Source organism: Lepidochelys olivacea (genome assembly GCF_965140295.1).
Source record: "Lepidochelys olivacea isolate rLepOli2 genome assembly, chromosome: 2".
In the NCBI taxonomy this organism is placed as follows: Eukaryota; Metazoa; Chordata; order Testudines; family Cheloniidae; genus Lepidochelys; species Lepidochelys olivacea.
In genome coordinates this window covers 175,980,939-176,269,296 of record NC_140412.1, presented here as the reverse complement: position 1 = coordinate 176,269,296, position 288,358 = coordinate 175,980,939, and the positions used below count along the sequence as shown (strand labels likewise).

Genomic DNA, 288,358 nt, shown 5'->3' with positions numbered 1-288,358 from the left:
TTCAGGGCAGGGATGTCTTTATGTTTTATATAATTCAGAACAAATAATAAATAGGGATAATGGGTCGTTTCATGTCATTTAAAAAAAACCAGAACTCCCCACTGTATTTTGCTTAGAAATTAGTTACCTAACATAACTCAATGAATGCATTTCCACTGAATGCATCTGATGAAGTGAGATGTAGCTCACGAAAGATAATGCTCAAATACATTTGTTCATCTCTAAGGTGCCACAAGTACTCCTTTTCTTTTTGCAAATACAGACTGACACGGCTGCCACTCTGAAATAACTCAATGAGGAGTTCGGCTTAAGAAAAGAAAAATTGATGGGATGATATGGGCTGATCATCTTCTGATAATTTTTGCCAAATGATTAATACATAAAGTCTTCACATTTCCTTCCTCTAGCCTTGCACCTACTACTTTTGTTTTTGTCTTCCTTGCTGCATTGTCTGATCTAGCTTTTTAGGGAAAGTGCCATGTCCTTTCAAAATGTATAATAAAGTGTCTCATTTGTTTTGGATAATGTATAAATAAGAATAGTAAATTAATAAATCAGTAATGACAGTACAGTTTCCCATATATTTTGCTTGTTGATCCCATTGTGTTTAACACATGATCATAACTGACAGGGATGGAAAGGGCCTTTTGCATCATACAGTTCACCCCCACGGGCTAGTACACAATTGTGGTCAGTACTAAACCCACAAGTGTTTCATTGTACTGAAATCCGATGTGATTTTTGTTATCAATATGAACAACCATCAAGAGCCTCCCAAAGAACTGGCAGCAATGTTTCTGTTTTTAATGATTCCTTCACTAGTAGTTTTCATTCTTGCTGCTCCATATTTTCTCCCAGTCTTTGTGTGACACCTTCTCACATATACAAGCAACAAACCTCTCTGTGTTTTCTTCAGCAGGGACAGGATGATGAGTATGTGGGCTTCAGCATCTAAAGTAAATTACTTTGCAAATTCTCGGAAACTAAAGATGAGATTAATGTCTGCTCCTGCATAACTCTAAATATAGCTTTGATGAGCTTCATCTGACAGCCGTTGGCAGTGGTCAGTAGGGTGGGGAGGAGTTAGACCCCATCAAACACCCTCCCCCTCAGTTTCAAAGTCACTGACTTTAATTATGTTGACCATCCCCTTCCCGACTCGTGAAGAGAAGTTTGCATTTTTATGATCTTTACCAGCTCAATGCAGTACTTCAAAGCAACGTGGTTGCAGGGACAAATAGCACTGCATGATTCAGGGATTATTCCTTCATGGATTGTATTCATTGAAGGACATGTGATTCATCTGTAGCTGGAATGGATGGGCAGCGGGTATAATAGGCCAGGGGAGGCTAAGCCTCCCCTAACCCAGGCCCTGACCCATCCTCTCCCCCAGGCTGGCAGGAGCTCAGCTCTAGCTGGAGACCAGCAGGCAACCTGGCACTGGGGGTGGCCAGCAGTCCGGGGCGGTTCGGCTGGGGCTTCTCCAGCCGCAAGCTGGGGGGGAGGGTTCTAGGGGCTCTGGCGGATGGGAGCAGAGAGGAGTTAGTGGGGCATGAGGTGGGGAGGGGGCAGGGAGGAGTGAGCAGCAGACAGGGCCTCAGGGGGAAGAGGCCAAGCAGGTAGAGGGGCCTCAGGGCAGAGTGCAGGTGGAAGGGCGGCGGAGGGGAGGGGCAGGGCCTCAGTCCAGGCACCAGGTCCCCTTCTGAGTGTGGGCTCAGTGTCATTGGTGCCATTGTGAACCTGATACTGTTGAAAAGTTAGAGTGAAATAATACAGGTTCCTTGACCAGCCATTTTTTTAGTACCTGGAAGGCCTTGCTGCAGGCCTCAGTCCACTGGATCTTCCTTAATGAGGCATCCTTTCCTAGATCTGTTAACAGTACAGCTATTGTGGCAAAGTCGGGTATGAACTGCCTGGAGAAACTTGCTAGCCCCAGGAAGCAGCATACTTGTTTCTTCAAAGAGGGGATTGGGCATGCTGACAAGGCCTTTACTTTTCCTACTAATAGGCGTAACTGTCCCCCACCCACAGTGTATCCCAGGTAAGTGAAATTGCGAAGGAACCGCTGAGGCAAATCACTTCCCAGTTGGCTAATTGACATTTAGCCAGGTTAGCTGTCAGCCAGCCTTTTGGACTGCCATTAGGACCACTGCGAGGTGTTTGATGTGTTTGTCCTAGATTCCACTGTAGATGATGATATTGTCAATATAAGTGGCCACATACTGACTTTGTGTGTGGAATATCTTATCCGTTAATCTCTGGAATGTAGCTGCAACCCCATGCAGACCAAATGACATGGTTCTAAACAGGAATAAGCCTAGGTGTATATAGAAGGCTGTCTTCCCCCTGGATTCGAGGGCAAGAGGGATCTGTCAGGACCCCCTAGTTAGGATGAGGGTTGATATATACCTGGCAGCCTCCCAGACTTCCAAGCAATTTGTTGACCTGAGGCATGGGATAGGTGTCGAATTTGGATACCGTATTCACTTTGTGAAAGTCTGTGCAGAACTGTGTTGAGCTGTCCTGTTTGAACACGGGCACTATTGGACTTTGCCATTCACTGCATGACTCGTTGTCAACCCCCATGGTCAACATGTTCTGTAGTTCTTGTTGCACAGTTGCCCACATTTTTCTGGGTAATGGTTGAACACTTTCTTGCAGTTTCTGGCTATACAATGGAACACTAGGTGTCGCTAGGTATGATGGAACCCGATGGTGCCAAAAACAGGGAGGGAAATGTACTGATGAGCTTGTGTATCTACTGACAGGTTTCAGAGTAGCAGCCATGTTAGTCTGTATTTGCAAAAAGAAAAGGAGTACTTGTGGCACCTTTGAGACTAACCAATTTATTTGAGCATAAGCTTTCATGAGCTACAGCTCACTTCATCGGATACATATCTACGGTTCCTGTTTGGGTTTTAAGTCTTCCCTAACTGATAGGGTCCCCAACTGGGAAATGTCATGGCATGGGGGCTGAGTTTGGGCTCCAGAGGGAACAGAGTGATGAAGAGTCCCTCTCACTCTTTCCACATCTTCAGTAAGTTGACATGATATATTTGGGTGGCCTTCTTCTTTCTAGGCTGGCAAACTTCATAATCTACAGTCCTGACCCATCTCATTATTTCAAAGGCCCCTTGTCACAAGGCCAACAGCTTGGATTCTGACACAAGTAGCACGTCCCCAGTTGGAATTCTTGGATATGAGTTCCCTTGTTAGACTTCTTCTGGTCATATTGTGTCTTCAACAAGTTCTGCTTTGTGAACTCATCCGGGGATTTTAGCTTCTTTTTTAATTGTAATACATATTGTACTGAGTTGGTGGACCTTGACTTCTGTCCCTCCCTTGCTTCACAAATCAGATATAATAGTCCCCAGAGTTGTCTCCCATACAGTAACTGAAATGCGGAAAATCCTGCAGAATCTTGGGGAATTTCCCATATGGAGAATAGAAGGGAGGGTAGGAGCTGATCCAAGCAATGAAAATTGGAGGCCACAAACTTCTTTAGCATCCCTTTCAAAGTTTTATTAAACCCATCAGTTTGTGGCTGATAAATTGAAGTTCTTGGGACTTTCACTTTGCATAGTTCCTTCGTTAGCTGTGACATAAAATTAGTTCTCTGGCCAGTGATGATCTCTTAAGGAATCCCTACCTGGGCTAATACTTTCATCAGATCAGTGGCAATGACTGCTGCCTTTGTGGAGAGGAGTAATGCCTCAGGGAGGTTAGCCTGCAGTGATCACAAAAATATTGCTGCCCTGCCATGCTTTCTTCAGCAGGCCTATTAAATCCATCCCCACTCTTTCAAATAGGGTCCCTACCATGGGCAGGGGTACTAGAATGGCCTTAGGGGCCTTCCTCAGGCTTGTCCACTGATATTTGGGCATGAAGCCCAATAGTCCCACACTTCCTTGTGGACATCAGGCCAACAGAATCTCAGGGTCACCCTTTCCAGTGTTTTTTCCCCACCTGATATGTCCTCCAGAGGGTACTGCATGGGCCAGCTTTAACACTTCCTTTCAAAACTTTTTGAGAACAAGGAGTTGCATCCTGACTTCCCCAGTCTGTGGGTCTTTCACTGCCCAGTATATTTTTTCCCTTTGCAATCTGAAGTGTGGCCACTGTTTCAGTAGTCATGGTTCTTGTACTTCATCGTCGACCTGGGCCGAGCTGTTCATAGGGCCAGCTCAATGTCAAATCAATCCACTGCTCAGCGATGAAGTCTTCTTGGCTTCTTGGCAGGTCTGCATCAGGAGATGGAGTATGCTGGTCTTTAGCTCAAGCCCCCGTGGGACCTGGATTGGGCCATTAACTGTGGATGTGGAGGTCCCTTCCTGTGGTGGTTCCTTCCTGTGGTTGTTGGGTGGTCCCTTCCTGTGGTCCTGTGATGGGGTTGGGACCATTATCTAGGTATGTTGATGTTCCTTCCCCTGGGTCATTGTCTCCACCAAACCTGACCAACTCATGGGTGTCTTTTTTGTTGTGTTTTCCTCTTTTCCCACTAGGGACCCCCCTCATCCTAATCCTATTAGTTCCTGTAAGAACTTCCATCTCACCCAGTTATCATGAGGTAGGCTAAATTTGGGGCCACCCCATGTGGGAGGAGGTATTGTTTCATGGTCTCTGTGTATATAATGTCTTCTGCAGTTTCCACAGTATGCATCCGATGAAGTGAGCTGTAGCTCATGAAAGCTTATGCTCAAATAAATTGGTTAGTCTCTAAGGTGCCACACGTACTCCTTTTCTTTTTGCGAAGACAGACTAACACGGCTGTTACTCTGAAACCTGTCATTATGCAAGGCGCTGCATTTAGCCGTATGGAGTGGAAATCTATCAACTGCATGAAAAAACTTGTACAGATACGGACAGACATCATCTTCCTTTCCAAATGCAAACAGATGGACATCGTACCAAAAGGACTGAAGGTAAAAAATCCATTACAATCTACATACCACACAGACTATGCTGACAGCTTGTGCCACACGCTCTCAAAGAAACTGCAGAATCACCTGATCAACATCCTCTACAGCAAACAGGGAAAGATTAAGAATGAGCTCTCAAAAATGGATACTCACATGAAAAAACAACCTTCCACACAAACTTCCTCGTGGCTGGAATTTACTAAAACTAGACAAGCCATTTATAACACACACTTTGCTTCTCTACAAAAGAAAAAGGATACTAAACTTTCTAAACTACTACATGCTACAAGGGGCCACAGCAATGGTTCCCTCAACCCACCCAGCAATATTGTTAACCTATCCAACTATACTCTCAGCCCAGCAGAAGCAGCTGTCCTATCTCGGGGCCTCTCCTTCTGCCCCTCCACCCCCACAAACATGATACAGTTCTGTGATGACCTAGAATCCTATTTTCGACGTCTCCGACTCAAGGAATATTTCCAAAATACCTCTGAACAACATACTAATCCACAGAGGCCTCCCTACCAACATTACAAAAAGAAGGATTCTAGGTGGACTCCTCCTGAAGGTAGAAACAGCAGATTGGACTTCTACATAGAGTGCTTCCGCCGACATGCACGGGCTGAAATTGTGGAAAAGCAGCATCACTTGCCCCATAACCTCAGCCGTGCAGAACACAATGCCATCCACAGCCTCAGAAACAACTCTGACATCATAATCAAAAAGGCTGACAAAGGAGGTGCTGTTGTCATCATGAATAGGTCGGAATATGAACAAGTGGCTGCTCGGCAGCTCTCCAACACCACTTTCTACAAGCCATTACCCTATGATCCCACTGAGAGTTACCAAAAGCAACTACAGCATTTGCTCAAGAAACTTCCTGAAAAAGCACAAGATCAAATCCGCACAGACACACCCCTGGAACCCCGACCTGGGATATTCTATCTACTACACAAGATCCATAAATCTGGAAATCCTGGGCGCCCCATCATCTCAGGCATTGGCACCCTGACAGCAGGATTGTCTGGCTATGTAGACTCCCTCCTCAGGCCCTACGCTACCAGCACTCCCAGCTACTTTCGAGACACCACCGACTTCCTGAGGAAACTACAATCCATCGGTGATCTTCCTGATAACACCATCCTGACCACTATGGATGTAGAAGCCCTCTACACCAACATTCCATACAAAGATGGACTACAAGCCGTCAAGAACACTATCCCCGATAATGTCACAGCTAACCTGGTGGCTGAACTTTGTGACTTTGTCCTTACCCATAACTATTTTACATTTGGGGACAATGTAGACCTTCAGATCAGCGGCACTGCTATGGGTACCCGCATGGCCCCACAGTATGCCAACATTTTTATGGCTGATTTAGAACAACGGTTCCTCAGCTCTTGTCCCCTAACGCCCCTACTCGCGCTATATTGATGACATCTTCATCATCTGGACCCATGGAAAAGAAGCCCTTGAGGAATTCCACCATGATTTCAACAATTTCCATCCCACCATCAACCTCAGCCTGGTCCAGTCCACACAAGAGATCCACTTCCTGGACACTACAGTGCTAATAAACAATGGTCACATAAACACCACCCTATACCGGAAACCTACTGACCGCTATTCCTACCTACATGCCTCCAGCTTTCACCCTGACCACACCACACGATCCATCATCTACAGCCAAGCTCTGCGATACAACCGCATTTGCTCCAACCCCTCAGACAGAGACAAACACCTACAAGATCTCTATCAAGCATTCTTACAACTACAATACCCACCTGCAGAAGTGAAGAAACAGATTGATAGAGCCAGAAGAGTTCCCAGAAGTCACCTACTACAGGACAGGCCTAACAAAGAAAATAACAGAACGCCACTAGCCGTCACCTTCAGCCCCCAACTAAAACCCCTCCAACGCATTATTAAGGATCTACAACCTATCCTGAAGGATGACCCAACACTCTCACAAATCTTGGGAGACAGGCCAGTCCTTGCCTACAGACAGCTCCCCAACCTGAAGCAAATACTCACCAACAACCACATACCACACAACAGAACCACTAACCCAGGAACCTATCCTTGCAACAAAGCCCGTTGCCAACTGTGCCCACATATCTATTCAGGGGACACCATCACAGGGCCTAATAACATCAGCCACACTATCAGAGGCTCGTTCACCTGCACATCCACCAATGTGATCTATGCCATCATGTGCCAGCAATGCCCCTCTGCCATGTACATTGGTCAAACTGGACAGTCTCTACGTAAAAGAATAAATGGACACAAATCGGATGTCAAGAATTATAACATTCATAAACCAGTTGGAGAACACTTCAATCTCTCTGGTCACACAATTACAGACATGAAGGTCGCTATCTTACAACAAAAAAACTTCAAATCCAGACTTCAGCGAGAAACTGCTGAATTGGAATTCATTTGCAAATTGTATACTATTAATTTAGGCTTAAATAGAGACTGGGAGTGGCTAAGTCATTATGCAAGGTAGCCTATTTCCCCTTGTTTTTTCCTACCCCACCCCCAGACGTTCTGGTTAAACTTGGATTTATGCTGGAAATGGCCCACCTTGATTATCATACACATTGTAAGGAGAGTGGTCAGTTTGGATGAGCTATTACCAGCAGGAGAGTGAGTTTGTGTGTGTGGGGGGGGGTTAGAAAACCTGGATTTGTGCTGGAAATGGCCCACCTTGATTATCATGCACATTGTAGGGAGAGTGGTCACTTTGGATAGGCTGTTACCAGCAGGAGAGTGAGTTTGTGTGTGTATGGGTGTGGGGTGGGGGTGAGAAAACCTGGATTTGTGCTGGAAATGGCCCACCTTGATTTTCATACACATTGTAAGGAGAGTGGTCACTTTGGATAAGCTATTACCAGCAGGAGAGTGAGTTTGTTTGTGTGGTTTTTGGAAGGGGGGGGGTGAGAAAACCTGGATTTGTGCTGGAAATGGTGCACCTTGATTATCATACACATTGTAAGGAGAGTGATCACTTTAGATAAGCTATTACCAGCAGGAGAGTGGGGTGGGAAGAGGTATTGTTTCATGGTCTCTGTGTATATAATGTCTTCTGCAGTTTCCACAGTATGCATCCGATGAAGTGAGCTGTAGCTCACGAAAGCTTATGCTCAAATAAATTGGTTAGTCTCTAAGGTGCCACAAGTACTCCTTTTCTTTTTGCGAATACAGACTAACACGGCTATTACTCTGAAACCCCATGTGACTGGTATCTGTGCAGTTCTGGAGTGTTAATCGGACTTGCTTCATGGGACTTGCATCTCTATCGATATGTAAACAGACCTCTCAGAGTAGGGTTATTGTGTTATAATTTGAAATGAATCTGAGGGTCACCCCATGCCAAAACCACTGACCAAGATTTAGCAATGTCCATCACAGTGGTGGTATAATTTACCTGGCAGGTGAGAGCTGGGAGAGTGGGGGTGTTACACCATGATAAAAGATTATCTAATGGTAATGATCCAATGTACATCCAATGGTAATACAACTGGTTTTAAATATATATAAGATGGGGATTTTATTTAAACTGGAACAAACTGAACTGGATTCCACCTACCTACAATAACATCAAATAGATGAAGGATGTACATAATAAAACAATTTATAACGACTCATATATGTCTATACACACACACATATATATAATACACACACACTAACTTATTACTTACTTATTACTAAGTGTATTTAACAAAATATAATGCTCTAAAGAAAGAAATATCTATCTCTGTATGCACAGGCTATTACCTTATAAGTTATTTATTATTATTAATTATTATTATTATTTTATTACAAAGTTCAAGTTTCCCCATTCCCCAAATATCTCACTGGGTACTGTCTAATGCCCAAGTCCATCTTTGAGCCTTAAGCACCTCTTTACCTTCTTTGAGCGATGCCTCAGTATGTAAAAACTCATACTGGCCATTGGCATTGTAAGATTCAGGAGGTTCCTGATCCTGGCATACACTCACTTGCTTAGCCAACTCTCCAGAAGAACACCACACATATACAAATTTAGGACCTACTTCAGAGGCTTTTACAACTCCTTCCCATCATTCACAATTTGGATCCCCCAAAGATTTAGTGGGTGCCATATAGTACCTTGAATAAAAATTGACCGATTGAGATCATTTCTGACCTCCATCACACACTAGTTTGATCTCTAGTTCTGTACAAAAAGCAAACAGACAAAAAAACACCTAGGAACTTTTTGAAAGACAGTATTTTCAGTTAGTATTTTAACATTCTGCTACTAGACAAATCAGAGCTGCTGCTGCCTAAATAAGGCATGGAAAAACAACACGGACCAGATCTTCAGTTGGTGCAAGTCAGCACAGTTCTTTAATAGAGAGTTAGGACAATTTACAGCTGGGAATATGAGACCATATATTTTTTCATTATGCAGAAAACATGGTCTGCGAGACAGATCTTCTCTCTCTCAAATGCATTCCTGCTCGGCTAGCACTAATCTCGTCTCCATCCCTTCACACAATCTTGCCATCCTTTGTACAAAAGCCTACTCATCTGACACTACTTCTAGCTAGAATACCGATCTCATATTTCTCCCCCTCAGTGACTCTCCACCTGTACTGATACTTCAATTCATGTGAAAACATCTCTCTTTTCCCTTGTCTGATTTCATCTAATATTGGAAAGAAATGTAGGGATACAGTTTGTCTGAAAGCCATCATGCCAAAAAAGGGCCTGAAGACAATGGGACTACTCATGGTAGTAAGCATCTGTGCTCAATAGTAAGTATTTGCAGAATCAGGTCCTACATTTTCATTATATTGTACTTACAGACTTTGGACCAAATCCAGCCCTTTGTAAGTGGATTCAGCTTCAGCTGGTGTTGAGCCTACTTATGCAAGAGTTAATCTGGCCCATATAATATACTGTGTTGCGTTTTCATAAACAGCACATTCTTTGGCTGCTATGAGTAATTGGTTTTTATTATGGTTCGATCTTGCTACTTGAGAGCGTGTATGTCTCATTGTATGGCTTGTAAATCACTGTGATATTCAATCACTGTATAGATGCTTTTAATAACAATTCCATTTAACGTGCTGTTGCTTGGGAACCCAGATATATATTTTTTTTGCACATCTTTGAACTTCTAAGAGAGAGCAGTGTCATCAAATGCTGGTACTGTATTGCTTTGTTTTGATGAGTGTACACTAATATGAAATGATAAGACTGAGCAGCAGTTGTTGAACTTCAGTCTATTTTTAAAGAATAAATTTGTTATAGTCACCCATTTCATCTCCTTGTCATCTCACCCTTAATATGTCTTGATTTCACATTCAGAGGAATACAATTAATAATGTAGTCACCTGAAGATACCCTTACATATTCTCCTGGTGTCTTGTTAATTATAGCTATGTTGAAAATGAAACAATTATTCAATGGTTTCAGAGTAACAGCCGTGTTAGTCTGTATTCGCAAAAAGAAAAGGAGTACTTGTGACACCTTAGAGACTAACCAATTTATTTGAGCATGAGCCTTCATGAGCTACAGCTCACTTGTCCAATGAAGTGAGCTGTAGCTCATGAAAGCTTATGCTCAAATAAATTGGTTAGTCTCTAAGGTACCACAAGTACTCCTTTTCTTTTTGCAATTATTCAATGTTATTAAAAATGACCACTTGAATATCATTAGTTTAGCAATATATTTTTCAGGAGGGTTATTTCCAGCCACATCAAGTTTTGTAACGAGGTTGAAAGTACAAATCAACTATTAGAAAATAAATATCACATGCTCAATGCCATGTAGCTGGTGGAAAGGGCAGTCTTCTATATATTTATTCACATCTACTTACTGCACAATATCTAAAATAGGGGTTCTCAAACTTCATTGCCCCGTGATCCCTTTCTGACAACAAAGATTACTACCATGACCCCAAGAGGGGGGGACTGAAACCCTAGGCCGCCCGAGCCCCATAGTCCCAGGTGTGGTGGCCAAAGCCCGAGTGCAGGGGGGGGGCCAAAGCCAAAACCCAAGGCTTCAGGGCTTTCATTTTGTCCCTGGGCAGTGGGGCTTGGACTTCAGCCCCAGACTCCAGTAAATCATCAGCCCTGGCGACCCCATTAAAATGGCCCACTTTGGGGTCCCGACCCATAGTTTGAGAACCACTGATCTAAAACAAGCTCAGGATTACAGCGGCTTTACAGAAGTTCTCTTTGCGTCAAGAATCTACCTGTGAGTAGGGCTTTCAAACTTCTGGTGTTACCTCATGGGTTTCATTTTTTTGTTTTCTCTTCCATCTCTTGAATCTTCTTAGCATATGCATAATGCTCCTCAGGTGCCATGTGACCAGGATTCATCACCAAATTTGGTCTGCTGGTTGGATCATCAGCTTCCCCGGGCTGGGTACTGATGGGGAGTGCGACATGAATGCTGACCCACGCCTCCTATCCCGTGAGTGAAATAATATTAATGTGGCTTAAGAACCAACCTCAACCACTGCCTTGAGTTAGGGATAGAAATAAGACCTGGGCCTGACAGTCATCAGAAATAATGGTCTTGATCCTGGGAGGCACAGAACATTCTTAACTCCCATATACTCTGATGGGAGTTGAGTGTCCCCTGCATTTTGGAAGAGGTGCTTACCACTTTACAGAATTGTGCCCAATGTTCAGTCACTTTTTCTCACACAGGAACAGAGTGTGGGATGAGACAGAAGAGTTTTTAATATGATAAACAATCCAAATGTAAGCAGTCTTAAGCAAAGAAGTTTAACATGATTTGCAAGTGAAGGAAGCAGTAGGGTGAGAGAGAGAGAGAGAGAGAGAGAACACATTGTGAAGGAAAATGAGGAGAATCTGTACTGGGAACAGTTGAGGTAGGATTAAAAGAGTGGCGGGGGGGGGGGGGGGCGGGGGGTACCAGTGGATATCAAAGGGCCATCCTGTTCCTATTCAAGATGGTGAGAAAACTCTCACTGATTTCATTGATGCAAGATCAAGAAAGTTATGAAAGAAATGCTTACCTCTCTTGGTGAAGGTGAAAGTGCATAGCAGGGCTCTGCAGATAACAGGTTTGGCACTGAGGATGAAATAGACTGATAGGTCACATATTTAATTAGAAATCTGTATCAGGAAAGGGACAACTTATAGTCTGCAAGTGGCTAAGGTAAACCAAAAGCTAAACCTCCTTGTACATCTGAATTGATTACTGCTAATTGCATTGGGAGCCATGGGAATTGCATGTATTGTGACTGAAAACAATAAATAAATTTTCTAACATATGTTATGGATTTGTCTCTGCAACATGCTGAGTGCCTCTTTCCATGGGAATTGCAGTTTCATGAATCTTGATGAGAAATGAGGTTGCTGCAGACCTTGCTGAGACACTTGGCAGGATTACACACATAATGTTTACGCTGCTTTCCCCATTTTACCTGATATTTGTAAGTCACAATAGAACCTCATTCATTCCCATGAATAGAAATGCATTACACAGTAGCTTATTCTGAGAATTAACACAAGCACATTTCATTCCTCACTAGTGGTCTGATGCTGCAGTCTTTATTCACATGAAAAGAGGCTGCATGATCAGGCATTTAAAGCCAAATCTTCACAGAACCCAGCATGAGAAACTGATCTGCGCCCTGCAGAGAGGCACAGGGGGAAAGTGGTGAGAGGAAAGACATCTTCCCTCCCAATCCTGCCGGAAGCCACTCCACAGAATATTCTTCAGCCTTATGGATAAAGTATTCTTGCTTGTCCCTAACACAGCCCTGGTATAGGAGGACCACAGGATCCATAGACAAGACACCAGTCTCCTGGCCTAATTATGCAAAGCCCCCACCTGCCCTTGCTCTGTGGGAGCCATGCAGTGGGTGCATGCTCTACATCATCACCCCAAATCAGCCCTCTCCCTTCTTCATGGGTTCTGCTGCCTTAGGATGGGAGGATATTTATGACAGCAGAAGTTGGGGCGGGATTTTTCTCTTAATGATTGCAATTTATAGTGACATTCTTAACAGCGTGAAGGATTTTTCTGGATCTTCCCGAATCTTGTTTTTTTGATTGCTTCTTATAATCCTTCTTGTAATTACAAGTATATGTGCCAAGCTATCATTGGTGATAGCTAATGCAGTGTGAAGTAGAAAAAAGATGTATATAAAAACCTTTCATTTCATTTTATAACTTGGAGGGAGATTTTGGTTTGAAGTGAATTCCCTGTTCAGATAGTTTCCCGATTGGTGTTTTATTCCTCTACCTTTTTTCCTGGTATTTGACTTGTACAAATGCTTCAATCATTCTGAATTGAGCTTCCAGGTCTGAACAATGAAGGAGAAAACATACAACAAAAATTTAAAAGCAGTGCTCTGCTGGAAGCCATTTAAATTCTGTCAGTTTGACATAAAATAAAATATTAATAACAGATTTGAAACAGTTTTCCTAAACCATGTATGGTTAGACAATATCATTATGAACAGGGTAGCTATGCATTATACACCTGGTGCTGCTGAAGGCTTAATGCAGGCTCTGAGAACACATAATACAGTTCAAAAGTTTATACACTGGGACACTAACAACAAATATTCCTCATATGTTGAAGAATTTGGGCCAAATCACTGCTGAGGTAACTCCACTGATTTGGATTCCTTTATCTATGAAGTCAAGTTAATAACTCCCACAGTAAAAGGTTATGCATATTTGTGTCATAGTTTCCACTAGGGGAAACCAGGTTCACCCTCTACTATACATTAAAAACTTAAATATACTAATATAAAACTGCTGTCTTTAGCAAATCAAATTGTGTTTTACTTGTACCTGCAGCGGGCAAATAGATCAGAATAACTTCGCTGTGTGAACTGCAATTGAATCTCCTTGTTATATTAGTGCTAGCATCATGTCTGCAAATGTCAGAAATAATGTAAACCTTTATTAATGATAAGGGCCTACTCAATTTCTATGAAATTCTCCCATTGATTTCAATGGAAGTTGGATCAGGCCCTGAACTTGCAACTGAGCACTTCAGCTGTGTTGAAAAGTAAATAAAACTGTATCCAGTGTGACTCAGGTGTTCAACATTCATTCTTAATTTATTAACCAGGATACAGATTATAAAGTTTTCCAAAGCTGCAGTGTACTTAGGGTTGCCAACTTTCTATTTGCAGAAAACCGAATACCCTTTCCCCACCCCGCCCCTTTCCCTAGGCCATGTCCCTGCTCACTGCATCCCTCTCCCTATGTCGCTCACTCTCCCGCACCCTCACTCACTTGTTCATTTTCACCAGGCTGGGGAAGGGGGTTGGGGTGTGGGGGAAGTGGCAGTGAGGGCTCCAGCTGTGCGTACAGGCTCTGGGGTAGGTCCATAGATGAGGGGCTTGGGGTGCAGGAGAGGACTCCAGGCTGGGGCAGGGCTGCGGGAGGGGTGAGGGACACCTGGCAACCCTAAGTGTACTCAATATTCTAGAATCATGGGGCCTAGAGAGACAGTTCCGGCACTGGATCACTAGTACACTGCTCCACTGACAAAAATAAGATCAGAGTATATTGAATGTACCTTCATTCTAATTCCTTGCACCATTTGTGAATGCTAATATATGAGAATACTCTAGCTCCTCCAGATGAAGGATCCATGTAAAAGCAGCTGTTCCTGTGTTTTAGTCTGTATGTATGCAAATTCCAGTAGGGGCTCCAGAAGAGCAGAGAAGGATTTTGTTGACTAGCCTGGCATCCACAGCAGAGTGTTGAGGGTTGCTCAATGAGCATACATGCAGCTACAGCAAATTTCAGCACCCCACCTGAAAGCTGCCAAGGATGGAGTCCAGTGCTGCCCTCTGCTGCACTGTGCATGGGGAAGCAATAAAGCAGAAATCCTTGCAGAAAGGAAGACTACATCGTGGAAGAGGAAAGGAGTTGTATCGTGCTCTCTTTTTTCTGGGAGCCCAAAGATTCCCTTCTGTGTAAACACTATGCACCCGGGGTTCTGCAGATTTTAAGGGAGAGATGTAGGTGCCCAATAGGTGGACGGAGACTAGTGGTAGCTAATCACATGCACCTCTGTGCAATGTTCTGTCCTTAAGAACTAGTGGATTTCCCAGAAGACAGAAGTAATTCCGAGAAGGATTGATTTGACAGAAGGATGTGCTCCTCCAGGCAAGGAAATCTTTCCCCACAGTTCCTCCCATCTTCACCTTAATATTAACATTTGGGGGTATTTGTGAAAACTTGCAAATTTTTTTGTTAATTATAGTGATAATTTTACATATGCCATCACACTTTCCTTCTAGATAAGAACTATAATTGCAATGCAGTTTGTATTATGGGAGGTTACTGGGTAGCACATGCCAAAGAGGGCTAGGTCTTTGAAAAGATTATGGTAATGATATAGTCGTACCGAAGGTAGAAGCTATGGAAAAGGGGACTTCCAGAATGGTGTTCCTTTCACAGCAGCAAATGGCTGTGTTTGTGCACATGTGAATTTGGAAAGCAGCTATGGAGAATTATTTCACCAGGAAGAAATAGCTTTTGTAATGCATTTAATGGAAAGTCCTGTTTTGTTATGTAAGGAAACACAAGATTTAATGATATAGTTCTTCCTTTACATACATACTATGTCCATATTCATTATTTCAGTGGTTCTCATGCTTATAAATTGTAGTTACTATAAAGGTTGATTAATCATTATCATTAGAAGCCCTTGATTATAACTAGTCTTTAAAAAAGTACACTCCTAGCTACAATTTGGCACCATGTAGTCTCACACTACTGGGGAAAATAGCTAGAATTATCTTTTTAAAAATATAAAAATTACAGTCAAGGATAATTTTGGTTTTATTGTGATCTCATGTACCTCTTAAATGATTTTATTAAAAAGAAACAATTCTGGATGAGAGATTACTGTCGAAAATGCTTTTAGTATTCTGAAAATAAGAAAAAACTGGTGTCTCAGCATGTATTATAAAATTTTCATTAGGATTTTGAATACCTTTAGCACATATCATTAATCCTGTACAAAGGCACATGACAGGCCAGCACAGCTGCAGGTCAAAGCTGTTCCAACTTCTCGCATAGTTCTTCAGATTGTTTTTAACATATTGCCACTGTTTTCAGTCAGTCAGAACATTCTGAAACTTTAGACTGCTAGGCTGAAATTTCCAAGTCTTCATCTTTGACCATTGGCACTTTTCTTTTTTAAAGGAAAGTATGCACAGAAACAGTTCAGCATTTTCTGAGTATGAGAAAGGTGGCAGAGAAAAATGTTTCCTATTTCCTATAAAAATTGTTTTTGCAACCTTTTTTTCCCAACAGCTCCATAGCCAGACTGGCAGTGGAAGCTATTTTAAAATGTTTAGTTGGAAATAGCCCTCAATAGCCTTGTTTACAATAGGATTTCCTAAAGCTTTGGGATCAGTCAGACTCATCACTGCTAGCAATGGTGGGAGTGTTTGCACAGATTGGCCACGGGCATTTTTATCTTCATGTTCTTCAAAGCTTAACTCTTCCCAAATGCTTGCCCAAAGACATAGGTTTCACAGTGTGCCTGAAAGATCAACAAATTTGGGTTATTTCAGCCTTTCTGTGGAAGTGAATCCTACAGTTAACAGGCCCTCATGTGGTTTGCCCTACCAATAATCACCTCTCTTTCAAACTAAGGGACTTCTACCTTGAGGGTCTCTGCTAACCACAGCTGCATCACATCGGAAGAAAAGCCAGCCATTCAAGTTGTGAGGTCCCAAATCATTTCAGGCTTTATAGGTCAGAATCAACACATTAAACCACACCTTCAAATCAACAGGTGTTGGTGTTGTGTACTCACACTGAGATACATTGCTTAACAAACAGGCTTCTGAATTCTGCACAAACTTCAGTTTGTGAGTTGATTTAAGATGTGCAGCCTTAACAGTGTTACAGAGAATTAATCTTAGCAAGGGGAGGAATCAGAAAAGCCTATAGAAGGGAGAGATTGCTAAGACTGGTGTTAGGGTGCAGAGTGGATCAGAAGCTGAGGTGACCATGTTTATTACTATGGGCATAGGCATATAGAATTCTGAGGGCAATAGCCAGTCAGAGCAGAACTTATACAAATTGGGCCAGATTCTTGGTCCTTTGTGTCCTATATGTCACGTGTATACCACTCCCAGCCCTTAGCACAGTTGGAAGACTTGCGTGGCCTCTACACTGCCACACTCTGGTTATCTCCAACTACTAAACTGTCCCTTGGGCCCATGGGACAATGAGGCTACCCTAAATTGCGTCAAGGGTCAAACCACTGTTTGTTCCTATCTCTGGTCCATTGCTGATAGGGTTGCCAACTTTCTAATCTCACAAAAACAAACACCCTAGCCCCGCCCCTTCCCCGAGGCCCTGACTCCCACTCACCACATTCCCCCCTCCCTCAGTGGCTTGCTCTCCCCCACCCTCACTCCACTTTCACTGGACTGGGGCAGGGCCACTTCCAGTGTGGGAGGGCATAAGGGCTCTAACTGAGGGTGCAGGCTTTGGGGTGGAGCCAGGGATGAGGGGTTTGGGGTGAAGAAGGGGGCTCTAGGCTGGCAGGTGGGGCCGAGGGATTCGAAGTGCGGGAGGGAGCTGCGGGTTGAGGCAGGCGGTTGGGATGGAGGAAGGGGCTCTGGGTTGGGGTGCAGGCTTTCTTCAGGCAGCTCCCCGTCAGTGGCGCAGTGGGGCTAAGGCAGGCTCTCTCCCTGTCCTGGTGCTGGGCTGCACCCTGGAAGCGGCCAGCAGGTCCGGCTCCAAGATGTGGGGGCCAGGAGGCTCCGTGCACTGCTCTTATCCACAGGCACTGCCCCCCAACTCCCATTGGCCATGGTTCCCAGCCAGTGGGCGTGCAGAGCCGGTGCTTGGGGCGGGGGCAGCACGCGGAGCCCCGTGGCCCTCCCCCCCAGGAGCCAGACCTTCTGGCCACTTCCAGGGCACAGTCTGGGGCCAGGACAGGTAGGGACTAGCCTGCCTTCGACCCACAGCACCGCTGACCGACCAGGCTTTTAACGGCCAGGCATTCCAGTCGAAAATCGGAAGTCTGGCAACTCTAATTGCTGAGCACAGCTCAACCAGAACCATGAATTGGACCCTCAGTGCAGAACTGGATCCTGAGTGAGAGGGCTGAGAAAACAAATACATCTGAGTATAACAACAGCTGCAACTTGTTTCCTGTTAATTCAGTAGTAGCCATTTCCTGGGCTAACAAACTTTTTAACCTTCAGTCTCAGAGTTTACTTGCTATAAATACCTTGCCCTTTTACTTCAGTGTTTATTCAGAACAGGATATAGTTATAACTTCGTTGGATTTGTTGGATAAATATGACTCAGCACGCTCATTTTTCTGAGGAACACTAAAACTTTCAGCTTCCTGTAGGGACTTGTTATTAGTTCCATGCAGAATCTTGATGGTTGATGGCAAAGCCTTATAATGATAAGGTCTCTTGGCTTCAGCAAAACTCTTTCTGTTACTGAATAAAGCTGGGGTTTAACACTTGACAGGGGGAATCTACTCAAACATCTTGAAATTATGTTTTCCATCCAGACACGGTTATTTTAATGACTATATTTCCTCTTGGATAACTTCAGATAACTACAATAAATTGTAGGAGTTTCTGATCAAATATATTGCATTAAGCTTAGAGGGATTATTATTTCTCAACAGTAGCCAAGAGATACCAACTAACCAGAGGTGGCTGATTGCTGCAGGTAGTTACAGTAAATGGCACAGTACCTCTCTTTCCTTCAAGCTCAGAGTCCTCTTCATCCTATTTTGATTTTACTAGCAAAAAGGAGCCTGTCAAAGAGGCAACGTTTCTGCATGTGATCTCCCAGTTTGTCAGTGTTGGTTTTTACTCGAGAGAGCATTAAGTTAGCATTGCTAAAATGACTTCGCTTTGTCCTTTGTTCTAGTTGAAAAATAAATGTTTCTCCCTTTTCTGGCAGATCAAGCCTTGGAAATCCATTGCCTCAGGTATTTTGAATCTTTTTTTTAATTTAACCTTGTTTGTCAGGATTTTTGCCAAGAGCCTAAGGGTGCAAAAGGATCTCAAGCACGTCAGCTGGGAATAGATTTTAAGTTCAAAACCAGACTGAACTGATTACGTAGGTATGAGGGAGTTACACAAATTAGTACATTTCACTTCCAGACAGGAGTTGACATCATTATAGGAGCAACCCTGACAGCTTACACTTAACAGAATTGCTAGATATATGCTGTTTGCCAGTTTTATACATACAGAATTTGTGTGGATTCTGCCTAATGTTTTCTAATGCCAGCAAATGAATGCCAGTATAGGTTACTCAAGCTAATAGCAGGTACCTGATCAGAAAAACTAGCTTTTAGCGTAGCAGTGTGTCAGATACACACTGATCATTTCTTCTCAGAGAGATGATCATATTTTAGATCAAGTCCCTATTCATGCAGGGCTCAATTGTGTCATTTGGGCACAGCCCATAGTAAGGGGGGGCAAGGAGCCACATTATTCCCAGGGAGCACTGGGAAGCATTCTGCCTCCGGGAGGTTAAATGTCTTCTGTAGTTAATGGACATGCAGATGATGCACACCTGCTACCCTGGCCTTTTGTGAGGTGAAGCTGTACAGTTTTCCTTAACTCCCTTCGATACCCATTTTTCACATGCTCGAAGCCTGCCTGTCTATCTCACCTGTCATTGTGGTATTTGAGCTCGCTAGCCATAGTACCAGAATACCTGATTTTCTTATCATAAATACCACTATGTCACCACCCCTTGCACAACTTAAAAAGGTAAACTGCGTGTGTGTGTGTGTGGGGGGGGGAGCATTGAGAGGGGTGGAGCGTGGGAGAAACCAGGGAATTGGAATCTTGGGACAATTGTTAGGGAGAGCTGGTGGGCCATGGGTGAAACATCCTCTGGGGATGTCAGGACTGAAGTGTTGGTAGAGCAGGGGTTAAGGCATATGGTAGGAAAGTTTACAGAGTCAGAGCCACAGGTGGGTGGTATGGGGAGCTGGGGCCTGTCAGAGCATCAGGAAGTAGTTTTTGGGGGACCTGCACAACACATTTGGGATAACCTGATAATGCACTGACAGGCCAATAAAACCTTTATACTGTGGCAACCCACCATGGCTCCTCCCCATGTACCTGGTCTTTCAGAGGGGGGCACAGGGTCTGGGGAGATGAAATGCTCCTGTCACCCTTCCTCCCCTCCCTGGGACACTCATGCAAGGGTGGTACAATCTAGTCTATAGAAATCCACTAAATAAGGACCCTTACATTCTCCCAGAAGACCATCCTGAATCTACCTTAGGAAGCTTTCCCAATTTAAAATGTTCAATAGCTTCTAATACTACTTTACCAGAAACATGCTGACCCACACTGTCACTTTGTATTTCAGGCAATTCTGAAAGCTGCCATCTGCTCTTGCATCACCTCAGACTTATACCACTTTATGAGTATGTAACTCATTAGGGTTAGGGTACCCAGGCTGCAAAGCACTTAAGCATGCAGTTAAGTGCTTAGCTGAATTGGGGCCTGCCATTCCTATTTCTGCTCTTAGTTACACCAGGGCCACCCCCCACTTGAAATTCATTCAATGCCTCTAGACTGCAACAAACAAAGTCATTTGTTCTGAGGGAGAAATTCGTCCCTGTGCAGAGAACTCACCTACAGCATCACTGAAGCTTTATTTTGGACTTTGCATTTGTAATGTACACTGGGGCCTTCCCTAAACCCCTGCACACCTTATGAAACACCAGGAGCCCTTCCTCAACTTTTAAGGCGTGGAGTTCTTTCCCCCGCCTGAGTGTCTCTACTGTAAAATATTCAACTAGACTTTGTGCCCCATACTGGTGCAGTGGATTCTTCCTTAGGTGCACAGTTTATTAGCTCAGTAAAAGTATCTACCATAATTGCTCAGTATGCTATTTCCAAAGGCTTAAAATTAAACTCAAAACCAATGTCCTTTGGAACAAAGGAAGACACTGCTCCTCAGAGAGGCCTATGTCCATGCTGAATTACCAACCTTAGTTTCAGGGCTGTTCACAAAAAGGGATGAGATTTTTTTATAACCAGAAGAGCACCATTGCAGCCCCATTTCTCACCAGGAAATCTTTGTGCTCCAAACAGACGAACCATTTTGGCTCAGACTTTCCAACATAATGCATTTTTGGCAGAGACCAAGAATGGAAAATTTAATCCAGAAAGGGGACGGTTCAGAAATGTACGAACAACAACTGGATGCAGAAGGTAATTATCAAGTAACCTTAACTATAAGTGTCACTGCGGCTCTTGCTCTAATTAGTGTTACTCATCGAGAGTTCAATATTTCAGACAAGAGTAACCAGTGCAGAATTAAACTATTCAGGAAGTAGAATAAATCACAGTCTTCAGGCTGCAGATTACCTCATTAAGGAAATAGACTAGCCGATTTCAATAAATGAAGTACAAAACCCTGTAGTGAGAACATAATTGTCAGAGTTACCAACAATTGCTGGAAGCAGGCCTAGGGTTTAGTTATATTACCCTCCCTGTTCACCAAGCCTCACAAGCACAGTGACTGCCTCTTTCCTTGTGAGATACTGCCACAACAGAGATCAGTGGAAATGTTTGAGCTAGAGCCCTGCTGGTATAAAAGGGCCTTCTCCCTTAAGGCTTCTTGCCTTTGAAATTGACTCCCCCTGGGCCTCCACACCATTGGTCTGACATAGACTGTTTGCTGACTTTCAGGGTTCACTGCAAGTCCCATCTTTTCTCCCTGGCCTTTAGGGAAGGGGAGCTTTGTCAGGGTCAGGATTGGGGGAAGATTGAATTTGGTGCTCATGGAAAGGTGTTGGATTGGCAGCTCCGAAGACTGAAATCCTTCATCTATAGTTACAGCTCACGCAGCAGCAGTAAAAGTTTCCCTGTGGTACACCGCCATGGAAAATCTCCTCAACCCTGGTGTAAAGGAACCACTTCCAAAGATGAAAGGATAGATCAGTCTCCATACCCATTAAATCCTTGGTCTCTCTGTTGAAACTTTCTGGGTCATCTCTGTCCATTGGGAACTGGAATGAAATGACTGACTAGTTTCACACAGGTCAAACATCAGTCTTCAGCCTTCAGCAACTACTGATTCAAGGAACACTTATACCAGTGATCTCGAGGTGAAATACTAATACAACATACAATGGAATACATGTAGCCTGTAGTTGCATCTAGAAATACATTTCAAAGATAGCTTGCTTATGAATCAAAGAATATTAGAAAAAAACAAGTCGTGCTAATTCTGAAAAATAAAGATTCACTTGTGGGAGACAAAGGTAGATAAGCCTCTTAAAAGCTTAGTTTTGTAATCCATTAAGGTCAGTTTACCATGGTAACACAGTTACCAACAGCATACAATCACATGGTATTCCTTTTAATTCCCAGCTGTTTACATTCACAAATCAAAATAAGAGAAATATATTGAGAGAGGGACTTTAAAATGCAACTGAAGGAATCTGGGTGACTCATAGGATTGGTAGCAGGATATGAAGCCTTCTGAGAACTAAAACTCATTTTCACAAAAATAAAACACTAAAAGAGGAAAGATTCAAAAATCAAGGAGTGATTTAAGAAAGGGATAAAGCTCAGTCCTGATTGTATGCATGACACAGGCAATGCAGGAAATGTATAATTCTTGTGCCCACATATGGCTGACTTTATAAAATGCTTGGCAATAAAAATCATCTTTTTAGGAAGCTGGACCTGAACTTTGCATAATTGAAATGTGGATCCAAATTTGGCAGTTCGAGTCCATCTCTATGGATGTGTAATGGAAATTAGTAGGCCATAACTTTTACTTACGAACAAGGGGAACATACAGGCATGAGCTTGTCAAAAAATTTCTATTGAAACTGTTTATTGACAGAAAAGTAAGTTTTCAGGGTATACCACATGATGCTCCCCAGCGGCTCCATCAGTGGGGAGATAGTGGTGCATTATGAGAGATGTAGTCTACTCAGGAAGCTTAACCAATAGAGGCACCTGAACTGCAACTCCCATAAGGTGTATCACAAGAGAAAATTTGGGGTTCGGGTGAACATTTTCAGGTTTGATTTTTTGCTGAAAAATGGAAATTTTCCATGGAAATTTTTCTCCTGACTTGCTCTAATACAAACCTGTCAAGTCAGAAATATCTGTAATAAAAATTGAGGCTCATGTATGTGTCAACTCATACTGTGGAAATGAAAATTAACTTGACAACAATGGGTTGTCTTTCTTTCTTTTATTGTTGTTGCAATCATGCATTCATTATGGCCACTTAATGCAAGTTGGCTATAGACATTCTCCTCATGTTTTAACTTGGCTGGCAAAATGTGAAACCACAAGCAGCGTAAATTTTCAATTCCACCTAATATATCACAGACATATTATAGCAAGTGAAGGGAGGGGGAGTAAACAGGGCAAAGAGAAAGATTTTGGGAATATCATAATTCTAGGCAACATTTGTTGCAGGCACTTTCTGTTTGAGATGGGACAAATGAGATGATCTTAGTACCATACTCTGGGAGCTGTGTTAAATTAGAGTCATGTGTGACGCTGGACTTAAAAAAACATTTCTTTTTATACTTCAGCTGAGAATGTTGGATTTTTAATTGTATATCTTTTGTAGTTTTCTACTCTATTGTATGTAGAAATCTATGTAATCAACTGTGTTATATACACCGACTTTCTGTAATAATAGCCCTACAATTTTGAAAGGTCAATAAAAAAAATAATCTGTTGATCTACCAGTATATGGACTCAATCTTTCAAGACTATTGTGTGAAGTACATTTAGTATAGGAGTTAATATTTAGATAGTCCCAGAACCCCATATGTAAACTGGTGATGCTCCATTGAGGATCTGTCTCACTCTATCTAATTATTAGCTCCTACACTGAACCTTCACATCGTACAAAAGAAAAGGAGGACTTGTGGCACCTTAGAGACTAACCAATTTATTTGAGCATAAGCTTTCGTGAGCTACAGCTCACTTCATCGGATGCATACTGTGGAAACTGCAGAAGACATTATATACACAGAGACCATGAAACACCCCACCCCACTCTCCTGCTGGTAATAGCTTATCTAAAGTGATCACTCTCCTTACAATGGAAAAGAAGCCCTTGAGGAATTCCACCATGATTTCAACAATTTCCATCCCACCATCAACCTCAGCCTGGTCCAGTCCACACAAGAGATCCACTTCCTGGACACTACAGTGCTAATAAACAATGGTCACATAAACACCACCCTATACCGGAAACCTACTGACCGCTATTCCTACCTACATGCCTCCAGCTTTCACCCTGACCACACCACATGATCCATCGTCTACAGCCAAGCTCTGCGATACAACCGCATTTGCTCCAACCCCTCAGACAGAGACAAACACCTACAAGATCTCTATCAAGCATTCTTACAACTACAATGCCCACCTGCGGAAGTGAAGAAACAGATTGATAGAGCCAGAAGAGTTCCCAGAAGTCACCTACTACAGGACAGGCCTAACAAAGAAAATAACAGAACGCCACTAGCCGTCACCTTCAGCCCCCAACTAAAACCCCTCCAATGCATTATTAAGGATCTACAACCTATCCTGAAGGATGACCCAACACTCTCACAAATCTTTGGAGACAGGCCAGTCCTTGCCTACAGACAGCCCCCCAACCTGAAGCAAATACTCACCAACAACCACATACCACACAACAGAACCACTAACCCAGGAACCTATCCTTGCAACAAAGCCCGTTGCCAACATATCTATTCAGGGGACACCATCACAGGGCCTAATAACATCAGCCACACTATCAGAGGCTCGTTCACCTGCACATCCACCAATGTGATATATGCCATCATGTGCCAGCAATGCCCCTCTGCCATGTACATTGGTCAAACTGGACAGTCTCTACGTAAAAGAATAAATGGACACAAATCGGATGTCAAGAATTATAACATTCATAAACCAGTTGGAGAACACTTCAATCTCTCTGGTCACACAATTACAGACATGAAGGTCGCTATCTTACAACAAAAAAACTTCAAATCCAGACTCCAGCGAGAAACTGCTGAATTGGAATTCATTTGCAAATTGGATACTATTAATTTAGGCTTAAATAGAGACTGGGAGTGGCTAAGTCATTATGCAAGGTAGCCTATTTCCCCTTGTTTTTTCCTACCCCCCCCCAACGTTCTGGTTAAACTTGAATTTATGCTGGAAATGGCCCACCTTGATTATCATACACATTGTAAGGAGAGTGGTCAGTTTGGATGAGCTATCACCAGCAGGAGAGTGAGTTTGTGTGTGGGGGGGGGGTGTGAGAAAACCTGGATTTGTGCTGGAAATGGCCCACCTTGATTATCATGCACATTGTAGGGACAGTGGTCACTTTGGATGAGCTATTACCAGCAGGAGAGTGAGTTTGTGTGTGTATGGGGGTGGGGGGGTGAGAAAACCTGGATTTGTGCTGGAAATGGCCCACCTTGATTATCTTGCACATTGTAGGGAGAGTGGTCACCTTGGATAAGCTATTACCAGCAGGAGAGTGAGTGTGTGTGTTTGGTTTTTTGGGGGGGTTTGGGGGGTGAGACAACCTGGATTTGTGCTGGAAATGGCCCACCTTGATTATCATACACATTGTAAAGAGAGTGGTCACTTTGGATGGGCTATTACCAGCAGGAGAGTGGGATGGGAGGAAGTATTGTTTCATGGTCTCTGTGTATATAATGTCTTCTGCAGTTTCCACAGTATACATCCGATGAAGTGAGCTGTAGCTCACGAAAGCTTATGCTCAAATAAATTGGTTAGTCTCTAAGGTGCCACAAGTACTCCTTTTCTTTTTGTGAATACAGACTAACACGGCTGTTACTCTGAAATCGTACAAAAGGTTTCCTCATTGTTATGGAAAACCTCTAACACAAGAAGGTTGACACAGAGCATTTTGGATGGTCTAATGGAACTGTGCTGATTTACACCATCTGAGGATCTGGCCCCAAATGGCTGGTTCTTGAACCTGGAAGAAACTGCCACAGTAAGAACGTCAGAAGGTGAGTGGGTGCTCTCATGCTCTGTTTAAATTTTCCCGTGTTAAAAGTTTCCCTTAAAGATGAGGAAACCTTTTGTATGATTCAAAAAAGTGATAGTTACACTCACAGAGACAAACCATATGAATGCAGCACTGCTTGAATTTGAGATGGAAGGCTCAGTGGATTCTGCTTGGAGGTCAATGATAATGAGGACTGAGGTCCCTCCACAGGAACTTTCTCCTGTGCCAACACTTTCTTTCTTCTTGCAAGGGAAGGTGAGAGGTGAAAATTCCATTCATGATAACTGTCCTAGCACTTTATTTTCTTATCTTGTCTTGCAACAGGCCTCATCTCGGTTTCTTTTTTGCAGCAAATAAGAAAAGAAAGATCATGGTGCATACTGATAACACTGCTTTGGTTCCAGCAACATCAGCAACCCATTATATTTGAACAGAAGTTGCTACCTATTTAAGGCTGTGTCTATACTACAGACCTTACCGCAGCACAGCTGAACCACTGCAGCTGTGCCCATGTAAGGTCTCCCATACAGCTGCTCTATGCCGATTGGAGAGAGCTCTCCGGCAGCATAATTAAACCACCTCCAACAAGTGGCAGTAGCTATGTCGGCGGGAGAGCGTCTCCCACACCTGCACTTCTGTCGGTGAAACTTATGTCACTCAGGGGTGTGTTTTTTTCACATTCCTGGCCAACAAAAGTTTTACCTACAAAAGTGCTAGTGTATATATAGCCTAAGTCATCAAACAGGAAAGAAGCATTGATATATATAAAAAGCTGGCTTCCTAACGGAGGTGTTTGATCTGGTCCACGAAGAAGGCCCATTGAAACCAAATGAGCCATTGTGGAACATCAACGAACAAAGGCTTTGTTAATTGCATTCCTCCCCCCTGCAGTGGAGAGGAGATGTGGGCTCATCCCATCAGCTTGAACTCTGATGAGAAGGGAATAAAAATCCCAAACAGAAAGAAACTGTATCTCTGTGCTGCTTGGACTTTGGGAGAACAAGATTTCTGTGCAGAAGCAAGGGATCGCCAGCTGCCTAACCTGGGTTAGCCCTAAAGGACTTGAGAGTTTTTCTTATTGTAGACACTTCTATTACCTTTTGGAACCTAAGACTGTAACTCATTTGTCTGTGTATGTTTATCTGCTTTAACCTTGTATATAATTCTATTATTTCCTTATCCCAGTTAATAAATCTTTAGGTAGTTTATTATAGGACTGGCCACAAGCCTTGTCTTTGGTGTGAAATCTAAGGTGCAATTGACCTGGGGTAAGTGACCAGTTCTTTGGGATTGGGAATAACCTGAATATTGTTGTGATTCTTGTTGTAAATTATTATTGTTGTGATTCTGTTACAAAAGCAAGCTTGCCTAGGTGACAAGATACATCGGTGTACCCAAGGGGACTGCCTGTGCCTCCATGGTTTGGGTGTTATACTGCCTGAGGAGTTTACACTTGATACTTGGTTGATGAAGTCTAAGTACGGAGCTCACAGCCACTTTGGGGTTTGTGTCCTGATTTTAACAGTCTGCCCCAAGGTTGGTACTCATGCTCTTGAGCCACTACAGGGCAGCATGACACCAGGATTACTGAGAACATCCACAATTACATTAAATGAGATAATATGTTTATTTTAAAAAGTCACAAACCAACCATAACTAACATGGGCTAGGAAGAAACTTTCCCTATGGGCAGATTATTCCATGGGGACCACCATGGGGTTCCTTGCATGTCATTTTTGCCAGAGATAGGAAACTAGACTAAATGACCACTGGTCTGATCCAGTTTGACAGGTCCTATAAGATGATGGGTAGGCACTTTCAAAAGTGCCTAAGGGACAGATTTTTAAAGGGATTTAGGAACCTAAAGATGCAGATAGGCGCCTTGTGGGAAAACATTGAGACTAGACTTGGGGTGTGGGGAGAGAACTGGTATTTGGATGGGGAGTCCCAACAGTGAGGCTAGGACTGGCTAGGTAGCAAGACCGGGATGAGGAGCCAGGGTTGGTGAAGAGATGGAACTGGGCCCAGGATAGGTTTGAGGGGATGGGGCAGAAGGGATCATCCTTGAGGGGAACAGACAGAAAGACTTGTGCCCACTAAAGAACACTCCCCTCAAGAGCTGGGAATAGAACCCAAAGTTCTTCAGTTTCGACATTCCTCTGCTATCAGCAAATATCTGAGAAACCCACTGCCAAAGTGTGTGCCTCATCTCCCTCCAGTACTGGTTGTTGGGATTCCCTCTGAGACCTTTTCCAGTTGGCCTATCTGGAACACCTCGTCCAGTTCTGGGAGAACACTTCATCCAGTTCTCTGGGATTCAAAACACTCAGTTTGACTCCAGATTTCATCACTCAGGTTCCTTTATTTGGCATACAGCAAAGCTATTCTGAGTTGTTCAGACTCAAGCATGGGGGTGGGTACAGGGGGTGTGAACTGAAGTTCAATTAATGGAATTGTTTTACTATAAGTCTGTAATACTAAATTGTTCTTTGGATTTGTTTTGTTAGAATGTTATGGAAGCTAGATTAGTAATAGTAGGATTATTTTATTTAGCCTCATTTTGCTATAGTAGAGGCCTGCTTTTAATAGTGTTTTGCTGTTCTTTGTGTGAATGAGATATGTGTGGTATGTGAGCAAATAAGAGAAAAGACACCAGCAACAGATGGGCCTAACTGCAAAAAAGGGAGTAAAGAGATGGAGACGCCAGTTTCACCTTGTCCTGATGGCCGAAGAAGTGTAGATTAACAACCGTAATGTGCAAAGTCATCCGCTTTAAATCAAGAACAAAGGAGATGGAGAATGAACTGAAAACAACGAGTTTTGATCATAAATGATTACAGCATAACACAGCAGGATCCATAGACTAACATGAGAATCAACTCCTATAAAAGATGGGCAAGAGCCAGAAGGCTTTGGGTTTGTTCTGCAAAAACAATGGAGCATTGATACGCGTGTCCGACAGAGGCCCAACTCCCATTCATGTTCAGTCTAGCTGGCCACTAGACTGACTCAAGCAATGATTAGGACTGGTAACTATAACACCAGCTGCAGAACCTTTTGTGTGTGTGTGTGTATGCATATCCTTACTGATTTTAATACTTGTTCAGCATTTTAAATAAAGGCGGTGTATTGCCTTGTCCCCTGAAAAAGATTCCATGAGTTTTCATAAGCATAACAGGTGTACCACACTTCCAAAGCTATACAGAAAACCTCTTCCTTTAGGTACATTTACACACTACATTGCATCACGTGTTTTTGGCTTGGCTTGGTTACTTTGTACAAACCAATTCCTGTGTAGCATGCTCTGTCCATGCGTGACCTACTCTGTACCTCACCTCTACAGTTCTAACTTATATTGTTCGTAGTCAATGGTTCCCTGAGTGTTCTCTCTCTTATTTTAGCTGGCTCAGACATTCTGTCTGTTTAGCCTACTGACCTATTTACTTATTTAGCACAAACATTCTGTTTTCAGCCTAGTGGTCTGTTTACTTCCTTAATTCTACCCTCCACGAAATGAGGCATCCCTCCCATGTGTTAATTATGTCATGTCAGGCCAGGCCTCAGCTACACTGAGCCATGTAGTAGATGACAACCTACTACCGATATCAATTAGTCTCTTCGCTCCAGTGACAGAGGTCTGGGCACTAGATATGAAGGTTCCAACCCTGATGATGAAGCATGTGGGTGTCGGAATGAGACAATAGCCTTTTTCTCTAAACAGCCCTGATTCAACCCCAGAGCAGGTACATCTTGCACGCTGGCGTTCTGTGAGCAAAATAAGGTAATCAAGTAATTAAGGACTGTTTCATAAGACATACGCACAAGGGGGCTGAATTAAAGTTGCTCAGGCAGCCTTAATTCTGGCATTTCCTAACATAGGAGTGCTTGACTTTGAAGCCTTCATATTCTTTTAGCGTAGCTGTTCTGTGAGTAATATCTATAAAAGATAGAAGGAAGCTCTTTCAATGGCAAAGCTTGAACTGACCACCTTGTCCTAACTGGTAAATATCGGATATATTATTCTGATCAGATTCTTAACTGTAAATCAGAAGTTCAGTATGGCCTTGATCCTGCATCATTGAAGTCAATGGGAGTTTTGCCATTGAATACAATGAGTATAAAATCAAGCCCTTTAACAGTGGGCTAGGGCTTAATGGCATATTGAAACACGCTAATAGTTTCTGTGTCAATAGGCCACATTGTGAGCTAGCTCCTTACTCAACTGGTGAGCACTTACTCATATGAGACACCCCCTTTAAATCAAGGGACAATTCATGTAATTGGACTACTTATGTGAGTAAGAGCTCACTAATGTGAGTGAGTGGTTCACAATCTTGCTCAGTGTGTTTTTTGGTGGTGATGTTTGGTTTGGTGGTGCAGTGGACCCAGACTCCTCCTGTACTGCCGTGTACTTGTGTCTGTGCAATTCCACTAGAGGGCACTTAGCCCACAAAACCACTTCACTGCACCACTGCACTGCACAGTGCAAAGAAACTGCCAAAAATTCGACCTTCCTATTACTAAAAATAATAATAATGATACAGGATGGAGCTTTCACCCTCAAAATCCTTTACAGACATTAACTAATTAACCTCTCATGTTTGAACATTCCTGTTATAGTTGGAAGATCCTGGGGGAATTCTGCAGTAAAGATTCTAACTCATCCCATTAAAATGTAGGGCAAACCATAGAATGCAGTCACCTTTATTCACCACTGAGTGTTAAAACATTGCTTTAAATACTTTAGATAGCACTTATTAACAAACAGGAGTGAAATTTACCTCTGTGCAGATGGCCAGCACAAGTCCTTTATATTATTTATGTCCTACTTAAGCCCCCAAAATAGGACTTAAGTGGTACATAGGCCTTTTACATAGGAGAGAATTTCATCATAAGGTCCTGATCCTGCAAAGACTTTTACATATGCTTAACTTTATGCAGTGTGAGTCCAATAGGAGCACTCACTGTGTGTAAAGTTAAGTCCATGCATAAATCTTTGCAGGATCAGCTTCTAAATAGATACATATTAACAAATGCTCAACTTCTATTCACTTCAATGGGAGCAGTGGGAGACCATTGCTGAGCACTTTTCAAAATCTCATCCCTAATTTTTTTTTTTTAAATTTCTTCTTTGGTTATATTTTGATTAGATGTGATTTTTATTTGATTGAATATACCAGCTGTAACTAGCACAGCCATTCCTCTGAAGGATGGGTACAGTGAGTATGAAACAAACATTTTCGTAGTTGAGTTCTACTGATTAAGTTTATCCTCCTCAATTAGCAAAACTGTAACAAATCTATTTTTGTATTTTTTGTATTTTGTATTTTTGTATTTTTGTTATTGTATGTGTGCAATACTGGAAAATCCTAAGTCTCATAGAAAAAAGATTATATCAATACAAATACATTTTGTGTGTATGTATATCTGCATGTGTGTGTATATTTGTATATTTTAGGGGAGCTGCCTCAAGAAGGAAGACATGTCAATCACTGGTCCTGAGTTCTATTCTCATTCTGTCACTGATCTACTGTGCTCCCTGGAGCAAGTAACTTCATTTCTCTTCCTCAGTTTCCCCATCTGTAAAATGTGGATAATGATACTTCCTTGTAAAGCACTTTGAGATCTTAGACTGAAAATTGCTATAAGCAGTAGTATTATTGAAACACTTTGTATTGAGATGAGGCAATTCATCCTGTGCCAGAATAGAGTATTAACAAGCAGGCATTTATGTGATTTCTGAAGTATAGTGAAGTAAGATGACCTTTGCTCCATCTTAGTTATTGTTCTATTAATGTGCTCATTGATCTCGAGACTTTTTTTCCAGAGATTATATTTTAAAAATAATATTGTTTTGCTACAGGTACTGCTTTCCAGTATAGAAATGCTGCCCTAGGTATCCTTGTGTTTTTGCTATACTAGTATCCTGTTTCACAGCATTCACTCCTCCGTGAAAACAGAAAGTACGTGAGTTTGGGCTTTATTTATTCAACTGTTCGCTAGACCCAGGTCCATTTTATGTTGTGCTGCAGTGTTTCATACGCTTGCCTTTGGGGCAAGGTACAAACATCCTTCACAGCAAAGCAAGTTCACAGCTGAGACTCCTTTTTAAATCCAACCAGTGTTTAAATATTCATTGTAGAGTAATATAGGTTTGGAGGAAAAGTGTTTGTACCACATAAATAATTCTCACTGCTTCTTCTGAAGTATATTACAATATAGTACTGTATGTTGATTTCACGCTAGCTTCTCGCAGTCTGCGGGGCTCAACGTTTTTACATATTATTTATTCTTTCAATAGATAGTGTCCCTATCACATATCTCTACGTGAAGTTACACTAACCATTTAAAAACACGCTGTAACCTAGCCCAATTGACACAATGAGCCAGTTTTTCTGCTGCTGTATAAGTCAATGTGGCTCCAAAAGAACTACCCTGACTTATGCCAGCTGAGGATGTGATACACGATCAATACTAATAACTCTCCTGCTTGGTGCAAGGGGGTGAACTATCCTGAGGGTTTAAATGGAGGCCTAGCTCTAGTGCTAGCCCTCTGTACAGGGATGAATTTCATACAGTAAGATTAGTGTTTACAGTTTGCAATAAACCAATCTATTTATCTCCTGATGTCCTGATTTTTGTGGGGGGAAGAAAGTACTAATTTAATCCTGCAATTTAAAATTTGACACTTAGGTCTTAAGTGCTGTAAAATACTCTAAATTGATATTAGCTGAACAACCTCCTTTCCAAAACCTCTTTTTGGAACAGGGCATTTTAAATTGTTATAACTCAAACCACACTAATGATAAACTCACCCTATGCAGGAATCCACTATAAAGGGTTGTACAGCAGTTAAGTCTCATTTAAGCATTAAATTAAGGTTTCAAATTGTACTCCTAAATTTCAGTGCAACTATTTAAAAAAGGAAAACAATGCAATCATTTCTAAATATACCTTAAAGTGGAATTAATTTACAACTTACCCTTTAAAGCAGAGACTGAAGTCTGATGTGAGTTACTTCAGAAGGCGACTAGCTGATGCTGGAGCGTATTCATGGGGGGGCCACATCGTGCTTCCCACAAACAGAAGGGCCCTTATATACACAGATCAGGGGTTCATCTGTCTCCATATTACCATCCCCCTTCCAAACGATTCTCCATATTTTAGTGGGAGGTTCATATTGGGGAAGTGGGTGGAGACTGGCCAGTGCGCGGTATAGAAGAGTGAGCTGGATCGGGGGCAGAAGGATGCACATCGTCCTCCTTCTAGCACCACAGAAAGTGAGTATAACATATAATACAGCTCCATCCTTTATTAGCTTTTCTGCTAGCCATCCCACTACCATTGCTGTCCTACCATTGCCCTGACTTCCCATGGATCTGAAGAGATCCACACCAATCCTGCGGGACCTACCCGGTTTAGAGATAGGCCTTTTCTGAGATGGAGCTTCCCTCTCTCACAGCTCCCACAGGTTTTTTTGATGGGTGGGGAAGCTCTGGGCTTACTTTACTGCAACTACTGATATTGTCTGGCTCCATAGCTAGAGTTTTCTAGAATATAAAACACTTGAAGAGTGAGGTAATGCTGTTGCATTGTCTAGTTTACAGTGTTTGCACAACAGGGGTTTTTGGTAGGGGAGATCTAACAATTCCCCTGTGACCATTGGAGATCTCCTGTTTTGGAAGAGGGGAGGTACGCTGTGGGAAAGCCACACTTTGCCATGAGGATAGCAAATTGTTATTATAGGTCCAAACATTCCCTGCTACTGCAAAATCCCACGGTGGTAGTGGGGGAAATAATCCAAAAACTGCATGAAGAGACACTTTCAGAGGCTCTGCCTGATGGTTTTCTTAAAGAGGAAGAGTTCATGGAACCCTATGGTGAGTGCATGTTACAGGTGCAGTTCTGTCCTGATCTACAGAGGATATGAATTGTTACAGCCTCCATCCAGAGAGGCTTCGCTCATAAACTCAAACTGTAGCAGCTCTAGAGTTCCTGGTCCAATTCCTATGTGTTGGCCAAGATCGTGGCTATCACATGGGAGGGGTACAATAAATCCCATGGATCCCAGTAAATCCTAGGTGATGGCCTCCCTCACTTTCTGGAAACTGTTCTTGGTTGCCCTTAGGAGCTATGCTGACACTGGCTACTTCCCTTGTGGTTATTCATTAGGTAGACCTACATTTAGCATCACAAACCATCATATGGGTTTCTGCTTGAAAATTTCCCCACAAGGGGCAACTGATTTCTGGCTTTGCCCCATCAGACTATTCCCAATGTTGCAGAGCCCTGATTGCATAAAGTAATTTAGAGGGGCTTTGGTATACTCCTGGGAAGGGTGGGGGCAGTATGCAGCAAATCTGCTGATCTGCTGCAGTGCTGTGCCCCAATCTTCATCACATGTGTGTCTTTTCCTGTTTTCCGCCTTGTTAGAAGAGAGAGTATCCATCCCCCATTTTAACATCCACTGCAGTAATTGTCACAAATAATACTTTGGTAACAATCTCTAGTTCCTTAGGGTGTTTTGTTCCTCTGTGAGAAATTGTGGGTTGGAGTTGCATGTTGTTTTCTTATTGATCGATGTACCTCTAAAGTTCTGGTGTTTTAGTTCAGCTCAAGTTCCAGGTTTTTGGGCTTTTTTTTAAACTAATTGGTGCAGGTCAGAGAACTTTCACTTCCTTTCATCAATCACCAGAGGTCAGAAGTTCATTTTTCTGCCTTCAGGAACCAACTGTAATATATTATCCCGCAAATCAAAGACCCTCACACTTCTTTCTTCATACAGTTCCTAAGACCCAAGCTTTTCTTTCTGTCCCTAAAGATCTTGTTCACATGATATCCTGTTTTGGAAGAGGGGAGATATGCTTTAGGGAATTATGATACAAGATGAATGGATGACCTTGTAAATAGAAATGGGATGAAATTTAATAGTACAGAGTTCAAGGTCATGCATTTAGGGACTAATAACACATTTTTTTGCTATAAGATGGGATGTATCAGCTAGAAGTGACAGAGGAGGAGAAAGACCTGGGTGTATTGTTGATCATAGGATGACTATGAGTCAATGTGGACAATATTGTCCCACCTCACAGAGCTGTGGTTGGGATAAATCCATTCAAGATTATAGGGTGTTCAGATACATTAGTAATGGGGTCCATAGAAGTACCTAAGATATTGAATGTCTCCCCTCCACTTTTGAGTACTTCCCCGTGGTCCCTGTTTCCCCCACTGTAACAAATTGAATTGAAATTCAAGGTGAAAGCCTAGGGCTGAGCACAATCAATTAGCACACTTTAAAGGTCTAATACCCTCTACATTGGGTGCTACAAGGTGTTTTAAAACACATTTGCTAAAACTTTTAAACTCCCATCACCACATTTTTCCTAGTAGATAGGAATTAGGGTTATTGGTCTAATCTAGCCTCCACTGAAGTGAATGGGAATCTTCCCATTTATTCCAGTGGGCAGTAGATCAAACCCTAATATACCAGGAACAGTGGATTCTAATGCAGTTAGCATTCTGACAAAGATGTTATAAAGATGTGATTGGGATAATTGTTGCCTACAATGCCTATTTTATATTCAAGTTTTATTCAATTATGTGTGGATCCTGGTTTCTCTGAGCAAACTGGCTGGTTTCTTCTCCCTTCTCATGCTAATTTCTAATGCTCCTTTGAACTTAACTGGCAAATAACTGTCAAGATGTAAGTTCTCTTTGCTTACATCTTGAAGAAAATAATGTTCCTTTGCACAGTAAAGACCCTCTTCTGTTAGGGGTTTCTCAGCTGTCTTTCCCCTTGCAGTGTTAGAACAAAAATCTCTCTCCTCTTTTCAGTCAGTCTCAAATAAATGATGACCACATTTTCACCATAATTCCAGTATAGCAATATGTCAGTGAAAACACAATCCCAACTATACATATAAAATGATGGAGTCTAAATTAGCTGTTACCACTCAAGAAAGAGATCTTGGAGTCATTGTGGATAGTTCTCGGAAAATATCCACTCAATGTGCAGCAGCAGTCAAAAAAAGCGAACATGATGTTGAGAATCATTAAGAAAAGGACAGAAAATAAGACAGAAAATGTCATATTGCCTCTATATAAATCCATGGTATGCCCACATCTTCACTACTGTGTGCCAGTGTGGTCGCCCCACCTCAAAAAAGATATATTGGAATTGGAAAAGGTTCAGAAAAGGGCAACAAAAATTATTAGGGGTATGGAGCGGCTTCCATATGAGGGGAGATTAATAAGACTGGGATTTTTCATCTTGGAAAAGAGACGATTAAGGGGGGATATGATCAGAGGTCTATAAAATAATGTTGTGTTGAGAAAATAAATAAGGAAGTGTCATTTACTCCTTCTCATAACACAAGAACTAGGGATCACCAAATGAAATTAATAGGCAGCAGGTTTAAAACAAACAAAAGGAAGTATTCTTTCACACAATGCACAGCGGAACTCCTTGCCAGAGGATATTGTGAAGGCCAAGACTTAACAGGATTCAAAAAAAGAACTAGATATCCTCCATGAACCTAAGGCCATCGATGGCTATTAGCCAGGATGGGGAGGGATGGTTTCCCTAGCCTCTGTTTGCCAGAAGCTGGGAATGGGTGACAGGGGATGGGTCACTTGATGATTACCTGTTCTGCTCATTCCCTTTGGGGCACCTGGCATTGGCCACTGTCGGAAGACAGGATACTGGGCTAGATGGACCTTTGGTCTGACCCAGTATGGACGCTCTTATATTCCTATATATAATTTGATTTCTGGAGCGATGGTATTCCTTTATCACCGTGTGTGTGTGTGTTTCCGGGGGGTGTGTGAGAAAGCCTGGATTTGTGCTGGAAATGGCCCATCTTGATTACCATGCACATTTTAGGGAGAGTGGTCACTTTGGATGAGCTATTACCAGCAGGAGAGTGAGTTTGTGTGTGTGGTTTTTGGAGGGGGGAGTGAGAGAACCTGGATTTGTGCAGGAAATGGCCCACCTTGATTATCATACACATTGTGAAGAGAGTGGTCACTTTGGATGGGCTCTTACCAGCAGGAGAGTGAGTTTGTGTGGGGGGGCGGAGGGTGAGAAAACCTGGATTTGTGCTGGAAATGGCCCAACTTGATGATCAGTTTAGATAAGTTATTACCAGCAGGACAGTGGGGTGGGAGGAGGTATTGTTTCATGGTCTCTGTGTGTATATAATGTCTTCTGCAGTTTCCACGGTATGCATCCGATGAAGTGAGCTGTAGCTCACAAAAGCTCATGCTCAAATAAATTGGTTAGTCTCTAAGGTGCCACAAGTACTCCTTTTTTTTTTTTGCGAAGACAGACTAACACGGCTGTTACTCTGAAACCATTTCAGTGTGTGCACAAATCATGAGTTAGGATTAAATCTATGTTCTAGCTCATACTGCAAAGACCTTGAACCACATTTCAAAAGATATTTCATGCTGTAACCAGGCGTAGTGCAGAGGGCCAGCACAAGACCTGTGTACTGCTTACATTTTCACCTGGTGGAGTGGCAGTCAACGGGCAACTAATCTGTCATCATTTTATGCTGCTATCTGATATTGGAGTACTACAACAGTCCTTCCATATGTCTGAATAAAAAGATGTGTCTTTCTCAAAGAATCTCTGTACATAAAGAGGTAGATGAATAAAAATTTTCAGGCCCCAATTCAACTAAGCATGTGTCTAATTTTAAGCCTGTGTGAGTAGTCCCACTGAAGTCAATAGGAAAAATGTCCAAGGTGCTTAAGTGACTTTCAGTTGAACTTAGGCTCCTCAATCACTTTTTATAGTATTATTATTTATATTATGGTAGTGTCCAGGAGCCCCAACCATGGACCGAGACCCTATTGTGCTAGGTGCTGTACAAACGCAGAACAAAAAGACAGTGTCTACCCCAAAGAATTTACAATCTAAGTACTTAAACATTTTGCAAAATGTGCCCAATGGAACTACTCACATGTGCTTAAAGTTAGGCATGTGCTTAAGTACGTTGCTGCAAAAATGCACCCACCACAAACACCCATCGACTTTTTTGTTGGTAACAAAACATGAAACACTCAAAATCTTAGCATATCTGTATCATAATAATTGCCAAACAGTTTTGAGGGGAAAAATAATGTTTCATAGGCAAACCGTGGGGGAAACAAACTAACACACATTGTTTGCAATAGGAGACAACATGGGTCTTTTATACAAGCTGTCATTAATGAAAAATAACTTCTGTTTTTAGTGATACCATGATCCTGAGATGGATCTTTCTTCTATGAAAAAAGAAAAGACAGACCTGGTTATTTGCTAAAAAAAACCCCAAAAACCTAGAACATCCAGCAGGTTATGAATATAAAACAAAAATATATGTGTAGGTCAATGCAAACACTTTGAGGCTATTGAATTTTCATGAGATTTGATTGTGTTTGGGAGACAAAGTGGAAATCTACTGAAATTGTTTGGTTAGCTTTAACATTTTGCAACATAATCAGACATAGTACATATTGCTATATTTTAACATTTTTGCTACAACACTCAACTATATTTTAATATTTAATAAAGACACTAATAAGTTTATCCAATCCCCAAAAATTAATTTTATGACATTTTGTGAATATTACCTTTGCATTAATGTTGAGGTTTTCCCCCTCGAGTTTTTTTTCTTTGAACAAAAAGCCTTTTAAAAGAAAACCCCTTTTTTTGCAAGTGCATTATTTGTTGAGGCAGAAATATATGTTCAAATATTTATAACTGAGGCCTTTTTGAGCTTTGCAACATATTAATTGGCATTATGAGGCTATAACCCAACTACTGTAGAACATTAAAATAGTGTGATAGCCTTTATATCAGAAAAGTATTATATAGTTATGAATATCAAATTGGCTTTTGTGACAACAAAATAAAAAATTAGTCACGTGACACACAACATAGGACAACATACATGACAAACTTACAAGTAAAGACAAATGGTACCAGAATTTGTACCAATGGTACCAATAAGGCCATGCATTTTGGAAAATGAAAAGGTCAAGCACAGGGTTAAACATTTAGTTAAGCAAGATATTACTTTTTTGTTTAAAACTTTTAATAAGGCTTGATTAAAAATTCCTGTTAGGTTATTTGCCCACTTTGTTGTATTAATTTAGTTAAGTTAATGTAGTTTCCATTACTTTATGTTACCTTTACATTTAAGGATATTACTATAAGGGAACAAGGAAAACCCAAGTTTCACATATCAGTGGCTAGGATTAGAAGCAGAGTTAACATTTCCGTTGCTTGGCAACCATATCGTCAAGAAAGTTAAAAGTACCATTAGCTATTGCATCCCTGACGGGTTAAAATAATTAATCAGATTTATTTAAAGTTACCACCTCAAGCATTTTGATGATTTCTATGTTTTTTTCCTGTTTCTCCATTTCTTCCTGTGACTGGGGTTTCTGGAACAACTGTAACGTCCAAGTTTTAAAACAAAGAGGGCGGAAGTGGGGAGAAAGCAAGGTAGGATGGGAGAGAGATCTGAGCCAAGGGAGATTCATTAACTCTAGGAGTGTTCATTCTAAAGTCCGAGCAGCAGCAGCAGCGCGTTTAGCAAGCCGGCAGAGGACGTAAAGGGAAAACTTGGCCTGTGTGGAAAATATTTGTGAAAGAAGATCGTATTATTAGCTCTGAGAAGGAAGTGGGGTTCTGCGGGTTAGAGCAGGGGGTCTGGAAACTCACTCCTCTGGTTTCTATCCTAGATTCGGGAGGAGAGTGAGAGTTACTACCGCTCCCGCAAAACCTGACTTTGTTCCCCCAGTGTCTGCGCGCCCAATGGATTACAGGTGTACCCTTCCCTTCTGCAGTTAACTATTTATGGGCAACTCCACGTATTAATGGATCAAGTCTAGGTGTCAACCTGCTCACTCTCGGTTTAGTATTTCCATACCATCTTTCTTCCAACCCCCACGAACAAATCACAGCCTCTCTCAAGATGCTCTGTTAACCGTACCATTTCCTCATCCATCTTATCTACCAATCTAGTCAAATCATTGGATAATTCTTCTCCCTCTGCGCTTACTTCTCCCATTCTTACAGGCCTCACTCTAAGTTTCTGCTTACAGTTTGCCAGAACCTGGTTCTCATCTCATACGGCGGTGGTTGCCTCGCCCATGGACTGTCTGGTGACTGTTGCTTTGGGTCATTCCATTTTGCCAGAGCCACCTGTTTCCATTTCTGTCCCCATCCTTCAGGCACTATATAAGTATCCAAAGCCTGTTGTTGCCCATCAAGATTTATAGTGGGGACAACACTTCTCTTTTTTTGCAGATTCTCTACAGCTGTTTCCAATTTATATCCTGTTCCTGCTGTCACATATCATGCATCTGGCCTGCTTGCTGTCCTGCTAGCAGAACTTGCATTTTCCAGTGCTCTGTTGCTTCTTCTGACTCTTGTTTTGTTTCTGTTACTTGCCCCACCAATTTTGTGGTGTGTTGTCTTAGCTAAACAACAACCATGGCTGTAGTTTGCAATAGTCTACATTTCTGACCCTTATTCTTCTTCAAGACTGCCTCTTCCATGCCCTCACAGATTCCAGTCCATGTTTTCCCACTTTCTTTTTTGACCTCATATGGACCGCGCATGCATCTATACCCTCTCAAATTCTGCAGGGATTTGTAGGGTGGAGGGATTTCCTAGCTCCACGTTTTCTGCCATCTACAGTTGTGACCGAAGAGCGGGCAGCTCGCCACTTACCAAATCAGCAGTCAGGGTCACCAGTGTTGCTAGTGCTGTCAGGGGTGTCTGTTCTTTGGTCCTCTGCTGTTCGTGGAGCTCTGGCGTTAGCTGCACCAGAATAGCTTGCAGCTCATTGATTCAGCAGGCCTCAATGTTAATCATGAAGGAAGACCACAGGTTTGGTTGCGAAGGCGCTTGTCCAGGTTTGTTGTTGACAAGGTACAATATCGGTGCCCCAGCTCAATGGTACAGGCACACTATGTCCATGACAAGGTACCAGCTCAGTCAGCATGATGCTGTCCCCTAGGCAAATACAAAGATGCCCCTCTTCTACTCTTCTTTTATACATTGATACAAACAAGTACATTGATACAAACATTATACATTGATACATATAACATTTCAGATGCTTTTCTTTACCATCCTGTACCTTGCACCTTCTAGCTCGAACAAAACATCCTCATCCATTATCCTGTCATTCCATCCTTATTTTACAAAGGGTCGGGGTGTTGTTGTCCCCCCATCTCGGGAATGTGTTTACACAGTTTCTTAAGAGAGCTGTGTGCTTTTGTACCATCCCCTCTGGTCAGGAATGTGCTTACTTGGTTAGCCCACTTGGCTCACAGCCTACTTTGGTTCATACTGTTAGCCATGCCTAGGGCTCCAGCAAGGCCTACACTATGTAAAACCAGCTATCCTGACATTGGAAACGATAGTTGCATTTTTTAAATTTTAAATGCCTCACCACATTATATATAATTTTTTATGCTTTTCTTGAAAGGAATGAAGAAAACTAACAATGTTATTTTACAGTGAAGTATTTTAAAGCAATTTACAATATTTCTTACCAATGCAATCTAAATAGTTCTGAGTAGGCTGGAAAGTAAATCACCTCTACACACCATCCTTTTCTCCTGTGTACTCTGGGTGAAATCCTGGCCCCATTTAAGTCAATGCAAGTTTTTCCATGGCCTTCAATGGGAGCAGGATTTCCTCCTTTGTATCTATATTAATGTAGTCAAAGGTTCTATTTTGAACATACTAATTATATATGTATTCCTCCAAGAGAGGGCACTATTAGCCTTTCTATTAACGTTCTCCAAAAACTCTCCTACAAAAAATCATCTAAAATTTTTAAAGCTATGTTATCAATAAGTACTGTAATATATGTATTACACACATATTAGACCATATATAGAACTCTATAGGTTGCCCAGCTCTTTGTGATGAATCACTTGGCTGGACCTTACTAATTGCTACTCCTCTTCCATTCAGGTGCTGCCTGCAGGAGATCTGTTTGTCTGAAAGATGTTGTCAATCACACTGGTAAGAACTATTTCCTAGTTACACCCTCTAGATTCAACTTGCTTGATTCCACTGGGTATTTTTGGTCTCCAAGATCAATGTGGGATGTCACATACCACAGTACTTGCTGTGCTATCGTCCACAGGGACATGAGAGAACTCGGAATTCCACGGCATTTGACAGTTAAATTATTAAGACACATAGGCCTAGATCACCACCTTTGGTGTAGCTCCAAAGAAGTCAATGGGACCAGGCCAGTTTGCAGCTTATTCAGTACGTTAAGTGTAGTTTATGCATTTACATGGTGGTATTTTACTTCGAGCATCATTATTTTTTAAATGTTAGCTGTGAAACAAGAATGAAAGTCACCCATATAATCATCAGCACTCATCTAAGTGTGCCAGAGACAAAGAAGTCCATTCTTACTGTTGTGGAACTTTAATTCACATATCACTGTCAAAATTACTCCAAAATTACAGTATAAAAATAATGTTATATGGTCTGCTTACTATATTAAGCAAACGTAGGAGAACTGCAACTTATGAGACTGATTCATCACTGCATTGATCCAGCTTTACATTGATGTAGCTCCATTGAAGTCAATGGCATTACACTTATTATTAGTGTTACCACAGCACCTGGGAGCGCTAGTCATAGACACTTGACTTATATAAGTACACCAGCATTAAACTAGAGTAACACAGTAGGGAATCAGGGCCTAAAGGCTAACAGGAATTACATGTTACTGTGTATATAGAAACAGTTTTTAAAGCCTTTATTTCACCTTTTGTGCAGAACATGAGCAAAGACCCTGCTCTGCATTATGGGCCATCAGTATGCAACGTTTTATATATTTTTTAAAATCATACCATGTTAAGATGTGCTAAAACCCTACAAGTTGCTTTCATTTTTTAAACTAGCTAAACTGCTTTGAGCAATCGATAATACTTTACGCTCCCATTTAAAAATTAGTTTTAAAGCACAGGGCTTTCTGCTTTGAGAGCATGTGTGCTAAGCATCATGTAAGATGAATCTTTAAAGCTGGATTCTAGCCTCCTGAAGACTGGTCTAAACCAAAACCCAAGAGCCAATCTTCTCCCCTGCCCCAACATTGGGAAAGTTCAGATCCACAACTGGGGTGCAGTCGGTGGAAGGCGGGGTACCTCACTGCCTGGGTCCAGGGAGGGCCAGTCCACCTCATTCAGTCTCTGGACCTCGCTTGCTGTGGAAATCATTGATGAGATGTCAAAGTATGGCTCAAGCCTGCACTCAGGTGGAGCTGTAAATAGCCATTCAGCCTACACTCTGGTACAGAGCGGGGCAGTAAACAAAGTTTCTCAGCTCCAACCTGTATTCAGGTGGGGCTGCAAATAGTTAAGGAGCCCAGGCTCTGGTTCAGAGCTGGACTGGAAACAAAGTCATTCAGCCTGGACCTGCAACCAAAGTCTATTAACTCAGGCTTTCCTGAGGGAGCAGGAGACTTGGGTGGCAGGGGGGACACAGGCCCTCCCACTCCACTGCATCCAGCCCAGGGCCCTAAGGGTGGCGGAGGGATCTGCCACTGCGTCAGCAGGGATCCAAGCTGCAACACGCTGACTCACCCTCTGCCAGCATTGCAGCCAAACAGGGGTCTACTACCCCTGGGCCACTTCCACCCACCACCCTCCCTGGTCCGGTGAGGTAAGGTGATCGTCTGGAGCCGCAGTTGCCAGCAGAAGCTCTGCCGGGATTGGGCCAGCCAATGGTCCGGGCCAGCCATCTGTCTCCTGCAGGGTTGGATCATCCCCGAGTCCGGGTCAGTCATCTGCTTCCTGCGGGGCTGGGTCTTCCGGGAGTCCGGGTGGTCCAGGCCAGTTGTCTGCTTCCCCTGGGGTCTGGTCAGTCCAGGGTCCAGGCAGTCCAGTCCAGGCCAGTTGTCTGCACGCTGCGGGCCTGCTGCCACCTCCCAGCGAGAAAGCTCAGGGGAAGCACCTGTCCTCTCTAGTGGCTGGGCCTCCACTGAGCTGCCGGGTCCTGTCTTTATACTTCTGGCCCTGCCCCTTGGCTTCTGGGGGCAGAGCTAGAGGGTAGGGCTCCACCCATGAGGGGGTGGAGCCACCCTCTTCCTCTGGGTTGGGGGTGGGGGGATGCGGGGAAGAGACAGTCCACCTCACTACATGGGTTCTGTGGCATCAGTCCCAAAATTGCATGGAGGGCCGGTTAGGGGAGGCTGTGTCTCCCCAAACAGCCAGGTGTGGCCCGGCCCCTGCCTCCTATCCAACCTCCCGCCACCCACTTCTTGCCCCCTGATGGCTCCCCCGGGACCCCTGCCCCATCCAACCCCCCTGTTCCCTGCCTTCTGACTCCCCCCAACCCCTATCCACACCCCTGACCCATGACCACACCCCTGAACTCCCCTGCCCTCTATCCAACCCCCCCCCCACCCCCTTACCATGCTGCCTGGAGCACCAGGTCAGGCCGCGGCTCTGCAACTGCGCTGCCCGGCTGCCCAGAGCATGGCATGGCACAATGAGGCTGCGGGGGAGGGGGAACAGCAGGGGAGAGGCTGAGGGTTAGCCTTCTGGGCCAGGAGCTCAGGGGCCGGGCAGGAGGGTCCTGTGGGCTGGATGTGGCCTGCGGGACATAGTTTGCCCACCTCTGCCCTAAATGGTATGTACTTTTGTATATTTTGTGGGAAAGATTTAAGGCCTTAGCACAAGCATGTACCTAACTGGCCACCATTACGTTAATGCGGTTGCTAACAGGGCTAATGTAATTGTACAGTTGGCTAAAAGGAGAGATGGTTCAGACCCAAATGCCTGACGTGAACACCCCCAAATTTTGGTACCATCAAGATCAGAAGAGCCAAATTTGATAGTGTAGTCAGTCAATAACAAAACTATACACGTGTACGATGTTTATAAATAATCATACATATGCTATTTATCAACTCATTGCAGGTTCTTGCCCAAAGTGGGCTACACAGAAGTTTCCCTGATGAATACTTCTCTTTCATTAGGGGGTTGGTGTGATTTGTGAGTGAGACAGATATATTCAATTATCTCCTTACATTAAAATAACCCCAATATAATGCTACGTCCAATAACAGAGCACCAAGATATAAATTCAGCTAGAGCTTTAAGCCAAGAAGGTCTCATCGCATACGTTCAACACTTAGAAGACAAAGCGAGGAATGCAATGTTAGGAGAGTGCCTCAGAAAGCCACAGACCCAGCTGAGACCTGAGAGCACACAAAAACTAGGAAACAGTGATGAGGATTTTATACCCCACTTTTATGTAACTTTTTGGATACCTAGCCATATTTGACCAGGTTCCATGACCAAAACAAGATTGCTACTTGTCTATCATCCATATGTGGCATTCCAGGTCTGCATAATCACACCTATACTTATTCATATTAATAACCTACATCACTTATGTCTTAATGCCTATATTTTATTGCAGTCTAACCGCCTAGTTACCAGCTTGCTAAAGCCATCTCCAGAGAATCCTGCAGTGCACTGTATCCTTTGTGATCCCTCGTTTGTGTCTCAGACTGAAAGTGCAGAATTTATGATCTTGAGTTAGCTTTTGGGGCCTGCAATCCTTTTAGCTAAAACCAGCCTTTAGCAGGACTATCTCCACAAGGCCTCACGCTAATACAATAGGCCTTTAATCATAGCAGAGCCTAATAACCCAATCATAGGAATTGCCTACTTGCCCTTTTGTGTTTCAGCTTAAGCAGCACTACACACCAATCAGTATTATATGCCAGTGGTGTCATTCGACTTATGGCAAGCTTAAAATAATACATAAGGCAAAGTCACAGCTCTACAATAGGTTGGGCCTAAAGTTGGAACAGGCTATTTCGATCATGTAGGGTGACCAAGTGCTGGATCAGCCTCTATACTATCGGCCAGTGTTTTATCAGGTCTGCTTTGAACTTTGTAGTGTGTTCTCTCAGTGGCCTCCCTTGGCAAATTCATATTTTCTAACAGAATAATTAACTTTCAGAAATATTTTCCTATAAGCTAACTTCAATTTTCCCTTGTTTCATTTCAGTCATTACTCTGGGATGCTGGGCACATACTCGGGGCAGCTAGTCCCACCCTCCGCTCACCCTCTTCCCTCCCCCCCCATGGTTATGCTCTATTTTTAGCACGCTAGCTTGATTAGAGCTAGCACAGGTATGACTTCTTGAGCTGGGGATTACACACCCCACTCAAAGTGTAGACATATCCTTCTGTGGCCATAAACAAACCCTCTCCTTTTATATTTTTATTCTCAAGTATTTGTAACTCAGTCACATACCCCTTTGCAACCTTTACATATTAACTTCCTTTGCCCTCTCTTCATAAATCAGACCCTCTGATCCCCTTACAATAAAGGGAGTGCTCATATCACTCTTTAGACTGTCATTGATGTTGCTATCACTGAGGTCAGTAGAAACCTATGGATGCTCAGAACATTTGAGTATCAGGCCTTTTACTTAGTTGCACTATTATGGATTGGAGCCTAACTTTAGGCTTCTGTGTTTGAAGATCTTGGCTGTGGGTTGTATTCCCAGCTTTCCTATAGTCTTTCTGTTGGATTTCGGGCAAATTATGAAACTTCTCTGTGCCTGGGTTTTCCCTCTTGGATAATAATGCTATTTTCTGCCTTATAGGGAAGTTGTGAGCCTAAATTAGTGTTTAGAGAGACAAGGTGGGTGAGGTAATATCTTTTGTTGGACCAACTTCTGTTGGTGAAAGAGAGAAGTTTTTGAGCTTACACAGAACACTTTATTGAAGTGAACTGAAGAAGAGCTCTGTGTCTTTCACCAAGAGAAGTTGGTCCAATAAAAGACATGTCCTCACCCACTTTGTCTCTCTGATACCCTAGGACAAACATGGCTATTACAGTACTGCAGATTAATGTTTGTAAATTGTGTGGTGATCCTTGTATGAAAGGTGCTATAGAAGTGCAAAGCATTATTATAACCTGGGAGGGAAACCTCCCCCAGGCTCGACTTACAAATTTTGTATCCATGCAGGGCTCTAGAGATGAGCATCTGCAGCCAATCCACAAACATGGTTTGCAGATATCTGCAGATTTGCAGGGCTCTACTAATCTCTAGAAAGAACAAAATACTACAAAATAGCAAAGTCATATTTCATTACTTTTATTAAAATAAAAAGATCATGCATTAATATACACTAGACATTTCTGAGAACCAGTTATATGAATTTTAAGACTACATAATTTTCTGCATAAAATAAGTCAAGGTGGTTCAGCATACAGCTTATGTAATGGAAGGGGCTGGGCGAAAGGTGCTGGAATGGCTTTTTCTCTGTGTACAAAGTTCATCTTTAAAGAAAAAAATTACTAATTTACAAATAAGTATAATGGGGACTTATCCAGGCTGATCTTGTGCTTCATGTATCCAGTTCCAACTCCTCTGACCTTTTACCATCTCAGCTACACAATGTATTTTTCTCCTAGAGGAAGCCTAGGCTAACTTTTCTCTCCCTTCTACATACCCCATAGAAATCTCCATTACATTTAGGACTATGTGCTTCCCTTGACCCTTGTATGCAACTCCCTTTTAATTCAACGGGGAGTTCCACCATTTGGGTTAATACCCTACATCGGTATGACCCTCACTGATATGGTTTTCCCTTCTCTGCAACCCTACTCATTCATGCTCCCATGTTGTTCGTCTGAGAAACTCCTTCCTATAATGTATTAAAACTAGATTTCATTGTTTGCTTTTTTCATAGGATTATTTACTCTGTTGCCTTGAGTCGGGGGGTTATAAGTCTGATTTATTTATTTTTCCAGGCATTTTTGTGGTGTTATTTCCCCCCCTTACATACTGAAGTCTTTCGTGGGTTTTAGTTTAGTTTTATGTTATGTATCTATACCTACTTACCATGGATTCTTGCTCTGTTAATGCTGGTGGAGTGAGAAGCTTAAGAAGGGACTTTTTTTTTTTTAAATAGCATACAGTTTATAAATGGGCAATAGCATGGGCCTCAAAAGCAAAATATCCTGTGGATTTGAGCTTGAGGGTTTGCTTTGATTTTGCTTTAATTGCTATATTTGTGGTAAAAATTAAGGAGAGACATTGCTGTGCATTTCAAAGAGTGCATTCTCCTAGCACCTTGGTAAACAACAGCTGCAATGGCCAAAACTGTTTGTTGTATCATACTGCACTATGAAACTCAAAGAGTGAACACTGGGCATGAGGGTATCATAAATGTGCTAGAGAGAGGAAAGGTGCCTCATTATTAAGATCAGTAAGCTCTGGTTAAATCCCCATAGTGACACCTTTTCAAAATCTCTCAATAAAAGACTTTTAACATTAGCTCTTCCATGACTATTAACCCTACAAACCAGCCAACCTGACTTATTCCCCCCCAAACACGATACAGTATATTACAATAAATGTTCTCCAAAAATTAAAAACAAGAATAATATACACCTTATTTTTATCACTCAATATACAAACAATCTTTGATCAATAGTATAAATCATTAAACTGTATAAAAGACAGCATTTCTTATTTGTACAAATAGTGCTTTCATAGTTGATTAACTTTACAATGCTAAAAGGTACTCTTTATATGGATATATTGCTTGATAGTTTACTATAACCAAGACATTACTCCCAGTTGATTGCATCATTACAAAGCAGCCTAAAATGGGCACCAGATCCGTTGGATCCCTATGCATAATGAGAGGGATTTTCAAAAGCACTCAATATTAGCCTCACTCTGCTCCCACTGAAATCAATGATGAAACTCCCAGTGACCAGAGTAGGAGCAGAATTTGGCCAACAATGGCTTTTCAAAACCCCCAGCCTTCACATAGATTCTAAGATATTAGAAGGATGTTTTGGAAAAAAGCTCCAGGACCACTGGGACGGCTAAGAACATGTACCGTATCACCTACGTATGGACAAATCCCTCATAAAGCTATTGGTTAGGTTCAGGGCTGGGGTTTTTGATTTTTCAGCTTGTTCGTAAGGAGGATGAATTACTCTGAGGTAACAATGAGGTGTGGGCCACATACATATATTTGTATATATACAGCAGAACATAAAGGACCAAAATCCTGGCTTCAGGCATTTTGCCACTGACTTTGTTGGGATCAGGGTTTGGCTCAATGCTTCATGTGGTTTCTGACAGCAATGTTCCAGATTGTTTCATTCACTCTCAAAGAATCCCTTTCTTTGACTTTGACACTACTGAATGTTTGCTATGCATTCACTCTTACCTGAATACCCTAAGAATATTACATCCTTCTCTCAAAGTCACCTTAATTCCCATTAACATTAATTGGAAATTAGAACCGTAATTCCCAGTCCATACGTTTAAGGACATACCGGTGCCCTGGAAATCTGTGCAAGTGTCCAAAGCAGGCAGAATGTATGGCAGGGAGACAAAAGTGTGTCATGAAAATTTCACGCTCTCAGTTCACACCCCATGTTGAAAGAAATAATGTAATCAGAAACGTGCTTGCTACAACCTTCCCCAGATGAAAAGCAGGGATCCAATCACTTCAGTATTTGCCACTCAATTTTTTTTTCCTGACACTGATCCAAAACTTGAAGTCCTTGTTCAGTTTTCAGTCAGTCCCTATTTGGCCCAAAGTCCCCTTAATTTAACAAGTGTTTTGACTGAGCAGACCATGAGTCATAATTGAATAAAGACATCAGATTTGGCCCACATGCTATGCATGGCTCCAGTTGAATCACTGTGCACAGCAGATGCTTGTTCTCAGGAAAAGCCCCATTGACGTCAGTGGGGCTCAGTGCAGATCCTTTTGCAGGATTGGGGGCGGCGATTCCCTCCCCAATAAAAAGCTATGGAAGTGATGATCAATTGGCATTTTGATTAATTACTTTAAAGCAAGAAAATAAGACACATTCTCTTTGGTCCTAATGCAACCCATTTAAAAAGCTACGTAAAGGGGTCTTGTTTTTCTTTTATATAAATACTTTTTTTCCTTTTTCCTTTTTTTTTAAAAAGACTTTTAAAAGGCATATGTTAGAGCAGAGAAGAAACAAAACTCACTGGGAAAGCAAAGCTAAAAAAATGGGATTTCAATATAAAAATCCGGTTTAGTGGTGGTTTAACAACAACATTATCAAAGCACTCTGGTGAAGGGTCCCGCTTGGCAGTATAACTATACAGAGTTTAAAATTTCATTACTATACATTTTCTTCAGGAAGGGGGATACAAACAGATACATTTTCTCACTTTGTCCTGACGAAAGTGTTTTCTCACAGAGAAATGTGTTTAAAAAAAAAAAAAGAGAGAGAGAGAGAGACTAGGGCAATTTTACCAGCGGACAGTGAAGAGGTAGTGGCTTGTGTGCTATAGGTGATGTTAAACTTCTAACCTGAAAAATGAATGCTTGTCAGGAAATGCAAAGTGTCTTATTGACATTCAGTTATTCATTACCAAACAGAGGGAGGACACCTCCCGCACTTCTATGTGAAGTGCTTGAATCATTTGGAGTCTTGTGGTCCTGTTAAATTGGATCCGGAATACACATACTTGATCTTCTATGCATAGGATAAAATTCACATTTGTAGCACAAAGCCTGAGTAAATGGGTTTTGCACCAACACAAAAAAACACAACCCGCTCCCCCTCCCCCGACTTACTTAAGTTGAGGGGATTTTCCTCCCAATCAGCAGGTAGGGCATTGGGCACCTGCTTAGCCACTCAATTGCTGCTATCATCCTGAGCTGAAGTAGTAAGCAATGACTGCTATGGCTTCCCCTGTAAGAAAATTTTGGGCCAGCGGATCTGTATTGTGTGTAGATTCCCTGGCTATGGTCCCTCTATATAATTCTGCCTATAGCCACCCCATCCCATGCAGGCCTGTTTCCTTTTCAGAGGAAATGCAACGCTATCTATCACTTCAGGGCCCTAAAGATCGGCTGAATGGAACAGGAAGGAGCAGCAAATCAACCTTAAAGATTGAAAAAACGTGAGGAGCGCCATGTAGTCCAAAGTACTCTGACCAAAGAAATTCATCAGGTTATTTCACTTCACTTGGAAGTGAGACAAGGGCATGGGACCCTGTAGAAAGTTTACTTCTTACGATATATTGAAACATTTTCAGACTTTCCCAAGCCAACTCCTTCCCAGTACAAAACAATTTACAGCCAAGTTTGCTATAGTACACTGCACTGTACACAGAACACTGAAAAACAGCAAATGAACTTGAAAATTCTGACTTAAACCTTGAATTTCCTGGTATTTTGCAGTTTACCTTTATGATGTTGAAATGTGGTGTTTAAAAATAGCAGTTTAACATTAGTTTCATATTAGTTGCCAAGCTAGTGATTGTGGTATGGTAAGTACACACGATGCTGTTCAGTGTCATTCCTCTTTATGCGAGAAATTAGAGGCAGTATTTTAAAACTCCCTCCCATGTGAGAGTCTATGAGCCTTTAAAAGCTGGTGTGGTCTGGTAGGTCTCTCTCTATCCAGGCATATTTTTTTAAAGAGACATTTTATGCCCACAACTCCTGATAGAGCACCCTTTAAAATGGTTCTGGTCTATCATGTATTAGTATTTAGGGAAACTCTTTTATAATGGACCTGACGACAGACTCTTAATCATAATGGCATAATTGATGCTGCCTTCTTATTAATCAGCTTGCAATTTTAATTTCCTTACAAACTGCTCAAAATTAGAATCTGTGTTTTGCTCAGATATTGCAAGAACATTCTCCTTCAGCTACTCTCCTAGTTTTAAACTGGAGGAGCTCTGATCACTTTATAATGGAGACCACTCTGAATGCCCAGGAAAAATGCAAAAAAAAAAAAAAAAAGATACAGTCTACGTTATAATTAGGTTCTACTCTAATGTTGCAATAATTTATATAACAATACATCTGCAATCACACTTTAAATATAATTAAAAACCTTTTCTTGTTCTACAGACCTTCTCTATAATACAATAATCATGAAATCCCATTCCAACACAGCAACTAATACCCTCATTTGACAAAAACAAGTGAGCAACTTGGGTACCAGGGAAAGATTGCTCAATTATACCTACAGTCTATTTCATATCAGTTGGACTAGATTCATAAGTCTTCTAGCAAACTGGTTATGGACAAATAAAGCTATGTGGGCTTTGTGATACTTCACTGGCCACTTAGGTTTGTTTGATTGTTTTATTGTAGATCACTGAGTGGTGACACACTGCTGTTTGATAATCATATGAAACTGTACAATTTACTCTGAAATCTAGCACACTAGGGGAGCTGATCTGCAGGAGATCTTGAAGTATAGTTTATCATTGCCTTTATGACTGTGTACAAGCGCATATGCTCACTGTTGCCCTCTAGTGACTTTCCCACAGAAAGGATAAGGGACTTTAGACTGCTACCAGCTGAGATGGTTCACCTTCATCTCAGCTATAGAGAGGCCTGACTAAATGGCCTGAGATGCAGAAGAAGGGTTTTAGTCCTGAACTCAGTATAACAGCAGTTTATCGGGATTCCACAAGGTGAACGTGCCGCATAACTCCCATTGATTTGTTTAGATCTCTACAATACAAAGTGGAATCTTTGCTGCTGCACAATTCATGTGCCCCAGAAAAAAAATAATCAGATAATTTAAACCACATATTTACTTATTTTAAATAGCACTGAAATGGTTTGCTACAATGAAGCTGAGCTGATATGCTAATATGCTCATTGCTCTTTATTTCTGCTGGTCTTTGAATAACTTAGGGCTGCATATTAGGAAATCATGACACATTTATCAGATTTAAAAATATTGTTAGTTCATAAACCTAGAGTCTGTACCACATAAATTAGGATAGGTCATAAATTACAGACAATCTTGCATCAGAAGCTGGCTCCTATATTCTCTCTGCTATGTTTTCCATTAAACAATAAATAAATTAAAAAAAAAGAGAACTCAACCTTAGATTTCTTAAACACTCTTAAAGTATATAGCTGCATGACTCTCATTGGCTTTCATGGTGGTCATGTTACAAAGTCCTCCAGGAACCATTTAAAAAATGTAGAGAGGTTAATCTGTATTAAATAGTTTCCATGCTACATAATGCTGGTAACTTAGCGCTACTGTTTTTTTTTTTTTTTTTTTTAAAAACCATTTTTAAAGCTAAAAATGTTACTGAATCATTTTGGGAATGGCATTGGAAAGGCTGTAGGAAAAGATGTAGTATTGTACCGTACTGTATTGCTTTGAGTAGTAAACTATCCATGATTTCTGTTAAAAAGTCGTTTGACAAACATACAATCCCCTTGTGAGTTTGTTAATGGGGGAAAAAAATAAAAAAAAGATTGTTAAAACGACAGTGTGTGTCGATGTGAGCGTGTGTGTGTCTGGCGCATTCTGAACATGGCATTGGGACAACATTTTGCTCTCAGGTACACCAGTGTAGATCTGGGGTAAACTGTACTTGAGAGCAGAATTTTTTTCAATGTTTTAACTACAAGGAAATAATACAAGTTGTTACCTATTCTCTGTAAGGCTGCGGCTGGGCTCCAATCATTGTGAGTGAGATGTGCCCAAAGAGGATGACAATAAATGTGTTTTGATCAAATTTGGTCTCCGGCTCTAGACTCTGTACTGTTCGCGACACATTATTATACGTGTCCTGGTTTTCAATGGCAGCCTGCATTGCATTGATCTAACATGAGATATTTTACACTGCCAGTCTTCATTTCCCCTCCTCAAACAAACCTGCCATGACAACATTTTAAGGGCTTTGGTCCTGATCCTGGATACAAATGCAATATTTCAGCTGGAATTTACATTGAGGTATTCCAAACATAGTGGAGGAGAAGTGAAATTTGACCATTCCCTGATGCTATAGGTTGCATTGATGTCTCAAGTATAAATGTTACATATTTTCTGTTACAGTTTTTATGTCATCTCAAGTAATTTTCCAATGATTAACTATTAATTATGGATCTTAGCATGCAAATTGCTTGATTCAAATCTGGCTTCAGATCCAACTATTTGGCTAAAATATTCTTTCCATCAAGGTAGTGGAGGGATGGCTCCATATTACTATTACTCTTTGAATCAATGCTTTAACTATTTTTTTCCTACTCCTTTCAAAGAAGACAGCAAAAATGTTATCAAAAGGTATTAAAAGAACTTCAGGAGTTTTAAAAACTACACACAACTTAAAGAGAACCAATCTCTAACTTTTTGTGCTACAATGGTTTTATATACAATAGATATATTGTATATTTATTATTAAACCAAATATTGATTTGGATTATTCCACAGTGACAATTAGACAACCAGGCTTGGACTTCAAAGAGGCCTGTGGCATTCCCAGCCCCCAATTTCAGAATAGCAAACTAAGCAATTGCATTCAAACACTTCAGACTATTCTTTTTCCTCTTTGATGCATTATTACTGTATTTTCTTTGTACCTAGCATAAAAGAAGACCACCCTAACACAGCAGCTGTAGTCATGTAAGAGACAACAGATTCCTGCACAGTGATACAGCAATTGGCAATATTCTGCCACAAGTTTAACAGAGTATAGTGGTGTATTTCCCCCCCTTTTCTTTGCAATTTTTATACAGGGAAAAATTTTTTTTTTACTGAGCCACTTAAACAAACAAAACAAAAACAAACAAACAATCTCATTTCCTTTGGTTGCATTTTTTGCATTTTTGTCTGAGCCAAGTTTAATTTTGTGCAGTTGCATTCGGATCACCAGCTCTCACAAATAACCCAATTAACACCTTTTGCATTTCCTTGCCCTTTAGGGAAAGTTTGTCCCAATGCGATTGAGACAAAGGGAATTGACACTTCATTTTTCAGTCATAGCAACATCTTTAAAAATTTTGTTAAAAATGTAATTTGACAAATCTACAGCTAACCAATGGAATGGAAAAAAGAAAGGCTTGCATTCAACATACAGAAAACAGACTTGTGAGTACTTTATAAACATTTACAAACAACTCTTCTGTATGCTGTGTTCTTCCTGTTGGACTCCAAGAGTAGTGGTCAGTAAAGTAATGTGTGCTGCCATCCAGTCCTTGTGCTAAATACACTGTGGGTTATAAAATTTCACCAATTCACCAATAAAAACCACTTCATCAGCAGAATCTCCACAGTAAAGTAATGTGTGCTGCCATCCAGTCCTTGTGCTAAATACACTGTGGGTTATAAAATTTCACCAATTCACCAATAAAAACCACTTCATCAGCAGAATCTCCACACTTCTCTCTGACTCATTTTTTTCCTGTTTGTACCAGTACAGTAAATGAAGTCAATATTTAAGATCCAATCATTTGGAACAGCTATCCATCTTTCAAGAGTTTGAAAAGGATTTAATAATGTATTGCTTTTTTTTTCCCCTCGTGATCCGAGAGTCACACAACAGTACAACAAGCAAGTGTCTCATCTTGTAAAAGATCCAAAAATTCCATTAGAAATGTTTATAAAAATAGGCATTGTAGAAAGGAATTCTTACAGTTAATTCCAAATTGGTTTTTATAATGCTACCATTTGAAAACAGAAGGAATGCATCTGCAATTTCTTATCTGCAGGAAGTTCTTGCTCTAGTCCAACATGCGTGCATGTGTATGGTATGTGCCTAAGTTATGTATGTGAATGGCCAAGGAAAAGCCCAAAATATATAGTAAAATCAGCTTGGTGAATTCAGTCCACCAGCTTGAAAGGAAAAGCGTGTCTGTCAGTGAATTGTGATTACTCGTCTGTCAGTTCATAGCTTGATCCTGCAGCAGCCAGGTTGTTCATCTGGATTTTAGTTTGTATTACTGCAAGAAGAGAGAATTTTTCTGTGGTCATGCTGAGGCTTCAATGTATTCAGTTTTTGGTGCTGCTACCCTTAAGTATTCAGGATTTTCTGCTGCAGGAACTTTAAAGATGCCATTAGGCTTAGTTTCCTTAGGAAAGTAGTCCTGTTGGTAGTCAGGATTGTCCAGATTTATTTGGTGATTGGCTGTTTGGTCCCAGTAGGGGGAGCTTTCAAAAACCGTTTTGACAAAAGGAGACTGGTTTGTGTTGAGATACTCTGGGTTGTCCACTGCTGTGCTGTGGGAATTCTGATAGCTTGAAGCTGGAGCGGGATTTGGGTTTACTGGGAGGGAGACGTTGTTGTAGATTGGATTCTGTACTACAAATGCTGATGGTTTTTTGGGGATTGACTGATTGACATATTCTGAGATAAAAAAAAAAGAAAGAAAGAAATTAAGATATGTAACTAATGCAGTCCTTTAAATGATCTGATGTGTATTTTTAATATATGTGGAAACAATCTTTTCCCACATCAGCCCACAAGTCATTTGGATCTTTCTCAGGATTCCAAGACTTAACCAAAGGCAGGAAGTTCCATTGAACAAAGGTTCCAGGAGTCAGATTTTCAAAGCAGCCAAGGGAATTAAGCCACACATTTTCCATTGCTTTTAGTGAAGTGTGTTTCCCTAACTCCCCATGGAGTGTTTTGAAATCTTATCCAGGGAGTTTAGCTGAGGGCAACCATATATCTGGAGAAGTACTTAAAGATAATGGAAATGCCTTAAAAAAAAAAAAAGACCAACAGTAACTGAGACCCCATGTCCCAATACAATGCTCAATGCTGGCTCTTTCCCTTACTCAGCTGCAGTACTAGTTGAGGACAAAGCATTGCGAGTGTATCATTTTATTAAAACATCCTTGTAACAGTCTTACTGATCTTTTAAGTCAATGAATTCTGGTTCTAGTGAACTACTATACAAGTACATGTCAGACTGTGGTTAGCAACACTGCATATTTCATTGTGCCATCCATTCTGCTTGAGTATATTTCTGTTTGGAAAGCAGTAAAAGACCAACAACAAGAAACAGAGTTTCTACAATAAAAACAATGAAGAGGTCTAAAGAGTTCTTAGAAGAGACTGTCTGATTAGTAGAAAAAAGAAAAAATCCTTGATAAGGCACCTACAACAAAAAGTAGAAATCGGACTGGTGGTGATGGTGGATGACATGTGGTCAAGAAGCTGTCAGAAAAGATCTAGGAAAAAAATGAAAAGAAAAATTCTGCACAATTTCTCCGCCCCCATTTATTGACCAGTGAAGAAAAATTGTGGGGATCTTAAGGGATGTGAAGGACTCCTCCTTTGCTGAGGGAGGGGAAGGAAAATGATTACCCAGAGATCACCAAGAAACCTCAAAGATCTAAGAGAGAAGCAAATGGCATTCCAAGTTGCTGATCAATGAATGAACTTGAGGATCAGATGATACCTAGCAGATGTACTCACCTGGAGCAGGCAGGAAGCCATCATCTATGCTGTCTTCCAAGAAGATGCCAGTTGGATCTGAACTGTAGCGCTGGACAAAGCTGTCGTCCCTCACGGGGTATCCCTGCTAGGTTAAAGGTACAGGTTAAGAAACAGAGTATAGAACAGACTATTTCATAGAAGCTGGTGTGTACAGGTAAATGTGTGTGCAGAAAAAAAGGGGTGGGGAGGAAGAGAAAGCCAACATCTGGTGATGAAATTGAGACACCATCTCTGCTAAATCAAGACTTGATTCTTTAATTCAGTTCACAACATTAACACAGTGATAAGATACTTTTAACGCTAGCTGATCACACTTACTTACCCCATTTCTATCAATGCAGGTTGTGGTTGAATTGTTGCTAGTAGCACTCTTCAAAAGAGAGAAAGAGAGAAAAAAGATATTTTAAAAAGAGAAAAATATTGTCTGACCTGGGAAATGACTAATTCCAAACTGTTAGGTCTGTGAACATGGATGAAATATCATACCAATGAACTCAAGAGGGGAGTCCGGGATGTGGAGGGGCTGTTGAAAAATCCCTGGTGTGGAATGAGGTACTCGTCTGCATCAACAATGTCTTCCATGTCCTCCTCTTCCATCAAGGTCCGATAAAACTTGGAGTCTGTAGGGCTTGGCAAATGCATTCTTTCATCTCCCTGTCAACCAAACCACAGTAAGAGCGGATTGCTGGACACCGTCCTGCCTGCACTACAGCAAAGCAGCTTTCTCTCTCGAGAAAAACAAATGTTCTGGAGATAGGCATACACTGCAAAATTTAGACTTGGATGTAAATTCAGGGGGGAACTGGACCTGGCGTTTGGTTAGGCCTATGTCTAGAGTATCTGCTTTTTAAAGTATTCAGAATCTAACCTCCTTTCTGGATTGAAACAGGAATGATGATAATCCTGAACCAGGACACATGCATGGAAAAATTTACTGGTCCTGAAAGTGTTTGTATGGGCCCAACTATGTGTTTCTAGCCCTGGCAGGTTGCAGTATATCAGACTTTAAATGGGAGCATGATCTAAATTCAATAAAATACATTTTTCAGTCTTGTTATGATGTTATTGAATGTTCCCTTTGTGAAATCTCTCAATAATTCCATAACACACACTAACAGCTTTCCTGTGCTTTCTTTTTCCACCATAAACTGAGAGGCTATTTGAGATTTCTGCTGTTACTGCTGTTGTACTCCTAAGTAGCTCTTCTTTCCACATTAAATGTTAGCAAATGTTCTGAAGGGCACAATCCTGCCTTGGCAGAGAAATGGACTCAATGGTCTAACAGGTCTTTCCCATGAATTTCTTTGCTTCTATGAAAGACGAAGTAACCTGGCATTCTTAGTTACATTTCTGTTCCTCATATCCATATTTATTATTTGTTCTATTCTTTATTTTAAAGCAAATGGTAATATGCTAAAGTATTTACTGCAACAACGTGGAAATGGACTAGAACAATCAGCATTACAGTTTTCTTTAACTGAAAGTAGCAGCATGAGACTATATTGTCGATGTTCAAGTGGTCCGGTTTCTTTCGACATTTGGTCATGGAATCATTGAACTCCTTAGCTTGCTCATCTGTGAGCATACCGTGTGTATTATTTCGTATTTGCTGTAATTTCCCCCTTTCAAAGTGACCGTTTGAGATCTTGGTTTCCTGGTAAAACAAGCTCTGATCAATACCTGTATAACAAGATAGCGCTGAGGGTCTCGAGCCATTTTGGAGAATTCTGATATCAGCTCACGAAACTTGGGGCGACTGTCTGCATCTATCATCCAGCCTGAAGGGACAGTATGGAAAACAAAAGCACAAATCAAATGATCTTAGCCATTAAACCTGAAGAGAATTTTAAAATAAGATGTAAAGGATAGGAACTTGGTACATGTGAAGCTGTTGCATCAAACCATAACAATGAGAAATCCAGTCACATCAGCTTTTCGTCAGACTTTATTCTTTGTTTCTTTTTGACATTTAAGAACACCACTCTCTGCTCTTCTTGGAAGACCAAAAAAAAAAAAAATAAATAAAAAGATATAGTAGAAAGATTCTTGCTTAGCATCAACATGCAGGGAGTACCCTCCTTTAACTCCTTCTGGCATAGTCCTCCTAAAAGGTCGGGATCCCTGCTCCACACAAGCTCACTACATAGCAGCCCACAGGATGGGGAAGGGAGTGCTGGACCAGGAGATGGGCAGCGGATCCAATGCTATGCAAGCACTGACATACCCCCACTCCACCTGGCAGATCTGTGAAGGCTACTTCAGCTTCAGAGCCACTCCACAACGGTGTAGGGAGGATTTCTCTCCCCCATTTTCTTTATATCTGACCAGTACCTGGCCTGGTGATGGTATCTGGATTTGCCTCTAGTGCGCCAATTTTGTTCTCATTTACATGGGTGCACCTCTCATGGAAATCACCTGGGTAACCGAGACCAGAACAGGGCCCCACGAGTAATTGTTGATTTTTAATCATCTCCTATGCACAGCACCTTACAGATAGGCTAACAGAACTGGGCAGACTTTCTGGGTCAAAAAGTTGATTTGTTGAAAAATGAAGTTTCGGCTGACCTGACACTATCTGTGAATTTGACAAGATTCATTTTGGCCAGGAACCAGCTTTGGAGGTGGGGGGGGGGGAAGAGTGAGTGAGAGAGAGAGAAAGAGGGAGGGGGAGAAATATGCAAGTCGCCTTATAACCTTTAGCCTATGGGGTGGGTAGGGTACCTGCTTGAAAGGCGAGACACCCAGCTTTGAATCCCCACTCTGGAGTAGTGACAAACTCAGATCTTCCTCTCCCGGTGAGCATCCTAACCACTAGACGATTGACTATTCTAGGGTGGGTTGCGCTCAGTCTCTCCTGTTGAAGCTATTCCACTTTGTATAAATCCTTAAATATTCACTGAAGCAGAGAGTTACATGTACATCTCCCTGTAGTTTATTTAATTCCTTTTGCTGCAATAATGGCTTCCACTTTGTTCAGATACTCCAGCCTATGCAGGAAATTCATGTCACTGTTGGAGCAAATGGGGAATCTGAGATATGGTTGCTGTTGTAAAGTAACGTCAATTCATTTTTAAAACACGTTGGTTAATTGAGCTGCGGGTTGAATATTGTCATGTACCTTTAAAACCAATAAACTTTGCATTATAACAACTTTGAAAGAAAACCCAATTTACAGTTGGCTCTAGTGGTGAGATGAGTTTCCTGTGCCCTAACTTCTGTACAGAGAGGCAGCATCGTTCTTCATTGCTAATTATTCTAAATGAAGTCAGCAGATCTATAGTGATTTACACTAGGGCAGAAACTGGCCCATTTAGATTGAAAACAGGTTTTAAAAAATAATATTAAGTTAATTTTATACATATTTTAATATTTAATTTTTATTGGTTTAGATTTTTATTTATAATTTGATGTAGTGATTATTTTGCACATTTTATTAGTTTTTTCTTTCTAAGTTGACGTGATGATTTTTTTATATATATATATTTCAGTTAGGGTTTACTTTAAATGTTTCCATAGTCTTCATTTACTAAATACAATATTGGGCCTGATCCCATTAGAGTTGGTAAAACTCCCACTGGCTTCAATGAGAACAGAATCGGGCCCTTTGGTAGAAACTCAGGTTTAGATTTCTTTCCAGATTAGAAGTGTATGGCTTTATTTGGCTGATCGTTTACCAGTAAAATTGTATTTCAGTTCTCATAGAATCATCGGACTGGAAGGGACCTCGAGAGGTCATCTAGTCCAGTCCCCTCTAGTCCAGTCCCCTGCACTGATGGCATGACTAGGTATTATCTGGACCATCCCTGACAGGTGTTTGTCTAACCTGCTCTTTAAAATCTCCAATGATGGAGATTCCACAACCTCCCTAGGCAATTTATTCCAGTGCTTAACTACCCTGACAGTTAGGAAGTTTTTCCTAATGTCCAACATAAACCGCCCTTGCTGCAATTTAAGTCCATTGCTTCTTGTCTTATCCTCAGAGGTTAAGAAGAATAATTTTTCTCTATCCTCCTTGTAACAATCTTTTATGTACTTGAAAACTGTTATTTCCCCTCTCAATCTTCTCTTTTCCAGATTAAACAAACCTAATGTTTTTAATCTTCCCTCATTGGTCATGTTTCTAGACCTTTAATAATTTTTGTTGCTCTTCTCTAGAATTTCTCCAATTTGTCCACACAGAACTGGACACAATATTCCAGTTGAGGCCTAATCACCGAGGAGTAGAGCGAAGAATTACTTCTCATCTCTTGCTTACAATACTCCTGCTAGTACATCCCAGAATGTTGTTCACTTTTTTTGCAACAGCATTACACTGTTGACTCATATTTAGCTTATGGTCTACTATGTCCCCCAGATCCATTTCCACAGCACTCCTTCTTAGGCAGTTATTTCCCATTTTGTATGCGTGCACCTGATTGTTCCTTCCTAAATGGAGTACTTTGCATTTATTCTTATTGAATTTACTTACTTATTGAATCCTATTTACTTTAGTCCATTTCTCCAGTTTGTCCAGATCATTTTGAACTTTAATCCTATCCTCCACAGCATTTGCAACCCCTTCCAGTTTGGTATCATGCACAAACTTTATAGATGTACTCTCTATGCCATTATCTAAATCACTCATGAACATATCTAACTATCTTCTTACTAATCATTATTTGCAGTGTTGTTGTAGCCATGCTGGTCCCAGGTTTTGAAAGAGAGAAGCAGGGTGAGGTAATATCTTTTATTGAACCAACTTCTGTTGGAAGGGACAAGTTTTCAAGTTTACACAGTGCTCTTCTTTTAAATCATTGATGAAGATATTGAACAGAACCGGACCCAGAACTGATCCCTGTGGGACCCCACTTGTTATACCCTTCCAGCATGACTGTGAACCACTGATAACTACTCTCTGGGAATGGTTTTCTAACCAGTTTTGTACCCACCTTATGGTAACTCCATCCCTAGTTTGTTTATGAGAAGCTCATGCAAGATAGTATCAAAAGCTTTATTAAAGTCAAGATATACCACCTCTACCGCTTCCCCCCATCCACAAGGCTTGTTATCCTGTCAAAGAAAGATATCAGGTTGGTTTGACATGATTTGTTCTTGACAAATCCATGCTGACTGTTACTTATCACCTTATTATCTTCTAGATGTTTGCAAATTGATTGCTTAATTATTTGCTCCATTATCTTTCTGGGTACAGAAGTTAAGCAGGCTGATCTGTAATTCCCCAGGTTGTCCTTATTTCCCTTTTTATAGATGGGCAATATATTTGCCCTTTTCCAGTGGTCTGGAATCTCTCCTGTCTTCCATGACTTTTCAAAGATAATCGCTAATGGCTCAGATAGCTCCTTGAGTATTCTAGGATGCATTTCATCAGGTCCTGGTGACTTGAAGACATCTAACTTGTCAAAGTAATTTTTAAACTTATTCTTTTCCTTTTTTAGCCTCTGATCCTACCTCATTTTCACTGACATTCACTATGTTAGACAACCTTCTTGGTGGAAACCGAAACAAAGAAGTCATTAAGCACTTCTGCTCTTTCCACATTTTCTGTTATTATTGCCTTCCTCTCTCCCCCCCCCCCATACTGAGTAGAATCTCTGTCAGTATTCAACCACAGACCTGTCTTAACTTGCTGCTTATTATTTCTAGAACTACACTAAATCAGGAAATATTGTGAATTCCAGTGAAGTATCATGGTCAGTGCTTTGTCTGCATGGCAGGTGTATAAATGCTTCATTGCCATACACGAAGGGAGGTTGTGAAATCAGCTAGCTATTTGTGAAATCAGCTGGTTTGTCCATTAGATCTGTCGATATCTCATTTTAGCAGGCTGACCCTTTTTGGATGAGTGATTTATTGTTATTATTAGTAGTACGAAGTATGTATTCAGAGACTCCTAAAACCATAGCATTAGTAGAAGTAAATTCTTTGAGTCAAAGAAAAGTTTAACCTCTTTGAGGACTTAGTACATTTTATCTAAGAAAGTGTTTAAATGCCACCTAGTGGGCTGCTTGTGAATGTCCTCTAATGTACTTACAGTAATAAGGACATGGAACCAATGCCACAGAAACTTGCTTTACCAAATCTGCTAGCTCCTGTTCATTTATTATAATGACTGTGTCTAAGTCAAAAAATTGGGGGTCAGACCAGTTATGAAGCTCAGGATCCTGGCTCAAAGTCTTCATGTGCAGCCACTAATACTGTGATTGCATTCTCAGACATTTTTTCCTATTGTGTATGTTTGTTATTTAATTAAAATGAAATGAAAACACAAGAAGAGAAGTCAGGACTGATGATTCAGTGTGCAAAATTGGAAACCTGGGGCTATATTCTGACCTCAGCAACACTGGAGTAATTCTGGAGTAACTCCATTGTTAGTCTGGATTTACATTGGTGTAATTTAGGTTTTTATACCATACTCACCGCCACAATGATGAGAAATGAGAATTTGGACTCTGAACTGTAGTTAAAGAAAAACCTGCTGTCTTGTCTGAAGCATGAGATGTCTGAACCATACCATAGTGATGTTACTCTTCTCATATAGCACATAGGCATGTTTTCCTGTGAATCTCAGGAATACAGCATAGCATACAAATGTTCCATAACTAGAACCATTTTCCTTCTTACTAATATGAACTACATGGACATGTACAAGAACTGAACTCACATTTGACCATGATCATATAGACATCAATAGTACAGATAGGAGGCTGAGGCAAACGCTCGCCCTTCTCCAAGACAGATGAAATCTCACTGGCTGGGATCCCATCATACGGTTTTGATCCAAATGTCATTAATTCCCAAACTGTGACACCTGAAGAGTAGGACAAAGGGACAATGTTAGAGTCTCATCAGGTCAGCAAGGATTCATGATGTTCCCAAAGCACAGCAAACCTGGTCTGTTTCGCTTAGGAACAGCATGTATAAGAGATAGAGTGGAGGCATTAACCTTTGTTTTAGAGCTGCTAAGGCTCACTAAAGGGGTCATCATTGTTTATTCACTTGCCAACTGTTCACGGAGGAAGAAAATGTTCCATCTTACAGATGTAGCTATTTTAATGAGGTCCGAGTTAACAAAACAAATTGAAATAATCAGGCCTCTTCCTAGGGTTTTACAGAAGGTAAAACCTCAATGTTCAACTCTACTTCATGACTTCACCTCCTCACAACAGAAAGGCATTAGGTTGCTAATTACGGATTCCAACCCACAAAGTGGGTTGTTGTTGTTTTTAATTAAAGTTTTGTTATCGTTTTAAATAATCTCTCTGGAGGTAAAATATTATCTCCTCTCTTTGAAGGCTTTCTAAATTAACTTCAGCACATCACCTATTCCAGGCTGTAGCTGTTAAATCATGCTGTCCATTTGTATGGGCCCTAAAATAGGATTTTGGAGGTGAAGAAAATGTATTTAAGTGGATTAATAGGAACATAGGAATTTTCCATACGTGATCAGACCCACGGTCTTTTTAGTCTATTTCCAGTAACTTCACAGAAAGGTGAAAGAAACAGTGCAAAAGCAATTATGAAATTACCTGCTCCCAAGGAAAATTTCTTCCTAACTCTCCTAAATTAGAGGTTGTCTTACTCTAGGAAGCGTGTATACAATGAATTCTCTGGTATGATCTCAGTAAAACAACAAATTAGTGTATATTCCTACATAAAGGAGATTGGTGTCCTAACAACTTGACTTTATGGAGTTTTAAATGACCATATTACACAATTTCCTTTTGAATCAAATGTTGATTCAAACACCTATGGGCCAATGTAATGGGCATTCAAGCCCAACCTTCAGCCTACCTTAAACTTGCTATTTTCCGGGAAATGAATCTTTTACCTATTCAATTGCAATTGTATATGTTTTAGTTCAAAGGCTATGAGTCTTTCTACCTTTTAAATGTATTCCCTATGGAATACTGTGAACTCTACTTAGGGCTTGTCTGCACTTACATTTTATAGCGCTCTAACTGGCTGGCTAAGGGAGGTGAAAAATCACACCCCCTGAGCGCAGCAAGTCTGAGCGCTTTAAAGCGCTAGTGTGGACAGGCTCCCAGCGCTCGGAGCTAATCCCCTGGTGGAGGTGGATTACCAGGAGCGCTGGGAGAGCTCTCTCCCAGCGCTTGCGCGCAACCACACTCCCATTCACCACTCAAGTCTATGGGAATTTTGCTTCATTAAGAAGCTCAAGATTTGGCCCATCATAAATATTTATTCTCCCCATCAGTTTGGTATTAAGAACCTGTTATAAGTATCACAAAAGGATGACTGAATTTCTGGAGAATAATTGGCTGTGTAGTGTCCGTAACAAATCTTACACTTGTTCTCACCCATCTAAAATCATTACGATCATATTTTTAGACTCACCATAACTCCAGACATCACTTTGATGGGTGTAGATTCGGTGTAAAATGGACTCCAAAGCCATCCATTTGATAGGAACCTGGGAAGATTCAGTTAAGCCATAAGACACCTACCTCAAATCTAGAAGCAATACTGTTAGAACAACAGTGTTGTTTATACCAATACTTTGACCGTAGGCAGAAAATCTGAGATGTACAGCAAGCAACTTGAGATTTGCTGGGATCAATTATCATTGTTTTGATTTGTCACTGAGTCTGGGAACTTGGATAATATTTTGTTTTTTAGTACAAATATCTCTGATAATTTGGTTTTACAAAATTCTTAAGAGTTGAACTTTTGAGATTTTTTGTTTAAACATCTCATATCAGACTGATTGGAAATCAGATGGTTTCCATTTATGCTCTCTGCAATATTCACAAGCAGCTTCTCTTGAATTTCTCATTAGAGCATAGTCCCTCAAACAGGAGGAGTGTTGAATGAGATCTGTAAATACATAATATTCCATTTCTTCATATGTAAATATATAGTATTCCCTTTCTGTTCATAAACTATACATTATTTGGTGTTGTCTACATGACAATTCAGACTTGCCTTTTTTTTTTTTTTTTTAAAGTTCATCTTGGCTTTTTCCAGACATTATGGGTGGAGATTTTCAAAAGGGCTCATCATCGGCCTACCTCTGTTCTCACTGAAGTTACACAGGGCTAACTCTGCTTGCATTAGAGTCAGTGGACTCCCACTGGCTACAATGGGAACAGAATTAAGCCAATGCCGAGTACTTTTGAAAATTCCACCCTATTTGTCTCATTTTTAAAATGAAGATTCATACGCAAGTGCAAATATCTACATCCAGTGAAACACATAAAGATGGTTCTCTGACACTTCTTACTTTGCCTCCTTCTGCATGGTACTCTTTTTCCTCAGCACCAAGCAGTTTTGCCAGTCCAAAGTCAGTGATCTTCACATGTTGAGGAGTCTTCACAAGGACATTCCGGGCAGCCAGATCACGGTGCACCAAGCGACGTTCTTCTAAGTAGCTCATTCCCTACAATAGATGTATGACATGCAATTGGCATACCTCTCTCTCTACCACCCACACTCACTCTATAAAGGAGAGGGGAAAATAAAGGGTCAGCTCTGCAGCTTGGGTAAATAGGCACAGCTTGACTGGGATCAAGCCCAAGAAATCTACATACAGGATGTTACTTTCTAACAGTGGGGCAAATGCTGCTCTGTGCAACCCGACTGACTTCAGTGTGACTTGGCGTAGAATTTGGCCACCATGTTAATACACATATGTCGATATACCTACAGGTTAACTTCACATACACTATAAATACATCATTAGACTCTTCTTACAATTCAATCAAAAACAAGTTATACCACTAAGCAGTTGATTCTCTGCCTCATTGTGGCAGACACTGTTTTGTAACTGGTAATACTCAGGCATACAGAGATGATGGAAAACAAACTAAACAAAAAAACCCCTATATTTTCATGGCTGAGTTCAATGACAGCTCTTTTTCAGGTTCCCCTTGAAACAGTTTCAGTAACCCCTGTGCTTAGATAACTCTTGACATACTATGTATGCTCTTTTTATACAATTTTGGGAAGAATAGGACATCTTTCTCCATGTTGATTGTACAGCTCTTTCAGGCAGATAAAAGGGTTAATTGGGCTGGTTTACTTTTGTTATGCCATGAACCTAACATCTATTTCTGACCATGGAGTTTCCCACCCCCCCACCCCTTTGTGTGTGAACTGCATTAAAAGAGAGAAACATTCAGGTTGTTAGGCTTCTTTCAAGATCCTTTTTAGGAACTACAATCATTCCCTGTTGTTCTGGTTTTTGTTTGAACAGCTAATACAGACAGCACTTTCAGGCTACACACACAGCATGAAAAGGATCATACTAATATGATGACAAAGCACCTGGGGAGTCATTCACTCCCCAGCTCCCACTCCCATTCTTGCTCTACCATTAAGCTGGACCACCCTCAAATCTTACGTGAAGCTTCTAAGCAAAACTTCCTCAATGTACTAAGGGCGGTTAATGTTGCCAAAATAAACCACCCCAGCAAACTGGCATAATGCCACTATGTAAGTTAATGTAATTGAATAAATTTCAATTTTAATGAACTGAGCGTTTGAAACAAAAAGTCTTGAGCTATCAATAAAAAAAAAGCCTACATTGGAAAAATCATTTGATCTAGTCAGGAAGAAGAGAATTATCCTGCTAAATCAGTTTTGGTAAAGAGGTTCAAAACAGCTGAGAGGCAAGGAATCAGTCTTAAATTAATTTACTTAAGACCCTGATCCTTCAAATACTTATGCACAGAAGGCAATGGGCTGCTCATACAAACACATTCTTAACTTTGTGCCGGATCAGGATTTACAGAGTTTATTATAAACCAGGGGACTATAATACACTCTCAGGGCCACTCAACAACTTTTCTTCATACAGAATCATAAAAATGTGGGGCAGGAAGGGACCTTGAGAGGTCATCTAGTCCAGCCCCCTACACTGAGGCAGGGCCAAGTAAACCTCGACCATCCTTGAGAAGCTGTTTGTCTAACCCTGTTCTTAAAAACATCCAATGATGGGGATTCCACAACCTAGTTAGTGCAGTGCTTAACTATTCTTATAGTTAGAAGGTTTTCCTTAATATCTAACCTACATCTCCCTTGCTTCAGATTAAACCCATTACTTCTTGTCCTGCCTTCAGTGCACATGAAGAACAACTGATGATCGAACTCTTTATAACAGTCCTTAATATATCTGAAGACTATCATCAGGTCCCCCCCATCAGTCTTTCTCCTCAAGACTAAACATGCCCAGATTTTTTTTTTTTTAACCTTTTCTCATAGGTCACGTTTTCCAAACCTTTTATAATTTTTGTTGTTCTCCTCTGGACTCTTTCCAATTTATCCACATCTTTCCTAAAGTGCGGCATCCAGAACTGGACACAGTATTCAAGCTGAGGCCTCACCATGCCAAGTAGAGTCGGACAATTACCTCCTATATGACACTCCTATTAACACATCCCAGGAATGGTATTCATCTTTTTCACAGCTGCATCACATTGCTAACTAATATTCAATTTGTGAACCGCTGTAACCCCCTGATCCTTTTTCAGCATACCACCACCTACCCAGTTATTCCCCATTTTGTGTTTATTGAGTTTAAAAGGTGTCTTCAAAACCCTTTTATCTGAAAGCTAGTCATTCTGTACACTAATGAAATATATTAGCAGTAATGTATATTAAAAAATGATTTTAAAAGCACAGGAAGAGAAACAAAAATAAACCGTGAAAGGGTCCATAAGGGAGCTTGTTTCCTGCTTGTTAGTTAAGAGAGATGAATAGATTTGCTATGATTTACAGAAAAAACAACAGTGTGGGTTTTTAAAGAAGCAGATCATGTCCAAAAATTGGACAAGATTTGTGGATGTAGTAACGAAGAAAATGTTAATAGGAGAAATTAGCAGCATTATTTATGCGGATTTTAAGAAGAGCATTTAGTAAAGAACCACTCAAAAGACAATGGTAGATAGTCAGTTAGTAGCTGTGAAGATGGGAGTTGTTCTGAGTTGGAGGGTGAACTGGCATGAAAATCAAACAGAAGCTAACAATTATGAATGGTAACAGTTCAGATGCGCAGAAGAGTGTAACTAATGAGATGTCACAATTTTAGGACCAATTTTGTCCCCTGAGAAATTAATGATGGGGAAGATGGGAAATGTAGTCAGGAGATAAAATCTCCAAAAATAGCAAAATCAGGAAGGTGCTGTAATCAGTTTAAAATTAGACAGACTAGAAACAGGGGCGCTTTGCATGATACACTGAATAAAGTTTATTTACTGTATTGTGTGCAGTACACTACAAAACTCAGAAAGAAAAGGAGCTACGTAGTTTGTGGATTCATCTCTGAAGTCTTCAGTATGTTTATCAAAAGCAAACCATAGCAGGCGTACAAGGTCTCCAGGGATTAATAATAAGTGTGCCATGTGTGTTCAGGTTAATTTAAAAATAGGTATTACAGAAATGAATATAATGCAACCAGGGGGGTTACAGGGACCTGAGCATCTTAGAGATTGTTAGTCTCATTAAGAAAGATAATAAAAACTACATCTGTCGTTCCCTCCCCTTAGCTCCCCCCCACCAACCTCTTCCTAATGACCCCTGTTGCAATGAGGTTTTTCATCCTCTTGCACCTTAAAATGGCGAAAGGGATTTTGCTCCAGCTTTCCAAAAAAGTCACCTTGGAACTGGCCCGAACATAGAAATAGTCAGTCCACAAGGGGGATGCTTCACATAGTGACTGAAAATGGGATGTTATAATAGGAACTATTCACCACCTTAACAATGGGCATATGTAGTAACTGCTGTAACACAAGGATTTAGAAAAAGAAGATGGAAAGGTTATGTGCTTCCCAAGCTTCCTATCTTTCTGCTCCCCTCTACCCCACTCTAGACATTCAACCACTATTTTCCTCCCAGGACAAATCCTTCTATAAAAAAAGGAAAATGCTAACTTAGATTCCAACAAAATTACTCACAGCTAACTCAAGACAAGACCTGTTTTACCCCTCATTTTCTTCTTTTGCGTGAGCTACAGTAGCTTAGTTTTATTTACTTAGTTATTTAATCAGGTCTGTAAATCTGCATTACAAGAGACAGAATAATTTATGAAGATAACTCTACTTAAAGAACATCCCAGCACTGACTGTAAGATCATGACTTAGCATATGCTATCAATAAATGATAACATTGAGCCAATCACTGTTGTTGGCTAATGATTTTCCTTGTAAACAACATTACTTTAATTGCTAGTGATCCATTGCGTGCTCTGTGCAGTCCCAATTCATGCTTATACCACCCTGAAATATTTGAAACTCAAATATGAGTTGCTCTACTACGTACCGATTTTATATTAACTGTAACTGCAGCTATTTTCTCAACATTCTTTGGAATAACTGGGTTAACAATATACAAATGCACGATAAATGGGTACGTGAATATACAGTCGGTGCTGTAAATGACCCACTATGAAATATTAACACAGCAGATGCAAGCTTCTACTGGCTAGAGAGATATTACTCGTGCTGCTGGTATTCTCCTTTGTAAGCACAGGGAATCTCCAAGTAATTGTTTTTCCTTCTGCTAATTTGGGCAGCCCTTCCTGCTTTTATCCACAGACATCTCTCTTGTCCCTCCCGTGCTAATTACACTTTTCAAGGAGTACACCAAAGCTAGAGAGGCAGCATATTGACATCGTACACTTTAAATGAAAATGTCAGAGCACCAGGCTTTCAATCAAATTACAGAAATGTCAATAAAAGGAGTACTAGTGGCACCTTAGAGACTAACCAATTTATGTGAGCATAAGCTTTCGTGAGCTACAGCTCACTTCATCGGATGCATTCAGTGGAAAATAAATCCCCTCACTGTATTTTCCACTGAATGCATCCGATGAAGTGAGCTGTAGCTCATGAAAGCTTATGCTCAAATAAATTGGTTAGTCTCTAAGGTGCCACTAGTACTCCTTTTCTTTTTGCGAATACAGACTAACACGGCTGCTACTCGGAGAAATGTCAGTGTAAACAAAGTTGAACAGGTTGTTCAAATGCGACACCTTGCAAATGGCTATGATCACTGAACATCAAAAAATTTTAAGCAACCTCATGCTTGTGAGAGGTGTAGGAAAGACCACGGACTGTGCAGGAAAAGGACCTCTGTTTATACAAAGAAAAGGGAGAGCATAGGTACGAGCCATGCAATATCTCCTACACTGCTCTGCCATGGTGGCACAGCCCTAATATGGAGGATTACTTCTAAGGACTAGAGAGTATCATTTAGTCTCCATGCTGCCTTTCCTCCTTTGTCTCTGTGCTGAATCTGACAAAGTGTCAATTTGTGCCAGATGTGATAGTGATTTTGTTATATGGATATACATCCACTGGAACTGGGCTAAGTAGACCAACTTATTGCACACAAGCTACAGAAGAACCACCTAGTGGCACTGTCTTTCGGTCATAAACAACCAGCATCATAATGCGCTGTTGTTTTAATAGCGAAAGGCTCTGCATTTGATCACTATTCCTGTGCGGTCAGCAAAATCAGGGCATTAATCCCCAACACAGAAGAGATTTTACCATCACATTTGCCCTTGTGACATAGCATGACAGAAATAGCGTTTTGGAATGGACCGTTTATGGATTATTGGCAGAGTAGCAGGGTATTGCATAGGACTGACAGTCAAAAACTGCCACGTTCTAATCCCTCCTGCTGCCACTGATTCACTGTATACCTTTGGGCAAGTCATTCAATCGCAATCTGTGCAAGTTTCATCTCTTGTCCAGTGGTGATAACCCTGCATTGTGCAGGAATGTTCTGAGGATCAGTTAATATTTGCACAGTGGTTTGAAAATCTAAAGCACTACACAAACAAAAAGTGTGGTTACCTTTAGTATCAAGTATAACAAGTCTTTCTATCCTTGGGTAAAATACAAAGACCTACCAGACAGCTAGATTACATACTTTCAGATCTCTTGGTTCTGGATATAATCAGAGTTTTGGATGGACTGTGCTGCCATTCATTTACCTTTGCAATCTGCACACACCAGTTGAGAAGGTACTGGGAGCCAATGTTGTCCTTGTGCTCTCGGATGTAGTCAAGGAGGCAGCCAAAAGGCATAAGCTGTGTGATAAGCTGGACAGTAGAAGTAAGGCAGATTCCCAGCAAGCGGCACACATGGGGATTGTCAACGCTAGCCATCACGTAAGCTTCCTGATCACAAAAAGAAAAGACATCCTGAAACAGTCCCTCATGTATGACAGAACTATTAGGATGCAAGAGGCAGTAGTAAAAAACAAAACAAAGAAACATCTGGCATTTTTCTGATTACTGAACCTTTTTGTAAAATGTTGGGTCTCTAATGCATATTTCCCATTGCACTGAGAGGTCCTGAATCTGAATGCTGAGACATCATTTAAAATGGCACCAGGGAACTCATTTTCCTGGTTCTTGTATACCAAGCAGTGAGTTCAGTGCAAACTTCCAGAGACAAAAACAGTACTTGATCATTTCAAATTTAATGCGAGCGGCTAGGTGCCTGGCATTTTTGAAGATCAGGAAACATATTTAGCAGCCTAAATGAGGATTTAGGAGCCTAATTTTAAGCAACCATTTTTGAAAGTCTTGGCCCTGATTGGTAAAGCTTGTGTGTGTGTTATGGCAACATGAGCAATATATGAAGGTGTTTATAATGTATTTTTATACAGTTGGGAACCAGAATGAAATCAGCCTTCCATCAGCGCAGCCTTGTAATGAGATTGAACTTTAGGGCCTGATTTTCGAAAATGTGTGAGCGATTGCTCACCTACCAGGTGCATTCATTAACACGACCATGCCAAAAATAAATATCTATCAAGGTTTTATGCATGCAGTGGCCAATTATAGCGTTCAATTATTAACTTCCAGTATAGGTTTCTCCCCCCTCTTCACTCCTGACTTTAGAGCATCTGTGGGCCTGTTTTTTAAACAGTGATTTCCATTTTTTGCAGGCTAGTTTTCACACCCAGTATGAACTGCGAGCATAAATTTGTGCCCTCAAAAATGGAGGCCCTATGGAAAAATCAGGTTTAATGGTTCCCGATCATCTTTTTTCTTGTTTTCATTCCTGATCGACAGGATATTGCTTTTGGTTATTCTTTTTCTGACGCAAAGTTAATGCAGAACTAAGTGGAAAATTTTCCACGCTAGTGAACTTTTAGGTCAGCATTTAAATCAGCATCTGGAATGACAGACACCAGCTAATCATCCCTTGACAGATAGCAGCCCAAAATAAGCAAGCAAGCAAAGTCAAGACACTTCTGTGGTGGAGGTAGAAAGAGTTCTGCTCTTTAGAAAGGTTTAAGAAATGCAGTATGATAGCAGTTTAATCATCATCTAACAGGCTTTTAACAGATGTCACCTAGTTGTGAGGCTGGCAGGGGGCTATTGTTAAAAGCACATTTAAGCAAAGACGTTAAAAAAATCTGAAATCCATGAGCAATATTTTCCTCTGCCACCGCACTGTTATTTCACATTGCCAGCCTAAGGATGATAAGTGTTACTGACACATGATATTTATTACATGATACTGAGGTGACAATGTTGAGAGGTCTGCTTTGAGGGATTTTGTTTGACATATAACCCACCCTCATGCTGCCCTTTACAAAGGGTTCCTGGACAGAAGGATCACAGAAGATTACTACAGAACTGGATAAAGAATGACCACCTTACTACAAAATGCTGAAACTAACCTATAGACTTCTAGATGGCTGCCAATTAAATTCTACCTGGTTTAAAAATTCTAGGAAAAGCATGTCATTCTCTACTAAATTATACAGGTTTTCAGATTAATTTATATAATACCTCTTGGTTCAATGCCTCACGCATTCTATAAGATGTTTCCACATGAATAGAGGCTCAATTATGTTCATCCCAATGGGCTTAAAAACCATGTAAACCCAGCAATAAAGAAAGTCTGTTTCTTGTACTGTTTCCTGTTTAGTCTCAGATCCATACTGAATTCATTTTAACTGAATGAAAAATCTGCAAACTCAGAGCTGTTCTCACTCCCCAGCTGCTTCACAGCCTACAAGGAGCAGACCAAGACTGGGAAATTGGGAATTGAATGTGTGGAGTGGGTGTATGGGCCACACGGAGTATGGCATTCTTCCAGGATTTGACACTGCCTATTAAATCTGATACTGCAAAGTAAAATAGGCCATAGCCTCTTTGAAGAACCATTGAACTTATAATGGAACCATTGTGCAGTCACAGGTCTCTTTAAATATTTTACTAAATTAAAGCAAGTCTTTGTTTCAATTATTTATCTTGGAAATCTCTGAGGTACGCTCTGACCCGCTCCAACTATGCTTGGTATTTCGTAACAAATCTCCTGAACTAGCCCTGCACTAATAAAGCCAATGGGAGTTGTGGCTGGAGAATAAACTGGATCATATGAACAAATGCTTTTTTACATGCTGAATACCTAGCCATTCTTCTTACGGAAAGTGGCTAATTAATTAGCCACCATCTCCAAGGGATCAGTGACCTTGGAGAGCTGTTCAGTAAAATCTTTTTGAAGTTCTGTTTATTTCTCTCTCTCTCTGCTTCCATCGCTTTGTATCTTTTCTTTTCTTGTGAAATGTGGAATGAATTCCATCAACTAAGTCATCTAAGAAGTAAACAGTGCTAAAAATGGCAAGAGCTGCTTGCTAAGAGGTCCTACTTCAATGGGAAAAAGAAAAAAAGATCATGTGGAGATATCTGAACTTTGTTTAAAAAACAGTACTTTGATATTTCAGAAGAGCACACATGCCACAATCTGTTACTGTCCTGTCATGGGAATAGCTTGATCTGCTGAATGCAGAAACTGTAATTTTGGCTTATTAATTAACCCTTCCTTCACTCTACATGAATTTAGTACAATTAGGTCCAATTCAACTTTTGTCAAGTTTGTGTTATTTTCTCCATAATAGTTTCAATCAGCTTTTTAATGTCCTTTTAATTTCTGTTATTAAATAAGGCTAAAAATATTCCATGAGGGGGAATATCAGTGAGTTTTCCTTTTGCCATAGGTTTTCCTACAGCAGGGGGTGATAGTATGGTTGCATCCTTTGTTTGTGTCTGCCTGTCAGAGTGCAAATACATGGACGGTATTTGTGAATACATAGCCAGCTTTTAGTAAAGCAACTTAAATCAGCGGGCATTTTGTTGGACACATTGGTCCTGAAAGTAACCACCTTTTCTTTTGTATTTCAAAAGTAGATGTATAAAATGATGTGCCATATCTATACACTAAAATATATGTGAAATAGAAAGTTTTTCTAGGATGAAATGAGGATTCAAAAGTGCTTTATTGTAGGCCCATAGCTAAGGTTGCCCAATACCTCCCCATTGTGAGACCATGTTTTCAGTTGCTTATCATTTTGCCAAACTTTAACCATTTAGGCTGAAATTTTCCTGGCCGGGAGTCAGTCTCAGGCTGATTTTTTTTTGTTCTTGTTGTTGAAAGTTTCAGCTAAAATAGTTCAGTCACTTCTGAGACTAAGGGCTTTTACTATGTTATTAATCAATTAAGTTATCAACTTGCACTGAACTTATTTGCTGTGAGATATATAAACTAAATACTTCCCCGGTCTTTTGGGTAAAGTTGATTGCTAATTTGGCTCCTGAACCACTGAGGTTTGAGTATCACTGATGTAATTAAAGACGGTACCATAAGATGGTACCATAAACCAAGATCCAGGGATCCTCGAGCTGTTTGAGCCTAACTTGTGTTTATATATAAACACGTAACTTTTCTTGGATGAAATAAAGTGTGTGTGTATATATAGTTAGGCTCTAACAGCAAAGTTCAGATTTGCCTCCATACCAGATTGTTCCCTAAGCTAGAGGATCCCTGGATCTGGGTTTATGGTTCATCCGTTGTAAATATATGTATATTTTATCACTCACGGATTTTTACAGCATATATATACATATTTTTTTCTAAAATATATATGCCATGATCTCCAAGCAAGGGGCAGTACAGTGTTGTGCGGCCCTCGGAGCAGCCCTGGGAGGCAGACTGTGACTCAGAATCACACTCCATCCCCTGCTCAGTGCGGGAGGTACCCTGTACCAGATCTAAACCTTGTACAATGTACCTCCCCTTCCAGGCTGGCGTAGATAGCTCCTGGGGCTTTGGAGGGGGTCCAGACATAGACCAGCTCTACCTGTGAGTCACTGAGTGTGTCTGACCTGTCCAAGCACATTAGAAGTAGAATTCATATGAGTTTCCCCCCCACCCCCTTTCTAATTATGAGCTAGATCCAAGAAAGAAAATAAAATCCAACTGGTTTCTGTGGTACTTGGATTTGTCAAGAGGCCAGAGGATTTTTTACAGTTTCCGTGGCACATGAGCCAGCCAGACAGATTTTTTTAACATTTCATTTAGTCCCATGTAACTATGCATTTAACCCTATGATACTCTGAAATATCAGAGTTCAAAGAGTATTAGTGATAATTATTATTTTTATAGGTTTCAGAGTAACAGCCGTGTTAGTCTGTATTCGCAAAAAGAAAAGGAGTACTTGTGGCACCTTAGAGACTAACCAATTTATTTGAGCATGAGCTTTCGTGAGCTACAGCTCACTTCATCGGATGCATACTGTGGAAACTGCAGCAGACTTTATATATACACAGAGAATATGAAACAATACCTCCTCCCACCCCACTGTCCTGCTGGTAATAGCTTATCTAAAGTGATCATCAGGTGGGCCATTTCCAGCACAAATCCAGGTTTTCTCACCCTCCACCCCCCCCACACAAATTCACTCTCCTGCTGGTGATAGCCCATCCAAAGTGACAACTCTTTACACAATGTGCATGATAATCAAGTTGGGCTATTTCCTGCACAAATCCTGTCACTTTGGATGGGCTATCACCAGCAGGAGAGTGAATTTGTGTGGGGGGAAAACCTGGATTTGTGCTGGAAATGGCCCACCTGATGATCACTTTAGATAAGCTATTACCAGCAGGACAGTGGGGTGGGAGGAGGTATTGTTTCATATTCTCTGTGTATATATAAAGTCTGCTGCAGTTTCCACAGTATGCATCCGATGAAGTGAGCTGTAGCTCACGAAAGCTCATGCTCAAATAAATTGGTTAGTCTCTAAGGTGCCACAAGTACTCCTTTTCTTATTATTTTTATAATTTGTATTACCATAGCACATAGGAGCCCCCGTCACATTCCAGGACCCCATTGTGCTAGGTGCTGTACAAATACAGAACAAAGAGATGGTCTCTGCCTTAAGCTCACTGTTTAACATGCCCCTTAGCACCAAATCAAGGTACCTGTACACAGTGCTAGTGAATGACCTATGCACAAAGGGGTCCATGGGAGATAAAGGGAATGCAATGGTACCCACAGACCAACCCCACAGAGTGGCTGCAGGATAGAGGGTTTGGCTGGCCTGTTTAAGCATGCACCAGTTGTCAACAGATGTTGATCTTTTAATGATGACTGCAGTAACTCAAAACCACACTTTTCAGGGGATGCACAGAAGGCACAGAGTGGAATTATTAGCCTAAAATACGATCATCTTCATTCCATTTTAAAATATCATCAACTATTCTGCTGCTAGTAAAATAGCTTAACATTGCTTAGAGCTAGATCCTGTAATTTCTGTAAAGCCTTGAGGTGCTGGGAGAGCAATCGTAGAGATTGTGTCACACTATTATCTTTATCCAGTCTTACTTGAAACATCTCAAGTGATTGGGCTTCTACACTTTCTCTTGGCAGATTGTTCCATTGTCTAATAGATATCACTGTTAGAATGTTTTAATGGATAATCAATCAGTCTTAATTTGACGTTTTAAAATTTCATGCCTTTATTGCTTGTAAGGTAGGATTTTCAAAAAGCGCTCTGCTGTTGGTGTAACTCTGCCCCCATTAAAGTCAACGGTAAACACCCCACTGACTACAATGAGCGTTGATGGGTCTCCTATTGAGTTCAGTGGGAGCAGGGCCAGAGGGCTCTGCAACTTCTCACCATTTACCTACATGTATACACCCTTCAAGTATTTATATATAATTATCTTGGTCTTTTCTCCACCCCAGCTCACTATATCTGTCAATAGGAAACCCTGAATACGAAAAACCAGTCCTTCAAAGGCTAAAGATGCCTTGTGCACTTGATATAAATGCAAAGCAAACGTCATCAATGCTACAGGTATTTATGGGACACTCTCCCCCTCTCATTTTTCCTCCCATTAAGACTACCACCAGCAAAGATTTAATAGTACCAGACAAAGATGAAAACTCACATCAAGTATTTCCTTGTTGGCTTTTGGGGAGGTAGCCTCTCTCAATTCCTTAATAGCAACAGGAATTTTAACCTTCTCTCCTTCTGGAATCCAGAGACCCTATAAAATAAGAAGAAAGGTTACCTAGGTCCTTCGCCAATGATTCACTATCACTGAGGTAATTGCAAATGCATGTTTTTACATTTATGTATATGGTGTTTTCAGACCAGACTGAAACATTCTAAGCAATAATTAGTGGAGGCTAAGCAGGCCGCGAAGGAGGTATATAGCAGTCACTCTCTGGATAGTCTCTTGTTAATGGAGTGGCATCCATCTCAATCTCTTGGGCCTGATTTTCAAAAACATGCATGTGCAATTACCTTGAGTCATATGTGCAAAAAGCCCAGAAGATGCATAAATGGCAATATGTGTGCACCAATATCTAATTAGTACTAACAATCACGGCAGTTGTACATGCAAGTTGGACACAACTGGACATTACTAGTCTCTGCTGAACTCGTTTTTCACTATGTTGATTACTATGTCACTTCTAATTTATAGGCTGCTGAATGATGGGAATCAGGATTTTCTCACATGAAACTAAATTTCAGCCAGCCTGTTCCAAGGGTTATACAATAATCCAATCCTTAATATAATATTATAAGAAGTAAATTCATGTCAGAATGGTTTCTTGTTCACCGCCTATTGCATTAGTTAGTCATGTAGGCAGAGGAGTATATGAGGTCAAAAGGGGAAATCTTCAAAAGCACACAAGGGACTTAGGAGTACAAGTGCTATTGAAAAACAATGGGACTTGCACTCCTAAATTTTTTAGGCACATTTGAAAATCTGCCCCCAAGTATCTAAACTTAATTTGATAAGTAAATCTATATTTTACATTTCAGTATCAAATGGTATAAAACAACCCTGAAGCTTCCTCACTGAGAAATCTTTTAGAAAGAGATACTCTCTAGAGAAGGAAAAATAATGGGTGTGTGGAGGGAAATCATTCTGCACAATGATAGAACAGAAAGGGTCCAGTTGCTTTTCTGTAACCCTGTGTGGTTCTTTTGACCCAATGAAAGTGATCCACAAATAAAAAGAGACGATCAAAAAACAAACGAACGAACAAACAAAAAACCAAACAAAATTCTGCTTAGCACAGTAGACTGAGTTGGCCATACTTTGATTTCTCTTCTTAACATTTTAACATCCTTAAGAAAGTATTTCTGGCAGTGGTACTTTTTAAATAGACACATTGGTTCCATTTTCAGCTGCATGGCTCTCATAAGATCTTATGAAAAACTTCTTGTGTGTTCTCTCTCTCTCTCACACACACACACAAAGACTTTACCTGGCCCAAGCTAAAGATGATTTGAATATAACTCAATTAAAAAAGAAAAAAAAAAGACTGTTTTCAGCTTCCAATGCATACACTGTTTAGATGGCTTTGTGTGCATGTGTGTGGTGAGAAAAACATGGTGGTCTTACCTTATAAACCGTACCAAAAGCTCCAGAGCCTAGAACTTTGACCTTTTTAAATTCTGTTTCCTTTAGAATCCTCAGAAGAGCTTGGTTTGGCGCCTCGCCACTGGGTGTTAGAGGTTCAACAAGCTATTGTGTGCAAAGGAATTGGACTTTAGAAAGATATACTGTAGAGGAGGAAATCAAGCAGCACACACTATTGAAACTGAGCAAAAACTGTTGGTAATAATGAAAATTTTGTCCCACATGAAGTATACATGGTGCAAATTCTGTTCTGACTTACAGCTATGAAAATCTAGAGTATCTCCGGAGTTCATGACTTCAGTGGAGTTACTCCAGATTTACACCTGTGTAAATAAGACAAGAATGAACTCCATGGAATTATTACACCAGCTTTATGTAGCATAAGTGAGAGCAGAATGTGATCTTGGCATGGCAACTAAAATTTTAGAAGAAAGTGGAGAGATGTTATTGTTCATTTTAGGATGTAAAATGTATACCCTTAAAACATGCACATAATGCTGACCAGTTTAATTAAAGATTCATTTCTAAAACTAAGTCAGAAGTTAACGATCTACATTTTAAAAGGTTACACCGTGGTCACCCTGAAACTTTGCAGCTTTGCCTTGCTTAACTAGATGCATTTCTTTTGGTATTAGAGGTAGCTTCTATTCTTAGTATAGGGAATATGCACATGCTAAAGTAAGATTATCTAGTTATCCAGGCAAAAAAGGGGGTTTTAAGTTGACTAATAGATTTTATTTATTTGATCCAAATTTCGTTGCAGTATTTTTTCTAAGGAAACAAATTAGTTCCTTCAAATGACAGAAACTAGGCGTTTTCCTAATATTTAAAGTCCCCTTTTACTACCGTCTTGTGTCCTTCTCCTGAATAGCTTTCCTAACTGGAAGTCCACATTTAGTCTGATACAGATCTGTTTTCTGCATGCCAGCCATTTTCCTGTTTCAGTTAATGATTCTCGTATTAAGGAGTACAAAATATATAATGTGAACCAAACACAATATGTGCTATTACATTACAACTGTCAAATATGGAGGCTCTTAAAAGGTTGCTAGGTAATGTAGCAAAAAGTAGGGCAGCTTCAGGACTTTTATCACTTGACTTTGCAAAGCTAGCGAGGGAAGCAGGGTCCTTCAGCAGAACTGTGAATACAATTTGCTAGTAGCCTATTAAAACTGAATAGGAAGGAGAAAGGGAAGAGTCGGACCTGATTTGTTTTGATCCTGGATATGCATTTTGGTGTTTCACATGTAAAATACCCAGAGGATAATACTATAACCCTTATGAAGTCTATACCATGCAGTGTATAAAGTTTAGTACAAGAAGCATGAAAGCCCAGTTCTCATCCAGCATGGTGAACACATTGTCTTGCAACAGCTTTAAGGGAGATTTCTGTGTTCAGGATTCAGAGTAACAGCCGTGTTAGTCTGTATTCACAAAAAGAAAAGGAGTACTTGTGGCACCTTAGAGACTAACCAATTATTTGAGCATGAGCTTTCGTGAGCTACAGCTCACTTCATCGGATGCATACTGTGGAAAGTACAGAAGATGTTTTTATACACAGACCATGAAAAAATGGGTATTTATCACTACAAAAGGTTTTCTCTCCCCCCACCCCACTCTCCTGCTTGTAATAGCTTATCTAAAGTGATCACTCTCCTTACAATGTGTATGATAATCAAGGTGGGCCATTTCCAGCAGAAATCCAGGGTTTAACAAGAACGTCTGAGGAACAGTTGGGGGGGGGGGGGAGGGAGGAGGATAAACAATGGGAAATAGGTTACTTTTTATAATGAATCAACCATTCCCAGTCTCTATTCAAGCCTAAGTTAATTGTATCCAATTTGCAAATTAATTCAATTCAGCAATCTCTCTTTGGAGTCTGTTTCTCAAATTTTTCTGTTGTAATATCGCAACTTTCATGTCTGTAATCGCATGACCAGGGAGATTGAAGTGTTCTCCGACTGGTTTATGAATCTTATAATTCTTGATATTTAATTTGTGTCCATTTATTCTTTTACATAGAGACTGTCCAGTTTGACCAATATACAAGGCAAAGGGGCATTGCTGGCACATGATGGCATATATCACATTGGTGGATGTGCAGGTGAACGAGCCTCTGATAGTGTGGCTGATGTTATTAGGCCCTGCGATGGTGTCCCCGAATAGATATGTGGGCACAGTTGGCAACGGGCTTTGTTGCAAGGATAGGTTCCTGAGTTAGTGGTTCTATTGTGTGGTATGTGGCTGCTGGTGAGTATTCGCTTCAGGTTGGGGGACTGTCTGTAGACAAGGACTGGTCTGTCTCCCAAAATTTGTGAGAGTGTTGGGTCATCCTTCAGGATAGGTTGTAGATCCTTGATAATGCGTTGGAGGGGTTTTAGTTGGGGGCTGAAGGTGACGGCTAGTGGCGTTCTGTTATTTTCTTTGTTAGGCCTGTCCTGTAGTAGGTTGACATTGTTGTCCATGTGGAGTGGTTGGTACGAGTAACCTCTCAGGTTATCACTCCCTGCACTGAACATAGTGTAGCCAATAGTACAATAAAAAAGATATCTGTTTTCACTATTGTTAAACTCAAGTTCAGTGAGCAATAGTATTCCAAAAAAAAAGACATGAGTGGAACAGGGGCAACTGAAGGCAATGTTGGCTTTGCAACTGAAACTCGGTCCATAAAGTTCTGTAATGATGTGTGCCCCAGAACAGAATCCAGCTTAGTGTCCCAGAGCTGTGTTGGCTCAGCACCACTAACAGGAGTAACGAGTAGTAAAAACAGCCAAAAAAAAAAATCCCTTATTTTTGTCATTAGAATAAACAGATCAGACATAACAGGTGCTTTTGAAAATACTACTGTAAGTGACTCAGCAGCCTAATTCCCAATGACTTTCAGTGAAAATTAGGCACCTAACTAACCTATGAGCTATTGCAATTTTTACCCACAGAGATAAGATCTGAGATTAAGTAATATGGTGTCATATTTACATAGTCCCTTTTACACATAGAACTGCAGATAACATGCTATCCAAACACCTGATAACATTGTACTTTATGTTTGTGCTAGGGTGAAGTCAGGGCCACTGTATTTTGACCTAATAAAACAGCTTTCTCTGAGATGCTCTGGCACACCAATAAAGTTGGTCAATATATTTAGAAATTGTTTACAATACATACCTCCCTTTCCTGAAGCAGCCTGCGCAATGTACGCTTTCTAACAATGTGACGTCTGCGCATATAAAGCCCTATGACCAAGGCTATCACAACCAAACAAAGGATACTTCCAACAACACCAGCTGCAATGGATGGGATTTTGGAGCTAGAAGACAAAAAGGGGAAAGAGGTCTGTTTTGATATAAGAAATAACAAATGGTGTACTTTTAATACAGCATTCCATGTTAGAAATATGACCAATTGAAGGCTTCAGATCAGTTTAATCATTCAAGCAACATGGGTGTCAATATTCTGAAGCTTTTCATTCAGTGTTTGTGGGGTTTTATTCATTCAGGGTTTGTGGTTGGTTGTTTTTTTAGACTTCAAAATGGCTTCAGTTGCAGGTTTGAAATAGAACAGGTTATATTTTCTCCAAACGCTTCCACTAAACCATTATGGAAACCATTTTTGAACATTTTCATTGACTGAAAACAGGGGTTCAAGAACATTTTTAATACAAATTTAGAGTAAATGTGGTGAAAAATGAGAAATTTTGAAAAAAAAAAAAGCCAAACAATTTTGCATTAAATTTTTTATTAAAAAGAAAGGCCATTCTTCAATGAAAAAACTTCATTAGACATTTTTTGACCTTGTCTCCTGGAGGTATATATGTATTTAATCTCTTGATTCCTTTCTTCCAGCCTTTTATTGTTCAGGATTTTATAAGTAATTGAGACCCTAAAGTATGCTTTGATCTTAATCAGCCAAATTCATGTATTTCTCATGTTAATCTCGGATTTGTGAACCATTGTCTCAGTCTCTGTACCTGCTCAAATAGTTTTAAAAGCATTTTGAAGAGACACTGTATGTAAGCACCACATTGGATGGTGATTTACTTACTCTTTCTGTTTGTCTTGATGATTTTAAAGCAGTTATTTCAATACAGAATAAGAACAGAATTTTGCTTTCAGATCCTCACAAAGGATCTTACCTCAGAAACTATGCAGTTGAAGTACACAGATCTCTCACTGACAGCAACAAGAGTCCCATACATCTAGGCCCTGAGCTAGCGAAGCAGTAAAGCACTCGAGTAGTGTCATTGGCTTCAACAGGACTATTCACATGCTTAAAGTTAAGGACATGCTTCACTGAATCAGGGCACTACTGTGCAGTGTCCAGCACAGAAATGTAAACATGGATATGTTCTTCCCAACTATATCATTAATTGTGATGAATGCAATAATTACCCCAATGGACAGCCTTCAAGACCTGGTCCTTTGCACCTGTAAAAAATGATAATTACAAATATATATTAGCACTCGCACCTACTCTGGAATAACTGTATTGTCATTCACAATTTACTGTTTTTAAAAGCTGTCTGAATATTAACTTTCTGATTTATAATTATTAAGCTTTTTGGAAGTATTATTTTGAAAGCTTTACTGCAGAATCAGGGTCCACAGGCTAAGGAGTGCTGTATATTCACTTGAAAGGACAATTTATGAATGTCTGCCTATGAACGTGGAAGAATACAGTCAAGGCATATATGCACATTATTTGAATGCACCATGGATCCCCAGCTTCTTTCCCCTCCCCACCCCCCAATACCTCTGCAGTCTCTACAAGTGCTGCCTTATTCAACAGCTTCAAAAGAGCTGACTTGTTCATCCCTACCCTGGGGGTGCACAAAACAACTGATCACAAAGAGTTGTTTGGTGGCCTGTGTGAAAGGAACTAGTGATCTTGCTCTGAGTGGGCAAATGTTCACTGCAACAGGCTGGCCCTTTTAAGGGGGCAGCAAGGACTGAATACGTCTGGAGACAGAACTAACCTCTCACTAGGGGAGGTCCTTCATACAAGGCATGGGGCTATGAGGAAAAGCTTGCATTGCTGCTTACCACACTGTACGGTAGCTGTTTTATGGATCAGTAAAGGATGTCAGTGTCCAGGTCTTCTAGTCAAATGAAAAATATCACTAGCAGACATATACCCTATCATTCACTGACTAGGAGATTTGGTTGCACTATTCTACCACTGTGTGCACTATTCGTATAAGAATCTATGATATTTTTCATTGAGGGTCTAACATCTGGCTTTACTGACACCGAGTAGATTTGTGCTAGAATGTATATGCCAAGGTACCATATTATGTAGAATCCTCTCAGGAATCAGTTATTTCACCCTCTGTATTAGTTTAAATGCACACCACCTTCCAGATGCCTTAAATTCATTTTGAAAGACAGCATATAATGCACACCCCAGCTACAATTTGAAGATGAAAATACAGTGACTGCATATTCCAACTGCAAGTGCCAAAGTATGAGATAAACAGAACATTCCCAAGTACTGCTGAGCGGTAAGATGTGTGCGCCTCCTGGGAATTGTGGTCTTTGTGGTATCTACCAAGGAGAGGACAGCACTGCTGAAACAATTACCTCATTTCTGAAAAATGGAGCTGAGCAAGGAGAAGAGTCCAGTCTGGGGCTTCTGCCTCCTTTTCTTACCGAAAATACATCACCTCAAAGCAGACACAGAGTAGGTCAAGCAGGGGATAAGGAGTAAGCCAGGGCCAGGAATGCAGTTCTGAATTCCATTAGTAGGAAAAAGGAGTCAGAGCTGTTTTAAAATGGTAGGTGGAGATGGAGAATTTATTCCATAAATTATTCTAGGTCCTTGGGGGGCCTACTGCTCATTTTCTTGGGTCTTTTTTGTTATTCTAATCTTTCCTTATGTTTTCAGTGCCAACACAATGCAACAGGGCCAAGAGTATGAAAGGTTCAGTGAGTGCATTGAGCTTCCATAGAAAAATTTGCATCTTGGTGTCTGGAACACACTTCAGGTATTTTGCACGTTGGTTCCTGAAGCCTGAGTGTGCAACTTTGCCCCTGTCCTTCATCTGGTTATGGTTTTCTTTGTTTGTTCAGAACATTTGCCTAGGATGCAAGCTCTAGTCCCACCACCCTCTAACACTGCTAAATGAAAGTTTAAGGGAAAAGGTGTACAACACCCTCTTCTGGCATAGCTGTGCAAATAAAACATTTCAGGCCACCAGTATAACCTCTTCAAGGGCATTTCTTTTACAAAATTCCAATTTCCATGCTCCCTTCATTCTGAGCAATTCTCCAAATGGTTTCCATCTCAAATGAAGCTGCATGGTGCAGATATATTATTCTCAACAAAGGAAATGCTCCCTTAATGCCCATAGTCTGAAAGATTAGATTAGAAACTGGAGGCTCAAAGAGGGGCGTAGATTTTCTTCTGTGTCCTTTAGTATGAATCTCCATACAAATCCATCAATGTGAAGGGTTCCAAGATAAAGTTAAGATGTTTGGGGAGAAAAATGATGGATCAGATTGTGCTTTTCAAATCCCATGTGATATTCTGATTCATTTCACAAGTCAAAGGAGAAGCAAAGTACATATCCACCCAAGGCTAAATATAACCATCTTTCTTAATGTGGAATTTTACGAGGACACCTAACATAAGTAAGCTATGTTTTATGGAATCTAAAATATCACTTTTTCATTCTTGAATTATTTTTCCTCTACTTCTTCCAGAAACTAACATGAGAAATGTGACCTTGTATTATAAACTGTCTGGGGATCTTAAGTATACATTAGCCTGAACCTAATGGTGAGTGTAGCCCGAAATCTCTCTCTGCTATTCACTTATTGTAAAATTAGTGCAGCATACAGTCCCTGAAACGATTCTATCCTGGTGCTATCTGGAACTTTTTCATCTGTCTACATAAATATTAATTATCTCGGTGCAGATACAACTAATTATTTCCCAGTTCCATCAAGATTTTAAACACCTTTCTCCTCAACCCACTGTTTCTAATTTGATGTAATATAGCCAGGTTGTTGTGATTTATGGCCTTTCAGAGGAGACTCAGACTGTAACAACACAGGTTACCTCACAGTCATAAATGAAATGGGAAACCATCGGGCTTTTTTTAAAGCCTTAAAAGCCCTTTCCTCTGTCCTTTCTTTTTCATCAACCTTCTAAAAGACAGGCAAATATGTCTCACACATCCAATGGCTGCAAAAATTCTTCCTGGGCATTTAACAATATATAAATCAGTGGTAACTAAGTTTGTAGGAGGCTCTCTCAGTGATAAGGCCCAGCACTATTAATCACACTTCTGCCTCTCTGTAGTTCTTGCTGCACTACCACACCAGTTGGACTGAAATTTACTTGTAGCACCCTGGGAAAATAACGAGGGAAATTCAGATCACTCATGTTTGAGAGATTAATCATGGTAATGTGTTTCATTAGTTGCTGGAAGTATGACCTGGGTAATTCCAGGGCTTTGGAGTAGTTACTCTCTCTTTAAATGGACTATACTTTCTCAGCTGTTCTTGGAGGGAGAGAGAGAGAGAGTTAGTGCAGAAAAATTCAAGCTATTAGAGAGGAAGGGGGAAGAGAAAGAGCCATTTGGACTGAATAAATGATGGATGCATTTTTCTGTTTGCCTTATGAAACGTTGAACAAAGAGGTGAAATCCTCAACAGCAAGTATAAAGAAAGAGAACCTGTAAATACACAAATCCAGAGCAAAATGGGGAACTTATGCCAAAGCCTGGACGAATGGACTGCCTCTTGCTACGTATCTGGGCAGCTATTGCATCCTGATCTCAATTGGGACCTCTAGAGGCTACTGTAATACAAAACAAACAACTGAAAATTTACCCCACCTCACTCAAATCAGAGATTAATTTGAATATTAGTCTTCATTCACTGCCTTAATATGTCATATGGTGGAAAACATTGAATTTTTTTGATATTAGAATAATCTTTCTTTTCTATCTTTCTAGCAGAACCACATAGTTAAAAGCTTTGTTTAGACATGGTTAGCCATTGTTCTGCTAAAGCTATCAGCTAAAGTGGGCTGTAATACTTTTGTCTAACTTTGGTTGTTGGGTTTAGTGTGCGCGTCTGAGTGGTGTTGGTGGCCTGTGACATACAGGAGGTCAGCCTAGCTGATAGAATGGCTCTCTGACTCTATGCTTTCACATGGCCAATCATGTGACAATGACATTGGTTTACTATGGCCAAGTTTCTATCAATGGCAACGAATGGAAATGTTTACCTGGAGTGTCATTTTTCAATGAAGATTATTCATTGTATGATTGAAAAGCACAAACAACCTTTGTCTGCAATCATGATAAAACACAGGAAAATCATCAATCCATATTACTGTCATTGACGTAAGCTGAAAAACACTGCACTGAATTTCATGAAGACTTGAAACACACCAGGTGATTTAGGGCAGTGTTTCTCAGTGACCAATCCATGGACTGGCGGCAGTTCCTGAGATCTCCCGGCCACAGTTTAAGAAGGCAATAAACTGATCCCCGATATCAAAAAGGTTGAGAAACACTGGCTTCAGGCGTGTCTATATGGGGGAAAGCCCACAGTACCTGGCGCACAGTAACTCCCCATGTGGACACTCGTACTGTGCATTAAGAGTGCTTTGTGTGCCTGAACTTATAGCATTTTGAAAGTATATGAAGCTACATGGAGAGCTGGTATGGAATAGCTAGTGCACTTTACTTGCACACCCTAGCTCACTGTGCACTGACTTCTCCTTGTAGACAAGCCCTTAGCTTCCAGTCATCTACGAAGTGATACTGTAGCCTATTTAACCCCTTCCTTTCTTTCTCTCCGTGAATGTATGGGTTCGTGCTTGTCAAAAGCAGGCTCTGTTTTTCAAGGGCTTGGCAGGGAGGTAGTTGAATACATGAGGAGGACATGAGACTTGGGCCAAATGGCAATCTGAGCCTGTGAAGTGCAGTGTATAAATCTTCTCTTAGCTAATTAAGATGAGCATTTGAGGTAAGATTTCCACTACTATTGAGGAGAAGCCCCTTGGGGAAAAACCACCAATGAGAGAGCATTCTTTGAAACCAATGCAGGACAAAAATCAATTTTCAAACCCTGTCCCCTTTCTGTGCCTCTAATGTAGGCACACAAATGCAAATGTATGCGGGGACCCCATTAGAGTTGAGTACTTAACTGTGTCTCTGAACTATGCTAAAGCCTTGGACAGTCCATGACTGTACCACAAAATGGAACTGTGTTTGCAGCCAGGCCCTGTCACATAGTTGTACTGATGGGGCAAACAGGCCCTAAATTCCAACCCAGGTAGAACTGCCCTGTTCTGTACACTCTCCCTGAAGCTCAGGTATGGGCCACTGATGGAGACAGGATACTGGGCCTGATGGACCACACTCTGACTCAGTATAGATAGCAGCTCTGATGTTCTTAGCATATGAAAAGAGAGGAAACCTCTGGGAAGCATTACAATGCAGTGTATGCTTGAGACAATCTGTTGGTGTTTTGCTCCAAAAAAATCAAAGTCACAATGAGATACATGAGCAGCCACTCATACTATTACATTCATCTTAAAGGCATGGGACATACTTACTACTCTTGTGAGAAACACATGTTTATAAATGATCTCACGGTCCACCAGATGTCACTATTGCTCCAGACAAATACAGCTGACAAAGCATTCAACTGGTGGTGAAAAAAGTGAATCATAACATAGGAAACTTGTAAAATTCCAGAAAGTCTAATTTTAAAAATAATCTTGTTTTAAGTCTGCTAAAACCATTTTCTCCACTTTTTTGCCTTTTCTGCTGACTAGAAGCACTACAGAACTTTACCTATTTCAAACTCAGCAGCACTTTGCTTACATTACCTGGAAATTCATAACCTCTTTAGTTTTCTATTTTTTTTCAAATAGATGACTTTACAGTGAGAAAAATCACAAGGAAGATATACTTTACTCCTTCCACTTCTGTGTAAGCAAGTATTTTACCTACCCACGGGTACAATTCGGATGACAGAGCTGACACACTGAGTTTTCATCTGCGTATTTCCAGACTAAGGTATCATTTTCACCCAAAACTCCAGCAGGGCAGGATTTAACACAGTGAGGGCCATCTATATAATGGGCACACTTTATGCAGTTGTCCGGACCCTGGATAAAGAGCAAGAAATTGTCTGTAATAGATTTGCCCAAGTCATATGTTGGCATATGCAAGAAGAGACTCTCCGAAGATAAATAAATGCATGTTTGATCATTTGAAATTCTAAACATGATTCAATGTTTTATCCTAGTTTATCTTATTATTGTACTACATAAAATGCTTGCAAAGTTTTAATCCTCTTGTATAATATGCTGTGTGAGATACAGCACCTGATGTTCAATTAAATAACTCTCTCTCTGGGTATCAATGCTGACGTATGATTCCTATTATTCTGTAATTTTCCTATTTTATGTCCTAATAAAAACTTACATTTTTGGTTTAATACTGTGAATAAAGATGCTTTGATAGCAAATAAGTTTAAAATCAAAGGGCCTGATTCTCATTTAATGTAAACCACCATTGCTCTATTGAAATCAGTGGAGCTCTACCAATTTATACCAGATGAGGATCTAGGTCATAAAGCTTTTTCATTCTTTGTATAATCTAAAGCAGTGGTTCTTAAAGCCAGTCCGCCGCTTGTTCAGGGAAAGCCCCTGGTGGGCTGGACCGGTTTGTTTACCTGCCGCGTCCGCAGGTTCGGCCTATCGTGGCTCCTACTGGCTGCGGTTCGCCGCTCCAGGCCAATGGGGGGTATGGGAAGGGCAGCCAGCATGTCCCTTGGCCCGCACCGCTTCCTGCAGCCCCCATTGGCCTGGAGCGGCGAAACACGGCCAATGGAAGCCCCGATCGGCCGGACCCGCGGATGCGGAAGGTAAACAAACCAGTCCGGCCCGCCAAGGGCTTTCCCTGAACAAGCGGTGGACTGGCTTTGAGAACCACTGATCTAAGGGTATGTCTACACTATGAAATTAGGTCGATTTTATAGAAGTCGATTTTTAGAATTGGATTTTATACAGTCGATTGCGTATGTCCACACTAAGCGCATTAAGTCGGCGGAGTACGTCCTCACTACCATGGCTAGCATTGACTTATGGAGCAGTGCACTGTGGGTAGCTATCCCACAGTTCCCACAGTCTCTGCCACCCATTGGAATTCTGGGTTAAGCTCCCAATGCCTGATGGGGCAAAAATATTGTTGCGGGTGGTTTTGGGTACGTCGTCAGTCGCCCCTCCCTCTGTGAAAGCAACGGCAGACAATCATTTTGCGCCTTTTTTCCTGGGTTACCCATGCAGATGCCATGGCTAGCATGGAGCCCACTCAGCTCACCATCACCACTGCTGTTGTGGGCAAGTCTACTGTGGGTGCTGCTGTGATCCAGGTAGCCAATGCAATCATTGACGTTCCGTTATCAAGGGTAGTGACTCTGGGAAATGTGTGGGCCTTTTTAGATTTTAGATGCATCATATTCCTGTCCTTTGTCACTGGTGAAGAAGTCTTGCGGCCTTACATTCAAGTCCGGTTGGCGCTGTAACACCCCATAGCACTTCTGTGGTTGACACATGTAACAGCTCCAGGACTCTTGCTCTTTTGCCTTGGCTGAGGTACCTTGCCCTACCAGGACCTCCAAGCACTCGACACGGAAACACCTGCAGCAGCTCCTGGGTGCCTTCACAGCAGATGGTGCAGTAGGACTGCTAGCCGTCCTCGTACATGGTGTACGGCTCCACCGCTTACGCTGAAACTCTGCTCTCCTGCAACTCTGCAGCAGGCAGTGCAGTAGGACTGGTAGCCATCCTTGTCGGACATGTAGCTTGGCCAGGGGTTCTGGGAATGTCTTTCCTGCCCGGCTCCTACAACCTCCAGGACATGGTGTATGGCTCCACTACTGCTGCAACTCTGCTCTCCTGCGAGCTGGAGGATTCTGCCTCAGGCTGCTCTCCCAGCCGGCAGCACCACGCAGTCGCACCTACCCCAGCCTACCCCTGGCTCCCATGGCTCATGAAGCCTGGACAGTAGTAAGGAGCAGTTCAACTATAGGCTGAGCAAGTGCAGAATGGTGGTAGAATGTGCCTTTGGAGGTTTAAAAGCGCACTGGCGCTGTTGGTCAGACCTCCGTGCAACCAACATTCCCATTGTTATTGCTGCTTGCTGTGTGCTCCATAATATCTGTGAGAGTAGGGGGGAGACGTTTATGGTGCGGTGGGAGATTGAGGCAAATCGCCTGGCATCCGATTTTGAGCAGCCAGACACCAGAGCGATTAGAAGAGCACAGCAAGGCGCGCTGCGCATCAGAGAGGCTTTGAAAACCAGTTTCATGACGGGCCAGGCTATGGTGTGACAGTTGTGTGTGTTTCTCCTTGATGCATACCTGCCTCCTTTATTGATTTTAATTCCCTGTAAGCAAACCACCCTCCCCGCTTCGAAATAAAGCCTTCTGTTGCTGGGGCCATCCTCTGGAGTGGAATGGCTGGGTGCTCGGAGCCTCCCCTTGCTTTCTTGGGCATCTGGGTGAGGAGGCTATGGAACATGGGGAGGAAGGTAGGCGGTTATACAGTGGATGCAGCGGGGGTCTGTGCTCTTGTTGGCTTTCCTGCAGCTCCAACAGACGCTTCATCATGTCTTTTTGCTTCCCCATTAGCCTCAGCATCACGTCCTGCCTCCGCTCTTCACGCTCACTTAATTCTTTCCTGGCCTCTGCCACTGAATGCCTCCATGCATTAAGCTGTGCCCTTTCAGTGCGGGAGGACTAAACTGGGAGGAGTGGTAGATACGCTGGAGGGGAGGGATAGGATACAGAAGGACCTAGACCAATTGGAAGATTGGGCCAAAAGGAATCTGATGAGGTTCAATAAGGATAAGTGCAGGGTCCTGCACTTAGGACGGAAGAACCCAATGCACAGCTACAGACTAGGGACCGAATGGCTAGGCAGCAGTTCTGCAGAAAAGGACCTAGGGGTGACAGTGGACGAGAAGCTGGATATGAGTCAGCAGTGTGCCCTTGTTGCCAAGAAGGCCAATGGCATTTTGGGATGTATAAGTAGGGGCATAGCGAGCAGATCGAGGGACGTGATCGTTCCCCTCTATTCGACATTGGTGAGGCCTCATCTGGAGTACTGTGTCCAGTTTTGGGCCCCACACTTCAAGAAGGATGTGGATAAATTGGAGAGAGTCCAGCGAAGGGCAACAAAAATGATTAGGGGACTGGAACACATGAGTTATGAGGAGAGGCTGAGGGAGCTGGGATTGTTTAGCTTGCAGAAGAGAAGAATGAGGGGGGATTTGATAGCTGCTTTCAACTACCTGAAAGGGGGTTCCAAAGAGGATGGCTCTAGACTGTTCTCAATGGTAGCAGATGACAGAACGAGGAGTAATGGTCTCAAGTTGCAGTGAGGGAGGTTTAGATTGGATATTAGGAAAAACTTTTTCACTAAGAGGGTGGTGAAACACTGGAATGCGTTACCTAGGGAGGTGGTAGAATCTCCTTCCTTAGAGGTTTTTAAGGTCAGGCTTGACAAAGCCCTGGCTGGGATGATTTAACTGGGAATTGGTCCTGCTTTGAGCAGGGGGTTGGACTAGATGACCTTCTGGGGTCCCTTCCAACCCTGATATTCTATGATTCTATGACTGCATGAGCTCAGAAAACATGTCATTGCAAGTGTGGTTTTTTTACCTTCTAATCTGCAATAACCTCAGGGATGGAGATGATAGGGGGAGCATAGAAACATTCTACGCTCTACGATTCGGGGGGGACTGCATGGTCACCTGTGCTGCGGAGTTCACTACGCTGACCAAACAGGAAATGAAATTCAAAAGTTCCCAGGGCTTTTCCTGTGTACCTGGCTAGTGCATCGGCGTTCAAAGTGCTGTCCAGAGCGGTCACAATGGAGCACTCTGGGATAGCTCCCGGAGGCCAATACTGCCAATTTGCGTCCGCACTACCCCAAATTTGACCCAGCAAAGTCGATTTTAGTGCTACTCCCCTCGAGGGGGAGGAGTACAGAAGTCACTGTTAAGAGCCCTTTCGGTCGACAGAACGGGGTTGGTTGTGTGGACGCAGTCATTTTTAAATTGACCAAATGTGGCTAAATTCGATCTACCCCCGTAGTGTAGACCAAGGCTAAGAAAACATTTCTTTCTTCCACTCTGAAGCAGAAAGGGAAACTGGGTTAAAATAGAAAAGCCCATCAAATTTCTTATCTGAAGTGCTTTTAGCTAAAGTTTACATGAATTTTCCGAAATGTTGTTGTTTTTACTGAGATTGTGGCAGGATCCAAAATGATCTGGGTACTCTCTAAACAGAGTAACAAGTAGTCCCAGGTAAAATTGCCTTTTCAGAAAGAAAAGCTGCAAGTGTTGCGTTCATGACAATCAGAAGGAAGGCTGTTGTATGTCAGCAGAATATAGCTTTTTAGTTTTATGATGCCAGTAAGCAATTAATCGCAAACACGAAGAGACTATTCTAACTTTAAAAGAGAAGCTTCCTTGATGGCCTAGTTCATTGCTAGACAGGAGCCCCAGGTATGCTCCAGAAAGTAGTAGACTAGATCCCTAGCACCGACTGCAGTGGAGCAACGTGGATGTATTTATGTATTATTTGTAGTGTCTAGCAGCCCCACTCATTGACCGGGGCTCTACTGTACGACCTGCTGTATGAACAAGCAACAGGATGATGGCCCCTACCCAGCAGCTGTGCATCTGGCCCAAGGTTCTAAGTCAGGGGTTCGGAACCTTTTTCTTTCTGAGGTGCCCCCAACAGGCTACAAAAACTCCATGGCCCAGCTGTGCCACAACAACTGGTTTTCTGCATATAAAAGCCAGGGCTGGCATTAGGGGGTAGCCAGCTAGCCAATGGCCCCATGCCACAGCTTCGGATTTCTGCCATCAGTTCCAGCAAGTTTAATACTGGCCTTGCTTGGCAGACCGCCTGAAACCTGCTCATGAACCTGGGAGCTGAGGGCACCCGGTTGAGAGCTACAGTTCTAAGCCATAACGGAATGAAGCAAGTGCCCTGCATTATTGAACAGTGACTTTCTGCCAGATGAAGGATGGACAGTCATCCTGTGTCAGGATAGTGGCTGCAACAGAGGGTTCAGGGGGTTTCCAAGAGTGGGGCTGTAAGGTGCAGGGTAGGAAGCCAACTGGATCCTTGACACTTTGTCAGGGAATAGAAAATTCCCGCCCACCCCTTCACTAAAAAAAGATATTATTGAGCTAATGGCTTCACTGGAACTGAAATATCCTGCAAAGTAAAACTAAGGGACTAAATTGAACCCTGAATGTAAAGAAGTACAACTCTCCATTGACTCTTACCCTCAAGGCTGAATTTGGTACAACGTGTAAAAAGAAAGATGGGAGTCTATTTTCCATTCGGGCCAAGCTATAGATTTCATAAAATAACAGAGTATTTTAAAAATATGAGAAGGATAAAACTGAGGAGGATTTTGCCATTGGATATTGGGAAAGACCAAGGTATTTTAACTTTTATAAAAGGGGCCTTTATATAAACTCAGAAAGTTCCAGTAACTTTGGAAAAGTTGACTATCGTTTTTACAAACATCTAATACTTTGCACTTACATTAACAGAGATGCATTACTTTTAATTGTTTTGGGCTATAGAGTTTGGTTTTAAATAAAAACTGCTTTCTTAATATTTTACAACAAACATCTGCTGTTGATTAAAATCTGATCTTTGGTGTTCAGAGGCAAAAAGTTACTGAATTAATTCACTATTAGCTATAGTTGCCTCAGATCAGCAAAAATTAGCCTCCATTTTGGGAAGTGTCATAATTTATGATGATTTGGTTGTTCAATATCTAAGTATTTTGATATGTTCACCATGTTACAGGGTCTCTACATGTACAAGTTTGTTAGGTCAAATCTGCTCTTACAGGTCCTCTGCAGGTTGCATTGTACGCAGTTGAATTTTGCACCAGGCATTCTGGGTGACACTGAAGACATTCAGATTTTCTTTCAAATTCTCTTGGCTCCCTGAAAAATAAAAAAAGGAATAGAAAGAATACTTGACAAGATGTCAACTTCAAATTTACATTTCAGAGCTTCCACTACTTTTCCAGTTTGCCTATATTAGGATGAGTATAATGAGATGGGAGGAGATGTAGGAAGAAATTCTTGACTAGTCCTAGCATATCAATATAACTTGCTGAGCATAAAACAGGAAAAAGGTAAGAGTGAGGAAAATTTGGCTGACAGTGCCACACAGGGCAATCCAGATTGTAAACTACAAATTAGTCTTTCTATTTTAATGAAGATGAATATTCTCAAAAATCTCCAAAACATTTTTTCTATCACTACTGATCAGCAAAAATATTTCTAGTGATTCTGAGCCACTAAACAACAACTTGGGAAATTAAACAAATTAGCTGATAATTAGATTCTTGCCCTCCCTATAACACACAATGAATCATTAAAATATGAACGCTGAGAACAGATGGTTTTGATAGCAATAAAGCTGTTCCACTTCAAGTAATTGTGTTATTAATTAAACCAAATCTACCCATCATTTGACACAAAATGCCCAGATCTGCCCTGTAGGTCATAATATCTGCTGGAGGGAATTCTCTTGAAAAGACAACAGCTGCTGAATTGGAAATTGCTAGACAAATATAAACATTATGGACTCCAGCATTCTGTAAAATTTGTGTCATAATATTAATTATTTTTTAAAAGTTAAACAGACTTTAAAGAATTAGTAAAAAGGAAATAGGAAAAATATGTCCATTGGTAGTTCTATGGATAAGTAAACATTTTGTGCTCTGTAAACACAGTGTATTCAAAATCCTTCAGTTTTGGGATCAACGTAACTCATGTTAGCTGTTTAACATATATATTACAGGTTTAAACAACTCTGAGAATGCTCCTTTTCAAGACCCAGGGAATCTTATAAATGTTGCTAAACATAAGCCAACCTGATGGGATTATTTTGCCTGAAATTATTGGTCCTGGTGTGCTGTGGCCAGTGTATTTAGGTTCATCATGCCTTCACTGCAGCTCAGCAATAAAAGGGAGTAAAAATTGTAAGGACAAACTATTGAATTGGACCAGGCTCCCAATAATTTAGATGGGAGCCTGGGAATCTGAGGGCAGAGTTTGACCTTAAGATGTTTAGGCCACAAGCCAGCAAAATAACTGCAGCATGTGCATAAATTTAACCCCATTGAGTTGCCCCATTGAAGTAAATTAGGCTAATCAATGGGTGAAATCCTGGTCCCAGTGAAGTCAGTATCAAAATCCCGTTGGTTACAATAGGGTGAAGATTTCACCTAATATGCTTAAAGGCTGAGATTTTCAAAAGAGCCCAAGGGAGGTAGGCCGCTTGATTTTCAATGGTAGTTGGGTGCTTAGTTCCCTTAAGCCCCTTTGAAATTTCAGTCTTCTCCCAGTAGGTCTTAGGGGAGTTATCCATGTACACCCCCCAACTGATGTTGGAGGAACAGACTGCTAAGTATTCCTAGACAGAGAAGGGTATTTCTTCCCCCTTTTCTGTATTTAGGTACCACACAAACCAACATTTTTGCAAAAGTATCAATTTTTGTTACTATTAGAATTCCTGGTTTTTATTTTCCCCTAGTAATGTTAATATTTTTCTTCCTATGCTAATTCTCCCCCAGCTCCAGCCCCCCCCTCCCCCCCCCAAAAAACAACCCTTCTTACCCTTGCATAACATTGCATTTTTTCACACATTCCCTTTGGCGACTGAAATGATGACAGGAAAAGCAATGGAATGGCCCTGGACCCCAGCAGCCTACTTCTGAGCACAAGGGGTCACAAACGTGTTCCTCAGCGGCTGAGAGAAACAGAGACAAAGACAAACAATAGCCGGGAATTTCAGAGAGAGTAATTAGAGCACCACAAATGACTCATTTTTGAGAGCCAGTTTTTCCAAATTAACCCAGAGTAGATCTGAAGGATCCTGACAGCATTACAGAGCAGGAGGAGAAACATACATGCTTTTCTCTAGTTTCCAAAGCTTGAAATTAAATGGGACTTTTAGTTTTGCCATATAAAAACACATGCTCCTCTGTAGCGATTTATTAATCAGATACAGATTATTCTGTTGTAAAGAAATCTACTCCTAATATGGACATTAACATAAAACAAATCAATATGCTGCAGACAGACACAATAAGGGCCTGATACGTCGTCCACGGAAATCAATGGGAAGCTCAAATTGGGCCCTGACTGAATGGGTCAAACGTCTGAATGGAGTTGGAACTTTCACCCTTGTCCTTCAGCTCCAAAACCGGAAGCCTCTACTAGCTGCGCCATAGCAAAGCAGATCTTGCCTAGCTGTCAGTCATTGTTAATCCTTTATCCTCTGTGTAGGCCAGCTGCTAGAGCACATCATCATGCAAATGCAAACACACACACACACCTACAGTGCAAGTGAATGTGTTCAGAGGAGAACACCTGACTCCAGAGTTTTATCTTTTTATATTGCTCCCCATTTGGCATGTATAAATTGAGCCTCTGCCTATGTGTGAGTGGGAAGGGTAGTTTGGACCAAAACTAGGTTCTGCATGGCTAATGCTTCAAAATTTTGGGCTCATGAATCTCAGTGAGGCTTTGAGGGTGCTGAGTTGGGACAGCCTAAGGAAGCAATTTAGTCTATAGTCTCAAGGGTAAACCCCCTCCCTCCCCCCAGGTTGACGTTAGTACAGCATCATCCACAGCCTTTGACAGGCAACAAGTTAAATTTTGGGTCTGACCTTCCTTGCCTCTGCCATGCAAGTGGACAGAAATTGCAACTAACACTCCAGGAGGTCACCATTGAAGCAGACATTCACATCAGCTGCAACACACATGCCTTACTATATTCACAGCATCATACCCATATGCATTCTCAATCACCTCAGGTGAAATCCTGGTCCCATTAGAGTCAGTGGCAAAGCTCTCATTCACTTCAGTGGAGCCAGGATTTCCCCCCTGCCTTCCACAACAAACTCTCTTTCAGTTTCACTATATAACCAAACACAATGAAGACATCCACTTCCTCAGAATCACATTCAAATGCACCACCTCAACTCTTACCTCCCACTTTCTCCTTGAGAAACACCACATTACTGGGGGAGGGATAGCTCAGTGGTTTGAGCATTGGTCTGCTAAACCCATGGTTGTGAGTTCAATCCTTGAGGGGGCCATTTGGAATCTGGGGCAAAAATTGGGGATTGGTCCTGCTTTGAGCAGGGGGTTGGACTAGATGACCTCCTGAGGTCCTTTCCAACCCTGGGATTTTATGATGATTCATTATGAGCTTTGCCACTACACGCAGGTCACTTATCTCAATCTGAGGGTGGAGTTAAGACTGAGTGTTTGAGGAGGATTGTGAGGGACTGGGAGTTGTACTTGGTTATATGTTGGCATTGATGGGAGCTGGCTATGGAGCAGAGGAGTGCTTGGTTATTGTTGTGTTTGGTTGGCAAGACATGTGAATTGAGGTTGAGGGGGATGTGACTATCAGTTTAACTGATGCCTGGAATTTTAGTAATTGTGTTGATAGAAAAGGAGGGTTGAACATCATCAATTGCAGCTTAATAAAGATTTTTGTTTGTGGTAATATACAAGGAAGAAGAAAGGTTTGCTTAAATTACTGGTCACAATCTCTTTTTCTGCACCCCGCAATGGCATTCCAAGAGGGACAAACGGACGGTATTAACTTACTGCATTCATCTTTATTTCTGTTGGATACGATTTTTGTTTTCTGAGTTTCTGTCACAAAGAGTTTATTCCAGTTCATTGTCTCAGCATAGCAGAGGTTCTGGTTTTTCATAATGGCGACATCACCATCACTTATTTCCTTGAGGGAGCGCAATCCCAGAGAGTGTATCTTTAGGTTAACAATGGCAAGAGAATACTGACCACTAAAATGGTGTGGGGCAAAAAGAACAGATGGAAACGGATTACTGAGTACATTTTCTTTTTGAATTTCAAAGGCCCATCTGGGTTACTGTACACTGAATGTTTTACAAGGAAATATACTGCTTGGTCCACCAAACTTAATTTGTGTGACATTACAGATGTTTTTATGACATATCTATTGTTAAGGTACTATATTCACATCTGATTTTCTGTAGGGACTGAAAGTTAAGTCCTCTGACACACTGCATCGTGTATGCACTAATACGATATAGAGGTAAAGCTAAAGTTATTATTTTTCACTTGAGTCTGCCATACTACTCAGCATGTTAGTTTAGCACCAAGTACAATGGGGCTTTGATTCATATTAGGACTTTTGGGCACTGCTGTAATTCATTAGTTATATCACAGTTGTGCCTAAAGGTACCAATTGAGATCAGGGCCCTATTGTGTTAGGCACTGTACATGCATTGAATAAGAGAAAAATCACTGTACCAAAGAGCTAACAATCTACATAAAAGATGGACAAGGAGTGGAAGCAATGAAATATTGGGATTGTCTACATGGTGGGGCAATGTGCTCTCTGGGGCTGTGATTTCTAAAGCCCACTAACGTGTTGAGCATTAATTGGTCCATATAGACCCTGCTGATGCGCACTACTGTTTCAGACAGTACTATGTTAAAGCGTACTAGGAAACCTTTAGCCTGTATCAGCAGGGTCTACCCAGACCAATTAATGTGCAGTTCATTAGTGAGCTTTTGACATCACAGTCCTGTAGAGTGTATTGCCCCAGCGTATAGACAAGCTCTTATCACCATTTTACAGCTATGGAACTGAAGCCCAAAGGCCCAGATTTTTGGAGTATTTAGGCATTGCTCTGCTCAGTGTTACAGGCCTTACTGACAGGAGCCTAAATCTAGTTTTCAAAAAGTGACTTAGGCTCCTAAGTCAGGTAGGTGTTGCAATGTTGAGCAGAGCAACACCCAGATATCTTTAAAAATCTTAGCCAGAGAGATTTTGTGACTTGAGCAAGATCACAGAGGAAGACTGCCTCAGAACCAATAATTGAAGCCATATCTCCCAGGGTCCATTCCGGCACTCTAATCCCAAATCCATCTTTCCTTTCAGATATAAATAGGGACAATGTCTTGACAGTCACTTGGACACATAGGACCAAACTGGTATAAAACGGATATAAAATGGTGCAGTTCCATTGACTTCAATAGGACTACACAAATTTATACCATCAGAGAATTTGGCCCAAGTTTTGCAAAACCTTTTATTATTTAGAGAAACCTGGCTGTAAACACAGTTTCTCACCCCCTCATTCTGGCACATGGGTTACTTACTGTTGCTTTGTTCTGCCTCGTATAATCTCCAGATTTTCAAAAGCATAGAGATCTGTGGCATTTTCAGGCCAGGCTTGAATCAACAAAAATCCTGAAACAGGAAAAAAAAACAAAACCCCCAAAACCTCAGCAGCTTGAAAATAGGATTTTTATTGTGAATTCCTGTTGAGCTGGGGAAGGCACTTTTATCTTCTTCACATCTTTATGGGACTTGCAAAATGAAAGAATTACATTTTAGGGAGTCTGCAGATATTTTTAATGCTGCTTTGTAAACAGTTTACTTTCAGGTCACCAAGAGGGCTTAACATTGTACAAGTCTAGTGTGTTATTGAGCTGTACATCCTGCAGCACTTAAGAGCAGAAACTCCTGTGGTCTCTCATCAGGAAATGCTGCAGTAAGTGTCCCTGGATTTCACTGAAACATGAGGACATCACTGGAGCTTTCTAGTAGTGGAAGCATTTAGGAAATGGGAAAAAAAATGAGTGGGGAAAAGCACAGCAGAGTTTAACTGCTAAAGACATCGATTTTCCTGCTTGGACATTCAATGGGGAAAGAATTTGGGGAACAGTATTATATATAAGTTTTCTAAATGTAGTGACAATTACACTAAAGTAACTGGACATGTTTAAAATGAGAGAAAAAAGGGGAGACCATGGGTCTAATTCAGATTTTACACTGCTTTTACAATGGTGTGAAGTCCTTTGACTTCACCAGAGGTACTCTGTTTTTGTTGGTGTGAGATCAAAATCAGGCCCAGGCGACTCAGTGCATGCATGGATCCAAGGAAAAGGCATTCAGATTCGTGACTCTCATTGGTGCGATGGAAGCAATGGAGTACAATTTCCCAAAGAACCTTTGAAAAGTTTTCCACCAATAGAAATACAGCCATTATTTCAGGGTGGGTTAGCAGTGAGCGCCATTTCCTGTGCATCTGCTTCATCATACTTCTTGGGTATCTGAAAGTGTTCTGGTTTTGCTCTTTAATATGTCTGACAATTCAGCAGAAGGAATGGATTGGTAAAACCATACACCTTACACCAGATTCTGATCTGAGTTACATGGGTGTAAATCCAGAGTGACTCCACTGACTGCAGGTGAAAGGTGTTACTCTGGATTTATAGTGGCACTAACTCAGATGATTTAGTTTGTTGTGTCTTTCTTAACAAAAACTGTTTTTATTCCTTTTCCCATCTTTGTTTGTGTTTTCTGGGACTACAAGATCAGACAAAATTTTAAGCCAAACATATCGCTACCTGATATTTCTTTTACGGTTTTGAAGATATCCAGTTTCTTTGGGTCCAGTGGTTGTGTTTTGGTGAAGAGATCACTAAAAATCAAAACAGATCATGCAATTTGAAAAAGAACACTATTAACTTTAATGGCTGCTTCTGGTAAAAGACCAACTGTGACCCCTTCTCCTCAACCACATACGAATCAGCTGATGACTTACCCTAGAAATGCTACTGGCAGAATGCTGACATCCCCGTTGATCTTGGTACAATTTTTGAAAGAGTCAATGTTTGTAGCATTTATGGAGAGAATCCCTTTCAGTTCACCTATTCCAATCCCATTGCAGACTGTTAAAATGAAAGCACAAAAGCTGCAGGTTTCTTAGGTATTTTAGGAATTAATGCATTTAAGGAAATAAATATCAATGTAACATTATTCTGGATAGAGTCTATTGTAGCAGTTTTATCTCTAGATCTGTAGCTATAAAATTAATTACAGAAATACCCAAGGTGTGAAAGCTGGCAAGACCTGGTAATAATTTGAAAAAACAGGAGTACACAGGCATTATGGAACTTACACAACAAGGCCCCTTTACACTGCTCTGGTCTTGTAGGTTTAATAATTCAAAAAATAAAATAAATAAATAAATCAGTATTAAGGCCAAAACCAGAGGGGAGAGAAATTAACAGTTATAAGAAAGGGTGATTGTTTGTTTTCAGGTGAGTTTTTTTAAAACGGGTCAGAGGGCCAGATTCTCATCTCACTTATACTACTTTCCCATCAGGATATTTCCTGTGGTTTTAATGGAGTTTCTCCTCATTTACACTGGTGAAAGAGGAGAATCAGGTCCACAGAGTGAATGAAGGGGAGAGATACACGGCAGTAGCTGCAGATGTAAAAGCCTTTTGCACCAAGTGGCAGGATTGGGGAAGAGACAGAGAAGATGAGCTGGGAGGAGAGAGACACATAAGATCTACGAGATAGATAGTAGCAAGTGTACTAAGAGGAGCGGGAACTGGATGGGGAACCAATAGGGTTGTGTAAAGATGGGGAGAATGTAGATGTGCTGTTTGGTAGGAGAGGGCAGGCAGCGACATTCTGTACATGATGGGCCTCGACAACTAGGATTTGTGGAGGCTATAGAGCTTGGACTCTTAATAGTCAAGGTGAGAAGAGATGCAAGCACACATGCATATCTTCAGCAGAGGGAAAGTCAAGGCTGTGATGTGAATTACTAATATTGCCTTAAAAGCACATAGAAGATCTGGACGTCATCCTAATAAACGCTGCACAAACCACAAAGCAGTCTGAACTAAGGAGTGATGGTGGTGGTGGTGAACAGACATTTATAATGATAAATATGATGTTGCAGTTGCTGGACATGCTCCTTGCAACACTAGGATATGAGTAGGGCTCCAAGTTCTACTCAAGTGCAAGAGGTTTAGGCAATAGACACTGCCATACTGGATCAGACCCACAGTTCATCTAGTCTACCATCCTCTCTCTGACGGAGGCAAGTGCCAGATGCTTCAGAAGAAGGTACAAGAACCTTGCAATAGGCAGATGTGGGATAATCTGCTCCCAAGATAGGTCTCATCTTTGTTTATATATTCAATGTCCTTTCTGTGAAAATAATAATAATAAAAAATTATTGTATGGGGCCTCTTACACTTGACATAGCTTAGGGCTTCCAGAACGTCAGAATCCAGCCCTGCAAGTTTGTTCAGCCCAGGATCTAGTGTAAGCCCATAAAGGTGCACGCACACTTCTCCAAACACACCTGTTTTTGTGTTACTCCCAGGGCCAGATTCTGACATTCTGGAGGCCCTAAGCTATGTCAAGTGTAAGAGGCCCCATATAATAATTTTTTTTTATTATTATTTTCACAGAAAGGACATTGAATATATAAACATGAAAGCTTTATATTTGCATATATACAAAGGCGAAGCTGTAAAAATAGAATAATCTAACTGAATCACATCTTGCATTATGCCCGTTTGCATTACAAAATAGTTTCAAATTAATATATTTTGTCTATGATTTCTTAATTAGTAGATATGAAAACTTTATATCTACAGCAACATAAAAGCAGTTACACTTACACAGACCAGCTTACTTAATCGAAGCAGTATAACCTGCAGTATGTCTGTTTGCACATCACATTAATTTTAACACTGAAATTTAAAACATTTTCTTTCGTGATTTTTGGAGAGCAAACTCATTGATGATGTTCTCAAATGATAAGCTACGGAGTTTGTCACTTCCTATGCACAGACTGCTTAGGGCAGATAGCTTTTCTTGAAACATTTACTAGGCAGACATCTCTCTTTGTGTTAGCTTCTCTATCCTCTGTCTCTCCCAGGACAATTAATTAATCTTGAGTAAACACCTCGGCCACACTGCTATATGTGAGAAAGAGAAAAAGAATTTACCAGAAAAAAGACTGGTAATCTCTAGACAGGCATTGAGAAAGTGAGAAAAGCTAGTCTATATTCAAACAAATATAATGAATATTATAGGCTTTAATAGCCTATAAATCATATGCATATAGTTTGAAATAACTTGCTCACCAAGTACTCAGAATATTTTGATATATATGTATATCTTCCTTCCTTCCTCTCAAAACCCTCTATTTATCCTTTTGTCTGCACGCTGATATTTACTGTGAAGGTTCCTGAAACTGACGGAGGGAAGCCAACACAAATTTATCCTCCTCAAGATCCACTCAACCCAGGTCCACAAGACAATCACTGCAAACTCAATCATGTGAAACATGGATAGCGCACGAAGCAGAAAGCGGCGTGCGCACTAAAATACACAATTGTACGTATGTACAGATCAAAAGAAGAACGAACCCACTAACACTTAAGAAAAACAAGAGCGAAGGCACTATACGACTGAGCGTGCTGGACCGTAAACAAAAGATGGTGGCCTTCCGGCTATTACCAGCCAAGTTGGACGCTGTACATGACGTCACTCCTAGGATGAGACCCATACAAGTATGAGCTTGGTAGGATTGCTTCATGACACTGCTGTCTCAGACCTCAAATTTTTCCTGATTTTATTACAGTGAGATTTATTTAAATATGAAGGCATGGTCAGAATTTTACCAGTAGCAGCTTGCCAACAAAGCGTTGCCTTAGGACAGGGGTTCTCCACCTTTTTGTCTCTGAGGCACCTCTCAACATGCTCTAAAAACTCCAGGGCCCAGCGGGGGTGGAGAGCCTCAGGGAAGGGGCCTTGGGCATAGGCATAGTTTGACTTCTATTTCGGGGGAGCAGGGGTCAGTGGGGCTCAAGCCAGCTCTGCATGGCAGGGTCCAGGGAGGTATCACAACCTCCACTCCGACTCACCTCAGCTGGCCACCTAGCCTGTCTGGTTTGGGGAAGGGAGATGCAACCAAATTTATAACTCAAAGTTAGGGCTTAGCTCATAAAGTTTGAAAACAGCTTAGGGTGCAGGGAGGGGGATAGCTAGGGCTGTGTACACACAGGGGGTGGCTGTGGGTGCAGGAGGGGGTGGCTAGGGGCTGTGTGCGGACAGGGGGTAGCTCAGGGTGCAGGGAGAGGGGTAGTTGGGGCTGTGTGCAGGCAGATGGGTAGCTTGGGGTGCGGGGACAGGGGTGGCTAGGAGCTGTGTGCAGGCAGGGGGGTAGCTCGGGGTGCAGGGAGGGTGTAGCTCAGGATGTAGGGAGAGGGGTATTAGGGACTGTGTGCCGGGAGGACGACCCTGCGGTCCCTGTTCCCGGAAGGGTCTGACAGCGACAGAGCCGGGTCTCCCCACCCCGGGGGCTCTTACGGCTGCCTCTGCGGGAGCAAAGGGGACCAGGAGCTGAGGAGCAGGTTGAAGCTGCTAAACTACTTGCTTAGGCCTCCATATTATTAGATATTTATATTGCAGTAGCACCCTGAGGCTCTAATTAGGATCAGGGTCCCATTTGGTTGGATGCTTTGTCGTCAAGTAAATTCTCCTCACACTAAAAATATTAATATCTTGCCGCACTTTCCGTACCTTTGCTACACACCCCGTCACATTTTTTACATTTCCGAACACCGTTTTCTTCCACTTCATAGGTATCGACATTACACGAGCGAACACAGGAGCCATGGTCTGTCACCACGTAGTTATCTGCAAAGACAGGAAGGGAAATGCAATATGGGCAATGAAACAAAGGAGAGATGCTTTGGGATTTGTATTTATGCTGTAAACAGGCATTTAATTGATCAAAAGTTAAAAGGTATTTCAGCATTTTGTAATAGAGAAGGGGTGAATTAAAACACACATTAGCGTACTTAGAAGTTGCTACGCTCAAAGCACTAACCAACCAAATTACAGACATTAACAAATTATCCCGGAGGAGTGGGGTGGATGACTATTATTATCATCATATTATTATTATATGAGACAGTAAGTTGGCCTTTCTTAAAGCCAACTAGCGAATCAGTAGCATAATCAGGAATGGAGCTCAACACCTCCTGATTCCCAACCCCATCCTCAGTCTTTATAATATAACACCATCTTTATAATAGGCTATGGTGACCTTCAGATACAGGTCCTAATTCTGTGACTTGGGTCCTTCTCTACCTTTAAATAAATGTTTTTAAAAGACCATGGACAGAGAATAGAGAGAAAAAACAAAACACAACACACATGGCAATGAATACAGGAGCGAAGAAGAACTCGTATGCTTTGTGATGTGATACCCTAGGTGTTAAAAACAGATTTCTGTAAGCCCCACTAAGAACCAGCCCCACTTTATTTATGGGCTTGCCCCCGTGCCATTGAAGTCATTGGGAGTTTTGCCACTGACTTCAGTGGGAACGTGATCAGGTCTTATGAGAGAGTTTGATGGATTTTATAAAGTGTTTCTTTTTGGCATTCACCAGTAAAGACTAAGCTAAAATCTTCAAAATTAAAACAAAAACAGCCCTGAAAAACCAATAAAAATAACTGATAAAATACAAATGGCTTAAAATTTTTGTATCAGCTACATCTCATTTCTGATATTCTGCTGCTGGTTTCCATAGCAAAAGCAGCTGAGGAGAGTGAGGAAATTCCTTGGTCTAAAAGGGGGCCACTAAGTTGAGGGGGCCTGAATTGGGTGGGAGAGAACCAATATCAACCTCTGCCCACCGCGTCCTTCACCCTCTATCTTCCCTGGTCTGACCAGATTGCAAGCTTAAGTGAGCTTACGTGGACATTCTTTCACGCAAGTGGCTCCAAAGCTATATTTTCCATCTGGATTGACATCCATCTGATAGGTGGTCGGGTTGTACAGCACTAATGGTGGACAAGTATCCTTGCACGTTGCTTCATCCCGAAACTTGCGGCATGCCTGCCATTGAAGAATGTGACAAAGTAAACTACAGTCTATTTTTATAGCAAAAGGGAAGATACAATAAACGTATAATTCCTGTTTTATAAGGCTGCTACTGCCAGATCTACCAGGTTCTTAGCACTAACTGAGGCACGGAGCACTTTCCAGGATTGGGCTCTTGTGCCATTGAGGTGAGAGAGTCCAAGGGCGAAGGGCAATTGTGTCTGACATTTACAAAAATAGCGTATGAGGGTTCTTAATCTTAACGGACTCATGCAAATAACTTCTACATTACCAAGTCCTTATGAACCCAGGCTCCAACACTAGACCAGACCCCTGAGAGGTAGACCCTTCTACTTTTATGGCGTGCCCATGAGTTCCACCTAGAAACAGGGCTCTGCCTGCATGTATTGGATAGTAAGAACAAAGCTAAGAAATCAGAAACCAGATCAAGATAAATGGCTGTTTTCTTTATTGGCAACTTTTTAATAACATTAATGAAATAAGTCCCTGCAGTCAATTACTGACCTGGACAGTTAAATATTAAAGTAATGCCATTAGGCTTGGCTACAGGTGATGAGCAATTTAATGGGCATTTATGAAGTGCAAGTCATTTCTACAAGGCTAACTCTACATTCAAGTTGACAATCTTTCTTCCTCCCTTGGTTCTTCCCTAGGATTTCTGAGGAGAGAGAACTAATGTTTCCTTCCATGAATCAATAAGAACATAATTAATGTGATTTGTTTACATCTTTAATGGACACACAAATATATCCGAAGAAACAAAGATAAACTGGACCGTTTCCATAGAAGTTGCTTGAATTCCACTTAATTTAGAGTTAAGCCCAAACTAAATGGAATCCCTTGTTTTAAAAGGGGGACAGGTTCACAAAACAGATCAACGGAAACACTGCAACAGTTTAAAAAAAACCCAACCAAACAACTAATGTAAACAGGTTTTTCTGGATTCCATCCCCTTGAGTCCTGTGAACCCTAGCAGAGTTGTTCTAGTAAATGAAAGACAGAAAAAGGAAATTGCATAATCTATTCTCATGGTCTAAACTAAATGAAATGCACAAAGGGTATTAAAAATGATGAAAAGTAAGTTTCATTTTAAAATTCTTTGTTTTAAAATTCTAAGCTGTTGCTAAGTATAAGAAATACATGGGCCAGATCACCAGCTGGTATAGACTGGCTATACTGATTTACATGGGTGGAGAATCTGTCCCATACATATTTTAATAAGACAGCTGGTGCTCAGCGTCACTTTCAAAGCTCCTAAGATAAAAAAAAAAGTTACAGTGCATTCAGCCCAAAGCTTGGCTGCTGCTGCTGAACTTTAACCATGTTGCTGTAGTATTACCAGGCAGTCACTCTCACGAGGCCCTGTACACCCAGCAGCACACTGGTTATGACAACAGTCACTGGGCACCCTTCCTCTGCATCGGCCTGAACATTGCTGGGCACAGATGACTTTTGTTACTGAAAGACAGGAAAAAAAAAATTAAAATGCATATTTGCTAAACCAAGATTGACAAGTAAGGAGAAAACTCCAGATAAAGAACATCTGGGTAAAGCCTGTCATGAGACACCGGTTTCCACTCTCATCATCAAGTGAAATTTGTGGGATGGAGAGGCCAGAAGGGAGTTTGAGCTTTTCCTCACCAGCATATTAGAGCCAAATTCAAATCTCAATCACGCTGCAGTAAGGCATCAATTCTGCAAGGCACTGAGCATTCTGGCCCTGATCCAGAAAAGCACAGTTAAGGATAGGCTTACATGCTTTGTGGGAAAGGGGCCATTGCTCAGCACCTTGCTAAATCAGGAATAACTTCACTGGCATCAGTGGAGTCACTCCCAATTTACAATGGCATAAGACAGCAGAATTTGACCTTTGTATCTAATAGTTTTACTGAGATAAAAAATATCAGTTGGTGCAACCTTTGAGATATCAGCTTGCTGGGAAGACCAGCTTTATATTAACAGGTTAAAGTACATACTCTGTGTGTCATTAAGGTTCCTGTTAAGTCAGGGGTGGGCAATAATTTTCACAGGGGGGGCACCCCATGAATTTTGGTAAGTCGTCATGGGCCACACGTTTCTACTATATTAATGGAGGGATGAGGGATGCGGGATCTGGGAGGGAGTGTGGGTGCAGGAGGGAGCTCTTGGCTGGTCCACAATGTTGGGGTGCAGGACAGGGTGAGGAGTGTGGACTCTGGGAGGGAGTTTGGGTGCAGCAGTTTGGGTTCTGACCAGGGGAAGGCGCTTACCACAGGCGACTCCTGGCCAGTGATGCAGCAGGGCTCAGGCAGGCTGCCTGCATGCTGTGGTCCCACACCGCTCCCGGAAGCAGCTGCGGCTGGCTGCTGCTGGCACATCTCTGTGTGCCCCTTGGTGGGGAGGGGGACAGCAGGTCTCTGTGCACTGCCTGTGCCCACAAGCACTGCCCCCGCAGCTCCCATTGGCCGGTTTCCGTGAGGATGGTGCTTGGGCTGGGGGCAGCAAGTGGAGCACAGAGATTTGCCAGCAGCAGCTAGCCACTTCCAGGAGCAGCGTGGGGCCATGGTAGGCAGGCAGCTTGTCTGAGACCTGCTGTGCCATGGGACTTTTAGTGGCCTGGACTCGGAGAGCGTGAGGGGGCCAGACAGAAATGTTAGACAGGCTGAATCCAGCCTGCGAGCCGTATTTTGCCAACCTCTGTGTTAAGTATACTAAACACATTCCTGACGTTGGCAGAGGAACCCTTCTCCCGCAAATTATTTCATATGCCTTCTACACTATTTTTTTAAACTTCAATACTTGGACTAAGTTTTCCTCTCTGTTGTTATGCAACTCTCACCGGGTTTGAGCCAATATAAGCGAGAGGAAAATTTTGGACAAGAAGCTGTTTCTAATACCAAAGTAAATCACCTGCAACAATTTTTTAGTATCAAAATCATCCTGACTAGAATAATGGGGAAAAAAATATATCAATCATTGACTAATGTGGGTTTGCACCACTGCCCTGGGCAGGACAGAACCAGGAGAGAACCAGAACTGGGCAGGACAGAACCAGAACCACTCAACTATGTATCCTTCATGGCTAATTGATTTTCCTTAGATTCAACAGGGAGGTGCTTTTTAAGCAGGAGGATTTGATTCCTAACCCACTGAGTGGTGGTTACGGTGTACAGCAGGGGTTCTCAATTTTTTTCTTTCTGAGGCCCATCCCAACATGCTTTAAAAACGCCACAGCCCACCTGTGTCATGACAACTGGTATTCTGCATGTAAAAGCCAGGGCTGGAGTTAGGGGATAGCAAGCAGGGCAATCGCCTGGGGCCTCATGCTGCAGGGGCCTCCGCAGAGCTACATTGCTCAGGCTTCAGCTTCGGCCTTGGGTGGCGGGGCTCAGGGTCCAGGCTTCAGCCCCAGGTGGCAGGGCTTTGGCTTTCTGCCATGGGCCCCAGTGAGTCTAATGCTGGCCCTGCTTGGCGGCCCCCCTGAAACCTGCTCGTGCCCCCTGAGGAGGCCTTGGACCCCTGTGGAGAACGACTGGTGTACAGCATGGTGTCAGCCATGAAGTTCCCTAATGGGCACAGAGAAGTTAAAATATTTTAAAAATTCTTGTAACTCAGAAATAGTCACACTGCAGTTCAATCACAGTTAACATTTAAATCATCCGAGAATGGTACTCTGCTACAGGGTAATCAACCAGTATAGGCTTGTTTCTTTCTTCTTCTATTTTTTTGTTTTATTATTATTTACTTTTTCTTTCTGTTAAACTTTTGCACCTAAGCTTTATTATTTTGTGATCTCATATTTGTAACCAAATACTACATTTTCAAGGAAACATTATCTCCAAAATACACATAATTGGTCTAGCAGCAACTCCTCCACACAACCAGAACAGTGAGATAAAAGACACATTGTTTTACAACAGAGTTTTCATATCATTTTCGTAAGCATCAGCAGGGGTGTAAAACGGCTCATCATTCTGAGAACAATTGACAAAAACGTCCCACTGGAAGTATAGCATAGCAAATGTTTATATTTTGTGCAGTACATTCCACATATGTTCAAGGATGGAAAGAAATATAACATAAAGATGTCCCACCTATGGGATGAATTTCTGATAGGCCAGATTCATAAACAGCTTAACAAAATGAGTGTTAATTGCTAACTAAACCCCATCCTGGAAACACATGTGTACATGCTTAACTTTATGCCCATACATAAATGTTTGCAGGATTAGGATCTCAATTTCTTAAGCCTAAAGCTTAGTATTGCCTCTGGACACCATGTTAACAGTGGACACGATCCTGCAAGTACTTTGCACATAGAACCACTATTTACATCAATGTGTATAGAGTAACTGCAGAATTAGTCCCACAATATCCAGTATAGGGTGTTTTATGAGCAGCTGTGAAGGACTGACTATGGCTGAAAAGTTTTGAAACTGATGAAAAATAGAGGGTGGGGGAGAAAGAGAGGAATATTGGAGTGATTTTTTTCAACCTGCTCTTGAAGCTACGTAGATCTGGCCTGATACCTGAATTGTGAGCAAGATGCTCAGATTTAAATACATTTGTAGGGCTGGATTCTGTCGTCACTTTTAAATCAGAAGTACTGAACTCAGTGGAATTATGCTAGTGTAAAGCTGGTACGAGAAAAGAACAAGAACCCATAGCATTTCCCTGCATGCAGACTACACATTATAAAGCAGTGAAATAATAAACTATCAAAAGAAACAAAAAGTATTCAAAGTACATTCCCCATCAGTCATTATATACTGAAAAGTAAAATCCTCACAAGACCTTTAAGTGTCTCTAAACATCTTGTGTTTCTTGTTCTCTTGATGCCCAGGGTAAGCATCCAAAATGCAAAATTACAGGGTAAAGCGTGTTCAGCCTATGAGTGACTGGAGCGCCTAAGGATTCCAAAGTGCTCTATAAATAATTAGGACACCTCTCCTGTGCTGTGAATCCCCTGGGCCCTGCACCCTTTAAAGGCCATCACTTCATTTTCTGAGTGGTCAGGACTTGCTTTATATGCCTGCAGCATATATCTGGTATTCAGGTTGGAAGGAATTCTACAAAGGGGATTTAAAAAAAACAAAACCAAAAAAACCCCACCACCAGTAGTGGTGAGTTATTCCCATTCTCAGCCTAAAAAATTCTGTAAGAGTTTGTATGTTAATACACAGTCATTCTACTTGAAACAAAAGATGTGGAGAAAATTCACATTACAGCTTCTAAAACTGAAAGTGTCACACAAAGGATGAGCATTCATGGAGAAATCTTGGTCCATTCCAAATTATTCTGGGGTTTCTGTGCTGTTCACCAGGCCTCCTTTCTCTCCACAAATGTGTCCACTCAGTGAGGAGCTGCAATGGCTTTTGTTTGCTATACAAGAAGAGGGGGGGGGGGGCGTTCATATGCAAAAACACAGTGCAAGTTACCACCGCAAGGATCATCATTAACTATCACTCAGAGACCTGACTGATTGCTAGGGGAGCAAGCACCCAGGTCCACAGTGTGCTTATGGGTCCTCAGGGCAGTGGAGGGGAGCACAGTGTTCTCTGTAAAACACTTGTCATCACATCAGGATGTGACAGGGACAGTATTCAGTGAATAATAAACAAACAAATACCTAAGGGCATACAGTCAAGGATATTTTAAATTAATCTGTGGACTTACATGTCTGGCAGTTCTCTATGCCGGCACCCCAACAGTGGTCTTCTGTACAATTTGCATGACACTTAGAACCTAAAATGTAAATGTTAAATTGATAGGAAAACCTTTATGACGTAACAGACAATTGTTAGATAACACACCAAGGCTGTTAGGAGCTGAATCTTAGTCTTTAAGTCACAACTTATCCCCCACGTGCCTGTTACTAGAGCTACAGGAGAGCTTCTGTGCCACACACTGAATGATGAGGATAAAAATAAACATGAAATAGATAGCCATTCAGTAAGCACTGTCCATCCTGTGTACTGAATGAGGCAGGGGTCCTGTGGAAAAAACAGTATATGATCCTGTAATTAATTGCATCTTAATGCATATGCATATATGGGTAGAGGGGCAGCAGGAAGGGTGGAGCACGAGGGAGATGGAGCAACATCTTAAGTCTAGCATTTCCTAATGTTTGATTGCTTGACTTTACCACCGTAACTTTCTTCTAGCGTACTCTTCTTGTATGTGATACCCTACGTTTTTAAAGAAGCAAATTGAAAAACCAGAAATTCTATCATATGGAACCAGATTGACCCCAGCATAGGACATTGGCAGGGCTGGGATATTCAATCCAGAGCAGATACCTCTCTATAGCTTGAGCTAATGGTGTAATGGTACTAGTAGGCAGTTATCCAATTGGATCAGCCACTAGAGAAAGAGGAGACACATACTTTGCCAGTGGATTTCATAACTATTTTGCTGACAGCAGAGAAATGTTGAGACTGGATTCTATTCCAGGCTTTGGAGGGGAGTGTAATTTACTGGTTACAAACCCTTCTTTCCCTGTCCCCAACTGCCTGTCTGTCCTTCTCTGCTCCTCTCCATCCCCAGCTCCTAACTTTGTCCCTTTCTGTTCATATCCACTCTCTCCAACTTCTGTCCCTCTCCACACCACCAGCTCCTGTATCAGTCTCCCTCTATTCTTATTCTCCCTGGTCCTCTGTGCCTGTTCTGCCTGCTTTTGGTTTCAGTGCTAGGCACCATAGTGGCTCACAGCACCGGAGAGAAGCACTTGAAAGGAAACTTCTGCTTAGCCCCTGAAGCTCTAGGCTGGAGAATACTCAGGGCTCATCTACACTTACAGTGCTGTAGTACTTAGCGAAGACACTACCTATGCCGACAGGAGAGCTTCTCCCTAGAATACTGACAGACCAGCTCAGGTCAGAGACATAGGCCAATTCACTTGTGTGTGAATATCAAAGGAGTTAAATGTATTAGTATATATTCAGGCCAATTCACTTGTGCTTTAATGGAGATCAAAGGAGATGTTAACTGCATTGCTTTTGCCTATCTATATCCTGTTTACTATTACATTAAGCATGCCCTATAATTAAATAGATCAAAGTGTGTGTTAATGTAAGAGCGTAGTCAGGTGTTAGAACTTCATGAAAACTAATGGAATGTTACTTGTACTGTTTTCACTTATCTATTCCTATTATAATGTAATGGCAGGCATTTACATTGTGTATATCCCTGTAACTAAATAACTCATCAAATGCAAATGAAGAGGAGTGCTAAATTCAAAGCAACCGACCATTGTGTGGGTTCAGATACTTGTCAGATGGTTGTCTGTGAAAAGACGCTATCAGTACTGATTCAAAGGATCTTTCTAGACTGTTTGGATTCTAACAGGGCAGAATAACTGAATGAGTAGACGGAGACCTCCAGAATTATTCTGGGTAGCCCTGGAAAAGGCTTTTGGGAAACTGGCAGATTACTACATCTCTGCTATCATTTTGGACTTACAAACTTGGACTCACCTGTTATTATATTTTACCTGCTTTAACCTCCCAATAACTCTTTTTTCTTAGCTAATAAACCTATAGTTAGTTTACTATAGAATTGGCTGCCAGCAATGTCTTTGGTGTAAGATCCAGCGTACCAACTGATCTGGGAGTAAGTGGCCATTTGGGACTGGGAGAAACCTGATGGGGTGTGATTTTTGGTTTATGTGACCATCATCACTAAGTTCAGTTTGTCTGGGTGACAAGACAGGCTGGAGAGGCTAAGCGGACTGCCTGTGACTCCATGGTAAGACTGGTATAGTGATCCAAGAGTTCACACTTGTTATAACAGAATATACCATCAGTCTGGGGTGTCTGCTCTTGTTTTCTGACAGTCTGCCCTGAGACAGGCACTCACACTTGTGAACCACTCCAGACAGTGTGACACTCCTATCACTGTAGGTACTCCACCTCTCCGAGAGGCGGTAGCTGTGTTGACAGGAGAAGCTCTCCCAGAGCTGTCTACATCTGGAGTTTGGTCGATATAAATGCGTCACTCAGGGGTGTGGATTTTCTGCACCCTGGAGAAACAGTTTTACTCACATAAGTTTGTACTGTAGACCAGGGCTCAGTTATTTTATGGGGATGGCACATGCACAGCCTAGTTGGCACATAGGAGTTGTAAGGAGAGCATGTCCAATACAGAGAATATGGCTGTCATACTATATCAAGCCTCTTCTGAGCATGTGTGAACTGTGATTTTTCAGAGGCTTATAAATAACTTGGCTAAATGTGGACGAAAGTTCAGAGGGATGGCAAAAGGCACATTCCTGACACCAGGGCAACGCCCCACCCCCTGACAAATTTCAAATGCCTGCTCCAAAGCATGGAGTTTCTCAACAAAATGCTTGAAAGAATTATTTTAATACAAGCAAAATTACTTATTTTCTCCTAATCATATTCTCAGAAGTAGCTCAACCTTTTAATTTGAAATTTTTCAGCCACATGTATATGTTATTGGACTATTACTTCAGTTAAGAATGCTGTATATAATTTCTTAATTACTTAATTTCTTTTGTCTCCACAGCTCTGACAAAACTAGTTCTCAGCACTGAACTATGCAGCACACATACAATTAATGAAAATAAGTAAGGGTGAACAAAACTAACTAATCTGTAGAGTTAGTACAGGCCTGCCAATCCTTTCCCCTCCCCCCTTACTTTTTTATTATTGTTTTTGTTGCTTTGTTTTGCTTTTTATTTTTGTTTGTTTTCTAATGTTTTGTAATGTTTTCTAAAATCCCAGGGACACAATTATCTTGCATGCTCATTATTTAAAAAGAAAAATGGCTGCCTGAACAGATTATCTGAAACTTACTACTATATTTAAGGAGTATTTCTTTCTAGGACAGTTTTGTCCAGCTAATAACACATGGCTCTTTCCAACGCCCTCACTGCCAAAATAGCTGAACAAGTGCCAATATTTGTCTAATAACTGACTGATTTACTGTTGAACCAAAGGGATTCAAGTTTAAAAGTTAAAGGTTAAAATTTCCATAGTACTCACGGCCAAACTCTGCGCCGATTTACACCTCCTGCAATCCCATTGACTGCAATGGGGTTCCAGGGTGTATGTCAACAGAGTGTGTCTGTTAGTACTTAGTCAATTTCTCACGGAAGTAGATCAGAAAATAAACATTGTGCCAATCTGTAGTGCCAAAAATGCTCAAGAATTTAAAAAAAAAAACCAAAAAAAACAAAAACAAAAAACCCCACATCTCTTTTCTCCCCTCTTAAAATTTTCTGAGCTGAATTTAGATCTTACAAAGGATTAACAGTACTGGCTTGGGTCAGATATAAGCATGGATACATGTCATGTAAGCTTTCAAATCTACATGCTACATACTCTATACTGATCTGAAGTATCGCTATTTATCCATTTCTGGTCTTCATTTTTGCAAAGATTTCCTAATACTGTCAAACCATGTGTAGAGTTCATGATATTCACAAATAGGAATTAGGGCCTCAACCCAGCAATGCATTTAAGCACCTTGGGAGTACCCACATGCTTAAAGTTAAGCATATGCTTAAGAGCTTTGCTGAATCAGGGTCTCACGCTGTAAATTTAAAATCATTGGAAAGAAAATATGTATGCATTACATTGGTGTATCATTTTCACTGAAGAAGCACATATTTAAGACCCAACCCAAAGCTCACTGATATCAATGGGAGCCAATCCATTGACTTCAGTGTGCTTTGTATCAGTCTCTTAGGTCCAAATCTTGGTCCTCGTAAATTTGATTACAAAATATAATTGGTTTCTACGTGAACAGGATTTGAAGTCAATGCATTTACATAAAAGTGTTTGCAGAAATGGAGCTCTATAATGCAATAAGTAGGTTGATGGTACTGCTGTCTTTAATGGAGTGACTACTGTTTTGTTAAATATATACTTACAATCAGTCAGATTATTTTGATAATCCAACAGCATTGCAGGTGTTTTGTTCAAATCAATAATGTCGTCCCACAGAACTGTTTGCATGTTGCACAGTTGTGGATTGTTGCTGATTTTAACTCCTCCATTAAGAATTTCTGTAAAAGAAAAACAGGACAAAAATGAAGCAATTGCATGATTGCTCTCTTCCTTCCTTCTTGAAAAGGAGATAAACACGATCAGATGTCATGTTAATGGAAAAGGACAATCTACAATATATTATTACACTTGAAAGAAAGCATAACTAGCTGTCGAATAAGGGTCCAGTGCTGCAGCCTTTCCATATACAACCCTCTGCCCCTTCCCCCCGCAACCCAGTGAAGCCAATAGAAATTATGGATGTGCACAAAATGCAAAACTCGGTGTCAAAACTGAGTGGCTGAAATTTTCAAGAGTGAGTTGTGATTCTGGGTGTCTCCATTTTTGGATGCTCAGATTGAAGCACTTTGAGGTTCTCAACACTTTCTGAAAATCGTGCCCCCTCTAAGGCATCTCAAATTGGCACCAAAAACCTCTCTCAGTTTTGGGCCAACACCCATTACTCTGCAATTCTATAGCGCCTAAGTTGATTAACCCCCGGATGTCCTGGGCTGATGCATTGTAAAACAAGGAACTTTCCATCACTACCAGTAAACTGGATAGTTATAAAGTGGGCAGGTATTTGGATAAACTACATTTAACTTCATTCAGAGTATCTCCTTCGGAATAGGACTCTGCAGGTCAATGCTTCTTAAATGAAGCTTTTCATAAAGATCTGGGAGTTTGCTTCAAATAAAGTAACAGTTCAGAATCACATTGTCTGCCCCACTACTTACCTGATAACCGTTTCATTGGTAGCTCCCTGAGTCCACTGGTTTTATTTATATTTGTCTGATAATTGGATAAAATTGCTAGTGCGTAAAAGTTGTCATAAAGCACGTTTCCTCGGATGATCTGGAGATTGTCCAGTGGAATGCTATCCACATTGTTGAGTGCTATTAACACGTAGCCTGCAACTTCCTGTATGGTCTGAGGAAAATTAGAAGGAACAAAAACATTTAGTGTCATTGTGTCAAGCTGTTTGCTGAGAGGAAAACAAGATTCATTTGAAAAAATCACCACCTCAGAACTCAGATCAGTGACCCACCCATAAATCTCTGGTAACCCACAGCTCTATTTTTTTACACACAGGTGAGCTATATTTGATATAATTAATCCCATAATCTCTCTGCATTCAAAAATATTGTAACCTGATAACCAAGCACGAAATAAACTGAGTATTGAAAACACTATTTCAAAAACACAAATCTGAGGAAGCATGATCTATTGCAGTGTTTCTCAAACTTCATTGCACCGCGACCCCCTTCTAACAACAGAAGTTACTACACGACCCCAGGAGAAGGGACTGAAGTCTTAACCCATCTGAGCCCCGATGCTCTAGGCTGAGGGGCCAAAGCCCGAGCCCCATCATCCTCGGCAGCCCCAAAGCAAAGTCCAAGGGCTTCATCCCCAGGTAGGGGGTCTGTAACCTGAGCCCTGCAGCCCAGGGCTGAAGCTGAAGCCTGAGCCCCGAGCAGTGGGGCTCAGGCTTCGGCCACAGCCAGTCTAACACCAGCCCTGGCAGCCCCATTAAAATGGGGTCCCGACCCACTTTGGGGTCCCGACTTACAGTTTGAGAACTGCTGATCTAATGCGTAAGGTATCAAACTGGCAGTCAGAAGAGCTGAGTTCTACTCCCAGCTGTTCCACAACCTTCCTGTGCTATCTGGTTGTGCCGTGCCAGAAAGCACTTTTTTCAATACATGCAGTAAAATATTTATGTCCCTTTCTTTTCGAATTCCCTCCCAACAATAGTTCATTCACTTGTGCGTGGACATGAGCATGAGACAAATGTAGAAATGGAAAGTAGTTCATGAATTACTGTCTATGATTATCCTTGAAGGTCACTCAAAATTATTGTCTGGACAGAACGCAGCTGGTTTACTTGGTGCAGGAACATATTACACAAGTAATGATGGATGCTGATGTTACACGTCTTGATTTCTAGTTATTAGGGAGATTACATCTTTTGCCAGGTATCATCAAGGCAATAGAATGATCAAGCTAATGATCATTTTCAGTGAAAAGCCATCAACACTGCAGTTTGCTTCACTGGTCTCACAACTCCTCAAATCTGGTTATCTTTAGGGCACAGTGCAGAGCTTTTCCATTTCCCCTGGGAGCATGGGGGGAGGGGGGAGAGAAGGGGAATAGGAGTGCAATACTTCTCATTTAAAATAATTACTTTTGAGCAGTGGGTGATGAGCATGAGAAAAACTGCTTGTTAGGTGCTGTGAAATCATTGATACAAGTACAGTGTATCCTAGATAGACAGGTATTTTAGAATTCCATTCTGTGATGCCTCTAACTGACAATCAGCAACTATGTGTTTGAACAGGGTTTACATTTGCCACTGCATTTTATATATATTTGACCCTTCCCCTTCAAAAAACAATTCAATTCCTTAAACAGGTAACTCAGACTAGAAAAATATCTCGATTAGGAGTTAAACTCTCTTGAGGTTGTGTGGATCTCACCAATGTACATTGAATGCTGGATCAGAGCAATGTGATTAGCTACACTAACCTTCAGGAACGAAAGATCATGATTGCGTGTCACATACGTGATCTCCAGATTGCCAAGCACCACCTCACAATTGTTATACATCCTTTGCAGGCTAGTGAAATGGTCTTCCACGTTCCCCAGCTGGGTCAGCTTGTTACTTGTTCCTTGGCAAACTGTGGGGAGAAAGAAAGCAGCATGAAGCAAGGATGAACACGTACAGAATGGGCAGCTACTGTCCAGCCACCTTTATAAGCATTAAATCAATATAAATGAAGTGTAAGCACAGATTGTCATGAAAAGCGATACCACTTCTATATTGTGTTTCCCGCTATCTAATAACTGTAATTAGTTAGGAATGTGCAACATTCCTCAGGATTAGAGGTAGGTCAGAACGAATATCCCTCCATCATCTACTTTTTGTCATGGAGAGAGCCCAGTGGGTGGCTTCTGATTTTGGGACCCAAAATCTAAGCAGCCCCAGGAGTTTCGTACCTGGAACAAAATTAAAATCCATGGTGAATGGCCATGGATTTAATGTCACACTCTATTAAAATGGAACCTTGCTCCGAAGGTGACTAAAAAGGATGGTGTAGATTTTTATGGCATATTAATTGTCTCAAAATGACGACCGTATTGGAATTTGCTCCAATTGCTAGGGGTGGGGAGTGTCTTTTCCTCTAAACTCCCAATGCTACAAACTTATCAGACTGTGTCCTTCTCATGCATCATCTTCAGAAAAAAAATACTGCAGTTCAAATTAGGCCCTCGTTTATACCTGTGCAACCTCACAAGGCAATCTAATAATGCTTCACAAATGTAATTCGGGGCATAATTTGGCCTAGGCAATGTATTACTGCTGATGAAGAGGCAATATACTGATGATGATGCAAAATAAAGACCCAGCATTACTTTCAGATCCCAGCTTTATGACTGGAAGTTTAAAAACTAAATTTTTTTTCTCTTGTGAATTAAACACATTTGTATTGAATTTACTGAGCCATGGAGCCCCCAAATGCTATGCCTATGGTCACTCTTCATATTAGAGCACATGAAGTCACGAATTTAGAGCCATCAAGCTCTTCCATTCCACTGAACAGAAGGGAGTGCTGACTATTAGCTGTTTAGGCTTACTACTGCCAGCCTCACATTCTGCTCAGCTGAGGCTGACAGAAACCCCATAATGCCTAGTGCATTAGATTGGGAGCCCTAGGCATTTCCAAACAACTGTGCCCTGTAAGACCATTAAAGGAAATATAGGGCTTCCTTCTGTTCCAGCTCAATACGGCGGGCATCTGTAGTAGAAGCTGCAGGCTTAGGACTCCATGCCACACCATGGGGGTCAAAGAAGGTCCTGTCCCTCAGAAGAGCCTTTATGGATTGGGGAAAAGGCATATTCTGAATGGCCTGAAGCTCCTTTCTGGGCTGCTTAGGCAAAGCAAGTGACCACCTGACACATGCTCAAAAAGCCAGAGGTGAGAGACGCAAGGGTACACAGTGAGGGCAGTGGAACATATTGAGTTTATTGAACCCAATTCTCCATGCAAGCCGACAGGGGTTGTTTTGCTGCCTGCCCCTGCCAATCAAAGCTGCAGGATTCAGCTTGAGAACCTCAAACAAACTGAGTCCTGCAGGGTTCACACAGCTCTAGCCATGATAAACATTTGGATGCCTGATTGAGGTGAGCGCTGTACTGACATACTTTTGCCTTGGAGCACAAATGTACTTAATGATGCTTAAGTCTACAGTTTCAGTGGGGAGGCAAGTGGCTCCACACAGAGCACTGCTGAGATTATGTAAGTTTAGGATGGGGGGACAGAAAAATTAGTACTCGCTTGGCATTCTATTATCCCCTCTTTAGCAAACTAGCGGAACTGTCAAAAATTTGCCCCAGTGCATTTAACCATAACAAAAGAATGGCACTTCAAGTACTTTTGTGCAAAATGCTTGTTATAACACAGCTCATCAAACTGTTCAATTCAGTATTACATAACAGAAACCTCTCTGATCACCCCCTTCCTCCACCCCCCATTCATCCCATCATTCCCCAGGTTATTTTTCCATAGCTAAAATTAACACCTCTCTCCGTGTCACACCAACAAAAGTGAGAGAAGTGGAACGGTGCATGAAACAATACACATTCAAACACTGAACACTTCGGTGGCAGCCACCTTACAAATGCAGATCCAGGGCCAATTCTGAGCTCACCAATACTGGTGCGAAGCAGGAGCGACTTCATGTACTTCAGCAGGAGCAGAACTGGGCCCTTGTTTTGCAGTCACCATGACTGCAATCAAAAGCGGACGCCAAATCTTTCAGTGCTACACTGGAAGGATGAGCTTTTTTGTGCTTAGGGAAGACACAACACAAGCTAAGGAAACAACCAGGATGTTAGAGCCAGGGATGCAGAAATTACGCCTGTACAAGATTCACTATACAATGGATGTTTTTGTAGTAGAAAGAATAGCCTAATAAAGCAGAGCTAACAATGAACATTTTTATTTCTCAGTACAGTGATCACCATTAAGGAGTTATCCTTCTCCCACAGTCACCACAAAATGGTATCAGATACCACACTACTTTGCCTATACTTAAAATAGGTGATTGGCTCAAGTATCACAGTGATAAGTATAAGATAATATGGTGGTATGTGATATTGTTGTGTGGCAACTGTTAGCAAAGGGGATCTTTTTAATATGGTCCACTGTAATTACATAATGTAAGCCTTGTGTCACTGAACTGCGTTATATGTTTAAGGTTACTTACTGTCTTTGAGCCACACACACAATTCTCTGATGTCTGCACAGCGTGTGAGAGGATCAAGAGTACTATGCAGCCCTTCATATTTGCTTCAGAACTAGATTGTTTCATTGATTGAAACATCCCTTAATCAGACAAGATATTTGAACTCTGATTTCAAACTTCAGCAGCCCCAACTTTTACATATTTAAGAAGTTGCCTTGAGTCCTTTTGACTCAAGCCTGAGAACTGTGAATCATCACAGGAGTCTTATTAGAAAGGCAGAAAGATGGAAACACTATTTAGTACTGAAATACATTGCAGAATGTGTCATTAATAGGAATTCTGCATATGTCAGGGAGAGGAGTGCCGGAGTTGAGATTTGCTATGGAGATGTACAAGCAGAATTTTGTCCTTTTGTTTTCCTCGGCCAACTGAAATGTTATCTCTTCAAACTTCATAATAAAGACCCTGATTCTCAGCTGGCATAAGTGGGTGTAGGTGGAAGATCTGACCCTAAAATGGTGTGCATTTAAAATGATCTCTTTGTACCCAATCCAATACAAATGATCAGTAGCAAACAAAACTTAGGTTAGTCTTGGAGCCAAAGTAGCCTATCAACCTACACTGATCTTCAGAACTGGACACACAATAAGCAGGACTCTCTCCCAGAGGAGCACTCATTCATGGCACCCGGCCTCTGTGCACTGACCAACAAAGTATTAAAGAATTTTAAATCAGCCACTGAAATCACAAGTATTACTGAGTTAGTAGATCACCTTTCAGAGATTTACATTAACAATCTGTGAATAAGTAAATGTATGTCTTTTTCTACCTTAAAGGTAGTTTGGAGCGATATTAGACCTGACAAAATTGGCTCCAAATCCCATTGTACAATTTTACCAAGATACCTGCTGCGTGTCTGCCAACGCATTATTGTCAGGGCTTGACAAATCCTACCTGTGGCAAATAAGGAGACCTAACCCATCAATTTCTGCAGAATCAACTCTTTAATTTAAAAAAGTACATTTCTAGTTCTTATGGTTGCAACGAAAGCCTTGCAAGAGGGAACCAATGGAGTGCGGTTTTCCTGAATCTGCAGCAAAACAGCTCTGTGCATCTGCTGCTGCTGAGTGGGGGTGCAGAATTTAACAAAAACCCGGTTGGTTTCATTGGTGCTGCATAGGCCCCTATGGAGAGGAGTAATGCTGACAAGAACCTTCTGATTTCCCTCTTTTGATGCCTCTTGTGAAAGCTACAGGGAACCTCAGACACTGGAGCTGGTCAATGGGAAGACCCAAAACACAGAGGCTGGAGAGTGGCAGATATCCCTCTAATAGTCTCAGGGGATGGAAAAAGAGGGCGAGAGCGCTCCTTTTTCCCTTCCAGCAGCAGTCCCTGGGCAGTATGGACGTGTATGAGCACAGGTGTGATGCAAACGATGAAGCTTCAAAACAGGGTCCAGAGACAGCATTCCGATAGGCAACCCAGCACCCACTTCCTTCCCAGCATTTTGGAGGTAGGGAGGGGTTTGACAACTTTCAACTCAGATGGTCATAAGCCATGGATCAAAACAAGAACACAGTCAGCCTCGGAGGAGCACAGAACGACACAATACTGCAATAAAGATTTTCCCCCAAGCAAGGGTATGTGACTAGTCACCTGCTGTTTGGCAGCACATATACTAAAAATTGGAATGATACAGAGAAGATTAGAATGGCCCTGCGCAAGGATGACATGCAAATTTGTAAGGTAGGGAACTGTTTGACACTCTTTGGGAGGCCTCAGCCACCAGTGTTCCTAGTGATAGTAAGAAGTTTAGGGCCATCTTATAGCAACTCTTCCTTGACTTCTGTTTGCACAGAAGATACAGGGCAAGATCCTCAGTTGATGTAAGTAGATCTAGTTCTACTGAGTCGTTGAACCTCTTTATGCCAATTTACACCAGCTGAGGATCTGGCTCATCATTTTTGTGCTGAATAAATTAGGTAAGAATAATTTAAAACAAAACAACCCCAACAAAACAACCGCCAAACCCACTAAATTACTAATTTATAAAGAAGCACTTGAAAAATTTCCCAAATACAATGTTTTGAAAGAGAAGGAAATGGTGTAACTTTTTATGAATAGTGCCATTGATCTCCAATACTTTTCTTACAAAAGCTATACTCTCAGAAGACAAACCCTATCATTTTCTGAATGTGATGCTGTCATTTTAACTCTGTTCTAAAACATCAGTTTTGGCCAGAGAGGGGGGGTGGGGTGGGAAAGAGTTTTTATTATAATAAATTTGGGAAGACTAAATACATCTTGATACTCTACATCTGTTGAATTATAATGGAGTCTAGTCCACAAAAGCCTGGATTGGCAAAGGACATATACACAGACAATGCAGGATTCATGTCTCTAAACAGAGATTTCAGCAGGATGCATGTGTGTGTGTGAGAGAGAAATAACCTCTTGAAAGCTGGATGTATTCACTCTCTCTTGCACTCAGAGGGACAAATTTTGATCCCACATACACCCTTTTAAAGAATTAAGGGAACAACACTGATGCTAACATATTTCAAACATCAGTGACAGTACTGATCTCTCTTGGGATACCTTATGTACTGTGCTAGATACACTTCCATACACAGCCCGCATGTGTAAACTTTCACTTATCCTAAATAGTTGCAGCATTCTGTATTTATAAAGGGCTGCAAAGAAAAAAAAAAGCCAAAACAACAACAACAACAGATATTTCCACATCAGACCCCTGAGTCAGAGTGTTCCTCCAAACATTAAGAAAGCTGAGATCCAGATCTGAACTTTGAGGCATGGGTTAATCTTTAAAAGAAAGAGACTTTGCTTTTTTCTGAATGTGAATACAACACAAATATGGCCAGCCTGAATATTTTAGATACACCCGTGTGCAGCTGTGATCTGCTGGACTGAGAACAGGGTTGCAAGTCAGGAGGTCTGGGTTCTGTTCCTAACTGCCACAGACTAGCTGCGTGACTCTGGGCAAGTCACTTAACTTGGCTGAGCCCAGTCACCCCATCTGTAAAACAACGATGAGGCTATCAGTCTTTGTAAAGTGTCTTGAGACCTCCTCAAGGATGAACAATGCCACATAAAATTAAAGTATGAAATTCTTTTATGATTTTTTTTCTCAGAACACTCTGTACTTTATAAGTGCCAAGATTTTGTGGGTATCTTATAAGGCAATTACAAAATTATACACTAAAGTATACAAAAAATATGAATTGTCAATAAAACTTAGTAAGTGGAGGCCAATGTAAACACTGAACAACCCCAGCTCTCGTACGCAGCAGCATAGACATGTACAAATAGGGTTGAAATGATCAGGTAAACAGCTTTTCAAAATGCCAGGTGCAGAATAATGTTTAACCCTTGTGCAGGAGACCCAAGCACGGTGAGCCAAATTAGCATTGCATAGGCTGAAATTAACACTGCCCCAAGCAAGCAAAGATGAAACAGTCACAAGACACCATACAAAGGTGTCTATCTTCTTTACAATATAAAGCAATTGAATTTTAGTCCTTGTGACAGGTACGGGGCTGACAGTCCTGGAGACTAAATTCCTCTGTTTATCCACAGAAATAAATGTCAGTTTCTCGTCATTTTCCCACCAAGGTGTCGCAACCTTGACCTTAAGAAAAGAGCTCAGTCTTCATGGCCCTCTTAATCCTCTGTAAGACTGTCAGCAAGGGTGCCAATTACTGACACCTGTGGTGATGTTCAAAGAAGTGGAGTGAGACCAAATAATTTCATGAATACATTTTCTGAAGCCTCCATATACAGGGGGCTTTAGTGATGCAAAATCTAACCACTCAATTAAGAGGCTGTCATCTGTAAATTGCTATTTGACTCAAGAGTAATATCCCCATGTGCATTAAAACTCAGAGTTAAAAACTGGTCCCTAGTCCTAATACAAATGGAAACATTTTTTAAAATTTCTCAGAAAGCCTCCAATTACCGCAGTACAAATCCTGTTGTACATGCTTTCCTAAGACCTCAAATGACCCTTGGGAATGCTATGAAACCAAATTACCATCATTCTCCATCATCTGTTTCAGTCTACACACTCCCCCCCCCCATCTTTGACACATGCCAAAATAAATAATCTAATAAGATGATTTCAGAGACACTTGGGTCAATTTCCTCACTTCATGTGTTACTTATAATACTACATTACTAGTCCTCTTTAATTCATTTATTTTCTCTACAGCGTTTTCAGCCTTTATTGAAAGTAACTCAAAACTTGGAGGACAACAGAAGCACATTTCTGTATTCTGCCATCTACACCTGCCAATCTATTTACACATTTTCCTCTCTCTACTCCACCTTGCAGAATTTTGCTTCTCACAGATTTTAGGATTCCATGGAAGAATAGTATCTTCCAAGGCTACTGTTCCAGACATAGCTGCCTGTGAAGGACAGTAGAGATAATAGTACTTTATGTCTTAATATCTGTGTTGTTTGCAACGGATTCTACTTCTTTAAGAGGGGTGTGGGGGAAAAAAATTCAATGAAAATAAATAGTTTTTCATTAAATGCTGCTCAATGTGTGTGCACAGTCTCAGACATGTATATAATACTGTGACAGTATTTATGTGCGTGTGTGTGTCTGTATCACCACATGATCACACACAAGCACAAAAACACACTTTCTGCTTTCTCAGCTCCTCACTAGGGTTGCCAACTTTCTAATCGCACAAACCCGAACACCCTAGCCCCACCCCTTCTCCGAGGCCACGCCCCTTCCCTGAAGCCCCTCCCCCTGCTCACTGCATTCCCTTTCCCTTGGTGGCTCACTCTCCCCCACCCTCACTCACTTTCACTGAGCTGAGGCAGAGGTGCAGGAAGGGGTGAAGGCTCTAACTGAGGATGCGGTCACTAGGGTGGGACCAGAAATGAGGGGTTCAGGGTGAAGGAGGGGGCTCCGGGCTGGGGCAAGGAGATAGGGTGCAGGAGGGGGTAAAGACTCTGGGGTGGGGCTGGGGATGAGGGTTTTGGGGTGAAGGATGGGGCTCCAGGCTGGGGCCAAGGGATTCGGAGTGCAGGAGGGGGCTGCAATTCAGGAGGGCGTAGGGGCTTTGGGCTGGGGGTGCAGGCTCTGGGGTGGGGCTGTGGATGAGGGGCTTGGGGTGCAGGAGGCAGCTCAGGTCTGGGGCAGGGGTTGGGGCACGGGTTTATCTCGGGCGGCTCCCAGTCAGTGGCGCAGTGGAGCTAAGGCAGGCTCCCTACCTGTCCTGGCTCTGTACTACATCCCGGAAGTGGCCATCAGGTCTGGCTCCTAGGCGGGGGCAGAAGGCTCCGTGCGCTGCTCTCTCCTGCAGGCACCGCTCCCCCCCCCCCCAGCTCCCACTGGCCGCAGTTCCTAGCCAATGGGAGTGCGGAGCCAGTGCTCCGCGCAGGGGCAGCATGCAGAGCCCTATGGCCCTCCTGCTCAGGAGCCAGACCTGCTGGCTGCTTCCATAGCACAGCATGGTGCCAGGACAGGTAGGGACTAGTGTGCCTTAGCCCCACAGGACTGCTGACCAGACTTTTAACAGCTCGCTTGGCGGTGCTGACCAGAGCTGCCAGCCAGGGTCCCCTTTCCACCAGGCGTTCCAGTCAAAAACCAGACGCCTAGTAACCCTACTCCTCAAAAATGCACAGGAGTAAAGGTGAGTCCAGAAATGGCAAGAAAATCATTTTTTCAAGGATCTGTTAGTATACAACTTGTAGATATTGAATGTAGGGCCCACATCGCATGTAGCTAGCCATGCAAATCACATAATTTGTGGTCACAAATATCTGTGGCTCCAAAACTGTGGGTGTTAAATGGGAAGCCAAACTGAGAGACCCCTTTCAAAATCAGGTCCATAATTAAAAAAATATATATACTGGATGTGTTCTTTTGTTTAAGTCTGAACACATATTGGTCCAAAACCTGGTTCTTATTGGAAATTAAATATTTTGCATACTTTAAATACCATATGTGTAAAACTCCAAACTGGATGTAAGAACCTGGCCCCATTAAAAACAATGACAATATTCCCACTGGTTTTCATGGGACTATGATTTCACCCCAAGGACCTGACCCAAAGCCCACTGGGTCAATGGCATAACTTCAATAGGTTTTTGATCAGGCCCATAAATCAAGTTACAGCAGTGTCTTTAAAACTGTATGGAAAGAATAGTCTTTACCCTTGTATAACTCAAACAGCTGAACAGATTAAATTATAACTGCAAAAAATATCTTTAGTCTAAGACCAAACCTGGAGAATCTCAATAGCAAAAGAGAATTTCTTAAAGTTATGAGCAACTGAAAACAGGGAGTCAAATGGAAACACACTCTCTTGCTTTATCTGAGCAAGTGGACAAAACAAAAACATTTTTGAAGTTCTGTTTCTGATTAAAGCTATACAAGGCCACACAGATGCTTTCAGCCTGCAACCTGACCTCTGCACACAGTGCTTTACTTTTATGATGCAGAAGTTCCCGTAACAGAAATGAGTGTTTTCATTGTTTGCTCTTGGCTGTAAAGAAGTTATGTGAAAGCAGCCACTTCAGCAGGCATTGTGGGGCCTGAGGAGGTTCCCAGGGAAGTAGCCCAGTTGGAGACAGGTATATGTGACAGCTTTCCAAGTTTTCTTTTTTTTTAAAGGCACTGTACTGAAGCTAGGATACAAGCTGTTTATTTTAACAGATCAATGGAGATGTAGTAAAGCAAGATATCCAGGGAGGAGGATACATCCCCAAAAGCAGTAAATGGGTTTAAAAGGAGGGTCCCCTAAATTGTTTTTTTACCTTCATGGCAAAGGCCCTCAACTGTTGTTTAGGAGTTTGTAAGAGAAGGTTATATATCACATTACCTGGATAAAGAATAGCAAAGGCCAATGAATAGTGTCCAGTCATGCTGTTTATCTGGTTAGTAAGCTATAATGTCACAATGTATTTCCATATACTGCATGCTTGTGAAATGCCATTTCAGACAGAAGGTCCACAAGACCATCCCTTCACCCTGTTCATCACATGGACTGGACAGAAGCATTGAAATTTGAAATGAAAAAGATCTTAGGTGATTTGATCTATTTACTGTTATTTGATCAAGCCTCAATTTAAAAATGTCCCACATAACGAGACTTCATCCATTTTCCATTTAACAAAAAATCTTAGTCTAAAAGCAACAGCAACAACAAAAACCCTCCTTTAACATCTGTGGGGTTGTTTTTTCTTATGTAAAAAAAAGGACCATTTTCACTGAAACATACGTCATTCATCCAGTCGGATAAAGGGAAGGTATGTGCTTTCTGGAGCCTTTTAAAGAAGCAAAGCTTCAGTTTTTGTAAGTGGAGGATCTGTTGTCCTTGGGTTACCTAGGGAGGTGGTAGAATCTCCTTCCTTAGGAGTTTTTAAGGTCAGGCTTGACAAAGCCCTGGCTAGGATGATTTAGTTGGGGATGGTGCTGCTTTGAGCAGGGGGTTGGACTAGATGACCTCCTGAGGTCCCTTCCAACCTTGATACTCTATGATTCTATGTCACAGTGTTTACTTGTGCTGTAGTAACATTTGCATTGCTACACTGCTTGGACAGGCCAGTTCATTGACCAATTCCAAGGTCTAGGCTGGGTTATTTAGGCATGCACTAAGTAGGGCAGGAGTCTGCAACCACACTGCCTCAGGAAGAGTTTGGAGAGGAAATCTGGGATCGCTGGTGTGCACACATGAAAAGCCAGCTCATATTAGCGTGTACCCTCCTGGACTGCCCTGTGTGCACCAGTGCAGAAGAAAGGATGGAGTCCTGACCATGCCTCTGCTCCATACCTTGCAGCCCCACTCACCCCGGCTACCTAGATGACGTATGTGCCCACACTAGTGCTTGGATGTAGCTGTTCCGGTGCTCCTCCAAAAACAGGGACTGCAACTGACTACAACCCACCTGGGCACTCAAAGGCTGAGTGAAGATTCCTTGCAGCCTCATGCCCCAGCCCTGTGCACCTGCATGTGAGCCATGGACAATGAGTCTCTAATATGGGCTTGTAAAGATTCGGACTCACCCAGCGGCATCAGGAATTAGCTCATCCAGACACCGGAGTGCCCTCTGCAGGCCGGTGATCCGCCTTACTGCTGGCCCCCATATCCCTCCCAGGACCTGGTACCCCTTTCTCTGGGATGCTGCCCTCTGGCAACACCCCCACAGTCTCAGGTTCTGGGTCTCCCCACCCAGGGGAACCCCCACCCTCTAACCCCACTTTGCCTTAGTCTGGGCTACTGCCAGGCCCCACTTAGCCCCTTGTATAGGGGGCAGACTGCAGTGTATACATCACTCATCACCAGCAAGGCGGTTTTGGACCTGCTGCCTCCTCCTACCTTTGGGCTGCCCCTCTGCAACCCTGCACCTATTCAGCCTGCAGCCTGAGGCTTTCCAGGCCGGAGCTCCCAGCTCCTCTGGCCCTTCCCCAGCCCTGCTCCAATCTAGCCGTCCTGCTTGGCACCTTGCAGCCAGGCCCTTCTCCCTTTACAAACAGAGAGAGACTAACCAGGCTTCTGGCTCACAGCCTCTTATAGGGGCCAGCTGTGCCTGATTGGGCTGGCCACAGTTGCGGCTGCTCCCTTAATCCGGCTGGGCTTTTCCCTACAGCCCTAGCCCTCTCCCTGGGCTGGCTTCAGCCCTGTTAGGGCTGATGCGGGTAACCACCCCGCTACAGGGCTATTTTTAAAACATCCTGAAAGCTGGTCTTATGTAATATGGGACAGATCCATGTAAAATACAATCCCTCCAGGATTGGCAGTACTTTCTTGTGGATACCGGGAAAGCACAATTTCAAGCTCTTTTCAGTACACTGATCAAAGTAATAGTGTTAATGTTACAAAGAAAGACCCACGGCAGATATGTGGTTTGTCAACATGAATAACATTCTGCCTGACCAGAAAAAGAGCTACCCATGATGCTACAAAGAAGATGGGCATAGAATTTCAGAGGCTTGCAGTAAAAGCGGACTGGGAACACTGAAGTTTTGTTATATATAATTAACCATGTAAGTAAACCTTTGTTAAGTATCTTGTTTTATTTGTACACTGGAGGGAAGGGGGAATGTTGTTTCTGTTTTTTCTGACTTAAATTACAGACTGTATCTCAGTGTAAGATTTCCAAGGAAAAAATAAATAAAAGGCTGCACAATATCAAAAAACAAAAGAAAAAACACATGCAAACCCTAAACCAAAAAATCTGCTATAATTTGTTCTCAAAAGTTTCAGAAAGGAAAAAAGAAGTAGGAAAAAGCCCCCAAAATACATATAATGATCAGAGAATGGGGGATGTTCTCCTCTGAAAAAAAGTGGTTGCAAATACAAACCCCACCTAAAAAACATCAGTTTTCATTTAATAGAACTATAAAGACAACAGCATTTTGGCACTGAAAACACAGCCAGAGCAGCACTTCTAACAATTATCTTTGCATGTATTCAAATCCTATAATTTAGAACATCGCTGTAAACACACACACACACACAAAGCAAAAAAATACTACATCAAAGCCAAAAAAACCCCTCTGAACATCCTAATATGATTTTTGTGTCTGTATCCAAGGGGTGTGGTTTGGAACACTAAAACTACGCACGTTGATTCACATTCCCAGACACACTAGTAAAAACAATGACATAGCTCTTCATTCCATTCTAGATAGATATTATGTTGCAAAAGAAACCAGCCCCAAAACCAAATGGACCATGTTGGAGACAAAGAACATGCTTTGGGGACAACCCAGCCATTTGTTTTGATGGAAGTAGTTTTTTTTTCCAGATATAGCTAATTTTGTTTCCCTTTGTGGTTTCAAACAAAATCTCTGGGATACAGTTGTGTAGAACCAGGAGGAAATTAATAGGGTTTATTCTATTTTAAAAAATGTCTCTCTCCTAAATGAAGGACTTGCCAAAGCAAGAAAGAACAGTTCTTGTAGTAATGAAGTAAGCCTTACTCTTCTTGTAGTACTGAAGTCAGCCTCTGCCTCAGTGATTCCCCATTTCTTTTCAAATACCATCTAATAAGATTTTTTCTCTTGCTTATACCTCATGTTTTATGTAGTGCTGCTGTTGCTTAACTCTGTGGACTAAGAGCCGGATCTAAAGTTCACTGAAGTCAGTGGCAGCCTGTCCATTGACTTCAGTGCAAATTTGATCAGGGCTTGAATTCTGCTCTTTTACACTTGGGTAAATTTGGAGTAATTCCACTGAAGTCCATAAATTTGGAATTTGGTCATGTAAATGTTGTGGGATAGCTTTGTTATAAACTATACAAATTAGAGTTGTGCTGTTATTTTTAAATACAAGCAGAGTTTCAAACGAATGATGATAATCCACACTCAAGAGTTTTCTACAGTTAACAGATCCCCAAAAGCAATCATATGTGGGGAATCCCGATCCTTTGGGTGGGGTTTCTAGTGGGGTCTCACAGGGATCTGCTCTTGACCCAATGATATTCAATATCTCTATCAGTGATCTGGAAGCAAACATAATCGCTGGTAAAATATGAAGATGACACAAAAATTGATCGAGTGGTAAGTAATGATGGGGGCAGGTCATATACTGACCAATCACTTGGTGAGGTGAGTTCATTCGTTTAAAAATAGCAAAATGCAAGGTAATACCTCTAAGAACATGGAACAGAGGTCACACTTAGAAGATCCTGGAATGAGGGGATACTGTAAAGGACTTAGAGAGATCATAGTAGATAACCAACTATGTGTATATTGAAGAGATAAATTAACTAAATATGACAGGTTTCAGAGTAACAGCCGTGTTAGTCTGCATTTGCAAAAAGAAAAGGAGTACTTGTGGCACCTTAGAGACTAACCAATTTATCTGAGCATAAGCTTTCGTGAGCTACAGCTCACTAACCAATTTATTTGAGCATAAGCTTTCGTGAGCTACAGCTCACTTCCGATGAAGTGAGCTGTAGCTCACGAAAGCTTATGCTCAAATAAATTGGTTAGTCTCTAAGGTGCCACAAGTACTCCTTTTCTTTTAACTAAATATGAGCTCCCAGTGCAATCCTATAGCTAAGAGGATGAATAAGATCCTTGGATGTATAAGCAGAGGATTATCAAGTAGGAGTTAGGGAGGTAGTATTACCTCTGTATCCAGCATTAGTGAGACCATTACAGAAGTACTGTATCCAGTTCTTGTGTCCACGTTTTTAAAAGGATGTTGAACAACTGGAAAAGCTTCAGAAAAGTTCTAAAAGAATGACTGAAAGTTTTGAAAACATGCCTTATGGTGAGAAAGTAAAGAAGCACAGTCTATTTCGTTTACCCAAGAGACGCTTAGGATGTAACTCGATCATTGACAAAAATACCTATATGGGGAAGAGATTTCTGATAGTAGACAGCTCTTAAATCTAGCACCAAAAGTCATATTGAAATCCAGTGGTTGGAAGCTGAAAATAGACCAATACAGACTAGAAATAAGGTGCATATTTGTAACAATTAAGATAGCGAACCATTGGAATAACTTACCTAGGGATGTGGCACATTCTTAATCAAGACTGGATGTCTTTCTAAAAGATATACCAAAGTTCAAACAGAAGTTATGGACTTGATGCAGAAATTACTGGGTGAGTTTATATGAACTATGCTATGCAGGAGCGCAGACCAGATGATTATAATAGTCCATTTTGGCCCTAAAAACCCAGGAATTTTTGCAATTTTGGAAATGTGTTGCATTTGAGTTTGTGCTCGTGTAACATAAAGGAGAACTTTCATATTTTTAAAATGAATTTTGCAGGCTATTTATCTGTAATATTGACTAGAATATTGACCTTCTCTGAGTCATTATAATCAACACCATGAATTAGGCTCAAGCCCAATGTCAACAATAAAGGAGTAGCTTTCAGAACTGCCATATCCCCATGGCTGTGTTTCATCTGTTGCTATAAATTTAATGGCAATGCTATTTGAATAATCCAGGCTGCCCAAAGTGCGGTCTGAGAGTCAAATGTAACCAACTGGGCTTTACTCTACATCCCACAATTTCCTTTACTGTGTAACTGTAGGGAGCAGACAACCCTAATCTACTGCAAATTTTATTGCCAGTGAATTCAAACAAGCCATTTCCATTATGGATTCATAGACTTAGAAGGGACCATCATGATCATGTCACCTGACCTCCTGCACATTGCAGGCCACAGTACCTCACCCACCCACTCCTGTAATAAACCCCTAACCTCTGTCTGAGTTACCAAAGTCCTCACATCAGGATTTAGAGACATTACTTATTAGTGAAGATACATATAACCATAATGTTTACCTATGCCTCTATTTGTTTTTAATTTGAAGCATTTATATACACACTAAGACCCCTTGCAGGACAGCACTCTACAAATTCAATGTCCACCGAAGTCCATTGAATGAAGTCACATTAGTGTAAATCTGGTGCAACAATGCGGAGTGTGGCTTTATGAGTGTATTGGGACCCTGATGTGCAAATGATGAGTCAGTAAAAAATTTTAGGTCATGGGTCCAATATGCCCAGAAGAGCAATAACAGGTGTATACGCTAAGGCTCAGCCAGGGGCAGCTCATCTACCCAGGCAAGTGAGAATTCCCTAAAGCTACCCAAGAATTCCCAAACGCTACAAAATACATTATGCAAATTATTTTTTACTGAATTGATGAATACATGCGGGTTTATGGATAAATTGTGATTTTATTTAAAATGAAGGATGGCCACTCCATGCATTCCCAGAATACTGGACATTCCAGTACTTCCAGGAATGGCGTGGCCCTCCCCCACCTGCATGACTTTGCCACAGTGTTGCATGGAAGTTCATGCCGGCTGGGGTGGAGCAGTACACTCTTTCAAATGGCTTCTCCTGTCCAATACTGGACAAAACAATATCAAGTTTTATCTATGTTAGAAAAGTAGATCCATCTGGTTTAAAACCAGATGAATGACCTGCCTATTGAAATGTCACAACTCACTCTCCCCAGGAGTGAAACGCAATACCAGGAAGTTCAAAGAACATAGTGCTGTGCGAGGCCCAAATCCTGATATAGCTCATAGAGCCTCAAGAAGCTGCCTTGTGACCCCGGCAATTTACCATGCCCAGGAGAAGCCACGTTGCTGTGGTAACCACAGCTTGATAAGGCCACGGCAGGATTGTATCTGTTAAGCCTGGACTGCTGGGAGCTTGCAGGGAGCAGGACCTGCACCTCCCCAGCCTTCTCCCACATGGGGCAGGGCCCCCCCCGTGTGTGTGCAAGGTGCCACCACTGATCTCCTGGCTCATCTCGTGCTCCACGCCCCCCCCCAATCCCCTCCAGCAGCAGCAGTGGTGGCTCTAGGTCCGCCTGCTGCTGCTTCGCTCTAAACAAGATGAGCTTTTAATAACAATTAAATTATATATATTAATCGTATGCTTTGAATGTTGTTTGATTTTAGCCAAAATGTTTTACTTAAATTGTCTCAACTAGTATGATTCACCAACTTTTCTTTTATTTAAATGTGATAATGGGGAGTTATTTATTTTGCTATTCTCAGTTTTGTATTTTTCTTGTAATTTTTTTAAAATTAAATTATATATTGGGTGGGAATGGAAATAATTATTTTGTGATTTGTGCCTCACCTGTCAAAAGAGTCACAAGCTACCACTGCGCTCAGTGCACACTTACTCAAGTTAAAAAACTTCGAGGCAGTACTTTACGCACCTATCAGCATGCTGTTCTAATAAATAATAGCGGTGGAAAGGAGACATAAAAAACCTGCTGTACAGAAAATCAACTAAGCACTGTAGTGGCAGGGGTACCCGGTACTAATGCACCTAGAGAGACAGCTCACTTCCCCTCCCTTCTTATTTAACTGGCACCTCAGAGGAAACTGTACAGTTAGTCTCTGCTACGATCCTGGTCCAACCTTGTCTGTCTATGTGCCCCACTCACCCTTGCAACACTAACAGAGATAGAGCTGTTATTGGCAACAAGCATTTTGTGCACTCCTGCAAGGCCAGTGTTGTGTAAAGTCTTTTCTATGGACCCAAGTGATTGAGAGGTCAAGTACAACTGTCATATGTCAACAAGTCTGTATTTATGGGAGAGATGTATGACTGGGGTTTGATGTTTTAAGATCACCACCTTGTTATTTGGGAAAATAACTGGATAGTAACAGATGCAAGCTTATGCCCTGTGAGCTAAAAAAGTTCATCCTTTATACTGTTTGTTCTGGCACCCAGTCAGCATCAGTAAGATATTACAGCTTAATACAGGGGTGGGCAAACTTTTTTGGCCCGAGGGCCACATTGGGGTTGCAAAACTATATGGAGGACTGGGTAGGGAAGGCTGTGCCTCCCCAAACAGCCTGGTCCCCACCCTCTATCCGCACCCTCCCACTTCCCACCCCCTGACTGCCCCCCTCAGAACTCCCGACCCATCTAACCCCCTTTGCTCCTTGTCCCCTGACTGGCCCTAACCACCCGCCATCCAACCACCCCTTCTCCCTGTCCCCTGACTGTCCCGACCCCTATCCACACCTCCGCCCCGACAGGCCCCCTGGGACTCCCACACCTATCCAACACCCCCGTTCCCTGTCCCCTGACTGTCCTGCCCCCTGTCCACACCCCCACCCCCTAACAGGCCCCAGAAGGACTCCCACTCCTATCCAGCCCCCCCGTTCCCTGACTGACCACCCCCCCAGAACCTCTGCCCCACCCAACTGCCCCCTGCTCCCTGTCCCCTGACTGACCCCCGGGACTCCCACTCCCCGCCCCTTTGCCATGCCGGAGCCAGCCACGCTGCCACGCTGTCCGGCAGGAACACCGGGCCAGAGTGCTGGCAGTGCAGCGCGCTGAGGCTGCGGGGCAAGGGGGACAGCAGGGGAGGGGCAGTGGACTAGCCTCCCCAGCCAGGAGCTCAAGGGCCAGGCAGGATGGTCCCGTGGGCTGGATGTGGCCCATGGGTCTCAGTTTGCCCACCTCTGGCTTAAAAGAAAGAAACTAAAGACATGTACCTAGGAATATATGGGATTATGTTCCAGTAACATCAGCTATGGATTGCTTAGGACAGATTCATAATAGTTTAAAATTTGCTAAATGAAATTTTGAAACATGAGATTGTATCATACATATATTGTAATCTATGGAATTTTATTAATACACTGCAGCTGTATATATCTGTTTGCTCTTTGCCATGAAGACAGACTGCATGTTTTTCTCTCCTACACTGATTTCTATTATCCAGCACCTACCACTGATCAGATCATTTACATCTGTGAAATTAATATTGAAACAGTGAGTTATTGTGATCTCACATGCTTTTCTAAAAGTTTCGCAAATCCCTGAAAGTGTAAATTCTACTTAAACACTCACATGCAGACCCAGAAAGGGTGAAAGATACAGTCTGTAATTGATTCCGAGTACCAGTCTATATTAGCACACTCTTACAAATGCAATACGTTCTCCTTTTTAATTAAAAAAGAGAGTTAATTTTTAGTGATCAAAGCTACCAGACGGACAACGCTGAAGATTGAAATTTGCCATATATTTGGAAAACACTGCAACAGCACAAGCTCTGACAGTGTCTTGGAATTAGACAGACCACCTCATGATTGTTCATCTCTATGCCTAATCTATTGTTCACGGAAGTCAAAGTAAATACTCCCACTGATTTCAGTGGGTGTTGGATACAATCCTTCACCTCTCTGCAGACACTGCCAGCAATGGCAAGAATACAATTAGCTCATTTCATGAAGATCACCAAACAGCCATTTTATAGTTACTAATGTTATTAATTTAAACAGCATATGGATTCAAACCAGAGATCTGGAGATGAAAGGATCCATTTCACTTGGGAGTCCCCTGAAGCCATATTGTCTCTCAGGAATGGATTAGGACTTTCTGAACTAGGCTGGGCTCAAATGAGCCCTGTGAAAAAAATGTGTAAGTTACACAGTGTTTGCTGCTTGACATAATAAAGATCAGGTTAACCCAACAATATTTTTAATAACCAAAGAGAACAAATAAAAGCTGTTTCTTTTGAAAGATTCTATCTAGCAAATGCACTTTAATGAGAATGAGTGTTGCCATTAACAGTACACAGTTATTAGGGCTTCCAGCAGAAATCTGAATTTATATTTAGATAGTTGCAGATTTTGAAAAGATAACAAGTAAATACATGCCTGCATGGGTTTGACATGCTCGCAAGAGGTTTTTCAAAACTTCAGTAATGTGCAGCTTTAAAAGAAATAGCTGAAAAGTACAGTAAATGTATATGGAAATACTCCCACTGACTTCAATGGGATTTGAATCAAGCATATATTATACTTAAATTAATAGCGTGAAATTCAATGAATGAGACAAAGTGACCGATTCACAATGTTTCATTATTTGTTTTTGGTAGGACAGCTGAAAAGCCACTCGGTGGTTTCACAGTATCTGGATAGCTTTTGAAAATGACACACCAATTTATCTCCAAAAGGCTAGGGAAAAAATATTAGGTTTGACACTTGGTGCTATCAAGTATGTATGTTAAAACAAGTCTCCTGCTCTTATCAATATTCCTGTTCAGCAATATGGAATCTCAGCTATACTTTGAGTTAGATTTCAGGCCTGTGGAGAAACTTGAACAAGTTTGAACATTTTAAAATTTACTGACGCTTAACATATGGTGAGTTATAAAAAGTTCAAAATTTGGAGAAAATTCTCTCCTGCAGCCCACTATCACTGATTCACACTACCAAACTCTGTTGTGTATTCTGCACTTGAATGGTATTTGACTTCAATAGGCTCTCTCAATATCGTACAAACCATTTAATTAAAGGTAATGCCTTGTTACTCATCGTAAGGAATACACAGCCTGAACTTCAGAAATAAATTGTTGCACCAGATAAATATTTGCTCAAATTCACAGAGTTATACTTTCCTAGTGTATATTTATATCGGCAAATGGTATGATGGGTATTAAAAAATATTTTGAATCAGAGGACAGGGCATTGGACTAAGTCTCATCTTAGTTCTCTGTGACCTTGTAGACATAATTTCAGCCCTCTGTGCTTTATTTTTTCCCATCTCTAAACTGGGGACAATTATTGATCTTTATAAGTCACTTAGAGGTCTATGCATGAAAAGGGATACATAAAAGTACGGTAAGTATTATTAATACTGAAGACTCCTTAATGGACTTGTTGTTTTGTATATTATCCCTGGGAACACTAATAAAAGAGAGAGGTTAAAGTATTTATTTTCTTTTCTAAGAAGAATAAAAAATACACACATCAAAAGCAGAGATAAATCCTGGGCCGTGGTTTTTAGACCTGTATACAAAATCAAACTTACTCAAATTTGTATCTGTTTAAATTTGGTATGATATAGACTCAAGTTGTCAAATTCGGGTTCTGGAACTTGAATCTCCCGATAGTTTGGGGGATTCTATATTTTGGTGTTACAATTTAGATGAATTCTAATCAAAAGAGATAGTTGAGGGAAGGACAGAGGGAGTTAAAGAAGGGAAATCTCCACTTCCTTTACTCAGAGACAAAAGCTGAAATGTCAAAGATGAAAATTCAAAAGATCAACTGCAAATTAGAAAAATAAAAATAAAATAATAAATCACATATTCCTCAAACCCACGTAAATATTCCCCATTCCATGGAGAAAAAGTTGCTGGAAATTAACTGTGTCACATCCATTCAATGCATTTTGTACAAAAAGTTGACAAACTATGCAGAAAATAAAGTTAGTGTTGAATGTAAAATGTTATCTGTAAAAGTCAGTCGGTTGCACTGTGCTTGTCTTTGCCAAAAATGTCTTGGAAAAAATGCACTTTTTGCTTGTAACAGCAAAGTTCATGTAGAGACATGAAAGTTTTATTGTTAAACTGATCTAATTCATTTCTGTTCCCATCTGCTATTCTATCCCCCAACGTTTGTTAAAAAATAGACTGTTTTAAAGTATTTGACAGCTACAGTTTTGTGAAATCCATTGGGGTGTTTTTTTCCACTGTCTGGTTGTAATAAATAAGGATATACAAAAATAAATCTTGTACTGGAAGCATAGGGAACTAAAAATCATCTTAAATTTAAGGTTATGTCTACACTACCAAAATAAATCGACCTACGCTACGTAGCTGGTGTCGAAGTACCTTAGGTTGAGTTACCTAAGGGTCTACTGTTGACTTACCTTACTCTTCTTGTCGAGGGTAGAGTACAGGGGTCGACTGGAGAGCAATCTGCAGTCAATTTGGCAGGTCTTTACTGGACCCACTAAACCGACCGCCGGTGGATCGATCTCAGAGCGTCGATCCGGGCTGTAGTGTAGACCTGCCCTAAGTCTGGTGATTCTTCAGTGCCTACGTAGTCATTTGTATGTGTGCAGAATGAATGTAAAGTGGATGTGAAATACTACCATTCTGATCAGGCCGATTTTATTCTCACTCTGCTCAGGTGTTAATGAGTCTACAGGATGTATGGCAATGGAGAATTAGGCCAATGGGGGTGAAATTCACTCCATCCCTCCATAAAGCCAAAATAAATATGCTTTACACCAGGAGCCAAACAGTGATTAAGGGGGAGAGACTGAATCCAGTGTATAGGCCAACCATGAGGCCATTGTGCAGCATCTCCAAAACCATTATTTCCTCTGCTTGGCTTGAATGGCACCTGCTTCCTCTTCCAGACCCCTGTGGTAGGATTCTCTGCCACTGTGAACACATACATGCATATTCTATCGGGCCCCCTTCCCTTACCTGCCTACAGAATTTAACTGAAAGACAGACTTACTTGTGTGAGCTGTAAAACATGAAAGCTTCTGGCATATTTATTAATTATTGTAAGAGCATGTAAATGGAAGCAAAGCAGCTATTACCCAGTGAAAAACTGCTAGGTATATAATATTTCAAATATACAGCCAAATCTGTCTTAAGTAACCATCCAATGGTCCAGAGAAAATTGGTCACCTGCGTATTCTGTATAGACTTGAACCAAAGATTGAGACAAAACCATACTGGTAACTGCAGAAGGATGATTCTCCAACTGTGGTTTGCAGACCACTGATGATCCAGAGATTACTCCTATCAGTGAAGCTCCTGTCACTCTTAAAATATTGATGCTTCTTGCTAGTAATAGCCCAATCCAGGACTCTTATGTGCCCAATATTCTTTTGATTTCAAAGGAGTTTTGCCTGATTTACACTGCTGCAAGATCAGAATCAGACCCTTTGTATTCTGAGAGGCCTTTTTTTAAATCAGCAAAAAATACACACATACACTTTTTATACTATGTGCAGCTGCTTCTTTTTTGGGGTGGAAGGGAGATGTGAGTTCAAACCCTGATCCAAAATGTACATGACACCAAAACGAGTAGAGTAGCAAGCTGCACGGTGACCTAGATTAGAGTACCTGATCTCCTATTTGAACACTTCCTGTAACTTTGTATGCTGACAAATGTCGAATCGTAAAAGGGCTTAACGATTTGTGTCTTCCAATGTCCTTTCAATAACGTCAGAAAATAAAGCATACAATTAAATGTTTACTCACACGAGTGGAGGGTATAATTATGAACTGCAGTTTGGAAGTTATATATACTTTCCCTCATGGTGTAATATTAGTGTTTGAAATACTTGGCTTTGTCCACTATATTTTCAGGAAATTTCCAAAATTGCAACACAGTCATTCGTTAACTAGAAGTGTATAATCTACTCTCTGATCCCTCCCATTCCACTGCAATCAGTTCATTTCAACAGAGCCATCTTATCTTGCAGAAATGACATCTAGCAAGTTTTTAAAGACACAGGGCAGTTTGGCTGTCATTGATTCATTTGCCACTCTTCCCTCAACATCTCTTCTTGGAAGCACTGTAGCTGCTATTGTAATTGCCAGTAGAGAATCTTATCACCTGAAATAATGATCTATACAGCCTTGATGAACAAAACAGTTTGTGTTTAAGAGAGGTAACAGGGTTCCCAGTATATTATGTGAGCTGAACAAAGTATTCTTTCTTAATCAATTAATTGATTTAAGAGTGATTGAGTAGGAGAGGGGTAGCATGTTAAGGCCAGTTTCTCCTCCCTGGATCTCTATGGCATGGCGACCACGCCAATTTCATTTGCAGAATTTCTACTGATGGACCAAATGCAATGGGTAATAGATCTGCAGTGGGGACTGAATAGGAGAATTTTAACCTCAACACTCTACTCTTCATCTGTGTAACTATTGGCTTCCATGGAGTTATTTTTGATCTAAATCAGTGTAAGAAAGAAAGAGGAGAATCAACCCTTTTTAGTTCTATTAGCCAAAATTATTAGCATCCCGTGGGATTACTGCCCTGTAATATTTGGCTCTCATTTCTTTCCTCATTGGCTTGTTACAACAGCAAAAGCTAGGGTGAAATCAATGGGAGTTTTGCCACTGACTTAAGTAGGGCCAGGATGTCAACCCTAATCTTTTCAATTTAACTTTCCCTCAATAAATTCATTGTAGAGAAAAATAGAGTTTATCTTCCCTTCCTCGCTCCCTCCCTCCCCACACAAGCACATTGAAACAAATAAAAACCTTGAACTAGTCGAGCCATTTCTTGTATAGGCTGGGAAAGTAGTAAGAGATACAGATTGTTATTCTGGAATGTTAGACCATGATGCTTACAAATGCTGCTCTGCACAGTACTTCGCACACATTCCTGCAAATAACCACTATGTTGCCCAGTAGTAAGGATTTGTATGATCAAGCATTTAGGGAGAGTTTTTCAAAGGCAAAAATGGGAATTGTGCACCCCAACTTAAACTGAAAGTCAATAGGAGTTGAACATCTTATTGTCCTCTGTGCCTTCAAAATTCTCCCTCTTTTATTTAAGATCAGACACTACTATTGCTATTCAAGCAGAGGTGAGGAGGATGGCAACACCAACAAATAAGATTTCATATCTGCTATGCCACCTAGAAAGGAACATTGTGTATTGAAGTAATAAGAGTGTGAAGTCTCCCTACAGCACGAATGACGCTGGGGCTTTGATTTGATTGCTGTATCTAGGCATTACAAATTTCTGTATCACATGGGGATTTTGAAATGCTCTCAATCCCATTTGCAAGTAAAATGCAATGGAACCTTAACAAATACAACAGTGCAAAAAGGTAAGAAGACTTGGAGTCAATAGAAAATAATTGCTGGGAGATACTTTACGTTTTTATTCAGCTTACAATGACCCCAAAGGTTCCAGTACAAGAGTTAAGAATACCCAGGGGAAAGTCTAGCTTGTGTTCTGAATATTTTATATAGTGATATGATGTTTCTACTGTCACAAGGGCTTGTTTTCAGAAGGCTGCCTCTGATAAAAGAATTTTGTACTCTGGCTCCTAACTCCTTGTTAAACAGAGTATAGGAAACTTGAGCACTTGAAAGCTTTACCAAATATATTTCTGCAGTAAATCTTAAAATGGTCTAGGGACAGTTTCTGTATAGTCTACTTACCGTACTCCACTGAACTCTTCCAATAAATGGCAATACAGTTTATCCTTGGGTGGTGATGGGGGTTGGAGTGGGGGTATCTGGCATTTTGAGGATACAGCAGATAATTTGCTACCAATACCACACTAAAAATAAAATGCATCTCCAATATGATATATTCAAGTGTTTCTCCTTTCTTCCAAACTTCGTAAGCTGATGATCACATATAATAATGGAGCTTTTCAATTTTGTTACACCATTTTACATGATGTGACTTGAGCACCACAATTAGGTGTAATGAGACAGAACAACAGACTTCTAAAAGCTAACGTTTGAAAAGCTATGGTTCCATGGGGAAGTGTCTTTACCCAAAACTATGTGGATAACCAGTGGATTTAATTGCTTACAAACAACAAATATAAAATATTCTTTACTCCTGGGGGAATTCTGCGCTACTGTGTACGTGCATAATTAATGAGCTGCCCATATTTTTAATTTTTTTGCACAGAAAAAAGCTTCTGCTGAAATGTTGCTGCAGTTCCAGAGGGCGGTGTGGCACAAGAACAGCAGCAGCAGCTCCCAGCAGAAAACAACTTCTGCAGTTCTGCCTTTTGCCCACCAGAGTGCACTGTGGCAATAGAACACAGCAGCAGCTCCCGGCCAGCTAGGGAAGAGAAAGAGCTTGCCTTCTTCGCAGTGCCTGTCAGGCCAGGTCAGGAGACAGAGGCTATGGGGAGACAGACAGCATGGGGTGCAGGGGATCATAAGGGCTAGTGCGGGAGGACAGACTGGGGCAGGGGTTGAATGGGAGTGGAGGCACAGGGCCACAGGAGGGAGGGAGGTGCAGGGCCAAATGGTGATGGGGTGGGGGTGCAGGGCTACATAGGGACAGAGGGTGGCTGAGTGGGGGCACAGAGACACATGGGGACAGGGGGAGGGAGTACAGAGCCACATGGGGATGGGGGGGGAGCTGCAGGGCCACATTGGGGTGGGGGGAGTGGGTGTCGGGAGGGTGGAAGGACATGTGGACAAGGGGTGCAAGCACACATGGGAGTGCCACACATGGGGACAGGGGCAGATGTGCCTGTCTGAATGGGAGAGGCTAAGGGTCCGCCAGGGTCTGCATGGGGGAAGCCCCCTAACAATCCCTTCCCACCTGCCCAAAAAAACCTGTTCCATATTTTTCCCACCCATACCCAACAACCCTCCAAGTTCACACCCAGGCTCCTTCCCAGCAATTTACTTCCATTTCCCTGAGCTCCTCTGTTGCCCCTGACTCTCCCAAGCCTTTGCACTGTTTCTGAGGGGTGTGGGAAATACGGTTCTGTATTGTAGTTTAAATGAATTATTACTCAAGAGTTCTGTATTAATACACCTAGTAAGGAATCTATGTGTCAAAAAACATTTCCTGAATCTTTTCTGTTGTCTGTATTGTTACAGACATTTTCAGACAGGTATTTTGAAATAAATGACCAAAATAATTGAAACTGGTGTGATTATATTGTGTTATTTTGACAAATAAAATATGCAGAATTTTGCAGAATTTTAAAATATTGTGCGCAGAATTTTTTATTTTTTGGTGCAGAATTCCCACAGGAGTAATTCTTGTCCACGATTACTAATATGTACACCTCATTCAAACAGAATTGCTTTCATCTCATTTTCAGTTTATTCACATTTAACTAAGATGTTTTAAATTTCTGGTGGAAATGAAGCATGTTTTATTCTTCTCAAACTCTTAAGGTGAGATTTCAAACTAACTGTGCTCTCAGTAAAGTCAATGGTAAAGATTTTATTGACTTCAGTGGGAGCAGTTAGTTCAATGCAGAGTATTTTTGAAAATCCCATCCTAAATATCCCAGGTCCTGCTTTTTGTGAGCTCCTTTTCAGAACAAAACTTAGCCCTGTTCTACACTGGAAAATTAGCAGAAAAATCCTCACCCCTGAGCGGCATAGTTAAGTCTTACCTAAGTCCCTGTGTAGACAACACTAGGGTCAACAGAAGAATTCTTCTGTAGACCTAGCTACTGCCTCTAGAGGAGGTGGATTATCTACGCCAACAGGAGAATCCCTCCCATTGGCATAGGTAGCGTCTACACTAAAGCGCTATAGTAGTGCAGCTCAACAGTGCCACCGTAATATTTTAAGTGCAGACCAGCCCTAAGACCCCTTCACCACACAGATGAAGGACCAGCAGCTTTAGTGATCATAGTATTTAGCCCTATGCTTCCAGAGGAATTCTAAAGGAGTAAGTCAGTTAAACACACCCCACAGTCTTACATCTCCTCACGTCTTTAATGGAGCTTTGGCACTTTAACTGCTGTTTTTTCTATTTTGCCTGCACTTTAATAATGGAGTGGTTATAACTCCTGTGGTCAATCAAGGGACATGCATTATCCTGTGCACTTTAAAGGCTGTGGGCCATTTAAAGCACTTTTTCACCACTTATCATACACATAATCACACCCTAAATGCACTGTGAGCTTAATTTAAAAACAGCATAGTGTTAATTTTCATGGCAACACCTTTTCCCCACTGCACTAAGTACTGCACTGACAGGTAAACACAGGAGGCTCTGTGAAAACAAGTAGGTTTTCTCATTGGCTGTTCTGCATTAATTTTTTTTTTTTTTAAAGAAATCATTTTGGAGAAAGGTGCCAGACTGACAACCCTAGAGAATGGAATCTATCAAGAAAGCATGGGCTGTGATGGTGCAAGATCCCTGCCTGTGAAGTTTACTTCTGTCCTAGAGGGACCTCTTCTAGGGAATGGGAGGATAGTTCAGTTCCTAAAAACATTTTGTCCCCTTTGCCTGTGTATTGAGACTTGTGCAAGGCTGTCTCTGTGCTATACAATGCAAATGGGTGGTGATCTTGTACTATAGACACCTGTCCACCAACCCCTCGGCTTACTAATTTCATATCCCAGATATGAAGAAGACCTCTGTGTAGCTCGAAAGCGTCTCTTTCACCAACAGAAGTTGGTCCAATAAAAGATATTATCACACCCACCTTGTCTCTCTTATTTCACACAGGCAAACCGAAGCACTGACAGCAGGTAATCGCTTTCAGTCACTACTGATCTAGGCTAGATTTCAACTGGTAAAATTCAGGTGTTAGGCTCTGCATTCCATTACCAATCCTCTGGACTATCCAGTCGGTTAGCTGGATATATTTTAAAATACATTTTGGTGAATCCTGACTGGTGCATAATTAATTTGAAAATTACACGCACATGTGGCATAGACAGATGCTTTTCCTGAAACTTGGCAAAAATGTGAATTACACAGGTGCTTAAGGCTGGATCAAAGATCAGTGATCATATATACCATAAGCATATGAACATATGGCTAGAGGTCTATAATGTGCCCGGAGAAAAATCATCATCTGTTCACAGCAAAATTCACAGAGGAAGAAATAATTTCTAGATGGAACACTCTTATAGGAATGTCCCAAAGACAGCACTGTCTCACTGATCTTCTTGCCATCCATAAGCCCTCATCTCCTTCACACTTGGAGCCCAGAATGGCAAGAAACCATCCACACATGGAACTCTCTTTGGAATCAGTGGACGTTTAGTGAATGGAGGGCTTGTAGGGATCAGACCCATCATTTGACAGCCTATCACTTATTTGCCAAACGTGCATTGATTGCAGAAAAGTGTTTAGCAAACTTTTTTTTTTACATCATCATAAACAGAATGGTAAAAAATGTTTGCTAAAATCTCTCTGTTCTTGAAACAACTAAACATTACACAGAAAACTATACATTCTCTGAACATAAAGGTTCGTATTTCAAAAGGAGCCACACACAAACATATCTGAGAGGGTGTAGAGGTTGCTCCAGTATAGAAGATATTTTTTTCTTTCATGGAATAAGCAAATAATTCACCATTTCCAATGGCTTGAACATTGTGATTGGCAGTCACTACTCACTGAGTAATTAAAAAAAAAAACAGGAGAAGGAAAACTCAGAGAACAGCGCAATTCATGAAGAGTATGTCAGAACAGTGATTAAATAAGAGTACAGTCCAGAGGTGAAGATCAAGTTAGGAAGAGGGAACAAGAGGAAGAGAGAGAGAGAAAGACAGATGTCAAACTGAGAGAGGAAGGAAGGTGAGGGGCAAGGAGGTGATAAATGACAACTATGTGTATTCCCACACTGCCTTATTCTTCACCTGAAAGTACTACCTCTAGGAGAGAGAAGGTAACGACAACCTAGTGTACAATTAAAAGTTTTGCTGGTGTAGCTATACTGGTAAAACCCTCCCAGGACAGGTGCACTTACAGTGGCAAAAAAGTACTTTTGCTGGTACAATGTGTTCAGCGAGCGAAATGCCCTATACCAGCAAAAGCATTTTTATGCTGGTATAACTGCATCTACATTAGGGCTTTTAATGGAAAAGTTGCAGAAAAATCACATCCCTAACAGACCTATGCTGGCAAAATTCTCTAGTGTAGACCTACTCTAATTCCCCTGCACATTCAGCTGCTGGCACCTATGCTGGGATTGCCAATAAACATACTATTGAAGGTGTTCTAGTGATGTGGATACTGGTCTAATCAGGACTAGAGTGGACACTACCGGCTTATTTTGCAGAATCAACCAAATAGCCAGCAGAGGTTATTGATACTTAGCTCTTTTTAGGAGCTTACTATTGTAGCCTGGCCATTATATTACATACACAGTATATAAATACACACACACACGTCTACGTTATACACAAAAAGCCAATGTTGAACAAACATTACTAAGATTGCAAAGTCAAGCACTAGGAAATGCCAGAATTAAAATTATCCATGCAAACTTATGATACTGTCTTTAATTCCATATTCTTTTCACGTGTAATTTCCTAGGTTTTTAAAAGAGTAAACAGAAAACACAGAAAATTCCATCATACGGCATCATATTGACATCCACTTGGCTCATCAGCAGGCCTGGAACCTTTAGATTCACTTCACAGATCTCTGTCACTTGAGCTAATGGAATTACTAATAGCAGTAGTAGGCTCTCATTCACTGTGTGGACTAGTATTATTGGGGAATGTGACACACACACTTTATCAGTGGGTTTTACAGATATTTGCTGACAGCAGAGGAATGGTGAGATTCAGGAATCTTTGGTTCCATTCAAGGCTCTGAAGGGGAGTGTGCTTTAACAGGCATAGGCATCTCTACCCATTTCCCCATATATTTAACCCCTTCTGCCCTCTCCCCTCCAACCTGACCTAAAATTAACAGGCGAGTCCCTCTCACCCCCAAGATGGAGTATGCCCAGGGGAGATGGATTCTGGGAATTTAATTGCTAAAATCTAACAAGTCTATATTGAGCATATGCACACTATTCTCAGCCTTTTGGGAAAAAAATCACTTAGCCAAATTTGAGCAGAGTTTCAGGGATAGTAAAAAAGCATATCCCTGACACCACGGCCACCAATCTGCCATGTTTCAATTTCAAGTCCCTGCTCCAAAAGCATGGGGATGACAGAGCTTTTCAAAAGGTTGTCAGAATATTTTAACATGGGCAAGACAATATATTTTCCCTCTAGCCTCATTCTCAGAAACGGTTAAACCATTTTGGTCGAAATTTTCCAGGCAGAAATTTTGGCAGAAATTTTGAGGCAGACACCCAGCACAGAAAATATCAGCCTAAATGGTTACATTTTGACAAAGTTATAAGCAACTGAAAACAGGCTCTTATAATGGGAAGGGTCAAGCAATCTTAATAATAAGCAGTGATAACAGCCCTGCGTGTAATATATGCGTGCGCACGCACGCACACGCACACACAAACACACACGGGGGTAAACGGTTTAAATACTTACAGGAGCACAAATGTGCTTCTCAGACTGACAAGAAAATAACTGTAAATTCTCATTTTACAGATAAAGAGAATGCTTGTTCCCAATTAAAAATGAAAGTAGAATACCGCACTTGAGATTTTCTTAAGCAGTAAGCCACACAGTTATTAGAAAGTAGATTCTACTCCATTTAACTGTCAAAAACCTCTGGAACCCCTGGTGACTGATCCCATTAATACTTCACTGAATATGTGCAGGTGGCTACAATTGTCACTGTGACAGACCCACTACAACCCTTGCTGAGTGCTGTTGGGCCCAGAAAATTAATGCTTTATTGTCACCAAGACAGAGTGAGACACTTTCTCTGTGTCAGATTGCTGTGAATGCTCTTTAGAACTTTTTAATACATCACTCATTTGGGCAATACAGATGTGTTGTGGAGACAAGGTGACTCTACAATTTGCTGTGATGAAAATCAGCAATTGGTGAAGAGGCTATTTATACCGTTTTGAGTTAATCTGTCTCAAATACTCTGTGGAAATATGTCTGACAGCTCCCCAATAATGGAGCTTAATTTGTTTTGCAGTGTGTTGCTGAGAATGTGAGAATGCACCACTTTTTTTTCTTGGCTTATCGTTATATATTTTATGTGGTAGCATATTCCATAGGAATGTAACATAAACCAGCACTTTCATGGAAAAGTCATTTTTTACTGCTCATCAAAAGAGTTTGAAACAATTGCCAGTCTGTCATATGTCATACATCTTTTGACTTTCACAAAGCAGAAAGTTGCTTTAGAGTTGAGAGATGCTCAAAGCATAAAAAGCATAAAATAATACGGTAGAGATGGGTGTAGATATCAGTCAAAACCCCCACTGACATTATACAGAGGCAAAGTACGGCCACAGTTATATCGGGGAAACCTCACTGACTTTGTGGGGTTTTGTTTTCTTTAGATTCACCTTTAGGCCCTTAGGCAGAGGGGGGTGGATTCTATGGTATTGATTACCATTTTTACAGGGTCTCAAAAATCTCTTCCTGAAATAAACTGCTCAGAATCAGATTATTATAATGTTCCCTCTTTGATGCGAGATGACTAACAGATGATAAAAAGGGGACTGGTGTTTGCACTTTTTGTATTTATGTCTTTTTATTTTCAAGAGCTGGTAGAAAAGCAGGATTTTTATTGGTGAAAAATGTGTTCATTTTCTTCACTGAAAAACGTTGAAATTTGAAAATGTTCTATCTGCTGTAATCTTTTTTTGAAATCTTCTTACTGTGTTTTTTTAACATTTTGAGTTTCTTTTTTTCTGTGAGGGGGACAAAGCATTCAGAAAGTCCCTATAATTCTGCTTCTTAAAGAAAGAGACTGCTTTTGATGCTAGCACATTCCAATTTAATTATCCAAGTTTTCTGTCACGGCTTCTCCTAAGGGTGACTGCACTACCCAAAGGGTGGGGGGTGTTCAGATCAATAAAATAACCCAGTGCTGCGCATAGCAGGGTCAGGGCTGGCCCACAACATTTTGGCACCTGAAGCAGGGAGCTCAAATGACGCCCTCATGCCCCCTCACCTGGGCCAAAACTTTGAAAGGTCTCAATTCTGCCTTCTTCCTGTTCTACTCCTCTCATGGTACTGCTCTGCTACCTACCCCAATAAAGAACTAACAACTTAAAATGCCTTGTTCAAAAATTTTAAACACTTAACTTTCAAACGCCTGAACAGCAAATGTAACTTTCCTTGTCTGCATAGTAAACACTGGCATTTTTATCTGTTTGAATAATCAAAGTGATGCTTTCCATGCCTTCTTGGTTGCAAAGATTTGAACTGCTTCCTGAAGGTCCACAGTCTGGGCCAGCTCATGCTCTATTGAGATGGTTGCAAGGCCGACCAGCCTCTCCTGTGTCATTGTGGAGCGTAGATGTGTTTTTATTAACTTCAGCTTGGAGAAGCTGTGTTCTCCACTGGCAACTGTTATAGGAATTGTTAGAAGTATGCGCAGAGCAACAAAAGCATTTGGAAAGAGGGTGGTCATCTTATTTGTGCACATATATTCCAGAACAGCTTTTGGAGTTGATCCTGATGAAATGTATCTTGAAAGGGCTTTCAATTCATCACCTAAATCACTTGCATCAATATCGCGCATGTCATCATGTGTCAACACTGTCTCTAGTGCCCTGCATTGCTGGTGTAGGTCTTCTTCGGGTATAGTGAGGAGTTTTGGAATATCATACAACGTCCTAAATATACTGCTGTGTTCCTTGAGCTGCATGAAACGTTCTTCAGCTGACTGTATTGCACAATCTAGCACCTGGTTAAAGAATTCAATTTTGAATTGTTGTTTGGGGTCTCTCATGGGATTATCCTGTGCCTTGTAATCAAAATGTCTTCTTTTTCGGTGACTCTTGTATTCTTGAATGGGTGGGAAAATAGCTTCAGTGTGAAGTTCCTCTGCCAACTTCTGTGCACTCTTCAGAACGTTTTGAAACCCCTCATCTGACCGGTAAGACTGTAGGTATAACTTTGCTTTGTCCAGTTGTTCCATTGCTCCAGATATATCAAAGTCAACACCTTGGAGTCTCTTGCTTACAACATTTATTTCAAACAGTATGTCATGCCACAACACTAAGCCACACAGAAATTTGAAGTTATGTAAGTTTCTGGTGATTCCATTTCCCTCTGCCACTGTTCTTCCATGAACAGTTCCTGTCATAGCATTATCCTCCATAATGGCAACTATGGCATCATCTATCTTCCCAATCTGGTGTTTGATAGGCTTTATCGCCTCCACTCGACTTTCCCATTGTGTGGCACTCAGTGGTTTCAGTGTCAGAGAGGATGTTCCAAGATGTTGCTTCAAAATTTGCCATTGATGAGTTGATGCAGAAAAAAATACATAGATGCTTTGAATTACATTAAAAAATTCAACAGCCTCACTAGAAGCTGATGCTGCATCACTGATCACCAAGTTCAATGAATGAGAACTGCATGGGACAAAAAAAGCTCGAGGGTTTAACTCTTGGATCCGTGTCTGCACTCCTCTATTCTTTCCTCTCATGTTGGCACCATTATTGTAGCCCTGACCTCTCATGTCAGCTATCGCAATTCCCGTATCTTCCAGCTTTTTAAGAAGCACATTTGTCATACCAGCTCCTGAAGTATCATCAATGTCAATAAATTCTAGAAAATGCTCTCTGACAGTCACCATTGTAGGGACATTTTCACTAGGTTCTGTTATTGTTACAAAATGCACCATTAAAGTCATTTGTTCCGTATGGCTGATGTCAGGTGTGCAGTCCAGAATAACAGAGTAATATCTTGCTGACTTCAGATCTGCCACAATCTTCTGTTTGACTTTTGTTGCCCGTAACTGTATGATCTCATTTTGAATTGTTTTTCCAAGGTAGTGGTGTGTGTACATTTCTTTGGTGGTGACTTTTCTTAGATGTTCCTGTAGCACAGCACCAAACTCAGCCATCAGCTCCACAATTTTAAGGAAGTTTCCATTGTTTGGCACATACAGCTCATCTGAAGTGCCACGCGGTGCTAGGTTTTGGGTAGCAAGCATTTTCACAATGGCAATGAGCTTTTCAGAACATTTTGCCAGTAAAGAGACTCTGATGCAATCTTATCTTGATGCTGATCATCTATGGTGGCCTTTAACCTTAGTCTCATCTCAATCTCTTTCCACCTATGGGAATGCTCTCTGGTGATTTGCTGCCTTCTCGTGGCATGGCAGATTTCTAGCCAGATTTTTCCAGTCCTTTGTTCCTGTAGAACCCAATGTGGCTGGAACATTAGAATGGAAGAGTCTGCAACAAAAATAGTATGCAGTGTTCTGGGATTTTGAGTACATAAGCCATGGCCTCTCCACTTTGTCACCATTGGGGATTTCACACCAGTAATGTGCTGGACGGAAACTTCTATTTTCATTGTCTTTGGAGAACATGAAGTTTTTCACTTGCTGTGGCCTGTGCAGTCCCTCAGGCTACTGCTCAAGTGGGTCCACAGTCCTGGATCATCTAGACCAGTGGTTCTTAACCTGGAGTGCACTTTCTGGGGGTGCGAGACATGCCAGATTTTTTTAGAAGGTAAATCATCGAAAACACAAATTAAGCACAGGCACGTAAGTACAACTACTTTGTTTAATCAAACCTATGTATTTATTAACATTATACACTTTTTAATGATTACTGTAATATACAAACAAAAAATATATCTCGGTTTAAAGAACTGACCTACTTCAATTATTTTTGATAAGGGGTGCAAGAACATATTTTGAGAACCAAAGGGGTGCAGGCTGCAGTAAAGTTTAAGAACCACTGATCTAGACTTAAGGAACTAAACTCAGCAGCAGCTGTTTCTTGCGCCTCTACCACACTCTTCTCTGATCTACACTTTTCTTCAGGAATGTGCATGGTTACATCCATTTGAGATGGAGATATGGATGCTGCAGTAGCTGCCAGGTCACCTGCACTCTGACTAACTGGAAGATCAGGCATCTCCTCACCACTCACATCCTCACTGGGGCTGGAAGGCTCACCATGAACATTAGTGTTTATAAAAAAACGAGAAGTACTTGTGGCACCTTAGAGACTAACAAATTTATTTGGGCATAAGCTTTCGTGGGCTAAAACCCTGATGAAGTGGGTTTTAGCCCACGAAAGCTTATGCCAAAATAAATTTGTTAGTCTCTAAGGTGCCACAAGTACTCCTCAGTTTTTTTGCTGATACAGACTAACACGGCTACCACTCTGAAATTTGTTTCTATGTATCTCAGGAGAGCTCCTTCCTGCTTAGATAGAAAAGCTTCCTTTGCTTTCTTTCTTCTTCTGAATGCTGCCCCAGAGGGGCATTTTCTTCTTTCACTCATGACTGCTGTTCTGCACCAGCTATAGTGGGTCTCAACACTCAGTTGAAAGGGACAAATAAGCAGGCTGGTAGCAGGGCCTGAGTGAGGGAAGATATCAGTGTCTTAAAGGCCTAACTGGCTCCTACTACTTCAGTCAACTGCCTGGTTTCCTCAAGTGGGTTCAGGGAAGCAGCAGGAAACAGGAAGCTCCCTGAGAAGCTGCTGTTAATCAGTCCAGGCTCTTGGGGGTGCCAGAGAGGGATATAAGAGGCTTCTCCTCCTCTCTCTCCCTGCAGCTTCTGCTGCTTTCTGTTATTCCCTCTCACCTTTTCTCCTGCCTGTCTGTTATGTCTCTTGTGCCCTCCTTCCTCCGGCACAGCACTCCACCATCTCTGTGCATCTAGAGCAGAGAGAATACATATGCACCAGCAGCAGACACAATTTTCTACACTCTGAGTCCTAGTGGTACCCCCCCCGAGTCTGGCACCTGAGGCGGCCGCCTCAGTTAGCCTCATGGTAAGGCCAGCCCTGGCAAGGGCCATAAACTAATCCTGATTCTTCATCTCTTGCTGTGAAGACTCATTTTGATACTTCACAAAGCAACATCACCACAGAACAGGGAGCCCAATTCAAAACTCACTGAAGTCAGTGGGAGCCTTGCCCTTGGGTACATCCAAAGATCTTTGGATCAGTCCACAGGTTTGTCTGTAAATAGGCTGCATGTTCCCTTTGCACTGTTTTTTGGGCTGCAAGTCACCCATACAGGGGTACTGACTACTTGCTTTCATCTGGAGTCCTTAAGTCTTAATACACAAATCCCTATAACAAGTAATACTCCTTACCACACATGGGTTTGCAAGAGTCTCCCATACTGTCAGTGTCATTTATCCCTCCCTTATTTTCAATTAAAACATTTTATCAACTATAATTTATATAAACAACTTCATTAAAGTTACAGATCAACTGCATGACATTATTCTAATTGCATTAAGAAAATCCTGACTCTGAAAATACAATGTACCAATAATTGGTTTGGAACTATTTCAGAACTGAGAATCCACTAGATATGTCTACAAACAAACACCAACACTGTATCATCATTCACATCAGTATACTATCCCCTAAATCCAACCATGGTAAATGTTTACTTTGTTTGACAGCAAACACTTCTTTCACTGAGTAACGATTAAAAAAAGAGTTGTATTTTTATATTCCTCTAGCACAGCTGTCTGAATTAGAATTTGCAATAATTATTTATTAGTATTTAAATATAACAGCATATTCATAAATAATTTTCAACACATGGCCTCGTATTCTAAGTAATTTATAATATGTACTTCATCCATTGCAACACTATAAATCATGATGCTATTTAGATTGTAAATTTTTTCAGAACATGGACTGCATCTTCCCATATGTTTAATGGAGCTTATCACAATGAATCCACCACCCTGATTGGCAGAAATAAAGAGAAATTTTGAGAAAAGCATGAAGTATTTTAAGTCGGGAATTAATGGAGTTATTTACTGTTAAATTGTGCCATATATGTGTACAGCACTTTACAGACTGATAAAAGACAATATCATTGCCCTCAAAGATCTTTCAGTCTCATTTAAGAGATATCTAAAGATTATTACAGACATTAGGTGGGTAGGAAGATAGGGAGACAAGAGTTACAGTAAGAAACTGAAATTGATTTAACTAGTAACATAGGCATCTTAAGCGTCTCAGTATATTTTATTATGAAGAAATATGGTGATTTTTTGTTGCTGCAAACTCTGAACTCTTCTTCTAAATGATTAACGCTCACAGGTTTTTTAAAAATGTGTCCATCAAAATTGAAACATCAACCGACCACATCACATCAGCAGAGGTCTCCTTAATGAGTAGCTCCTTAATCGAAAAATATGAAATCTTAAACTTAATTTTTCATTCGGTATCACATTATTTACATGAATAACTAATAAACAGGACATTCTCTTTTACAAACTATAAATATCAGTATTGGGTGAAGTGTTCAAAGACTGAGGAAGAGATAAACTGCTATTATATAGATCTAATGACAAAAACGTGTTAGGCCAAATTACGTCCTTGTGTACATGCATGTGATTCCACCATCTTGGTCCATTTTATGCAGTAGGGTCTGAGCCAAAGCATACTGACGTCAATATAAAAACTGGCATTGACTTCAACACACTTTGGATAAAATGTGTTGAATGGGGCATAAAATAAATAAAAGGAGAATAAAACCTAAAGGACAGTCGTTTATCTAGAGTTGTATGAATTATTTGAATATTAATTTGACATGCTCCATGTACCTTATTCTCCAAGCATTCAGGTTAGGAAAATGTCTTCCCCATCAGACAATGTTGCTTACATTTTGCACATAGCAAAGAAGTTCAGTATCGAAGACAAAATATCAATAATATTTCATTACAAAAATCGGGGTCACACTTTATCTTAAGGTTGTACTTGTAAATTGTTTAGACAGGGTTAACAAATGAATAATAGGTGTTATAAGCAAGATACAGAGGGGTATAATGTGTTATTGATACTTACAAGCTCATCATGATAGAGGTCTATAAAATTATGAATGGCGTGCAGAAAGTAAATATTATTTACCCCTTCACATAACATAAGAACCAGGGTCACGTAAAGAAATTAATAGGCAGTAACATAAGGAAGTACTTCTTCACACAATGCACAGTCCACCTGTAGAACTCATTGCCAGAGGATGTTGTGAAGGTCGCAAATATAACTGGATTAAAAAAAGAATTAGATAAATTAATGGAGGATTAGCCAAGATGGTTAGGGATGCAACCCCATGCTCCAGGTGTTCATAAACCTCTGACTGTCAGAAGCTGGAACTGGACAACAGAGGATGGATCCCTCAAAAAACTGTCCAGTTCTGTTCATTCCCTGTGAAGTATCTGGCACCGACGATTGTCAGAAGACAGAATACTGGGTTAGATGGACCATTGGTCTGACCCGTATGGTCACTGCCCTGTTCTTATCAATAGACAATGTTATAGATGGCTATAAGTCATGGTTATAAGCAACATATTGTACTCTCACAATCTACGACAATTGATTAACCATTTAATAAAACCTATATTAATAATTTATTAATCTTTTATAAACTATTTATAAATGAAGTCTCAATATAAAAGTGTGATCCAAAAATTCTGACACTGTAAATCAAAAAATTGTGGTATGTTTTAGTGAGGGATACCCATCAGAAAACCCAGAAATTGTATATGCAGTGGTAAATTTCCAATATAAGCAATTAAACACATGAAATTCCATTAATAATTAGGAATTGTACCCCTACTTCCCTTTAGTTGCTAGCCTGTTTACCAGTAAAATCAAAATTGCTCTGAAATACAAACAGTTCTGACACAACACAGGAAGTTAAATGCAGGGCCAATACAAGAAGGTATAATTGTGTGTTCTTGGGTAACACAATGATGCATGTCTCCAGTGTCACACATGTTCTACATGATTAAAAGTGGTGAAATTAAGACTGACAGACTACAGGGTCCATCTGTGATTCATTTCCTACTTGCTCAGAAATAGGGATCCTTAAACAATCCAATTTCCTGTTGAACCATCACCTGATCACACCCCTTTAGAGAAGAATGGGAGATTAGTCTCTTAAAACTGAGTTAATTTTCAAGTGCAAACATGATAAAAAGCCTAACTGTCATATCTGTATCAGTGAGACATTGTGAGCAATTACCTGTGCTGTTCTTTATGATAGTATTCAACAGTGCCTTCTGCACACCTTGTCTGTAAAGCTCTGCTTACTTACCTGTCACTACTTGGCTGTTAACCACAAATTAACCTGATGGGCTTTTTCGAAACAAACCAAATATTTATCAGAAAAACATAACTTATTTAGTAGGCCAATGCAAATATTGACTCAGGCAAGTAGGTCGGGGGAGCCGGGGAAAGAAGCATGCACTACTGTTTGTACATACAATAATATATAATATACTACTGGAAGAGTTCTTATCTGTTGCCTGCCTTCTCAGAATATCACAATCACTGTAATTTGCCATTCATTCATTATGTACATTCACCTCTGTACAGCACTGAGAAGAGTTTTAAAGGCTCAGACTGTTGACAAACATAGTTAAATTCATGGCACAGCTGCCAAGCCATTTCTGATTTTTTGTTGTACTTTCTGCTCCTTTGTCAGAGTCTATGGGAGTTTTCAGCATGCAAGGAAAGTAGGATCCTGCTCATAAATTTTAGCCTGTCATTGACATTTGTCTAGGCTTGTTTTCATGCTGAACATTATGGTTTCAGTCTTGTATTCCTGGGAGGTACTGAGCACCCCCAACTCTGCGACAGTGGGAGGTTGAGAGCACCTTGTATAACCGAGCTTATGTAAGTCACTGTGTTTCCACACTATATGGTAATAATGTTATTGTGTACAATAAACACCACCACCCTCCTCTACAAAGTCTGCTTTCCAAAGTGGTTGAAACAATGAGGAAGTAAAACTGTCTTTCATACTCAAAGCTTCAGAGTTGGGTCAGCCCGGACTCAGGATAGAACTTTAAAGAGGGACTTTAAAATAAAGTCAGAATTAAATGTAAATCAATTTTACTCTCGTCTTTGCTAGTTTATCAGAGATCCTTGTGCCTGGATTGCAGCTGAGGAATTTGTAATGAAATCATGATTTTTTTTTTTCTCTCCAAGCCCATATTTTCCTACTTAAAGATGTTTGGACAAGTGTGTGACATCACAGATTTGCAAAGGGAACAAAATAATCCCATCTGCTAAATTTAGTAATCATGCAGAGAAACATGGAAAAATGCAAGCAAAGTGCATTTGGAGTGATTTCTTCCTGTAGATTTTGCAAGGACTTGTGTATGCTAATAAAGTTAAGCACATGCAGGTTAAGCGAGTTTTTGCAGGACTGGGGCCTGCATTTTGTCCTTTCTGAGAGTGCCTCTAAAATTCAGTGCTTGAAAAAAATTCATCAATTTATGAAAGTCCATTTTTCTCAAACTAATTGAATTAGCCCCACCTTATCACTTGGTCAAATATAATTTTAAGGTCTGCATAACAAAGTGGAATGCCTCTAACAAAAGAACCATTATGATAATATTCTCTGCAATGTAGCTATAGCTGTCAATAGCAGGGCCAGATGCTGCTCTCAATTACATCTATGTCAAATCACGAACAACTCCATTGATTTTGGCGGCATTGCTCCAAATTTACATCTGCAAAAATGAGGTTAGCATATGGCCCTGAGAGGATATAACCCATTTAATTAAACCCATCTTGGTTGTATTTTGTCAATTACAACCAAAAAGAGGGGGGAAATTAATCCTTTTCCCACCTAGCAGTATAAAAAAAGCTAGACTCAACATGTGAATATACTTTATACTTGTGAAATTATGATGAAAAGGAGAATAAACCTCCCTCTTCCAAGTTAAATAATAAAGGTCTGTCTGGAATTTTGACTAAGCTATCCTTCAAGTGAAAAAAAAGTTACTCTGTAAGAGGATACTATTTCTGAATTTTCCGTTCTGCTTCCTTAATGACTTTCACATTAGCTTTGTTCTGCTTTAGTCAAAACAAGTTCTTTGGCAGTTATGTTTCTGTTCTTTCTGTATCTGTCACTGCCATTATCACTACTCGTAGGATTTAGGACCAAATTCTGCTCTGAAATACATGTGCACAACTATCTTTGCTGTCAAAGTGAGCTGCATGTTCTTATCATAGCATGGATTTACAGCATCAACAGCTGTTAAAAGGATAGCACAGTCAGAACTTGCTTTCTAGTCCTTTTTATCCCTCACTGGAGAGGGTGAGAGCAGCAAAAAAGAAAAAAAGCCATATATAGGGAGCCATGGTGGCTCCCCTCCGAACCAGAGGGTAAAGAGCCACCCTTTGAGCCTGAGTGGGAGGGGCCAGGCCAAGCTTCCGCCAATCCCCGGAAGGGGAAGGGTGGGACAGGAAGTACAAAGGGTGGGGCCCTCTGCCCAGTGAAGAGAGCACCAGGGAGGGAGACAGGCACAGGCTGCTCCCTCGTGATCCTGCTGCTGACCCAGGCGAAGCCCTGGGCAAGGAGGAGCCTGACTGGGGGGAAGGCCTGTGGCAACCAGGGCTGCTGGCCGCTGAATACCCAGAGGACCTGGAGGGGCCTGACTGCAGCCCGGGTCAGCGTGAGTCCGATACCGAGGGGGAGCGGGAGTGGCCTGCCGCTGAATACCCGGAGGAGATGGAGGAACCGGAGCTGCCTGCAGCGGAATACCCGGAGGAGATGGAGGAACCGGAGCGACCCGCCTGAGAGAGACCGAGTAGGAAGTAGCCCAGGGGCCCAACTACACCGTGGGTGGGTGTGTTTGGTCAGCGGGCGCGGACTGCCCCGCTGACCCAGCGGTGGGACCTTCGCCTCCCGCCACTGTCAGGGCCCTGGGCTGGAACGCAGTGGAGTTGGGTGGGCCTGCGTTCCCCTACCCCGGCGCTCCCCTGCCCGAGGGGTGCGCCACTTACTCTGGCCGGCGCTCCCCTGCCCGAGGGGCGCGCCACTGACCATGGCCAGCACACCTTCCCGCTAATTCCCCAATGCCCGGGAGGTGGGGCCAAGGCCTGCCACGGAGACCATTGCTCTCCATCGCCCCTAGGGGCTCGGAGGACCGACCGACGCCTGTCACACCATATAAATAAAAAGTATAAAAAAGTGTATAAAATAATTAAATATTATTAGTAAATATTTATATTGTGGTAGTGTCAAAATGCCACAACCATGCAGGGCCCTGTTGTGCTAGGCTATAGAGATAAAGACAATGAAGCCAAATGGTGGGAGAGAAAGAGACTTGCTCCAGATCAGACAGCGAGTCAGTCAGTGGCAGTCTGCGGAATGGAACTAATGTCTCCTCCCCTCTGGTTTGCAGGGATAGGCTGCTTTGTACTATACTGTATGCTCATTCTCTCTTTACTCCTCAATATCTCCAGATAGATGTATATTTTCAAAAGAGAGAGTTTCCTATTCTCTTTTTACGATATGAGCTATTCAGAGGAGTCAAGGAAAATGAACATACAATATGTTGCTTGCTGACTACTCATTCCAAATGCAGTCAAAAATAAATAAATAAAAAGATGAACCACAGTCTGATGAACAAATTAAATAAGGACGCTCCTATTGAGAAGACACAAAGGGAAATTCTTGGAAATGTTGGAATCAGCTACCAAGAGGTTTACCACTGAGAAATTGACACTTGATGACAATAACAGTGTATTTGTCTATGCAAACTTGTGGCTCTTCATCTAATGTCAAAATGTGTCCTAGTTTGAGTTTTTTGCATTTGAAACAACACAAGGAAAAGTAAGATTCACAACCCCCGCCCCTGTGCTGTTTGTTCCTTACATACTTTTGAGATCACAGTTGTTCTTCCTAGGAAGAGTTATTGACTGTAGGTTTAAATGACAACTGATTTAGGCCTTGTGCAAATATTCTGTTTCTACACGTTTTCCAATACAGGATACTTCTGTCCACACCCTCTCACTGAGGCGCAGTTTGTAACTGCAGTATATGTAGCATTGCAACATCATCTAGAAGTATGAGAGAGCACATACAGAGACAGCATGGGCTAGCAGCTGGCGACTGAGGAGACCTGGATTCTATTCCCAGGTCTACCATGGACCTGCTATACCACCTTGGAGACTTTGTCTCTCCCTGCCTCTGTTTTCTCTTGCAGCATTTGATATCATTATCTAGAAAACTGAAAAAAATAAGGCTCTTTTTTACACTTCTATTGCCCATTGACTATGAGCCATTTGTGATCTAGAAATTCGGTGTTTAGTATACCAAAGATTTATGGTTGCAAATTAGGCAACTAATGGCAGAGAGAACCTTTCAGTGCACTTTATTACTATGTAGTGCCTTGTGTCCCATTGCTTTTTTACTTTTTCTTCAATTAACTGCTCATTGGAGATACCAAACCTCAGACATGAAACATGGAGCGGTCACATGGGGTCATGTGCCCCCCCCCATTTTTTCGTTATACCCCCACCCCCAACCCAGACAGGCTGGGTGGCCTGCTAGGGTGAGTCAGGGGGTGGAGGTGGCGTGCCCTCTCCAGCCCTGTTGCACAGGGCCAGCCCAAACTGCCTAGCATCGCCAGCCCAAAACACCTGGTGTTGCCGCACCCTCCCTCCCCCCAAAAAACATTCATCCATGCCCCCCTTAGGGTGGCATCCCACAGATTGAAAACCTCTCTGGAGTCGTCACTGCTCCCCCAGAACCTTTAAATTATGCCCCCTCTCTCTCAAGTGTTATGTGTTGCCTCTGCCTAACCTCCTCAGCAACCAGCATCAGCTCCACAGCCAGCCCCTGCCTAGATTCCATGCTACAAAATATAGGCTAGGTGCTAGTGTTGTGCTAAACAAAAAATTAGTGCATGAACACCAAACAGTTAAACTCAAAATAAACAAAAGTAAAAGCGACTGTTCTATTTCATTTCCCGAGCTGAGTGACAATCAAAAAGTAAAGTATATGGACCGCAAGTATAGGAAAAGGTGAACTTCTGTGTTAATATTTGATGGTTTTATTAGGAACAGCGATAAGGAAACAATGAGCCAGACTCAGTCTTGCGGGCAAAGAGGTGAAAATACTGCCTCTCTGCACCAGTTCCACTGCAGTCCATCAGGAATCCTTCGGGAGAGCAAATAGCAATACTGGTGGAAGAGAGCAGTTTAAGACTCTGACCCTGTAAATGACTCTGTGCAGATGAACCTCTTTGTGCAGACAGAGTCACTTCATTTTCCATGATGGGTTCCATTAGCTAGCAGAGGCCCCCACGCAAAGCAGCACATCTTCCAGACCCCTTAGCAACACCACTATCTCTAAACAAGGCCACACACTTTTCAGGTTGTGCTGTCTGTCAGCAGGGCACTGGACACTAGTAATTGCCCTGGAATGAGTCAGAGTCATTATTGTAGTGCCAACAGTTTACTTATAGTAGGTTTATTTTTAAAAAATAAAGATTAATTATTGCAATTATACACCAATAGATAGGGGGAAACCCTAGAGTTTATACAATTACTATCTGTTGTTCAGTTTGTCTTCATCAGTACAGTCCTCAGCTTGTTAAATTGCTCTCATTTACTTGCAATTGAATCAAATCAAAATTTATAAATGCAGATCAACTCAAGGGACTCTGTTTGAATGAATTTCATTCAGTCTTTACTGAACGAACTACCAGCTTTATGGACATTTTCCCCCAATCACTCCTGTGGTTTTGAGAGATACATTCCTTCTTGTACATTAGTTTGGCAGTCCCCCAATGCATCACATTGGTTAAATTAGATTGCATGACAACCACATGATAGGATGCTTGAAGCCTTACCCTAACTGAAAAGGTGTGAGGTAAGCCAAGACAAGATGAAGCCTGCCTGGGTTTGACAGCTGTCTGAAACCAGAGTTACCATGGATTATAACAAACCATATCCTCCCAGTCTGAGTCCAAAACCACAGAATTACTGAGCAGTGAAGGCAAAATGTTCCATTCCAATATGAATTGCCCTGAGAAGTTAGAAAATTGAAGTTGATAAACTGATATAAAATGGAGTGGTAAGGGGTGCGGGGGAAGCAGTAGTTGGCATGAGTTTCCGTGTGGAGGCCAGTCAGCTGTCCACTAGTGTTCAATAGCTCAAAATCAAATTTGTATGGCTATTGAATCAGTTTCTTGGGTGTAAACAGAAAAATTAAAACTACCAGCAGCAAAACTATTATACGTTTGGAGGACTCCAGCCACCCACTCATTGGATGGACTCTTCATTGTACATTGCATCCCCTCTATAACTCTGATTTTTACATTTTGGTAAATGAGAAAGGTACGATCACATAACTGGCTTAAAATTATAGCAGAGCTCATTTTTCCACCTGTATTTACCATTGCACTCTGGGATCACTGGCCAGTGTCCAAGGCAGTGGTGAGGATTTGGTAGCTGAGGTCCAAAAAGGGGCAAAGGAATAAAGGGAACGAATTGTGCTGAATGAATAAATTATATCTATTTGAATAAATTATATCTATTCGTTAATCAAATGTTAAGAATTAACTGAGCAAGGGACGGGTGATTTACATTCCAGGTATTGCCCAAGATCTCATTGATATTGCTAGAATTAATGTACATATTACAGGAAATCTATGTAAGGTTGAATTGGCATTAGGTACATGAATCAGATTTTCCTTCACTATCAAGCGGCATGTGTGACTTTTTAGTTTACTTGGAGCCAAATTCAGAGCTGAGTCTAAAGGGAGTACAAGTTGGGTATAATTTATACCTTCTTCTGGCCTCTCCAATGCATATGTAATATCAATTTAGATTTCCTCTAGGCTTACATGCATTTCAGTGTGTAACTTACATCTCCATCCTTTTTACATCTCCTTCCACTATACTGCCATCCCTTGATTTACACATCACCTCTGAATCTTAGTGTAAAGGAATCATTCAGTCTAAATGTACAATTGTAGCAACTCACACGCTGAGAGCTCAGAAGAGAGGACTGTACAAAGAAAATAATCTAACAGCAGGGTGTAAGAAATTGAATGTTACAGTAGTCCCCATCCAGCTTTAACTTACATCTTCGTCCTTATCTCTCTGTAAATGATAGCAAACTGGACTGCCTTATTCATCAGTTAATGGGTATAAGTCAGCTAAGAAAGTCCTCATGTAAGGAAGCATAGCTTACACTATCCCTTATAAAGGAATTGCTTGTGTAGAACAGAATATAATCTGTAGTATATAGTGGCAAGAACAATGAAGTCATTTCTCTAAGCCCTGAGGCCTCCATTTTAACAGCCTATTGGCATAGTATTTATTCTATGGTTTAATGTAGCATTCTTCTCTGTGGTAAGTTACTAAGACTTACTGTATGATGTTCCCTCAAAATGTCCTCCTGTACATGGAAAGTTGACCCAACTGGCAGGTATTATCTTATGACTTCCAGCCCTGGCTTGTAAACAATCCAGTTGACCCTGGTGAGTAAAAAAAAAAAAAAAAACTTGCCCAGGTTTGCATGTTTGGGCCGTAAAAAACATCAATTTCTTCAACATTTTAGCTTTCATTGAAACGAAAAGATGAATCGGATGCCTCGGAATCAAAGGATGGAATGAAAGAACCCCTAAGCAAGTACAGAGTCAACATACCACTCTACAGTCCAGAACACGTGTATTTCCCAGTGGGATGCTGCTTGAGTGCTCACGAGGTATTGTCAATGAACATGGTTAGGGGGCCTGAATCCCTTCCTTGGCTGCTGGGAGGTACATTTAATCCTCCGCCTAGCACATGCCAAACATGTTTTTTTAAGTCCCCGTTCCAGGAAGGCATTTTTTTAACTAATTAATTTAAAAAAAAAAGCTGAGTTAGCTTTCACGTTGTAAGCAAACCAGTGTCAGGGAAGATAAGAAAGGCAATATGAAGCAACATTCAAGGTACAGTAGATTAATGTGTAGACCTAACAAATCTGACTGTATCCCTTTAAGTTTTACAGTGGATTTCTGGTTATTTGAATATATGGCAAGAGTATCACTCTAAGACTGAGTCACCTGGGAAAAAGAAACAGCCTTAAATTTGTCTTCTAGTACCTGTCCCTTCTTGCTTTACAGATCATTACTTGCAATGGGGAGAATCATTATTAACCAATAACTAATATGCATGTATTACCCAACCTTTCATTTGAAAGCAATTTGAGATCCCCTGCTTTTTTTTTCTTTCTTTTTTCCTTCCTGAAAAGGACTACACCCTTCTCTGCACAAAGAGGGGGCCATTTTATATAGTTCTGTGTGAACTAGGGCAAAATTAATCTTCATTCACTGTTAGTATGGGTCTGAACATTGCATACTTTTTGATTTGGTAAAGAGTTCTTTAAGGTTTCCAGGATGGATGGAAAGTTGATGTAAGCCTAAATTCTGAAATTTGTTCTTTTCACGGGAGAAAAAACAAACAAGCAAGCAAAAACCTAAATATTCAATAGTTTCCTTCTACCCATGAAGTGGGCACAAATGTATGAGAGTGTCCATGAGGGTGTATTAAGGAACATAAAAAGGCAAATTGTTCAGGAACTGACCATTTATGTGGTCAGACTCTTTAGGAAATCATGTGAAGAGATTGGTTCAGCTCTTGCTTCACAGCAGAAAGGTCTGAACTATATGTCTGTAATGTGAACTACCGCTGCACTGAAGAACACCTTTCAGAAGCTCTGCCATCTCTTACAGAACATAGACTTTTGGTTTAATTCAAATGCGTAGGGCTAAATCCTGCCATCACGTATACAGGTGTGACTCCAATGGCAGTCAAAATCCTAACATAAATGGGAGCTGAACCCATTCTAGCTAAGAGCAGGATTTGGTCCTTAGAGACTGCAATTCAACAGAAGACTAGATGGGCAAGCTATTACCAGTGCCTGTTCTTTATACAGCACAGACAGATGCCTCATGTAGCTTGCTATGGAGTCAGCTGAGAGTTAGCATCTATTTACCGTGGGTCTTCTGCATTTATGTTCTGTTTATTTACATAGTCTTTAAATATTTTTTTTAGCTCGCAAACAGTTCATCCTGTAAGCCTGTCACAATAAGGTTCTATTGGTGGCTTGTTTCAGATCATCTGAGGAGATTTAGTATATTTTTTTTCTTTTTTAAGAAGATGCGTTTCTCTAGGAAGGTTTTGCTACTACAACTAACAAAAATGCCCATGCTAGATATATGCAAACAAAAATATGAACTCATCGGGAAAGGACAGCATAAAACTAGTATATACCTCTTTTCTCTTCTCCTTTCCTTTGCTTTTTCTACGAGTTGCGGAATTGTACATAAACTAAGCATTACGCAACCACCTGAAATAACAGGATTTTTAGATTGCACAAATCTATCTTAGATCGATATATTTCCAGATTGATATAGTTTCATACTTTAAAAAGTAAAACACGTTTGAATGAAAGACACTCTTCTAACTTGGCTATCAATGCTTGCTGTATATGAAGTGTATATATATTACTGGTGAATGAAGGTGCCAAATCCCACATGAAGAATTAGTATGTCTTCTTCACTTTTTTAATCTTAGATGAGGTCCAATTTGGGGACCAGAAACATTAAACATGCTAACAGGACTGAACTGTGCCAAATGGGAAGGCAACATCATTTGAACTATGAAGAGAATGTGGCTCAAAAGACACACATATTAAACCTGATAAAGCTTTCTATTCCTCAGGAATCAAGTTCAAAGTACAACTGTGGACAAAAGATAGCTCTCTTGAGTAAAATGACAATTACTTTTTTTTTCAGTGGGCTAACAAGGAGGCAAGCCTCCCTGATGGTGGTTTGAGGAAATATTGATTTTTCCAATAGCAAAATACTGGAGATTCATTTATGGTTTGACTGGCAGGTTCTCTTTATTAAAGGAGAAAGGGAGAAATCTGGCTTCAAAGCATTGTAAGGAGCTTGCACCGGTCAGCCAAAGAGACGTATAACTCTGGAAGAAGTAAACAACTAAGCACTATTTTTTTTTTTTAACCTCTGCTCTTGCATAAGTCAACCTTTCAGTTTTTCCACTAACTGGCTAATACATTTCAGTTTACAAACAGAGTCTCTCCAAATTTTGGCTGATTTGCATCCTCTTGCCTCAACTTTTAGTGAAAGAAAATCTCTAAAATATAACGAACAAAAAGTAACCCCTCTCCCCCTGCCTTTTTTTTTTTTTTAAGCAAAAGAGAGTATTTAGTAACCCAAGAAAATCTAGGTATGTAAACAGCCAAATTCTTCCTCATTATCATGCTCAGCATATTTTTCACCTGATATATGTGAATTCAGAAGTTGGGCTTAAATCCTACAGTCAAATATCAAATATCTGAGTTTACTATTTTTCAGTAAAAATGAGACCTTCTTTGTTATTATCCTTCTCTCCTGCATACCCCCTGCAACATGAGAATCTAAGACAGTGACCGAACGAATCTCTCATGATCAGATGCAAGAAAAAACACATGGTGTCACACTACAAACTCAGAACCATCTTTGAAGCAATCGGTCCATGCAGTTTTTCTATCCTGTTCCAGTAGGATGGCTTGAGGTTTTCAAGCCATCCCATGCCAGATATATTTATGCTTCAAGACTTTCACATTGGTGCCCTCCGACTAACATAAATAACAAAGTCAGAACCCTAAGACCTATCTATAAACAGAAGAGGTACACTCAGTGGCATACTGTTATGTATGATAAAGGGATAGGCTCTATAACAGCTTATTTTTCTTTAAAATGCAATTGTGTGATAGCACTGGCAATGCTATTGTAAGCTCAGTCACTCCAACCCTGCTAAAAGGTACAGAATCCTATGCTCTGTTTACAATCCGCAACTCATACAGTTATAGTTAGCACCATAAGCCCACTTTTAGGGACAAATTCATACAGCGGGTGCACCAAGACATATTTCTGAATTTGGCCTTGAAGGTGGAGCTGTGCATGAGGCTACACTGCCTCACATCAAAGCCTTGGAAGGGGAAGATGTATACTTATATTACATGTCTATCCATTGAAAAATCCTGGAAATGTGGCTGTTATATCTATTTTCTCATGTGCATTTTTCTTTATGGTCACCAGTTGGTGAATGTCAGCAGTTATAAGATGAACATTATTAGCTGACACACAGCCAAAACCTCTAAATCTCAATAAGAAAATCAAACTCAGTATCCCCTCTCAGCATCCCAGCCAGCAAAATCCTTTGTGAATAGACAGATTTTTACCCTGAAGGTCAACAAACTCTGGCTCCTGCTAGAGCAGACAGAGAAGCAAATTCCAGAGCTGAGGACCCTCCACTGAACATCCCACTTTTGGCCTCCAAGTGTTTGACTCTTGAGACTATCAGTGAGAGTGTCATAGCTCCCAGCAGATCTCTGCTTTTGGAATGAAGCATACCATCAGAATGAGCAGGATTGCCTAGTGCACGAACCAAGTGGTCACCATTTCAGCTCAAGCTGTAACTAATCAGAATATCTGTTTGAAGTTTCCGTACTTCAGGCAGAGGAGCAACTTTCCAGAAATAGATCCTCTCAGACACAGTACTTCGAACCGGGTCACAGTGGCACCATACTTTCTTGTGAACCAGAGACATAAACTCTTCTTCCACTAGTCATCTTACTATGCACAGACTGTTTTTTAAACACTATTAAAAATATATACTTGGAAAGAAAATTAAATCCCATCACAACAAAGAAGTTGGCTACCATTAAACTGCAGATTCCCAGATGTTGACAAAATTGAAAGCTTCCACATATCCCAGTGGACCTAGGACTGAGAAGCAGGCAATTATTTATTTTTCCAAAGAATTTCAAAACTGATGTAGGGGCTAGTTCCTCTGAAAGGAAAAACAGAAGTTTGCCTACACTATTATTTTGCTTTCCAATTGATTCTATGGCACCCAGAGGAAGCTCATGGTGTTCTCTTTCTCCTTATATATCAAACATTCAGTTGCAGTCTTTTCCACCTAATCTTAATGAAAAATACAGGAATAGAAGATAAAATCCTCTCTTTCAAGAATAACTTTATGGCAGTCACAGGAATCAACAAGGAACAAACCAGGTTTTCCAGGGATATTCAGCTTCTTAAATTTGACTGGGGGGTTTTATGATTACAGCTTTTCCATTAAACCCTTCTGGATAAAAACTATGGATTAGGGTAGCCAGCACTTATGCTGATAGTGTGAAGGCTCAGTCCCTGTGCTGGCAGAGGGCAGCAAGAGTCAATGGAACTGGGTAGGAGGCACAAAGTGTGTTGGGGCGGGGGGCACAGAAGGCTCCCATGTCAGCTGCTCTGTAAGCATACTGTGGGATTGGGGCTACAAAAGTTGAGAGGGAACAACTGGACCTTATGTTTAATTATTACATACAGCAGATATTCAGCTGGGGTAAGTTCAGGTAGTTCCATTGAAGTCAGCTAAGGATTTGTCCCATAGTGACAAATTAAAACTTGTGTAACACTATTGCCAACAGCAGACCTACATGAGGGATGAATTTGGCCTATATAGCCTAACTTTGTCCTCCAAAATTCTGGTACAAACTCCCAGTTGCTTCAGTGGGAGATGTTCCGCTGTGTCTGAGAACAGAATTGGGCCTTAAAATGTCATTATAATCAGGAAATGTTACAGCCAACAGACTTGATTAAATTAACAACTATTGCTCTTTCAGGATTGATCCAACAGTTTGGATTAAATAAAAAACTACAGAGACACAAACTTTTGCCAGGTTCCAGTCAAAAACAGAGTAAGAAGTGCTACAAGCCCTGCTATCTAACCCAGCTGAGAATTTGGCCTTGCATGTATTGGGAGTTCCTTCTTCACTCAGCACATCTTGTTTCTTGGTCTTTTCTAATTTGATAGCATTACTGAAAAGCAAATCTAATCCACAGGAAAAATATAGTTCTCTTACACACACACTAGCCTTTCTATAGCCTTTTTTCCTTTAATCAGAAGTTCCCCTGAAAAAAACAAATTTCACCATTACTAGACCTTTTGAATTTCATGATTGGAATTTTTAAAAGGCACTGTTCATAAATACTGTAATTTCAGCAAGAACTAATCTTTAAATATTTTAATTTTAAGAAGTTAATAAAAAACCCTCCAAATAATTCCTTTTATTGTTTTTAATGTCCTTTCCTGACATCTGAGTTACACAAGTGAAAATGAAAAGCTCTAAAAGCCATTGTGACAATTTGAAACCTACAGTAACGTATATGATAAAGGAAATCAATCTTCTTCTGCCCTGTTAACATTAATTGCAGACCAGATTGATTTGCTATTATATTCTGTATGCTTCTTTGAGTTAATTGTAATCTGGAACCCAGCAAGCAACTGCAAATGGAAGAGTTTCCGAAACATCTCAGGTTTTATGGACAGCAACATTACTTGGAATTCTGCCTTGTGAAGTGGTCTCATGCTAAAATCACAAATGCTAGAACCAACTTCCAGGACTCCTACCACAGGAATATTTAAACATATGCACTAACAGCAAAATTCTGAACTAGGGCTTGATTCTGTACCTATTAAAGTTGATGGTAAAGTTCCCATTCACTTCAGCGGTGCCGGATCAGGCACCTAGTGTAAGCCTGAAGATAAGGGAGTGATGCCAATTTATACTAGCTGAGCATCTAATATTATTAAGCCAGGTTGTCACAATAAATGATTTTTTGTAGTAACTTATAAATTGGCTGTTTGCAACAAGTGAGTGTAGTAAATGGTCACTACTGTATTATGAGATAAGGCCTTCAAAAATAGTTATCCTAAACTTCTTTCCCTATAATTGCTTAGCACAGGGCTGTGGATGTAAATAGTTGTTCCTGGGCTGGTTACTCTAAAGTTGAATTAAAAACAGAAAGTAAAAGGTAAGTAATTTTAGGGAGAGGAATATTCATGAAATGTTGTATAAACACATTTGATAACATTTTCTGTTTTAAATAATGCTGCTGGTAAGGGATCAGAAACAAATATATTCTACTATTCAGAGAAACTTCATACCTTCAGACGAAAGATCTTTGCACTTTCAGAACACTTTTCATCCAGAGATCTTTTTCAAACATTAATGAACTGAGCCTCACTCCTATCCTGGGAGACAAGTATTCTCATTTAACAGATAAAGACTCTGAAAGAGAGAGGTCCACTGATTTTTCCAAGGTTATACAGTCAAGTAGCAGAGAACCCAAATCTTCTGACTTGTGATTGCATTTTTTAACCCATTATGCTTCTTCTCTGAGACTGGAATAGGGTATGTCTATCCTGCAAGCACAGGGTGTAACTACAGCTCATGTAGACATACCCCACCTAGCTTTAATTCAGTTGGCTTGGGTACTGGTGCAATGAAGCTGTGGCAGACGACAATATGGGCTTCAGTGCAGGCTAGACACCTGAGTAATTACCCAAGGTTCCAGGCAAGCTTGTACAGACTTCACTGCTCCAGGGCCCAAGCTATTTAGGTTAAAGCTAGCTTGCGTATGTCTACCCTTAGCGATTTCATTAAACAACTGAGAACTTAAGATATTTGCAGGCATCTCTGTCTTTTACGTACATGCAGAATTACACATGGTTCTTTGCTGGACCAAAAATAATAGTAATAATTAATAATAATAATAAAAACCTAACCAAAAACTACAACTCTGCTTAGAAGATGTGACTGAGACAACAGTTTGCTGAAAACATCTGTACAATCATACACAGTCACTGTGTGCAAGAAACAGCTGTGATTGGACAGTCTCACGACTATGATCTCATGATTTACAAACAGAAGTTGCCATCTATACAAACTTCTTGAAATGATCAAAATTTGATTTATAGCTGAGGAACTTCTGGCTAGATTGATCTTAGGATTTATTATGCAAGAAGGCTGCTATACTGTCTGGGGTTTGCTGCTTGGGAAAACTTTTATTTAATTGCCTGCACCAAAGATTCAGCAAGCAGGGAATTTACACAATAACCATTTTTAAACTAGTGAGTTTTCTGGTATAAAATTGCCTTGCAAGGGAATTTATGTTTGAAAGGTGGTGGCAGTGACAGCAAAACCAGAAAGTAGTGTCTCATTCAACTCTTCTCTACCATCTAGCAGACAACCCCAATAGGCATCCAAGCAACTGCCCCCTACCCTGCAGGCCTTTTCTCAGTAAAGTGGCCCAACCATAGTTAACTATGTGGTGGTTTGGCATTGGTAGAAATAAGGTAGGCCCACCATGTTCAATCTTTAACAAGTCCCATTTGAAACAGTTAACTAATATTGATGGATAGGATGACGGTGTAGTGAGTTAATGTAAGGTGCCTATCACCTCGGCACCTGATCTAGAAAAGGGCTTAAGCACATGTATAACTTTAGGCACAAAGCCCAGATCTTTACAGGTATTTAGGCGTTAAATTATTGCACTCAGCATTGCAATGCATAACTGATTTAGACGTCTAAAACTAATTTTCAAAAGGAACATAGGCACTTAGGAGTCAAAATTCCATTGAAGTCATCAGGATTTAGGCTTCTTAAATCCATTTTGAAAATGTGATCTGGGCTCCTAAATCACATAGGCATTGCAGTGCTGAGCACAGCAATGCCTCAAATGCCTTTAAATATGTTGGCCAAAACGAATACTATGTGACATGACTCCTTACCTTCACTGGAAAGACCTACACGCTTAAAGTTACACAAGTGCTTAAGTTCTTTGCTGCACTAGGGTCTGAGCTCCAATGCCAACCCCTTCTTATTCAAACATTACACCAAAGCCTAAAAAATATTTCTACCATATATTGGCTTTTCAAATAAGCCTTACCTTCCAAAAACAAATGGATGGTATTATTTACTAGATCAGCACTAACAATGCGCTCAGTGCCATACAAAGCATGAAAGAGAAGGCCTCATATAGACAATTAAAGGACATCTTCAACATTGGTATAGGAAAGCCCTCTCCCTTCTCCTTGGATATCAAAGAATAGCACAAGTACACTAGAGGCGCTCTGAACTCAGAAGAAAAGCCCAGTTTTATTTTTTTTCTGACAGTTACTATGGGTAACTGTGGAATTTATATTTCAGTTTCTTACGCATTTAACACCTTGACAATGTGCCATAGAGCTGTGGAGAAGCCTGGTGAACATAAGTCTTTCTTCACCAGCCGTTTGATTGTTGACCGACATCAAGCCATATGACTCAATCACATCAGGATGGTTCTAAACCTTTCAAAGTTTCCATTAAATTCCTTCTTCTCTATTACTGTAGTTAAGTAACTCAGTTTGGTGGATATTTGGCACAAAATTTGACATACATCAGCAAACACAGTGATTTTCTTACAGCTGCTCCTAGGTTCCCCCACAAAAATTCAGAGTAAAATGTTGCAGGCTTTCCCTCTGCTGTGGTGCCCATACTCTGGATAGCTTTGAAATAACTGTCACACAGCTGCTGTTCGACCACAACATTAACAGTGTACATACCAACCAAAAGAGGACTGATGAATTCAGTTGGCAGGGGTGAGGTTTTTAAAATTGCAGGGGGGGGGGAAGCGCGAGGGAAAGAAACCAAAGGAAAAAGTTACACACACAAAACCTTTTCCTCACCCTCTCAGTCCTCCTCTTCCAAATAATGCTGTAGTAAACCAGCTGTTGGTTATTGTCTCTTCGTGGGGGAAATTGCGATCACATTACAGGATTCCACTTCTCACAAAACAAACCCAGAGGAAGTGGAGATTTCACATAAGCGTTTCTCTCAACAGTGGAAGAAAGAGATGCTTGAAAACATAAAAGCCAGTTTGTGATGGGCACAAAGAATGTGTCTGATGCCAGGAAAAAGTACATGTATATTTCAAGGAAGGTTATCTTAGGACTGCTTTTATTTCACTCTGTTGCCCCCTAATAGATGGGAGGGATTCACTTTCTTGAAATTACTCTTCCAAGACAAAAAGAGAACAGACTAATGTATGTTATTAAAATAAAACAACTGAGACAATGTAACTGACCAAATATATTCACAGAAAAGCAGTGGAAACAGGGAAGTTGTCTTGCGTGATGGAGTTGCACAGATAATGGAGAGGCTGCACAGGAAGATCCAGAGTAGCTCTCTCCACAAAATGGAAGCAGGGGAGGAGTTCAAGGGCAGGCCAGGGCCCACCTGTACAAAAAGTAACTGGTTCCACTCACCATACTCTGCTTGTAGGGTAAAATTAATTTCAATGCAGCACAAGATCTATGCATCATTTAAGTCCCAATTAAACCCTATTTTGAGGATTTAAGTAGGACTTTAGTGATACATAGACTTTGTTCAGAATCTCTGCACAGCTCAGAATTTTATCCTTAGAGAACTGCAGTGGTGATTGTGAAGTGGCTGCTCAGTTCCTATTCACTGAGGCTTAGAGTTGCGATTCAAATCACCTGGTGATTACCAAGGTTTGTGGGTGGCATAAGAACCTGGCTCTTTGCCTGAAATCAGACCAATAGCACTGCTCCAAGACTTGAAAAGGAAAAGAAAAGAACTTTCCAAAAAAAAAAAAAAAAAGTCAGAATGTACTCTAAAACATGTTCATAATGCTGCTATTGTACCCAATGTGTAATCATCTCAGGAGCTTGGGCAATAACCAGATCTAAAAGTTCATTCAAAAAGTTAATCAATGATCCTGAATTTGCTGGATTGAACAATTGCAGCAGCATGTACCCACACTCACCAATGGTTATACTGCTCTGTAAAGTGTTCTTTCTTCTCATCCTTTCTGTCTTTTTGAAGCCACTGCCAAACAAAGACCTAGGGTATCCATTAACCTTTCTGAAAAAGCTTTTACCAAGCGATTAAGTCAGGTGACATTTTACTAGCAATGAGTTTTCAGTAATGTTTCCATACTCATTAGTAACATACTCGGATAAAAGTTCAGTGTTGTTTCTAGGATTTAACACTTGAAGTACAAAAGAACACACTGTAGTTATGAGGGCAGGGAAATGAACAAGTCAGTCCAGAGAACAGCACTAATTCATCCACTACTCCCTATAGACATTTTTAATAAAAAGGACTTAAAATGAGGCAGCTTTGTGTATTTGTAGATTTTTTTAAAATGCTCCTTATTTATTGCTCCCTCTAAATTTTGGGCCAAATCCTCCAAATCATGACAACTTTAATCAGTGTTTACTCAGAACTAGTCTACCCCGGCAACGCTAAAGCGCTGCTGCACCAGCACCGTAAGGTGCCTGGTGTGGTTGTGGCGCAGCGTGTCTACACTAAACAACCCACCTCCACGAGGGGCGCGGCTCCCAGCGCTGGGGCACTGTCAGGGGGGTGTTTTTTCATGCCCCTGAGCCAGAAAGTTGCAGCGCTGTAAAGTGCCAGCGTAGACAAGCCCTGAGTGTTCAAGCATAAAGAGAGAAAGCGAGCCAAGACAGTGCAATATTCAGGCTTTATTCCTTGCGCCACATAGCCTGTCCTCTCACATCAAGCTTTCCCTAAAATCAGAGTTCTCTATGTTCCTAGACATCAGTGTAGTATCATACTACAACGCCCCCTCTTGGGAAGCTGTCTACCATACCGCTGAGGCAAAAATCCCACGACACCCTTGTGGGAACACCTCTGTAAGAGTGGGATATCAAACCTGTCTTCAGCTGGATAAAAAATCTCATAATAGATCTCAGCAGTCTTGTAGAATTTTCATCAACATTTTCCCGCTCACAAATTTTGAGGTTTGTATTTACCCAGAACATGCAATGATGATACATGGGACAGGGAGACGAAGAGATGGGTAATCTAAATAATCTTTTGGTCCTAGTGAACCATCCATAATTTTTCACACTGCAATTTTCTTCTTTACCAGAGGTAAAGACACAGGGGAAGTTTATATTATGCATGCTTCAATGAGATATTTACAAACGCTCTAATGCAGATTGTCCAAATTGTCTGTCATGCTGAACACAGCAAAACTACACTCCAACTACAAGACCATCCTTCTTCACAAAACAAAGATGTATTTAGAAATAGGCTAATAGGGCTAATACACAGAGTGCTTCAGACTAAAGAGTGAGGATTTAGTTTTTCTAAACATGTCCCATAAATATTGTTAGAGAGGAGCAACACCAAACACACACCATCCAGTACACACATTTGGCATATATTTTGTGTATTCTCTCTCTCTCTCTCACATACACACACACACTACCCCATGAGCAGTCTGATTTCAAAACATGGCTCCTTGGAAAGTTACCCTACTTACATTTTCTATAATGAGGCCATTCTAATTTGTATCATCATATTATTCTCTTAATTCACACAACGGAGGAGCTTTATTATAATTAAGCTTTCTGCCTTTTCAGAGCCCTCTTTGGTTAACTATTCTTTCTTTCTTGTAAACAACAGCTCCTCCGCTGGTGTAAATCAGTGCAGCGTCATTGAAAGAAAATTTGTAGTGTAGTGGCAGAGTTTTTAGACAAAATTGTATGACTTGCCAGCTATAAATAGGGGTTGATGGGAGAAGAAACAGTAAAACTTTACAGAAGGTTTGATTGTGAATCTGTGCCATTTCACACTAGCTGAGGGTCTGGTCAATACCTCCCAAATGTTTATGTTCTTCCTTAGCTCCTGCGTGCATTAAATACGAGATAGATTACAGCAGGATGCTAGCCTCACTAAGTATCTGTATGACTGCATGAGGAATAAGCCCAAACATTAGGATACAGCCTTAAAGTGGGATTTTCAAAAGTACCTAAGTAATTTTGGAGCACATGTCCCATTGAATAGGTAAGTTTATAAATATAGAATTATTTCTGGTGAATTTTCCCTCTCTATTTTTGTAATTTAAAAGTCATTCCATAATTATTAAAAACTCAGCCACTATGCTTAGAACCCTCAGCGTGTTTGTTTAGGGTTCCTGTGCTGATTCCTGTGAAAGTGTAAGAGACAGTGAACTTGTCTCTGTCTTAGACGTCAGCAATGGCCATGACAAGGATGCTCTGACTAAGAATCCCTGAGTCACCCAGTTATTTATCAGTCACACTAGAATAAATATTGACTGTTCTTTGCACTGTCCTCTCCTAATGCAAACACATTAAAAAAGCTAAAGAAAATCAAAGTTCCTGGATAAATATGAAAAAGAGCTGGCTATTTGCTAATGGATTTTCTTGCTACATTTCAGATTTCCAGTATATATCTCAAACCCATGGTATTTGGAGAATAACCTTAAATAAAGAATACTCTGTATTAGCAACTGGTGTATTTATTAGCAAAAGTTTTGTGATCGTTATTGTTATTTTTTAAAAGTTTCTGAATTAAAGAACAAAACCCAAAGGAGGTTTTTGGGTTTTTTAAGCCATCATGAAGTTTACTTTTAGGGAAGACATTAAATACCGACATTCTTTCTGATCCTAATTATTCCACAGCACTTCCCTTAAGATTAGAACAGTGCCCTGGAATTCTTGACCAAAACTTTCCCCATCCCTCTCTCCTCTCTGTTGGACAATGTGATATGCACCACAGCCCAAATTTTCAAAAGCAAATCATTCTTTGGAATATCTTAGTATTTGGATGTCCAAGCTGAGGCACCTTGAGCCTGATTTTCCAAGGATCTGAGCACCCACAATAGAAGTAACTTGTTGGATACTGTGCATATCTGAAAACAGGGTCCTCAGTGTGACTGGTTGGATACTCAAGCACTGAGGCATCCAAAACTAGAGAACATTTGAAAACATGGAGCCATTGTCTATCTGGCTACCTTCCTACAAGTGGCTGCATTGCAATGGAGGGTGAAACCATTCCTGTATATATGTAGACATGCATGCATGTAGGCTCTGATTCTGCAAAGGTAACCACTCACACAGACCTTTACGCTTGTGCAACAGTGACTTGAATGAGATCTCACATAAATGTAAGGACACACTGTAGGTTCAGGGCCATAACCTGAAAAAACAATCTTTCAGCATGATGTTGCTACATAAAATAAAGGTAGAGACACTGGGGAAGTTTATAACATGCATGCTTCAATGAGATATTTACAAACTCTCTAACGCAAGTCATCCCAATTGCCTGTCATGCTGAACAGAGCAGAACTACCACTGACTTTTGGTGTATGTATGGGGGCACAATTCTCCTCTCAGTTACACAAGTTCAACTCCTTGGCCCATGGAATTAAAAAAAAAATGTATCTGGAAAGTGTAATAAGATTCAACTCACTAGAAATGCTCCTGTGCTAGCAAACGCCATTAAGAAATGTTTTTATTTATTCTTTTTATTAAGCAAACATAAAAAAGTCAACTTGGGTTTAAATCTGATAACTTATTTTTTTACATTCCAATGTTTTATTTAAAAAAGTAAATAGATTAAAAAAAACTGAACAGATGGGCAATAAGTAAACATTTGTCAATTCTTTTCCTACTTAATCAGCTATGAAGTAAACCCATAGAGCAAATTCTCTGTTAAAGAGCAGGAACATGCAATTTACACATCTACCTTGTAAATGTTATATCTTTGTCAGCTCACCCTAGCACAGGGAACTAAGCTGGTTATATACCAGGCTTTTTACCACACACAAATGATTATGTGTTGTTTGGCCCTGGCTAAATTAAAAACTTTAGCTGATATATATATTCTTTAAACAGTGAGTTCATAATTAATACTCTGAAGACAGCCCCGGTTAGTATCAGTTTAAGTGAAGCAAAATATTACATGAATTTTATATTAGTTTATCACTACATCTGTTTCAGTGAAAATAATCAGAGCCTGCTCTGAATTCTGAAGCCTGTCTTTTACAGAAGGCATCTCAGATACGATACTCTTGTACAGTAGGATGAATGAGTTATGGCCTAAGTAGGTGTTTACTTCGATATTGTACCAATATGTGTTTTTCACTCAGTCAACAGAAATTGTATTTTGTACAGAAACAAGTTCCAAATAAATAAATATTATTACCAGATGTCATCCTGTGGGATATACCCTCAGGAGTTATATTTTCCCCTTGTAATGTGGAAAGTTGTTCAAAGCATGGTGGCTCTGTAAGTATTGTGGGAAGTATGTTCTTTCTTTTTAATGTGAAAGACAAAAAAATTCAATACATGATAGTATTTAGGTGCTTGACTGATAAAATCTCCCTCTCGTGTCCTTCTTACACACACACATGGGGGTTTACCATATGCCTGAGTAAGAAATTTGTTTACGAAAACAAAAGGATACAGTGTAAAGGTCTCATGAAATGCATTTTAAAAAACAGATCAGTTCTAAGAAAAATATGTTGCATTTTTAAAGGTTTTAAATGTATTCATGATTGTATGAACTATATTCTAACTGGTTCAAAAGCACTTTCACACTAAAGAGTTTCAGAAATATTAGTCAACCCTCATAATAACTCTTTACGGGAAAGAGTGAAGCTGAGAAATTAAGTGGTTTGCCCAAAGCACAGCCAGGATTAGACTCAGGCTTTCAGGGCTTGGGACCATGCTGCCTTTTATAGGTGTATGATTTATAAATTTGGTCTGCTTGATGCAAATTCAGGATCATACCGCTTTTGTCATTGTTGCCATGGAAAACCATTTTGAAGGCTAGTCCACCCAGGAAGAGCATGGTGAGTTTAACTGAACATCAAACTGCATGAAAAATGTGGGCCTTGAGTTGAATGTTCCAAGCAATTACTCATGTTCTCACAGTGAATGAGACGATGTCAATCTAGAAATAAATACTGCTTATACAGAAGGCCAATCTCAGCAAATATTTACCAAATGAATGGAACGGTGATGCCAATTCCAAGCTTTCCTTCCCAAAAAACTGTTAAAAGATGTTATCTTCAACTTCTCTAGGCACAATTACACTCTTATTATATGGTAAACGATGCTTTCCACTAAAGGTGTTAGGACTGGTCTACACTACAGACCCTATATTGGTATAACTACATCACTCAAGGCTGTGAAAAATCCATATCTCTGAGTGATGTAGTTATACAGACCTAACCCCCCATGTAGACAGTGCTATGTCGGCAAGAGAGCTTTTCCCATTGACATAGCTACTGCCTGTTGGGGAGGTGGATTGACTACGCCGATGGGAGAGCTGTCTCCCGTCGACTCAGAGCATCTTCATTAAAGTGCTACAGTAGCACAGCTGCACCGATGTAGACTTGCCCTTAATTTCCAGGACCATAAAGTACAAAAGAATTGTTGAATAACCTGGTTACTTGCAGCTGGCAAATAGAAGAGGGCTGTTCCTCAAACCCCCAACCTCACTTAGACTCATCCAACCTTCACAAAACCCAAACAGATTTTCAGCATGAACTGGGCTAATTAACAGCAGGTTTAACAGATTTCTTAATTATGTCTGCAGACCATTTGTCAGAAAAAAGCCCTCACTTGGTAAAATATCTTCAAGAAGGCAGTCTTAACAGTGAACTTCTGTATGAAAGAGCCGGGAACTGAGTAAAGGGGAATTACTCCCAACACCCAGTGATATACTCTGAATGCATATGAATGAAGCATTCATTATTCTTGATCAAAAAATACCAAACTAAAAAGTGTGTAAAATCATAATTCACTTCTTGAGAACTGGTATTATACAACCTTGAGAGCCACAAAGCTTTTCTACGATATTGCAAATTTTGACGAAAGATGAATTAACATCCGTTAGGCATTGGGGCCTTTCAGACATACAAAAGGTGTTAAAAGCCAAGGAAGATGCTCTCTGAATGCTCATTCCAAATGCTCATTCATGAGCTCAGGACACATGAACCAGACTTATGACTGCTGGAGACCCTAGTCTTCCAACTCACAAAATTCCTCTCTTTTACCCACTAGTCTGTTTGGTGTCATAAAATGGAGAACTCCACCCACCCTCTTTTCTAAAAATGCTGCATAGCTTTGCTAGTAAATAATGGTTGCTGTGATTCACCCCAGATGTAGCTATATTTCAGTATGCTAGTGGTGGGTGAGTAATGCATACTTAAATACAGCCAGAGAATACATGACTGCGTGGTAGAAACATTTTATGGGATGAGTTCCAGATCACATGCATTACCTGAGTGGCAAAGTCACAAATGCAGGTCACCCCAAACAAGTCCTGATAAAATCTTCATACCATACCCTATGTCATGTATTTTCAAGAAATACCATTTTAAATATGTTATGGGGACTAGTTTTCATATCCTTCCACATCTAAAGCCTTAGTACAAAATCCAACTGAATCCTTGAAGGGAGAAAATTATTGTAATTTACCAGTATGAGACATCTCTGAAGCAGTTTTTCAGTGAACAATAATATTGCTATTTTAGGTTCTGCTATTTATGCCTTAACTATGGAAAATGGAGAAGGGAGAGGAAAAAGTCTTAATTTTAAAGATTTGGTCCCCATAGTTCAGAAATTGAACATCAAGCCCCTCCACTCCTCTGTTTGCTGTAGATTGTAATGTCTTTATGTTTACTGCTGTACAAATATATAGGAAAAGACAATCACTGCCCCATTGGGAAACAATGGGTCCTGACTGGGGCCCTGGAGTGATACTACAGTACAAATAATACATCATAATAAGTAACAAACAAAAACAGCTGTATGAAAACTGCTCAGAGGTTTGGAATGTTAGACATAGTCCGAGTGAGTGGGATTAGTGGGCAGAGTGCAGGTGTGGCAGTCACATGACAAGTTCAGTTTCTCATGGGGCTCTGCAATTTATAAACATAACTATCTCCACTACGTGCACACAGAGTCTATAAAGAGCTCTAAGTTCCATCAGGAGTTGCCAGTACATAACTGCACATTATTATGCCACTGTATACATTATTGAAACCTTCCTTTTAAACCTTGCTGCTTATTTAGGAAACACATCCGCATACTTTGCTACACATTGGCAATGACTTTGTATTAAAACATATGTAACAGAGGTAGATTCCCCCCCTAAAGGCACAAAAACTTCCTTCGTAATCTCCACACATACATAGGTAGAAATCTGGGGGGGCTGAAAATGAACTCTGGACAGGTGAGGCAACTTCCACTGGGAGGTGGCATTAAAGAATCTAAACTGTCTGCACACTTAGATATTGTGCTTTCCAACTCTGTCCCCACCAAATATGCGCGCTTGACACCCAGGGCCAGATTCTCAGTTGGTGTAAATTGTCAATCAAGTTATAACAATTTACATCGTCTGAGGATCTGGCTACCTATTGTCCTCAGTGGGAATTACATAGGTATATTTGAAGGCACACTTGCATTTTTTTATACACTTACCACTCTATAACTTGATCAGTACCACAGACTGGATATTGCCTTTCAGGAAACTATAAAAAAATATAATTCCATGCATTTTTTTAAAATAGCCTTAGAGGCAGAGTTTCAAATCCAAAATAACCCACCACCTTCCAGAGAGAAAAAGGAAGTTAAAACTTGATAATGTTTGAACTGTCAAGGAGTCCTTTTATGTGACAAAACCAAACAGAACAACATGCCAGTATTTAAGAAGATGAGCTGAAATTTAGCATCACAAAGACCTTCATTTAGAATAAAGGAGTAGACTGGATTCTATCTTTCACATGTGCAGATGTTGTGGAAGATTTATTTTAAGTGCCAATTCATTTGATAATCACAGGGATAACCTTGAGCATAATGTACTCACTTGTTATTACTATAAATGTCACATGCCCATAGGTGTTCCACTGTACTGTAATTTGTACTGAAATGTACCATTACCGTAACAAAATAATACACATAGTTTTTCATTTCAATGTGCAAATGCTTGGCAATTGACTTTGAAATGACATGGAAAGTATCTGCATGTAATGTGAGTGTCCACAAGTTAGTCTGTTCCAGGAACTGTCCGAATGTTGGGCGGGCTACAATTTATTTATTTATTTGTTCATATTTAGCACAGCAAACTGAGAATTAGGCACACAAATCCTGTTACTGGAAATAAGAGATGCACAGTTACTTTCTTGGGCATTATCCTGGAAATGTAGTAGTCCAGTAAGGGAAGCCACAGCAATCTGTGTATCATATCCTGGCAAAGACCCTTCTCTATGCTGGTTGAAGATACACTAGCAGTGACAGATGAAATTTTCAAAGGCACCGAAGTGACGTAGGATCGTAAGTCTCATTGACTTTTAATGAGACTCGAGCTCCAAAGTGCATAAGTCCCTCTTACAAATGGGACTTAGGTGCTTTTGAAAATTCGACCTGATATATCTTCAAGTTGTGGGGCCTGAGCCTACTACTGTGTGGTCTGTGGTTACAGTAGAGTGTGGGAGTCAGGACCACTGGGTTCCATTCTAATAACTACTACTGACTTCCCCTGTGATAAGCTATTTAAATGCACGGCGCTTCAGTTTATCCATCTATTAAATGGGCTTAACCCATACCCAGTGGGGGAGCTGTGAACTCTATTTAAATGTCTATGAAGATGCTTTAAATTTTCAGATGAAAGAAGCTATGTCAGTTCAAAGTGTCAGTGTAGGTGGCATGCATCACTGTGCAGCATGTTCAAAATTCACTATTGTGTGTAAGTGTGTAACGCCAACAGACCCTGGTTAGTGGCGGGCAGGATCGAACCTGGGACCTTTGAAGCTTAGACTCATTAATCTCTAAGTGGTCTTGGTGCCACTAGATGGAACAGAACACCACACCCAGGAAGCATGTGGCTTACAAATGCAGTGGCAGATTTTTTTCTAGTACGCTATTAATTATATAACACCATAAATACTTGCATGATACTTCATAAATATAGACACAAAGTCCACGGCATTAGCATCTTAGACTCTTCAGTGTTATTTCAATATATCATGCTGTAGCCAATACATATCAAAGCATAAGGACGAGAAAGAGATGAGACTTTCCTCAAAGATTAATGAAGTGCTCTTTTCTAGCTTTCTTCTTTGTAAAACTTTATCCTAATAAAATATTCATTTAATATTAGCTGCTTTAAAATAACCCTTCTGATTAGCTCTTTCTGAATCTGCATCATAGAGAATCACCACCATATTCAAACATCTGAATTAACCCATCAGCAAATCTGAATGGATGAGCCCTGGTGGCAGGCACACTTGCGTTTGTAAGAAGGCAGGCAGAAAGGGTCATTATGATGTCTGTGCTTGACTTCCAGATGGGAAAAAATGTGCTACTGCAGTGGAAATCACTTTCAGGGGGACACAACCTTCTTTTTCACTTGGCCGTCAACTCTGAATTGGACTACAGCAGCAACACAGGGAACTATTCTTTCTTTCTTTTTCTTTCTGGGTGTTTCAAGTGGGCAGCAGAAACAGTGAAAGCCTAAGTAAACTCTGACCATTAGATAACAGGGTCATTACTACACTGTAGGACTTCCTGAATGGCCTAGAAAAACAGACACCGCTCTTGTTCTCATCTGAAGGAAAGGAAACACAGAATGAGGGCTAACTAGTATGTAGGCAGCTAGCTCTTTGGCCGTGTGGTGGGTGAGGGTTTGTTGGTTTGTTTGTGGGCGGGCGTAGGAACTCTCTATGCAGCCAAAGCCAGGGAAAAAAAAGTAAGTTTCTATTGTGGGGCATGAAACCCACACATTTCACACATCATTCCTGCTCAGCACACCAGCTGCTTCAACATTCCCCAGCTGCACTGGAATGCATTCCAGCCAGAGTGTTGCCAGCAGAGTGCTCCTAGTGCTGTGAAAGCAAAGAAAGGAAACCAACCACAACTGAGAGGCAGCTTTCATGCATTTGTGTGGAGGGAAGAACATAGTAATAACAACAGCAGCAAGAACAGACAACATTAGCACAGGAACATCTCTGGTTATAAAATTAACTGGGACAGAGGAACAGAGGGGGGAAGGAAAATGGCTCTTGCTTAAGTGAACCTAAGATATTTCACATCAGATATTTAAACAACAAAACAAACAAACAACAACAAAAAACTCTTTGATGCAATTTCTTTTGTCCCAAAAGTTTTACAAGGAAACAACTAACTGATCAATACAAATGCTTTTTACATATTTCTGTCTTCCAATTTTTCAGTGGCAAATAGGCTGTCTGCACAATGACATCACATTCATCTGGAACTTATAAAATGAGCCATCCCTGAGAAGTATATACTGTGTTAACAATTTGTGGGCACTTTTGATTGTATATACAAGTTTCTTTATTAGATCTGTTAGGCTCATTGGGGGAAAGCCTAGAGCAGTGGTGCACAATTACAATTGCCAGGGCTTCCGTAGTATGATTCCTGTCATGCTCTCTGAAAGGCTCTCATGAAAACACCAGCTATTCTTTTTTTAAAGGAAAAAGCATTCCTTTCCTCCCAGGGTTAACTCAACTCCACATAAGTGTCTGTGTGTGTGTGTATTTTAGGGTCTGAACCTATCCACGTTTCTCTCCCAAACCTTTCAAACCTGTCCTTTCCTCTCAATTTCCTCCTGGTCCATTTCTCACCCTGTCTGCTGTAATCTCCACCTCTTTGGTCTCTCAGCATCTCATCTCAAGTCCCTCAAGTCGACACAAAAAGCTACTGATGCTGCTAAAATTATCTTATTCTTTACTCTTACATCTTACTCAGCCTAAATTATTTGCCTTTCCAAATACCTCCAATGGCTTCCTTGTCAAATTTGAACTTTACTCCCCTCCCCCGCACCACACCTGATTTCTCTCTTATTTTCTCCTACTCACTGTCTTCTTTTCTAAGCCACTCACCTAAGAAACTTTTGATATCCTTCTCCCACTCTTGTATCCTTTGAGCCCTCTTCCTTGATACCTCTTGCATTTGAGCTCCCTCTTCTCTTGCCTACTATGCCAAACAACAACCCCTTCATCACTCATATCCTCTCTTAAACACACCCTTCTCTCCATGGGAGTGTCGTCAATAATCCACCAGTGCAAGAAACATCTTCTCCTCTGTGACATTAGTTTGTTAGTAAGGGGTTATTTGGTGAATTATGCACATGAACTGTATTATTGGTCTAATCATGACTCCTTGAGGCAGGGACCTTGCCACTTCCTCTTTAGTTGTGTCCAGTGCTGAGAGTGACCACCACCATTTTGGCTGTCACCAAGAATTGAACCATGAACCCCCAGAGCTGAAGAGGCTGGCTGTCTAGAGAGAGGCTGTAACAAACTCACATGCTCTGTGGATCACGCTAGAGGGACATACTGGCCACTGCTTCCTGCAGCCCCCATTGGCCTGGAGCGGTGAACCGCGGCCAGTGGGAGCCACGACTGGCCAAACCTGAAGACGCGGCAGGTAAACAAACCAGCCTGGCCCCCCAGGGGCTTTCCCTGAACAAGCGGCGTTCCAAGTTTGGGAAACACTGCCCTAGAAGATTCAAAGGAAGTGAATACAAAAGGATATCAAATACAAGTGAAAGCAAATTCAGTGCTTTTGTTTCAGGAAACATTCAACACAGAATATTCACCTAGTTCTAATTCATCAATAAACTTATATTTCAATGGCAAAACAATCACTGCTAAATAAAACAAAACATTTCTAAACTTGAAAATGTACACTACAGGGTCAGCTGTATATATGGGCTATGTATATATGTACCCTGTACATATTCAATGCTCACTATCTCTTCCTTTGAAAAGAATTCTGCAGCATTTATCACCATCTTAAAATCTACTTAAAGTAAATTAGCATAATTTCTTCCAGAGTCTAAGCTGTTTCCCCAAATTCCAGAATTCCCCCAAGGATTAAAAAGAAGTAAATTCAGGAGCCCTTGTGACCACAGAATTAGTCCCATTAATGACTGTTTAATCTTTTAGAAAGACTGTCATTAAATAAACACGAAAAGTTCATGTATAAAAAGTCAGACACAGTTCATGCTTATGTAAGCAGAGTCAGGATGAGCTCTACCCTGACATCTGGTGGCGAGTCATGGTGGGTTGTGGAAAAGAACTTCAGGGGCTGATCTCATTTGCATAGGCACACCCACCCTGCCTAGACAGTCACTTTGGCTGCTGTGGAGCCCCAGTTTTTCTGTTATTGGGGCAGAAATAAACTTTTATTATCCTGATTATGTGAATCAAGGACAGTGGAACTGTTCTTGGCCTTTTGTTATGATGGAGGGACTCACCATCAACTAAGCAGCACTCGCTAGGCAAGAGTCATGGGTTCCAAAACCCAGTGAATAGAGAGAGGCTGGGGACAGGTATTAATACTTGGTGGCATTGGCCCCCTGGTGAGGGCCTTACATGCTAATTTCATTTCCTCCTCTCTTTACTGTGGAATATCAGAGCTAATTTTGATTCCATTTAGGAGTCTAGTTACAGGCTGCTGAGCTGAATTCACTTTTGGCTAATGGTGCACCAGCACTGAAGCTCCCCTACTACAAGCTGAAATCACAAAAGAGCTAAACTTACTAAGAGCTGAAATCACTGAGTGTTGTGTTAAGTAGTGGGGGAGCCTGAAGATATACTGCGGAGCAGTTTGCGGGACGGCTGGTGGAGCACAGCAGTTTGTCGGATGCCTGTAGCAGCTCATGGGGGCGGCTGGCAGAGCAGAGCCCCATTGAGAGGTGGGGCAATCAGCTTTGGACCATGTAAGGTGCCCCTTAACGCCCCCATCTCCACCCAGGTTGGGAGGTAAAACTCTGCAGATAAACTTTCGAACTCTGGGGCTGCCCTGACCAGGAACAGAGACTTTTGGGTTGTTGGACTTTTGGGACTTTGGGTGATTTTGGGTTGCTGGACTCAAGAACCAAAGGGAAAGGGCACACTCCAATTTGCTTGGGGTGGGGTTTTTGCTCATGGGTTGTGTTATGAATCCTGTTGGTGGTGTTTCCCCAACATAATGCCACATTGTTTCTCTCTGTTATTAAAAGGAAAAACAATTCTGAAAGCCTCTATAATGACAGACTGTAAGAAACATCAGGATGGCAATAGAAGTGACTTAAGGCCTGCCGCAATCCTTCCGGGCTTTCTTAGACAATTAAATAAATCATTCCTGCTAGTCAAAACGTTGGGGGCTGGGGACGAATAGAACCTTATCAATGGGAAGCCCTAAGGGAATCCATAACTGTTTCAATCTCAGTAAATTTTGGATCAGGCCCTTGATATGGATGGATTAAGAATCTGCAGTTTAAGGCTTTGTACAATATCTTCAATGAAACAGACGATAGGGCATGGAATTGGGGAGGAAGAAAACAACAACCCTAGGGTACCGGTGAAAATGCAATCTGAAGAATGCCACACCCCACTGTGCTAAATTACAGAGGGACATTCTTCCCCCAGGCAGTTTAGTACTTGTACCCTGGTCATATGTACCAACTGTTAAACTGCTTCTTTAAAGATACCGCTGTCACAGAGGCAAATCCAAGGCTTATGCAGCACTTCAATCCCTGCTTTGAGTGCACTGTGCTTGCCCTCTGGACAGGAATTTCACCCTAGGAGCTTATTTATCGAGTAAACTTTTCAAAAAGATAATTTTAATTAGCTGGATGTCCTCATTGAACTTATTGCTCTCCTAACTCTAGTGTACGCCTAATGTCCACTGAGCCTAAAGCAATGGTTCTGGCAGGATATTATAAAGGAACATAAGAATGGCCATACTGAGTCAGACCAATGGTCCATCTAGCCCAGTTTCCTGTCTCCATCAGTACCAGAGATTCAGGAGGAGTATACAGAACAGAGCAATTCTGGAGAGATCCACTCTTCCTCTCTTGGCTTTTGGCATTCAGAGAGTTATGTCCCTGACCATCTTGGCCAACAGCCAGAGATGAACCTATCCTCAATGAATGTATCTAGCTCTTTTTTGAACCTAGGATGTTGTGATGGCCAAAAGTATAACTATGGCAATGAGTTCCATCGGTTAACTCTGTGTGTGTGTGTGTGTGTGTGTGTGTGTGTGTGTGTGTGTGTGTGTGTGTGTGTGTGTGTGTGTGTGAAAAGTAATTCTTCCTGTCTGTAGCAAACAAGCTGCCTATTAATTTCATTGGGTGATTCCTGGTATTTGTATTGTGGAAAATGGTAAATAACACCTCTGTATTCACTTTTTCCACACCATTCATTATTTTATAGACTTCTATAATATGCCCCCTTAATTGTCCCTTTTCTAAGTTTAACAGCTCTTACCTTTTTAGGTTATGTTTGCATTACCACTTAATGTCGGCAAAACTTATGTTGTTCAGGGGTGTAACTATTCCACCTTCCAAGTGACATAAGTTACACCAGCATAAGCGCTAGTGAGTGTGCACAGCGTATGTTGATGGGAAAGCTTCTCTCACCGACATAGCTACTGTCACTCATTGGGGGTGGATTATGTCAACGGGAGAGCTCTCTCTTGTTGGCACAGAGTGGCTACATGAGAGATCGTACAGCGGCGCAGCTGCATTGGTACAGCTGTGCTGCCGTATGCTCTCTAGTGTAGACATAGCCCTAGTCTCTCTTCATATGGAAGTTGTTCCATTATACCTTTGATCATCTTTGTTGCCCTTCTCTGAATCTTTTCTGGTTTAGGGGCACCCAGAAATGAATACAGTATTCAAGGTGGTATTATGAAATTATGTCTTATTTTCTTTTGTCTAATAGTTCCTAACATTCTGTTAGCCTTTTAGACGACTGCTGTATGTTGAGTGGATATTTTCAGAGAACTATCCATGATAACTTTCTTGAATGGTAATAGCTGGTGTAGAAGCCATCACTATATGCACTTGGGATTATGTTTTCTAATGTGCACTACTTTGCATGGACTGACTAAAGCCTTAGGTGTTCTGAATTAATATATGGTGTTATCACGGAAAGAAGGCATAACCAAGTACAGAGTAACTTCAGAAAGAGGCCTTGGATCTGATGGATAAAGTTGCCTGTTTAGGACGGTGAGAGGATGAGAGAGAGGATGTCAACAAGTTGGGTGAGACTCTGATTATACCAACCCAATTCAGGTATGCTACCCCCTGATTTCGAAAAACGACTCATAGTCAATGTGGGAGTCTCTTTGATACGATTTTTTTTTTAAATTAGCTGCTAGTAGGAGTGCAGATAACACTAAACAGTTGGGGTGAAGTAACTTTAGGAAGGAAGCTGTTAAAGGGGAAGCAGATGGAAATTTGCCAGTAATGCAGTTTTCCTGACTATCAAATGAATCTATCTGTACACTTATTTAAATGAACACATTGTGACCCATGGTGACCTGTAATCTGTCTAACTCACTCCAGAGTTTGGAGAAAAAAAACAACATACCCACAACCACACATTCCTGATGTCTTACTGCATCTTCTAGTTGTTTTCAAGCTCAATTTCTGTTAGACACCCTGCCCTCTCCAATGCTCCCTCCTCCCTGTAAGACATCAGCCAGATGTTCTATTTCACAAGATAAACAACACTCCACCTGGAGAATTCTAGAATATGAAGTTGGAACCTTTTTCCCCCCAGCAAGTGGTATTACTTCTCCACTGTGGGTTAGTAACGAAATGTATGAAACATGAGTGGTAGTTATGTAAAACCTGGGGTCCATCAATATACATCTTGTTGCCAAATCTTAAATTACAATTGGAAGGGCTGTGGTTGGTTGCGATGGTTCTTGTCTAATAACCTACACTGGGTTTCTCATCATCATACACTATGAATAGAGGAAAATGCTGATGAACTAGTAAAAGTATGGATTGTAATGTAGCAACAAAGTGCTTCACTCTGTTGTATTCAATTTAAAAGGCAATTATTAATTATCTCTATTAGTGCAGGTCGGAGCTAAAAAGGAGCTTGAAAGCCTGCCTTGTTCATTTATTTAATCAAAATTGCATAACCCATTCTAAAGACGAAAAAAGGCATTTACGGTAAGGGATTATTTATTAAATAATACAGAGCCAAATCCTGAGAAGTACTGAGCACCTGCATACCCTACTGATTTCACTGAGAGCTGTAAGGGCTCAGCATCCCTTAGGATTTGGCTCATACCTTGTAAAGCTGGGTAAAATACACACATATTTGTCTTGAGTTACCAAGGGTAACTAATAAAAATCTATCTGTCTGTGCCAGCCCAAGGCTCTTGTTTAACTTTGCAAGAAAATGAGGAATGAGTGCTATGGGGTCAGGTTATTTCTTTCTGAGTGACAATTCATATTGCAAAATTGCTGCACATTTAATCATATTAGAAATCTCTGATCATAAGCCTCTCAGAAACATAGAAGTTGCAATACTTTCTTCAACCCAACTTCACCGCTCTTGCAGGTGAGTGAAGAAGATGCTGTAGTTTAGCATCATAGTAAGACCTCTAGCCATCTATGTAGAAGTGCAGCAGGTCCAGTATACCATAAAGGCAGCCTGATGGGATTTATGTGCATAAGATGAAACCTAATTCCCTTTTTTGGGGGATAGGGGAGGTAGGGAGAGAAAAATCACCCTTCACACAAACTTCCATGATACGAAATTGTTCACCTTTCCTTTGCAAAGGGAGAGTTCTGTTTTACAGGTCCCATAAAGGAGTATCTCAAACTATGTAACACTACCCAGAATATAATGGCTTGTTGACAATGGACTTTTGTGAAAAGATTGTTTTTATGACTGCTAGTATGCTAGTTTGACAGTATGATATGTTATATACTTGTCCTCGCTCTGATTGTTTTGAATCAAGAGACCAAGTCTGGGCTGGCTTCCCGCCTTTTCCCCCAAGAGAGTCAGAACTCACGAGATGAGATTTGATTGTTTCGAACAGGTAAGTTGGTCTCAGGGACTCAACTCTCAGTCTAACTACAGCCTGTCAGCTTCTCCATCTCTCTTACTTACAAACCCAAGTAAGGAAATGGACGTTGAGGGTCAAGACTATATATTATTTATTTTTGAGAGCACATCACAGAGGAGCTGAGATAAGATTCATTAATATTTGTAAAGCACTTCTAGATCTGGTAGGAAGCATTATTAGTATTGGCCTCCAGTACAGCTGCACAAAAACTTTACCATTCCTCCACAGTTACAAAAATCATCTCAGGCCAGGTCTATAGTACAGAGTTAGGTCAGCTTATGTTGACCCAACTCTGAAAGTGTCTACACGACAGGGTTGCTCTCCTCCAGTGTAAGCCGCCCACTATGCTGACCTAATAACTCCACTTCCACAAGAGGCATAGTGCTTAGGTCAATGTAGTTAAGGTGACGCAGTATCTGTGTAGACACTGCATTACTTACATTGCCTATGAGCTCCGCTGCTGTGTGCTCACAGCCTGGGCTCTTGGCTCCATGAGGAGCCGACAGCTCAGGCTGGGGGTGCTGAATGGAGCCAACAGCCAGAGCTGTGGGCACAAGGGAGCGGGGCTCCAGCTGTGAGCCCTGTGCAGGGCTGACAGCTCAGGCTGTCAATGCCCCTTCCATCACCACTGCCCCACTTAAGTCAGTGCAAGCGCTCCTGGTGAGGATGCGCAGTGCCGGCAGAAGGAGGGTAGTGTGGACATGAAATACCACAGTAATTACTGCGGTGGCTCTATGTTGACCTAACATAGGTTGACTTAATTGTGTAGTGTAGAGAAGGCCTCAGTGATGTGCCCAAGTTACTGGCCTGGAAACCATCAACCTGCTGCTGGTGCTTTGACAAAATGGAACTACGACAAAAGCCTAATTCCGTCTTGTTTTTAAGCACACTCAGCCAAAAAAGTTATACGTTGAAGGTGCACCACACAAAAAGCGTAAGCATAGTTTACCAATGAATTATAGCAATAGAAAAATGTAAACTGCAAACAAACTAAAAGACCTGAAAGGGATGGGAACAAATCAAACCATGGATCCTACTTAACAAAGCAGAACTTGTGTGGGTGAGTTTGCATCATTACCCCAGCTTTTCTTAGTTTAAAAAAAAAAAAAAAAAAAAAGAACGCTGCAATAAGGTGGCTGGATCAAATCAAACACATTTGAATTATGTGTTCCAGTTATCAACTGTATTACGACAAAAGCATTATTTGTTTAAAAAATGGTTGTATTTAACTATAGCTCTGCAGTGTTTGAAGTATTAATAGCTATCTGGGTTGCTTGTTCCTACATGCTTACATGCTTTTCAAAATGCATTTGGTAAAGCCATGTTCCATCTGTTTTCCCACACTCCATCAACACATGCAACAAAATTAGCAGGCACTACCTACCATATGGTTGTATTTTGTTCAGAACTTTCTGTTTGCATACCAGGAATTCAATGCTAATTCAACATGGTTGATGGGCATTAAAGCTACACCGGACAGATCACAGAAGGAAGAAAGGGCATCTACACCAACTGTTACCATGCAGCAGTGGAGGAACAAGTGTACACACACACACACACACACACACACACACAAAAGGATTTCTTTGAAACTTTTCTGACAGAAAACAATTTTAAAAACACATTGGGGCAAAATACATAGTTATCTCACAACTGTGTTTGCTAATGTATTTAACCTAAAATATTTATTACCTTTCCTACATATTAATATAGATGAGCTTCTGAACATGTAACTTTAGAGACAAGCATGTATATTCAAAAGATACTTCAAAATACACCCACATACATAGATATGTTTCTGTCGATCCAACTCAGGCTGATATATACATTCATTATTAAACACATATTCAGTAGGCACCTGTATGATAAGTTCTGTCCCCCATCAAATTATCACCAGCAAACTCTTTAAACTTCTTTGAGGGCAACCAATTCCTCCATTCAATACACAGGAGGAGTTCAAAACTTTAATTCATGAGTAGAAGCTAGATCTAAATAAAACATTTTCCAATCTAAATTTGCACCACAATTAGGGGGAACATCTTTTCAAAATGCAAAAATGGAACACATGCAGGAGCCCTACCCCACTTCCGTGGCCCTGCCCCCTGGCCAAGCCAGAAGCAGAAGCCAGGCAGTGGTAAGAGCCGCCCAACGAGCCTGGGCCGCTGTGGGGAACTCCAGTCTCTCCACCTGCTCTCGGCAGAGGTGCCCAAGAGCAGCCCCAGACCCATGTTCCCACCGCCTGGGCTGCGCCACCTGGGACAGATCGAGGGTCTGGGACTCCGCACAGTGGCCCGGGCTCCCTGGGCAGTTCTTAATACTGCACAGCTCTCGCTTGTGGACTGGCCAGGTGCAGGGCCTCAGTGGGAAGAGGAGAAGCAGAGGGCTGGGCCTCGTGGTGAGGAGGAGCTAAGGCCCACCTGAGCCCCTCTCACCAGGAAGAGTCTGGCGCCACCTCTGAGCCTCGAGCAGGTGCAGAGCAGCACCACAGGGAATCCGGGACAAATGCCGTCCTGGAGTCATTCAGGACCAGAACTTGAAATGCACTTTTCAGGACTGTTCTGCCCATTAGGGACAGGTGGTCACCATAACCACAATATCTGGAAGCTTCTGGGCCATAACATACTAAATTCTAACTTGAACAACTTTTTGTACTTAAGGAGTGGAGGTTATTTTTTAAAACATTGGTCCCAATTCTCTATTATTCTAGTTTTATGCTCATGTTACTACATTGACTTCAAGGGAGCTACACTGATGCAATACTGGAACAGCAGCAACAATCTTGAGATCCTTACTCAGTTTTTATTTGGGCCTTACTAAGGGAAATTTCCATTGATTATTAAAACAGAAAATATGTGCTAAGATTTCAATATCTGGCTCCAAGGGTGAAACCCTGGCCCCACTGAAGTCCATGACAAGTCCCATGGACTTCAGTATTTCACCCAAAGACTTTATGAAGATTAACAACAAACAGAGCTAGCTAGCCATTAGCCAACCAAATGCATCAAACTAAAAATGGTGTTCATTCAATATTTTTATGTATAAATGGCATCTACTCAAGGGGTTTTGTAAGTTATTGTCTCGTAAGTGCAACATTTCCTTAAAACTATTTTTAGAAACAAGCAATACTGCATGCAGTTGAAGGTTCAATGTTATGGGGATTTTTGGTTGATCTTGTTCTGGGTTTTGTTTTTTTTTATTTTGTTTTGTTTTTTAGGAGAGCTCTTCCTTACATGACAACGTTTATGGAGCTCTTAATAGCTTCAAATACCACAGGAAGAGCTCTAGAGAGGGGAAGCTGCATGAAAATAAAACTCAGAATTCAAGTAAACACGGACTACTGCAAAAAGTGAAAGCAACCACCAGACCCACTGTAGTGTATGTGCTTAGCAGCACAGAAGTGCCTACTCAACCATCAGCGTTTATATGGTGTCGCTATGATTTTTTAATTAATTTTTATGCATTCTAAGTCATTACCATAAAAAAGTTCTCTGTGTACACTCATAAAAAGTGAGAGTGTGGGAAAGCTACATAAACATGGAAGACTGTTAGAGCTCTTTGTGCAGCTAGTCTACTGCTCCCCATCAGCTCATGGGCTGGAGTGAAGCAAGTACCTTTCAGTACTGTGGTTCACGTTCACAAAGGAAGTTTTAACCATCTCTAAATTTCTGGAATAGAGTAACTTACTGACTAAAAACTGGTCTGTCACCCATCTATGACCACCTTGACAAATAACATTGAACACTAGCCTGGTGTAGCTTGCTTCTTGCTTGCACAGTGTTGCAGTTTCATTTTGCTTTTCAAATTACTGGGGAGTTTAGTTCTCATTTAGAAAAAGCCATGACTTATCCGCAATGTGGAATAGATTTGTGCTCAAGCCCTTTCTCCTTTCAATATATTTTCAGTTGTGAATTAATTTTATTTCAAACACCTCAGCAGAGTGAAACAGATCCTGAAGAAATAGCTTTCTGGACTAGATCCTCAGCTGGTGTAAATTAGCAAAACTCCACTGAACTCAATAGAACTATGCTGATTTACCACAGCTAAGGATCTAGCCACCAATCCTTTAAAGGATTTGGAAGGTGACCTTATACAATTGTATGTTCAAAGATTTTAATCTGAGTTTTGGGGAAACATTTTGCTGTCTGACATTTGCCTCTTCAAGAAAAGAAAGAAAGAAAAAGCCCAGTAGTACTGAAAGGACACTGCACATAAGCAGGTATCAGTAACACACACAATATGGTAAAAGTGCAAGGCAATTGGAAAGAATAAAACTATTGCTCGGCCTAAACAACATTCCTTCATACCAGAGGCATGAATAATGTGAAATAATACAAGCAAGAAAAATATGCACATCATCCTCGTCATTTGTTCATTTTCCTCCTCTAGCCTCTTCCGAGCCACCATGGAAGTCAAACATGAAGCTATTTTGGTGTTTTAAGAAAGAATTTTGGGTCTAAAATGAGGAGCATCCCGCGTAAAAATGACACTTGAGCCATATGAATAAAATATGCCAAAGTGGTCCCATGGAGTCTGGGCTATAGAACAATCTGCCATAAACATGCCATCCTATATATAGCAGACACCTTTTTAAAGTGTGTAATTTGCCTTTAACTAACTTAACGGCTGTGTTCCCTAGCTAGTGTCTATGCTAAATACAGGGATTACTGAAGATACCACAGTAATCATGTTATCAAATGCAAATGAAGTGTTTTCAGGCAACCATGACAAATAGGACTAACAAAAATATCCCAATTATAAAGGATGTTCCTAATAAGAAGACTTTTCCCCAGGCCAGCCATTTAACATCGAAAGCTGCTGCAATGCATGTTTTTTAAAATGTTTTTAATTTGCACAGATGTAGGTGTATCTATCTTTCAGTTTACACTCCCTGATTAAGCTTTTAAAGGGCATCCACAGTCTAATTCCTAGGACATATCTTATGTTTATGCAGGACCATCATGGTGCAGATGCATTTGGTGTACTGTAAATGTAAGCAACTGCTAGTATGCAATTACATTGCAGTGGTCATAATTTCTTATAGCATGCTCTTCTGGGTATAAAAAAAATCTCTTTGTAATTAATTGGAACTTTAAGCTACTCTTTTTCTGTAAGTAGGTCATAGAATACCAGGAAACTCAAATCCCTCCATCCAGCAATAGTGTAAATGTAGCACTTCTGCCAAAGACAGCACTGAGAAAAAAATATAATTTCTCATATCCTGCTCCGCTTGTTTTGTTGGTTTGCTCCACTTTGTAATCTGATGCTCCATGCATGTACAGAGAGAGAAGGAAAAAAAGAGAAAGACAAAGACAAAGAGAAAAAGAAAAAAATGTGTGCATGCATACACACACATGCATGGGGGGAAAGGCAGTGTTTACAAATTGAATTAACAAGTCCAGCTACTTCTAGCAATCCTTTACTGCATACTAGTTTTCCACCCTATCATTAATGGCCTGATCCTGAAAGGTGCCAAATGCTATCAACGCCTGCTGATTTCAGGTGGAATTGACTGTTTTTAACTCCCCACAGAAGTCACTCAGCACACAGAAGGACTGGGCACTCACTCTTTAAAACAGTTATTTTTCTAAATAATGGTTTACAATAAAATATATAGGCTTCTCATTTACTGTTTCTATTTCCTCTTCTATTCACTCTCAGTGTGTCATACACTGTAGTCTGTAAATATTTAAAATAAAGGGCAAGGTACTTCAACTCACTAAACCACCATCCCTTCTCACAGATACTACAAGAAATATTCTCCTCTGAATGAGCATGCAAAGCTCCCACTAAAGCTAATGGAGTTATACATAGCTCAGAGGACAGCAGACTCCCTGAATATGCTTTTATAAATTTTTCACTCGGGATATATACGTCCGTCTCCCTGTTTAGGATAGGGAAACTCACTGGCTTAAAGGAGGAAAAACCCCAATACTTAACTTTTGCAATTCATCAGATCTCTGTAATTAAACCAAATGGGAAATCTTCCAACTCCCTAGCAGCTTTTTGTTAGTCCATGAAAGAACAGTTTTCTTGAATGTGCCTTTAGCTTTTCCTAAGAAGATCTCAGTTTTTTAGTATGAACAGCTGCTGCAAGGTTACCTCAGGTCAGCTTGGGTAGGAAGCAAACATTTCCCCCATCATTTAATTAGAAACCGCATAGCCACACTCAGCAAAATGTGAAAGAGAAAAAAGCTGCTATGCTAATCAATATGTTTTCACTTATAAAAGTTACAATTCTACGTCTCAGGTATGTCTTCTCCTTGTGAATGACACGGCAAAGAACATTGAAGAGAGGAGAAAAATCTCCCTGAGAACAGTGTACAAAACTCTTGGTTGCATAGCTTTTAAAATATTAGGCAACATCAAGACGATCAAATACATTGCTTTTATGATCCTTATTTACAGTCTGTAAGCAGTTAGCACTGGCACATCCAAAATATTATCTAGTTTAAGAACACTGCATTTCTTTTTAAACCATCCCCTTGATCATAAAAACCTGCCTTTCCCCACGTCTGCCCAACCCATACAGACCCCTCAATCCAAAATGAAGTATGAATTACAGACACAGACTATTCTACTGAGTCATTAACAATTCAAAGCACTGGGTTGCTCTGAGATCCTAGGTACATGTTTACACCTGATAATGTACAGCACTCATGCCCTATATTTCCCTTTTATTCTCTTCCTTGTAAGGAGGCAGTGGAAAAAAATATATAGTGAAACCTGTCCTAAGTGACTCTCCAAGGGAATACCAAACACTAGTCACGTAGTACAGGTGCTCTTTAGAGGTTAAAGTAAATAGTATTATAGCACTGGCAAGTGGTTGACTTAGAAAGGAGTGTCTTTATTAAGTTTCACTCTGTGCAAGAATCCAGCTCTCCAAAGTTTAAAAAAACAATAACACAAGGTTGTTAATGTTTCAACTTCCTTCCTGCTTACAAGAACAAAACAGACAGAGTGGAGGTACTGTGTCAAGTGCACACACACGCCCACAAATGAAAGTAAGGCTGGTAGGTCTAATTTTAGAGCTGTTGATCTGTACAGCATCCATTTCTGTGCCTCAAAACCTTGACTCTAACCGCATAAGAGCTTATTTTCTTGGGTAAAGTTTGCAACACCAATTAATATCACTGGGATAGCTGTACATATAGTATGAAGGTGGGAACAGACTCTGCAAGCAAACAACTTAAAACAATACTTATTCTGACTATTCACCATACTCAGCATGCCAGTTGTGATGGTGGCAATGTCCACTAGAAGTTAGGCTGAAGCCACCAAGCAGCCATCAAATGGTAATAATTTTTGATCACTGTTGAACTGGGCCTGGTTTGAATCAATGGCTAAGAAGTGAAAGGCTTTGGTCTAAATTCTGTCTCAACTCAGTATGAACAGACAAATTCTATTGAAGTCAATAGGATTTGGGCTTGGTATTTGGGGGCAGAATCTGATCCTTTATATCCTATGAGTTCCCACCACTTCTTTTCTCTCAAAGAACCAGTCTATTGCATACATACAAGCAAATCACACACGCCGAAGTAAATATTGTTTTTGCAGACTATTTGAACAAGTCATAGATCTTACTCGCTATATTTTTGTCACATTAATTATGTTTGTTTTCTTTGCATTACCACACTGGGAAAACACACACTGTAAAATTTCATTATTTGCTTCATCCTGACATTAATGGCTTGAAATGATTTTTGAAATCTCTTGCTTCAGACAACACAGATAATGTACAGGAATAGTAGATCCCTGTTGTCAAACCAAAGCAATACTATCTCAATGTGCTTTTCATGCATAATCCAATAGGGACAAGAGAATTATTCAGTTACAGTTCCATTAAGGATGAAAAGGACAACGTAACAAAGGTAACACACGTGGACATTTTGAGTTTCATTGGGATTAGCATGTACTGTGTTGACCAGTCTTTTGAAGAGGATTGTGCAGAGGCATGTTAGAGTATAGCCATTCGAAAGTGACAGTGCCTAATTTAGTGGTCTTTTCAGATCAGCAAGCACTGCTTTAGAAAGTTGCTTTGCATGGATTTTAGCACAATTCTATTTCCTCATGCTCAACCATCTGGAAAAAAATAAGTTTTCCATTCCAAAGTACGTTTGTACCATTCAGAGTTCCAGGGGGGATACAGCTGTAGTGTTTCACATCAACTCCGCAAGCACAGCATGTAGTGTTCTCCTTAATACAGTTTTAATTTGGATGGCAGGCATGGTACTTTGTATATAACGGAAAACTAGCCTTTGAGAGGACCACAAAAAGGAAACAAAGATGAATTATCTATCCTAGGTAACATGCTGTATGTAACTGACAAATTCAGATGGAAGGCATCTGTCAGAATGCTAACTGGATAGGAGGTGTAATCTAATCAAACACAATGCAAGTTTGGATCAGTGTTACTGTATTTTAAAAGGAGAGCTCAATTAACATTTTCATTTGCAGAACCAAACGAAAATGTTAATTGATCACTCCTTTAATGCTTATTTAATACTGTGACAACAGCTTTGCAATATAAAATCTCTGACATAGTGTTTACATTACTAAATAGATTTTGTGAAGCAGAAATTCATTACACAACGTTTGCCAAAGGACCCAATAAAAGATAATGGTCATTTTGCATGATTTCTTTTGTTAGTGCAGGGGGCACAAAGGCTGAAAAGGCTGTTAACTAATGGGGATAGAGACTGAAAGCTGTAGGATCAAAGATTAAATTATTCACATTTAATATGACTACAGCTACCTGTGGTGGTATCTTAAACAGCTAGGTCAGAGGTGAGCAAACTATGGCCCACAGGCCACATCTGGGCCATGGTCCTGTCCTGCCCTGCCCCTGAGCTCCTGGCTGGGGAGGTTAGCCCCTGGCCCCTCCCCCACAGCCACACCGCCCCACAGGCAGCGGGGCTGCAAGCTCCTGCCGCTCTGAGCGGCATGGGAAGGAGGCAGCGCGCGCGGAGTGATGGAGGGGGTTGGGTAGCAGGCCCCGGGGGGCAGTCAGGGGACAGAGGGCGGTTAGGGGCGGGGGCTCCCAGGGGGCAGACAGGGGACAGGGAGCGGTTGGAAGGGGGGGAGGTTCTGGGGTGGTCAGGGGTCGGGAAACAGGGGAGGTTGGATAGGGTGTGGGAGTCCCGAGGGGCCTGTCAACGGGCGGGGATGTGGATAGGTCAGGGCAGTCAGGGTACAGGGAGCAGGGGGGGTTGGATAGGGGGTGGGATTCGGGGTGGGGGCAAAGTTTGGGGTGGGAGGTCCCAGTAGAGGGCAGCCAGGGGATGGGAAGTGGGAGGAGGCGAATAGGGGGCGGGAGCCAGGCTTTGCGGGGGGACGACACCGCCTTCCCTACCTGGCCCTCCATACAGTTTGGCACCCCAATGTGGCCCTCGGGCCAAAAAGTTTGTCCACCCCTGAGCTAGGTGCAAATTTTCAAACTATATTGATTGACATTTGATACAAAAAAACCCATATTTAGGCCTATCTGGCTGAGTTGGAAGTGTTTTTCCCTGTGCTCCTGCTATAACTTGCCATATTACCTAGTTCGCTGTGAATTCAATCATAGATCATAGTAAAAAGGCTGACACAGATGAGTAAGAGCATGGCTAATATATTTCAGAGGTCCTTTGTTCTACTCCATTACATGACTAGTGAGCGGTGCAAAGAAGCAGGAATTATGACACAAAGGACTCTAATCCTTTTAGAAGAGGTCTGGAGGGAAAGAACCAAAGCAACATACTTTTCTGATTACTCCCAAGCCACCGGAATCCTTCTGTGACGATTTCAGATTTTGAGGGCTGCATGGGTTTTCAAGAGGTGCCAGCAGGAATAAGGTTTGAAGCTGGGCAGGCTGCTTGCCCAGGGCAGCCCATTGCATGCTCACCTCAGAACCCCACAGAATTTCAGGAGGGAGTTAATGCTACTAAAAGCTATGGCTTTTCCTGCAGTCTCTCTCAGGAGGAGGGCATCCAGTGGCAGCATGCCTTCCTGAGATAGCTGTGCACCATGGGAGAGTGGGAGTCTTTTATGCATAAAAAAAGAGTTCTTTGTGGGGTTAGCCCAGGGCATGGTTGCCAATCCTCCAGGATTGTCCTGGAGTCTCCAGGAATTAAAAATTAACCTTTAATCAAAGATTATGTCATGTGAAGAAATCTCCGGGAATTCATCCAACCAAAGTTGGCAACCGTAGCCCAGAATCCACTCTCCACCATTAATGTTACACAGATAAAAATACACAGGATCGTTTCAGGGGACAAGACAAGATGTCGTGTTTATTATAATAACACAATTTGATTTAAGACCAATAACTAATATCTAATACCTATGTACACACACACACACATATCAAATGTTCTGCAGCTGCTAGATAGTTACCAGTCCTGAATGCAGCTTGAGTTTGTGGCTTGGTTTCACAGCTTGGGATCGTAGCTCGTGGTGGCTAACTGGCCAGGAAAGCCAGGCACGAGGGAGGGCTGGGTCTCTGTCGGGCGCGCATCGATGCCCCTTGATGCTGGAAGCAGAATGTTACCCAAAGTCTTCACTCTCACCCATCTTTTTTATAGGTTTTTAGTTTGAATCCAAAGTCTATAGGTTTTGCTGTGTCACACTGCCTCTGGGTTCGGTGTGATTGATCATCAATTGCAGACATGACTTTCAGCCTGGAACCTGACTTTGATCTTCCTTCCATTGTACTTTTGTTATTCTTCTCTTTTTAGGGTGGACACTTCTTACTTGGTTAGGGCTGTTGTCTGCATCTTCAGCCATTGGTGTTTTGAACTTTATTTCATCAGGACAGGCTGGGGCTAGAGGTTGATTCCATCATCCATACATACCTCATTCACATGTTTAAACTAAACTAATAAGATTACAGCAGGGTTTTGCAAAAAAGAAGGTTGCAGGAAGCTTTTACAAAATGGAGTGAACATTTCAAAATGGAGTTTGGGACAAGTTAAAATGGAGTTTGGGTTACAATATGGACAAGTGTAAGGAATGGCAAACAGAGAACAGAAGTTACAGGTTCAGCGATTTAAGCAGGAATTGTATTGAAAGTGAAACTCAATTAGCCGGTTATTGGGGTACCTGGTTTTATGAATGAATATAGTTTCATTCATTTTACTTATGAAGTTATATTAATAAAGTGAACAATTAAAAACAATTTCATTGATCAGTTCTACATACATCAGCGTTCTCTGAGCTCCAAGATGTTCAGGATTCATCAAGTTCAACAGCTGCATCCTTGTCCCTGTCCCACATTGCTAAGGGGAGGAGCAGAAGTGAACTTAGTGGATTTCAAAGGACAGTTTCCTGAGCAAGTTCCCCTATTGGGTCAGTTAATCTATAGGAGGATAGCATATAACCCTAAACACACACAGGGTAGGTAAAGGAAGGAGGGTTGGTTGGCTTGTTTTACTGCTATTTTTTTGTTCTTCAATCACTTATATTTGAATAGCTTATAAGAAGCCTAACACTTTGGCATCTAATTTGAATCCAACTTCAAAGAGGAATATGTGATTGTTTTTCCGTACTCTTAATCGATTTTCTTCCTTTGTACTTTTTGTTTCCATTGTGCCCCTGATCACTTAGCAGTGATAGTGGGAATAGGTTGTATGTGTTAATTCTTCAAGTGCAGAGCTTTGTTTGTATGGGGGTGGGCATGGAGGGGAATGCTGTTTTATTACAAATCCAGTTTATTTTAAAGATAGCCGCTACTTGTATTTGTGTGAAGAAAGACTCATGAGGTCATCCTTTTAAGTACTAGCTTCTGATTTTATTACACCTCTACCCCGATATAATTCTGTCCTCGGGAGCCAAAAAATCTTAACGTGTTTTAGGTGAAACCGCGTTATATCAAACATGCTTTGATCCACCGGAGCACGCAGCCCCGCCTCCCCGGAGTGCTGCTTTACCATGTTATATCCGAATTCGTGTTATATCGGGTCACGTTATATCGGGGTAGAGGTGTATTTGTCTTTCAGTAGATCTGAGAAACCCCAATTAGGGGCCCATTGTGCTAGGTGCCATACAGTCATGTAATAAAGACAGTCCCTGCTCCAAAGACTTACAATAATTCTCCTTCTGCCAACTAGCTTACTAAATAGATACCCACGAGCCACATTATGTGCTGACCTACAGCTGGTTCAACCTCGCTGATATCAAAGGGATTACAATAGATGTAAATCAGGAGAGAATGTGACCCCTTACCTTTATTTGAAGAAGGTTACAGAAAAGGCTGACAACAGAGTCTGTACAGCAAAAGATAAACAAGATAAAGACAACTTCAAGAGAAGAAGCTTCTGCTTAGATTGAGCACCAGAGGGATTCAGGATGAAACCCCAGAAACCAGACAGTACTTTGCTAACCTGGAAAGTGTTTAGTGGGTTTCCATGCTGAGTGGAATCACATGATGTCTTACCGACTAATGTCACATAAAGGAATTGAGCTGTAAAACAGTGTAATTCACCAATGTCACTGCAGTGGTAAATACAGAGTGGAAAGCAAGAAAAACAACATCAAAGGGGTTTTAGGCTTACTATGTAATTGGCAACACAGTCAGGACCAAAATGTGGCTCACTGGCTAAACACAGCCTTCCAGCACTCCTGAGGTGGTCTGGACACAGAATTCAACACTGTAGCATAATTCTGCACGTGTCCTACATTCCTCCAGAATCCAGGAGTGTTAGCATGCTCTTAGAAAAGGAGTACTTGTAGCACTTTAGAGACTAACCAATTTAGTCTCTAAGGTGCCACAAGTACTCCTTTTCTTTTTGCGAATACAGACTAACACGGCTGCTACTCTGAAACCTGTCAGCAAGCGCTAAGATTCTTCTACCTGTTGTCACAAGATTAACAGTGACAGAAAGAGCAGATGAGCCTAGCACAAAGAGACATAATTGAGAGTTTTTGTTTACGCCAAAATAGAATATAAGATAAGAATAACCATGGGCAAGAGAAAGTCTCATTCTGCAGCCCTTACACTAGATAGTTCTTACTTCACTCCCAAGATGCTCTAAGTCAGTGTTTCTCAACCTTTTAAATACCGACTTGCTGCCTTCATAAACTGTGTCAGGGAGATCGCCAGGACCGCCATCAGTCCATGGACCCGTCATTGAGAAACACTGCTCTAAACCATCCCATGGTTAGAACTGGAAAAATAAATAAATAAATAAATAAATAAATAAATAATCATGCTAATGTTCTCCTTCCTCTCGTATGTTCAGTTTCTTTTGGGAGTAAAAGAGAACCTGGGCCTATATCTTACATTAATACATTATGCTTTAGTTTTAGAAGGAACAGTCAAAAGGACTCCAGAAGACATCAAGAGAATCTGAATACAGGTGATATTTAAATGAATTATTAGCAATATCACTAATTATTAGTTACACTGAGGCTATCTTTCAGGATCTCCAGTGAGACAATAGAGGAATGCACTAAGCCTATAACAATTCAGCGAACAGATTTAGAGCCTGAATTTGGGGTTCGCCACTTGTCTGCTTGGTACTACCAGCAGGAATGACAAAAATTTTGCCTCCAATGGTGCTCCACAGCACACCCGTCTATTCCTAATCCAGCTATAATTAAATATATTTAACATGGGAAAATTTCAACTCAAGCTAGCTTATTAAAAGAAACTTTCACCTACTGTATGAATTAGAGAAATGTTCTGAAAGCATACATAGACATTATTAACACAGAGCTGGGTGAAAGCTATAGAAAAGTATTGCATTTTTGTTTAAATAAAAACTGCAGGACTGCCAACCCCATATGTTTAAAAACCGGAGGGGGGAGCACCCAGAAATGATGACGTGTATGTATACCAAATATCATGAGCTACCAACACTGAAATTGGCAATGAACTTAAACAGTATTCACAGCCTCTTTTATTCAGCTTTTACAAATATTTGTATGAGAAAATTTTAGCTCACAGGAAAGACGCTGTGGGAAAAATTGTCATGAATACTTGTGCAAATATATATATTTACATGAGTACTTATGCTAAAAGTGTTTGTGCTACCATCTTATGAAAATTCCTGTGGACTGGGAGCCATCCAATTAGGGAACAGAGACATAGCATGTGATTAGCATGGAACTAATCACATTGCATGAAGATAATATACTCCGTGAGAAAAGCATGGAGAATAGCTCTTAATCAATCCATATTACTTTCAATTGTGAAACAACCAGTAAAATTCACTCCAAAAGCACAAACAAAAGAAAAAAATGAGAATAGTGAAAAATCAATCACATTGTTTCTTAAATGTGCTCTAATGATTCCCCCTTTCATGTCACTCATATAGTGAGGTAACATTCCTAGGCCTGAATAATACACCAGCACTGGTGCAAATTCACCTGCTGTTATCTGGCATGGATATGCTCTTTATGATTCCACTAATTGGAAGAACTACTGACAGGACAGGGTTGATAGTATTCTCTGTACATTGCACTAATGTTAGCAATAATCCTTCATTGCCGATTCAGTGGCTAAGTCAGCACCACTGCTCTCACTTTCTTCCCTAATGCTGAGTCACTGTTGAATTCTTGCCTCTCTCCTTTTGATTCCTATGGGTGAAAGATTGGTTTGGCTGGAATTTGATGTGCACAGATGGAACCAGCAGCTGCAAGTGACAGCTTTCTTTTCATGAAGACTAGCTCATGCCTTTTTTTTTTTTTAATTCATTGTTAAGACTAAGAGGAAGAAGAAGTAACCATTCCATTTTCTCATGGTAAATAGTATTGCTAATTTTCTCAGTTTGAAATTCAGCTCTGATACCTGCCTGTTACTCAGGAGATGCTGGACAGCTCCCCAGTCACACAGAACATTTCAGAACAACAGTAGCAGAGATGGTAGCACACCTTTCAGGTTTGCTGGATATTACAAAAACCTGTGAAATATTAAATGTAGTGGTTGAGGTCAATACTATCTTTTGAGATTATTCTGGGTATCTATAATGGAAGTCGGCAGAACGTCCAGAGTAACTGGCCTGAACTCAAAAGGATATAGAGACAAAGGGGTTGCTCTAGATTTGCACATGTATAATCAAGAGCAGAACATGGTTATTGGCATAGGTCTTCCAAAACGGTGCACAACATTTTAGATTGGCTACATAGTAATCCTACTGAAAATCTGCAGTACAGTGGGATGATTGTCTCCCAACAACTCTTATTCCAACTGTAAACTTACCTTACTCTCTCCCAGATGGAAATTAGTCTGATGACAAAATAAAACACATCTTTAAAAAGAGGATGCACCTCAGCCATGAAGAATGAGCCCTCACAGGAAAATAGCAGAAAGGGCCTTGCTGAGCCTGAATTGCCCACCGAAGCTGACCCCAAAATATACAAACAGAACATGAAACTTGTGTTAACAAGACAGCCCTTTCACTGACCTTAGAAAAACATCACATTTGACGAGCACGGTTAACGTGGCTTCATTAAGGAGATGAGCAACTGGCCTGTCACAAGAATAAAGAGATAACACCAAAAGTCCAAGTATACTTGACCAAATATCGATTAGACACTCACTCACTTCTGGAACCTGGGGAGGGTGTCCTGACCTAGTCCATTCCCCCCTCTGACCACAGTCTCCATTGCTCTGTTTACTTACATGTGTAAAGCATTCCTTAATAGCTAACCGCTGCCTTGATCTTTCTGTTGTCACAGGTACTAAATGTTATAAGAGTCGCATCTCTCATAGGCTGACCATCTTCAGTACGTTTCTGTGATTGAAGGGCCATACCCTGATCGGGTTAAATTATATTGTACTGAAATAAAAAACAAAGGAACTTGGGCAAATAAAACTACTTTCCACTTTGATTCTGTCGGTTTGCTCTGCAAAATTTATATTCCTCAATTAATTTGCACCATCCAGAAGAAGGGATGGGGCAGGATCGGAAAGCAGAAGTAATTCACAGTGCCAGAATAGCTCCTCTGCTTTCTTTTGGGGCAAACAATTCATTAGTTTACTGAGGTTTGTCAAGTTCTTATACTAATTTTAATATTATTCCTGTGGGGACTTTGCAAGAGACAGTTATGCTGGTGACCTGATGAAAGACTTCTGAGTGCAGCTCATGACCATCTGTCTTTCTATTTCCAGGTCTGTCATGGTAAATGATAGAACTACAAATAGAAGTGCAAAAAGGGAAGAGAGTGGAAAAATATCAGGCAGCCCAAAAATACTGTTTTTTTCCTAAGAAGCGTAAACAGAGGTTAAAGTAGGGGAACACAGTTCGCTTCCTATTCTAATAAGAGACCTTTTCCTCGCCTCCCAGTTTGGGTAAGCAGTGCTTCCCTGCCCCCCCATCTGGGCCCACTCTCTGCTTCTTGGCTAGTGTGGGGAGAGCTCCCTCTCCTGGTTTCTAATCTACCATCATCACTGAGCACAAGTACTTTGATGCAGATCCAGGGGGTCATCTCCCTGTTCAAAAACTAAACCCCCACATAGATCACACAGAAGGGCTCCAACTGGTATTTCAGCCATTTAAGACCAAGCCATTGGAATGGAGGGTTTATTTATTTTCCCAAAAACTTTTTAAAGATGCTAAGCAGTGAGTCTGACACAGCATCTGGCCATAAAAGAGGAGCATGCTTCCCTCACCCATCCCAACTGCATGTTAAATCTGAAACATAATGTTGACTATCTGAATGTCCACATTGCTAACATACACTCATTTTTTGTGTCTTGTCATAAAATAGAATGCAAGCTCTTTGGGGTAGAATGTATGTCTGCCTATCTACTTGTAAAGCATCCTTGCATAATGAGTCCCCAATCCTGACTGAGATTTAGGACGCTACTGTAATCCAACCAATAAATAAACAAACACTAGATAGCCACAGTTTCAAATGGCAGATGCCCTCACTTTATTTAAACTGAATTTCACAGGCCAGGTTCTCCTCTCAGTTTTACTAATCTAATATTGGCTTCATGGAAAGGAGAATTTTCCCACTTTTGAGTTCATATGCATTCTTTAGCACCAGGGAGCACAACTGATGTTTTATATTAAGCACTGAAGGAAACTATTTTGAGAAGAGATGTCAGTTCATTTTTTGATTCCCACACTCGACTACAAAACTGAACAAAAAGACAATTTGTCATTAATCTGCCAAGTCAGACAGACCCACTGGGCTAAGATAATAGAACTTACTGAGTATATATGCTGGAGAATTACGCTGAGATGAGAATGAACTGAACTGCCATGAGAAAGTAGTGGTCTCTCAGCATGATCTCGTGCTGTAACTTATATTCAGGGGACAGCCTGTCAATCACAAAGCATTAAAGTTGTTCAAAGACTTCTGGAGCTGCTTGAAATGTCTCTTAGGCTCTGGACCTATGGGAATTCTTCAGTTTGATTACTGGCACAATGGGCATCACCAGTTACTGACTGCAGTTCTAAGCACTATCATAATATAAACAAACAACTTGCAAGAACAGACTACGTGTAGGACAAGTCCAGCAACAAAAGCCCAAATTGCATGAGAAATCTGCTGCACATCTCCTCAACAGCTAGCCAACATACAGTCACCATCTAATAACACACCCATTGAGTACATATGGCAGGTCAAGGGAAGCAACCGAAGCACAGGTGCAATTACTAAGATTTCTAGCACCGGGTTATCACTGAGATGTCGAGAAATATAAGTCTCCATTTCCAAAAAGCATTATATCTTTAATACATTGTTATAAAGCCTTTTAAAGTAAGTGCCAATGGCTGTGCAAATAGCTATATATTAGAGCTCAATATTGCTTTAAAAAAATTAAATGGATTCTCCAAAGCACGATTAATGGAAACCTGTGACCCAGGCCAAAACCCGTTTGTTCCACAGTTACGCCTGCTGCTAACATACAGCAAACAGAGTCACACATATCCGCCGGTTTCATCAAGCTTCCCCATCTCTCTCATTTTTGGCACGGGGATTACCTGCCCAATGTTATTCAAATGGCATGTTTAATCTGTGTACCCAGGTTGCCATGGAATAGAGCAAAACTTTGTAAATCTCCACATTAAAACACATTCTCTCAAGATGTGTCATTTCGGTGCATTTTCTCATTCTCCCTTTATATTCCTTCCCCCTCCTCCCTTCCTCAAGAGCAGTGCAAGGAGCGTGAAGTGGAAATGCAGCAGCTGCTCACTTGTTAAAATATTTACATTTGTCATTTATGCATTACAGATTGAGCCAATTATGCACTCTGAATCAATGTGAAAAAGTAGCTATATGTTTTATTTAATCTTAATAAACCTGCACACAGTGACTGGCATTTGAAAGACAAAAACAGGAGAGGCTGGAAAGAAAAGAGTGTGCTTTTTTTTTTTTTTTAAATAAAATATAATCATGCCTTCCTCTCCTTTCTTGGAAATGTTTATTTTTACATTAGCAACTAAACTTATTTCCATCAAATTGTCCAATATTGCTATGGTTGTAATTTCCCAGCTTAGTTTAAATTTCAGTATTCTAAATATGGAAAAAATATTTTTTTAATCATCACTGAGGTACAAATAATTTTGCTGGGAAGCTGAAATGCTCATAGTTGGCTCTAACCCCTACTTCACTTAGAATTTCAATAGCTCTCAGCTGCAGTTACAGTAATCCCTTTCAAAATAGCACAGACATACTGCACTAACATGTCATTAATGTGTATACATATGGAGGTGCATTTTCTATAGTGGACAGAAAGGGAATTTATGTCTGCTTAGGCTTCAGTCAATTTAATGTTATGTGAGCAAAAAAATTCAATCCAGAAGGAAAATATTAGGTAACACAGGGCCTACTTCTGCAATCTCTGACCAGGCAAAACTCTCACTAACGACCACGAGAGCTTTGCTTTCATTAAGACTGCGGAATCAGGCCTAAAGTTTGCAATACTGTACTGTCATATAAAGATATAGGAGTCCTGACAAATAGCTATTGGGTGTATGCAGTCTGGAGAAAGCTATAAACTAGAGACAATGGCCACGTCCTGCTCATCTTTACTCATGAAAATAGTCTCTTTGGCTATACAAAGACTCCTTATGTGAGTAAAAGCAAGGAGGACTGGGCCCAGTGAATGTAACTGCTAAAGCCAAAAGCAGTTTTATCGCATTTAACCTACAAACAGTGTTACCTTGTGAAAGCTTACTATGGAATACCCTTTTTTTTTTTTTTTTGCTGATTACTGAGAGCTCTTACAACTTCTGAGGAGATTTAAATAAAATACTTAACAGGATTTCAATGTTTTTAAAAAGTCTCTTTGAGTGAACTTACTTTTTGTCCTCTCAGATAGAAAATGTATACAGTCTATTAATCCACTTGGAAAAGAGGGAAGAGTATATTACCCCCATCAGAAATTATTATTTATTGTTTGTATTACAGTGCGTAGAAGCTTGGGACACTCTAGTTACTTTCTTTGACAGAATCCCTGGTATTTCCAGCGGCTTGGCCTTATAGGAATGAGGTAAGTATCAGTTCCTCTGCTGTCCTACAGTCATGTGCGTGTACAGCAACAAATCAATGCTATAAGTCTCCTCCTCATCTCAATCTTTACTTTTTTTTTCCTTTCTTTTAACACATTTATATTTGTCTTTCATGACACCAGACTTACCTGAAAATGGAATATGGTTGGCTACATGTGACTTTGACCTGCATCTACCCTATCATCTTCTTCTCTTTCAGGATTTCCTGTCTCTTCCAAGACATCATTTCTGGTGGCAGATGTGAAAGGAGCACTTCTTTCTCCCTGATCTTTGCCAGATAATGGTAAAACAGGTTTCTCTTTTCTCCATCTTCAGCCTTTTTAAGAGCTTGTCACAATAATTCTCCGACAGAAAACATGGCTGATGCTAATTGCTTACCATGGTCGTCTACCTTCTAGGGGTTACCCAAAGCTGTGTTCCTGCTATAACATCAGTAGACAGAGCCCTGTCAGAAAACTCCAAAAAGATTCATTGACTTCGCTGAACAACAGAAGGGAAAAAAGATGCTCCTAGAGACAGTTTATTTAGAACTGAGCTAAATTAAATACATTTTGATTAATCAATCTTCCAAGACATTTCACCAAGCTTTGGAAAACCATGTGGAAGAGACAGAGGTTTGCAGAGCTACTGCTGACATCAGAATTATTTCTCAAGTAACCCTCTATCTATCCAGCTAGTCCCAAGGGAGAAAGATTCCCTTCTTGGTACAATGGCTATATCTTTGATTAAAGATTCAACAGCAGAATCCACTGGAGGTATCTGAATGTAATAAAATTTATCTTTCTGGCATTCATAACATTTAATTACCTGTCTATTCCGGCACCGATCTTTGGAAAACAGTTGGATAATCGTCCCTATTACAGGGATTTATTTGTCGTTATAAATAACTCCATAAAATCCTGAAGGAAAATAATTTTCAGATTTTTTGTCTTTTATTGCTCCCATTAGCTTGTCCTCTAATCTCAATGTTGTAACAACATTTTCTCATTGCTTTGAAGTATTCTGATGAGGGAGGGAGGGAGAAGTCTTTCTAAATAGTCATCATACTTGTATTAAAGCTATTGTTTCAAGCTTTCTGCAGACTCAGGCAGACATCAGTTTACACTTCCTTCATACTTGGAAAGTTAGCTTTACAGCACCACAGGAGATTGAGACAATTTTTCCCCATGAAAGCTTAGATTCTGAAGACCAATTATGTAGTAACTCTTTCAAAAGCCAAAATGACATGATCATTTATGTTGCCATATAATCGTAATAAAAACAGGGATCTAACTACAGGTATAAGGACGTATAAGGAAGTATGCTTTTTCTATGTGGTTTTCCATCTGTCTGACTTTTTTTGCTCACTACTGGTGATAGATTTTCAGGTATAATACTTGTTTATCCTCCTTTGATACAGAGCTGAAAGCATAGTTCAGCACCCAGATTTTGAAAGTACTTTCTCTGAAAGCCCATACTGATTCAGATAAAATGCTACAGACAGGAGTGCAGAGGCCAAACATGTTACAGGCAGAGAAATGGATGTGTCTTTTACCAAGGGCTTGCCTGAAAAGGTAGTTTTACAATCATCCACATCTATACAGAAGATCAGTGGTCATGCCTTTAAAAAAAAGAATAGCCATTAAGAGATTTGTAATCTTGGAGTCAGAACAGAGGATCTTTATTTTTGACTAAAGCCAAGTAATGTACACCATAATCAGTATGCTATGTCATGTCCTGACTTGGTATGACTTATTTTTTTAAAAACTTCACCGCCATGATGTCCATACCAATTGTACGTACTATTTTTCACATAACGCCCAAGACACTGTAAAGAACTTCTGAATCTCTTTTATTGTTTGAGGGCTTCACAACCCCCACAAGTATCTGCAAAGTAGTTAGAGCTTCACAAACCACTAGTATTAAAATTATAAGTCAAAGAGAAAAGAATAACCAGACCCAAGTTATTATGTAGTATTAGTGCAAGGTCTTTCACCAAGTTATTCTAGATTACAGTTACTGAAATATTGTCTGGGTTCCCAAATTTTTTTCCCCTCAAAATGCCACTACATATCTATCTTCAATATATGCTTTATTTTATTTATATTTTTAAATAAAGAAAGGAAAATTGCTAAAGACAGCCTCAAAGCAGAGGTCAGTCACGGTGCTGATGCCATTGAAAAGATGCATTGTTATCCGTTACAACAAACGCACTGTAGCCACACACTATATGATCTGTATTACGGTAGCCCCTAGAAGCCCAGACCAGGTTAGGGCCCCATTGTGCTAGGCAGTATAAAAACACAAGGTAAAGTACAGTCCCTGTCCAAAGAACTTACTTTTGAGGATTTTGCTGTTGAACTACATTTAATTATTTCCTGTTTGAATTCAGTTCCAAGGCACCAGTCATTTATTGTGTTAGATTTATGTGCCTTATTTTGCTGTTGCTTTTAATTAAGAATAATAAATATGGTAATAATTAAAAGACACAGAGTACAAAATACATACTGAATTTGCCTACCATTAATAACCCCACATCTGACCACCTGTATGCTTCAAAACACATCTCCTCCACAAAAGCCTGAAAGGAAAATTTAGCTTTGCAGCATGCCTGAAATAGTAAGAAATCCAGGCTGGGGGCAGCAGGAAAGTTCCAAGTTGAGCACCCATTATAGAAGTTTCCCTGGTCAGCAGCCCCTATCCTTTTAGTGGAAGGGCCTGCCAACTCAGTGGTTCTCAGACTAGGGCCGCCGCATGTTCAGGGAAAGCCCCTGGCGGGCCGGGCTGGTTTGTTTACCAGCCGCATCCGCAGGTTCGGCTGATCGCAGCTCCCACTGGCTGTGGTTCGCTGCTCCAGGCCAATGGGGGCTGCAGGAAGGGCGGCCAGCACATCCCTCAGCCCACGCCGCTTCCCACAGCCCCCGTTGGCCTGGAGCAGTGAACCGTGGCCAGGGGGAGCCGTGATCAGCCGAACCTGCAGACTCGGCAGGTAAACAAACCGGCCCGGCCCACCAGGGGCTTTCTCTGAACAAGAGGCAGCCCTAGTTTGAGAACCACTGTGCTAACTCAAGCACTTAGTCCAGTGATTGCAACTATGCTAGTACCACACAAGAAGAAAGGCATTCTCTCAGGTGGTATGCACTTCCCGCATTAGAGTTGTATCATAACAGAGCATGTTCCTGCTTTGAGGAATAGGGCTGTGCAGAACCACCATTGCTCCACCAAAATTTTCCATGCTGCTCCTGCATGGACATATTTAGAAGCTTGGCTTCAATAATCCATAACAATTTTCAAGGTATTCAGGAAAATAAACCAATATGCCAAAACATCTTGCTAAAAAGGTGTAACTGTCTTGACCACCTGGCCCAAAAGCTCTTGGGAACTTTCTAAACTAGGTGGTATGATAAAAGCATTCACATTCCCTAAAGCTGTTAAAAGGGTAATCCTCAATTAATATACCAGTCCCCAGTAATTCCGATACTGATATGCCACAAACCCAAGGAACAATATTTAAATAGATCATCTTCATTCTTCCTTTCCACAGTCACCATGACTTTGTCTGGGCTACCTAAAATAAAGGCATCTAACCTTAAGAAAAAATGGAGGTGGACATTTTATATGGGTAGGTGTTTGGAGTTTACTGGGGGTGGGGGGTGGAAGTCTCTTAAATTGTCCTCACTGTACAATAATGCCTGAAGCTGCAAGAGGACAGAATTACAGCCAAAGATTTCAACTCATAGGAAGGTTTGTTTGTATTAGTGATGGCCATGAGCTGTAAAGTTTGTATCCTGATCCAGGATTTTGGTCCCAGTCCACCTTTATACTACAAATTGAAATACACAAACAAATATACACCACATTTATAAGCCAATAATATCTGCAAAATATCTTGTCTTCTATGAAAGCATCTTCTGTCTTTACAACAAATGTCCTCCAACTAAGTTATGTAACCTATAAATAAAACATCAGCTGGGACTTGATTCCCCCTTTTCCCTTCTTGAAATTCTGATTCAGATTGTAAAGAGATCTAATGTTTTATCTTCAAGAACTAAACTTTGGGCTAAATTGTATAGACTGTTTAAGAAACCTGGCTGCTCCTCTCATCTGTAAAGTAGTGTTGAAAAAAATATTTTTAAAAAGTATCACTAAAATGATTTTTGGGTTAAAATTCATCCCAGTGCAGATGGCCTGCACAGAAGATCCTGTGCAACACTAAAGGCCCACTTAAAAATCCTGCAGTAAGTGCTTAAATGGTTAATTGGGTTTTGTGCAGATCATCTTCAATGGGATGAGTTGATCCAGTGCTTCTGGATACTCAGCATTCCTCAAGCCCAATCAAAGAATATGTAGGCTGCAGGAGCTCAGCACCCTCAGAAGAAAAAATTAATCAGATTAGATCTTTGCGGAGTAAGTGCTCTAGGAGGGAATACGGTTAAAATAAGGTTAAAAGAGAGCAAGTAATAGTACAGATAACCCAAAGCTGGATTCTCTGGAATAGCTGCATGGTTAGTAGTATATTGGCAGATGTTAACTAGAAGAGAATGCTAGAATAGAGGTTAAAACCATTTCAAGATGTGAACTCTACATGTAGAAAAATCAGGACTTACGAATAAAGAACTTTTTTGAACTTGTTATTTCTTTCCCACTGTTTAAACGGGATATGCTATTTTTTGCTTCCTTTCCACCAATGTGTTATGCAGTGTTGCTGGCTACCATGTCATGCTCCCCAGAGGTGGCAGCATTTCAGTGGTGGATGAATGATCCACATATGAACTGACCAGAAAGTCCTTTGGGATAAGTAAATTTCAAGGGCTATTTTTAAAATAATCTTCCTTCCCTCCCTGCTCCCATCATATTTCCCTCCCTCTTCTTGTATAGCTTGGCCATAACACCTTGCCTACCGTTTTGCTAAGGAAGTTAGCTCTGTTTACACATGGTTCTGTCTATAGCTACTCATATAAAGTTAACGACTTCAACAGAATGAAGACTTTAAAGACAGATCCAGGACTGTGGGGGAGGGGAGTAATGGCAGGGGAAAACGGAAATGAGAATAGCAAGAGCCACTATGAGTTCAGTGGTTATTTCCTGTTGATTTTTTTGTTAATTTTTTATTCATGTGTAAATTGACCCATCTGTTTTTTTTTCATTCAGTCCCTGGATGGAGTATATGTTTATATGGAGCACAGTTTAGCAGCTAAATTCCCATAAGATTTGAGTACTGAAAGAAGTTATAATACTTTGTGCAATGTTAGAGGCAGAAGGCACAGCACGAAATTAAAGTACCATTACAACAGTATCACAAGACAAGTTACAGCTGTTTCTGAAGGAACATGGAAGAAAGTTAATTGATGGCAAAAGTGAAGGCAGACCAAAAGAGATAAAAACAAACACTGAAGTAAAAACTTAGTCTGAAGGCTAGTTCTGGCAAACTTTGGAACAGAAAGGCGGCTTTTTCCATTACTATTGTTATCATAAGTTTGATATACATGACAAAGTATAATAGGACAAGCACGGATCATTTACAAGTTTATTAGCCATGCATTAAAAATAATATATTTTTTGAACAAAAGTTTCTGATATAAATCCGGGGGTGGGAGGCGGGGAAGACAAGAAGAAATCCAAGCTAAAAGGTTGTAAAAGATAATCCGAACGTGTTCATTTTATTAATATGTTAAGCAAGGATGTTACACTTCAGTTGCCAATGAGCAAAAATAACAAAATCTCCCAAAACTTGAGCTTAGAGATACTCTAATAGACTTTGGGGTGGTTGCATTCTTTATTTGACTGCCAAAGAGCTGATGAGTATTCAGTTCTTCACAGCCAATCGAGGGAATCCATTTGAAAGTCTCTTTTCATCTTGATAAACTTCAGGCACAAACTATTATGATTACACATATCAGGGGGTAGCCGTGTTAGTCTGTATCCACAAAAACAACAAGGAGTCTGGTGGCACCTTACAGACTAACAGATTTATTTGAGCATAAGGTTTTGTGGGTAAAAATCCCACTTCGAAAGCTTATGCTCAAATAAATCTGTTAGTCTTTAAGGTGCCACCGGACTTCTTATTGGTCTTATGATTACAGGCAGTCTATGGGTCAGAGCTAACAAAGGTTATATATATATATAGAGAGAGAGAGATCAAGACCTTCCATATGGTGTATAACCACTTAGCTCCACTGACTCCTTTGGAATGTGTTTTTCAAATATGGTGTCATAAATATAAAGGGAAGGGTAAACCCCTTTGAAATCCCTCCTGGCCAGGGGAAAGCTCCTCTCACCTGTAAAGGGTTAAGAAGCTAAAGGTAACCTCGCTGGCACCTGACCAAAATGACCAATGAGGAGACAAGATACTTTCAAAAGCTGGGAGGAGGGAGAGAAACAAAGGGTTTGTGTGTCTGTCTGTAGTCGTCTTGGCCGGGGACAGAACAGGAATGGAGTCTTAGAACTTTTAGTAAGTAATCTAGCTAGGTATGTGTTAGATTATGATTTCTTTAAATGGCTGAGAAAAGAATTGTGCTGAATAGAATAACTATTTCTGTCTGTGTATCTTTTTTGTAACTTAAGGTTTTGCCTAGAGGGGTTCTCTATGTTTTTGAATCTAATTACCCTGTAAGATATATACCATCCTGATTTTACAGGGGGGATTTCTTTATTTCTATTTACTTCTATTTTTTATTAAAAGTCTTCTTGTAAAACACTGAATGCTTTTTCATTGTTCTCAGATCCAAGGGTTTGGGTTTGTGGTCACCTATGCAAATTGGTGAGGCTTTTTATCCAACATTTCCCAGGAAAGGGGGGGTGCAAGTGTTGGGAGGATTGTTCATTGTTCTTAAGATCCAAGGGTCTGGGTCTGTAGTCACGTAGGCAAATTGGTGAGGCTTTTTACCAAACCTTGTCCAGGAAGTGGGGTGCAAGGTTTTGGGAAGTATTTTGGGGGGGAAGGACGCGTCCAAACAGCTCTTCCCCAGTAACCAGTATTAGTTTGGTGGTGGTAGCGGCCTGTCCAAGGGGTAATATTTTGTACCTTGGGGAAGTTTGACCTAAGCTGGTAAAGATAAGCTTAGGAGGTTTTTCATGCAGGTCCCCACATCTGTACCCTAGAGTTCAGAGTGGGGGAGGAACCTTGACATATGGACTTGAAAAATTCTGACTCATTTTGACCATGAGAGGGAATGAATGCTAGTTACTGTGCAGAAGGTGGACTTTTCACTGCTTTCAGCCATAAAATAGCATCTACCAGGAACAGCTAATGCACAGAAACTTCCTCACCAGTCTACCTATGTTCAGTCCAAAAGTTGACATTTCTCATGTCTAGAACGGCATCATTTCTCTTTTTCCTGTATACTCTTTGCAGTTGAGAAAATAAGCTCTGCAAGTTGCTCCCATACCATATTCTGGAACTAGACCCGTAAGATGATGAAGCAATCTATTGACCTGGGATACTATCAGAAGTGTATAGAGAACTGAAAACACAACTGGCAAGTGAGGGTTTCCTCATCTTGTCCATAATAAAAATGTTTGAGGAGTTGGTCAAGAGCACTAAGTGAAAGTAAGATCCTAGTAAACATTAAAGAAGTCACTGAGATTTAGATGACATACAGCATTAGTGCTGCTTATAGAAGTGAAAGCTTGCTGTTGGCTCTTCTAACTTAGACACACACACACACACACACACACATTATTTCTCCAAGCTCCCTAAAAGTTTGAGAAGAGACTATATCCTGCTTGCTACTTAAAGACCTGATTCTGACTGCGATGGAAATAAGGGTTCAAGACCTCACAGCACCAGGCTTTTAGGAAAGCTGATCTAATATTTTACTTTATCCACCTCCTTGTGAGATATGACCACCTCTCCTGCCCCCTTCTCGATACATGCAGACACAAATACTATTTTCTCCTGACAAGTTTTACAAGAAGAAGTCTAATATTTAGGAAGGAAAATACTGAATTTGTAACAAACAAGTCAGACTGTAAGCTATAATTTTATTAAATTACAAACCCAAAATTCTAGTGTCAGCAAATTGAAAGCAAGTCAATCAGTATCTACTATGCAGACAAGTATCTTCAGAGGACTCTTTTCAATCCTGAGGTTAATGGCAGTGATTCATGAACCTCTTCCCAATATTACCAGGCATTGCTTCCCTGGCCATCTTAACTACCTACATGACATAATTTTTAAGCAAAACTCCCCATTGATTTCAATGTGGAGTTGAAGGCCATGGCAAGTTCTCCTTAAAAACCAAGAGCAGAATATAGCCCTTTTGTTTTTCAGAAAAGAAAATAAAATCCTCAAAAGTCGCAATAATTGCAGAAAATGAAAAAATATGAAACGCCAGTATTTTCTTAGTCTGTGATAGGAATATTCGTGGCATGTAATGGAGACACTAAGAAAACACCAAACACAATGGAAGTTTGAAAGAAATTTCTTGATGCATTGGATTTGTATTGGAAACACGTAGAATAGAATGGCTTACTAAAGTGGGGCAGAGGGGACAATTAGACAATCAAGGAGATAAAAAAAATACAGAACTATAAGGAAAGATATGAAGGTATCCAAATGAGTCACCTAAATTCCTTCCATTCAAAAAAACTTACTATGGATCAAATCCTGCTTTGCCTACTCCCATGAACCATTCCCACTAATGTCTATCAGAACAGTCAAATACAGGAGACAAGAAAGAAGAAAATTTTGTCATTCTATTCACTGACACAGCTAACATTTAAAAATATGTGAAAGTAAGGATATTACTTAAACAAAAAAAAACACAACACTTTCCCAATGCCTGTGTTTTCTCATCATAAATTTATTATTCCAGTAATTAACGAGTTATTTTTAACCTATAGATTCTGCAGGGGCACATACACATTTTCTGTAGCATATGACAGCTAAAAAGATACAACGGGTCTGTAAGCTTCATTTCAAATTCTACAGTAACTGAACTTTTGAACAAAATCACCTTGTATACGTTGGTAACTTGTTTTCCACTTGCAAGTGTTTAAAAAACAAAACAAAACAGAGTAAGATCATTGTCTTAAAAGTGCACAAGAATGTTACATTACACAACTCACCTGAAACAAAAGAGAGGTTGTTTTATATAAAAGGAAGTTTATATGAGGATTAATTTCAAGCCACTATGAGAATAATTTCTTTTGTCACAGTTGGTTGTCATTTTCTTTGCATCCTCACCAGGGTCTCACTGTGGCCCTGAATTGTAACATCTATTACAAGCAACATATGCTGAATGACATGCACAATAATCATCCATGCCAAAGCTTTATATATAGATTTAAGGAAACTGTCAGTGAATGGACTATTAAAAGCGGATATACCTAAATGATTCTCCCTTGAGCAGTTTAGGCAGCATTGTTTGTTCAATATTTTTAAAACAAAAATTGCTGGTATTTATCTTGTTGGCAAGGACAAAACACATCAGTGCATTAGGACTGGGATTTTTGCTTTGTTTAAATAGCACTAACAACTTCTCCATTGTATATATAGCTGAACTTGTTCATGTACTGGTGTACTGATACTTTAAAAGACTAAGATATGGAAATGAAGACAAACACTTTAAAGGAAAACTGAATACAAAATACTGGAGCTTTCTAAAGGGAATAATACACAACACAAGTGCATTTCCATAACCTGCTGTTCTTCAGTATTTTGTATAATTATCCCATATGAATCCCTCCCTCACAATGATAGATCTTTCCTAATAAGCCTCAGTAGCTCACTTCCACAGAAGCAGAAAGACAATTAATGGTAAACAATGCATTAATTGTATATGCAAAAGCTCTAATTTATTTACTCCTAGAGGTTTAATAGATTTCATCAAGACAAATCTCTTCATCTAAGGCACTTTATTTCTTGTTTCCACATATTATTAATTCATTGTATATCATATTAATCACAAATTAGTTACTGAACTCGTAGCAAAGAGTATGACACACAGGCTGGAAGGAAACACAGTCCAGCCAGTGAGTATGGGGAGCATCCTATCAATATGGTCATGACCCTGGCTTGACTGACTAAAGGTTAGGCTTTTCAGGAGTGTTACTCAATTCCTAGAGCCCACTAGAGCTCCCCCTGCTCAGGTGTAGCCTCCCACATTGACTGCCTTAGTCCCCTTAGACAAGGCTTATCTTTCCCCAGGCCAGGCACATCCTGGATGCAGCCTTGAAGGGACAAGTTTAGTATGATGCAAGAAATACAGAATACCCAGAAAGAAGCAGAGGGTCCACTGAGAATTTCCAAAACTGGCACCAAGAGTTTAAGTTGCAAGCTGAAGGGTGCAGATAGTGTATTTGTAGTTATTATATAATAAAAATTAAGGTTGACCATAGCATATACCACTGGGTCTTCCGTACACACTTTGGACCAAAACCTTTCATGATTTCAGTATAGTTCCACATACACAGAATATTGGGCCTCTTGATTTCCTAATGCCATTTTGTAATAATCTAGAAGTCACCTTCTGCCTACATAATCAGACACAGATACAAATATCAGCTACTTTCAGTCACACAATAAGATACAAGACACTATAAATTATTTATATTATTTTTGTGTAACGATAGCACTGAATAGAGCATGCTGATCACTGTATCAACATCCCCAGATGACTGCTAATACAGGTCAGTCCAACTACAGGTTTGGCCATCATGACATTGTGTCACCATGTAATGCCACAGCATCACATCCTGATCCTGACCTGCCTTTCCCCTGCTGATCCAGTTCTAAGCCTAAATCTCTCACTCTCTCAGGTATTTCTATAGCACTCATCACCATAATTATCTAAGCCTCCCTGGAATTTAGGCAGCCAATTGTGTTGCACTATTATAAATTATAAGGTGGCTTTATGAGATGGATACCCTGTCAGTGACTAGGCTGGGAAAATTTTTGAACTTGGGGAACCAAATGCAATAGTGTCCTCTATTAACTCACTGGACTGCCTAGCCATCAATTACTTTGTTCTCATTGTGAAGAACAAATAGCAGCTAAAATGGTCAAATGTCATTAGTAAGTTAAAATTGTTGTCTGTGGAGTTCTCTGGTCAGATATAATATGATTTAACAGCATCTCCTCAACCTGAAACTATTGTACTCCCTTTGATAGTTTATGGGAAGATATTTCTGGAAAGCATACAGCTATGGATGATCATATGAGACTAGGAAAAAATGATGACAACAAGTATTACAGAAACCATGAATTCCAATAATATAATAGCAAACTTCTCTTTCAATATTATTTTGCTGACACTTGCCAGTCTGGGTGAAAGGGCCATGTTGTGGGCAGCCTGTGGGCATGGGGTGAGCTGTTCAATATCTGGGCCAAAGATAGGCCCAGGTCATAACCACAGAGTCCATTACTAAATTGAGAGCATGAGACAAGAATCAGGTTCAGGCTAGGCTGGGTCTTTCACCAGGGTCAGCAATGGTCCTAAGCCAAAAACAGTAAACCAAGATCAGGGTCAAGAGCCAGGAATCCAGGCAAGTCACAGCAAAGAGTGGCATGCAGGGTCTGGGGCAGAAGCATACCGGAGATCTGCATTGCTCAGACAACTCCCAGAAATGGCTGGTTTATATGGAGACTGCCAGCTAATCAGGGAATCACAGAGGGCTGTTGCTCATACCCCTTAGGGTATTCTGCAGGGCTTAGATTCTCAGCACTTCTCAATGACAACCCTACCTAGGCCCTTGGTGCAGATGGAGAAGTGGCACCTGTCTTAGACCCTGTAGTTGCTGGTTCTAGTCCTGGGGCGGGGGAGGGGGGGTTCCTACATTGAGGCTCAATGAGACCTGCATAATTGTCTTCTGCCCATGTACTGGAAAAAGCGAGTTGATCTTTTTGGGGCATTTTTGTCACACTGAAAGATCACATATATCATCCCATATAGTTTGAGGAATGCCGACAAAGTGTAATTGGCATGTACTTGTGTTTGGAATCTGGACATAGTTTAGAACAAGAAAATTCCCGCAGCTGTCTTTTATGCAATAAGTTCAGACTGCTAATTGCTTGAGCAATACCTGTCAGCAATGAAACTTTCCCACTGCAATAATAAAACAGCTATTTTCATTACCAATCACATGCATATATGACTATACCAATCTCTTGAAGACAGGGACTATAGCTTCAGACATGTTTGTACAGCACTTAGCACTCGAGAGACTCCTTACTGTGGCCTCTAGATACTACTGTAATATTAATTAAATAATAATACATCAGCTAATGCACCCAGGAAAGTAAAAGAAAAATGGGACTATCTGCCACTTATATGCTATATTAGGCAAGTCACATTTTTCAGTTACGTTCATTAAGCATGTCTGCAGAAACATACTTTCTTGCTATTACTGTCATCTATTAGTCACGCATATTGCCAAGCCCTGATCCTGCAAACCTCATGCATATGCATAGTCGTGTTGTCTTCAAGGATAAGCTCTATGCAGCAGATGTATTGTCTAATCTTCAATAGGCTTTAAGTACACACAGGATAGGCAAAAGCTGGTCCAGGATTATATTATTTGTAAATAAACAGATAATACTTCCATGATGCATTCTAATTTCTACACTGTCTATAGAATTAAATTTTCCCGTTACAGTTTTGTTTAAATGGATCCATCTCTTACATGATTGCTTAGTTCCCAATGAAGTCAATAGAAATTGCAACAACAGGTGAACACAAGGACATAATTTGGCCCTTATTACTACTATAGTAGAATTTTAACTAATCTTTGCTTCACTATCCCCATATATCTTATAATTCCCAAAACACTGATATCTCCCCATTTCTCAGGTCTGGTCTCTGATTTAAAGCCCAGAGAAGGTCCGATTGACCTCAGGGGGTTTGGACTCAGAACCTAAGTGAAGAGTCACCATAATGAACTTTCATATTAGATTAAGATTCATTATTTTTATAAAATATTCTAAACTACATACATCTGACAAAGTGGGTAGTCACCCACAAAAGCTTATGCTCCAATACATCTGTTAGTCTATAAGGTGCCACCGGACTCTTTGCCGCTCTTACACTACATTTGTGCATTATAAAGTATTATCATAAAAACCCTACAACTGTCATAAGTGAACAGGGTACATTTTTGATGCAGTAATGTTGGTTCTCTGTTGAGTTTACTGAATTTTGCAAATTAGAAAGAGGGCAGTTTGCCACGCTTCTTCCACTGATTGCACAGAGATACAAAGTCAATGGTAAGCAATATGACAGATATTGTAACTGCATGCAGCATCTTTGGGGGAAATTATTGCATTAAGCTTAGGTATCACTGTTGGCCATGGATTGCGTTCTACTCCACAGCTCTTTCAGGTTCTAAAACAGTGGGGTGTGAGAAAGGTGATGGTGAATCACTCACATTGTAAATACTTCCAGAGAGGTACCACCACCTGAGGAGGTTAACATATACTGGTTCAAATTGGTTTTCCAGAGACTAGGAAAATAAAGAAAGGGCATGTGGCTTAAAAAGGCTGCATTTAAACCAGATCAGGGCCTTTGTTCTGATCCAGCAAATGGACAGGATCTATCGTACAGTGGCCTTCAACCCTTCCAGATGGGTTGGAAGGACTTTGGCCTACTAGGACCCATAAGACCGATGGGTTACCTCTGGTAAGCTTTTAATATGCATATAGGAACTTACATTGTTTTGTATGTGTTTTCTCTGTAATGCTTTTATCATAAGAATAAATGCAGACTGCTGTACAAAGGTGGTTGTTAACTCATGTACACTGTTGTAGCCCCTGGAGAGAGGTTAACCACAGATGACGGACCCTGGGCAGACTTGCTAGGGAAACTACAGTGAGGCAAAGAGGGACTGCAAGTCTAAAGCCCCAATCTGGAAGGAGAGAGTGATAGAGGTCTCTGCCTAAGAGAGGTGACAGCTGGGACTCAGAAACCTTAAGAAGGTGCCCTCGAGGAAGATGAAGAGGGGAGAATAAAAGGTGCAATTAACCCTGAATACGACAAGCAAATGAACACTTGAAGGGCAGAGGATCGATATTTTCTTTAAGGAAGAGAAGCTACACTGGCTGAACGTACAGAATGATTACCTTACGGGGGATCAGTTTGGTCATCCCAAGTGAAGGATAAATACAGGTGTATGTCCTCCTTTTAGATACTCAAGATTATTGAAACAGAAGAACTCAAGCCAGAAGGGAAAAAGCACAAACAATGACAAGAACAAGTTGTTCTTCTGCCTTTCTGAATACGCCTGTCAAGATGAGACAACAACTTGTATAGGCATATTTTTCCCTAAGGAAAGATGGTAACTTAAGTCGAATTGCTCCACAAATCTATTTATGGCAGCTATGAGAACTATCTAAGGGCTAGAACATTGCATTAGGCCATTCCATCAGATCAACATGAATCACATCAATCTAATTGAATGACTGTCAGTTAATAGCCTGTAGCCCAATTCAGCTATGCCCTTGTTAACCATAAAACATCTAAAAACCTGCTAATTGTTTGAAAGGTTTCACCAAGTGGGGGTGGGGGTGGGGTTGGGTGGGAGACAGGGCAGGACAATATTGTGTGTTGATATTTACCAGTCCAGTAAGAGGAAACAGACAGAGATTGAGGTTCTTTTTAAAAAAGAAAACATCCTTGGAATTAAAGAAGTGAGAGTACTACACAGGGCTTTACAGTAGGGAGAACACAGACCAGTTTTTGTCAGGATTGGCTGAATGACCAAACAATAATATCTGCAATTTCTCCAGGAGCGATTACATTTTGGTGTTACATCACCCTCCTTTTGTCAGTCCCCAAAGTTAATGTTCTGATCACCAACTTCCTGCTCTGAGATTTCCCTGTTATAAACTGACCCCATGTCAGTAACATCAGTGTGTTTTCCACTGAATGCATCCGATGAAGTGAGCTGCAGCTCACGAAAGCTTATGTTCAAATACATTTGTTAGTCTCTAAGGTGCCACAAGTCCTCCTTTTCTTTTTGCGAATACAGACTAACATTGCTGCTACTCTGAAACCTATCACTTATCAGTGCAACACATGTTTGTACTGCACAAAGGGGCATCATTATCGGTTGACTCCCTAGACACAACTGTAATAAAAATGTATAATAAATGTGGTGGGAAATGCAAGCCTGATTTTATTCAATGCTAAGCTCACCTGGCAGGGTACTTCTATTATTCGTTATTGCCAGTGAAACATAAAATATTGAAGCGGCACAGCATTGAAGAGAATCAAAATTTAGCATTTTTCCCCTCCACAAGCAGAACTTATGCCCCAGCTCTGATCCGTAACAAAAGTTGTCACCGGCCCAGCATATGCAGCAATGGACTGATGGGGAAGTTGGTGATTATGAAACTGCAAATTTGGGACCTTCAAAAGGAAGAAACTAAACATACCTTGTAAAATAGATGAAGTAGATTTCGTTCTCAAACCCCTCAGACCTCAGGGAATAGTCTGGAGGCTGGGACCATGCCTAAAGAGGTGATTAAAGCCCCAGTCCAACCAACATTTACACAGGTGCTTAACTTCAATGGGATTCCTCAAATGCTTAAAGCAAAGTATGTGTGTAAATGTTTGCAGGATTGGGGCCTAAGTGTTTAACTTTATACTACTCAGAAAATGTAAAACGCTACATGAGTACAAAGGATTATTATTGCTTTGGCATGACTCTGACAGCTCTGTTAAATTCTGCTTTACTGTGAGACACTTTTTAGTGTCATCTGGATCACACAGCAAAGTAAATGGCATCAAAGAAAAGGTCAAAAAGAACAACTCTGTGAATGAAATACTCCTTGAAGGCTAGAATTCAAACCATTTACTGCCCTGGCTCAGGGCATTGTCACCTGAGCCTAACTGCCTTTGCATAGGACAATAGCTTCCTTTGATAGGCTTGTGTTTTTTGGAGGCACAACTCAGCACATTGAGTAACCACTAGGATTTCTGAGGGGTTTTTTAAGCCTTCTAAAATATGTTGCTTCCAGAACCCTGTATCTGTAACAATTAAAAATAATGTGACTTTAACAGCTCTGAGATCAAAGTATTTCAAAAATCCCTTGAAGACTTGAAAGCAGAAACCTACATCTTCTCAGCCTCATTTACATATCTGGATTTTAGTCCCAGGGTTACATATTCAGTGCACCTCACCGGGATATTTGTGAAGACAGCAGTTAGCAACATCGGTAGTTGTGTGTATGTGGGAACTGTTTAGCTACCTGCAGCACAGTTCTGGGGGGAGGGGTTGGAAACAGTCTCCCAAGTTTCAGAGTAGCAGCCGGGTTAGTCTGTATCTGCAAAAAGGAGGACTTGTGGCACCTTAGAGACTAACAAATTTATTTGAGCATAAGCTTTCATGAACTACAGCTCACTTCATCGAATGCATTAAGTGGAAAATACGGTAGGAAGATTTTATATACACAGAGAACATGAAACAATGGGTGGTACCATACACACTGTAACGAGAGTGATCAGATAAGGTGAGCTATTACCAGCAGGATAGAGAGAGAGAGAGAGAGAGAGAGAGAGAACCACACCTTTTGTAGTGATAATCAAGGTGGGCCATTTCCAGCAGTTGACAAGAACTTCTGAGGAACAGTGGGGGGGGGGGAATAAACATGGGGAAATAGTTGTACTTTGTGTAATGACCCATCCACTCCCAGTCTATTCAAGCCTAATTTAATGGTGTCCAGTTTGCAAATTAATTCCAATTCAGCAGTCTCTCGTTGGAGTCTGTTTTTGAAGTTTTTTTGTTGTAATATTGCGACTTTTAGGTCTGTAATCGAGTGACCAAAGAGACTGAAGTGTCCTCTGACTGGTTTTTGAATGTTATAATCCTTGACATCTGATTTGTATCCATTTATTCTTTTACGTAGAGACTGTCCAGTTTGGCCAATGTACATGGCAGAGGGGCATTGCTGGCACATGATGGCATATATCACATTGGCAGACGAGGTGAATGAGCCTCTGATAGTGTGGCTGACGTGATTAGGCCCTATGATGGTGTGCCCTGAATAGATATGTGGGCACAGCTGGCAGCGGGCTTTGTTGCAAGGGGAGGTTCCTGGGTGAGTGTCCATGCTGAACAGTACTACAGACACAAAGGCATAAATTACTCCTAGAAGGCTCCTAGAGATTCGGGTGCTGTGGAACAAGTCAAATGAATTATGCAACATGAAAAACAATCTCAATATAAGAGTGTTACTGAGAGAACAATACGGTGTCTAATTTCACTCCATTGCAACTGAGCATGCCGTTGCTTGACATAGTTAAAATCTTCCCTGTCCACAGATTTTTGGAATATTAAGACTTAGGTCTTGTCTTCACAGCAAAGTTAACTCAAGTTATAACTCAAATGTTGTCCTTAACTGGCTAACTCAAGTCTCACCCACACATACATCCCTTAACTCAAATGTGGTGGTGCTTTTAACTTGATATGACTGGCGCGTTGGGGGGACAGGCTAAAGCTTGAATTCGTGTAACCTATCAGCAGCTAAAAAGACCACTCTGCAGTGTGGACACAGGCTAACCCACTCAAATGCCACTCTGATAGCATCACAAACACTCTTGTGTGCCCAGAAAGGACAGACAAGTTCTTCCACTATTCACTGAGAAAGAATTCATAGAACAGCTCAGCTTCCTGTAGTGCAAAGGACCCTGGGACGTGTCCCTAGAAGTCTCAGCACCACTTGATGAGTGTAGCACCAGTATGGATAACAGCAGCTGCAGTGTTACCTCACACTGTGGCTGCTCTCAGTTGAGATACGCTAACTGAAGAGGAGTAACTAGAGTGTAGATAACTTGTGTTAACTCTACAGTGAAGACAACCCATAGTGTTCCAGGTAGAGGGTGGAGCATCACCTTAGGTATGAAGTACTTTATTTTGAGTCACAATTTTAATTTTTAGTAAAACCTACAGCAGTTTTTCATGAGCGTTTATGGAGAGTATGTGTGTCCTGTTTCTTTAAATCTGTAACACAAAGCCAGGCAGGAGGTGAGCTGAAGAATGTCCTAAGCAGTTGTTCTTTGGTGAAACAGAAAGAGAAGCAAGCTTTAGGATAATACTGTTTTCCTTAGCTTAATAAGTTTCCTTATGTGGCGTTAGAAGATAATGACTCTTTACTATTGTTACATGACAATTGTTAAGAACAATTTTTATTTATATAGCACTTCTTACCCTGAGAAATCCAAAAGGGCTTTACAAAGTATGGGCCAGATTTTCAAATTTAGGGATATGCATGTACACATCTGACATTTGCAAGTGCACATAGCCATTTAGGTGTCCAAAGAAGTAATATGCTTTGGTGCTTACATTGTGCAATGTTTAGAAAAATCTTAGGGCTTGATAAGAAAGATATACTACAAAGGCTTGGCCTAGGCTTGAAAGTTACATCAATTGGGTGACTGAAAAATCCACCCTTTGAATGACATAACTAAGCTGACATAACCCCCAGTGTAGACACAGCAATGTCACTGGAAGAGTCAATATAACTAATGTCATTTGGGAGGTGGTGTTACTACACCTCTTCTGTTGGCTTAGGCTGCATCTACAGTACAGGGTGATGCCCTCATAGCTATGCTGGTATAGTCTTCATAGTGTAGACAAATCCTAAAATTGAAGATTCCAAGTTTTGTTCTATAGCAGATTCCACATGTTGTTTTGTGTCAGAGAGCCTAATACAATGTGGTCCTGGTCCACAACTAGGGGTCCTACAAATTGGTAATACAAATAATAATAATAAATTAATTACACACATTCATATGTATACACTTCACTTAAATGGGACATGCTTAATTATCACTTTTACAAGGACATCTCTCCAGGAACTCACTTCATCCAGTGAGTGGGAATGACTGCTGACTCATCAGGACAATAATTAGCTTAAATTTTGCTTAATGTCAAAGTGCTTCACCCAGTGGCAAGGAGTAAAGTGGGGTTTCACCAGACAGTAAACAGGTGTGAAATTCCAAATCCTGGTCTTTTAATATTCATTTGGTGAATTCTTCCAAATTTAAAGGAAGAAATAAATATCAGATAAAGATAAAATGTAGTGTGGCTCATTCCTAAAACGCTTTCTAAATGAAAATGGTCCTCTTGGCCAATACAGTTCCCCAGTGCCAGCCCAAGGAGTGAACATTCATAAGGGTGGTTGGGAGAGGCAATAGGAAGGAATCCTCCACTCAGACTGCTGAGAAGCTATGGAACTCCTTTAAGTGTAATGGCTGAAGCAGCCTTCTTTGGCCTTAAAGCACCCGATATACAGGAGACTTGGGGAAACTTGTTGCCTCTCGGATACTCTCTGTCACATCATCGTAAGTAAACTGGAAGAAAACTTAGCTTCCAGCAAATCTGACTGACAGCTAGTACAAAGAGAGACAAGGTGGGTGAGGTAATATCTTTTATTGCAGTGGTTCTCAACCAGGGGTATGCATCAAGTCATCTAGATCAGTGCTACTCAAAGTGGTGGTCTGCGGACCGCTGCCAGTCCACGAGCCATCGGCTGCCGGTCTGCGCGCACATCGGGAAAAAAAATTGCCGGTCCCCCACATCAGATAGCTTGAGAAGCACTGATCTAGATATTTGCCCATTTTTACAACAGCCACATAAAATGCAGTAGCGAAGTCAGTACAAACTAATATTTCACACAATGACTTATTTATACTGCTCTATATACTATGCATTGAAATATAAGTACAATATTTATATTCCAATTAATTTATTTCATAATTATATGGTAACCATGAGAAAGTAAGCAATTGTTCAGTAACTGTGTACTGCATTTTGTACTTTTGTATTTTTATGTGGAATTTTATAAGCAAGTAGTTTTTAAGTGAGGTGTAACTTGGGGGTACACAAGACAAATCAGACTCCTGAAAGGGGGACAGTAGTCTGGAAAGGTTGAGAGCCACTGTTTTATTAGAACAGCTTTTGTTGGTGAGAAAGACAAGTTTTCGAGCGACTAATACACAGCATACAGCTAGTACAAACACATCCTGCAATCTCTACTCAGCTGAAATTCCCCGTGAAGTCAATAGGAGCAGGTAAGAATGGCAGGATCTGGCCCTATTAAATCAGGTTTTGGACCCACCTAGGCTACTCTCTCTTGCAGTCTGTGCATAATAGAAAATTTAGAGTGAAATAATTAATAATAAGCCTGCAAGGCCACTACTACTTCATTTATACTACTCTAACCAGTGGTGCTGGAGCAATTTTTAGAGTGGGGGTGCTGAAGGTGGAAACCATATAGTTGGCTTATTATTACTACTTAAAGCCAGCGGTGCAGCAGCAACCCAGAAACCCTAGTTCCAGTACCAATAACTAAACAGGCATATAAACTCAGATACCATACTCAGTAAAATAAAGCCTGAAGGCGCATGCAGAGCTATTTCACATTCTGTATGACACCCTGTTTTTAGTTTAAAAATGAGATCTTTGGATGTATCTTCAATAATTAAGGGAAACCAAAATCAGAACATTTGAACTTGACCAGAATCCAAACAACCCTGCCTCATTCTTTGTGAGCTCTTTTGATCGGTTCCAATTGCCATCTTAGAACCAGCAAGTCAATCAAACTATTGTTTTCAGTGTAGGTTATACTGCTATTGTAAAAGACATGAAAAATAATCAGATAAAGGTGGTAATTCATTCTGACAAATCTCAACCTCCCAGAGTTCACAGTCGTGATTTATTATTGGAGCAGAAACCTTAAGTGAATTGCTCCTATATGTTCTGTTCGACTTGCATTTATCTGATATGCTAAGTATGAGTTACCGTAACAAAGAAGTGCTAAACCTCTGCAAGTGCAGAAGTGTCCAGAAGCCAGGAACAGAAGAATGCAATCTACTCTCATCTAAAATAAATTAGCTAATTTCTACAACTAACTTACATTTTCAAAGTCTCAATATCAGACATTTTCCTCCAGTATCATTCTAGAATTTATTGAGGACATATTGAATCACTGCAACAAAACGATTAACTTTGCCATTTTTTGTTAAAAATTTTAAATATATGGATTTCTTAAGCCCTCCAGGAAAATGAGAAGTTGGGGTCATACAATTACACTGAAATTTATTTTTTACCTATTAACTTTCAAAACCACAAGTTTCCAGCAGACATGCCACCACATACCACATTTAACAGTCATGCAGGACACATGTGTGTATACATTGCTGGTGTATTAGTAATGTGTCTGTGCAATGGTTTCCATTTTGTGTTCCAGAAAAACATTTTGAGGGACAGGTGTGTTCCTAAAGGAGAACAAAGCAATTATATGTTTTAATTTCTGGATATCACTTGTATCTAAACGCCTTGCCCACAGTGAGGACAGAACTAAAAAAAAAAGACATTCTTTTATGCCAGAATAAGTGACCACATGGGGTTGGGTTAAATTCAGTATATTTAGTTTATACCAGTAGAACTTTCCTGTGTAGACAAGTGCTTAATAGCAAGATTCAGCTGTAATTACTGAAGCTCTGTGGGTGGGTAGGTCTACAGCGACTGCATGAACTTGAAGCTCATGACATAGAGCAGTGAGTAGTTTCACAAACCAACAAATTCACAATAAAGGAAAAATAAGCAAAAAATGTGTTTGTTTTAGATCGGGGTTCCCAAACTTGGTTCACAGCTTGTTCAGGCTAAGCCACTGGCGGGCCGCGAGACACTTTGTTTACCTGAGCATCAGCAGGTACAGCCCCTTGCAGCTCCCAATGGCCACGGTTCGTCATTCCTGACCAATGGGAGCTGTGGGAAGCAGTGGCCTGCCCCGCGCCGCTTCCCGTAGCTCCCATTGGCTGGGAAAGATGAACCGCAGCCACTGGGAGCTGGGAGCGGCTGTACCTGCGGACGCTCAGGTAAACAAAGTGTCTTGTGGCCCGCCAGGGACTTACCCTGAACTAGCTGTGAACCAAGTTTGGGAACCCCTGTTATAGATTTTCATGTAAGCATTAGTGGTTCTATTTAGTTAACTTGCATTTTTTGTTTCCTTTGTAAACCTTACAGAGGTGTTCCACACGGCAGAACAGAACAACACTGTTTAGTACTCAAGGCAAACAACAAATGTTTATTAACAAAAAGAAAACAATTCTTGCTCAGATATGGTCTTGCCTGCACAAATATGATGAAAGTCACCACTCTAAACTTCTATATTAATCAGATTGAATTCTTCATTAGAAAGAAAGAGCCCTCTCTCACCAACTCCATCACAGCTTTTTCTTTAATCAATCTGTCATTTATACCTTTAGCCATTTATTAGTTATGCCACAGCCTTCATGAAAAAGGGCCTGTTTTCATTATTAAACATATGGCTTCCTAATCACGTTGTGCACTCAATTTGCATTCCTTCTTCTAGCTGTTTAAACGCCTGAAAATACAATATCCTCCTATCTTAAGGGTATCCTTAAAAGGTGAATTTAAAATGTTTTTCAAAAAACAAATATATTAAACAAAACTGAGAACTATTTAAGATCCCAAAGCTTTAACAAAGCACAGGTGTAAAATTAGCATGTGATTTGGATTTACTCCATATGTGAAACCAGCCTAAATTTCAGGATACAGCACAGCTGCAGAAACAAGTCTTTGAAACTGCAAATAGTATCATTTTTAAAATGAGCTGAAAGACTGTCTGCCAAAGCCCAAGTTTCAGGTTCTAAGTTACCACGCTCCCTGTTTAACAAATTGTAATATAACACGCAGTCTTTTCTCTGGGACAAGCAGTTACACATTGCAGAGGGAGATAAATATCTAGGGCCCCAATTCAGCAAGGTACATGAGCACGAACATAACATATTGAACACACACATAATGTACTAAGTATGAGAAGTCATGCTAAAGTCAATGAGACTATGCACGTACTTCAGTACTTGCTGAACTAGGCCCTAACTGCATTACCATACATCACACTCTCGGATGCAAGCAGGTGTTTCTATGAAACTCTCTCTCTGCCCTGTGTGCAAAATAAAAGGGATCTATAATGAGAGAAAAGTAGAGGGAGGAGGCAGTGTCAACTTCTATATTTTAGTTTAAAATTATTAAGACTTCTCCAAAATGCACCTGCTGCCATAGCTCTACCACAACTCTGGATGCTTTAACCACTGGCTAAAGCAGGGGCTATTGTATCATCATCATCCATTAACTGGCAACAAAACAGTCTCTAAAGCAGGGGTTCTCAACCTTTTCCTTTCTGAGCCCCCCGCCCCATGCTATAAAAACTCCACGGCCCAGCTGTGCCACAACTGTTTTTCTGCATATCAAAGCCAGGGCCATTATTAGGGGCTAGCAAGGAGGGCAACTGCCTAGGGACCCAAGCCATAGGGGGCACCACAAAGCTAAGTTGCTCAGGCTTCAGCTTCAGCCTCAGGTGGCGGGACTTGGGTCCCTGGGCTGCAGTCCCACATGGTGGCCCTTTGGCTTTATGCCCTGGTCCCTAGCGAGTCTAATGCCAGCCATACTTGGCAGACCCCCTAAAACCTGCTCGTGGCCCCCCCAAGGATCCACATCTCCATCCAACAAAACCACTGCTTAAGAGGCTCTAAAGTTCAGTTTCCCTCCTACCGTGGATCATGCAGGAGCTCCCTGGGGGTTGCTGTGCTGCTGATCTCAGCTATTGCTGCACCACATCTGCACTCTTCATGGACAGTTGCCTCTTCCCCCAACCATAACAAACCCCCTTCATTTCCAATATATGGTTTTACTAGTATCTCTTTCTGTTGGCTTTAAACTTTTTTTAACAAAACAAGTTTGGGAAAATTATTGTTCCAGTGGGGGCACAGAGCCAAGCTTACTTAAGTGTTCAGATCAGTCCCATACACTCTGAGAGAGAGAGAGAGTTTCTGGGGAGGATAAAAAATAATTAAGTCCTTTTTTGTAGCAGTATCTCTAATTCATATTTTCTCTTGTCCACTCCACCCCACTTTTGTGGCAGAGAAGCAGCAGCCTCAGTTTTAAATGGTGCAAGTACAGATGTGCAATGTCTCTCATAGATAAAGCACAACCAGAGCATTAGGGTGGAGCACAAGTGGCTGTACTGTGCTGGCTGCATCCAGATGTTCACCCTGAGACCTACTACCTGCAGAAACAGCTTAAGCTGCTTCTGGCCCTGACCATAAGCCTGACACAGTTGGACTAGAAGGCCATGAAGACAAAGCCTTGAGTAAGCCAACACATGTGTCTGTGATTTTCCACAACCAGAGTCTATGCCTGTTTGGTAGTACTGACACGGAACTCTGTCAGAGCTTAAATGGATGGGGAGCAGGAGGACGGGCAGGACACTTAATAAAAGATTCAGTGCAGATATAAAGCATTTCACAATTAAACAGAACAAAATTATAGAGAACCCACACCCTCACCAGTTATGCTGACAATCTTTATTACAGGATATTTATTTACCTATCAGAAGTGCAATCCTTGGCACAAAAAGCCAGATCACTCTTTTAATTAACTATATTTGTTCAGGGACAAGAGAGAAAAGCCAGTAACTCTCCCAGAGAAAAGGGATTCCTCCTGACTTCCCCCTCTCCCCTGTTAATTAAGAAAATGATTACAGTATTTCCTTGCACAGTGGACTTTAGAAGGAGTCCATTACTCCAGGGCAGGTATTTTGAAAAACCTAAAGATGACGCTTTCTGCTGATAGAGTAGCTGTGTTATCGTGAGGGATGTTTGGCAGATTCACACATCACAGCAGCAGTCCATAAAGGAACATAAAGAATACTTTTTGGTTTTTACAGATGCTGCTGGCAAGACTGGCAGAACACATGGTTTGGCTCTCACATCCACCATCTTCCAAAAATAGGATTTTTTACCAGTCCACAATGCTGATTATTGGCTGCCAGTCCTACATAGGTAAGTACCAATCTGCAATGTGGAAGAAGGCCCATAAATCTGTCAATTCTCTGTCCAAAGATATATGGATATAAATCAAACATGTTCTCTACAAGAGCTCGGAGACATACCAACAACACGTTAGGACAGCCTTTGATGTATCTGATGTTTGAGCAAGAGCAGCTGCCTCTGGGAAAGACGCATGCCAACTTGCTCAGCTGCAAGCATCCAGACTTCATTATGGAAGTGCAGCAGTATGGAAGTGCAGCAGAAGCTCAAGGACTTGCCAAGACAGTGAGAAACCATTATGGGAAAGGTTAATTTCACCAAAGCCAAGATAATGGAAGACACCTTTCATTTCCCAAGGTCGGTCTGGCAGCCCTCTCTCTTATCCAACAGTGGGAGACGGGAAAGGCACTAGTCAAGAAGACTGTATATGTTTTTAGGTCAGACTACAAGGTTGCTCAGTATCGCTAGAGAGTCAGGGTGCTCAACTTCCCTTCTAAAAGAACTGAAGGGAACTACTTCCTTCCAAGCCCCTTCATGTTTTTAAAGGGCTCTGACAGAAACAGCTACTTGGCCAGCAATTGCTTTTAAGAGGACTTTTCTGTGAAAGGGAGACTAGAGACCCTTTACTGGCAGACCCATCTTGGACATATGAGTCCTCAGCATTGTCAAGTGAAGCTACAGGATTTTACAGATTTTTCCAAAGTGCTCCCCATGGAGGATCACATGAGACAACTTCAGTGGACCCTCCGTAATGTCAGTGGTCACATGCATAACCACCTCTCACAGATGACAAATGATGTCTGACACTGCAGTGGTGGCTGTTCAGAAGCAATCTGAACTTCAGAAGGGACACCCAAATTCCTCCTATCCAAAATACAGGAATCACAGATATATTCTGCCTGAAAAATTGAGCCCACATTAAAGGGACCACACTCAAGATACTGATTTGCTCTGTTTAGGAACAGCACACGTGCATGTACATTTTCTGGAGATGAGAGAGGTCCTAGATGCTCTAAGAGGAGTCAAACGTGGTATTACAAACCGAGGCCCTGATTCAAATGACAGACAATTATGTTTTACATCAGCAAGCAGGAAGGTAACAAGATCATTCATCCTGTGTGGGAAAGCCTGCAGGTGTGGAACTGGGCAGTGCCCCACTAGATGACATCTTTGTTGCCACATAGCTGTCAGGAAAGGATAACACTCTCACAGACAGGCCAAGCCAATTAATAGCATTCCTTGAATCAAGTTATGTTGGCCCTGATCTCTCCAAAGAGTTCCCTCTTTCTGGAGGCAAACATAATTCTCACTGCTGTCCCAGTGCAATCCCATCAGACGAAGCACTTGACTCATGATCCTTGCCAATATGGCTTCTATCTAGAATAGAAGAACAGCCATTCTGGGTCAAACCAACAATCCCTCTACCCCAGTGTCCTGTTTAGGACACTGTCCAGAGTCACTTCAGGGGGAGTGTACAGAACAGGGCAGTTGGAGTGAGCCACCTCTGTCTTCCACACCTGGCTTCTGGCAGTCAGAGGTTTAGAGCTGCCCTAAGCATGGGGCTGCATCCCTGAACATTTGGCTAATAGCCAGTGATTAACTTATCCTCCATGAACTCATCTAGTTCTTTTTGAACCCAGTTATACTTTTGGCCTTCACAACATCCCCTAGCAATGAGTTCCACAGATTAATTATGCATTGCATTAAATCGTACTATTTCTTGTTTGTATTAAACCTACTGCCTATTAATTTCATCGGGTGACCCCTAGATTTTGTATTGTGGAAAAAGGTAAATAACACTCCTCTATTCATTTTTCCCCACACCATTCATGATTTTATGTACCTCTATCACAGCTCCCCTTTGTTGTCTCTTTTCTAAGATGAACAGCCCTATTCTTTTTAATCTCTCCTCATAAGGAAGCCATTCCATACCCTGGATCATCTTTGTTGCCCTTCTCTGAACCTTCTGAAAATCCAAATCCACTATATTCACTTGATCACCCTTATTTATATGCTTGTTGACACACCCAGAATTCTAATAGATTGAGGCATGACTTACCTTTACCAAAGCCTTGTTGACTCTTCCTCAACACATGGGGGTTATCTATGTGTTTGATAATTCTGTTCTTTACTATAATTTTTACAAATTTGCCTGGTGCTGAAGTTAGGCTTACTGGCCTTTAATTGCCAGGATTGCCTCTGGAGCTCTTTTTAAAAAATCAGCATTACATTAGCTACCTTCAAGTCATCTGGCATAGAGGCTTGTTTCAGCAATAGGTACATACCACAGTTAATAGTTCTGCAATTTCATATTGGAGCTCCTTCAGAACTCTTGGGTGAATACCATGTGGTCCTGGTGTCTTATTGATGTTTAATCCATCAATTTGTTCTAAAACCTCTCCTCTTCTACTGATGCCTCAGAAGACTGAGGTTGAAAGATTTGGTGTCTTCAGGCAACTACCTGAGGTCCTCACAAATGCTAGGAAGGAGTATACCAGACAGGCACACCAAAAGAAAAAACTTGGATGCCTGGTGTGAAAAGTCCATCATTGACCATTTCAAATGTGCCCCACAAAAATCACTTCAAGGCCTGCTTCAGCTGTCAGAGTCTTGCTTACATATGGCAGATATTTTTCATGAGTTTATCTGCAGCTCCTAGTCAATGGTACAGGAGGTACTTATTGTATTATAATCTCTATTTAAGAAACCCCCTTTGTCAAGGTCTAGTGTGGCCTTCATTGCCTGCAAGTTGAAGTTCTCCCATGGAAGGTAATTTACTAGTAGCAGTGACTTCATCCCAGAGAGTGAGAAAGCTTCAGTCCTTAGTAACTGATCCATCTTACTCTAAATAAAGTTGTGCAATAGATACATCTGCAATTCCTCTGAAAGGTGGTGTCAGAATTCCATTTTAATTCATCAATCATCCTTCCAATATTTTCCTGATACTCATATGTCTACTCTAGTCAGGCTCCTCTCCACTAACCAGTGTGAAAAAGTCCCTAGAATTTTATCCAAGACGGACTAAAGCTTTGTTTCTTTTCACACCTGTACAGTAAAAGAGAACTATGTCTAAATGACTGCTTGTCACATTTGTTACATTTTGGCAGCTTTGTAACTTCAAGGTCATATCAAGGCATAATTGGTCTGAGTGATGTTTCTGTAGCAAACCTCTGTACAATTTCTATCCTGAATATTTATAGGGAAGCCACATGGTCTTTTCTGCACAACTTTCAAGAGCATTACCACGTGCTCTCAGTCTCACAAGAAGAAATACGTTTTGGCTCTCTGGTGTTACAGAATCCATTTTTAGGTTTACAAGGGCCATCTCTTCCAATACTAGAACTCTGAGGACATCTCTAGAATTGTACCATTTATTTACTTGTGTGAGAGAAGGTCTCTCAAGAAAAACACATTATTTCTGCCTATCCCACAAAAACATATTGAAAGCTCATAAGAAAGTTGCATTAAACTCACAAATTCTTCCTGCTTGACCAAATTTTTCGTACTTGGATGCCAAAAGTTAGGCTTCTAAGGCCATATCTAGGATTTTCAGCAGTGCAGAACACCCACAAGTCCCAACGATTTCTATGAAAATCAGGACATATACTCCAGGGCCTAACTTTAAAATCCAAGTTCAGAGAGAAACAGACAAACGAACTATTTCTTTCAGGCCAATCCAAAATGACACCCACTCATGGAACTCCCACTGATTTCAAATAACCTTCCCTGTGTGTAGAGGCTTACAGGGCTGGATCCTTTCCAGTGTATACTTCTTTGTTCTCTTCATTATACTATCAGTCTATGCAGTAACTATCAACACAGTTAAGTCAGCTCGCCCAACAATACCAACTGCTTCAAATTCACTTGGCATACTTACAGTAATTTTAAAGAGTTGTATTCAACATAAATATTAAAAAGCTTTCTGGGATAAAAATGTTTTCCTAGACTTGCTGGGCTTTCTTATTTGATCTCAATTATTCTTGATTTGGAGTCACTTCTGATGCTTGTTTCTTTGTTACATTATTTGGTTTATGAAGCTTAAAAGAAATTCATGTAAAACAAAAAGTGAATGGGAAACACAGGATCTCTAGAACTTTCCCAAAACTCTTCCTCCTTTTCAGCCTATGACTGTGCACATGCAGGTAGATCTCTGTTACCCCCATAAATTCAAGGGGTCTCTACACAGGTGCAGGTTAGCTTGTGTGGAGCCAATTGCAGGATCAGGGCCTAAAGCAGCTATTCTCTAGCACCTGAAAAGTTCAGGTTCCATAAAGCACTTCCACAGGCAGAGAAAAATACATGGATTCATCACCAGAAAAAAGAAGAGAGCATTTTTATGAGCAAGTTGTTACTTTTTCCATAGAACCTTTTAAACATTATTCAGAAGACTTGATGGGTCTTCTCACTGGTATCACCACTACCTCTGGGAGCTGCTTAACTAACCTCCTTACAACAGCTTAAAGTGGCTGGAAGAAATGTTTGCTCTGTCATTGCCTAGATTTTCATTAGTTCACAGGAGACGTTCAGGAGTCAGCTAGGTTGTTTAAAAAACTGGAAGGGGGCAGAGAGTGAGGAAAATTGTTGCTACTTTCCTGGTATTCCACCTGAGAAATGTCTCTCCCTCCTGAACAGTGATCGTCCTGCCTCAGACCCACCTCAGTTTCTGATCATCTTTATTTGCACCCCGGGTAACCAGCCCACTGTAAGCGTTTGTGATATCCTAAATTATGTAGCTCTAGCTACTAGTTTTCTCTTCATCTTGAGATCCTCTGTCCTTTGGGAGGTATGGGCAAGTGTAACTGACATCAGCATATAAGTCATACGCAACACTGGGGTGATGCTCAGGTCACTTAATTTTCTCTCCTTAGAAGTAGTGAGACGTGCTCCCTCCAACGCAAGTGTATGTAGTTCAAGGTGTGTTTTACCCAGATATGGCATATGGAAAATACCATTTTTTCCCCTCAATGAACAGGTAACCCAACTGGTCACATGACTGTTCCAAAAGAAGTTTTTAAAACAATGAAAGCTCCAGATGTAATGATCATTCAGTTTTTTTAAATCTATGGTCTTGTTCTTTGCTTACGTATAAAGTCCTTGGATTTACTCATTGGACACTTTCTGTTCTTGTTTCTAAGGGCACATCTACCCTGTGCCTCAGTTTGGCTACAGGGATGTGTGAACAGTAGTGCACATCAGAGTACTTCACTGTAACTCTCCGGGATGGATACTGAGAGCAAAAACCATAAGACTTCTAGTTCAGGACTACATTAATGTGAACTAGAAACCTTTTAGTTCTTGCCCACAGAATCCATACAGGCGAGTTACAGCACAGCACTTCGGTGTGCACTGCTATTCACACCCCCTAAGTCCAAACTGCAGGGCACATAGACATAGCCTAAGACAGTAGTTCTCAACCTGTGGGTCGGGACCCCAAAGTGGGTCGCAACCCCGTTTTAATGGGATCACCAGGGCTGGTGTTAGGCTTGCTGGGGCCAAAGCCCAAGCCCCACCTAGGGTGACCAGATGTCCTGATTTTATAGCGACAGTCCTGATTTTGGGGTCTTTTTCTTAAATAGGCTCCTATTACCCTGTCCCAATTTTTCACACTTGCTGTCTGGTCACCCTAGCCCCACCGCCTGGGGCCAAAGCCAAAGCCTGAGGACTTTAGCCCTGGCTGGTGGGGCTCAGGTTACAGGTCCCCTGCCTGGAGCTGAAGCCCCAGGACTTCGGCTTTGCACCTCCTCCTCCCCACAACCAGGCCTGGGGCACAAGGCTCAGGCTTTGGCTTTGTTCCTCCTGCCTGGGCTTGGGCAGGCTCAGGCGTCAGCTCCCCTTCTGGGATTGTGTAATAATTTTTTTTGTCAGGAGGAGGTCGCGGTGCAATGAAGTTTGAGAATCCCAGGCCTAAGATATTGCTGAGGATTACATTTCAACTATTACACTCCTGAAAAGGTGTTTACTTTTTATTCCTCATTATACAATGAATATAAAATGAAAATCAGTTTTAGAAGTCCACCTATAAGGCCATCAGAAATTAGTCTCTTAATAGATGCTGTTATTTATAACACATTTGGAATGGAAACCCTAGACACCACAGATGTTTTTAATGTTTTAAAAAAACAAACCCTTCCTTATTCAGCTAGATCTTTTCCTTCTACCAGAGAAACCACAGAACAAAAATGAAATTAATATTATTTTCTAGTGACACTCAAAGATCGATAAATACAATTCTCTAAACTCCCTCCCCCACCTCATGCTCACCGTCACACACGCATGGATTTAACTTAATCAGATGAGGTACTTGTGCTCCTTTTAAACACACACGGCATAAGAGATCCCCATGAACATACACACAAATGTTTTGCATTTATTCAAAATTATCTATCTTGTGGTGGTTGGCTCTTAATCTTCTGTGCTGAAGAGAAGAAGCAAGGCAGATCCAATTAGCCTCTTTTATTCTCTCATGTAAACCCTTGGGGAAAATGAAGTCTCATCCCTATTCTTCAGATATGCACACACTAAAAGTCGCTAACACACTTCATTAGAATGGATGAAGTTTCTTATGCTGCTGATAGCATTGAAGAGGATTTTAATTGACAATATGGCAAAGTAAGAACTGGTGGGTGTAGACAAATAAAGCAAGCAATTAATAAAAACTGAATGCAATAAGTACATTCATTGTAATTCATAAGTAATTAATATATATTAATTAATATGTAACACACACACACACTTCCCCACCACCCTTGCCCAGTGGAAATCCAATTTTTTTTAAACCCGGGAGCTTTTCTAGTCCCCTGGAAATTTAGCAACTCATATGAGAAACAAGCCTAGGATGTAAGCCTCTAGAACTTATTTTCATTTCTCAGTGCAAACTGTTATGCAAGCAAGAGGGAGTAACTCCCTGCAAGTCTTTACTTATTGTTAACGTTTGATAAATTGCTAACATTTGATAAAGAACACTGTATGAAAAAAATGTTGCTTCCCCCTTACTAGACATGGCATAATATTCTATTCTTTTCACAAAGATTCAGGGAGCAGTATATTTAAAGCTTTCCAAGTTTCCTGGAACTGTTGCAGTGCCATGAAATTTAAAAAAAAAAAAAAACCACCCTAATGTTTGCCATATGCTAAATTTATGATGTTTCTACAGTGCAAAGGAGCCAGCTTTCTTAGTTAGTTGGACCCCTGAAATTCCTTTATAAACAAAGGTTTGATGGGAAGGTACAATTAAGAATTCATAAAATTTCCCTTGCTTTCACTTGGAAAGCTTTCAGGTTGAATGATCTACTGTAGGTGTGGCCCAAAATGCTGGCAGGTGAAAGAGAGCAAGAGAGAAGCAATCACCTACAGCATTTTTGTACAGAGAAATGTACTTTGCCATATAATACAACTATAAAAAGTTAAAATATGGTCCCAGAAATGACATGCATTATGCAATTATACAGTTGTGATTGACTCAATAGGCATAATATAATGCACACACATTGGCAAAACTTATCAAAACCACAGTGAAGTGCTAAGTATAATAGAAAAATCACGAGATTCTTTCTTTAGGCACACACAAAATAATTCTGTTTCTCACCCTGACACAAAGGGAACTCTTCATGCAGTCATGTTTCCATACTGTACTTTAGATTAAGGCCTGGTATAAATGAGAAATGCTGATTTGTGGATTGTTCAGTTTGTTATAATTTTCCAAGAGTAATAACCTGCAGGGAACAGCCATGTTAATACAACATTTCATCTCAGAAATTGGCCTGAATGCAGCCGATGGGGTATATTTAATGAGAGTCTGCCTGCTGATAAAATGGTTATTGCAGGACACAGAGGCTAAGGAGCCCCTCTTATTTTCCATCCTAAAATGTAACTTTAGACTAATGAAATTTGGACTAATAGTTCTCTGGAATTGTAATACACTGTATGTTTTACTCTATTTTAAAAAATGTGCTCTATTTAAAAAAAACCTGTCATTCAGTCATTAGGCAACCATATGGATAGCATTTTGTCTAGTTTATTCTCAAAGGTAAAGGCCTGTGATCTGCCAGAAGATGCAAGTCCCTCCAGTTAAGCTTAAACTCACTGTGCAATAAAACTGTATACTGCTCATCTTTATGCAGAATGGAAGCATAATTTATGTCAGCTAATGATTTCAGACAAATGTATTTGTCTATCTTCTTTGCATACTCACAGAATATTCAATGTAACTACACTTTTCTCCAAAGTTCCCTACTTCAGACCAAGCAAATAAATGATATTGAAATGTGAAAACAATGATAACGAATAAGACAAATATTTGTTGAGCAACTGAACTGAAAAATCTAAAGTGTTAAAGAAACTGCTGCTCTGTTCCAAGAACTACAAGAGAACAGCAGATGTGTGCTCCTGAAGCGATCCTCCCCTCCTCCCTTTCCCAAACCGTTCAGCAAACACCTTTAACACTCAGCAGTCCCTTCTCTTCTATCAGCTCACATAAGGCTGATGTTTATAGAAACTAAGGTGAAGTCTGAGATAAACAGGAATCCACGGTGAAAAATAATGGTCAAAGTCTTGATATCTTTATTCAGACAAAACTCCATCTGAAGTCAATGGCAGTTGTGGCCCACTGTGTTTTATGCTAAATTTCAAATATCCCAATCAAGCAAATACACTGCCAGTAATTTATTATTGCACGGAACTGGTGTTACTTGTGTGGCAACCACCATCTTGGTTGACATTAGGGATTAAACTGGGGACATCAAGAGGTCGAAGTATGAGTGTCCGCAGTTTGAGTTTAAGAACCAGGTTCTTAAACTGAGAGCTGTAAAAGACCCACATACTCTGTGGACTGGGCACAGAGAAGGGCATAATACACGCTAATGAGTAGCGTGAGTAGCTAATGAGTATACTTGCACCTGTAGGCCCTCCGGAATTTACCAATATGCAGATACATGTTACAAGAGTTGTACCTTTACCTGGATATATAAATGTGATACTGCATTCACAACAGAACTATCTGACATCCAATATAACACAGGAGGTTTCAAAACTTATTCACAGTGATAAATCAACACGGACTTTGATTCTGGGATAGTTTTCTGGCTTATTACTAAACTGTGCATTGGAAGACATTTTAAAAAATTACACACATGCATACACACAGTACAGGCAATCCACTAATGCATATTTTGCTGCCTCTTCATAATTTTGCTCTATAAACAATCATTAAACAGCACTTAAAAAAAAAAACCTAGAAGTTACTCTCTAATTTAGGATTTTTAACAAAACAGTCTAAGCAACCTATTATACAGGAATAGGATTGAGCATTTGATCACAAAGTCATACTGTATATTTCCAAAGAGGACATTTAACAAGGTGAGTGATTTCTTGACAAGAGTTCCACACAAATTGAAAATCAGAGGCTTTGGAAAAGTGAGAATATGATTTCAGAGGCCTAGGTGACAATAATCACAAATATGACTATCCTGTTTCCCCCCATCCTCTTTTTTCTGTAAATACTTGACAAAAAGGCTTTCCATTCCTGCTCCATCAAATGAATAGATATGAAACTGGTAACTGAATATTAGCTAGGGTAATGGAAAAGAAAGATCTCTCAGGGCCATGTATTGCACTGCTCTTGATCCAAACACACAGCTTCCATCGACATCAATAGAAATGAACAAACAAGAAAAAGAGGGAGATTATGCAGGAGAGGTCCACTGTTTACAAAGGAGCCTGTTTGCCTCTTGATATGCATATGTAACTCCAATTGGTGCATACCAGTTGCTGAAGAAATATAACCACAAATCCGTGGAAAGTAAACTGACTTCTGTTTAAATAATGTCCCTTCAGTTTACTGTGCATATACTCATTTTAAGGGCCTTTTCTAAAATCCTGAATTGATCCCATGAATAAAATTTGGACTCGATTTCCCCATTAGGCAATTCGCTTTTGTTTGGGGGGTGTTTGGTTGGAGGACAGCTATCAAGGCCCTTTCTTTTTTTCCCTTTACTTGTCCCCCCACACTCAAAAAAGATTCTGTGTCGCAACAATCTCGCCTCTGGCAAAGGAGGCTTATTGTGGTTCCTGCAGCTGTTTTGAGCATTGGCCAGAGGAACTTGCTCAAGACCAACAGGAGGTGCTTCCTCCCATGTTCAAGTCTCTTTTGCATGGATCTTAAACTTTGATGAGAAGACTAGTGCCAAGTCTAGTACATTCTGTCTTTACCAGCTGTTCCATTTTATCATTATTAACTTTTCTGCTAGTGAAGTTAGTGCTGGGGAAAGTCACTGGGTTGGGAGCACAAGTAGCAATAGTGAAATCTTCCCCCACCTACCTTGTTGAAATGTCTCAACCATAAACTCAAGGGATCCACTCTAAGACCAGAACTGCTAACAAGGACACCAATTAGTGTTAGTTTGTGATGTGGACACTCGTTTACCAGGAGCAGGACTAATAGCACAACCACCCATCATAAGGAAATGACTTTTGGTAACAACTGACCTGGACTAGATTCACCTGCACTAGATTCAGACTGGTGACCTAGAAGTGAAAGGTTCCATTCCACTGCCAATCCCACAACAAAATTCCACTAACAATCTGTTCCACTACCAAACCTCAAGTCATTTACTATTGTTACTTCTGTTTTATAACTGTTATGTTGATTTTTGATTTTTAATTTTGCCATAGCTATAAAAACCTTGTAAGCTATGGAAACAGATTTCCCCTGGTTTCTGCCCTCTGTCCCCCCCCAGGAAAAAAAAATCCACTCAAATAAAATTTTAACCAGTGAATTCAACACACAGTCCATATTACCAATAATAATTATTATTATGCATTGAATTCCCTACACAGTGTACTAAAAGTGGACCTATTTATGACTTAGCTTACCAAAGAAATATTCAAAACTATGTTGAGAGATTTTCTTTTGCATCATATAAATTTCTGATTTAAGTGGCAGGTTTTCTTCTTGCCGCAATGATCAGGGAAGCAATTACTGAGCACATTAACCCAGCATATGTCACATTTCACTAAAATTGTAGTAAGACTGTATAAAGTTGTTACATTCTGAATGGAACATGACCATGTTTGTAGTCCATCCAAATATATCTAGCGACAATTTGGAAACTGGAGCAGTCTAACAATTACAACAATTTGAGGCATTGGGTTGTAGATCTGTATGGATGAGAGTAAGTTGCACTCCCAACACAATTTTGTCAATATATACTAAAAATAAAGCACTTAAATTTCAAAGGGGCCATTAAGCTGTTAACTGTCCACTTAACACTAAAGCAACTAGCAATGCTGGTCAAATAAATGTTTGTACATGACTACACTTCACATTTGGATGAGAAGCTATTGTCTGTTACATAATCTGTGCAGATGTGTTTTTTAATTAATTTAAATCTCTGATAAGAGAAAGGGTCACTCTCCAAGATTAGGAAGGCAACAAAAAAAGCATAAAGCACAAATAAGTTTCTTCCATCTACTTTCCAGCTGCCATGAACATTAAGCTCTTTTTATGTTTATTTGTGCACCAGAAAAATACAGTTAGAATAATAGAATGTCAATAAAAATCGAAATACTGTTCTTTTCAGGTTCTTACACCACATTTATCACCCTGGTTCTGAGCACCTTCCAGAGGTAAAAATAAACAGTGACTAATATTTGTCAAGGTATGTTCCTCTTCATTCCTCACCCCAAAGGGAAAGATTGCACATGTATAACGTATACCTGTGTGTGAGGGGGAGTTAATCTGATATGTTATGTGCAAGGAAGCAAGTTTGAAAAATAATGTGCTTTGCACTGGGACTGGAAAATTCTAAGATTTGTGGTTGTTCTTTGATTCTATGGATGTTAAGGATGGTCTACAAATTTATCTTAGCACAGCTATGTCTCTAACGGATGTGAAAAATCTTCGTCCCTGCGAGAGGTAACTAGGCAGACCTAACTCCCTGTGTAGACAATGCTAGGCTGACAGAAGACTTCTTTCATCAACCTCGCTACTGCCCCTGGGGGCACTGAATTAAATACAGTGATGGGAGAACCTCTCCCGTCGCTGTAGTGAGAGTCTAAACTGAAGCGAAGCAATGGAGTAGCTGTTCACCATCACTTCACAATGAAAATTCCTTGCAAAGACAAATCTGTGGGCAAGTACAAAGGTGCAGCAATGTGAAGGGTTAAATATAACTTAGCTGAAAAAAGACAAAATAATAATACAACCCATGACTGGCTAAGTTTTTCTTTGTTACTGAATAGTTTCCATCTCCCTTAGGGCTCAATCTTGCAAATTGCTAAGTGCCCTCATAACCCCTTGATTTCAACAGGAGTTTGCTCTGCCCCTTTCAGCTCTCAGAACCTTTCAGGTCAGGTTCCCAGTAAACAAAACTTCAGGTTTTTGCATCAGATCATCATCATTTTCTAAACGTTTACAAGAACCTTAAACAAAACATTACACTGTGATCTTTATATTTCTCAGCTAAAAAGGGGCCAGATCTTCTGCTGGAATAAATAAGCTTAGCTCCATTGCGCATATACAGATTAACCACTTTTTTTTAAAGACATGAAATAAATTTTAATACCTATCAGTTATCCTGATAGAGTGACAACTGAAATCAAAAATAACAATAAAATTAATTGCAGGTGCATCAGGAATACCACATTTGATTTTGGCCTACAGCAAAAAATCCAGTTTGTTTTCAGCAGCAAGGTCAATGTTATGATGCAATGTTATGATGGATGTTCATTTTCAATATTAATTGAAACAGAAAAAATCCCGATGTGAACTATTAAAATACATTTTTGTTATTGGATTGGAGAGGGGCAGATTGTAGTTAATCCGTGTGTTGTTCAACAGTTCATTTTTGTACCTTTAATTACTCCATTGCATATACAGGTTGCCAGACTTTATTAAGCTATGGTGTAGGGAGATAAATTAGAATGAATTTAATAAACTACAGATTACATAACCACATACCCATATTTTAACACAGTGAACCATGTCTAATCCAAACAGAACCTTGAAGTTTATCAACAGAGGATTAACTTCACCAGACACAGAACAACTAAGCTTCAACTAGTAAGATTTCTGGGGCTATTAAAATGGAGGATAATTGTGAATCTATGAGATTTCTTATGTAGTGTTAGGGCCTGATTCTGAGAAGTGCTGTGCATCCTTAACTTCAGAGGGAGTGGAGGTTTCTCACAGCCTATCTCTTCGAATCAGGCCTTTAAAAAGAAAGGTAAAAAAAAATCCACATTTTCTGTGAAACAAACAAATGAGGTCTAGATCATGGAGTTAAGTGGATTTAAGCCAGCTGAGGGTCTGGCCCTGAAAAAAATAAAATTATAGACACTAGGAATGTAAATATTGGTTTAAAAAGTTAACCAAATGATTAAAATTATATTGTTTAACCAGTTAACGGTTAACTGAGGTTGCTCTGGCTGGCCCAGCATGGCCGGGGTCCCTCCGGCCTTCACGGGGTCGCCGAGGTTAACGATTAAGGTCGGTTAACAGTAAGCCTAATGCTTACTGGTTAACCAGTTAACCTTTTACATCCCTAATTGACACTGGACATGTAAGGCTAGATGATGGTATAAGAAGTGGCACTGCCCTCAGGAACAGACATGGGAATGAGTTGCAACTTCAAGAGCCACCATTTGCGTTGTTCTTCCCCCATTATGCCAGAATGGAAGTCATCTGGTACTGGTCTGTACCAGCAACACCACCAGAAATAAAATAATGGTCTAGACCAGCAGCAGGAACAAGAAGCAGAGAACAAATTACTTCCCCCTCCAGGATGGCTCAGCTCCATGGAACAGTGCATTAGAGGGCAAAGCCAGGCTTGGCTCATTTCTCACCTCTGTCCGCCCACACCTTGCCCATCTGAAAGGGAAATGGAGGAGTGGCCTTCCTACACTGGGATCTGCAACATAGATAGCCCACACTATGCTGTAAGGTCACACCTTATGCCCTCTTGCCCTTATGAGCCCACTTAGAAGAGTGAGAGACAATATTAGCTTTATTATTGTAAAATTGAAGTTCCCAGAAAAGAGGAATATTACAATAATATTTTCTTTTTACACCACTTAATTAAACCACTTAATTGTGTGTCTACGCACACATGCATGCACACATACAGACACACACCCTTTTTCAAGTCACACGCAAAAAAATAATAATAAAAACCAAAGGTGTTTTCCTTAGTCTTTTATCATACTTACATCTTACCATGAATTTTTTCCTCCTTCTTTCATACAGAAAAGTTAAAAAGAGATTAATCCCTTTAGTCCATGCATTTTGTACTCAGGAATATGATTTCTATTTTATTTACAATTTCTAATGTTTCTTTTAAGGCTTACCGAAAATATGTAATTGTGCAGGTAGTCACAGGAAATACACAGATACTGCCCTTATAATCCTCTTTTGGCAATCTCATGGGAAATCCATTATTCTGATCCCTATATGGTCAAAAATCAGAGCATGTAGTGGATTTCATGCTTGAATTCAAGCCGTCTTTCACAATAGACTCTTCTCAAACCAACTTTTCTTGCTGTATTTTTTTCCATATGCCCACAGCTAACTGGAATATTATTTGACACACTAAACCAAAATTCCCTGCAGTTAAACAAAACAAAAAAATCCAAACAATACATTTCTGATAAAACTAAAATTAATAAAAGTAGCACTTCATATAGTGCAGAAACATTTTCTCCTAATGTTATACTGAACTCAATTAATATGCAACTATTTGGGCTTTACACAGAGTTAAAGGTTATGCTAAAATACTTCACAGACAATCCTAAAGGCTTCACAGCACATCGGCATGACAATTTGAGTCAGAACACGTGTTTCGTTACTCCACTGTCACACTACATCTTTGCAAAAGAGCAAGGAAACAAGGAAGCTGTTAAGCTAACTGCTTTGAGATGAAAGGTGCTACAGAAATAAATTTATGTTACTCTGCACTTTACCAATGAGAATCTAGTTTTTCTTCAATGAGCACGAATGATTGCTGTCTATATAAATGTACTGTTTGAGACCAATGCATATTAATCTGTAAGCATCTCACATAACCAGTTTAGGGCCAGGACTGAAGAAAAGCAGAGCAATACAATTCCTGCTCACTTCAGTGCACAATGGGCATGCAGCATATATTGTTAGGAAACTACAACTGAAGTCTTCCATTTCATAGCAAAGAATATTATCATGTAGGTGAAAGTGCAGTCCTCCTAGCTCAAGTGAACTGATTCACCCCATTAAACAGCCCTAAAGCTTGTTAAATGCTTCTTCCCTGTTTTATTCCTTTCATTTATCCTCTCATCAACTCTATGCCAAAAACAGAAAAGGGACAGGTACTTCCTGGCTTTGAATGTTTCCTTATGGAAAAATATTTTAGAATGTAATAGGATTAAGCAAATAGGGTTCTACAGAAATTATTCAATATAATCTACAGAATTTAAAAGAGATCAAATAGCCTCTCGATAATTTTTGTGAATCATCATACAGAATTTTATAGCAGGATCATAATTCTCTATTCAATTCTACAGTAGTCCAAAAAACAAAAACAGAAGTTATTCTCTATTGAATTCTACAGGATTAATCCACAAGAGCTGGTAGGGTTGAATACAGTTCATAAAGGTAAAAACTGGGGCTTTGTCACAAATTCTATGTATAGGGCAGCACAGTATACAGGAAAGAAGGTAGATTTTTGCCTTTGTTTTTCTGGATATTTTGGCCAAAATTCTATCTTTAATTACACTTATGTAACCTCATTATTTCATTTGGGCTACATCGGTTTAACTGAGGGCAGTACTTGGCCCTTCATTTACATAACATCATGCTACCAATTACGTAAAATCTTGAGTTCCATACCTGTACACACTGTGGTACTGCTATCTAAATCTAACAGCTGCCCATACATCTGGTAACTGCACAAGTAAATGTTTGCTATTCCTCCCTATAAAAGAAACCTCCCTCTATCAAACCAAAATAATCTTTCATTTTTTATTTGTCTTGCAGCAGCCTTTAGTTCATATACATAACTAAGGGTACGTCTACACTGCAAAACAAAACAAAACACGAGGCAGCAAATTTCAGAGCCCAGGTCAACTGACTCAGGCTCACGGGGCTCAGGCTATATTTAGCAGTGTAGACATTCCCAGTTGGGTTGGAGCCATAGAATCATAGAATAGAATCATAGAATATCAGGGTTGGAAGGGACCTCAGGAGGTCATCTAGTCCACCCCCATGCTCAAAAGCAGGACCCATACCCAATTAAATCATCCCAGCCAGGGCTTTATCAAGCCTGACTTTAAAAACTTCTAAGGAAGGAGATTCCACCGCCTCCCTAGGCAACGCATTCCAGTGTTTCACCACCCTCCTAGTGAAAAAGTTTTTCCTAATATCCAACCTAAACCTCCCCCACTGCAACTTGAGACCATTACTCCTTGTCCTGTCCTCTTCCACCACTGAGAATAGTCTAGAACCATCCTCTCTGGAACTACCTCTCAGGTAGTTGAAAGCAGCTATCAAATCCCCCCTCATTCTTCTCTTCTGCAGACTAAACAATCCCAGTTCCCTCAGCCTCTCCTCATAAATCGTGTGTTCCAGACCCCTAATCATTTTTGTTGCCCTTCGCTGGACTCTCTCCAATTTATCCACATCCTTCTTGTAGTGTGGGGCCCAAAACTGGACGCAGTACTCCAGATGAGGCCTCACCAATGTCGAATAGAGGGGGACGATCACGTCCCTCGATCTGCTTGCTATGCCCCTACTTATACATCCCAAAATGCCATTGGCCTTCTTGGCAACAAGGGCACACTGCTGGCTCATATCCAGCTTCTCGTCCACTGTCACCCCTAGGTCCTTTTCCACAGAACTGCTGCCTAGCCATTCGGTCCCTAGTCTGTAGCTATGCATTGGGTTCTTCCGTCCTAAGTGCAGGACCCTGCACTTATCCTTATTGAACCTCATCAGATTTCTTTTGGCCCAATCCTCCAATTTGTCTAGGTCCCTCTGTATCCTATCCCTGCCCTCCAGTGTATCTACCACTCCTCCCAGTTTAGTATCATCCGCAAATTTGCTGAGAGTGCAATCCACACCATCCTCCAGATCATTTATGAAGATATTGAACAAAACCGGCCCCAGGACCGACCCCTGGGGCACTCCACTTGACACCGGCTGCCAACTAGACATGGAGCCATTGATCACTACCCGTTGAGCCCGACAATCTAGCCAACTTTCTTCCCACCTTATGGTGCATTCATCCAGCCCATACTTCCTTAACTTGCTGACAAGAATACTGTGGGAGACCGTGTCAAAAGCTTTGCTAAAGTCAAGATACAATACATCCACTGCTTTCCCTTCATCCACAGAACCAGTAATCTCATCATAGAAGGCGATTAGATTAGTCAGGCATGACCTTCCCTTGGTGAATCCATGCTGACTGTTCCTGATCACTTTCCTCTCATGTAAGTGCTTCAGGATTGATTCTTTGAAGACCTGCTCCATGATTTTTCCGGGGACTGAAGTGAGGCTTACTGGCCTGTAGTTCCCAGGATCCTCCTTCTTCCCTTTTTTAAAGATTGGCACTACATTAGCCTTTTTCCAGTCATCCGGGACTTCCCCCGTTCGCCACGAGTTTTCAAAGATAATGGCCAATGGCTCTGCAATCACAGCCGCCAGTTCCTTTAGCACTCTCGGATGCAACTCATCCGGCCCCATGGACTTGTGCACATCCAGTTTTTCTAAATAGTCCCTAACCACCTCTTTCTCCACAGAGGGCTGGCCATCTATTCCCCATGTTGTGAGGCCCAGCACAGCAGTCTGGGAGCTGACCTTGTTCGTGAAGACAGAGGCAAAAAAAGCATTGAGTACATTAGCTTTTTCCACATCCTCCGTCACTAGGTTGCCTCCCTCATTCATTAAGGGGCCCACACTTTCCTTGGCTTTCTTCTTGTTGCCAACATACCTGAAGAAACCCTTCTTGTTACTCTTAACATCTCTCGCATGACCCATCCCCCTTGCCAGGCTCCACAGCTGAGGCTCTAGCCCAAATGGGAACATTTATGCTGCTATTTTTAGCCATGTAGCATGAACCAGTTGATCTGTGCCCTGAGACTCACTGCCACAGGGCTCTGGGGCGTTATTTTGCAGTGTAGACATAGCCCTTAGTTATGGACATGAACTAAAGGCTAAGAGGCTAACCCCTAAACCAACAAGCTTAATCTGTTTTCGAATGCACCACATGGTATATAATCAGGAAATGCAGCTACAACATACATATGTTTTAACAGGGTGGGCCAGACACTATTGCTGAACTTGGAACAACAAAACACAAAGCCTATCAAACAATCATCTAATCCCTGAGAAATCTCTCTTTAATTCTAACTTCTAACACACTTTTAACTGCTACTTTTACAGCAAGTTCAAAAAACAACAAAAAACTTTCCCTCATTTTTAAAGCCTTGCTATTTATGGCCCCCACTCAGCATGGCAATTAAGCACATGCCTAACTTTAAGTATGACAATAGTCCCATTGTCTTTAATGGGACTACTCATAAATTTAAAGTTAAGCATGTTGCTTAGGTACCTTGCCAAAATGGGGTCCAAGATCATAGGGCACGATAGTGCAAATCTTTACTACTAAGAATAGCTTACTATCTTTGGTAACTGCTTGGAGGATCAGACCAATAGTTAGAACTGCAATGGACCTAGTAGATCATGGGGTTTAACCCCAGCAAATGCAGGACAGAATCCCTCAGATAGAAGATTATTTCATAACCTGGATGGTGTCCATTCCTCTCTTTTCCAGGAAAACATACTCAGGTTTGATGGATTCAAGTTTCATTACACCACATTTGTGTTATTAGAAACTTAAAGAAATCAAAGTGCAGACAACTAAACAGAAATGGACGTCACCTCATCCCTCAACCTATTTGTACACAGAATACCAAATAAATCCTCTCACTGTTTAAACCATGTGGGCCACTAGGAACATCTTTCAGACAAATTAGCATCAAACTTCTGAGCTTTTCTATTTTTGGTATTTCAAACTCCAAAAGCATTTTTTTAAATTTACATATAAAACAGCTTTTAGAGGAAAGTATACCTCATACAATGCCAGTTTCATCACCATGAGTACAGTAACTTAATTGGAAAGGTGGGGAGTTGTGCTTTCAAAAGTATGCGCATTTTCTCAAAATAAATTACAACTGTCAATGGGCTGTAATTTATTCAAATCATTATGTGCAAACACAGAAACATGACTTCTCATTTTCAAATCATGATGCTTGACTATCTCTTCACTTACTATCAAAAATTGCTAGGTTATGGGAAAGAAACAAACAATTCAGACTTCTGGGAGTGTTTTTTGTTTGTTTGTTTTTATAATTGTGTCTTAAGTATATGAACCGGATTTTTTTCACATTCAAGGCAAATTACCACACATGTTTAAATGCCTTCAATTAGATATATGCAACATTCACTGGCTTTTTTACAATTTTTTTTGCATAGACTATTGGGCTTTTTAGTCCCAGGCCCTGATAAGTTATTTAAATAGACTGTCTTAGTGAACTTCGCCCCACCCTACTGCTAGGTACTCTCTTGTCTTTGTAGTAGGTCCTAATTAATTCTGCCACGAACTGTACTGCCAACTGCCCAAGATTCAAGACTGGTACTGTCCTCAACCTCAATGAACTTTGTTAAAGTGCTTTGATATTTGTTCAAACAAACTTTATTGAGGTTCCAGGCAGGTTACCAATGCAAATATGCCACAGCACACCTAACTAACTAGCGACAATGAAGTGTTCTGGCCCTGTCAGTCCTGGGGTATGAAAGAGACAAGGTGGGTGAGGTAATATCTTTTATTGGACCAACTTCTGTTGATGAGAGAGACTTGCTTTTGAGCTTACCTGAAGGTGACCTGAAGAAGAGCTCTCTGTCAGCTCGAAAGCTTGTGTTTCTTACCAACAGAAGTTGGTCCAGTAGAAGATATTATTACCTCAACCACCTTCTCTCTCTAGTGACAATGAAGGCCCATATCAAGAGGGCAACTACTGAAGAGGTAAAATGAAGGACTTAACAGTTTGGGTGGTGTGGAAGAACATCAGCAGGTGCATTACAAGCTATCAGCTCCAGAGAAAAAAGTTTGAAAGGCAGAAAATTGGCTAGAAGTTACCCTGCAGAGCTGTTTGTCTCAGCTCAGCAGGGGAAGAGTAGAAAATGGGGGCTGCCTTTCAACATTGCACAATATCTATATAAAAATATGGTTTTTTACAGGATTCCCTATGATGTGTAATGTGCCCACAAAAAGGAACAAAGGCCTGATCCAAAAATCTAATGAAGTCAATACTTGCATTGACTTTATTGGGCTTTGGATAAAGCCCTAAGGGCCTTATGATAATCTCCCACTGAAAAAAATTGCAGCAGGACAACAGACGGCACAGGACACTCTGACATTCACTGCTCATCATTTCCAGATAATGCTCTTTTCAGAGAAGGAGAGATTTGAGCCCTGATTCTGCAAACACTGAGGCACGTGCTTAACTTTACTGCCAGGAGTAGTGCCTGGCTGCACCAGGGAGAAGACACCAACAGCAGGAAGAGGAGCACCTAGACTACTAGATATACTGTTCCTGCAAGGTGCTGCCCTCCAGTCCCTCGCATCACATTTCCCTTAAGGTTTGCTGATTAATATTAGCAGAGGTGGACTGTAAGTTACTGCTGCAAAGAACAGCATTAACATCTGCCAGATATGCATAAGCATTTGCATAGAGCTTTTTTATCTGCTGATTTCAAAGTGTTTCAAAATGGTAGGTAAACATTAGCTCTTTTACAGATTACTATGGATGAAGATAGGGATGCCAAATGAAAATTGTTCCAAAGTCTAGCTTTTTTCCTCCTTTCATTGCAGGTGTCAAAGAAATGCATTTATGTTTTTATATTATATAGCCTGATAAAAACTAGTAGCTGGAAAAAGCAACTGCCCTCTGCACAACAGTAATAGCAGTGAACGTTTGTCTTCTTTTTGCATGAGTACTATTAACAGTGACAAATGATTCCTCCTAATCCCGACATGGTTTGTCTGGACATATGTATTCTATTAATGCAGATACCCTTGGCTTCAGTTCTTTCCTAATAGTCACTGACGATTAAACTAAACATTAAGGATATGAAGAAACCTCATAAATTAAACAATGCACAAGTCTTTGAGCTTTACCAAACTTCCTCTCCTTCTCCAGGGGTTTCACATAAACTTCAAGACAGCATATTAATCCTATAGCTGGGTTATAAGTGATAAAGTATTTTTCTAATTGAGTCTGTATTGGTTCTAAATCTTTACTACCTTATCTATGTTCTCCCTCCCCATCTCTCACCTCCCTCCACTGACAAGATTTTACTGTATTGGAAACCTTTATTGTATTAACTACAACTTTATATTTACTATAATGATGCTTTTCTGTATATACAGACATAGATATCCCTTTTGCTGTGTCAAATGAGAGAGATACAGAAACTTAAAATCTAGATAAGGTTTTATGTGACTTTTGGTGCCTCAATTTGTTTGGGTACTCAGTTTAAAATGCCTTAAAGGAGTCTGATTTTCAGAAAGTGCTAAGCACTTACCCATTGAAAATCAAGCCCCCTTTAAGTTGTCTGGAGTTGGACACCCAAAAACTGAGGCAGTCCAAGGTCACTAACCACTTCTGAAAATGTAGGCCTTTAAACCCCAGTGCAGCAAGATTCTTAAGGCTGTGTTGTAACTTTAAGCATGTGTGTAATCCCACTGAAAACAATGGGGCTACTTACGTGCTTAAAGTTCAAATACACCTTGCTGAATTGGGGCCACAGTGTGTTATTTCCACTAAGAACACTTTTTTACTTTAAATCAACTAACACATGCTACCCTTAAACAGCAGGATTTCCCCTTTGCTCCCATTGCACAAACTCAGTATGTATATTATTAAAGTTGTTGCTCTTACTTTAATTAGATATATTTTTAAAATCTGTCTGATTTTTTTAGGTGCTCTGAAAATGAGCAACAGATCATAATTGGTGGTACCGTCTGGTCTTAAACTTGACTGTGGCAGTTTAAGTACCATGTAGAGTGTTTGTTGTGTTAACACCATTTTCTTCTTAAGTGTTAAGCAGGAGTGCTAAAGTCCTGTATAAATTGACCAGCAAGTAGTTCGTAGGGGCTACACTAAATTACTCATTTCTGTAAAGGAAGTTCCCCTTTTTCATATGAACATATAAATGCCCAGTTACAGGCATTGCACCATATTCAAACCAGTGACACGCAAGTGCAACGCCACTGAATTCAATGGAGTCACACCCGCCATGTCTGAATTTCACCAGTATCTCTTTTTCATTGACATATAGAGTCAGATCTTCAGTTGGTATAAATTGGCAATGGAGCTATGCAATGTACACAAACTGAAGGTCTTACCCATATAAGGCAAAATATGAAGGATCAGTTTCTTAGGGGGAAAAAATGGAATGATGAGCACATCCAGTTATTAGACTGAAATTTTCTACCACATATCCAATCAAAAACATCATATAGGATATAAATTAGTTTCAATGTTGTAATATAGTGTAGTAGCAACATGACTGTAATCTAAGCCAGTGCTAGGCATAAGGAGACTCAGGGCTCCGAGTAGCACAAGGGGGCCCCCATTTGCTTTTTATTAGAAGAACTTGCCTGCTGCAGTATGGGGGGGAAATCCTGCTTAGGGCCCCTAATGGGCTAGGACCAGCTCTGATTATACTTCATGTTTTTACCTTTTGTTTCAGGAGAATTATATTATATTGTAGGCATCATAAAATATAATGTATGTTACATCAGTTCAATGACTAGGGCTTTGCCTTTAAACCCAGTGAGAAAAGTTGCCTGGACAAATAAACTACAACAAGCCCGATCCTGCAAGTTCGTGCATGCAAAAACAAAAACAAAAACAAACAAAAAACACACCCTCCACAGGCATCAAGGGGAGATTCATGCCAAAGGATAGCAAGATCTAACACCAATCACAGAATCATGTCCTGACTGCACAGTGCCACTGTAACTAAGAAATCAGAGTTCCAAGCTAATCTCCTTTTTCCTCCAACTCTGCACAATTTTCTTTCCCATGAACTTCTATGGGTGTAGATGCATCACTGCAGGTTTTTCAGAAGAAGAAATGCATTGCAAAATTACAGGGCCAGATTATCCTCATCTGGAAAGATACTAGGGAGCACCAAAGAGATCCTTGAGTTCTCCATGATGACCCCAACGTCACTCCCCTGCTACCAGATATACCAGGGAGCTGGAGGCAGAGCACAAAGTTGTATTGTGACTAGTGCCTGTAATTTCATCTCTCTGTTAGTAGCACACTGGGGTTGGGGGCAAAGCATTCAGTGGGCTGGGCGGGTGGACAGGCTGTTCCCATCTCACTAAGACGACAGAACTGGAAAGTTCTGGAGTTCATTTTCAGCTCTCTGCTTTGCTTCTCATTATCAGTATTGTCCCTTTGTAGGTGTTAGTATCAGCTATCACCAATGCTCTCTGACTTTGGCTATTTCACTGCTTGTGTGAACTAATTTATACATATTGCCCTCATCACCATAGTATGCAAGTACCTTCCAGTAGTGCCTTAAGCAACCTGACAAAAATCTGTCACGTGTGGTTTGTTCTCACTCTTCCTCTCTCCAGAGGGAAGATTTCCCATTACCTATGAACAGATGTCACATGATTTTTACTTAACCAGTCATGAGGAGGGAGTAGGGGCAGCCAGGAATAGTAACCATGAGAAAAATCTAAAAGGACATTATCAACTTATGATTGACACAAAATATAAAGTTTTTTTTATATATATATATACACACACACACACACACACTGTACACACAAGCTAAAATGTTTCTGTAAAATTTTAGAATGCCAATTAAAGCACATTTTAAACACACATTCCACTGCAGGGTCAGTTTCCAATATTGCATCATTAAAAGCCTGAAAATGAAACTGACAATTAAACCAAAGTAAAACTGACAATTGACTTTTTTTGTCCAAATAGAGAAAAATGTTTAAAACAAAAAATATAACTAATGACATAGCAAATTTTAAAATTCTTTCCTTCCTAATAACACAACACAGATAATGAATAGTGGCAACACAGATAATGAATAGTGTTGGTGTAAGCTAGTCAATGGAGCTTTGCCGATTTACACTAGTTGAGCATCTGGCCCATAAATTTTAAGCTGACAGTGTCATTTTTTTTTTCCAATAGAGGTATTACATCCATGGAATGAAAGTGTTATTTTGTGTAATTACAAGAACACAGCTGATGGTGTTAATTTATTAAGGGGACTGAAGAAGCTCATTGGAAACCTCCGAAAGGTGAGAATTCTTACTGACAATTTTACAAACGCCTTTATCAAAGTTTATGAGCCATAAAGTCTAACAATATGATTACCAGTGAGATAGCATCATTTTCAATAACACAATGTTGCTCCAGAACAATCTATTTTATAATCCCATCTATTCTGGCTAGTCTGTTTACTCAGATAGAAGTAACAGGCTTATTCCTTCTAAAATGACTGAGCATTTGAAACATTATTTGATAATAGTTTACAGGCAGGGTCCAATTTCCACTGTATGAAAAGAAGAAACAGTCTCAGAGTCTCTCTTGTAAATGCCAACGACTGTCTTATGTACTCTTTTCACGTAATTTAATAAATACAAAATATAGACAGTACATGAGCAGACAAGTATGGTATTTATGATCTAGAAATGCAGTTGGGGGAGAGAAGGAACAATTTATATCAGAGGGCAACAAATTTTCTCCGAGAACTTTGATAAATTTTTGATACCAGGAGCTTCTTGGATGCCCTGTGCTATCCTTAATTCATTATGTTCATAATTAGTACCAGCCAGACACAAAAGAAACAGACGCTTTGTTAATTAATAGTTAATTTTTACTCTTTTAATCCGGTTGGTAGCTTGCATTAATTGAAGCACAACGGGCTGCTGTTCAAGACTTAAAATACATTCACGTGAAGTACTAACCAACCCTTACTCTGGTGAGGGTCTATTCCCCCTTATTTGTTCACAAACAATATTCCTGGTAGTGTCAAGGGGAATCAGGTATGTGTATTGATAGAAGCAGCATATATATTGATGGAAAAAGAGACTCCAGAGAAGGTGTTGCTGGATTGCTTATTCTGGTACAGATATCTGTGACCAATGATGCTGCCTCAGAGACGGTCTCATTAAAAAGTAAAAAAGAAAGAAAAAGAGAAAGAACAAGTTTTGAAATAATAAAATCATTAAAAAGAGCAGCTTCCAGAGCTTATTAAGAAGGCAACAGACTGAAAATACACTTGTTCAAAAATAACTGAATCCCTTCTTGAAAATGGAAATGAGCATGTGGTAATCCTTTCAAAATCTGAGAAAGTGCTCAAATTGATCCAGTAATAAGATGCATATCTAAAACCTGCATATTAAAGTAACATTTAGGACGTATCAACTAGCTAAAGCAAAGAAACGAAGAGCTAAGAAGCTTTTTTCCAGCCTTAACTCTGCCCATTAGAACTAGTCAGGTTATTCGCTGCAAACAATGGGCTCTCAATTTTTAACTCAATTGATCCCACCGATTTACTCCTGATTTATACTGGTGCAATTCTGTTTTGTTTTTAATTTGCTCCCACTGACATCAACTTTTTGCCCCTGGCTTCACAGAAGCAATATTGTGAATGGTGTCTAGTTATTGCATTTACCTCAGTAAAGTGCATGATGTGATCTTTCATGTTATATATGCACATCACTCACTCTGTTGGACAAAGTGACCGCCTAAATCTAATCTAACTTTCTCCAGTCAGATCATTACATGAAATTTTAAATAAAGGTTATGTTCCTCTTTGGATTTACCCATGTCATAATGAAATTCAAAATATGTAAAGAAAACAGGCCAGAGAAAAGAAAAAAAAATTGGAAGTCCCAACAAAACCTGACCAGTCTGAATAGCCACGAAACAAAACTAACCCTTTTTTAAAAAGCAGGAGGATAAAGTTTCAGCCTTATGGGAAGCTGAGTTATAACACCAAACGAAGTTTAAAAATGGAACTAGCAACTGGCTCATGGCTAAAAGCACCAAATTCTTGTTCAGTCATTCCACGATAGTGCACTTTGCCAAAGGAACAGTCACGACTGCAACTTCATTTCATACACATTTGGGGGACTTTTCTGTTTGTTTGTTTAAAGTTCTGTGTTCACTTGCCATAATAGACCATATTAATCCAGGTGCCTCCAAAATGAAAAATGTATACTCAACTTTGCCAAGTTATATTGTATCTACTTTTTCTTTTTTTTTTACCATGGCCTCATTTTCCATATTACTGTATATGAAAATAATAAGGAGTTTAGCAGATTTATGCTTCAGGCATTCAAGTATGAGAAAGGAATCCAACTGAACTTCTATTTGTGACAGAAATATTAGCCACATATAGAAATAATATATTTTCATATGGCACTGAAAGCTTGTTTTCCTTATTTTCTTACAAGTCTACAATGTTAAACTGGAATCCTCAATGTCTTAACTGTAGATTAGCTGATATCATTTAAGTTATATTAAGGGGAAAGAAGCAGGAAGGGAGAATGAGGAAATAGAAGACATAAATCTCCAGGGATTAGGTACGCAGACAATGCTGACCCCCCACTCCCACCCCAGAGGGTCCCAAGTCCAACCTGTTACACCACAGCAAAACCACAGTATTTCTAGATGTACCCCTTAATCAACAGAACATACAATAGCCTAGTCAGCCATATATAGCATTGGATAACTAGTTACAACACTGTAGCTAGGTGACCCTAGACTGTACATGTGTAGTACTTATTTCACAGTACATCCTCTCTCAGTGCCTAGGAACTTTTACAGCACAATCCATTTACTATAAAAGACAATATTAACAATAACAACATTAGGAAACAAAAAGCAAGCTCGATCTTTATCTCAGAACATCTTGGGAAACTGTTGCTGTCACCAGAAGTCCAATCAGGACAACAGAAGTTGGAGATGAAAGAGACCTGATTGATCATGGAGCACATCCTCTTGGAAGCACTAGAGATAATACATACCTCACATACACACATTAGAGAAAGGATGAATCTGATAATAGATTGATATTGCACTGCTTCACTTAGAGCATCATAAACAACCAAGGCAACAGAGTAAGCAGGACACCTAATGGTACAGCACTTGCAGGAAAAAAGGAGAAACTTTCCTGAGAATTGTCAAAAATTATGAAAATGTAGGTAGGAGCGGGAAAGCATTTTCCCAGTCAAAATTTTGTTTACTGAAAAGTAAAAATACAAACATAGACTTAGGATATAATGTAAGTGGCTTTGCTAAGTGGCTTTGATTCAATACGTGACAGTATTCCAGCAGCAACCCACCTAACCACATCTATTCTAAAGGACACAGTAAATAATGTGAGATGTGTAACATGCCACGTTATTTTGTGGAGGTTGTCTCCTTTACTAGCAGCCATTTACTCATCCAAATGCATTGAAATATGTATTTCAATCTGAATCATGGAAAGTAGCCACTGATTTGTGTAAGTAAACTTCTTACTTCTTTGCTGAAGGCATTGTTGAAATAACTGACCCAACTGCTAAAACAAGCTTCTTCCCCCAGCCTTGCCTCATTCCCTTTCAGTTTTACATACCTCCACATAGTGGATCAGTCTCAGGAAACCCAAATGAATTTGCTAAACAAATTCATTTAAAAGATACACTTCTACTCTCAAACATGCAGTTTAAAAAACAGAGACTTACAACTTGTTAAAACTATGTGTGCAATCAAAAAAATGTAGCATTTTCAAGACCAAAGGATCATTTAGACTGGATTTAAACATAGAACCATCAGCAGCAATAAATGGAAATAAGTGCATAGAACTTGGAAAGAAATATTAACTATTCTGCATTCAGGGCAAATTCTACTCTGAAATGTGCACACAATTGAATCTAATCAGCAGTGTGCATGCATATCGAAACTCAGAAATTGACATATCTAGTTGCTATGGTAATACAAATACTAGAGTAATATTTTGTTTAAAGCACCAAATCACGGAAGTCAGAACTACCATTAAAACTATATTGCATTTACAGTGGAAGAGTGATTTAGGAGTAAATTCAAACCTGATGTGAGTAGGCAGCTGCTTACACCAGCCTAGAATTTGGCTCTACAATTACAATTCTCTATTATTTAAGTATCCACAGGGGACTCTCTTATTGGCTCTTAAAGTGTGTTATCATAATCCCCTATCAGCAGTTGCAATGGGGATATGGAGACAGAATTTTTGCATATAATAGGATTTAATGCATTTTGGTTGTGAAGTATCAAACTTGGCATATTCCATGAGAGCTCTCCTTATGAGGTTGATTATTAGTTATACCGCAGTAGTGCTCAAAGGATCCAGTCAGGCAATGGGAACGCCTTGTGATAGAAGCTGTACAAACACGTAGAAGCACACAGGCCTTGCAAGCCCAGCAAATGCTAAAACCGCCTTTACATGTGTACACCAGTGAAAATACAGTGCTGAACGAAATGTATACTATTTCAAAGCTTGACAATAAGCATAACTGGAGAAGTGGGAGGTGGGTTACATTAAAATGACAGGCAGTGTTGATTAGTAGTTAGAGCATAGTTCTGGAGGCCAAAATCCTAAATCTCAGCTGTCCCTCTATGTCGCATCAGGTAACTCCTTAACCTCTCTCTGCCTCAGATTCCAAATCTGCCAGTAGACAAAGTAATACTTAGCTACCTAAGAGAGGAATTGTGAAGATTACATTGCCCCTTTGCCAACCAGTAGCAGATTGCCAGGGCCTTACAGGTCAGTTACCCATTTGGAGCATAAACTGATGTGGAATCAAGTATTATTATCTTCCTGTAATATGTTTACTTGAATGGACTTTGTAATTAGTGTTTCACTGAACATAACACCAGTAATTCTCTTCTTGTAGTAACCTCAAGTAAATCACCATTGCCCTGTCCACTGAGCAGCTGATTTGTGCCCTTCTCTTCCCCTCCCCAGAGCATCACAGCTTCATAGTCTCTTGTTCCTTCCCCAGCGCCCAACATTGACACCTAAAACGTCTCTAGGGGCATGTCTAAACTACAAAATTAAGTCAACCTAAGGTATGTTGATGTACAGCCACCGCGGTAATTAAATCACTTTTGCATGTCCACACTATGCTCCTTGTGTTGGCGTTATGCATCCTCACCAGGAATATTTGCACCGATTTAACTATCAGTGTGGGGCATTGTGGGATGGCTTCTGAAAGGCAGCAACAGTTGACGTAAACAACGCAGTGTCTACTGTGTGTAGACACTGTGTCAAACTAATTACATCAACCTAAGCTCTCGCGGAGGTAGAGTTAAGTCAGTGTAGACAGCGAAATATATCGGTGGGAGCTACATTTTAGTGTAAACCAGTGGTTCTCAACCTACTTACCATTGTGGGCTGCATATGCAGCTCCCTATGCATTATGTGGCCAAATCCACACAATATATATACACTACCCATATGGCCTTGATGATTTCATATGGGATGCAGCTGTGTGCTGATTGGGCCGCAAGTGGGTCACGGGTTGAAAACCACAGGTGTAGACGCTTACAGAGTTAGGTTGACATAAGCTGCCTTATGTTGACCTAACGCTGTAGTGTAGACCAAGGCTAGGCAAAGCTATGTCGGTCAGGGGTGTGATTTGTGTCTGATATCACTGTGCGGGCCAAAGCTTCCAGTGGAGAGACAGCTGTACTGGCAAAACTGTGCTTTGTCCAGTACAGCTTGTTTTGCTTAGAGGTGGGGGGGGGGACGGACGGAATACACCATATCAGCAAAAGTGTGGTTTTACCAATATAAACTGTGTTCACACTAGGAGCACTTTGCCAATATAGTAGACCAGTATAGCTATAGCAGCTGAGTGCTCCTAGGGTAGACCTGGCCTAAAGCTGCTCAAGAGACCACATGGCCTGAAAGAAGTCTGGTGTCTACCCTCCTTGTGTAGCTGCTCTGCAACACAAAGGAACTGCAAAGCCTAAACTATCAGACAAAGATGTCTGCTACAGTTTCCACGGCATGCATCCGATGAAGTGAGCTGTAGCTCACGAAAGCTCATGCTCAAATAAATTGGTTAGTCTCTAAGGTGCCACAAGTACTCCTTTTCTTTAGACAAAGATGAGTGCTTTAACCCACCTTTCTATACCCTTAGAGAGCTTTAACATACCCTTATTGACTCTTGGGATGCAGTTAACGGGTGCTTATATATCAGTGATCGCTAATGTGCAAGCCATTAGCACTTTCCACAGCAATTAATTACTTAAATGTTTGCATTATACTGAGAAGAAAAGGAGTACTTGTGGCACCTTAGAGACTAACCAATTTATTTGAGCATGAGCTTTCCTGAGCTACAGCTCACTTGATGTCACTTAAATATAAAAGCCATCTAAATACCAAGTATTCTATTTTTTTGTTAATTAAAATGGAGAAACAAGCACTTCAGATTTTTTATGCATTTGCACTTATCTTATATATTGGTATATACATATGAACACACAGATTACACATATGAAAATGAGTGACATACATAGTAACACTCCAGAGGAGTTCAGAGTAGCAGTCGTGTTACTCTGTATCCGCAAAAAGAAAAGGAGTACTGGTGGCACCTTACAGACTAACAAATGTATTTGAGCATAAGCTTTTGTGAGCTACAGCTCACTAGAGGAGGCTAGTTAAAATACCAGCTTAATAGGTGGAGGAGCCCTGCATCTGTCAGATATGGAGCTGTCAGCAGGCAAGACACATGTAGTACTAAACCCCTGCTTTAAACACACACACACCAGTTCAATTTACACAAGTTGAGCATTGTACTCTACTATCAATATTTTGTTCCTCAAATACCCTTAGGCTGTAGTGTAGACATAACCTATGTCAGCAAAATATAGTCACTCAGAGTGTAAATATTCCACACATACCCCGAGCAACATAAATTACACCGACAAAAGTGTTTGTGCGCACAGCTTCTCCCACTGACATAGCTTATTCCGCTTGTGACGGTGGTTTTTTTATCCACCTGAAGTGTCTTCATCAGACACACTGCAGCGGCACAGTTGTACTGATACTTGCAGAATGAGATTAGGCCCTAAATAAAGAAGTATTATAGTCTATTTTGACATAGTTGAAAGCCAAGAATTGCTATAACAGTTCTCTGATACTGTAAACCATTTAATATAGGCAGAAACAGTATCGGACTTCATACTGCACACAATAGCCAAATAGCACTATTGTCCTTCCTTGCAGTGAGGTGCGTGTGAAAAACAAACAAAATAAAAATGATATGAGTTAAAGAGTGAGATCATGTGTTCTAATAAGTCTAACAAAGATTGTCAACTCAACATGTCAGAGTCCAAATGAGGTATCAAAAAACAGACTCCCACAACGTGTACCATGGCCTCATGGCCATAAAGTGCAAAGTGAAACTCAACTGAATGTTTTGTGTCTGGACCAACATAAACCTGATAAAACTCTATCACCAGCCCTTAATGTCTTTATGCATTTCACTGAATCATTAAAAGGTGATAAGGATGAATGACAGCATTGCTTAAGAGGGGATGACTTTCCATGATTTGTATCTATCAAGGCTTTTATACCACCCTCATCATCAAGATGTCTAGACTGTGTTTAACCATTCTTACATGACAAGCAAGTTCTGGAGTTAAGGGCCCCCTCGCGTAATATCACATCACTGACCACAGATTATGCTAATTGCAACTATGGCACAACAGCCTGGGAAGAGAAGCAGACTTTCTGGCTGCCAGCTATAGCAGCTCACGCATCACCAGTACAACCGCTATGTGTGAAGCACTACTTAGGAGGCAGACACACTGGATTCCATGCGACCTTTAGTTTCCAAATGGTCTTTAGAAGAAACCTGAAATAGAAAACATTACTGTGGTCTAATTTTGAGGTGAGAAGGGCAGGAATAATTGTAGCAAAATCTTATTCATGGCAATAGCTACGATGTAAGTATCAAGAGGCAACTACAGATCTAACATGACTACCGTATTGCAAATCTGCGAAACAAAAAGCTGGCACACTCTTTCCAGCATGGGAGCAAATAAGATCTTTGCCATCTTTTTTAATAGCTTTCACATTATGCCAACATTCCCAGAGTCTTGGCAGGCTGAAACTCAAAAAGAAGCTGAGACTAAATTTTGATTGTTCTGGCTAGAAGGCCATTTCTACAGGGTAGAAACTTGCCTTCTAAAATGCAATTTGAGGCAAATTCCTGTAATTGTAAAACAGGAATATTCATTATGTGTATGATATAAAGGCAAACAAGATGACATACTGATTATTAATTTTGCATATTTGTGAACTTAGTACATTTCTTAAATTCAATATTCATAAATACAAGGTGATTGTACCTCTGATGCACACATGAATCACCAAGACTTGGAATAACCCAAGCACTACTGGGAATATCAGCAACTTCTATCCCAAATCATTTCATCAAGATACAAGCAATCTGATGAAAGTGAGTTAAGGCAGGCATGTACGTTCACTATGCTTGTTCTTGAAGAGTTACATAACAAAGTAAGGTTTGATCTAAAAGGGAACATGGAAGAACTGTAGCATTATGAACAAACTGGTTGGACCAGTCACTTATACTGCTGCCTAAAACTGATCTGTCACAAAGATTACAGCAAACGCAGATATCCAAATGCAAGAGCCAGCCCTCAGAAACATCATGAGATTGTCTGACACTCCATGAAGGAGTTTGTCTCCGTAAATTAATAGATGGATTACAATGGATTTAGTCTCCAGGGCAGGTACCTTTTTTCTTACATGTATGTAAAGCACTTAATATACTGTTGTTGCAATAAATAATATATTAGCATTTTTTACTCTCAGGTATGTATATACTTTATTCATTTCTATATATTTTCTACAGATAGTCTTAATTTAAGGCCCAATCTTGTTTGAGAGTAATTTTGCTCACATAAGGATTTTAATCTGACCATTTTTGCCAGAAGCATAGATTGAGGATGAAAACCAAGGGCCATATATGATTTGGCCGCACCTTTACTGCTATATGTTTCCCTCCTTACATATGAGAAATTCCCTTGAAGGTAATGAAATTTTTGCACTAAGTCTGGGGGTACAATATGGTCCTTAGTGGATGGATATACATTTTTGTTGTGTGTTTATTTTTAAACAACAGGTAAGATTAAGCCTTTCATACATAAGGCACCAGAATAAGGTCTGATCAACACACAGTTTTTGAACAATTTATATTGTTTTATGAAGATAAACTATACTAATATACACACTTGTATGCTGGCATAACCACATCTACAGCAGTGGTTGCACCAATTTAACAATATCAGTTTCTAAACCAATACAGTTAATTTGTTACAAAAAGTATGTTTGTGTAGACAAACCCATAGATGTTAAAAGTGCATGTTCCACCTTCTTTTCTTATGCAAAACTCCCATTGTAAGTCAACAGGAATTCTGTGCTAGAATGTAGTGTAATATATGGCTCTGATACAAATCTGGGACCATGTAATGTCCTTGACCCATGCATGCAATTCCCATTGGTATTTGGAAGACAGATGACAATATATGACCCAAAAAGTTGTAAAAGAAACTTTTGCCATTGGTTTAGCAGTATAAAGCAGTATTTGAACATGAGTAAAACATTTTGTTCTGTGCAGTCTACAGAATAATCTAAAAGACACCATAAACATGCATACTAATATACATTTAGTGATGTACAAATATTGCAGTGTATTGGACATGTGTTTTTTATTTCATATGAAAATGAATAAATGAAAAACCCTTAAGAAAATTAGAGATCCAAAACACCAGACACTATGGGAAACTGAAGAGAACCTCTGTAGTTAATGAGTTGCCCAATATTTTGCCTTGCACATTCCCAGTATATAACACTGTGCTCACATGAATGGTTGACCCCTGAAAATCAAAACTAAACCGATACAGAGTACGGTGGAAAGCAGGTTATCTGAATTGCAGTGCTGCCACTGGTTTGCCAGTTACGCTTCAGTTAGCTATTGATGAAGTGCACTAGTCAAAAACTTCCAGTAATAGGAGTACCAATTACTACTATTAAAACTATTACTGAGACTGGATTGATGAAAATGCATGTTCGCTTAACTGTTATGTTCATCTGGGTTTACACCAACTTGTGTGAGCCAGATTCTGATCTCAGTCAGTGTGTTTACATTTTCAATCATTCTGTTTTGTTTGGTTTTGGAATGTTCATGATTCCTTTTTTATTATTAAAACACCAACAACATTAACAATAAATTCAGTTGTCTCTAAGCTGTATTGAAATTTGTTTTTAATTCTCAAAGTTTGGAGAAAGATATAATTTTATAAAATATTGACATTAAAGTCATCTCCTTAACCAAAACCAAAACTTAAAAGCTGTACATTTTTGGCACTCTAACAAGCACTGTACGAGCATCTGATCTTTTTTTTTTAAACAAAAAAAGAAGAATCAGCTTTTTGTATGGTAAAGAAGTGACATTCAGTTGAAATTTTTAAAAAGTGAATGCTCAAAAGTACATACAATTTAAAATGTCTTAGATGCATCATTTTAGTTTACTGTAGCACTTCATCAGTTTGTATTGCTGCACAGCTTCATTACAATATGTTTGGATTTACAGTCAGGGGAGGGGTGCTGTATCAATTTTTATAGTGGGGAATCTGAAAGCAGAAACCGTGTATTTGGTTGTTATTACTACTTCAAGCCAGGGGGTGCTCCTGCACCCCCAGCATCCCTAGTTCCAGCACCCCTGAGTCAGGGCCCAGGATATGTGGTATCAAAAGGATGATCCCATGTACTTGAACCATGAGGCACCCCCAGCATCCCTAGTTCCAGCACCTCTGAGTCAGGGCCCAGGATATGTGGTATCAAAAGGATGATCCCATGTACTTGAACCATGAGGCAGGTTCTGGACTCATGAAGATGGTCTAATCTATCATCCACCTAGTACTTTGAAAGAAATGTTAAAATTTGGAACTGCTATTTTATGATTCTCAAATGAGGATTCATCCTGTATCATTCACTTCAATGGTAATTTTACCAGTTAAGTCAATGGAAGCAGTAACACGCCACCAAAAAGCACTCTTCTGCTGCTCACCTATAGTGATCATACATTACAGTGAACAATCAGGAAACTGGTATTTTGAAGATGGCATACTGCATTCTATCTTTGCAAACAGGTCTAACTCTCCTGGTGTTAAAAGCTACTGCCAAACAATTATACTGTGGAAAAAAACATATTGGTTATCACTTCTTTACTGCTGACTATTTAATAGATTGGGGTCCTGGTCCATACCTAGGGCTCCTAGACACGACAGTAATACCGGTAAAACAATAATAATTGCTAATCTTAATACTATAACCTTTAGTATTACCCTTGCACCTAAACATTCTGCAGGAACTTTAAAACTCAGTCTGTGTTTCAAAACAATTTTATCTGAGCTACACAATCACAGCAAAGGGAGTCAACTCCCCCCAAAACCCTGCCCTCGTTACATCAACAACAGGTACGAACTTGCTCCTTGGAACCAGAGTGTCTCTTGATTTCAAGATTGTGCAATTAGCTTTTCTAAAAGGCGTGTTTCTCCTTTTCAAAGATGGTTTTATTGTCCAGAGTCACGAAATGCAAACTCACTTATGCTCAGCTCTTCTAACAGACTTTCTAAAACTATCAGGTCTTTCTTTTCTCAAGCGATTTTTTTTAACAAAAATCTGCATTGTGTTGTTGTTGGAGGATTTCCAAGATAAAGACGATTTTGCCTGGAACTGAAGTTGGCTGCCTGCTCTTGAAACTTACAAAAGGAAGAAAAAAGAAAAGAAAAAACTGTTTGACCAGCCAGAAGCTGTTTTTCTCCCAACGCTGAAACCGGTTCCTTAACGTATTAAAAACCTTGCAACAAACTAGTCTACACAATTCTCAATATGCGCAGTTCAGCGCAGGGGATAGGAAGAGAAACAGCAAGCGCAGCAGACGGTAAGAGACATGCAATTCATTCATAAAGCTTGCCAATTTGTTTAGACTGGGCACCACACGTAGAAGTGCCTCCCGTTTTTAAGAAGAGTGGGGGGAATGGACACATAATGAGCTTTTTCCTTGGTGTATTTCTGCCGGACAGATAACCAATGCTCGGGAAAAGATCAGGCGCAGGTGAGAGTGACAAGCGAAGAGACCAACATCGCTGCAGTTGTTACAAAACTTCGGCTTGCGCGGAACACGAGTTATTTGGCTCAGGCATGCACGTGAATCATTCGTTGCTCTCCCCCCACCTCCACCCCAATGCTGTATGAGTTACAGGAAGACGAGAATAAGCCTTGGGTAGTAACCCCTTAGTAGGGCAACCTAAACTCTTGTGAAACACGACACAGCAGCCTGTCACTGCCTCTCCCCTCGTGGGTTATTACCCCACCGATGCTTCCGAAAGGCACTAAAACACTTCCAAGCACGCTGACAAGATGGGCACGCCGGCAGCGATTGGGACTGCTCGACCCGGCTGCCTAGCAAACTCATCGCGGGGAAGGGGGGGGGCAGGTGCTGCTGGGTCACACCCCGGCAGCCCCCCGGGCGGAACCAGCCCAGGGCAGAACGTGCCCCCCACCCCAGGTTAGTAAAGGGGAGAGTGGGAGCTAACAGAGGTGCCGATAAAATCCGGGACGTTTCGTCTTCAGCCAGCCTAGGAGATCGCGGCGCGGTGTGATTCCTGGGTGATGGAGAAAGGACGTGCCGAGGCTTGGCTTTCCTCCCCCCAGGGAAAGCAAGCCCCAGACTCAGGAAGTGGCACGCCGCGAAGCTGTCACTGGCGCGGCCAAGGAGTTGGGACATTGCCCCCCCCCCAGCCCCGGCCTTGACACCGCAGCGCTGGGGGAGCGGCGGCCGGCGCCCGGAACTCCAGCTAGGGAGCCGGGGGGGAAAGTTTAAAGCTTCCCCGCCCCAGTCCCGGGGGCAGCGGGGCTCCTTCCCCCTCCCCGCCACGGGGCGCGATCGGTACCTTTCTTCTCCTCCACCGCGGCGCTGGGGCAGAAGCGGGCCAGGAGCAGCACCAGGACAGCGGCTCTCCCAGCCCGCAGACGCCCGCTGGCTGCTGCCGGGGGCCGGCGGCTCCAGTCCCCCATCCCGGGCTGGGAAATAATCCCCGGGGCTCGGCGCGGCTCTTTCCTCGTCCCTCTGGCGGCGCTCAGCTCCTCTCCCCGGGGCCGCACCCCGCGGCTCTGCCGACCATGCCGAGCTGCTGCCCGGGCACCGGGCGGAGGCGGCGCCGCTGGGGCCAAGGGGCTCCGGGCTCCCCGGCGGCTCCCAGCCCACGTGCGTGGCGGAGGAAGCGCCCGGGGTCTGGCTGGGAGCCGGCGGCGGGTCCCGGGTCTCCTCCTCCGGCGGTGGCTGCGCGCCCGGGGCTGAGGGAGCTGCCGGCTCAGGCAGGAGGCAGCTCCGCTATCTCCCCCTCCTGCCGGCTCCGCCGCTCGCAGCACAACCTTCCCCGCCCGCAGCCAGCGAGCCGCGCACAGGGGCTCCCTCTGGGGAATCCGCCCGCCCAGGAGAGGGCGGGCATGGGGGCGGGGATGAGCGGGGGGAGGAGGCGGCCTTGGTGGCGCCTCGCCCTGCTGGGCTCCAGGTGAGGGGCCGGCCGGGGCGCTCACCTGCCCCGGGGGGGTGGGGGGCGGGGAGGAAGCTGGGGACATTCCCTGCCCCAGCCAATAGGCCCTGGCTCCAGCAGTCCCACCCCTGCCCAGCCAGGGCATCTCTCCCCTCAGCTGGAGCCTGCCGCCTGCATTAGCATTTGCTAAAGAGAAGATCGCACCTTAGCTCTGGCGGCAGCTTTGCAGCCCTGCCCGCCACCGGTCCCCCTACCTGGGGAGGGCAGGAATAAACCTCTGCCTCAAGTCTCCCTGGTTCATCAATAGGAGGCAGAGTAAGCTAGGCACGACTGGGAAACGCTTAGAAGGGAAGCCAGGAGAGGACTGTAGCCCTGCTCGCTTGCACATTCACTCCCTCTCTTTTTTCAGCGGTTACACGAGATGTGGCCTAACTCTAACTCCGTTGACTTTGTTGGACTCTCCTGCTTTACACCCCTGTAAGTAAACTCAGGATCAGCCCTCCTCTCTGGGTGAGAGAGCGGAGGATGGCTGGCAAATCTGGTCTCCTATGTTCTTGAGGAGGCTAGAATGGAAATCAGTAACTGAGCAACTCTATCAGAAAACAAAAGGCTGATAAGGAGCAATTGTGGGTGATTGAGGTGGGAGGCTAAAACCAGTCGGTCGCTCCTTTGCTTTCAAAAGAGAGATTTGCAGATGAACTTAAAAAATGCCAACAGAGCTTTATAAAGGACCTCATAGGGAAAAGTCAGTTAATCAATAATTACCTTGCAAAGTTAATGATTAAAAAGGTTATGACATAGCACTAGATCTTGGAGTTTTGCTACTGGCTTCTATGGGATTGAAACCTGTTCCCATTGTGTGCATTTTACCCCCAAACACTTTAAGGAGAGAGAGAGAAAACAAGCTACATTATTTCTATGCATCCTTTCTTCCCCCAGTAACTCAGTCCCATTGGTACTAATCCTATATGGGACTAATGGTTTTTTTTTGCTATACTGTATTCTTCTGTTCCTATTTTGGCCTGGATCTTCCAAGCTTTATACAACCCAAAAATCAACAGAAATCATTAGAAGTGTTGCTTGACTAAGGAATACTGAATTAAGCAACAACAAAAAAAATCTTTGTTTTGTATTACTGTGTTTTTCCTTGTACAAACCATTACACACACACACAGAGTAAATGATGTTTTTATATGGCTAACATTATATGCTGAATTTGTGCATCTGGAAATCCTGTTACACTGTCAGATGCATTCTGTGTGGATCTGCTAGCTTTCATTAGCTGAGACCCATAGGATTTTTTAATCACACAAGGCCAATATAAATAATCTTTGCAGCACTATGGGATAACCTCAGCACATATTAAAGGTTGCAAACTGCACTGTAGGGATGGATGCTGGATTAAAGCCACTGGGAGAGAAGCTTGTCACAGGAGGCATAAAAATATATATAATTTAAAGGCTAATGTAGCTACCTCCTTAAAGACAGTGCAAGAATAATTTATTTAATGCATGCTGTTAGCACTCAGAAGGCTAACTTGGTTATATATGGCAATAGGACCAGATGTTAACAGGGTTCACCAAAAACCAAATAAACCACAAATCAATTCTGCAGGTAAATATATATATATTCAGACAATATAAAGATACCATTTACAAAAAATAATTAAGGGTTATTGGCTTTTTAAAAATAAAGAACAAGAAGGAAATAAAAAAAGTGATGACTGAAAAACAAACTGAACGAAAGAAAGAGAAACCATCTCCAAAACATGAACTCAATAAAAGAGCACACAGAAGTCCTACGTGTTTAAAGTGTTTTACATTCTGGTTGTGAAACAATCTGCAATTCTGAGCTGGAGCATTTCGCATCTAGTTTATCTGTGGTCAGTCATCTTTTCTATGTGAATGTGTATGAAACTGACTGATCATGAATGAACTTCCTCCTGACCGAAACTGAAGGCCAATGGAAGCCTAAAGGCATGTCTACACTCTTTATGGTGGCATGTAGAGTACATACACTACACACACCCTTAGCATGTGTATGAATAGCAGTGGAGACAGTGAGGCACTGCTTAGGCAAGTAGAATATAGACATGCCTGAACCCTGTGGGTACGTACCTGACACAGCTCTCTTCTCTACATGCTCAAGCAATGTCTCCCCCACCTATAGTGCTATTTTTAGCAGCGCAGGCTACATCCCCACTGTTGGAATCTTTCCCATCATATGAAAGGCTCTAGCAACAAGGAAAAGGCACGGAGGAGACAGTGAAGGAAGGCTTCAGAAGTTCATCATTGCCAGAGCCTTTCCCCACCACAGCTGCCTCCCCTCTGCTGCAGCCTTTCATTGACATGTATAGCTACACACCACAGAGTGTATGTATGCAGCTTGCTTTTCATTGTAGCATGTAGATACATATACCCTATATGCCACCTGCAGTGGTGTGCAGTGTAGATGTAGCCTCAGAAAATTCTCCCTTAAGTTATCCTTTCTCCTACTGCAAATGTTCAACTCCTTTTCCATGTGGGAAAGGCTCCTTCAGCACTAACACTATGGGAGTTGTGTAGCAAGCTGCTATCACTTTTTTTCTACCCTGTCTCACTGAGTTCAAATGTATTATGTTCATGACACCTGAGCTCTACGAGTCAGGGAAGTAAGATACATAAAGACATACCAAGACCTGAAGAACCTATGCTGCAGCACAACTGGGACACTACCAAACCTGGCAGGTCTGCAGATATCTCCTGTTCACATGACCAAACAATTGCTGAAATTGTTACAGTTTACATAATATATCTGCTTCAAACACAGGGGCCCACATCCTGCACTGGTGTAAGCTGGTGTAGCTCTACTGAGGCCAATGTGGTTATCTCAATTTTCACCAGCTGATGATCTGGTCCAGGGAATGTAATATTGCAAAACATTTATTGTAGCTGCTGCATGTCACTGCGTGATCAAAGGTCATGGAACAAAGATCAATTCTTTGACCAACATCTTTTAAATTAACATTTCTTAGTGAGATCATACTGAATGTATCAGTTTTCATCTGTATTATTCATTTATTCCCATTAAAGCATGTACCCACAATTCTAGGTGTGAGCCATACACATATGGCCAAATCTGTTACATGGAGCAAAGCCCATTTAAACTGGTTTTGCTCTGGGTAAGGACACTACAGGACTGAGGAACATAATTCTAACTTCCCACTGCTCATGTTGCCTCGGCAGTTGGGCTGTTCTCCCCTACTACAGGGCATGGGGAGAAATCATAGAATATCAGGGTTGGAAGGGACCTCAGGAGGTCATCTAGTCCAACCCCCTGCTCAAAGCAGGACCAATCCCCAATTTCTGCCTCAGATCCCTAAATGGCCCCCCCTCAAGGATTGAACTCACAACCTTGGATTTAGCAGGCCAATGCTCAAACCGGGGAGCTATCCCTGCCCTGCACTAAATAACTGACATGGCCACATTCCCATCATTCCCTCAATCCCCATCAGCAGCAGAGGTGGAGTTAACCTCACTCCCCCATGCAGACTGTGTTGCAAAACAAAATGCAACTTCAGAACTCCATTCTCTCGTGGGCAGGGGGGTTGTGGAATCTTGTTGCATGGAGTCCCTGCATCTTGGTCCTCTACTCCAACAAAGCGTGGGTGTGCCTTGCCCTCCATTGCCTTCTTGCAAGGATGGTGACAGGATTTACCCCACAGTGAGAACTTGCAAGTAACTACTCATTTATCTTAGTGTGGCTCTTTTCTGTGAGTTGGACAAGAAAGTTTATCATGAGAGAGAAAAAAATGAAAGAGTGTTGATTAGAAAATTTAATCTTTGATTTTTCAGATTTCATCTGCATTGCGCTGGAGTTTGTAGAGACTGTAATTTGTATGACGTATTCTGCACCTCCCTATTGAAGTTTTAATGCAAGAATTGAGGAAATGATTTGTAACACTTCTATGGCACTTGACATGTTCAAAACAATGCACAAACATTAACTAGTTAATCTTCACAACTCCCCTGTGAAACAGGTTAGTAAATATAATCTCCACTTGTTAGAGAAGTAATTTGGCAGGGCAGAGTGTCAATGACAGAACTGGGGTTAGATCTCAGGAGGTCCTAATCTTAAATTCTGTGTACAAACCCTCAGATCATGCTGCCTCCAGAGCAGATACTCACTAATTATATATAGATCACATATATTATATATATCTACATAGACACAAATATTAGTTTAGGTTTAGAGTAGCAGCCGTGTTAGTCTGTATCCGCAAAAAGAACAGGAGTACTTGTAAAAAGAAAAAGGAGTACTAAGGTGCCACTAGTACTCCTTGCCACTAGTACTCCTTTTCTTTTCGCGAATACAGACTAACACGGCTGCTACTCTGAAAGGAGGACTTGTGGCACCATAGAGACTAACAAATTTATTAGAGCATATAACGGAATGTAGGAAGAGCTGGGCAGGTATACAGATGGGCACTGGAGTTAAGCCTTAGTTACCATAAATCCCTTAGTCAATATTTCTTTACAGAACATGTGACTGTGTCCAAATCAAGAGGTTTTTAATTTCCAAGTTTGTACTGTCACTATCTATGCTGTCCTGTTCTGTGGATAAACAGAGGGCTTCAGTCAGCAGTGTGTCAATAAAGCACCTTCCATGAGTATTCAGTCAATTTTTTTTTTAATTCTGGTATTTGCAGCAGTGGATTATTCCCAGACTTCAGATGGGCACCCATTTAAAGTCTAATGCATGGGTGTGGCATTGAGATTTGGTTTGCCCCAAAATCCTACACCACAAGTGACACAGCTAGAGCTGGTATGAATTTCTTTTCCAAAATGGTTTGATAAAAATTATGATTCTGTTGAAATCAAAATATTGTCTTAAAAAATGCTGATTTAAACAAAATTTTGTTTAGAATAAAACTCAATGACGCAGAACAGATTCGTTTAATTTTTCATTTCACAGTGACTTTTCAAAACAAAATTCATTTTTTATATTAAAATACTTTTTCAAAGTTAAAAAAAATCAGAACAAAATGTTTTGATTTTATTAAAACAAAACATTGATCCAAAGTGAAGTTTTTCAGAATTTTCATTTTGTAGGAAAATTCTATTTTTTGTTTGTTTTCATTCTGTTTCAGAATGGAAATTTTTTTGATACCATAGATTCTCCTAGTTCTAACTGTCAGCTATCTATTTATTCTCTGCCAGCATAGCTCCTCCTTTGGGTGTGATGAAAACAAACCCCACTTTTGTCCAATATGTAGCAACAATCCGGGTGTATTTTGGATATCACTTAAGGTGAATACATGAAATGCCAAATGTGAGGATTAAAACTTGGTCAATGTCCAATTTAAAGATTGCTAATTATTGGACTGTAACACATGAACAGAATCACTATCAAAGGCAATACATGATTGTAGCTTCCATATGCTTACTACTTACCCTTCTTCTGAAATCTCTTTAAAGCTGCCAGAGGACTTGGCATTGACACTGCTATCCACTAAAGAGATTCAGAAGAAAAGAGTGAGTAAAAAGAACTGTTATTCATATGCCTGTGCTACTCCACATCCTTTAACATTGGGACAAATCCTGAAGTCTTTCGCCAGTCCTTACTTGAGCAAAACTTTCAGTGAAGTCACTGGGAGTTTGACTGAAAGGACCTCAGTACTCTCTGTTGGAATGATGACGAACACCCTTTATAAAATCTTTGCTACTAAGTAGTCCAGTAGCTTCCTATATAGAGCATAAGCAGTTTGCTTTACTTCAATATTTTGTTATGTTTGATATCTATATTAGTATGCTACGTAACTTCTTTTCTTGGACAAATGTCATGTATATTTATACTATAGCAATGAGATTGTAATGTGTTGTCAAAGCACCTGACTTCAATATAAATTTTGCTTATGCTATCATTACAGACTGCATAATTATACAAGTCAGCTATTATTAAAATGTCCATATTAATAAATTGCTTATTATATTATTGTCACAATGCAGACTTCTTTGATAAAGGAAGAAGCTTTGTTCAATCCCTTATTCTGCCCCCTCTTTACAACTCCTGTTTACTGAGTATGCTGCCGTTTTGAATGATTTCTTAGCAAAGTAGAAAATGACAGGGCCTTGATCTTACTCTCATTGCAGTTAATAGAAGTTTTGCCTTGCATAGTACCCCAGATCAGGGATTGAGCATGTGAATCAGTGGGAGCTGGATTGGAATCACATATTGTATCTAGTCCTTTCCATCTGACGTCAGCTTCTTCCTCTCTGCGACCACTCCCTACATCCACCCTTAGTTAAATAGCAAACTGTTGCTCCAAGTAGTGTTCCCAGAAAATGAGGTGTATGGCTAGGACAGACATAGGTAAGCTGATGTAAAATATGCCATGTCTATGGTCCTGAAGGGCAAGGAAAGTGAATTATGACCTGTTTGAAGGGATGCGTGTCCTGATGAGTTTATAACACTGAATCAGTGGTCAAAGGAAGGAATAATATGAACAGAATAACTAATGGAATTCTTTTCTTATTCATCCATCTAAGTCTGATATAAGAAAGACATAGGCAGGTACATCAAGGGATTGTGGCATTGTGGCACCCCAAAATATCTGCAGCCTCCAGTCCTTATCTGCTGCTAATTAGTAATTGAAAAATTCAGATTTCCTTGCATCTGAACAACATCTCATTACTTTGGATGATGGAGACCAACATGTTTGTGGGTTTGAATTGCTCACATTCTAATCTTCTTTTTCAATTTTTCACTCAAACAAAATATATTTCCCAATGTTTTGAGGCAAACAGTTCTATCCTCTCCTTCATTCCAAGACCCAGTGATCCAATAACCAGCAGTAGATGAAAGGATGATACACACAACTTGGAGATGAATATCTCTTTGAAAGCTAACATGGGACTGACAGCCCTATAAACGTAATGCATGTGCTAATGATCATACACACATCATTGCCTTTTGCAGCATTCTCATCCTCATTGATTATATCCACGATTAACTTCTCTTTGGCTATGCTTCTACAGAAAAACATTCAGTGCTCATAAACCATCTTTTTGTTTAAGATTAATATTTATGGCAAAATCCTCTAGTGTGAATGCAGTTCTATCTCTATAAATATTCTGATATCTTAAGCTCAGTCCTCTGACTGGCACAAGCTATTCTAGTATAAGTACAGTTATACTGGTATAACTGCATAGCTATGTTGGGGGAAGAAAAAACCCATGCACCCTCTACTGTCGAAGCTCTGTTGGTCAACCTTTTAAAGAGTAGACCAGGCCTCAGTTGCCAGGCAGAGAGGCAGAAGATAGAGACAAGTTTAGGAACATAAATCAATACAGTTCACTACTAGAAGAATTGTGGTTGTCTTTAAATTCTTCTCATCTTTACATATTATCCTTGTTCTCTCCCCCTTTCCATGTTATTCTTTTCTCCCATCTCAATTTATTTCCCACTGAAGTATTCTCTATTCTCTCTCTTTCTTGGACAAAATAACCTTTTTCCTCTTGGGCAATTTCTCCTTGATTCTTGTTCTTTCATCTGTTCCGCCTTTCCACTTGAATTCTCTTTTCTCTCCCCCTTGCTCCTCCTTCTCAGATCTCTCATCTTCTCACTGTTTTCCTTATACTCCACATTTTGTTTCTAGAACAAACCAAAATCAAAAATTTTAGGATATTTGAAATTCTGGTCCTGAATCTTAATTTAACAAGTTTCCCCTGTCTTTATAATGGGTTGAACCAAAACTCAAAATCCAAACAACCTCAATCCTTTACTTCTACCTGGACAGCCACCAGATATGGGAACTAGCAGAACATAAGAGTGGCCATACTGGGTCAGACCAAAGGTCCATCTAGCCCAGAATCCTGTCTTCCGACAGTGGCCAATGCCAGACGCTTCAGAGGGAATGAACAGAACAGGTAATCACCAAGCAATCCATACCCTGTTGCCCATTACAGCTTCAATAGGATGACTGTAGTGATGTTTTGGGGGTCCATCCACATAAGAAGTGTATGAAAGATGCAATCTGAATGCCATGCTCATTGCCCCTCCCTATTGATGAATCCCAACCTCAGAATATCCATCCTTTCTATCTCTCTCCTTCATACCAGCTCTCTCTCTCATGTCCTTCCTGAGCTGCTAGCTCTTCAGCCTTGCCAACAAGGCTTTCCTGTTCAGAGAGGTGGACAATCTGCTTTCTCCTGGTGACCACTAAGGTTTGACCATCTATAGCTTTCTCTCACTCAAACCAAAGTTCAACAAATCAGAAGACAATCCAAAATAAACGTTACTTATTGTCAACCTGAAATTAACATAATACCAACTTCAAATGTATGCTCTTGTCCCTGCTGGCAGGCCTCCCAAGCAGGGAACGTGCATTTTTCTGTATCATTGCTAATAACCTGGTATCCTGAAATGAGCTGAAAATATGCAACAAAATAGCTTGTGGCTGGTCAACATTGTCCTCCCCTTTTATCAGGTTCAGTGGGCTATTTCAGATCCTGTTGTTTCAGTATCCCTTCATCATCAACAGACAAATTGCAAAATACTCTTTATTTAATTGTATGCATTAATTTTTTTTTCTGCAAAACCAGGGTCCCAGGTAACTTTAACCATTGAATGCATCACCAGAGCTCTGAACCCATCCAGTCTTTCTGCAGGCCCCTCCTTTTACTACCCTCCTCCCTCCACTCACACTCAATTTATTTGGTTAGAATTAAAAGAACTAATCCTGATATTTTCAAAGGGGCTATTGGCATTAGGATCCCAACTTCCACTGAAATTCAGTGGGGATGACAACTAACTCCTTTAGTCACCTTTAAAAATCCAAGTTAAGATTTTACAGGAAAGTATTTCTTTTTTCCATGATGTTGATTCTATGAAGGCAAAAAAGACTCAAGCTGCCTTGAAATTGAAGTAATCTCATTTCTCCATTAGTCTGAGCCAGATTGTGCAGCCCTTACTCACCCTAATCATGCAAGTAGATCCGCTGACTTTAATGGTCTTGTTTGTATGAGCAAATTTCCCATTCACACAAGAGTTGCCCAATCTAGCCCTTTGGCAGTGAGGGTCTTGCACGAATTGCAAATAATCCCACAGATGGATTTAGTTGATTAAGATTTTTCCTCTTTTCTGTAGGGCCACAATTGAAAATTGTAACAACCAGGATACTAGCATCAGACTTAGTGGTCAGAGCAGGAGCTAGGAGTCAGGCCAAGCAAGTACTGGGAGGTCAGAGTGCAGGATAGACCAGAGAGAAAACCAAGAGTCAGGCATCATGCAGGGTTGGAAACCAGAATCTAGGGTCCCCTACAAGCAGGGCCTGGAGTAGAGACAAGCAGTCTATACAGCTGCTGAGACAACTCCCCTTCATGGCTTCCTGGTTTATATACTGGTATCAGCCAATCAGGGAGCTGTCTGAGGCCGCCTCTTTGGTCCTGCTGAGTGGTACTTCTTGCTGAGCCCAGCCTCAAAGGGTCCTCCTGTGGGAGCCCAGCTTAAGCCTGATGTGGTGGTGCCAGAGAACCCAAAACCTGATAGTCTCAAGTTCTAACCCTGCAGATTCTAACAAAAAGAAGAGCAAGTAGGAAAGATGTTACAATTGCCTGCTTTAAAACACCTAGGGTCATGGGGCAGCAAGTCAGGCATAATGACCTAAATTCAGACCTGGTATAAGAGAGTACAACTCTATTGACTTCAACTGAATTGGAGTTGCTTGCACTAGGTCTGAATATTTCCTTTTTTCCCCACCTTTTTTTTAAAGTTTAGTTTAAAGAGAATATTTTCCCTCATCAGTGCACTATAAGATTAGCAAGAAGGTTAAGGTTAATGGGAACAGCATGGGTGCATCATGCATAGCATGATACTGATGTTTGTCACTCACAGATCCCTTACTGACCTCAATTTGTTATCTCTGAAATCTCACCATAAAATCTCACCACTTGAATGAGCGCGCACAGAGGATGAGAAGCTTTTTCTGAGTTGAACAACCCATGCTAACTTGTCTTGAAAGATAGTAAAATAAAATTTGGAAACCCTGGTTAACTTTTCCAAGATACAGAATATATTAAAAATGTTTTATGCCAAATGTGTTTTAATCTTGATACAGAGATAATAGAAACTAAAGGGATTAAAACAAGAGATTTTCAAAAAGCATCTAAAGGAATTACGAGCACAGGTCATATTGGCTTTCAATGGGCCTTCTGTTTTTTATTCCCTAAGTGCTTTTGAAAAATCTACCTCGAAATAAATAAATTCTCCTAAAAGAAACAAGCACTTACTTAAGAGTCAGGTCACCCTGAGCCTTGATACTGGCTCAGTCCTGACTCAGTGTGTTGCTTTAGGCAAGTGTCTGCCTTTTCTTCTTTCAGTTTCCCCATCTGTTAACTGGGAATAACACTTTCTTACCTATCACAGTGGGGTGTTCTGAGGAATAACTAGTTAGTTTTTATACACTATTTTGGACCTGTAAAACACTATAAAAATGCTATTATTAAAATTCTGTAATTTTATCTGCGTTTTGATTTGAGGTACCTGAGATCGTGAAAGATACATGTTTGATGTTTTAACAATGAGTCTGACTCTCTTTTCTTAGGTTTCAGAGGAGCAGCCGTGTTAGCCTGTATTCGCAGAAAGAAAAGGAGGACTTGTGGCACCTTAGAGACTAGCCAATGTATTTGAGCATCAGCTTTCGTGAGCTACCGTTCCCTTCATCTTCATTTCTTGAGTCATTCACTGATCTCATGTGTATCTTCTCTTTCATTTGTCAGAGAGAATGTGCCCCATCCTCCACAATGAGCGTCATTTCTGTATAGGGAACAGTGAACACATCAAGTGTCAACTCAGAGTTCACCTGGCATTCTTCCATTTGTGGGAGGGGAGTGGACTCATACGTTTTCCCACTTACAGAAAAGTTTTGACCCACAGACTTCCATGGTATTATCAAGGAGGAAGGCATTATTGAACAGGAGTGAAGGTATCAGAATTTGACATTTAATATGTGATATGAAACATATGTTAGTAATATTGAATATTTAAATCCAAATTTAATATACAATATGCATATTAGTAATCAAAATACTGCATCACAATAAGTGAAATGTGGAAAGATGCCTGTGTATCCTGTTGTATATTTTACTATAAAACAATTATAATCATGAATTTATGTGTTTATTTTCATGAGCAGCATGAAAATAGAGATATGTAAGATTATACAGTTGTTTTTGAAATTCAAAAGGTTTTATTTATCATGAAGCCAAAAATTAATACAAATGAAAGTTTGCATGCTAAAACAGAACTCTGAACTGTGAAACACCTTGCCCTGTTTATATACATTTGTAAATTGTATGCATATATATGAATAAACTAATATTATTAAAATTAATGTATACTGCATTAGTGTCCCTGGGTCAAATCCTCAGCTGGTCCAAGTCAATGGAACTATGTTGATTTACCCTAGTTGAGGATTTAGCCCTACATTTTTATTTCACAATAAATTACAGGAACATGATTTTGATGATAACTAAAAATCTGCTCCCTTTTTTCCAGTAGCTAACTTATCAAATCTGTCCATGTACTAACTGATATGCCCCATACACATGTACATGGCATGAAAATGAATATGAAAAGAGATGAACCTGCATCTACTTCTCTACAGAGAGAGGATCCACATGTAATAGAAATTTTCACAGACAGTGTCACTCAAAACCATAATGTTTGCTGTCTATCGGACATTCACTCCTAGATGTAGAATCCCTGAAATGGTTTGCACTGAAGGAGAAGAAGAAAAAAAGACATAGAACAGTATTTTATCCTTTAGAGACTTTTTTTTTACAAATACCACTGTGCTACAGATCTACAAAAAATATAAGGGGGCAGAAACATGATCTCAGCATTGGCTCACACTGGTGTTCAATATACACGGGGAAGTCAATCTAGATTGTACTGTTAATGAAGGGGAAAAAACCTCATCAAATTGCAGCACGGCATAGGGACATTTTTAATTGAATAATTTTTGGATTTTTTAAATTGTTTCAGGGCTTGTTATTCCTCTTTCTTCATAGAAATCAGTTTTTTTTTAAAGTTGTATTCATTTTTCTGTAGAGCAAAATTGCATTTAGCAGCTATTTATCCAAAATAAATCAGAACTGGACACAGTATTCCAGTCGTAGTAGCATCAGTGCCAAATACAGAGGTAAAATAACCTCCACACTTCTACTCAAGATTCCCCTTTTTATGCATCCAAGTATCCCATTAACCTTTCGGACACAATGTTGCACTGACTAGAAACTCATATTCAGCTGATGATTCATGACCCCTAACTCTTTTTCAGAATCACTGTTTCCTCGGGAAGAATCCCTCCTCCTGTCCTAGATGTATACATTCAACCATATTACAATGCACATTGTTCCTTTGATAAACTGGGCACAAACAATCGAGATTGCTCTGTATCAGTAACCTGTCCACTTCATTACTTACTACTCCCCCAATTTTTATGTTATCTGCAAACGTTTTCAGTGATGATTTTATGTTTTCTTTGATAAACATGTTAAATAGCATAGGGTCAAGAACCGAACTTTGTGAAACCCCACTAGAAACACACCTGCTCAATGATGGTTACCCTTTACAATTACATTTTAAGACTTATCAGTTAGCCACCTTTTAATTCATTTCATGTGTGACACGTTAATTTTATATTGTTTTAGGTTTTTAGTCACTATGTCGTGTCGTACCAAGTCAAAGTCTTACAGAAGTCTATGTGTATTACATCAATGCTATTCCCTTTATCAACCAAACTTGTAATCTCATCCAAATCAGTTGGAATAGTTGGCAACGCAGTTGTTGCTTGACAGATTCCACAGATACTTTCACTTGTGCAGCGCTGTTAGTTGTTCTAATAAATTCAAATGGGAAGTTCTGCACCCAGAGGGAAGACAAAAAAAGAACGTAAAATGATTCGGGAGTTATAAAGAACCTGCTTTTTTTGTTTGTTTTTTTAATGCAACCTTCACATTCTACTACGCCATTGTGAAATTAACAATACTGAGCAAATATCAGGGCTCTTGAGTGGTTTAAATTTAGTCTACAATAAGATTATTTTCTAGAGGTGAATATAGTTCAAAATTTTCTTCAAAGCATGTAGCCTCACTTACATGCACGTTTTTAGAGAAATAGTATTTACAAGTCTTGTGGCATGGAGAAAAAAGAATGGTTTTTAATAAGGGGAATAGTAATTTAGCTGAGCTTAAGTGGAATTGTACAAGGAAGCTGGAGAGAACTAACACCAGATGGTTCCACGCAATGTAATCCTCATACTTTCAGAGCCCTCCTACAGGAGATCATATTAGTTACGAGAACAAGCT

At 40.8% G+C, this 288,358-nt stretch overlaps 1 protein-coding gene and 1 long non-coding RNA gene across 8 annotated transcripts; one reads left to right on the top strand and one right to left on the bottom strand.

Moving 5' to 3' along the window:
* Positions 1 to 47,081: 47,081 nt before the first annotated feature.
* Positions 47,082 to 274,933, bottom strand: EGFR (epidermal growth factor receptor). 3 transcript variants are annotated; one of them, XM_084619473.1, is made up of 28 exons: positions 274,407 to 274,933; positions 120,253 to 120,404; positions 118,464 to 118,656; positions 117,612 to 117,746; positions 113,393 to 113,461; positions 109,077 to 109,195; positions 107,590 to 107,731; positions 106,408 to 106,524; positions 102,617 to 102,743; positions 102,420 to 102,493; positions 101,166 to 101,256; positions 99,621 to 99,820; positions 97,614 to 97,746; positions 95,831 to 95,930; positions 89,895 to 90,052; positions 84,313 to 84,348; positions 83,090 to 83,231; positions 79,907 to 80,029; positions 78,437 to 78,535; positions 72,179 to 72,364; positions 66,464 to 66,619; positions 65,578 to 65,653; positions 63,884 to 64,030; positions 58,903 to 59,000; positions 57,709 to 57,876; positions 57,545 to 57,592; positions 57,202 to 57,307; positions 47,082 to 56,124 (listed from the first exon to the last, which is right to left on the bottom strand). In XM_084619473.1, exons 1-28 carry the CDS (start codon positions 274,528 to 274,530, stop codon positions 55,748 to 55,750), a joined length of 3,696 nt encoding a protein of 1,231 aa, XP_084475599.1. In that variant the 5' UTR covers positions 274,531 to 274,933; the 3' UTR covers positions 47,082 to 55,747. The 3 variants fall into 3 exon arrangements, with proteins under 3 accessions (XP_084475599.1, XP_084475600.1, XP_084475601.1); XM_084619474.1 differs by having other exon boundaries at positions 57,202 to 57,304; positions 274,407 to 274,932; XM_084619475.1 differs by lacking the exons at positions 120,253 to 120,404; positions 274,407 to 274,933 and adding an exon at positions 119,297 to 119,404.
* LOC311515944 lies at positions 273,263 to 286,102 on the top strand. 5 transcript variants are annotated; one of them, XR_014710266.1, is made up of 4 exons: positions 273,263 to 273,394; positions 275,419 to 275,486; positions 278,843 to 279,027; positions 285,592 to 286,102. It is a non-coding gene; the product is annotated as an uncharacterized lncRNA (long non-coding RNA). The 5 variants fall into 5 exon arrangements; XR_014710267.1 differs by lacking the exon at positions 278,843 to 279,027 and adding an exon at positions 273,537 to 273,568; XR_014710268.1 differs by lacking the exon at positions 273,263 to 273,394 and adding an exon at positions 273,454 to 274,021.
* Positions 286,103 to 288,358: the final 2,256 nt, after the last annotated feature.

What these genes read in the sequence shown, in the direction of transcription:
- EGFR (XM_084619473.1), bottom strand. Translation starts at nt 274,530, where the DNA reads ATGGGGGACTGGAGCCGCCGGCCCCCGGCAGCAGCCAGCGGGCGTCTG. An exon ending in ATGATCTTTCGTTCCTGAAG is followed by an intron (nt 118,657 to 120,252) that starts GTTAGTGTAGCT and finishes AATTTTCCTCAG; the next exon opens with ACCATACAGGAAGTTGCAGG. An exon ending in GGTGTGTGCAGATTGCAAAG is followed by an intron (nt 66,620 to 72,178) that starts GTAAATGAATGG and finishes CATCTATTGTAG; the next exon opens with GGAATGAGCTACTTAGAAGA.